The sequence below is a fragment of the Mus caroli genome, unplaced genomic scaffold, assembly GCF_978045245.1.
Source record: "Mus caroli unplaced genomic scaffold, Mus_caroli_1 scaffold_4, whole genome shotgun sequence".
Taxonomy (NCBI): domain Eukaryota; kingdom Metazoa; phylum Chordata; class Mammalia; order Rodentia; family Muridae; genus Mus; species Mus caroli.
The window spans coordinates 40,790,919-41,012,643 of NW_028227259.1; the positions used below are offsets into that span (position 1 = coordinate 40,790,919).

Consider the following 221,725-nt stretch of genomic DNA (forward strand, 5'->3'; position numbering starts at 1 on the left):
TGAAGCAGTTGGTACCATGGCTTCTTATCCTTATCCAGGACAAGATAGAACATTTAGCTTAGAAGCCACTTAGGAGCCATACCTACGATCCACTGGCAGCTGTTATGTTGTTTGTTAAGTCACGAGGTGGGCAGCTACTAAGTCCTCCAGGTGGACATATTGGACCTAGGGATAAGGGGTTCAGATGTGAGTCTCCTGTAGAAGTCTGACAGCCTAGTTGTGATGCTGGAGATGGAAGAGAGCAACCCACATTTAAGAAGATTGTAGTGTGGGCATTTGCTGTCACAACAAAATAGCAAAGCACTTATGGAGTTTCGCCCATGTTGTTTGTCTCTGGGAGAAGCCAGGATCTTTCTCTGTAGCCTAAGCTGGTGTGGCACTTGCCAGTCTTCTGCCTTAGTCCCCTAGCTTACAGACTTGTCTCACCAAGTGACATCATAGTTATCGTTCATACTCTTGAATGTCACACAAAGATGGAGCAGTCACACATCTCAGAATATCTCTCTGTTGCTAAGCTATGCATGAAGGTGTATCCCAGTTGGTGACGCATCTGTGGAGCATACAAACACCAGCAGCACTCTGGGGGCAGGGATGGGGGGGTGTCTTCCCATTGCACCTGCCTGACCAGGTCATTCCTGTGTTTTGAAAAGTCTCTCCTCTGGGAAACCTGCCAGTGCACAGTGGGATGGTCATAGAGACCTCCTGGTCTGCGTGGCAGCTTCTGTAGGGGTCTTTAAGGGGTGGCTTAGATAGAAGTAAACATGTGGAAGCCCAAAACTTTTCATCTGCTTGTGTGCTCATTGACTGTCCATGGGGGGTGGGTGTTGTAGATAGTGTGAGGTTTTCCCAAACTCAGCTGACCATGGAACCCTTCTGTCTCAGGACTTCTGAGGCCTCTCAAGGTGGGTACCCTGCCCATGCCAGCATTTGCCCCATCTCTTGTGCTTTAAACATACAGCCCTGGCCATGTCTCTTTTCAGATTTCATTGGCGGGGGCGTTTGCTGGGATTCCTTGTCCATGGTGCTGGCTGCACACTGAGTGCTTCTAGTCTTGGTTTTGGAGCCAATGGCTGGCTGGAGGGAGTCAGAAACAGGGCTTGCAGACAGGGTTTCTGATGGAGCAATGGTGTAGTGGTGGTTAGTGTACTTCAGAGTCCTGTCCAATTTACAAGTCTCATTCTCTTACACACACACGCACACACACACATACAAACACTCACACACACACACACTCACACACACACACTCACACACACACACACTCACACACACACACTCACACACACACATACACACACGCACACACACACACACTCACACTCACACACACACACACACACACTCACATACACACACACACACACACACTCACACACACACACACACTTCCTACAGTCTTGGCTTGACATGTAAGTAGAGCTTGATACTTAAAGCAGAGAAGTTGGAACTCTTCCCCCTGTGACTTGACAACTTTGCTCACATGGGGATGAAGCCTGCTGGATGCAGCCTCCGAGAAAGGTCTGTCACAATAAGGTCGTACAATGCAGTGTTCTTGCTTGGAGCAGCCCCAGAGGCATCAGCTCTGTTGTGCAGCAGATGTCGGTTAGCACTGCGGTCCTGGAAGTGGAAAGTGTTTGTGATAGGCTACCCAGCCTTTCTTGGGAGGTTGGTGATGAAACTAAAAGACGAGGCAGGCAGGGGTGAAGTGTCTCCTGTGGAGACTGGTTTTCACTTGCCTTCTTGGGAAATCTTATTTATTTTTTGACTTGATGAAATATGGTAAAATATTCATCAAAGTAGGGCTTAGAACATGTCAGGCCAAAGCTAAACTCATCTCCTAGGAAGCCAGGGTAGGTCACAGACTTCAGACTCAATCTTCAGCTCTACAAACAGGCAAATCGTTCTTCCCTTCAAGTTTCCTAACGGTGCAGTCAGGGTGGCTGGGTCAGACGCTGTGTCTGCTGCTCAGCTATTCTGTCTGTCGAGGCTCCTTCAGGAAGCAGTGGTGTTGCCCAGGATGGTGGCCAGGAAAACCTGCTCAGCAGACTGAAGGACAGGGTTTGCTGTGAGCATCCAGACGCCTTATCCTATTCATGTGGAAACACTGCTGACTTCAGGGACTCTGGCCTCCAGTTCCTTGTGTGTACTGAAGCAGGAGAGCAGAAAAAGAAGCAATCTAGTTAGATGAAGAGGCAGAGAAAAGCAGAAAGATCCCAGCTTGCCCTCTATCCTGGCTGCATAGCTTGCTGTGTCCTGTCTTCCTGTCCTCTCTTGGGATGAGTCCTTTAGAGCTTTCCCTTGTAGACAGTCTGACATTGAATTATTATTATCTGCATTTTCCTCATTGGGTAAACCTCATGAGCTTTAGAATGTATTCTAGGCACTTAGGAGAGAACAATATAGATTATGTGTGCTGCTACTACTGTTAACCGTCTCCACTTGTCCTGGATGGTGCGTTCATGATCTGCCCATTATAGCAAGCACTTATTCATGCCACCAGCTCTGAAGCAGGCTCCCTGTCTAGACTTATGGATGCAGAGAGATCATTTTGTCCAATTCACTTTGTTATATGAGCAGGGACCTGAAGCCTATGGGTAATTCCTTGATATAATTATTTTTGTGAGTTGGTACAGCTTTGTGAGTGTGCACACAAACCTGGGGCCTGTGGTCACCAATGGGTGTCTTCCTCAGTTGACTTCTAATTAACTTTTTGAGACAGAGTCTTTCACTGGTCTTAGAGCTTGCAGATTTGCTTAGATGTGGTTGGCTAGCAAGCTCTAGGGATCCTTCTGTCCCTGCCTCCCCAGGACTGGGATTATAAAGTATGAGTCACCATGCCCAACATTTAATGTGTGTTCTGTGGATTAATCTTGGGTCTTCTTGCTCTTGCAGCAAGCTTTGCACGGTCCAAGCCATTTTTCCAACCCATGATTCTATTTCTGTATTATTATTCTCTAACGGTCTGTGTTAGAGTCAATTTTTTTCCCCTGGTGCTATGACAAAATACTGGAAGTTGGGGGATACTAGATACTTTTCTCACTGCTATAAAGAAATACCTGACAAGCAGCACTTTCATAGAGAACATGTTTATTCTGGCTTATGGTTCAGAGGAAGCATTCCATCATGGTGGGGAGAACTTGGCAGCAGTCAGGGAGGCATGGTGGCTGGTTACACTGTTTCCATTGTCAGGCAGCTGAGAGTGGTGAGTGCACCTGCTCAGCCCACCTTCCTAGTTTGTTTTCCAGGCCCTGCCTCCAGGCCACTTACATTTACATGGCTCTTTCCACCCCAATGGACTCAATTTATACAGTCCCTCACAGGTATCCCCAAAGGCCTGTGTCCTTGGTGATCCTGCATCCCATCAAGTTGACAATATGAGCCACCACCCTGGGTAATTTACCAAGGATAGGGCTTGTTTATAAGCTCCTATTTCTGAAAGCTGATTGAGTGGTTCCATAGATTTAGCTTTTGATGGGAGTCTCCTGGTAGATGATGTTACAATGGTAGACAAAACGGCAGGCGTGTGGAGCACCAGGAAGTGTGTTCACTCCAGGGGTGAGGGTCATTCTTCTAACAACCCACTCTTGTGAGAACTAACTAGAGCTCTATGAGAATGACAGTAATTCCTTCTAAGTATAGCACTCTGATAAACTTATCACCAAGCAGTAAACTCTACCCCTTAATACCTCCCAACATTGCCACATGAACATATAAGCCTTTGGGGACACACTCAAGCCATATCCCAACTATAGTGCCATCCCAACCCAAACGAAAGGCAAGACGCAGACACTTCGCATGCTCTATCATGGTTTTGTTCTTCTCATGACATTCATCATGGCTTAACTTTCTGTGGCCTATTTACTTATTCCCTTTCTTTAGCATTTGAATGTCAGATTCATAACGAATAGCTGGACATTGCTTAGAACAGTGCTTATCACAGTGTAGGAGTGTAGGGGGATTATGGGAATGAGAGGCAGGGAGCTCTTTCCAGCATTGCTAGCTTTGTGACCCTGGGTGTGATTAGTCTTAATTGTCAATTTGCCACAATCTAGAGTCACCTAGGAAGAGAGTCTCAATAAGGGATTGCCTACACTGGGTTGGCTTCTGGGTATGTCTATCTGTGGAGTTACCTTAATTATGTTAATTGATATAGGAAGGCCCAGCCCAGAGTGGGTGGCACCATTCCCTAAGCGCAGGGCTCTACTCTGTATAAGCACGGAGAAACTGAACTGAACACAAGCAAGCAAGCGGGCATGCATGCATTCATTTCTTTCTGCTCTCTAACTGCGAATGTGACGTGACCAGAGGTCTGAAATTCGTGCCTTGACTTCCCCACAATGACAGACAGGAATTGTAAGCTGAAATAAACACTTTCTACCCTCAGTTGATTTTTGGGGGGAGGGGGGAGTCAGGGCATTGATCACAGCAACAGAAGTGAAGCCTTGAGCAAGCCGGGTTTTCTAAGCCTTAGTAAGTATGGCCCATGATGCCCTACCTATGTAACATGTGGGTTCTGGAGCGCACAATAAGGACTTAATACTTGCAAACCAAGCATTTTACTGACAGATTCATCCCCCTAGTGTAGGTTAAAACACCTGTGCCCACTTCCTCGTGAAAAAAAATTACCAAAACCCACCAATTCCTGAGCTCAGAATCCCAGCAGTCCTTGAGCTCAGAATCCCAGCAGTCCTGGAGCTCGCCCAAAGATCAGGCCACAGAATCCCACTGACCCCAGGCCACCCTGGAAAACTCCGCCTCCTCCTAAACTATATATACAGTCTGCTTCTTTGCTTTTTCTTGCCCAGGCAGAGGCAGCCACCCTCCTGGGTTTTTCTGTCCCAGTAAATCTCTTGTGCAAGGTTTGTCGTGTGGTGTGACTTTGTGGTATTCCTTGGCTCCCAGCTGCCAGGATACCTTTCCCTTCAGAGCTGTGACACTTTCGTAGGGGAAGCCTTTCCCCTCAGAGCTGAAACACGTGTGCTGTGGATTTTCCCCTCAAAGCTGCAGCAGTTGTATTGGGAAAAAGACTTTTTCCCTCAGAGATGTAGCTCTTACACCCAGCTCAGGCAATTGTGGAGGCTAGGGATCTATCTGTATGTAACTTGAGCAGTGTACAGTGGAATCTTTGTGAGGCAAGAGTCTGGACAGTGGGCTGGTGTTTTTCACCCTGCACGGCCCCTGTGATGAGGCTTTGGGTAACCCCATGCAAAGGTGAGGTTTGTTACCCTTTTCTTGAGTTCCACGTCGTCTGTGACTTGTTTTAGAAGTGATACAACGTGAGTCCTGAGCCTTGGAGTGGAGAGGCTTTAAAGAGTCAGTTCTCACTGTCTTATACATTGCTCCCTGATGGGCAAGAGGCTGGGTCTCTTTGGGGAAAAACAAACAAACAAACAAACAACACAATGTAACATATGGATGTCTGTGGCCTCTGCCCCAGAGACCATGCTGAGGTCCATGGCTTGTGCTGACCCTGGAGGCCATGTAGATGTCCATAGTCTGTGCTGTCACCAGAAATCATATGGAAATCCGTGATCCACACTCCCACTGATTGTAAAGGGTAAGGAAGCTACTTTTATAGTGCTCTTGACTCACAGTTGAGAAAGAGTCACAGAAGGCTTCTGTGACAACTATCTCCCTACCCTACCCCCATCCCCAAAGTAACAGACTAGATAGGAAGCCACTGAAGAGAATTCTTTAAGATTTTAATAAGTATTCTGAAGTGTAGCTCTTTACAACTGATGGCTTCGGGTGGGAGTATGGGGAAGGATTCAGTTTTATTTAAGGTGCTAGCCCCTTGTAGTTTGACCATTCTCCAGTATGTGGATGAGCAACACAACTTGGACTTGTGTTTTTTTCTGTTTTTGGGGGGTGTGGGGGAAGATTATAAGATGGGGGGACCTAGGAGGGAAATGAGTGTGATCAGGGTGTATGTGAAAATTTCAAGTAACCAATAAAAATGTTATGTTGGAAAAACCAACAAATAACTAGAAACTTCCAGAGGATAAAGGCCATGCAGGTAGAGAGACATCTCCCTTGGTTAAGCCATTACTGCAGGGGTCACTGACTTAAGAATGGAGCCATCTGAGATCAAACATCCCCACGTGACATTGCCTACATACCAGACTGAATTTGAGGGTTAACACATAGATAAAAAGGGCTGTCCAGGAGAACCTGGCCTGAGCTGTCCATCCACAGAGTTGTGAGGAAAAAAATAGCTGCTCTTTCAGGCCACTGAGCTCTGGGTAGTCTGCTTCTCAGCAACAGGTAACTGATACATCAGGTGAGAGGCAGTTTTCCCACTGGGCAGCTCACCTGAGAGGAGGCAAGGCTGGAGGCCCTGGAGGCTGCCTCATGGAGAAACTGCACGAGGAACAAAAATCCAAGTAGAAAGGAGCTACCAAAAGAAGAGAGACAGAACTGCAACCCTGGCTTGATAGCACCATTGAAGCCTCTGGATCCAGCCAAGATAGAAGATGATCAGACAGGAGCCTTCCTAGCTATTACACTGGTATGATGCTGCCTTCCTTTCTTTTTAACCTGTTATAAGCCAGGATCCCGTCACACATAACTAAAAGAACTCCAACTACTACACGATGATTCCCTAGTTGTGTTATCACCTACAATTGGATTCCAGCCAAATTTGACTAGGGTGGTTTCCAATACTTTTAAATCGGTTCTTCCTTCTCTCCCATTAACTCCCAGCTTTAAAAACAATTTTGTTCAGGAGACAGTTTAGGCATTATGTATTCCCTTACCCGTGCCTACCACCCACCCATGGAACTTTCATAGGTAACATGACACACCCTGTATGCTTGCTTTCTTCTGGGAGTCATATAGTTGAGTCGAGTTAAATCCCAAGCAGGAGTGGTGAGAGCTGTGACAATGTACGGGTCCTGCTTCACACTCGGGCTAACTCCAAGTGGAGGTTCAGCGTGAACACGGGCATTCTCCTGCTCCTGTCTGCACGAAACCAGAATCCTCTCCGAAGTACCTGCTCCCAGATTGAAAAACACCTTGTAGACATTCTTTATGTCATCCAGACCACACGAGGAATACAACATTTGGCAAAAGGCTGAGGTTTTGTGCCAGCCAGAAAATGCCACATGCTTTAGCCTGCTGTAAATTCAAGAGACTTAGAGGAATTGTTAGGTGTTTGGGCTCCAAACGCTCCTCTTTCACCACCGCCACCCAAAGGTCCCGCTGCGAGCACTCTTCTCTTTCTCCTTTGGCCTTTCTTCCAGGATCTGGCTCTTGCCTGAGAACTAGTACAGTCCCCAAATGCTGTGATGTAATGGGAGGAAATTTACTTGGCTCCATGTACACATTTGCCAGGAGAAGTGAATCTGATCAAGGTAATTATATCCGCATCTTCATGTAAATTACAGCACATGCCTAAGAAGGCTGCTGGGTTGCTGTCACTCAACGTGACCTCTGTTCTCTGGGGCTCACAACTGGCTAATGAGGATTTCAGCAGCAGCCAAAGGAGAAGGAGGCTGATTGCAGTGCCCAGCTCTCATTACTTATTCAATTAAGACACAGCATGGCGATCAGGTTTTGTCTGTCTAGACCTTTGCTTAGCCAGTGACAGGAGATGCGAGGCACTCTTGGTCCCAGGAGGGGTTTAAGAAGTGGTCTGGCCATCATGATTTTTCAGTCTAGACCCCAAACACTGCTTAGCTTCACCTCCCAACCTGTTCCATCAGAGCCATGATATTTGCCCACAGCAAGTTTGCCCTTCTCTGAATAGGTCATTTACTTTCTCATCCCTGTGAAGTCAGTCTTCAAATCTGCTCCCGCAGCTGTCTGAGGGCCTCCTGGTCCTCATCTGAGATTCAGCTCAATTTCCCCGCAGAGAAGCGACTTTTCTAATCATCCAGTCACACTCCCTCCCTCCCCATGGTTCCTATCCCAGCCTCTTTATACCTAGATCAGTGTTGGCTTCTTTAGTAAGTGTGTAATAAGCAGTTATCAGGTCTCAGGGCTGTGGGGTCCTGAGATGACCCTGATGTGATGATCTTAGAGTCTAGCTGAGGAGGAATTCAATGAGAATAAGTCACAGCAGTCCTGAAGCATCAAGGAAAAACATCAGCAAGGAAACATGCAGGTATGAGACAGTCAACTGGAAGAAGGTAGCAGGGATGCAGAAAGCTCTGGAGTCAGGGATGCCCTGTCACACCCATGAAGGATTCATGGGTGCTACCAATGTGAAGACAGGGAAGACAGTCTTCACAGAGGGAATGTTAGATAAGCACTACTATCTATGTCTTGATCCTATTCACCGGCCTCCCCAGCTCTTGCCAGATCTCCCCACTTCACACCCAACTTTGTGTATATTTCCCCCTTTTCTTCCAAACCAATTGTGCTACCCAAATATTCCTTGATGTGTGTGTGGTCTTCCACTGGATGGTGGCTGATCTATTAGGGGATAGACTTCCTTTCTCACCCAGCCACTAAAATACTGCCAATAGCACCTCAGCTATGGGTGGGGCCTTGTGCCCAACTCCCCTGTTCACGGTAGGATATGGTCTGGTTTGGGCTTGCACAGGTTGTACATGATGTCACTGTGAGTTCATATATGCAGCTGCCTTGCTGTGCCCAGAAGACTTTGTCTCCTTACAGTCACCCAGTACCTCTGCTTCTTATACTCTTTCCTTAGACTTTGTCTCCTTACAGTCACCCAGTACCTCTGCTTCTTATACTCTTTCCTTCTTCAGTGACCTCTAAACCTTTGGAAAGGCGCGTGGTATGTATGTCCAATTTAGGGCTGAGTATTCTGCAGTCTCCTACTCTCTGTACCTGAGCTGGTTGTGGGTCGCTGTGTTGATTTCCATTGACTGCAAACAGTTGAAAGATATGTTAATCTATGGGTATAGTAATAAGTTTAAGAGTTGGTTTAAAACTTCTTTCCTAGAGTCTATGACTTGTCTCTGGATTTCACCTTGTGCAGTGGGCTTAAATCCAATTGATTGGTTACTCACATGGAATTTGTGCCATCATTGCTCCAGTGGCATGTCTAGACTTGTTTTTTTAGCTGTCCTTAGGTTGTTCCCTGAAAACTCTGACCAACCAGTGTCTTCTTCCATCTTCTCTCTCCAAAGGACTTGTTTTATCCAGTTTTACATTCCTATCACTTAGTAAAGGCATATGATAGGCACCTTGCACAGGTCTGGAGACAAGAACCTTCAACCCAGAAAATACTAACTCTGCTCTTACTTGGCAAGAGAACTCACAGAATTAGGAGAAACACCCAAACAGAAATATTAGTCCCTATTAGCTATTCATTTCAGCTTAACAAATAAAACCAAAGTTAATGCCTTAATCAGAGACTGGAGACATAGCTCAGCAGTTAAGAGTATGTACCACGCTTTCAGAGAACCCAAGTGTGGTTCCCGGTATTCATGTCAAATGGCTCACAACCACCTGTCACTCCTGAGCCATCTCTCCAGATCCAGGGATCCCATGCTCTCTTCTGGCTCTCTATGGGCCTCAGAAGTTCCTCCACACACAACCTATGCATGATTAAGTATAATACAAATAGATATGTTTATCTTTATGTCATTATGTGATATATACATAATATATAAAATAAATATAATAAAAATAAAGTTGGTGGCTTAAACAACAGTGACTTATCATGTCTTGTGGTTCCATGAATCAGCTGGGTAGTTCTGTTCTCCCCCTTGAGCCTGTGCACACAGCTGCATTCTGGTGGAGGACCCTCTGGATATGGGCTCAGGTGAGACAGTTAAGACAGCTGGACCCTCTCTTTTTGTGACCTTTTAGCCTCAAAGAATCTAGAGTAAGCTTACTCAAGTTGCACTTAGATTTTTTTCATATTTAAACTCCATTAATTTTTAGAAGATTTATTTTTATGTATTTGTGTGTTTTGCCAACATGTATGTCTGTGCACCTTGTGCATTCTTGTTGTCCACAGAGACCAGAGGAGGATGTCAGATCCTCTGGAACCAGAGTTACAGTTGAAAGCCAGCTGTGTTAAGTGGTGTGGTTACAGTGTAACATTTAGGGAAGAGACAAAGAGAGTGTGATGTAGGTAATGAGGATGGAATAGGAGTCACAGCTGTGTTAAGTGGTGTGGCAACAGTTTAACATTTAGAAAGAAGGATGGAATTCCCATCACAGAACACTTGAGTGGGGGGGGGGGGAAGGGGATGAAAAACTGATTTTGTTTCTAGTTTTAACTCCATCATAGTTACTTTTTTTTTTTTTTTGGAGGTAGATATGAGAATTCAACCTTCTGGGTATTTGAACCATTTTTGCATTTCCAAAAGAATTTAGCATGTGTCATTCCTTTGAAGTGCTCAAGTTCTCAGTGGGGGCAATTCTGGAGTATATTGGTTATAGTCATTGGTACAAGTCACCTTTTCTGAGACCTTCATGGCCAAAGGCAGTAACAAGGTCCTCCGGGATCATATGAGGCCAGATACACTATGAGACATAATTTATTAAGGCCACTGCCACTGCTGCTACCTTGCCCCATGTGCTCCATAGCCAGCAGGTGGCCACAGAGCAGGGACTGATATGGGCCTGGACCTGAGTTGTTCTGCAGACACGGAGGTCCTGGAAGTCAGTGACAGATGTTCTCAGTGTGGCTGGCTTTGAGCAGGAAGAAAAGATCTTGGGGTGTATAATATAAGCCCAATCATATTTACTTCACAGGCCACCTCCAACACCACAGTCAACCATATGAAAGTCTTTCCGGAGCCCCAGGACAAATGAATCCAGGCTAGCAGGAGGTCTGGGTCAGCACCATAGACAGCTTCAGCACACTGGCAGACAGGGCACCAAGCACGGAGAAACCTCATGTACCCGCGGGCAGCTGTGCCCCAGGGAAATAACCAGCAGTGTGTCAAAAGAATTGGATTTGCTTTGTGGATTCTTATTTGCCTCGGGCACTCTCCTGTCACAATCTGTATGGATCGAGTTTCAGTTGCAAGGGAAACTGGAGCTAAGAGGAGATAGAACTCAAGATAGAATATTGAAAATTGGAGGCAAAAGCCGGGGGTGGGGAGCTCAGGGGTGTGATAGCAGCTTGAACCTATCTAAGGACCCTTCCTTCATCATCAACGCCAACAAATGAACTTTGTTCCACTTGCTACTTATCCCTACAAAGGTGAAGGGGCTTCAAGTACCAAGTGCTTTAACAGCAGTCACTAAACCCAGCTGCCAGATATGCAATCCAGCCAATTGCTAGCCTTGCCTTTCTCCACCTGTTTGGTGGATGATTGCATCATATTCTGGAACTAGCCAGTGAACAGCTGGCTAATTTTTTTCTCCTTTTCTTTTTCTTTCTTTTCGTGTATTTGTATAAGTACGGTTGGTATTTCTGTGTGTAATGTTTGTGCAGGTGTGTGTGTGAATGTGCACATGAGCATCTTGTGGGTGTCTTGTCAGTCTTCACTCTATTTCTTTGAGTCAGGTCTCTCACTAAACCTGGAGCTGGGCTGTCAGCTTGCAAACCCCAGCAATCCTCCTGTCTCTGTCCCTTACAGTACTGGGGTTTTGGGTAACACTGCACGGCCACATCCACCTTTTTGTGTGGGTGCTGGGATCTGAACTCAAGTTTTCACATCTACAAAGCAAGGACATTCTCAGAGCTGATGCTTTGAGGGCTCCTTTCTACTTGGCCAGTTTCTATTTCCTGTATACACATACACACACACACACACACACACACACTTACTTTTAACCTGTGTATTTTAAATATTATACATGAACTCTTATTTAAAAACCTGTGTGCTTTTATTTAAAAGCAGGACTATGGTCCTGGTTAAATTCAGATCAATTCTTACCCTGACTTTGTGGGTGGTGACTCCACTTCCCTTTCATTGGGAAGTCTTTGCTGTTCTTTCAGTCCACCCCATGTGTACACCCGGGAACTGGACTGGATTATGCTGGGGTCTACATGTATTTTAATTTTCAAATTCCCTCTGGTCATCTTCATGCTGGTGCAAACCCAGCATGTCATCTGCAGATTTAGAGTGTCCCTGTCTTCATCTGTCTCTTTATGCCCCACCCCCTCTGGTTCCCTACGTTTTTCTCTTTTGGTTAGAAGTGCAAGGCTTTTCCATCACTACTGTATTATAATATACATGGGCTTGGGTCTGAAACAAAGCAGTCATAGGAAGAAAGAGAAGAGAGGGTGGGAGCAGAGAGATATTGAGAGTGATTGAATAATGGGTATTCCCTTCTGTGTACTGTGTGGAACGTAGAGGCCTGTTTCCCCAGCTTCTCGTCAGAGAGAAGGGTTTTTCTTTAAGTGCCTGTGTGGTTACTATTGTCAGCTCCAGGCAGGGCCCTGTTTCCTCCTGTCACCCTGAATGGAGGAATGGTTTCTTGCAGAGCTTCTCTTTTGGGTACCCATTCTGTGGTTGTGGACATTGCTGCCTTAGAGCCTAAGCTGCAGATATGGGAGGGGAAGATGCAGAGACTCGTGGCTGCATGAACTGTTCTTCTGGTTCGAATCCCACCTTCTGTTCACCTGCTTTCTTATCTTAAGTCTGCGAGTGTTTACATTGCGATACTGGCCCAGCTTTTAGTTGCATTAGCAGGACAGAAATGGCTTAGTGTGTGTACATTAGCTCCAGAAGCTGAAAGAATTATCTTTATTTCAGGGACTCTATGAGAAGGAAATACTTTATTAAAACCTTCTATGTATTTTTATTTGAAAGCAGCACGTTGTTCTGGTTAAATTCAGATCAGAAGTCTTTAACCTGCCTTTGTGGGTGGTGAGTCCATTTCAGTTTCATTTAGAAGTCTCTGCTCTGTTCTTTCAGTCCCCCCTTGTTTGCGCCTGGGAACTGTGATGAGCCTGTGCTGTGTTCTGCATGCATTTGTTTGAGATAAGGAAATAGATGAAATGGATCGACAAGGTCCTTATACCTAGAGCTTGGGTGGGAATCAGGGGGTGAGGCTGACAGCCAAGCTTCTCTTGGTGACCACGCAAGGATGTAGAGTACAAATGGCCACAGTCACCCAGTAAAACTCTGGCCTGCAGGCCTTCAGGGCACACCTGACTCTGACTCTTGGATCTCCATTTTCTTCTAGGATCCAAGAAACAGCTTCCTATGTGGAGAAGTCTCTGCAGTGGGCACCAGCATATGAACAAAAGTCTTGGGGGCTGAGATGATGTATTTGATTTACTATCAAGTGGGGGGAAATTGGAGATAAGAGAAAGATGATAGTAATTGTGCGTTATGTACTCTGTGTTTGCAATTGGAATAATAACGGGCAGGAAAGGGATAGGGCTGTGTGTGAAAAGTGAAACGATGAAGCAAGGGAGATGATCAGTTTTATTATAAGATTCATTTTTTTTTTCAAAATGCCCTTAGTGTGGCTTCACTACAATTTCAAATACAAGAACATAACAATAATAATTGCTGGCCTCCGGCCTCATGGTCACTGGCCCTGGCTCTGTTCATCCCTTGTCTGAGAAGGCATTCCTCTTTCTCAGCTAAGATCCCATCTATTCCCGCTACCAATACCCACCCCCCAGTGAAGGCACTGCATCCCACCATTAGTGCTTTGACGGTGCTTCTCAGTCAGACATGAGAGTGCGAAGGCCAGGGCAGTGTGTTTCCTTGCCCATGGCTCTGTCTGCAGTACCCAGCCAAGGCAGAATAATGATTGACTAATATTTATTAACACAATCCTTAAATCTCCAAGAGAATGCCAGTTTTCAAATGTTATGATTTCTGTTTTACAATTACTTGGTTCCCTTTGTGACAGGCCCTTGTCAAATTTATATGTTGCATTCTCTATACCGACACACAGTGTTCAAACCAGGGCTGGATGGTATGGTTCCCTGAGCTGGGAATGCACCAAGGAGAGGCCCAAGATGAAGAGTGTTCAACGGGGAGGGAAAAGTCAGAACACAGGTTTTAGTTAAGGCCATCTTCATCCAGAACGGTCAGGAAAACAGCAATGTTGCCTGGTCTGGAGACTTCCCTTCCTGGAACCACATACCCTCTAAGGCATCCTAAACTTAAACATGCCAATGCCAGTTCATGTGCCTGCCATTTGCTTATGACATTTGTCATATGTACTTTGTTTTGGAGGCAGAAGAAGGGATTCAGCCAAACATGACGACAGCAAGATGCAAATTGCCCCAACCAGACACCCACTCAAACACCCTTCTCTAGAACCGCCTCTTTGACTTCCTAAACAACGGTTGAGACAGGTGATCCCTGCCACCCCAGCCTTTACCTGAGCACTAGGAGTGATGTCGAGTGTCTTTCCAGGCAGTTTGTTATCTTCACATTGCAAACACAAGGCTTGGGACCTGAGGCTGTCATTCCTACATCCAGGACAGACATCATCAATCGATCCCAGTGTTCTTTCCCATCAAACCTAGACGTAGTCTCAGAGTCATTCTCAGTGTTCAGGGTCCACTTTGCACACTCTGCCCCCCTAGGTACCACAAAGTTCTTTTTCATATGACTGGTTGATTCTCTGTGTGCTCTCTGTAACAGTCTGAACTAAAGACAGCCTCAGGTCTCAAAGCCTTGAGTGCTGGGGGCAGAGCCTGCCTTGGTAAGATCAGCAGTGTGGTGGGTTGGTATGAAGTGTTCCTAAGCCTCAGGTCCATAGGGCGGAGCCAAAGATTAGCAACAGACATTTGTTAGTGGGACAAAGAATCTTCCTGTGAAAGAGAAAGTCGGAAAGCCTTCCAAGATCTGGGGGCCTGGAGGCTAGAGGCTGAGGGAAGGTCAGGCTTGCTTAGCAACAGCACAGCTGAGACAAGCCCCAGGCTGCCATTCCCAGTACAACAAGTAAGTGTACATCAGACCAGATGTTTTCCTATGAGAAGGCAACCTGTTCCCTTTCCCCCAACTTTATTTCAAAACTATGGGTTCAGTCATGAGGAAGGCAGCCCTTGGTGTATATAGTATGGTGAGTGTAGGAAACCTAGGGAATGCTTCCAGGGGAGTTTGGACGTGCAACTGTGAGGTTCGATTCCCACAGGTTTCTTCCTGACTCCCCAGTATAAGAGTCTCACATGGCTTTGGTCACCTGAAACCTTCTAAGTGTTTTGGAAAGTCTTAGGTTACTATAGCAAGAACACACATTTAGACAATTTTGTTTTGGCCATAGCTGTCCAGTGTGGAGGATGAATCGGGTTCAGTCTGGCTGTTGGCCTTCTCCTCTGTCATGGCTGAATCAGCCTTCACCTCTGGGGGGTGAGCCTTGTTCCTCTTGGCAAATGCCTGGCTGATTTCTGCATGGGTTTTGTTCTTGGTCTCCGGGAGGACAAAATAGAAGTAGGTAGCACCTGTGATACATATTGTGGCGAAGACGAGGAAGCAGTAGGAGTCCAGGCTTTTCTGTGGAAAGGAAGAAACAAAAACAGCCAGTAAACAGTCAGCAAACTAGCTAGCTGGCTGCAAAGCCACGTTGCAAGATTCACCTCTGTAACTAGCACTGGCTGCTGCCGCAGCAAGAGGCAGATGGGGCCACATGATACTTGAGCCAGTCACAAAGAAAGCCGGGATAATTCAGTTCCCCACCAAGATCACGATGAGAAAATAAAATACTCTTCATTGTTCTGAACTTTTTTTTTTCAAGGTAGGTATTTAAAAACTGACCATTAAGAGAAGAAAATGTAATCCCTGATGAATATTATCGTAGGTTTATTTTAGCATTCATTACATTCTTCCCCTTCCCATGACATACAAGACAACTATAGAGCCTCAGTTTGTAAGAAAGATATGGACCACAGTATCAAGGATATATGTGTCCCCTCCATCCCCGATATGTACAAAATCTACCTCATTAACTGGTCCAGAAAAGAAAAACTAAAAGATAGATGCTGGATATTGTCACCGTGGCTTGTGCCTGGATTAGAACTCAGTGGGATTCTGGGCTTCCCAGGGACACTTGTGCTTCAGTAGTTCCTGGCATGGTGCCTAGCGTTCAGTAAAGGTTTGTTCAATAAACAACGCTCAGCTGAGGGTATGGCTCCTGAGCCGGCATCAGGAGCTGGGTTTGAATCCTTAGCACCTGTGTAAAAAGCCAGGTGTGGCTGCACACTAATCTTGCCTGTGACCCCAGCACTGGGGAGTGGGGACAGGATGGGGCTTGCTGGCTGTAACGCACACATCTGGAATCCCAGGAGGACCCTAAATTCATAGTCATCCTTGATCTCACGGGCAATCCAAACCCACGTTTGGATATATGAAAGCCCGACTCCTCGCTCCTCCAAGGTTTCCTTGTTATGGCTGCCAGGCCTGACTCCGTCATACTACAAACATCTATTGATCAAATCAAGGTAACAGTGGTTTTGAGCAGCACTTCCCCAGAAGCAATGCTACGGATTTTGTCAATTCCATTTAATCTCTGATTGAAAAAGAGCTTACAGGGCTTTAAGAGCCCAGGCAGGCATACATTCCCGATTCTCCAGTCAAACACATTTAGACTCATGCTGTCTCTGTGTAAAACAAGGATAATGTCAGATCCATAGGGTTGTTGTAAAGAATAGAAACATCCCTTTCAAAGCACTGTGGGTGGTAAAGGGTGCCTTGCTTTAAGGGAAGCGTCTTGTTTGTCCACAGAGAGTGTGTGAGCCATGAAGAGGAAAGGGGAGAATCAGGGGTTCAGCTGTCAGAGAGTCTGTGCCAACCGAGAAGATGAGCCACTTTAGACAGAATTTCGAACCACCCCATGTTAACTTTCCTTATTTGAAACGTGGTGATGTTCACCCTCATGGTGATTTGTGATGAAATGGGATGAGTCTTGTGGTCCCCATCCCTGTGTGCAGGCTGACTCTACCTATCTTTTCTTGTATCCTCAGAATGCAGGGAGTGGTGGCGAGACAGAAGGGCAGCAGTGGATGCTTACTGAGTGCATGGGTGTCCTGAGGCTCTCTACCCTACTCAGGGCACTCCTGGAGTTATCTGTGTTGTCTTTACCTCCCTGAGTAGCTTTGTGCTTGGCTTCATTTCCCGAAGGACACCATGAGGCCGCTGTTTCACAGAATTCACAGCACCTGCAACATCTGGGGGAACGACACCTGTGCCTTTCCTTCCTTATGAGTCTCAGGGGGGAAAGCGTACGAGAAGTAGTGGGGTAAGAGACACCATCTCTTGGACACTGAGCCGATGGTGGACACCCGGATGAAAAGCGCTGATGAGTCTCTGATACAGTTCTGCGAACCACCATGATGGGGCTGAATCCTTTCTGGGGTGATTAAATCACGAAGGTGGATCCATCACAAACGGGATTCCCTCAGACGGCTCTCACCTTTCTATCTTCTTCCACATGCAAAGACGCTGAGAGGCACCATATTGGAAGCAGAGACCAGCCTCCACCAGATCCATCAACATCTTGATCTCCCTGTTAGCCAACTAAGAACTACCTATATTCCAGAACCAGGTTCCTCGCCACTTTCAATGGCTCGGTGCTAATGATCAATCATCACTAAAGGCCAATGGGACACACGTTTCCACACCACCACTGTTTTGTATTTTTCATAAGCTCATTCTCCATACCTTCTATAAAGCCTGCACCATCAGGACCTGTGCTCTGCCCCTCCCCCTCTCCCCCCTTGTTTTCCATCCCCACTCAGAGGTGGCCTTTGCATCTTTACCTCCCCACCCCAAATCTCGTGTGTGATGTTGGTTGCATGGTGTGGTATGGTTTTTGTGGCATTCCTTGCCCTAATCATCAAGGCACTCTTTCACTGCAAAACTTTCCCCCTCAGACTTCCAGCCTCATCACGACAATCCTGCCAGTGGCATTTCATGCTAGCAACACATAGCTAGGCTAGCCCTTCTCCCTGAGGGTACGTCCCTAGGGGAGGTAGGGAGCTATGGCAGACAGGCTTGCTCAGCACATTCCTATCTTGTCCGGTTGTTGGAAGTCACAATACCAGACACTGGCTCTGCAGGAAGAGGTTGTTTCAAGGCCAGGTTAAGAAGGGCGAGGAAGGAAGTTGCTTAAGCCAATGAGGATTTACTCTGCCTGGTTACAGAGTCAGATCTTCCAGAACATTCATGGGCTTATGTAGTTCCTCTTTACAGATGACAAAAAAATCAAGCTGGAGTCAGGTTGTTGCTGGAGTTCTTAAGGTCAGAGTCTGGTCCTTGGCAACCCTAATTAGTTAGGCTCGACCGCCCATCCTCAATAAGCAACTCAGAGGCAAGGGATGGTTAAAAGCAGATGGAGGAGATGTATCAATGTGACACATTGGGGAAAGGAACACAATGATGTCCTGTGAGATTCAAGCCAATCGTTGAGGTCTTGACATGAGGTTTAGGTTTAAACAGAGGCAAGAGGCGTACATAACTCATCAGTCTTGGTCAACATTGTGGCCCCACCCAACACCGGTCGGCCATTGTTCTGGCTTCAGCCTTTCCTGCAAGTTGGTCCACACTCAGTGAAATCTCCTTCCTTGAAACAAGTCCCTCCTCTGACTGCCACCATGGCTTCAGCCTTTCTTTCTAATCAGTGTTTTATGGCTGTGAAGGGACACCATGACCAAAGCCACTCTTAGGAAAAAAAAAACATTTAGTTGGGGCTGGCTTACAACTTTATAGGTTCAGTCCATTACCATCATGGTGGAAAGCATGGCAGCATGCAGGCAGACAAGGTGCTGGAGAAGGAGTTGAGAGCTTTACATCTTGGTCCATAGGCAGCTGAAGGAGACTGCCACACTAGGAGTAGCTTGAGCATGTAAGAACTCAAAGCTTGTTCCCACAGTGACATACTTCCTCCATCAAGGCCACACCTACTTCATAGTGCCACACCTACTCCAACAAGGCCACTTTCCTAATAATGACACTCCCTATGGGCCAAGCATTCAAACACATGAGTCTAGGGGGGCCATGCCTATTCAATCCTTTTCTTCTGATTGTGCTATTCCTTTCAGTACACTGACTGTCACCCATGGTGACAATGGGTGGGACACCAGTGTCTCTTTTTAGAGTATCTTCACTCCTGCCAGGACAGTTTGCATTATTTGTCAAGTTCATGTTGCTAGAAGAGGGCAGGGCTGGATTGAAACTCATCACAGTGCTCCACTCTAAATCTGCCTTGCCTCTTGTTAGACCCTGGCCTGGGCTGAGGACAAGACCGGACAAAGTCAATGATAACATTAACAACTGCTTTCTGATTGCTGCCTGTCCTGGGAATTGCTAACTAGCTATGCTCACCTCAACCCTATGGCATGATTTTACAGGTAAGGTGGCTAAGCAGTAACACTGGGCTGTGTATCAGTTAAGACCCAAGTTCATAGAACCTGATGGAGGTAGTAGAGCAGGACTTGGGATGGATGCTTAGCTCTCCTTCCCTGGTGAAAGCAATCACCCCTCCTTATTGACCCCATTCCAGCTCTCAGGAGTGATGCTAGACTCACTTACATCCCTTCTGAAAATACACCTTTTATGTCATGGGATGGCCATGAAAGTAATCCAGAGAGGAAAATTTCATCTCACAATACAGTAGAATGTTAAACGATGCTAAAAATACAAGGTAATTTTGGAAAAATACTAGTTTTAGGCAAAGGTCTTTAAAATTATGGAAAATTTTCATAGCTTTTTGTCCCCCCCCCCACTCCTGTGAATTAGAGCTGCGAGTAGGTAACTGTTTCCCAGAGCAAGGAGAAGTGCAGGTTAGGAATGCAGACTCCGGTTCCCACAGAGTGGGCCTATGGGTTGTTTTGTAGATGGTGTGGTGGGTGAGCTCAGAGGAGGGGGTGGCATGGCCCTAAATACATGGCCACAAAACCCCAATGTGCTCTGGAGGTGGTGAAATTACAACCTAATAAAATTCTGGGTTAGGTTTAGAAGTAGCTATTCAATTCCTTTATCAAAAGCAAAAAGGTGCTCTGAGCTGAAATGATTCTGCCACAATAGTTTACATGTTTGGAGAGAAGTAGACAGAAATCATGTTCATACTTAAGAAGTGCCTGTCCACTCTTTACAGTGGGTTCAGTCCGGCCCTCAATGACAACAAAAACCCCTCTCATTTTCTGCTGCTTGTGTGGTGGTGGATCTCAGATGAACTCCCTGCATCCTGGGGACACATGTCACTCTTTGGAGTTTCAAGAACTCATCATAGCATCTGATGTCAATTGCTGCTTTTAGAAGATCTTAGTGTTTCTCTCTGGCTGCTTGTACTCTGGAAGTGTTGGTATTCTCCTCTCTTTTCTTCTTCCTCCCTCCCTCCCCTCCAGTCCTCCCTTCCCTTCCTCTCTCCTGTTTCTCAGTCTAGGATAGCAGGGCAGACAACACTTTTCAGTAGTCATAATGACAATAAGCTTTGCTTTAGGTCCCATGAAGACACCATGCAGATGGAAGTCTGAGATGGAAGTTTGAGAACTCAGCTGCAAAACTCAGGCACTGCTCTTGTTTCAAAGACAAGACAGTGACAGTCATCAGGGACAAGTTAGCATTACTCTCTGCCCCTGACCTCAATGTTCAGGGGCTCAGGCAGAATTCAAGGTCACCTTCTTTGACTCCAGAGTCTACTTAATTAATCCAGAAGGTTTTGCTAACACACTGCCTGGCAAGAAGACCAAGAACAGCAACCACCAGAACAAGCACAGAGTTGTAGGTCCTGCCTTAGCCTGGGGTTTGAGGCAAGAAGATTGTGTGGGACGTGATGGGGATGTGGGGGTGACTGGTAACTCTCCCAGGTGGCTTGGGACTGACCAATGTTTTAAGATTTGGGCTGTCTGGGATAGTTTTGAGCAAACATCCTAGGGTATGTTGGTCACCATAGAAAGGACAGTCATTGCCTGTCAACTTTTTTTCTCCCAAAGGCACACTGAAATCCTAGACCCTGATCCCTGTGAATGTGGCATTACTTAAGGACAATCTTACAGGTGTGATAATGGTACTATGAGGTCTGCTCAGCCAGAAGAGAGCATCTCCATGCAGAAGCTGCCCATGCCCTTCATCTCGTCCTTGCAGGCATTTTCCTCCTCTTCCTGCTTGCCCTAGGCCTTACCACAGGATCCTTGATAAACCACAGCTATCATGTCTCCCTGCTCAAGTCTCACACTCTAGTACAACGTCTGAGTATCTAAAAAGAGGTCTTCCAGAAACACCCATATGTGGTTCTGTATGTTCCCACTACCTTCTGTCCTTTATGGGTTACCAGATGTCTGTGGGTGCTCAGCCTTGGTAACATGCTCAGATCATTTGTACTGTTCTGATTTATGCTAGTAATTCCACCCCCTCCATACTGTGTCAGAATGTGTGACAGGCAGAAGACTCCAGCACCCACCAGGCATCTTAAACTGCTAGATGAATCTCATGGGTCTTCAGGATGGAATCCCGTTGGTCTACTGGAGCAAATGAGGATTCCTCAAGGCCCAGCAGGATCTATCCAAAAATGCACTGAGAATGGTAAGTGACTATGGAGATGGGCACACAGTAACGATTGCTGGGTGCTGAGTTAGAATAGCCAGTGTGTCTCCCACAACACCAATGCGCATGCCCATTCTTGTCATCTGCTGGGTAATGACTTGCCAGGTACTCAGTTACCCAGAATTGCCGTCACATGACTTCTCCTGGGGGTTCCAGGTCTTTTGTGTGCTTATCCAGAGAGGGGAATTTCCAATCACATGTCCAGACCCTGCTCCTAAAAACCACCTCATAATGTATAATGGCCTTCAACAATCCAGGCCTAGGTTATAAGTGTTACTGTTTTTTTGAAAAGAGGAGTAGGGGTCTTGCATATGTGATGAAGTTCTAGCTATGAAAGGGGGATCCTGGACAACCTGGGTGGGCTTTGTATGTCATTGTCCCTTCAAGGATGAGGTAGAGATATACAACACACAAGATGAGAGCCTCAGGACATCAGTCACCTGGGAGGAGGGAAGAAGGGAGCTGAGCTCACATCTTGAGCATCCTGTCTGAGATGACTCCCATCAGTGATAACTCACTGCCCTCAGTACAGTATTGGCATCTTTAAGAAGGGGGAGCCTTCTGAACCTTACTAAAGGCTTCAACACTGTTTTATAGTTCTTGTTTGGGTCTTCCCCCAGAAAGCCCATGTGCTGAAGGTCCGATTCCTATTGCAGCAGCATTCCAAAGGCCTTTGGGGATGTAGTTGGATTCCAGGGGCTCTGGCTTCCTAAGAGAATTTGTCCTCTGGTGGAGTCACCATTTGTGTGAACAATTAGAGGTGATGGACATGGAAGGCGGGGGCCTAGTTAGAAGAAGTGTACCACTAGGGGTGCCCTAGAAATATAGATCTTGTCTCCAGCTCTTCCCTGTCTCTTCTATGCTTCCCAGAAACAAGGATGTGAAGTACTTTACCTCACCCCAAGTCCTCAGCCATGATGCTCTGCTTGCGGCAGTAGAGCAAGCTGATGTGGGACTGGAACAGTGAACTGGGAGCCAAAGGAGACCTCTGCTCCCTCTCAGGCATTCTTCACTGTGACAAAAAGACTGACCAAATTTCAGCATATATTTTGAAGGAAATGCACCCTGTTAAAGCACAGCAACAAGTGTGTGCTGTCACTATACTGAGAAATACATACAGCTGCAGACCTGTGATCTGCCTTCCCACCTGGGACCCTCAGAGCCCATGTCGTTCCATTCCCTAAGATCATCAGACAGCCTGTATCCACTTCTGCCCATGGCCTGGCCCAAGCTGTGACCTGTCAAGTGTAGGGTGATTTCTAAATTTTATTTATTATTATTATTGTTGTTGTTGTTATTATTTTTATTTTGTATGTGTGTGTGCATGTATGCATGTGTGCATGTATGCATGTGGAAAATGGAGGTTGATGTCTGTCATATGTCTTCTTCAGTTGCTCTGCACATTATATTTTGAGACAGTGTCTGTCACTGAGCCTGAAACTTACTGATGTGACTAGAATGACTGTCCAGCAAGCCCCAAAGAGCTCTTCAGCTCTACCTCAGCCCTGGGACTACAGGCATGTGTCTCTGCACCTGGATTTTTATTTTTGAATGCTGGAGATTTGAACTCAGGCCCCTATACTTGTACAGTAAGCACATTGTCCACTGAGCCTCCCCTCCCCCCCCTTGAGTCTAAAGATGACCTTTCAGCTGTATATCACAGATCCTCACAAGAGCCCAAAGAGTAGATGCCGCTATTGTCCCCAACACACAATGTGGTCTGAAGGCTGTGAGGAACCTGCTTAGGGTCACATAGCCTTCGAGCAGCAGAGCTGACAGGCAAGGCCAGATTCTTTGCCTGTAAGTGCTGAGAGTTCAACTACAGTTCTCCTGCTCATTGACTACTCCACACAGAATTTCCCAGGCTGGCATCACCCTGTCCTGCAACATCACACACACACACACACACACACACACACACACACACACGATAAATGGATGGATGGATGGATAGATAGATAGACAGAAAGAAAGAATAAAAATAAGACATGCTTGGTCTTCTTTCTTAATTAGCACCCTAGGGACCCACAGCTTTTTGACATATCTCCTTGGCAGGAGCTCAGGGCATGCAGGCCTGATGTAAGCTTGTTCTTAGCCACAGAGCCTACTGAAATGTCAGGGATGGCTGCAGCCAGTTATCCTTCTAGCCAGAACAATGAGCTCCAGGGATTGTATACAATGCAACCTGAATGCCATTCAGTGCCCCTTATATCATTCTTACCCTTTCACCTTCTGTGGGTGTCACTGCCTGAGATTTAGGGCTGTGCACCACAGTGGGTGAGAATGGGCACATTGGAGCACATAGGTTTAATCCCATCTTTAGCGCTTGTTAGCTGGGCAAACCCTGGGCAATGATTTGACATTTCTGTGCATCCGCTGCCATCTGTAAAAGGAGGCCAGTGGGGACATAGATTTCACAGACCTTTTGTGGAATTACACATGTAGTCACACTACATGGCATACCCAGGAAGAGCCAGCTGTATGGGGGTGGCTATTCAGTTACTTGGTTGTTTGGCATATTTTGCATTTATTTCAATGGCTGCTGTAATGAGTTACATAAGCTGGGTGATGGAAAGAGGAACCTCTCTCATGTCTACAGGCCTCAGTTGGTTCCTATGGAACACGCAGCCCATTCTGACTGATTCATGGGAGGAATAAGAATGTCCACTCTACAATCTGGCTGCTGAGTGAGAGCTCATGTGTAGCCAGTGCCTCATGGGTGGCCATTGCTCCCTCCGTGAGCCAGCTAAGTGGGCTGGGATAATTGCATTGAATGAAACTGAATGTAGAATCCAGCCCCAGATGTATGGGAGATTGTCAGATGAGGGGCTGCACCGTGATGCCAGCAGAGGGATGTGCAGCTGAGAAATGATTTGCAAATCTGAGTGATGTGAAAGAAAGGTCAAGTGGCCCCATAGTCAGCTGGAGCCCTCTCCAGCGAATGCAGAAGCACACACACACATACACACACACACACACCACAGAACTCTGTGGAAGACACTGAGGAGAGACTCCCTCTGTGTATAAATATGTATCTGTACCCATAAGTGGTTTTTATTTTTTTATTTTTTTTGGATAAATTCAAACTCAACTCAAGTTGAAGTGGGCTTTTACAGTAGGATGATCTGCTGGATACCAGAGATCTCCTTCTCTCCTTATCTTACAGGTGAGGATAAAGAACTCAGGCTCAGGTTCTGGCTCGGTCATGCGCTGTTAGGGGTGACCTTTGGAGTCTCCCAGAGGGCTGCTGGAGGCTGTACCTCCTGGCTGAGCATTTGCTGACACACAGCAAGTGCTCACTAGGTGTTTGTTTGTGCTGGTGGATGCTTCTCACTCCCAGTCTGGCACAATGGTATTAGTACTACTGTAGTGCCCACCAGGTCTTCTACTTTGCCCATCTCCCCGCACCCCCAGGTACTGAGAAGACGGGCACCTGTTTCCCAGACCCACACAGTCTATCTGAGAAGACTCCGTTGCAAAGGAGTGGAAAAGAGGAGCAACGGACAACTTCAAGTTAATTGTCTTCTTGTAATGGATACCTTACTGACTCCAGGTCTTGCCTGTTAGCTTTTAACCAAACAGGAAAAGCTTACTAAAGGTGAAGTCAATTGAAAAACCAGCTTGTTATGCCCTGGCTGCAGCTGGCCAGGGACCACAAGGAGAGGAGTGCTGAGTGTGGCACACTGTATTCTTTGGCTCATAGAAGGGCTTTGTAGCACCTGAGATGGGAAGGCATTGCTTAAATGTAGCCAAATATGGTTTGAGAGCTGCACGGTGCACCCATTTTCTAGCTGCTGGGTTGAGGAGGCTGCAATACATGGCAGACCAGCCCAGAGAGAAGCAGGCAGAGTCGGGCCCTGTGGAGCCTGGGATAACCACCTGTTCTCTGGCCTCAGTGGACCTGTCTGTCAGAGGATCAGGAGTAAGTCCAGCTGAGGGCTGTGAGGGAAGACATGGACAGGGAAGCCATGTCTGGAGGCTGTGGCACAGAGGGACTGGCTGGCAGCTATGGAAGAAGTAGCTGTCTCATAGATCTCCAGCTGTGCTGAGTCTATGCATGGTGAGCTGGGGACTGGGCTTTCTTGCTCTACTGGCTTGGACTAGGAGGATGGCTGGGACATGCTGGGCTGCCCCTAGCAAATTAAGAGGCACCGACCAGTTTTTAGAACAGTGGTTCAGGGAGGAACTGCCCTTTGGGAAGAGGTGGCAGACTATCTCTTGGAGGTATGTGATGGATGTAGTCTAACCTTCTGGAGGTGAACTCCCCTGTGTCATGGGCACCAGGGAGCACTGGGCGGTGTTAGAGCAGGTACGTTTCACCTTCTGAATGCTGCTGGGCCCTGTCTCTGTGCAGAACCCTTGCAAAGTCCTTGTCTTTCATGTTCTAACCTATACATAACTTCCTGGGCTCGCTTTCCACTCAGTCAGCTATCTGCCCATCCCTGCTGCTGCCATATTGGTCCTGATATTGTCCTGCCACCCCCACCCAGGCCAAGCATGACCCAGCTTCAGGGCTTCTGCACTGCTTTTATACTAGCCTGGACTTTGCACTTCCCAGACTCCCTTGCTCCTTACTGTTCTCATGTCTCTATTCCATCTTTCAGGACCACCACACCTCCAACCACCCATAGGCCTCAGAACCACAGGCTGGGGCCCACTCATTTTTGTTACCCCAAATACTCCAAACCCTATGTTGAATTACTAAGTGGGCCAGTGCATTTGTATCTGGTTCTGGCGTATGTAGGCATTTCCCAACCAGTTGCTGTTTTCTTTGGGAGACTTGGAGTGTGTGTAAGACACATATGATGAAAATTCTATGGTATTTGTCTGACCCAGTGGTGAGCACATTGCAAGTAAGTCATAGGCTCAAAACACTCTAGGATTCCTGCATCCACTCACCAGTAAGTGACCCATTCTTCAGGAGACGTGGCTAGCTCCCGGACAGGAGGGAGGAGGGAGAGGAGGGGAAAGGGAAGTGGAGGGAGGTACAAAAGGAAGGAGGGATACAGAGGAAGGAGAGAGACGAGGAAGGTGGGTTAGGGAGGGAAGAGGGACAGAAGGATGAAAAGCACGAAAGGGAGGAGGGACAGGAAGGAGAAGAGAATCTTAGTACATACTCATCTTTCCGTGGGACGATAGCATGAATTGAGGGGGGGGGGAGAGGGAGAGAGAGAGAGAGAGATATCAGAGTGTAGCCAGACAAATTTCATCACATCTCAGAGTGCCCAGGCAACGTGATGGCTGCAGGCTCCCTTGACAGGCATACCTGGATGAAAGGGAAAAGGAGCCCTACAACGAAGTTTGAGAGCCAGTTGACTGTGCCTGCGATAATGAAGGCTGCCGGTCGCTCTGACTGTTGGAAGAACTCTCCGGTCAGGATGAACGGGATCCCACCTGTGAGGGGAGAATTGGGACAGGAATGAACCCCTGAGAAGACCTCACCCCCAACACGGCATCCATAGTCAGGCCTTGTACTGCCATAAAGTAAGGATGCTGTCTAGGTAGCAGCAGCTGTACCTGCATGAGGGAGGGTTGGTGCTCTTAGCAGTGCTCGGCCCTGGGCTCCCAAACATTTCCCTGACCTCATCGAGGAATAGAATCCAGGCTGAGATCTAGCACAGACATAGTACCATATGGCCCTGCATGATGCTCAAAGCAACACACACTGATGAACTACAGATGCAGCTTCATTTAGAGTTGAGTCATGTTCTTATAAACCTATTTTGGGTTAAAATGCAATTCATGGACACCAACTTCCTGCTTGTTGCCCAGCCTTGCAGCATTTGCTTGAGACTCCGCCTACAAATCAGGACACTTGTGGTTTGGAGATGAAGTGTCACCGAAAAGGTTCACAGTTGAAGATTGGTCCTCTAGCTGGTGGGTGTAATCTTGAGATGTGATAGCTCATGAGGACTCCAACTTAATCAACAGATTAATCATTTGATGGTGGTAGTTAGAGGAGGGGAAGGCATGCCCTGAAAGGGGGCAGGCTCGGCTCTTCTCTTCTCTTCTCTTCTCTTCTCTTCTCTTCTCTTCTCTTCTCTTCTCTTCCTCCTTCCTGTCTGTTATAGAATAAGCATCTCTGCCCTATCCTCTCTCCATGGTTTTCTGCCTTCACTGAAGACATGCCCTGGAGAGGTAGGCATTATTTCTGGCCATTTCCTCTCTCTTTCTGGTTCCTGTCTGTAACAGAGTGAGCAGCTCTGTCCATCAGTCCTTTGTGGTACTATACCTCACACCAGATCCAGAAAACCTGCTGTGACCTATAGATCCAACCCCTTGGAGACTGTAAGCCAGAATGACCTTTTAAATACATCCTTCCAGTTGTTCATCAGGATGGTGGAAAATATAACACAGTCCATTGTGGGGCAGTGGGCTGCACACAGACAGCCTGGTCTCCAGTTGAGCAAAGATCTGGAACCCCAGGGACCCCCGTTGGGTGGTGATTTCCACCTACATGGGACTGAAGGTATTTGATCATGTCTTCTGGACCCCTGGCTCCTGTTGAAGTTACCACTCCCACAGCCCCCACAGGAGAGGTGTGTGGCTATCAGTCACGTAGGAGCAGCACCAAGCCTTCCCACATGCAAATAAGGTTTCCCCCAAGCTCTCAGTCCAAGCCAATGAGAGGTACCTGCTGTCGAACCCTGAATCACCCCCAAAACTGTATATAAATCCTATCCAGGGACCATTTGAGAGAGCTGCCACAGGGGCATACCTGTAGGCTGGGGCAGCCAGGCTGGTGGCCCACACAAGTCATTCTTGAAGGCCTATTGCATTGTAGGGTCAGTTGGAGGGAGAGTAGGGAGTTGACAGGGACATCAGTGGGAAACCAGCAGTTGAGAACTCTGGTGTATGTGTTGGGTGGAGGTGGGAAGTATTGATAAGTGCTTCACGGCTCCCTGGGTCATCACAGAGGAGGCAGAGCAATCCCAACTTGAATCAGTCATTCAGAGAAATGGCATTCCCCTCCCCGCTGCCAATTAGCATGTGTTCATTCTCAGAGAATTCTCTGTTCATCACTCCAAAATGATGCTGAGGCTGAAACAGCGGCCTCCAGAACCTCCTGTCCGAGACAGGAGCTGCTGAAGTCTCAAGAGAAATGAGCCATGGCAGTTCAAACTGGCCCCATTCAGTCTAGTTAAAGGTAAGGTCTACCACATTAGAATGGCAGACAGGCAGCTAAGAAACACAAAGTCTATCAGAGCAAGTCACCCAGTCATGGCTAGGGTAGAGTTCATCTTTCAGTAAACATGGAAGACGTGGGATCTCCTGGAATACTTTACTTCTCAGGTGAGTCTTGCAATGGGGTAGGGGTGGTGTAGGGGACTCAACCTGGAATGTACTGCAACTGAAAGTCAACCTTGGAAGAGGGCCAACTGAGACCATCACATCCTACACCTAGGGCTTGGTCTTCGAGGCTGCAGAATGGATGTGTTTGGTTATTCACTCAGTGAACACAAATGACAGAGCTCCCACTAGAGCAGCTTCTTGAGCTGAATGTCCACAGCCTAGCTCTGAAGAAGCAACACCTTTGGCCCAGGAAGATCCTGCTTGGACCCAGGAGGCTGAGACAGGTCTGGCATTAGCTGTATCTGTTACACCCCGCCCCCCACCTCAGGGTGTCTGTGGCACCTCCACTTGCCTGGGGCTCCCTGCTGAAGCCTTGGCTGTTTTCCCACAAGGCAGAGGGATAGGATATCTTGCCCCAGAAGGTTAGCCTAAGTCTTGCCGGTGGGATGGGTTTTTCCCTGTAGCTTCCCAGAACTCCTTTGTGGGTGCCCTATTGCTCCTCGGGGTACCTTCTATTCTGGCCTGATGCCCACTGCTGCTATCTCCTGGAGTCTCCCAAGGAAACTTGTTTCAAGACCTTTCTGTGGAAGCCCGTCCTGGCTTTTTCCAGGTCCTGTTTTGCCCAAGACTGAAGCCCGCGTGGACTTGCCCTGTCCTGAGTTCCTGTTGACACGCGTTTCCCCTGCTGCTGTAACACCCAGGGTGATCTACTGTCCCAGCTTTACAGCAGAGCATCAGAGACTCCCCAGAGTCAGCCAAGAGGCCCCATCACCCTGGTGAGATCTCAGTTTTAATCAACTCCTAAATGCTTAGAGAGGAAAGCAACCCAGCTGTGAGTAATCCTAAAATGCTAAATTAGTCTACTTAAGGGAGAGCAGCAGGCAGAGCAAGGAGGGGTGGGCCAGGTGGACAGGCATTCATTTGGTGAGGGGCTCATCAGGGACCTGGGTAGGGCAGAGGCTCAATAGGTTAGTGGAGCTGAGACTCAGCTGGCTGGAGAATTGCCTATCCTCATTCCGTAGCATGCTGTCGTTGATCAAAGAATTGCCTATCCTCATTCCGTAGCATGCTGTCGTTGACCAAAGTCATGTTGTCTGCATGACTGGCTGTCATAGGATGCAGATCTCTGCCTAACTTCGCTACGGGCAGGATGTGTGTGAAGATTCCCAGAGGCTACCTGATGATAAGGGGACACACTTCTCTGCTTGTTCTCATCCAAGCCCTTGAGGGTGGCATTGTTATGGTCCTCTAATGGCAGAGACACTAAGTCATCTGCCTTCCACTCAGATATTTGGGGAGGTAAGGGGGTGGGGCAATTATTAACAACTGTGTTCAGAGGCAGGTGTGTTGGGAATCTGTCCCAAATGAGTCACCGATGAGGGGAGAGAGACATCATCCTGGGTCCCACAGGTAGCAAGGCAGGGCAGAGAGGGGGCTGGGACCCAAGTGCCCTGGACTTTCCCTGCGTTCTTCTCAGTCAAGGCAAGCCTCTTACCCAAACGATAGCTACGATGTATTGTCCTCTGCAGCATGCTGATGGTATTCATTTCTCTGACCCTAAGACTCTTTTTAGGCAGGCCATATTATCTCTGTTTACAAGAGAAGGGGGAGCCTCCAGAGGTGGTTCTAAAGAATCCATGGCTGAGCCAGCACTGGAAACATGCTTGTTCTCACTGCCAGCCTGAGGCCGGGTGAGGGTGATCAGAAGGAAACCCAATGCTGCACAGAGGGGTGGGAGGGCAGATGGAGGCATAAGCCTATAGGAGACAGCCTCAGGCTCTGCCTTTCTCCGCCATCTCCTCTAACCTCTTCTATAGACTGCTGATTTTCCCGTTCCAGGTGCCACTCCCTCCCCCAAGCTTAAGTAGCCTGCACTGTGGGTGTCAGGCTGGAGTAGGGTTAGAGAAGCCAGAGAGTGTGCTCTGCAGCTGGGCAGCGCTGACATCCTGGGTTAGCTGTGACAAGCATTTGCCCTTTCCAAGGTCAACTTTCCAGACCTAGAGGCTGAGCCCTGTGGGTGGGCGGTTGAAAGCGTCCCCTGAGCTCCGAGCTGACAGCTGCAGGGCTGGACCTGTTCCAGGCCAGTCTAAGGAAGATGTTTTTCTTGCCTGTTTGTTTTTGCAGTCCTGGGGATGGAACTCAGGGACTTAGGCAAGCACGTGACTTCTAAGCCACGACACCCCTCCCCTCCAGAGCTCTTCCTGGTTTTGAAAGGCAATGCTCGGCTCCTCAGGGAAGACCCCTCCAGTGGCGCCTGCTCTCACGAGCCTCTAGTTCTCTCCTTCTCAGGGATCCCCTTCCTCTTTATCCTGTACACCAGGGACTTCCGAAACAGTTTCCTCCCTCCAACCTCTTAGTCCCTTGCTCCTTCCTGGTTGGTAGCTCCACCTCTGGCATACTGCGTGATGCCCTGCCCACTCTCCAGCTCCACCCATCTAGCAAGTTATCTCTGGGGAGGCCCCTTGGCCTGGGAGCTTGCCATTTAGGTATCTGCAGGGTTCAGTCCTAGGCTGACTGCAGACCTTCCTACGAACTCCTCCTGCTCAACGGGAGCTTCTGGACATGCTCAGTTGGGGTGCGCAAGAGCTTATTTAGGGTGCTCGTCTCCGTTCTTCCAGCTCTCTCCGTCATTCTTCATTTCATTATCTGCCGCTCTCATCCCTGATTTCTTAAAATTTAGTCTTACATCCATGCTACTTAGCTACTGTCTAATTCTCCGCCTTGAAGGGCAAGCTCCAGAGGGCTGGTCCAGATGACTCAGCCTTATGTGTAGATGCTACAAATACCCATGCTCATGAGAATGGGGAAACCTCTCTAAACTTCCCTAGCCTTTGTTTCCTTGATTAGAGCAGAGCCAATTTAAGAATTGAGAAGGGAGGACAAGGTAGTGACTTGGAGACTAGCAAACACAGTGCAGCCAGATGCAGCCATCAATGTGGTCACAATGTAGACTGCCAACACTTGCTCCAAGGCAGGTGGGAGATGGCCTTCCTGAGCTGGTTCATGACACGCATGCCCTTGTTTCATACATCTTTCTCACTTAGTCCTCACTGTTCCTACAACCCATTTCACCTGTGGGTAAACTGATGAAAGAGGGTAAGATCAGGTTGCGGCCACACGGGGATGCTGAAGAGGGCAGGGTACGAATCGGGAGTTCTAAGTTCTTTCATGCTTCATGTGGCCTCTCTGGGAAAGTTGCCTTTGGTCTTTAAGGGTCAGGGTCTGATGCCTAAAATGAACGCTTGGAATCTCAGAACTTGGGAGGCAGAAAAAGGAGAGTCAAGAATCTAAAGTTATCCTTGGATATCGTAATTAACTCAAGGCTAGCCTGGGCTACATAAGACCTTGTCTCATAATACACACACACACACACACACACACACACGTCTGTATATGTGTGTGTAGGGGGGTAAACAGTCTCCTGATCCTGGCCACTTTGCTCCCAGGGGGATAGCATCCCTGCTACGTCTGAGAGGCCAGAACCTAGCCTTCCCTCAGGGGAACAGGAAGACAATGGTCAGAATATGAACGCAGTGGGTTGCTTCTACCTTTTTTTAGCAGCTGATTTTTGACACATTAGAGAAATGAATCATTATCCTGTAATTGCTTCTCAGCTGGAAAGGTGCAAATTAAAACGAGGCCAATGTTGATGCCTCTGGCCTACAAGAGTCTGCTCATTAAAGCTGTGAAAGAAGCTGTGGCATGGAGGGGAGGCTTTCTCAGCTTTCTCATGACCCGTTTCTACCACCTACTCAGCTTGTGGGGTTCTAACAGAAGCTGAGGCGCACGAAGGGCAATGCCTCACTTCCCATCTCCACTTACTCTTGAGTTTCTTTGAGTGAAAGGATTTAGATAGTACAGGTAAAGACATAACAGAATGTAATAGCTGCTAAGTGACGGTGCTGCTGCTGCTGCTAATGATGGGGGTGCTGATGGAAAGAAACTGTGGTGTTGATGGTGACGACAGTAGTAGGAAGGGTAACTGTGATGGTAGTGGTGACATTAGGGAGTGGGTTACTGTGCCTCTCCCCATTCATACACTGATGGTATGAATGTGATGGCATTAAGAAGGGATAAGAATCTGGGAGGTGATTGCACCATGAAGCCCTCATGAATAAGATTAATAAAGGTCTTAAAACAAAGACCCTGGAGAGTGTGCCTTCTACAATGTGATTACAGAGCAAGAAGATGCTATCTATGACCACACAGCTGATCTTCATCACACCCTGAGTCTGCCAGTACCTTGATTTTGAATCTCCAATCTCCTGAACTGGTGCGAGATGTTTGTTGCTTTGGTTGACCAATATGTGGTGTTTGGTTAAAGGTGTCAAAGAAGACAAGTGGTGGTGATGCTGTTGCCACGGCAGTGAGGATAGTAGTGACGGTAGCTATAGTGATTGCGGTAACGGTGGTGGTGATGGTGGTGGTGGTGGTGCTTGCTAGTGATCATTTCCACCATTATGACATTGGTAGAAATGTTATGTTGAAGATGGTGACCATGGTGACAGTGCTGGTAGTCTTTATGGTGATGGTAGTGATCATGGTGATAATCGTCTAAAGCTTTAGTGCTCCTCTGAGACATTAGTTCTCCCACTGAGTGCTGAGAAGAGTGTTTTTCAGCCACTTCAGACTAGACATTGATATACCCAGAACTACTCAGAATGATGGTTTAGAATCTGTTGTGCTTCCATGGGAATTGTTTATGGGAATAATTCCGGTAGAACTTTGATGAGGACTGCAGTGAATCTGTAGATTGGCCTTCAAGAAATGACCTTTCAGACAATATTAGTTCTGCTGATATTTGAGTGTCAGAGGTCTTTCCATCTTCCAGTACCTCCTTCAGTTTCTCGCAGCAGAGCTCATCATTTTCATTGTAGAGGTCTTTCAAGTCTTTAGCCAGATTCATTCCTTCTTGCTAATAAGATTGTGTTTCTGATTCTTGTCACTGCTTGTTCATAATTGGTATATAGAAAAGCCACTGATTTTTGTATTGGCTTTATCTCCTGTTCCTTTTTTGAAAACGTGCTCATCAGAATCAAGAGTGTTCTGGTAGAATGTTTTACTCAAAATACCATTTTCCATCCTTTCACTTTGCATCTGTCTGTGTTCTTGCCAATGACAGTTCTTACAGATAGAAATTAGTTGAAACTTGCTTTTTAACTCACTTTATGCCTTTTGTCTATGCCTTTTAGACCCTTTACATTTAAAGTTATTACTAGTAAACACAAGCTAATTTCTCCCTTACTCATCTTAGAAATGTTCTAGTTTACTGAGTCAATAAGCGTTAGTTATTTTCTATTTCTCATTTGTTTATTCATAGTAAAATTTGTTCTTTCCCTAGCTTGTATGATGTGTATCACTTCCTTCCTCTTATGTATGTAATATGGTTTTGAGAACCTACTGGAGTGCTGGCTTGGTAATCTAAATTACTTAAATTCATGCATATCAAGGAAGGTCTTCATTTGTCCCTTGAATTTAAATGTTAATTTTGCTGGGTATAATAATCTTGATTGGTAGTATACTTCTCGTGACTTGAAACATATTTGTCTGTATTCTTCTAGCCAATGGGGTCTGTGCTCACAGTCTGCTCTCATCCTAACAGGTTTGTCTCTGTAAGTAACTCACCATTTCTCTCTGGCAGTTCCCTATATTCTTTGTTCTGTATTCTTGAATTTTAGCTTTCATGTGACACAGAAAGGTTCTTTTCTGGTGATGTCTCTTTGGGGTTCTAAATGCCTCCTGTACCTGTATATCAATTTCTTTCCTTAAGTACGGGAAATGTCCTGCTATAAAGTCTTGATTTTCATTATATCTTTCATCTATATTTTGGTTGCTTATCCTATATGGAAGATTCACAGGTTTGCTGTCTTAATTGGGTCCCCAAATTCCTTAATGCTATAGTTGTTATTGTTTTTGCTATCTCAGTGTAACAATTCCTCACATTTTCTTCAGCTCCTCAACCTTTCCCTCTGCCCTGTCTAATCTCCAGGGGATATTTCCCACTTTTTCTATAATTTACAGAGTGTTTCATTTCCAATATTTCTTCTTTGTTGTTAGAATAGGCCAGGGGTCTTTATGTAAGGAACTTATTTGGATATTTGGGGCACAGAGAAGATGGCTATGAGAAGTCAGAGGCAAAGATCACAGAGATGAAAGAGACATAGAATGAAGAGAAGGGAGAGGAAGTAGAGGGAAGGGGGAAGGGAGAGAAGGGAGAGACGATGGGAAAGGAGAGAGAGAAGAGAGAAAATGGAGAGGAAGAGAGAGGAGAGTGTGGGGGGAGGGGAAGAGGGAGGGGGAGGGGGAGAGGGAGAGGGAGGGGGAGGGGGAGAGGGAGGGGGAGAGGGAGAGGGAGGGGGAGAGGGAGAGGGGAGTAGTCCTGCTTAACCTTGATCTTGGGCCTATGATTTCCAAAACTGGGAGATGCATTTCTGTTATTTGAATATACTAGCTTGTCTGTACTAGCTTGCTACAGCAGCCACAGGAAATGGATGCATTCTGGCAGTCAGTCATGTGGCAGTGGAGGTAGGAATAACAGACAAATTCCTTTGCTGGATTTTGAGGTTTAGCCCAAACCACAGCTAGGAGGAAGGCAGCTGAGGTGGGAACTGTGGAAAGTTTGGAAGCTGCAGTTGTCATTGTCTCTGCTGAGTAAGAACCAGTTCTGGGAACTTTCTAAATGTCTGTTAAACCTCAAAGCTTGGCATAACCTGGTAGTGCACTCCTGAGAACCCAGCACTAGGGAGTCAGAGGCAAGAGGTCCATGAGTTTGAGGCCAAAAAGACCCTGTTCTATATTAGTCAGGGTTTTCTAGAGGAATGGAACTTACAGAATGAATCCTACCTTTCTTTCTTTCTTTCTTTCTTTCTTTCTTTCTTTCTTTCTTTCTTTCTTTCTTTCTTTCTTTCTTTCTTTCTTCCTTCCTTCCTTCCTTCCTTCCTTCCTTCCTTTCTTTCTTTCTTTCTTTCTTTCTTTCTTTCTTTCTTTCTTTCTTTCTTTCTTTCATCTATCTATCTATCTATCTATCCATCTATCTATCTATCTATCTTTCTATCTATCTATCTATCTATCTATCTATCTATCTATCTTTCTTTCTTTCTATCTATCTATCTATCTATCTATCTATCTATCTATCTATCTATCTATCTATCTATCTATCTATCTTTCTTCCTTTCTATCTATCTATCTATCTATCTATCTATCTATCTATCTATTTATCTAATCTGTCTACCTATCTATAGGGGTTTATTAGAACGGCTTACAGGTGGTCCAGCTAGTCCTACAATGGCTTTCTACCAAGGAAAGAAAGTTGTTCAGCAGTCGTTCAGTCCACAAGGCTAGATGTCTCAGCTTGTTTTCAGTATATCAGCCTGAATCTGAAAAAAGTAGACTTTAAACTTAGACTTGCCAGAGAGAGTGAGAACAAACAGATAAAGATAGCAAGCTTCCTTCTTCCATGTCCTATATATAGTCTGCCAGCAGAAGGTGTGGCCTGGATTAAAAGTGGATTTTCCCACCTCAAAATATCCAGATTAGAAGTGAATCTTCCCTTCAAATGATTTGATTTAAAAAAAAAAAATCCTTAGTGGTGTATCCAGCCACTTTGGTTTTAGTTAATTCCAGACGTATTGAAGCTGACAACTAGCAAACTATCTAAAAAAAGAAAAAAGAAAGAAAGAAAAAGAAAAAAAAAGCAATCAATCAGCCAATCATTCGGCCGATCAATCACCCAGGCTCAGCCACTGGGACTTAGAAGTGTTTTAAAGAGCGATCGCTTGTGATTTCTTCTGAAGACAAACCTTTCAGAAGTGAGCTTGGCAGAAAATCTTAAAGCACACAGCCATGTGTTCCTACAGTCAGCAAGCTCACTAATTAACTCTACCCAAGGCTGTGGGGAAAGATAAGAAGGAAAACTGAGCAGGGAGAGACTCAAGGGAGAATGGGGGTAGGGAGGGGAGGAGACCAGGCTTAGAGTTAGGCAAATTCTGGTTGTGCCCCGTCTGTGCTGCATGTAGGGCAGGCTAACCAAGGCTTCCTGGAGCCTAGAGAAAAGGAAGGAGGAGAATGAGGAAGAGAGGGAAAAGGAAGAGGAGCAGAAGATGATGATGACATACTCAGGTGGTGGCGGTGGCCACCTTTGATCCCACCACTCAGAAGGGCAACAGAATCAGGTGGATATCTGTGAGTTCGAGGCCAGCTTGGTCTATAGAGTGAGTTCCAGGACAGTGGAGGGTATGCAGAAAAACACTGTCTCAAAAACCAACCAACCAAAACAAACAAACAGCAGCAGCAACAACAATAACAACAAAAACACCAAACAAACAAATTCTCTTTTACAGAGATGTTGTGGTCCTTAGGATGCACATGGCAATGCTCTTGGTGGAGCAGGTGCTCAACTGCAGGAAGCTAATCAGAACCTTGAAAGCTCCCTGGTCTTCCTGGACAAGTGGAGCATGCGCTGTACCCTCACTGAGCAGCTTGTCCACATGCCTCTGTCACAATGAATGGTTCAAGTCTTTCATTTCCAAAGCCCACCTGCCCTGTGCCTACAGCTGCCTGGGGTGACAAAGTGCTTTCCTGCCACCACAGTGGACAGATTAGTTTCCCTGTTCCTGCTATAACAAATGAAGACAAACATGGTGACACAAAACAGGAAGTTGTCATCTCAGACCTGGGTGCTGGAAGCTTGGGATTGGACAGAGCCTTGCTGATCCTTCAAGAACCTTAACTAACTGTTCACTAACAGTTTTATTTCCAGGCAAGGTTGCATCCCAAAGATCCAAGCAAACATGAATCTTGGTGGATGTCATTCAATCCACCATGAGTGAGGAACACACTATGGTTTAAATATGGAACGCTTCCTACAGAATTCATGTGTTGAATAATTGATCCCCCAAATGGTAGTATTCTCTCTCTCTCTCTCTCTCTCTCTCTCTCTCTCTCTCTCTCTCTCTCTCTCTCTCTCTGAGTGTGTGTGTGTGTGTGTGTGTGTGTGTGTGTAAACTTTAGGAGGTTAGAAGGTAAGACACTGGAGGATATAGGTCCCTGGGAATGTGTCTGGAAGGTTACATACATAGTATCAGGCTGTCCCACCTCACTTTCCATTTGCCCAGAGGTGAACAACCTCTTTCTGCTCAGTCCTTCTGACTGTGGCCTTCTGGCACATAATAGGCCTGGCATCCATAGAATTCAGGACTGTGATATTACGCATGTTAAGTATCTGGTAGGAGTAACTTAACATCCTACTAAATAAACATGAACCTAGGACTGAGCTGACTTGAGGAGCCCCTCAGGGCTCCAAACTAATGGAGATAAAGAAGCCATGCCTCTAGGTTGTCTGAGATGATAGAAGGAGGGAGTTTTAGCAGCATGGCTGGAGCTGGGCAGCTCTAGTGATGCTATCTGGATGCATCCAGACTCAGGGAAGTAGCTGGGCTGGTTGCCTAGCGACTTCCAGAAGTGTGGAGGTGCCATTCTCAAGCCTCAGGGGTCTGAGGATGGTGGTAGATCTCTCAACTACCTCCCCACCACCATGTCTGCCTATGCCACCATGATTCCTGCCATGAAGGAAGCCCCAATGTTTTTCTTTATAAGAGTTGCTTTGGCCATGGTGTCTCCTCACAATAATAAAACCCTAAGTCAGCTCAGCATCTCCCAAACTATGAGCCCAAGAAACCCCTCTCTGATTCTAAGTTGGGTGTCTCAAGTAATTTTTGAACAATAGGAAGGTGGTAAATTACTGTGCTGGTCAGTTTAATTGTCAACTTCTAGAACAACTTAGGAGGAGACTTAACAAGGGATTTCCTAGCCCATGTTCGCTGTGAGCTTGTCTGTGGGGGATTCTCTTGAGCACATTAATTCAGGTGGGAAGACCTGCCAGTGGTGGGGCAGTGCCACTTTCTAGACAGACAGGGCACTGTAGGTTGCATATGTTTAGAGAGGTGCTGAGCACTGGCAAGCATGAATGCACTCATGTCTCTCTGCTCTTGATTGTAGATGTGACTACCTGCTTCAAGGTCCTGCCTTAACTCCCCTACAATGCTGGAATTTCACCTGAAATTGTAAGCTAGATAAACGGTTCTCATTCAAAGGTGCTATTGGCAGGGTATTTTATCAAGGCAATGGAAACAAGACTAGAACAATGGTTTGAGCTAGCTTCCTTGAGCTAGTTTCCTTTCTCACCCACCTGTCCCCAAGTCCCTCTGCTGTCCTGTCATTCCCTGATCCGGGTTCCTATGCTCTGAGAATATGGCGACTGTCTTCCAGTTGGTCGCTGAGATATCCCATATTGGAGAAGCCCATTGACAAGCCTCTGACTTCAGGGCAGGCGCCCCTTGGTTTGGAGGGTGACAGCTCCTTCATGGCAGCCACTCTGCATCACTACACAGCTTCCCTCCAGGGGGGAAGCTACACATGTTTCCACTCTGCATCACTACACAGCTTCCCTCCAGGGGGGAAGCTACACATGTTTCCCCACATGTCTGGGTGGCCTTGGGAATGGGACTTCTTCCCACTGTGGCTGGTCCTGGGGCTTCTGTCTCTTGCTGAGTCCTCTGGCCTTACCCTCAGATTAGAGAGGAGATCATTCACAAAATGGCCTTTTAAGTGCATTTGACTGCCATGCCTAGGGTTTGTGGGGTGGTGGCGGGGGAGGCCATCTCCTATCAGGCTCAGGAGCAGCTATAGATTTAGGTTGTGTCTTAGTGTTCATAAGCAGGATTCAGAAGGCTCATGTCACAGGGACCTTCTTATAAGTCCCTGTGTGGTTATGGGCATGAGACTGGATTTCCACTTCTAGAAGGGGGGCTACTATTAATAACACATGCTAATGAATCCAGAGGTAACCTTAACCTCCATATAAATTCACTGATATGCCCTTGGCAATGACAGATAATTTTGTATTACCTGGATTTGACTCTCAAGAATCATGACCACACACTGGCTTAGTATCAGGATGTGTCTCAGTTTATGGCTCTAGTTGCATGAGTATAATTGTACCTATTTTTTTCTCTACCCAATAATTCCTGCTTAGTCATGAAAACTAGAAATTAATTTTCTTTGTCACTCTGCTTTGGACATAATTTTCTAGCTCCCCAGGGGACTTGAGTCTCATCTAAGCTGGGTAGTTCAGCTGTGAGAAGGCCAAAGGCATGCATAGAAGTCAGTCTGTCTGTCTCTCCCTCTCTTCCCCCTTCTCTGTTTTTCTCTCATTTGTTCTTACACTTGTTCAGTTTTTAGCAGGCAGGAATATCTGGGGCTGTTTGTACAGTAGCCATTGCACAAGGAGACTCATATCTGTTGGCTCTTCACTTAGTGGCCAGGGCTCTTGTTCTGGTCTGTAACCCCAAATGAGACACTTGAGATCTTGAAGCTGCTACTTGAATTTTATTCCAGGATGGTTCATGTTATAAACGTACCTCTCATCTATCTCTGTATACCACATGTGTCATGGGCAGGGTTCAGAGCCCAGACCTGACCAACAGTGACATCACAGACACTCTGAATAAGAACAGCAATGTTCAGATCTAGAACGCTAAACACAAGCACCCATTAGTCCTAGTCCCTCTCTGTCCTGGAAACCCCTTGAAAAATGGTTACTGTGAGGTCTGACTCCCCGAGGTTTTCCCCAGGACAGGAATAGGACTTTTTCACTTCCTTCTCTGTAGATGTGATGAGGGCCTTCTGTTTTACCTGTTTCACTTGCCTCTGTTCCCATCCCCTTACTCGGATTCTCCTCTGGGGTCTGCAAGAGCTTAGTTAGGATGCTGGGTCCTCTGTGAAACTCTGGCTTGCATAGCTTGAGAGCTCCTGTAACTCCTTCACCCAGCCCTCAGGTAACTTCTACCTACAGGAAAGGCTCCACAGGGCCAGGGCATTATAAGTAGAAGGGACCTCTTTTCAGATCAGATTTGTGCTAGGCAGGCACCTGGTACAACCTATTGGGCCAGCACCTTCCTCTCACTGCTTGCCTCCATCCTAATTCCCAGCTTAAAACACTATCCTCATCTGGGTACCTCTGTCCTCCCCACTAAGGCTCCTCTCTTTCTGGGTGTCAGGCCCTCATGTCAACCTTCAGACTGGAAATGAGATGTAGAGAGATTTACTGTCCTTCAAAGTGAAGCTTTCAACTGCCTTGTTTATGAGATTCTCTGAGCCACCTTGAGGCTGTGCACACACATGAAATATGTAGTAGGAAACTGCTGCTTTGTTTTTTCTTTCCCTCTGTCTAATTTCAACTCCCTGTCAGGTCTCCTTAAATTGACTGCTCAGGAGAGAAGCTGTCTGGAGCAAACTGGTGGGTTCTCCTGGGAGGATTATTCCAGAGGGTCCCTGGGTTCTTGGCATTTCCTTAATGGCTACTGGAGTGTGTGTGTGTGTGTGTGTGTGTGTGTGTGTGTGTGTGTGTGTGTGTGTGTGTGTATGGGGGGGGTGTTAGCATTTTGTCTAATCTCCGCCCCACTGTTACCTGGCAACAGCCAGGTATGCCTGACCCACTATAAAAGGGGCTTCTTGCTCCCTCCTCCCTCTCTCTTGCTCTTGCCTTCCTGCTTCCTCTCTGTCCCCTCACTCCTTCCCCCTTCTCCCTCCATGTGCTCATGGCCAGCCTCAACTTCTCTCTCTCTCTCTCTCTCTCTCTCTCTCTCTCTCTCTCTCTCTCTCTCTCTCTCTCTCCTTTCTCTACCTCTACTACCCTCTTAGCTCCCCCTCCATGCCCTGAATAAACTCTATTCTATACTATACAGTCGTGTGGCTGGTCCCTCAGGAGGAAGGATGCCTCAGCATGGGTGGAGGCACCTCCTTCCCCTACAACTCACCTCACATCCACCAAACATATCCCTCCTCTCTTTATCACCAGGGGCAATCTCAACCATTTATCTCTCAGCTCCCTCATTCCTTATTTTTCTAGAGAGCCCCTCCCAGGATGGGCTCTTCCCAGCGACTTAGGCAGATGCCAAGGCTCTCACAGTCTGGATTTCCCTAAGACAGGTCATCTCCCTGGTCCTTGGGCTTGGCAACCTTAAATGTGAGGTTTACTGTGGTCCTCAACCCCTTGTGGCTGAGATTATTGTTTGCTGGGGAGGCATGGCCACTAAGTGAACACCAGGGGTTTGGAGATGCAGTATCAGGACCAAAAGTTAATCTGTGCTTGTAGGGTGCAGGTGACTTCCCTGGAGGGGGCCCCCTAGATACCAGCGTAGAGCTGAGCATTTCATGCCCCAAAACATAAAAGTTTTCTCGTCAACATCAAGTGCTTTGACTTAGGGTCTGGATTTAAGAGCTAAAGCCCAAGGCCAGTCAGGGACGATGTCTGAAGCAGAAACGGATGGAAGCTGCTATGGAAACCATCAGACTTTAGGGTCACCTTCATCTGGGAAGATCTGTCACAAGTGACAAAACTGTGTCCTGTGTAGATGCATGCAGGGTAGATTGGTGAAGATGGCCGTGAACCTCATCCTGAGGAGGAACACGTGGGAGCTTCCTCCTCAGATCCAGAAATCTCTGGGTAGGCCCCTTTCCCTCTGAGTCATTTTAAAAAGTTATATTTGTTTACATAAGTGTGGGTACATGTGTGGAGATGAGAGGACAAGTTGTGTTGGGGAGGGATTGGTTCTCTCCTTCTACCATGTGGGTCCTAGGATCCAGTGCATATCTTTAGGCTTGGGGGCAAGTTCCTTTAGCCAGAGCCACCATAGTAGTTTTTAACTTTGTAGGTCAATCTCAAAATGTACCTAATTCTACTCAAGTTTTAGCAAGCAGTTAACGCACACCAACCGGGTATATATATACCAAGTATATAGGTATATATACTTGGTATATATATATATATATATATATATATATATATATATATATATATACCAAGGCGTTAAATCATGGGTCTTAGGATAAGATGGTGAAGGTCCAAATCTGCTCTTTCTCAGCTCTGTGACTCAGGAAATTAATCAACCTGAATTGCTTTTCTCTTAGTCTATAAATTGAGAATAAAGTTCATTGGGAAAGAATCTGGAGGCTCACCTGTAATCGATTTTCTGTCCCTAGCATAGGGAGGGCAGATCAAATGGGGAAAATGGCCTGTCCTTTTCTCTATTCAACATGCTGATTGCACCTCAGGATTGAACTGGTGAGCAGGAAGGTAAGAGAGCATCCTATATGTTCAAAGCTGCTAGTGGGGGCATCTGGTCTAATATCAGCGGATAGCTGGGGAAAGATCACAGGAGAGGTGAGGAGCGGTTGTTGGTCATCAATATTAGGAAACACGATTAGGTCCCCAGGTCTATAGGTCGCTGCAGTATGCAGCGTGTATCCTGATAGCTCACTGCCCTGACTGATAGGTACCTGTCTTAGCTAAGTCTTAGCTGAAGTAAAACACTGTGACCGAAAGCAGTTTGGGGAGTGATGTGTTTTTATTTTAGCTTACAGCTCTATCACTCAGAGAAGTCAGGGAAGTAACCTGGAGGCAGGAACTGGTTCAGAGGCTATGCAGGTACTGTTTACTGGCTTGCTAACTCGTGGCTTGCTCAGCCTGCTTTCTTATAGCTCTCAGGACCAGCAGCCCATGGGAAGCAATGCCCACAGTAAACTAGGCCTTCCCACATCCATCACCAATCTAGAAAACATACTACAAGCTTGTCCACAGGTCAATGTGGTAAGGGGCATTTCCCTTTTCCAAAATGACTCTAGTTTGTGTCAAGTTGACACAAATCTAGTGAAGCCAGCACAGTGTTCCCTTTGTCCTCCAGCTGTTCTGAACACCTTGCCTTCAAGGTGTGTGTGTGTGTGTGTGTGTGTGTGTGTGTGTGTGTGTGTGTGTGGTGAACTGGTGCTTCCTTGATCATTACAAGATCTCCTCTGTCATCTTATCAGAGTTCCCTAAAACTCTGGATGAGGACAAAAGCTTTCCATCCGCCAATCACAAATGGGAACCAACATGACTCCCCTTCAAAATCAACGACAAATAACACAGGTTTAACTCCATTTCTTTTGCTAGAAATCAAATAAGCAAATGTCACCATGACTGGTTTAGGAGATGCTGGGGCCATCTTGCACACTAGGCAATACATGACTAACTGAAGCCCTGTTCCACAATTCAGTCTTTTCATCAACATACAGAAAACCAAAAAAAAAAAAAAAAAAAAAAAGGTTATGAAGTCGTATCAGGGAGAGAGTGTGCTGCCACATTGGATGCTGTCCTAATCCTTCCTCTCAGCATCAGTCTTATAGAGTCTCTAGCATGACACAGATACAAAACCAGAAAATGGCAAGACCATGAAGAAAACTCCATCCTACAGAGAGGGAAACTGAGGTACTACAAGAAGAACAGACCTTCCCAGTGGATGAATGGCTAGGAAACAGTGGAACTGCATTAATTAAAGTTCCACTAATTGTGGCTCCACAGTTAACAGGTACCATGCAAGGTGGTGGATGCGGGCCAGGTCTGCAGCCAGAACGCTCCCCAGCTACTTATTGATAGTGCTCTTCTCCAGAGCTGCCAGGATCCCGGAGGGAGTTTGTTCTCTCGGGTTCATAGAGAGTGCTGTGACACATGAATCCCTGCCATCAGTGAACTTCCCAGGTCACCCTCGACTTCTCCAAGGCATGGATGTAGCTTGATTACCTTTGATTCCTCACAAGCCATTCCTGAGCCTGGCATATGGCATCCTGGGTTCATCATTTTTGGGCTCTCAGACATTACCATCAGCAGGTCTGTGCATTAGCCTGTACCTGCCTTCTGGGAACAGAATGAAGGTAGCCCACTGCACTTTGGTAAGTCCTAAGGGCAAGCAGGGCCACACCCTTTCCCCCATTAGGTTTTGCTTCTTCCTAGGGCCTAAGTTTCACACTGGACAAGGAGATATCTACCCCTTCTCCCCACTTCCCAGGCCAGGCACCATGAGGGAGGGTATCCTACCTGGACCGCTGCAGAACGAGGCAATGATGGCCAAGATGCACACAATGCTGAGGTAAGGGACCCAGGGAGCTTGGTCCTGCAGAAGGACATGAACAGGTGAGAAGCTGTGGGATGGCCAGGGAACCTGTGGTTTTGCATTTTCCTGACTTCATTTGTGTGACAGGCCAATTCCTATCCCTGAGCCCCAGTCGCTGCAAACAGGCAACCACTTGGCCATTCTGCTCTCTGATGTGGGTTGCAAGGAGATGATGCCGGCAGAATTCCATAGTCACCAGTAAGCAGGGAGTGTAAATAAGTGTACAGTTCCCAGCAAACCAAATGCTCGAAAGCAGTCATTCTCAATTCCTCACGCCGTGACCCTTGAATACAGTTCGTCATGTTGGGGTGACCCCAACCATAAAATTATTTCATATTACTTAAAATTACTTCATAACTACTGTTAGGAATCATAATGTAAATATCTGCATTTTCCGATGGTCTTAGGCGAGCTCTGTGAAAGAGTCATTCAACTCTCCAAGAGATCATGACCCTGAGAACCACCGCTCGAAAGGAAGGCATCGATTGGAGCAAATGTTCAGGCAAACACCATCACACTTCACTCAGTACCACTCCTCCTGTGTAAAGCACCACACTCACACTCCTGCCATCCCAAGAGTGTGGGGCACTAACTCATTTATGGAATGTGTCTGGGGTTCCTGTCACTCATCTATAGGCAGGTCTTGAGAGAGCTCTGAGGTCCTGTTGGGTGGGACTTAGACTGAGGGGATGTTTGAAGCAGAAGAAAGACCGATTCCAGAGCAGCTTCCATTATTTTCTCTCAAAACCTCAGATGACCAAGGACACAGCCAAGCCATCCAGCTCAGGACAACTATATACCTGGATACAGGAAAATACAAGCTCAGGCAACACACCGTCTCCCATGGAAGAGCCAGAAGGACTTGGCTTCTGACATCACCACACTACCTTTGCCTCTTTCTAGAACTGTTTGGAATGTTAGCATGTTGATGCTGACAGATGACCAAGATGCCCAACTTTCAATGTCAAGATTTATTCCTGAAAAGAAAAAATGCCCAAACTTACCAGCACTGCTGGCTTGAGACACCCATAGGTACTCCATGAGTGCAGGCTGCCCTGAGAAGGGTAGGGATCAGAAGGAAAGCTATGGGCCTGTAATAAAGACCCTGGGATCCAGTCCACCTCTGCCTTTATCCAGCTGTGAAACTTGATCACTTGTATTTATGATTCTGACTTTCCCTCCATAAAAGGAGGTAATCTGGGGCTGGAGAGATGGCTCAGTGGTTAGGAGCCCCTGCTGCTCTTGCAGAGGACCCAAGTTCACTTCCCGGCACTCACATGGTGGCTCACAACCATCTATAACTCCAGTTCTAGAGAATCTGTCCTCCATGGGCACCAGTCACACGTGTGGTGTGCAGGCACACATGTCGGGAGAACATCCACATGCATAAAATAAAATATTAAGTTTTTCAAAGGAGACAATCTGAGTTTCTCAAGGCAAGCGGGTGTAATTGCTCCCCTGTGTAAATATAGGCACCTATAGGTGTAAACACACAGTCCTGCATCACTCCCCCCACATGCTTTCAGCAGCTCCTCACAGCATCCCAGGATACAGGGATGACTTTCCCTTGTAGAGTTAGAGTCCAGAAGGAGCCAGAGCACAGTAAGTAGAAAAGCCAGGACTCTAGCATGAGGGATCCAGGTGACAGAGGGGTTACTGAGAAGTCACCTGACACACAGTACCCAGCTCCCTTTACCAGGAGGTGAGAACTAGAGGGGGCACCATAGGGGCATTTAACATAATCCCCCACTCCAAAGATAGGTAAACTGAGGAGCAGGGAAGGGAGGAGTCCCTTCCACAACACAGGTCATCTGTGACAGTAGCAGGGCCCTTTCTTATTCCAAGTTTCAGGGCCCATCGCCAATGCCCCTCAGGGCTCTGGAGGTGAGGCTCCATGGGAGAGATGCCTCACAGGAGGGGTCTGTTGAGAGGACGAACCCACAAGACCAAAGTGATGACAGCTGAGGCAGCTACCCACTGATCCCCTTAAAACATGACAGGCACAATATCTTACCTGCAGGGTCAGTGTTGCGGTGAGGGTCCCAAAGAATAGGGCCATCAGCCCGAAGCCACCAATGAGGAGAGGTCTCCTTCCTAAGCGCTCAATGACCAAGCCCTACTCAGAGAGAGAGAGAGAGAGAGAGAGAGAGAGAGAGAGAGAGAGAGTTCACTTCAAGCCCATACAAAGGGGACCCAAGTCCTGGGAAGATGGTGGAGGGCTGTGGAAGGCTATGGAGGGCTGCTTTGACCAATGGGGTATGAACTAGGACAACCATATGCAGCCCCAGCAGCCCTGTCCTCCCACCCAGTTCTCCGCAGCTGCAGCTTTGAGACTATTACTGGTCTCTTCCCACTGACTCTTCTGTCTGCCACCACGGTGGGTAGAAGCAGTGACCCTAAAATACAGTAATAATGTGGGAAGGCAAGTGTCAGAGTGAGGTGGGCCTAGACCGACATCCCAGGTCTGCTACTTTGCAGCTGTCTGGACTTCAGCTTATGACTTGAGGCAGGAACACTGTCACCTCACCCTGCCCCACCCTGAGGTATCAAGGGGTTGAATGGATTAAATAAGGGACTGCCTGCTGTTTATATTAGGTTCCCGTCCCCACTGCTTCACAGAGAAAGAACATCAAGGATCAGAGATGAGGTAACCTAGAACAGGTCACAGCAGAAAATGAGGAGGCTAGGAGCTAAACTCAAGGTGTCATCAAAACTCATGATTGAGCTCAATGGAGCAGTTAGGAGGGCTTCCTAGAGGAGACAGAAATAGGCAAAGCTTGTCAGGTAGGTGGAAGGTCGGCTCAAGCAAAAGCTTGGAGCTGGGAAGATTCCTATTGAAAGTGGCACTTCCTTTCCCCTCTCATGGTCTTCTTCCTAATACCCCCCCAACACACACACACACACATGATCTTCATGTGAGAAAAACCTGTAACGTTTGTTTTCTGAGTTACTTTGTTTAACATAAATATCTCTAGTTCCGTCCGTTTTCCTGCACGTGTCAGGATTTCGGTTTCCTTTAAGGCTGACAGCTATTCCACAGTGTAGATGCACCACATTGTCCTTATCCATGCACCTGTAGGAGATGCTCCACTTCCTGGCTACTGTGAATAGAGCAGGAAGGAACGTGGATAAGCAGGTGTCTATGGCTGGCTGACTTAGAGTCCTTTGAGGGGAAGAGATCTTTAAGTGGGAGGAAGAGAGAAAGGGGGGATAACAGAATTCCTGTGACAAGGAATCAGGGGGCTGTTCTGAGGAATGGGGAGGATCAACAAGAACGAATGATGTGTGAAAATGCCAGAATAAAACCCACACTAAGTTAAAACTCCACACACATCTACCCATCCATCCATTCACCCATTGATCTGCCCATCCATCCATCTATCCATCCATCCATCCATCCACCCATTGATCTGCCCATCCATCTATCTATCCACCCATCCATCCATCAGTCCATCCATCAGTCCATCTATCCATCCACCCATTGATCTGCCCATCCATCTACCTATCCACCCATCCATCCATCAGTCCATCCATCCATCCACCCATTGATCTGCCCATCCATCTATCTATCCACCCATCCATCCATCAGTCCATCCATCAGTCCATCCATCCATCCACCCACTGATCTGCCCATCCATCTATCTATCCATCCACCCATCCATCCATCTATCCATCCATCCATCCATTAAAGCCATCTGCTTTGGGTGAGCAGATGTAGTGACATTGCTGAGGGCCATGAGGTCTGAGCATGTGATCTCTTGCCTGTCAGCTTCAGGTGACAAGGCCCAGAAGCCTTGGGAACTCTGCCTTAGAGTTCCAATGCAGGGAGTCTGTGCCCTGCTTACCAGAAGCCAGGTGACTAGAAGCTGTCTGGGAGGTGGTCTTTCTCCTCAGATGAATGGGAGCTGCAATCTAGGCAGAACAGGAACTGGAGCATGAATGACATTGGCTATTTGGAGAATACAGTCCCAAAAGCCAGGTGATAACTCAGACCATTTGGCTATGGGGAGCAGCCTGGGACAAGATCACCCAGGAGTGACTTTGCTGGGACAGGAGGGGCCTTTAGTGCATAGTCAAGGACTGGCAGTAGGTGGAGATACCCCAACTGGTAAAAGGGCTTTTTCCTGCAGACCCAGGCCTTCCAAACTTCACCTCTTCAGAACCTGACCCAAGAGAATAGAGCAAAGAGGATATTCAGAGGGATTTGGGTTGGAAGACAGGCTGACTTGCGCTCAAGACCTGGCTCTGCCTTTCAGTTTTCCTTGCATGCAGGAGGGATGACTGACTGACTGAACTTCTTTGAGCCTGAGTTTCCTGACCTGGGAAGTGTGGGTGGTAGTGTCTCTGCAGGGTAGCTGTGAGCTGAGAGGGAAAGAAAGCATGCTGAGCCTAAACTTAACTCAGGAGCAACTGTCAGTCAAAGAATGGCCTGGGTGGCTGCTCTCACTCCTATCTTTAATTAGTCTCCATGGCTTTGGATATGAAGGCCAGCCCTTCCATGAATCAACTTCTTTTTGTATGGCCACAGATTTAGCCTAGGTGACAGGAGTGGGGTCATTTCTGAGCACCCATTCTGTTGGAGGCAGGCACTGAGCACATTCTAAATACTAATCAGTTAATTCGCACAAATACACCCCATGAAATGGGCCTTCTTTGCCCCATTATACAAGTGAAACAAACAAACAAAACAAACAAAAATAAAAACCAAGAGTCATTGGGAAGTTGTTCAAGGCACATGACCGATAAAGGGTTGAAGCAGGGAGTCCCGCAGAATCTTTTCTAGCTTCGAAGATATTAACTTTCCCAAAAGTAGAAACTGGCAAAGCCCTCAGTTTGTAGCAGCCCAGTGTCCCATCTTCATGTTCAACCATTGAACACATAGAGCATTAAGTCCTCGGCTGATCCTCTTTTCTCCCTGCCCTCCCTGGAGGCCCTCACTTCACTGTTTCCCCCAGAATCCAGGACCACCCCTGGCTGCCATGGGTTCTTTGCTGATGGAGTGAGCAAGGCAGATATGCAGTGTGCAGGAAGGGCAGTGAAGACAGAGAGGAGGGGGCAATGAGCTAACTCTATGGGAGGCATGGTGGAGTACAGGGGCCAGGGAGAGTCACAGAAAAAGCGAAGGAGAGTAGAACTTTGTGGGAAAAGAGGGTGGAGAGAAAATACAAAGGAGAAGGAGAGAGGGGGGGGAGGGAGAGGCAGAGGGAGGAAGAGACAGGGAGGGAGAGATGAGGGAGGGAGGAAGGGAGGGAGGGAGGGAGGAGCTGGAGGATGGGGGGTGGCTTTGTTTCATCGGTATCACAGAGATGCTAAGCTAGAGTCCCTGATGGACGAGGTGCTGAAATCAGCACAGAGACTGCCAGGAACAAGCTTCCATATGGCATAGGGGACCAGGTCACAGTGAGATTAGCATGTTACATTGCAACTCTGATTCTGACACATGTAACAGCTGTGCTGAGGTTAGCATGTCACAGCTAGAGATTAATGTGTCACATTGCTACACAGGGAGTCTCTGTGGTTACAGTGGGCTGAGCCTGCCTCGTGCTGTGAGTCCAAGATTACGAGTATTACACTCGGGCGTGACAATGTGTTACATTCCACAGAGATGGACATGCATCGTTGATTGATATCCATGTTTTCAAACATAACAAAAGGTTTCGTTAGCCTAGGGGACAGGGCTCTGGAGAGAAGAAGCTCCTTCAAGTGAGCCAAACACAGTGTCAACATTTGAAAATGTCCCCCAAGTACAAGCTAGCTAAGAACCAGTCTTTTACACTATGACATCAATATTCAGGGGCTTCGTTGGGGAGGAGATATGGTTTCCCCCAGGTCACTGAGGAAGCAGGAAGTCGAGTCAGCCTGAAGCTCACATGTGTTCCTTGCATGGGAAGTGACAGAGCTCAGAAGTCCTGGTCCTGTGAGGGCTGTGACCTCCCACCCCTTACACACACACACACAGGGGCCGCATAGGAGATATTTACATTATGACTCATAACAGTAGCAAGACTACAGTTATGAAGTAGTAATGGACTAATTCAATGGTTGGGGGTCACCAGAACATGAGGAACTGTATTAAAGGGCCTCAGCATCAGGAAGGTAGGTCTAGGAAGCCCCCTGAGGCTACAGCTTTCACAAAGATGGGAGTGAGGTAATGGCCCTCTGGTCCTACTGCATCAGGGCATCAGTGTGCTCCCCCTCCAGGCCCTGCTGAAGTGCAGCCTGTCTGAAGGGATTAGAATTCCTACCCTGAACTCAAGCCGTCAGGGAAGTCACTAACTCAAGATGAACAGCTGCTCTGGAAGGTTACTTGTGTCAACTGGGAACCGACTGTCAAGCTTCTGGTGCTTTAAGAAGCCTTCTGGGGACTCTGTGCTGTAAGGTCCCCTCAAAGCTGCCACCACCCACCCAACCCCGGCCCTCAGTGTGTTGGGACCTTTGGGCACACAGCAGTGGCAAAATGTTCCGGGTAGAATTTTAAAAGTTCACTTTATTGAGTTATAATTTTGTTCCCTATTACTATAACCACAATCGAGATATAGAAAATTCCCACATCCATCAAAAGACTCCCTATGTCCCTTCCCTCAGTCCCAAGTAGCCCCTGATCCACTTTCTAACACTAGGTTTAGAGTGAACAGTTTTAGAATTTTAGAATCTTGATAGCGTTTTTGATACCTATGTGTGTGTGTGTGTGTGTGTGTGTGTGTGTGTGTGTGATACACATGAATCGTTCTTTTTCATGGTTGAGAAATATTCCACTCAGTGGATATACCACAACTGGTTTCTCCATACACCTGTTGATGGACACTGGGTTGCTTCTAGGTTTGGTCTCTGATACATCAACATATGGGTCTCTATGTAGACATGGATTTTGTTTCTCTTGGGTAAATACTCATGCATGGAACGGTGAGTGCATAGGTAACTGTCAAAAATGTTCTCTAAATGAGTATATGACTCTAAAGTCAACTAGCAGTGTGAGAGTTTGTTCCTGTTACTCTATTTCCTTGGCAACATTTGGAATTAATCAGAAATTAAATTTTGTCTGCTCTTTTGGTGAATGACAGGATCTTGTGCATTTTAACTTCCCTAATGGCTACTGGCACTGAGACCTTTTTCCTGTGCTTTATGACCTTTGAGAATCTTCTTTGGTAAAGAGCTATTCGAATACTTTCAGAGAGCAGTTGGTCTTCTTGATTTCTCAGGGTTCTTTACATATGTAGGACCTAAGCTCCCTGTCAGATGTTTATACAGCCTCCCAGCCTGCAGCTAACCTTTTCATTTTTTTTTCAGCATCTTTTGAAACAGGCTTAAGATAATCCAACCAAAATGCAAAAGCAGAAACAGGTGAACCCAACTGGGATATTATCCCCATGGTACTTCCCTGAGGCTTCTGAGGCACTCACTGGGGGCAACCTTCAAGCATCCAGTCAGCCAGGCAAGAGTCAGAGCATGGGAATCAGAATCAGAAAAGACCCAGCCTGGGATGGGCAGAGAACAGGGTATCTTCTAAGACCCAAATCTTGCTTTCTCGCAGGTATGAACTCTCAGAGGGCATGGCAGTCATTGAACAGTCAGGTCTGCAAATGCTGAGCACTGTGTCAAGTTCCTACACGGGTTCTAATTCTCAGAATGGTCCAGCTCAGGGGAGGCTGCCTGCAAATGCTCACATCTGCTTTGGTGGGGCCAAAGCAGATGGCTGGTTCTGTTTTAACCTGCTGGGGTGTCTCCTCTGCTGAGTCCCTTTATGCTTTGTTCTATGTCTCAAACAACCATCAGTGATTACATTCATTTCCCCAGCTGCAGTAACTGTGTGTTGCAGACAGAAGGGCTCAGGCTGCAGGGATGCTCCTCATCTGGCCCAAGCTTTAACTCCAAGATCAAGAGCCTGGCTCCCTGTGATGTCTCAGCCCTGCCCCTGCTTTCTCAGGGTCTGCTCCAGCACACCCCAGCCTTCTCGGCATCTGCCCCCAACCCTCCTCTGCCTTCTGAGATCTGCCCTGGCCTTCTCCTCCATTCTGGTGTCCTTGTCCTTTAGCAGAGAGACTCCAATATTCATGGGTGGTCTCCCTGTAGGTGTCTGTTTCCAAAATTTCCCTACTTATAAAGACTCACCATTTGGGCCTCAACTCACTTTAGAATAACCTGATCCTAGCTTAACTAACAAAACTTGCAATGACCTGTCTCCAAATGAGGTCACCCTGGGGGGCTAGGGGACTGGTGGAGGTTAGCATGTGAGTTTCATATCCTAAGTGGCATGTACTGAGTCTCCATTGAGCTTAGTGTAGTCTCCAGCAATTCCTGTTGGTATGATCTGTTACTACCAGTACTCCCTAAGAAGAAATCGAGGGTCTGAAAAGCTAGGCGTTTGGCACCAAAGCTGGCCCCAGATCATGACCAACAGCAGGGCCGGGAGACCACTGAGCCCAAATAAGTCCCTGTTGTGCCCTGTCACCCTCATGGCCACAGAGACTCCTGGGAAGTTTGGAAACTCTTAAAGATTTGCATTTAGTTCACTGTAGCACAGTCCCAAGCTGTGCTGCCACAGACAAGACCATGGTGCTGTGGACTCTGCCTCTGACTTGTAATAATAACACAGTCTGTGCTTCCCACCAGAGGCAGGGCAGGCTCTCCATGGCCCCTGCCCGACCATGGTAGACCCTCATCCTCACGGGTGAATGACACTTCCTCGCTGGAAGTTCAGGCATCTGAACAGCACAGTTGAAGCTGCAAAACACAGTCTGGAGAGCCCACTGTTCTGCAAGATGGCAGTTATTTACAGCCAGCGAGCTGCTGAGTGATGGCCGCTGCCCAAATTAACAGCAGATCAAAAGAACGAAAGTGTCTTTCTATCTCAGGTTTTATTAGGCCTCGAAGCCATTTTAATAGACCGTCAAAAATCTCAGTAAAGGGAGTGGGGACAGAAACCAGGGCGTCCTTTTATTGATAGACAATTACCCTGAAGGGTTGCATGAAGTTGTCTGTGTAGCCCTGAAAAGCAGGTCACACAAACTTTGGGAAAGGCAAAGGACTTGCTGAAGGTTGAGTTTGGGGGAGGAGAGGAGCCGCCATTGGCTTTGATTTTTGTTTCCATGACAACTCTTTCTTGCAGAGTTAAAGGATCTCATTGTTACTTTAACAAGAAGCTTAAACCAACGCAAAGGTAATAGTTTATGCTCTGGGCAGCCAGCAGTCTAGAACAGATCTCACAGGGGAAATCTCACAGTTTTAGGGGTGGAGACTCTGCGGGAGGAAAGACTGGCTTTCCTATTTCCCAGAGGAACTTCAGGTTCTCTGTTCTGGCTTTCCCGTTTCCCCTGGGGCCTTCCAGGTTCTCTAATCTGACTCCTCCATCATCTTCCAGGCCAGGCAGCAATGGCGCCCCTTCTGCCTCACATGTTCCCTATGCCTGCTGTTCATTGACCTTTCACCTCTTCCTTTTGTCACTTCAAAGGTTCACTGCTTGCCCAGAGAAGCCCAGGTGCATCTCCAAGCCCTCATTCCCACCTATGAAGTTCCCTCTGACCCAATCTCATGGCCTGTGACTTCAGACCTGGAGAACTTTGGGACCCATTAATGTTTTCCTGCCACAGATGGCGAGGGGGTTAAAAGCTCATTTTATAAATACACAAATCCATTTAGAGATGTATGGTAATTCCCCTAAGCCCACCCTGCTGGTGAGTGGACATTGGGATGCGATTATAGAGCTATCCAGTTCTGAAGCTCATGTGTGAGACACGTACACACACATACACACTCTCACACACACAGAGGGAGGGAGGGAGGGAGGGGAGAGAGAGAGAGAGAGAGAGAGAGAGAGAGAGAGAGAGAGAGAGAGAGGGAGAGGGAGGGAGAGGGAGAGGGAGAGGGAGAGGGAGAGGGAGAGGGAGAGGGAGAGGGAGAGAGAGAGAGAGAGAGAGAGAGAGAGAGAGAGAGAGAGAGAGAGAGAGAGAGAGAGAGAGAGATTGAGAGAGAGAGAGATCCTGGAAATTCTCTTGCAAGGACACAAGGACAAGTTCCTCACTTCAGGTGACAGGGTGTGACTTCCTTGTCCCCATAGAGCAGTGAGCATCTGCTGAGCAAGCCCCATCCTCCAGCCCTTCCAGTCACTTAGTGTCATTTGTTTACTCCCTAGTCTGGGTCTGTGAGGCAGGGATGTGTCCTTATATAAAAGGGACAAGGGAACCACAGAGACATGGAACAACTTGCTAGAGTCACCTGTCTCACAAGGAGCAAAGCTGGGCTGGGAACCTGCTCCATCCATGTTCTGAGAAGAAATGCCAACAACCTCACCCCGTGGATGATGAATAAGAAAGGAAGTGGAACCCAGGCCTTGTGAGGCTGATACAACCTTCATTACCAGAGCAACTTTTCAGACAGATGCTTTTCTGGCTACCTGATGTGCCCCATTAAAGTGGCCGGATGAATAGTAGAAGGGAAAGCATTCTGCACAGCCTCTGTTAAAAAAAAAAAAATAGAAGGACCCAGGCTGGGATGTTGACAGGGCTGCTGCCTCCCAGGCACAGAACAAAGCTGTACACAGAGTGGAGATGGGTGGGCATTTCCCAGGCCACCCCTCACAGCTTAACTAGGGGCAATCTCTTTATTCTTTTAAGTTCTCTGGGTTTTTACAAATTTACTTGCAATAAAGTTGGTATTGATTTCTTATAGAAACACAAAACAAAAAGCCAAACTCTAAGCCCTCTTCTGCTTCCTCCACTATCCCCACCCAGGCTGACTAAGTTCTATTGCTCAAAGTTGGAATTAATAACGGAATTGGTGCAGTCTAGATCTGGAGACAGAATTTGGTGACACTCGCAAATAACAAAGCATTGAAATATTTTCCCCCTAACAAAAAGCAGGTCAGGAAAGAGCCCGAACGTCACTCGTCTGCATTTCTAATGGTATTCGTTTTTTAAGAAGTAGGTTGTTAGACTGATCCAGGAAGGCGAGGAGAAACACTGACTCTTCGGACAAGTCAGCAAGAGGGTAGGGAATCTGCCTGTTTGTGCGGACATCACTCTTGTTGGTGGAGACTGGCGAGAGAGACTGGACACCAAGCATCTCTTTCTAGGTCAGCACCCATACTCTGCCACATCAGACATGTCAGCTCATAACCTCTTTCACTGCTGACAAATCCCAGGGCTACTGTGTATCTACAGAGTGAAGCACAGCCCACATTCCCTCAAGAAGACAGATGTGAGAGCTTCGTCAAGAGAGAAGATAAGGCTCAGAAAGGTTGACCACACTGTCCAGCATCACACAGCCAGAGCTAGGAAGAGTTTAGACCCAAGGAATTAAGATACAGAAGGGAAGAGCCTAAGTGGGCTTAGGGTCTGTAGAGCACAAGCCTCTCCCAAATCCAGACCGGGTCCCCTGACAAGGCCACCCCCTCAGGAAGCAAACCCTAGTAGCTCCCTTGGATACCTGTGTGCCATCCAGCCTCTATGGCATTCTCAGGAGCCTTTGGTGACTTACAGAGAAGATAGCAGCCAGTGTCTCAATTCCTCCCGTGCTCAGGGTGATGTATGGGATCTTGTCCTGAGGGATCCCAGCTTTCCCAAAGATGCTGTTTGTGTAGAACCAGATCTGTAATGCAGAAAAGATCCAGAGAGGTCATCCAGAGACCTCGGCTCCTTCCCACAATAGACTAAGGTGTGAGGCTCTCTCTGCACCTTGCCACCAAATCCAGAGTCACAGGTGAGCTGTACCATGTAGCCATATGACGCCCCTCGACCCACGCTTCTTCACTAACAGACTCCGGCATTCTTGGGAGTGATGCCTGCCCACCCTGACCCTGCTTCCTTGAAGATTGCCTTGCAGTTAGGAACAGGTAGCCACAGACATATTGGTGGGACCAGCACAAAGCTTCATATTTTACTTTAGTCTTAACAAGTATCCATTTACTTGTTTATTTATTTATTGCAGGGGTGATGCCAGTGTGTGTGTTGGGGGAAGGGAGGTCATAAAAGAAGTCGTAGGCGGCAGTTCGCTCTTTCCACCACGTGGGGCACAGGGGTTGAATGCAGGTCCATGGTAGCAAGAAGCTTTACTGGATCAGCCATCTCACGAACCACACCCTCCTGCCTCTACCTCTTCCTCCTCTTCCTTTAGAGAAACTTTACCAAAGAGATATGCTCTCATGTTTACTTATTTTATTTTTTCTCACATTCCTTTCTGTGGCCAGGATGCTGAGTGTGACGGTTGGCGCCTCGGTAGCCCTCTTGGGTCATTAAGTAATGCAAGAATGCTCTGTGAGAATCAGAAACTGTTTCTGCTCCACAAAACATTTTATTATGACCCAGTAGAAACTGCCATGATAAATCTACAACAATACACACAGCAGAGAGGATGTTTTTGATGTCTGTGTAACTGTGCATGTATAGTCAGGTCCCAAGAAAACTAGTTCCCCAAACCCCAAAGACAACTCAAATATCCGGAAATGAGCTCAACCTAGATGATAGGAGGGATTCTGACGGATGAAAGCTAGTTCCCCAGGAGCTTGTGAAACCGATTCCCATCTGCCAAAAGGGATCACTTCCACTGCCTCTGGCATGAAGGACACATGGCTACCTGGGGACCTATCAGCATATGAAAGCCCACGCTGGCCTCCAGGCTCCTTCAGGATCACAAGTACCTGTTACATATTTGAAAGTTCAAGATACCTCCCCTACCCTGAACTCCCTCCAGCTCAAAGGATTCCCTCCCTACAGCTACTAGTTCTCCTTGTGAGCAGGCTATCTCACTACTCACCTTCTTACTCTCCTACACTCTCTCTCCTCTCTTAATCTCAGTACTCTCTCTTGCTTCCACTGACTATTTCTACCGCCCCTCTCTCCACACACACACCTACACACACACACACACACACACACACACATACATATATATATATATATATATATATATATATATATATATATATGCTCTATTCTCTTTCTCTTGCTATCCCACTATCTCCAGCATTCTCTTCCAATTCCCTAGCCCTGGTTGTGTCCAATCTACTGGCCATGCTCAGGCTACTTTCTCTGTTCCAGACTTCCCCGATGCCCCTGGATGTTCTCTCTCTCATAGCTACAACAAAACCCTTAACTGTATCATAGATCAGTCATGCAGGCAGTTTCTTGGCCACACCCCCTCATATACAGAAACATTGGGACTGTGTAGCTCTTGGCAGAGTCACTGACATCCACAGCTCTGATGCCAGGCACAGCACTGGATATACTACCCTACTTGTGTGAGGAAGCCCTTGTTTCTAATGTCTTGTTACAAACACTTGTTTGGGAAGCTGTTCATGCCCAGGGCATAGAGAATCAGGACTAACTTATATCCAAAAGCTGGTTAGGTTTGCAGTGACAGGTTACTTTTCACAGCGTCTCCCAAACACCCAGAGCCACAGTGCACATGAGCTACTGTCCTAATTCTTGGATCAGTTGGCAGAGATGGGTTTTAATTTCACACGAAGTAAAGACCCACTGTCCTGTGTTATCTGTATCCCCACTGAGTGGGTAGGGAAGGTAGGACTTTAGGCACTGTCAGAATGAATATTAGCTGATATATTTGCAGGGCACAGAGGCAGTACCCCACTAGCCGCCCGTCCCTGCAGCTCTGAGGCTATCTGTCAATCTGAACCTTCAGTATCCCTAGACTTTTCATACCATAGGATGGTCATGGCCTTCCAGACCCAGTCACAATTATATTGTAGACTCAGTTAAGTGACATTCTTTGTCACCCTGGCTTTAATGCCACAGGACTCTGTGCCTTCCACTCAGAGGGAGGCAGGGCTTCCAGCTCCCACCAACACTTGATGTATATTTTCCTGTAGAAGCTACTCTCCAGCCCCATGCCATCTCAGCTTCTCTGGCCTCCATGACCCCTTATGTCTCTAGTTTCCATTCTCCCTGAAGTGGAGCAGCTGCAGACATCCTCGGCAGGTTAAAAGTCAGACATTCTGTGTTTACTGTAGTCTGGCCTTGAAGAGAACTGAGCCGTCTTGCTAAATGCATCTAGACAGCAGTAGGCAGCTGTCCCTTAACCCCCAGCCCCAGCCTGGAGCCTGTGAGGTCTGCAGAGCTTGCCTGTCCCCTTCTGCCTGACCCGTGTACCACCCTGCCCCCACCTTCATTTCGAGAAGCAGGAGATGACTGCCTTCACCTTGACCTCTGTATGAACTGAAGGTGATATGATTGGACAGTTTCAGGCCCTTGTGAAAAAGAAGAAAGTGCCTGGGACACTCAGTGTCGGGGAATCACAGCCAGAGCTGCCCCCCATCTAGACAAGTCAGCATGAACAATTCCCTTCACTCGCTTCCCCTTTTGCAGGCTGTCTCAGGTTCCCTACTGCTGTGGTTCTAGCATGCTGAAGTAACCAGGAAAAGCCTTCATATAACAAACAATAAGCATCCTTGTAGATGGTTCTCTCCATGAAGGCATTCAGACTCTTTAGAAAAAAGAGCCTCTGTTGTCAGCCATTGTGGAAGGCATCTGTGATGCCCTCCTCCTTAAAGGTGTATCCTTGAGGAGCCCCACAGGGGCAGGGCTGGTGTCTTTCTGAATCTCCCCTAATGCCTCACTCTCGGCTCCTGGCACAGTGTTTGGATGAGGCAGCATGCTGTATAATCATTCTATCTGTGAGAGGACTGAGGAGAAAGCAGGGGCCACTCCCTATGCAATGGCACCAGAGTAGGGAGATGCCGCCAGGGAATCCATTCTTCTTGATACATGATACAGACCCCTCCACTGCAACCTATGGCTCCTAACTCCTCTATCTGCTCTTGTCTGTAAACACACTGGCCGTGGGCTAAGAGATTCTGGCCTGCTTCATCTTTGTCCAGCTTATGAGTAACTGTCCTGGTAGTGATCAAACACTAAGAAGTAACTTACATGGACGGTTTTTGTCGTTTGCTGTTGGGTTGTGGTTTGAGACGGTGTGATCTGTCATGGTGGGATTCGTGGAGCTGAGACTCCCTACAATCTTACAGATCAAGAAGTAGACAGCAAATGGGAAGCTGGGTTGTGACCCCCGAGACCTGGAGGAACACACTTTCTCTAGCTCACCTCTGTCTTGTAAGCTGCCCACAGTCTCCACACACAGCACCACCACCTAGGAGCCATGTGCCCTAACACATAGGGACAGTCCGCATTCAAACTGTAACACCCAGAGCAAGGTAATGCTGACCTGGACATGCTTGCTGGACATGGCAGGACCCATGGTCCTTCCAAAACATCTCTGTGTTAATCCCAGCATCTGAGAATCTTAGATTACACAGCAAGTCTGAATCTAAACATGGTCAGGCCCTGGAGGCAGCAGTTTTTCCTGGATTGCCTGAGTGAACGGTAGATGAAGGAGAAATGGGGAGGCAGAGTTGGAGGAAGTTGTAAGGGTGGGAGAGGATGGAGGGAGAGAAAAATCAAACATACTTCATTGCAGCTGACTCTGAAGATGAGAAAGGAGGCCACGAGCCAAGGGAAGGAGGCAGCTCCTAAGACGGCTGGGAATGGATTTTCTCCTGGTGTGTCCAGGATTGGGTGTGGCCTGATTTGATTTGAGGACCTCTGACCTCCAAATCCATCCAAAAGAGGTTTGAAACTTCTGGATGTCAGTGATGTGATTTTTTTTTTTTAAGGTCCAGTGGTAACAAGAAATGCGTACACTGGCGAGATGTAATTCATTTATAGTATACTTTACCTGGCTGTGGGTACTTCCCACACACACGTGATCTGTGGCTCTGTTTTGAGGTCTAGGAGGAAAAGGCCTGCTCATTTATTAGATATCTTTTGGTTGCTCTCTTAGGCTTTTGCCCTGCTGGTCAGAACCTACTGGCATTTTCTCTGTGTGTCCTGCTCAGGTCCCAGTTAAAAGCACGGTGTTTTTCCCTGCCCATCCTTGTTCTATCAAGAGCTTTGCCTTGAAGCATGAGATTTGGTGGCAAGCCAGGATATGCACAGTAAGGGTCTCATGGGACTTAAACAGCTAAAATAGACTGGGTTTGAAAACAGCCACACACATGACAAATTGCCAAGTAGAAGCCCTGGCCCATCAAATGCCCTTGGCAAGTGCCCTGAGTCAACTCAGGCGTTAGCCAGACTGTCACAACTCTCTCTCTCTCTCTCTCTCTCTCTCTCTCTCTCTCTCTCTGTGTGTGTGTGTGTGTGGGGGGGTGCGTGTGTGTCTAGGTCAGAGGTCAACCCCAGGTATCATTCCAGGTGCATCCACCTTATTCTTTGAAGCAGGCTCTCTCACCAGCCCGGGCTGGCTGATTGAAGTAGGGAGACCCCCGGGGGGTTCCACCTGCCCATCTCCCAGTGCTGGCATTACAGGCATGTGCCACCATACTGGCTTTTTATTGTAGGTTGTGGGGATTGAACTCAGGTCCTCAAGCTTGCACACGGAGAGCACTTTGCCAGCTGGGCCATCTTCCCACCTCACAGTTCCTTAAAGAGTCCCTTTGTATTGAGAGGAGGGAGAGGACAAGAGTGGGCTGACCCCCCCACCCCCGTTTTCTTTTTAAGATTTATTTATTTACGTAAGTACATCGTAGCTGTCTTCAGATATTCCAGAAGAGGGCGTCAGATCTCATTAAGGAAGGTTGTGAGCCACTATATGGTTGCTGGGACTTAAATTCAAGACCTCCGGAAGAGCAGTCGGTGCTCTTAACCACTGAGCCATCTCTCCAGCCTTAGGGCTGACCCCTTAAAGGCCCTTTATTTTCACTTGATCTTAATTTTAAGATTGCTGGTCTTAGAGGCCACAAGGCTGGGCTGTGTGCTATCAGTCTCCTGCTAGCTGCAGATAACCTTGTTGGTGTGTAAGTTAAATTAGAATAGCTGCCAGGCTACCTGGCATCAAGGTTCCAACCCTTCTGCATCAGTCTCCAGAGTGTCTGGATCAGTGTGCCCCAACAGACCATCTCTTCTTTGCAGGAACTTGGAGCCACTATCGCTGAAAAGTCTGACCCTTGACTTGAGGCTGTCTTATAGGTGACTGAAAGGGGACAAATGGCCCATCATGGAAAAGGATTTAGAGGTAACTAAAGGCTGTTAACTCAGTGTTGCCATAACCTAGAGAGCACGGAAGGCAACAGGGATTCTGGCATCAGTGGCCCGAGCGATACATAAGGCCTATTTCATAGGGTGTTTCTCAGCCAGGGCAACTTGACCCCCAGGGCTGCAGCTGGGCAGGGGCTAAGGATGACATTAAACACTGCAGTCTCAAGATGGGATTCCAGCCTCAGATAGGAATGGTTTGGATTTGAGAAGTCCTAACCTTGTGCAGGTGTAGTGTGTGTGTGTGTGTGTGTGTGTGTGTGTGTGTGTGTTTGTGTGTGTGTGTGCGCACACGTTTGAGTGTGTATGTCTAGGTCAGAGGGCAACCTCAGGTGTCATTCCAGTGCATCTACATTGTTCTTTGAAGCAGGCTTTCACCAGCCCGGGCTGGCTGATTCAGGTAGGGTGCAGAGAAGGTGAAACTTATTTAATTTCGCTATAAAATGGGACCAAGTGTAACTTGACAGGGCAAGCTCCACATTGGACCTTGAGCCATCTATAAACCACATTGTCTTTCTCGTCTAAGAAGTACATATGATGCCCCCACCCTGTTGGACTCTGTGGGAACAGAGCAAAGGGACCAATGGGAAGGTGCCAGCCTGGCAGTATTGACTAGTGCTTCCCAAGGGAGCATAGTCATCTAAACGAAGGGACAGAGCATGTTTTAAAGCCACCTACTGTTTTTATCTGGGTTAGTTCTTGGCTATGGCCTCTGGGCTGTGGAGAAAAAGGCTGCAGGAGAGGGCCTGGACCCAAGCCAGGGTGTCAGGCTCTTGGCTGGCATTTACAACTAAATAGCACATGTCTTTTTGTCTATAAAATCGAGATGTGTTCTGTGGCTGCCTAGGGGTGAGGTGGTGCCTGAACAACACAGGTGGGATAATCTGACTGGGACACTGAGGATTCTCTTTCCTTAGGGCTTAAGTACCTAGAAACTGGGTTTCAGACAATTGGTGCTCAAATCTCCTTTATACAGTGTCCAGCTGCGAACCTTTGGGAAAATGTCTCAGTGTCTCTGCATAACAGTGGGGCCTGAAGGACTGCTTCTGGCCCCACAAACTGCTAATGTATGCACCTGATCAGGGCCATAGCTGAGTGCACAGTCAGGCCACAGGAAGCAGACAGCCCAGGTTTCCAGCTATAGGTTCACGGGGACAGTGATGTGGAAAGCCAGGTCTCTGAGTTAGTCTGGAGATCTCTGTCCTGTCTCAGGGAAAGCACATGAGCTTGGAAGGCAGAAATGATCACCACCCTACAAACCACCAGAGAGGTTTTTCTGGCACAACTCTGTGCAGTGGGGTGTGAAGGTTCGCCAGCCCGATTCATCTGTTACAGAATATACAAATGGAGGAGGAGACAGGTCTGCCCAGCAATGAATGGCATGGCTTTCCATCTAACTGCCTCATTGAGCATGGATTCCACATGTCCTTAAGACTCTAAGTGTGAGCCTTAGAAAACAGTGCATCACTGAGAGTCTGATACACCTGCCCTTGAGTTTATCTAGGGGAGGGACCTGCAGAATGGGCAGTGGTCACTCTGGGCCTAAGGCTGAGCTGTTGATTTCCCCAATTGCTCTTAGTTCTTCTCACTTAACTGGACCAAGGCAAAAAGGCAAAAATGACTACTGAACCAAGTGATCTCATTTTTACACAGGTGTTTCCAAAAATAGAATCTAGAGTTGGTGAAATCTGGCAGGATGTGTGGCTATTTCCCAATTTCTGCACAGTGGCTTTGCTGTCGCTCCCTCTCCCACCTGAACAGCACCTGAATGACACTAGGAGGTGCTGGGCTCTTGTCAAGCAGGTATAAATCATCTGGGTTCTCTGGAGGTCCTCCCCCACAGCAATCCTTCCCTCCCTCTGTGCTGTGTGCCCAGAAGCCTGCCTGCATCCCTTCAGGGATGGAGAACTGACCACATCCCGAGGTGAGGCATCCCACTCCATTTCCCAGAAAGAAGCAATCGCACCCAGCTTCCTCACTTCCCACATTTGGGGATTTTACCTTCTGGGACATCGGAGAGAGGCCTCTAGGGAGGCCCCAGCTCAGACTCCAACAAGCTGAAGCCAGCACAGCTAAGACTGCTTCTACTTAAAACGTATTGGTCAGCCGGGCGTGGTGGCGCACGCCTTTAATCCCAGCACTCGGGAGGCAGAGGCAGGCGGATTTCTGAGTTCGAGGCCAGCCTGGTCTACAAAGTGAGTTCCAGGACAGCCAGAGCTATACAGAGAAACCCTGTCTTGAAAAACCAAAAAAAAAAAAAAAAAAAAAAAAAAAAAAAACGTATTGGTCTTCTGTCCCTTTGACTTCCTGTGTCTGTTTATTGAGAGCCATGCCTCTTGTGTACTTCCAGGAACACACAGTAGGACAACTAGTGGCACTGCAAGGACAACCTTGCTTGCTGCTGACAGGACACTGTATGCGTGAGTCTGCTCCATATTCTTCTATCCCATTCTACAGAGCTGGGGACTGAGGACAAGCCACGTTCCACAGATGCTCAAAGGCACAGCTCAGTGGAGGCTTACAGAGCTGGGTTTGAAATTAGACATCCAGCACTCACACCCTTAGCCTCCCACATTCTGGCCTCCCTCAGGTTCTCTTTGGTGCTGATGCTGGTGTGTGTGTGTGTGTGTGCACTCACCGCATTGAGTCCACATAGTTGGTAGCTGGCCATGGTGACAATGACCGTGATGACCTGCCAGCGGACAAAGGGTGCCCTCAGAAGCTCCAGCACAGACACCAGGCGGAGGTTCCTTTGCACGCGGCTCTCGGCCAGGGCCTCCTCCAGCTCTTGGGAGACATCTGCTTTCCCCAGAAATGTTTGGAAGGCTGTGAAGAAGGGCAGGCAGGAATTAGGAAGCTGGCCATCTAGGATGTTGGCCCTGAATGGATGGGCCCACTATCTGGGCATATGCTTTTCAGAGACCTTTGGAATCTGTACAAAAACTATGTTTAAAAGTAGAAAGGTAGGGGCCCAGAGACACACACCAACCTTTCTGAAGTCACCGAGTGGGCTGAGAGAGAACCTGGGTCTCTCAACCACCACCCTCTCCCCAGAAAAGCAAAGCAAGCCCAGCCTTCAAATCCATCTTGCCAGACAGTTGCCCCCATTTATCTTCTATATACAGTCCTGCCCCTCACAGCTAGGGACAAACTGCATAGCACCAAGCCTGTCAAACCTTGCTTAGAGCTCACCTAACCAGAACTGCTATTCCAGTGAAGGTTCATTGAGCGCCTCCTGTTTGCCTGGCCCATACTCACTGGGGATTTCTGGAGGGAGGCCAATGGTCACCCACACACAAGTTTGCTAATCCCAAAGTTGCCTCTATGGGTAAAAAGAGGATTGAACCTAACAAGCCTCATTAAAACCTCCATGTGACCATCTACAATGTGGGTGCCCTGAGTGGAACAGGAGAGCGGAGACCCACACATCCTCTTGATGGATGTATTTCCAAGTCAAGCATTTGCAAACTCCCAGCCATTGGCAGAACCGTATTTTAACCCTTATAAAAGCAGACCCCTGAGATCATAGCAGCCAGATCACACAGCTTGCTTTCAGAGCAGAGGTTTCCGTGTTCATTGCCCTCCATCTTCCCCCTACAGAGGAAGGTAGTGGTGGTGATAGTTCCCGTGGACAGTCCATTCCACACACAGCAGGCCCCATCCTTAATAACATGGCTCCTGCACCTTGGGCATATGAAATTGTTCTTTTTAAGCAGAAAAGTAAAGCAGCTAAGGCCATCGCAGCTTCTGCAGGCAGCAAGCTCAGGAGGGGTTCAGCAGCACTGCAGGCTGCTCCCAAGCCTGACTTTGGAAGCTGTGATTTAACGGGTTTGCCAGCACTGGTTAATCGTACAGGAGAAAAGTGACCGGGTTTTTTTACCACACACTAAACCATTGTATTTTGAATTTTTCTTCCAAGTTCAAAATGCAACATTCATGTTGTAAAAACCAGGTCTAGAGTTTGCATATTTCCATTCCAAAACATGGAAAACTTTATCTCCTACCCCCTTTCACCTTGAAGCTCTCAGGCAAATTCAAAGCACAGAGCTCATCAGAATTTCCCTGCACAGCCTTGTCCTTGCTGACAGCTCCAGGACCAGGCTCTCTCATTCCCTGAATTTTCTCTTCCCAGCATCCCCTCCTGCACTGTTGTTGCATCTTTAAGTGCCACCCCTGCACCCCATCATTGTCAGTCAGGACCAGAGACCAGATGCCAGGGTGATGTTTGTTAGTATGGCTCAGATAGTAAATCTAGAACTTCCCCCCAAATAGGGATCTCTACTTTGTAGCTTCAATGGGGACAATAGTGAATGGTCAGATGTCTGACACTTTCCCTGGATTCTACCCCGTGATGTGATAATCCTTTTATTTGTCTAGTGTAACCTTCTGTTGTGGCTTAAACTGTTTACCTGTTATCGTGTGGTACCTGTGAATGTGAGCTCTGGAAACAGTCACCTAGTGAGGGCTGGTGGTCATGCTTGGGTAGCCTGGCTCATCTGACTCTTGTTTTAGGAGGCACAGAGAATGGATGCTGAAGCTCAGTGAGAATGTAAGCATGGAGGAGGTTGGGGGATGCAGCTGTCATCCAAGGTACACTGTGGGTATGGAAGACTAAGCATGTGGGAGCACTGAGGATGCGGAAGGACTAAGGATGCCTGAACACTGAGGATGCAGAACTGAGGATGCTAGGGTACCAAGACTACGGAAGTCTACAGTGCTGAGACTCTCAGGCCACCATCACCAGCTAGCGGGGGAGTATGACTCTGCTGGAACTTTGACTTGAGACTTCTGGTCCCCAGAACAAGTGGACAGTCAGTTGATCTAGTTAGTTGTCCTGGGACCCTGTGCTGTGGTGCCAGCTATATTTTATCTATTTGAATGCTCTTTACCTCTTGCAGAACAAAGCCCAGAGTGGTCTGGAGGCTTCTTTCCCATAGCAAAGAAGGCAAAAGAACGTCATGTGGGGCGCTCCCAGTGATCCTTTGTGATCATGTACAGAGAGATGCTCTGAGCTCTGTGTCTTGCACAGTGCAGGAATAAGGACTTCTAAAAATAGGAATTTAGTCAAGTCATTTCTTTTCAACTGCTACTGGTATTTAAGGGCAAGATGTCATGGGGCTTCTAAAGCAGGCTCAAGGTCTCTTCATTATCCACAGTCGTGATGTCCTACATAGGGGAAGAGGCGGTATAGAAGGAGACGTTGAGGTTCTATGTAGGTTTATACAATTTTATTGTGACTGGGCCTGGAACTTCACGGTCTGTAGGAGGGTGTTGGAGAGCCCACACTGTGGAGAAGCCAGCAGCACACTGTTGTTTTCTGTTACAGTATATTTGATTATTGTACACAGAAAAGCTAATTGTTAGCAAAATATACAAGCTTAGAAAGACATTGTGTTTGTCAGATGCAGTTAGGTGTATCCTGTAGACTTGCAGTTTGGTGTGCCTCTAAAGGCCTCCACAGATAAGAATGCTAGAGAATGGAGAACACTCCTGCCTATTCTAAGGCAAGTTGCTTGGGAGAGGTCTTGTGGTCTTTGCATTACAACCCCAGGCAAAGTGAGCTGGATAGCCTTGAGCTGCCAAACCTAAAAGATAAAATAGATCTGCCCCTACTCAGTTGCTTGGAGCCTTCCAAGGGTGTAGGGGAGGAATTGGAGACTTCTTTTTAAAGCAACTGGACCTTTGCAAACTCTCTTTTGCCTTGGAAGAGCTTCATAGAAGGAGTTCCAGGTAAGAGAGAGGGATTTGCTCTTTGGGCTTGCAGGAACCACAGAGAAGTGGCTGGCAGGACACAGGTGAGTCAGTAGTCTAGGAGAGCTAAGGAGCGCTCTTGGATTTGAAGGAGCTCAAGAGAAATGTAGACTTTCCTGCTAGCATGACACAGGTAGAAAGAGATTTCTAAAGCGCTAGCAGGGTAGTTGTAGAATCAGGCTTGTGATGGATATTTTGTACACAGTTAAGAAAATAAAATTATGTCTCTGAGCTAGCAGGTTTTTAACCTCACCTCCTGTCTGTCTCCCATGTCTTTATGGGTATAAATATTCGATAATTTAAATGATTAAGTGCCGCTGTTTTCCTTTGTGATCAGTACACCATGATACATTGCTTTGTACAGTTTACTGGTCAGTGAATTGGATAATGATTAGCAAATTGGAGGATGATAATTTTGTCTTTTGATTGACTTAATCTGAAAAATATACAAATCTTTTATAGAGAACCTGCCAAGGCTTCAAGGCGTGGTTGCGCATGCGTGTAATCCTGGCCCAGGTGAAGGGGAGACAGGGTCATCCTGGCTTCTGTGGTGGCTGGAATGAGATGTCCTCTGTAGGCTCATGTGTTTGAATACTCCACCCCACCCCACCCCAGTTGACAGTGCTGTTTGAGGAGGCTCACACTTCCACCAGCAAGGAGGAAGTGTGTCACTGGGGGTGGGCTTTGAGAGCGTAAAGTCTTGGTCTACTCCCAAGTGAGAGCTTTCTGTTTTGTACTTGGGGTTCAAGATGTGAGCCCTGAGCTCCTGCCCTGACCACCGTGCCTGACACCTGCGGCCATGCTAGACTCTTAACCTCCTGGAATGTAAACCCAAGTAAGCTTTTTCTTCTACGAGCTGCCTTGGTCATGGTATTTTATTACAGCATCAGAACAAGAAACTCATGCAGCTACATAGTGAGCTCGAGTCCAGGCTCAGGCTACAAGGGACTGAGTAAGAAGAAACGAAACAAGCAAACAAATAAACAAACAGAATCCTCAAAGAAATTATAGATCTGAAAACTAACAAATGGCAGCACAAAACAAGTTGTAACCCAGTGGGGACACTGCTTGTGCTCCATTTACAAGGCACTGTAAGTCTCATGGGCACTGACTGGCACTGCCTAGCAGAGAATGTAAAATTAGCAAATAACTAATTTAGGTCCTCAAGCTAAGGGAGACATTTCTGCAGGAGTGTGAAAGTAGCAAGGTTTAAATGAAATCATGCAATGATAAGAGATCTTTGGAGATGTGTCTGTCTGGGAGTCAAGACTGTGGACTCAGATCACCATGGATAATTCTTGTATCTGTACATCTAAAACTGAGTTTGGATCCCAGAACCCATGCAAAGCCACACATGGTAATGCATGTCTGTAAGCCCAGAACTTTTATGGAAAGATGGGAGGTAGAGCCAGAATCCTCAGACCACCATGGCATACACAGCTGCAACAAACAAACAAACAAACAAACAAACAAACAAACCCCCCAAACAAACACACAAAATAACAACAAAAAATAAACAACCGAACAAACAATCAAAAACCAAAGAGAACTGTTCTCAATTGGGGTGGAAGGCCAGAACCAACACCTGAGGATGTCCTCTGACCTTTGCATGCATGCTATGGTGCTGTGGGACACTCACCCCTGAAGTCACACATATGTCAGCAGAGAGAGAGAGAGAAACCCAGCATCTTACAAAGAGTTTTGTTTTGTTTTTGTTTTTTAATCCCTGCTTCACAATAATCCAAATGAGTTTCTGTGGGCTTTGCAGAATTGTGCTTGTCTATACAAAAAGTGAATCCTTTTATTATTTCTCTAGCGTGGCTGACTGACATTGGTGGGCAGATGGAGATTTTCTGGCCTTGTTTTCACTCTCTCCAGATGCTTTGTTCTAGGGATGGAGCTGTGCAGTAAATGAGATGCCGTAAATGAGGTCAGCAGCCTCACTGTCTCCGTCTATAGGGCTCTGTGGGTTCATCTCACTGCCAAGGACAATACTGAAACCACCTTGGCTCCTCTCTCTCTCTCTCTCTCTCTCTCTCTCTCTCTCTCTCTCTCTCTCTCTCACACACACACACACACACACACACACACACACGGGGAGAGAGAGAGAGAGAGAGAGCATATTCTGTAGGCTTCTTGCCCTTATTTAGTTCTCCTGTGACTGACACCCCATCCCCCCTACCCCCCCCCCCCCCGCTCCTCCCCGAAGTCCTTAGGTTAGTGTTGTTATTCTTCAGGTGAGAACAGGGAAGGGACTTGGCCTGAGGTTGGGTGTCTGAAATCACAGCCTGGGAGCTCTGTCTGAGGAGGCTGCAGGCGTGAAGTCTGGAAGGCCAACAGCGCAATACATGTCATGGGAGACCTGCCTGGCACAGATGGGTTGGTGTCACTGGACTTCTGAGCAGCCCCTGAAGGAGGAGCTCTCAGAATGCCCTCTGCTGTGGAGAATGGATGCTCATCTGAAAGGAATTAACTCCCCATGCATCCACACTGCACTGTATGTGGGCTGGATGGGCTCCTGCCTGTGGAGAACATAGGGTGTGTTGAAGGTGTGGAAATGTCTGCCCGCATCTGTGCTCACAGCTGTCTTACAGCTGGGTGGCAGCTGCAATGGAAAAGGTACCAGGGACAGAAGAGGCCAGGAGTGTTCCTGTGACTAGCAGGTGTTCTTGAAGTCTCCTTCTGAGCATCAGTAATGGCCCCTGGGAGTAACATCAATGTCATTTCTTGACCGGAGCTTGTCCCGTCCATACAGACTCAGAGCGATGCAAGAGTAGAAATTTCCACTCTCCTGTGGGACCTGATTCCTCTGTTCCTCACGTTCCTAAGTGTTAAAAGGCAGCAAGGCAGAGCTGGCAGTGGTCTTAGTTGGCATGAGCTGCTGGAAGGAATAGCCCTGACTGAAGCTTAGATAAACTCACAGTCTGGAGGCTACAAGTCTGAACTGAAGGTACCATTGAGTTAGTCCTCTGGGGTGATGTATGGCCAGCTGATCTTCCCCCCCCCCCACCCTCGCCTTGCTTCTGAATGCCATCCCACTGGGGCTTATGACCTCAATATATAAATTAGGGGTGTGCAAACCTTCAGTCCCTAACAAGAATGACTACTGCTTTAACTTTTGATTCCCCTCTCCTTTCTTCTCCCTTGGCGTCCTGAGTTCCAGGCAGACACAGGAGATACCCCTGGCTTTTGCTCATGCTGGCCCCTGCCATCAGTGTCATCAGCACGAGCTCAGTGAGCTAAGATTAGCATGACCTACACTGTATCCAGAAGCGTGAAGAGGGCCATGTGGAATTGTGCCTTTCCCACCTTAAGCCTGTGAAGGAGAACATATCCTTTAGCCTGTCTCTAGAGAAGGGAGACCTGAGGCACAGTAAGCTGGGCAGGTAGATGTTGGGGGATGCACACAGCTTACAGCTAATCAGCAGCCACCATGGTGGCTTTTGTTTTTTACTCAGCCCTGTCAGAACTGGAAGCTGGTGAAAATAGAATCAAGCTTGGGGCGCACTTCTGGCAGAGGCTGGGTATGGGTGGTGTTCTTGCTGTCCTTGGTAAGGTCAGAACACGGTCACAGGAAGGAGATCTGACCGTGAGGGCCTTGGCCCAGCATAGGAACTGTGTGACTCAACATGTCTAAGGATGGACTGGCTTTGGGGACTGCAAGTTCTTTATCCCAGAAGTGTACACAGGGGCTTGGTGACTACCTCAGAGGTACAGTGGGCCCAACTCCAACAGGAAGACAGATGAACAAGAGGGTCTCTGTCTATGAGTGGGCTCTGTGGATGCTGGGACCAGGTGAGATGACAGTTTCTGAGGGGAAGGAGACAGAACACACACCTTGAATTTTAACGGGTTGACTCCAGGGAAGAAATGGTCTCAGTCACCTGTAGTTGACATCTCAGGAAGCCATTAACCCATGGAGAACCAGACCATTCACCCTAGTCTTTGAAAAACACAGGCCTCTCCCAGGGTACCTGACACACCCTTTCTTCAATTTGAAAGCAAGCAGCTTCCCACAGCCTTACCTCACTCATATTCCTGCCCATACTGAATCATTAACTCTAAAGAATTTGAGACAGAGGATGCGTTCATTTCTCATCTGGAATGAAATCTACATGGCCCAGTTTGCTTCTGGGCTGGAAGCAGTGAGAGATTCTGATCTATTGCCCCTTCCAGACTTGCCATGACCAAAGCAGGGTTGGAACCCCAGAGAATCAGGAGCCTGGCAATTTCTGTACCTACTATGTGCCGTGCACCTCACAGACCTTCTTCCCATTGCAACAGCTTTGGAAGGTGGGTGTTGCTAGATATACTGCCTTCAGGTTCTTGGGGTGTATGTGCCCCAGAGGACCTTAAGAGAACGAGCTATCTGATCAGGTTTCCACACACTTCAAAAGAACAATGAGAAAATCTCATAGAATAGAGAGGCTGAGAGGAGAAACTCCGTTCAGTTCCATTTAGCTTCAGCTCCTGAGGGCTGTTGTGTGGTAGGGGTTGAACCACAAAGACTGACCAATTAAGAGAAGCTTGAGACAGGGCTCCAGCTGCTACAAGGGGGTCACTAGAGATATGGTGTTAGCTGGGCCTCATGAGCCACACCAGATCACTGCCAACTCTGCCTTACTGCCTTTTAACATTTAGGAAACTGAGGAACGAGGGATCAAGTCCCCAGGAGAGCAGGAATTTCCACTCTAGCATTGCTGTGAGTCTGTGTGGGTGGTACAAGCTCTGGTCAAGCAATGACATCAACAGGAGGTGGTCAGAGATGAGATGACCCCCTTCTGCACTGTCGTGTCCTCAGTACAAGAGTTTTGGGGACATCTCAAAATAGAGGGAAAGCCCTCCTCCTCCAGGACTGCGGGTGATCTGAATATCACTTCGACTGTGATGGAATCCCCTCTGCCCTTGCATAGCCGCTAATTCATTCATATCTCCATAAGTGTGGCTCTAAGTGGACATGATGGTCATAATATCATGATGGTCACATGCTCCTGCTGGGATGGGAGAGAGCTGGGTTCTTCTGCAGTTCTACCTCCGTCCCTGCGTGACCTGGACAGTCACATGACAGCAGTCTATATGTGGCTGTCCTCAAGAAGGAATTAGAATGAGCACCACAGAGACAGAACTGGTAAACTCCCAGAGGGCCACTCTGAGCTGGGACACATGTGAAGATTGCTCCTGATGAATGACAGCCACAGGAGGATTGAGCAAGAGCATTGGTCTCCTCCCTGGTCTGCGTGTGCTTGATCCAGCCATACATGTTCATACGTGTAGCATCAACCTAACTGTGCACAGTCCACAGTTATCCTCACCTGGCTCATATCAATCATCTCCCCACCCACTCAGATGTCACCTCCTCCAGGAAGCTCTTCCCAAGCTCCCCGTTATCACCTCTTTGGAACCCAGGGCTTCTCTTCAGTGGCTCTTGGCACGGGGTGACCTGTGAAGGCATCAGGTTCCCAATGGACTCTTACCAACAGGCCTCAGCTCTCAGGACCCTACCTGACTTTGATCCATATCTTGTTTTCCTGGGACATTGATGAGAGTCCATGGAGAAACCAAGTTATTCTTTCTTCCTAGCTACCAGGAAACTCAGAGCTATTTCTTTAGTAGGTCCCCCTGGGAAAATGACAGAACTATTTCCTGTGGCCCAGCCATTGTCAAAGCCAGGTTGGATGCACTTCATGTCAGTCACATAATAAATCTGATGAGCTCAGTGCCACAGACAGGGCACTCAGGTGAGTTTCTTGACGGTTCCTAGCTCCCATTGCTGCCTGTGTAGCCTGACCCATGGCCCCGTCCTGTCATCTTGAAAGATGCTCTCTTTCAGCCAAGTCCTTCTCATGGGGGCATCTCTCTGGTTCTCCCTCTGCCTCCAGTCCTACTTTCTAGAAGGATCCTTGTGATGGTATGTACAGTCCCCTCTTCCAGTCTGAATCCAGCTGATTGGCAGCCTCGATTCCATTAGTGACCTTCATTCCTCTGTCTTGTGCCACCTTCAGCTTTGACTGTCAGTAGAATGGGGTTGAGAGCCAGGGGATTAATATGGCTCACTCTGGGTGCTCTGAGATGATGAATAGTTTAATCCACTGATGGATATTAAATTTGAAGAGACCATGGGAACAAGGGAAATGTGGAAGGTGGGGCCTGACTGGAGGAAGTAGGCCACCTGCCAGTGTGCCTTTGGGAGCTGTCGCTTGTTTGACCCCTCCCTGTGAAGGTTCAGCCCAGGTTTCTGATTATCACGTGTGAATTGCTTTGCCATGTCTTCTACTGTGATGAACAGAAGCCTCTGAAACTGCCCTTCTCTTTACATTGTTTGTATTAGATATTTAGCCACAGGAGTGCAAGGTCTAATGGACACTCCATGCCTTTGCCACAGGTTCAGGCTCTGAAAGCAGACCCCTTTAATAAGAAGGGGGTGGTGGAGGCCATTTCTCTGTATTGTACGCTAGCACTATGAAGAGCTAAACAGTGGGAGTCATTTGTAGAACTTGAAGACTCACTGAGATTTTGTAAAGGCAGATTCAAAAGTTCATCTTTTTATTTTTAAGGCATGTTCTTACTCTGTAGACTAGACTGTTCTTGAGCTCATGAGGATCCTCCTGTACTGCAGGATATTTGATCACATTGTGAACTCCAAGACTGTGAACTAGAAAAACCTGTTTCTTGCTGTGGTGCAGCTCAGCCCTAGCACACACCTTTAATCCAAGAACTATCTGTAAACAGGATTAAATAAAGTCTATTATAGGTTAAGAGGTCGAGCAAGCAACCAGTTGACAGGGAGTTATAATAAGAAAACACAGGAAGTAAAAATGAGGGACACTGGGTTGAAGGGTATTTAAGACAGCATGGAGAAGAAAAGAGGGCTTTTTACTTCTGGGACATTAGTGGAGTAGAGTCGTAAGCTGGGTGCTTTCTGTCCCTTTCTGAACTAGCAAGCCTTTACCCCAACATCTGGCTCCCAAGTCTTCATTGGTAAAATTAAATATTTGGGATTTTGATTTTTAAAAACAACACTCCTAGCTAGGCATGGTGGCACACGCCTTTAATTCTAGCACTCGGGAGGCAGAGGCAAGCGGATTTCTGAGTTCGAGGCCAGCCTGGTCTATAGAGTGAGTTCCAGGACAGCCAGGGCTATACAGAGAAATCCTGTCTCAAAAAAACAACAAAAAATAAAAACAAAAAACAAACAAACAAAAAACCCAACCAACAACAAACATGCCTGCCTCATTTATCAGAATATTGGGTTTACACACATGTTCCACCATACCTGGGGTTTTCTTTTTAAATTTTGTTTTGTTTGGGAAACTGGAGATTGAACCCACAACTTCGCACATGCTAGGCAAGCAGGATACCACATACACTTGCTCTCCTCAGACATGTCTGCCCATCCTAACAGACCATTCCAATTACCCCAGGATGCAGGGATGCCATCTTATGATCCTGTCTTTCCCATTGCCTGACCCAACACTCAGTATGTCAAAACAAACAAACAAACAAAAAACAATTGTTTGCTGAACATCTGGAGTGAAATTGGTACTGTTATTGATAGAGATGCAGATCTCAGTATTATTTTTCACCCAAGGCCTGGATCTCATTATCTTTGTACTTTTAACCAGGTGTAGGCATAGTATTTATCATGTATTATGACTTAATACATATATCAAACACACATACAGTTATACCTGTATACACACATTCCTACTGGGCTGTTAAATCAGACTTTGGAGTCTCATTCACTCACTGCACTCCTATTGTCCACTCTGACTATATGTAATTGAAGCCCCTCCCAAGGGTCCTTCCTTATCTGGGCAGGTAGAGAGGAGTTCTCCCAAGCCAGGCTATATCATGTTGCCACAGAGGTACTCCATTTCTTCCAGCAAGTCCAATTGCTTCCTGGAATCATACCTCTTAGGCTCTTTTCAACCACCCTCTTCCCACTGCTACCAGAGACTCTGCTATCTGAACCGTGTCTGCAGCTGGGGAGGTGAAGAGAGTAGATGTCCCTCGGCACGGTGCTTTTAGAGATTCTGACACTTGCCCTGTTCCACCCTATAGCATCTTGCTGTGACCCAGGCATAGACTGGCATTGTGTGATGAAAGGGGAGGACCCTACCTTTCATGGCTCCTGCTTCATCGTGCTTTTCAAAGAGAAGGTAGCGTGGGCTCTCAGGGAGAAATGGCAGGCTTGCCAGCTGGACCAAGGCAGGGACAATGATCACTCCGAACAGGTATGGCCAGGTGCTCTCCTGTAGGGAGAAGACTCTGCTGATGGAGGGGCCTTTTGTTGTTTTACTGGGGACACTGGACTCTGCAGGAAGCTTGGACTCTGCAGGAAGCCTCCCTACTCAGCTTGTCCCCAATGGCAGCAGCTAAGAGAAGCAAGAGAACACTGAGTTTGGGTGGCCTTAGAGTCCCCATGGATGGTCTCTGAAAAGAAGATGGATCTTGGCAGCCAGGTCACTCAGAGGGTACCAGAGGGTGGCTGCTCCCTAGCATGGGTCACCACAGTCAATCTGGGGGGGGGGGAGGGTTCTCATTGCATTTCTTCCACTCCTCCAGCATGGCTCGCCATTGGCGCAGAGTCAGACATGCTTGAGTGTAAAAACTGGACCAAAAACTCCTCCCGTGCAGTATCCACCATCTTCCTATTGTCCATGAAGATAGGGGAAGGAAGGGTGGCCCTTATGTATGAAGGGCCTTCATTTTCCACTGGCAGGGAAAGAGAAATGGCTACCTCCAACTTACTGTGTACAGTGCAACTTAATGCATACCATGCAATTTAAATGCACCATGTTCTTGTGCCCATCAAGGTGACATCCTTCCCTGTCTTTGTCATCCAGCTTTACAAATATTCTCCCACTGTGTACTCGGCATAGGATCATGTTGCCCTGGGCAGTGTTGATGGGGAAGACAAAAGGTTATAGCTCCAAGCTGAAGACTCAGTGTTTTTTATTTCCAAAAGAAAGAAAGAAAAAGAGAGAGAGAGAGAGAGAGAGAGAGAGAGAGAGGAAGGAAGGAAGGAAGGAAGGAAGGAAGGAAGGAAGGAAGGAAGGAAGGAAGAAAGAAAGAAAGAAAGAAAGAAAGAAAGAAAGAAAGAAAGAAAGAAAGAAAGAAAGAAAGAAAGAAAGAAAGAAAGAAAGAAAAAGAAGACATCCCAGGAGAGGATGACACACTGGAACCTGAAAAGTCTTCACCCAATGGGCAAAAGTCTGCTAGCCTATTCAGGGCCAATAAGCTCAGAGCCCTTGAGTGTATGTGACTACTTGTCCTCATCCCATAACCGATTGTCCCTGTCAGCTTTTCTGAGACCCGCTGTAGAGCCCTGATGACAGGGAGCCCATGAGAGTATCAGACACTAGCAGGGATCAGCAGAAGGGACTCCTAAAGCACAGAGCAAGTCAGAAGGGGCCTGCCAGGACACTCAGCCAGTGCTGGCTCAGCCCTCATTTCCAAGGTGACTCCAATCTTCCCTCCACCTCTCTGAAGCTATTGAGTTCATCTACTCAGCGGCCAGCTTATTTCTTGCATTTCCCTTTGAATGACAGGCGAGGCCAAGCCAGGCTGCTCAGTTTGAGGAGGCTTGTGACTAGAAGACCATGCAAAGAGAGTGATCTGTGAAAGGTCAGAGGGAGCAATCAATGGGTGAGGAGTGTCAAGAGGCACAGATAGGGTCTGTTTGGATGTCATGGAATGTTCTGAATGTATATGGGCTCTGGTGGTATCATTTTGTGAATATTCTAAAAACCACAGGGTTTTTACTATAAACTGGTATGCAAATTATATTTCGCTGATCCATTTTAAACCATGGTAGAGAACAACGGACAGTCTGTCGGTTCTGCCTGTGCATTCTGCATTCACCACCCACCGTGGGTTGAAAATATTCAGGGGGAAAAAAACCATATTTGTGTTGAATACTCACAGACAGACGTCTTTCTCTGTCACCATTCCCTAAGCAATATGGTGTAACAACTATTTACATAGCATTTGCATGGCATTAGGTATTATAACGAGTCTCAAGATGATGCGTAGGTTACATGAAAATATCACACAGAAGCATTCTGAGAAGAAGCAGTAAAAACCACCATAACTAAGGCAGGCCTTTCAGCCTGGCCCATGGTAACCCAGTGAATGGCAAAGAACCTTGCTCTTGAGCAGGTGGCTCAGATCTGAATTTGCTTATATGCCAATCACTATGGCCATGGACAAGTACCCTAAGCTGCCCTAGGAGGGGCCTCAAGGTCACCAGAGGTGCCTTGTTTGGCTTGACAGGAGCTGGAGTCAGGTGAGCTGGATTTGACCATCTGTCTTTCTGATGCAAGGGGCCATCCATGATGTTCCTTGGCAGTATACCAACATGAGCCAAGAATCTCAAGCTGCAGTGGCATCCAACAGCTGCCTTCTCTATCTGGAAACAAATGAGAGTGGGTGGGGCTTTCTCATGCACTGACCAGTTTCAGTTGCTACTCCTAGAGGGTAGCCTCAGACTCAGGCTGTTTCTATGTTTTACATGTTTTAAAAACATATAATTCAAGGTAACCATATGAAAACAAATACTGCATTCTCTCTCTCACGTGGATCCCAACTTCTAGCCATGCACCTGGATGGGAGTAAATGTTGATAAAAACTAGGAAACCAGAAAGAGTCCCAAGAGAAGAGAAAAAAAAAAAAGGCTTTAAGGGAGGGCTTTTAAGTGTGAGTGTGTGGGCAGTGCAGGGGTACATATGAGGAGGAAAGAGAGTACAGTGGACAAAGGGAATGGGAGCCTAAGGGATGGAGATGAGGGAAAGATGGTAAGGGGAGTTAAGCAAAACAAAGTCTGAATGGAAATGGCATGAAAAAACCTGCTACTCTGTTAACTGATCAGACAACTGCGTATTGTTCTCCCTTAGGTGGGATTGAGGCAGGTGCCACAGGTGTCAGCACTGGAGGGGCCAGTAAGGGCCTGAGACAATGGGAAGGGACACAGGGCCCCAGATCAGTGGCTTTATGTCAGGGTCCTTGTACCCATTGTCCCCAGGAGCACAGATGTGGGTCATCTTGTCTAGCAAGACGATGTTTAACACCCCAGTGGGGAAGATCTGTGGGTGTTTCTAATAACTATGTCTTGCTCCGTCAATTGCAAGGCTTCTGTTTTAAAAATAGGCTTCTAGGTCCTATTTCTCCCAAGCTATAGACTTTATAAAGTCTTTAGTTCTTTTTATATAATCCCCTCCTAGACTACAAGAAGGCCACCATTTTGAAGTACAGTAGGCATCATGGATCTCAGAGTCAAGTTCCTTTTTTTTTTTATTTTTATTTATTTATGTATTTATTATATGTAAGTACACTGTAGCTGTCTTCAGATACTCCAGAAGAGGGCATCAGATTTCGTTAAGGATGGTTGTGAGCCACCATGTGGTTGCTGGGATTTGAACTCGGAACCTTTGGAAGAGCAGTCGGCACTCTTAACCACTAAGCCATCTCGCCAGCCCCAGAGTCAAGTTCTAGTGTTGTACAACACCTTGTGTCCAGGGATCCCAGAGAAATGGAGCAGGGGACCTGAAGGTGACCAGGCCACACTGGCTACTGGTGCAGGCGGCTTTGGCTGTTACTGAATGTGAAACATCATGATGTTGCCTATCTTCAAGGCTCTTTAGAGATGCCAAGGGCATTCTTTATATCTCTTCATACTCACGGTCTGTGCATGGGAGGCTGTCAGTGGGATGAGTTCTCTACACAGCTCCATGAAAAACTGAATTGCTTTGTTTTTCAGTGTTCTTTTTTTCCAGGTGACTGGGTTTCCCAAGAGTCACCCCTAGTCTCCCACCTTGATGTATCTGCCAGTGCTTGAAGCATGGGAGGTGCTTAGCATGTGCTGGTAGACTGAATGTGTTGGGCGAGGTGACGGGTGACATGGATGTAGCTGATAGACCCCCCTCCCCCGTGAGATATTCTTGACATATTTGTTTTTAAACTTAAGCTTTTCTTACATGGCATCTTATTAAAAAAGAGCTGACACTTTATAGTAAGATGATGGAGATCCCCCTAGGCAGCACTCTTGGGCTTCAGCTCTATTGGAAGAAACTTAAACCCTGAATGGTCGGGAATGCATAGGAGATGCCTTGAGAAGTTGGGGGACTAGCTGGATGATGGGTTAGCTCTTCTGACCCCTGCATAGGCTCATCCCTTGTTATTGTCCCTCTGTTCAAAGCAAAACAGAGCTATAGCTCTCTCAGGCCTGGCAGTTGCTAACCTAGCTAGGGAATTTTTGTGTCGGTTCTATTAGGTGAAATCTGTCCCCTGAGCAGAATTCATCAGTCATCACTCAAACCCAGCTCCAATGGCTCATAACAACACAGCAGGGACTCCATCAAAGGAAGATACAGGTGCAGGTATCAGGCAAACTGTGAGCTAGATGCTGTATGCAAAGCTGGGCCACCCTGAGAAGGTGGCTTTGCTGCACATCTGAGTGATCTCAGAGTATGGAGGAGCTGGGCCTCAGTTGGCAAAGAGCTCCATCAGCGGTGACTACAAAGTCTGTGACTTTGCCACTCCCACCTCCAGCCACATCCCAAGGAAGGGCCCTGATGGCCACAGCTTCACAGTGCCCTGGGATACAGCATGGCCACCTGAGTGTGGCATAGCAAGCAATCTTTCCCCTCCTCCAAATTGCTCTCCAAGAGCCTGTTCCGTCCTCTAAAACGTCTGCATTCCTTATGGCCATATTTGTTTTAGATATTTTTGGTGTGCATCCACGGCCTGATTCTATTTCTACAAAAAGAAAGATTCTTTACAAGTTTATGTTATTACCCCATTTCCCTCTGTTATTGATAATGGTATGATGATCCACAGACATGTCCCTCGTATGCTAAGTCTTTGCCAGGACCTCACGTGGGGACCCCATATTCCTATACATGCAGTGCTTATCCCCTCCTGTCCACCACTGTCTCCTGCTTCCAGAAAGGGTTGCTTGTCTTCTGCCTTGCTTGGCTCTCAAGACAAGCCTCTGTTATTCCCATTTTATAGATAAGGAACCTGAGGCTAGGGGGCTGCTGGGAAGTCTTACAGCAAAAGCTATTCATAAATCAACTTTATTCTACTCCTATTTGAAAAAGAGTCAGAATCCCACACTGGTTTTAAAGGTCACTGACCCTGTGAACCACTCTTAGATGGGACATTGTTGACAATGTTTGTCCCTGTTTGGACAGATTTACTGAGTCTTTGGCATCCCTGCTAGTTCTCCTGGTTCTCAGCTGAAGAAGCCAAGGTGCCAGAGAATTTTCTACCCCATTGACAATTACACTCCCTATATACACTATAAATTATACACTATAAATACCTGTGGGGGTGGGGCTGAACCCTGGCAGGTGGTCATCAGCTCTGTCCCCATAACCTCTGCTGTCCACAGGGTCAAACAGGCCACTGTGTAGCTGTACCCTGCTGAGGCACACCCAGATTCCATGACTATAATTGTAAAATCCTCTCTCTTACTTCCTAAGGAGTTAGCTACTTGCTGTTCTCAAAGCCACTCTCCTTGGAATTGAAACCTGTGATTAATCCCTTCGCCAGCCTCCTGTTTTTCCAGTTGAATCGCCTTGGCTTCTGAGTCCCATTGTTCTCTTTACCCCTCTCTGATCAGCAGTTCCCAAATAGAACTCAAAGTGAGAAGGCTCACAAATGCAGCAGGACACTGAGGGATGCTTGCAGATGTAGCAGACTTGTAGGGATGCACACAGACTCCCTGTACAGATTGGGTTTCTCCTTAGTAACTGAATTTCGGAGATCCATTAGGTTTGAGGTTTGATTTCAGATGAGGCTGAATCTACTCATTCATGCTCCCGTGACCTTGGATGTCATCTGGGGATACTGGAGTCCAAGGTCAGAGGAAGGCTGTGGAATTAGATCCAAGTTTACATTGTGATTCTTCTGCTCCTAGCTATGGGATCTCAGACTTGCTCTTTATTGGACCAGTTTGCTCAGCTGGAAAATGAACCTGGTTCAACTAGCCTGTATGATCCATACTAACTCAAGAGCTGGTCTAAGGTTGCATTTGCTGCCCCCTGCCCCAAGCCCAGGGACTGTAGCATCTGGATTGGGTATATGGAACACATCTCAGGACCGGGTATGAGCCAAGGAGTTGGAAAACAGACACACTCTAAGGGCCTTGCCCCTCCTCAATTCTCTCTCTCTCTCTCTCCCTCTCCTCTCTTTCTCTCCCTGTTTTTCTCTGTGTGTCTGTTTGTTCTCTCTCTCTCTTTCTCCCTTTCTCTCCCCCTCTCTCTGTCTCTCTGTGTGTGTCTCTCTCCCCCTCCACTGAGGGTTTCTATCCAGCTACCTGGAGCCCACACCTCTGAGCCCTTTGCTGCAGCTCAGGTCTGGAGAGATGACTCAGCACTGCCTGTTCCTCTAGAGAACTCTCCAGGTTCATCCCCAGCACTCACATGGCAGCTCACAACTGTCTGTAGCTCCTGTTCCAGGGGAATCCACCACACCAGGCACGCACATGGTGCACATATCTGTGCACGCAGGCAAAATGTCCATACACATAGAAATAAATAAATAAATCTTTCAAAAGGAGAAGATGCCTAGATGCCTGTTAATTTCCTTTCTCCTTTGTGTGTTCCTACTGTCAATCAGCCCTCACCTGAAACCTAGCAACACTGAAATGAGTACCTGCCTCAGTTTCTCTGATAAACTAGATGGCCTCTTGGATGCTATGATACTGCTATCTACCTTTCTGTCATGCCTTTGACTCCTCCAAGCTTGTGCCTTGCCCAACCAGCTCACTGTGGTATCATAAGCCCAGTGCTCAGTGATTCCGTAGGGCCACTAGTGGTCTGCTTCACAGACTCTTAGCTTCCACCTCCCTCTATCCTGCCCTTCTTCAGCACATGAGGTCAATGGCCATGGTCCCCCCCCCTCCCCGCCCCCCAGCCTTCATCCCAGGAGCACCTCACATCCTCCATGCCTCTAAGCACACTACTCTCAGGACACTCTCTTCACAGTTTAACTCTTAATGATAAAAATACCCTGATCCTTCAACCCATTCCACCATTATACCTTTATTCCCAGACATTCTCAGAAGGAAGTGGGAGGATCTGGGGCAGTGATGGGTCAGCAAGGCAGCAGTAGGGCATCCTAGCCTGGGCCTTATGCCTCTAGCATTTCTCATGCCATCAGTCTCCCAGCTTCTCGTATGCTCTTGGTTCTCAGAGATGCAAAACACACACACACACACACACACACACACACACACACACACTAAACCTGTGAATAAATGAATCCTAGAAGCACAGGCTTGTGGTCTTCATCATCTATGACCAATTTCCCGAGATGCTCTGAGAGTCTGTTCTATGGAGATACTGCCTATCCAGGAATCTGAAAAAAGAGACAAGCTCTGATTGTCCTATTCTCCTGACTCACTAAGTCCAAAGTCTTAGTAGGAAGTAGAGTCAAAGTCTGGATGGACAGTGTCCTATCTGGCTTTAAGGTCACATCTCCCAGTGTGACTTTCTGTCCTAAAGTTCTATTACATACTGCTACTTGACAAGTTGGTGTAGCCACCAGGAGCTAGGTAAAAGAGACAAAAACTAGCCTACAGTACAGGCTTGGCCTGGCATCTAGTTACCAGTAACACTCAGTCAAAGGCAGCCATTGCTACCACTTTACACACCTCAACAAGACTCAAGTGTGGTTACTCTTTGAGAGACTTGCTTAAAATCTCATCTGAGATACAGAGATATTCATACTTCCGAGGCTGTAATCTACCTAGCCAGACTTTTCCCACACAGTCCTAGTCTTTCACCTTGCCCAGACTGTCCCCAAGGTTGCAGCTGTAGCTCCAGGTATTGAGTAAGCCACTGGAGCACGCTGGATGGTGGGGGAGACAAGGAGAGGCCTCTTTCTGTCTCTTCCCCTCACCAGAGTACAGCAACCACCTTGCCTAGGCCAGCACCCATTCTACAGACTCACATACTCTTGTAAGTGCAGGTAGCAGGGATTACATTGGCCTTGCTAGTTGCTCACACAACCATGCTCTCCCACAAAGCCTGATCAGTAAAATAGAAAGTGTGAAGTGGAAACTTAAAGGTTCTTTGGAAACTCCGTTGTGTTGGATGGTGTTTTGCTGGGAAAGACAAGTGAAGGAGTGTTTTCCTGAAGTGGGCACAGGTCAAAGGCTAAGGCAGACTCGTGAAGGGACATTTGGCTGAAGCAGACACAAGCGAAGGGATGTTCTACTAAAGCAAGCATGTGAAAGGACACGTGATGAAGGAGTCTTTGCTAATGACACACATGTATTGGCCCACCTTACACTGCACAGTTTGAGCTCCATTTTTGTCAGGACTTCATGGAAAGAAACACACCAAAACACTTCTGGTGGTGTGCTGCAGTTTCTTGCCACTTCCACAGACTTGGGCTGATTGGCAAAGTAATGTCGGTTGAGACAGACACACATGCTGAGGCAAGGTTGTGAGGGACACTTGATGTTTAGAAGGAGTATAAAAAGGACTCAACTGACAGTGAATGAGGCTGAGCTTGGCTTGCATATAGAGTTGACTGCAATGCTTGTTGGTCTTGTGTCTTCACTGATCTTTGCTTCACTGAGAGAGGCACAGCTGAGAACTTTATCTAGTGTTCCTGTTGGCCCTGGTCCCTCCTGATGACTCGAAGCCTGGCTAAGGCCTGGCTGTCTCTGCTAGGCAGTGCCACTACTGGTGATTTCATGTTTGCTATCTTGACTCTGCTGAACTTGACTGCTAGTATATCTGTGAATTGTTTGCGAGTGGATCAAGCTGCTGCTGCTGACCTGTGAAGTGAACTGCTAGTTTCCTGACAATGCAGATGAGACTTTCTCCAAAGAACCTTTCTAGACAGGTTCACTTCTCCATAGCCTTTCTTTCCCACCACCTCTGGTGAGTGGTGGGCCAAAAGGGAGGTTAAAGCATTTAAGAATCATCATTAAAAGTAGGCTTTGAAAAAAATAAATTTATAGTAGTGTCTGGATCCTGCCTCAATTTCTCAATGATCAACAAATTGGGCCAATGCTAGCCATTTACAGTCTCTTGAGCACTGTCTAGAGATTCAGATTCAAGAGGCCTGAGGTGCAGCCTGGATCAGGATGCTCTGAGAGTACTGCAGGCACTGTGATATACAACTACCTGCACCCACAAACCACTGCTCTGGGGATAGCAAGAGCATAATGGGGCATTCAAGCAAGGTAGGGAGCTGTGGTGGCCTCAATTCCCCATTTAAGGAAAGCTTCAAGCTTTCTTTAGAGTGTTGTCTGGTCCAGCATTTTATAATTGGATTATTTTAAAATCTGTTTGTTTATAGGTTTTCAGTGTACCCTTTGTGTATTTCACAGTAGATAGGGGCTTACAGAAAAAGAGGAAACTTGCCACAAACAAGGTAGTCTATGCACGTTTAACTTTGATTTATAAACTTGGACATTGACAAGCAAGGTAACCGTGAGGGGGAGAGGTTGGACTGGTGACAATTGTGGAATGCGACTTTCAGCCCAGTGTTGAAGAGAGAATAACAAAGTGGGACATCCTTCTGTGGGGGGACCCAGAAGGATGCAAGGCATTCACTCTAGAGACTTATAACAAAGGGGCCACAAAAAATAGACTGGGAGAAAGATCCTCAAAACCCACATCTCCCACACCAGCAGCTGCCCTGCTCCCATGGGGGTGCATTTGCCCAATCAGTGGACCTGTGGTAATTACATTCATGGGGCAGACCAGGCCTGGCATCAAAGCATGAGGCTGGTAACAAGAACACAGGCTAAGTGGACAGCCGCTGCAACGCCAAAGAAGTCAAGAGAGAGTCTAATACATTTGAAAGCCCTCATCACCTACAGTGGACCTGGGTTCCCAGATGGGTGTCTTCTGCTCTGGTAAGAGAAGACTGACTTTTGGCAAGGGGATGAGGGGGGCAGAAAACAACCTGCTGATGCAGGTGTGGTCACCATAGAAATGGTGGATACAGTTCCTGTGCATGCTCGTCCCAGCATCCTGCTCGGCGGTGTTTTAAACGTGAAGAAAAGCAGCAGACATTTGAAAGAGTCGCTAGCACAGAGGGGAGAGACAAAAAGAACTGGAAGAAAGAGAAAGGGTTCTGCAGCCAGAGACACGATGCAGGGGAGCAGCAGCCTCCCTGTGGAAACAAGCACAGAGGGAAAGGCCTCAGATATCAAAACTAAGACCATCACAATGCATAATGCATGGGGAGGGATGGGATGTGGGCAATGGACGCATGGAGCATTGGAGTGGGGATGTCCCATTCAATTGAGACATTGTCTCCAAAAGATTGGGCTATATGGAAGCCTGCACTCTTAATTAGTGACTGATGTGAGTGGGTCCAGCCCATTATGGGTGGTACCCCTGGGCTAGCCAGCCTGGGTGCTATAAGGAAGCAGGCTAAGCAAGACAGTAAATGGTATTCTTCCATGGCTTCTGCTTCTGTTCCTGCCTCTAGGTTCATGCCTCGAGTTCCCATCCAGACTTCCCTAAATTACGGACTGTGTTCAGACATGAGAGCAGAAATTAACCCTCTTCTCCTTAAGGTGTCTCTAGCCACAGTGTTTATCATAGCAACTGAAACCCTAAGACAATCAAGAGGAAGTTGGAGTGAGGCAAAACGACAGGGCCTCTCCCAGGATGAACCTTCCAGTGGAAGCCGTCTGTGTGAACACTCAGTGGATGAAGAGAAGCTTTGCTGAGAGCGGTGCACGGGCTCAGCCTCACACCTCCATCCCTTCCAGAAGAGCCAGGGAAAGTGTCTTTCTATACATTGTTTGAGTTGCATCTTCCTTGAGGCAGATGGTGGAGACGTAGAGGAGGGAACAAGGATTCTCAGTGTAATTAATGCCAGAGCAGTGTGGGATGTGGGAGAGCCAGGCCAGTCTAGGGAAGGAGAGGAAACTGCATGGTCTTAGAGATGAGAACAGATCAACATGGGATTTTAGACTCCCAGATCTGGGACTTCTGAATGCAGGCGGGGAAAATGCCTCCCATTTAATGGTCATTACAGTCAGTTTGGCATGATGGCTTGTCAGCTGTGGATCCCAAGTGAGGACACAGCATCTCATTTAATGGATTCCAGGTGAGGACACAGCAGCTCATTTAATGGATCCCAGAAGAGGACACAGCATCTCATTTAACAGTTCCATTGGCTCCGTGGAGTGTAGGTGAACTTTCATTTTACAAACACAGATTCTGAGCCTCAGAGAGCTGAAGTTGCTTGTCTAGGTCACACAGCTGGAGAGAAGCAGAGGCCAGGCTCTCTCCTACAACTTCCCAACATCCAGTTAAGCTCAGTTCCCACCGTGTACATGGGAGAGCAGCTGGCCTGCCCGTGTCATCCATGGGCACTGTATCCTAGGTGTGGTTACTGAAGCATTCTCAGTTGTCAAATATATTAGACTCTCTTGATTTCTTTGGTTTTGCACTGGTTGTTCCCTCGGCCTGGAACTGTGTTCGCCTTCCCTTCCACTGAGTGGTTGTCCCTCACACTACAAGGTAGATGCCACCCTCTCTAGAAAAATTTCCATTGCATTTGACCCCATGGCTCTCCCACTCCTGGGTTCTTTTATGGCCATGCAGGTCACTCCTCTGTGTTCTGACACTTGCTTTTCTAAACCCTGAGGTGTCCTGCCTGCAGAGGCTTTCCCTGACTCCTCTCTGTAGGGTCCAGTGTGCTAAGACACCCAGAAAAAAAAATGAGAAGAATCGTGTGCCTATGGAAGGCAAGGGTTATGGATGCCCGGAACCTGCCATGGTCTGAAGACCCATTCCAGTGGTCATGGGCCTTTATGAGTCAGAAATCTCAGGAGCACTGGTTCAGCTGCAAAGAGGCAGCAACTTGGGAGACAGTTTGCAAGAGAGAGCAGTGCAAGGGGCGTGGTGGCCAGAGTGAAGGCACAGTTGTCAGGGGCTTGTGACTCACTTCCAGAATCTAACTCCCCCGTCAAAGCCATGTCCTCAAAGGGCAACTTTCCTAATCATTTCCCCTGTGGCCCTTCAGAGATAGGATAGCTGGGTTCAGACAAGCTTCAAAGGCTTCCTTTACAATTCCATTTGACACGACTTCAAGAACTGTTAAATTTATCTTCGCTTCCTTTGCTTCCCTTGCTTGCAGACAGAGCTGCCACGGCTGTGCTGTCTCTGGAGGTAAAGTACCCCCACTGGAGGCATGAATCACCAAATCAGAAGTTCAGGCAGCCAGGAGCCTCAGAGCTAAATCGTCACTGAGACTGCCTTTGATGTACAGAGGACTGGAAGTCAGGAGAGGTGGTTCACCCCAGAGAGACAGCACGAGCACTTGGTGGCCAGTAGGAGTTGGCTATTCACCTCCCAGTCCGTAACACGGGGCAGATATCATAGTTTCTTTTCTATTACTGTGAAGGTACAGCATGACCAAGGCAACTTACAAAAGAAAGCATTTAACCAGGGGCTTGCTGACAGTCTCAGAGGGTGAGGTCATGACCATCACGGTGGGGAGCATGGTGGAGAAGGCAGGCATGGCCCCACACCAGTAGCTGAGGGGATACACTTTTAGACAACTGTGAATCAAATGAAAGAGCTAACTGGGAATGTCATGGAGCTTTTGGAACCTCAAAGCCCACCCCCAATGACATGCCTCCTCCAATAGAGACACGCCTTCTAACCCTTCCCAAACAGATCCACCAACTGGAGACCAAGCATTCAAATATATGAGCCTATGGAGGCCATTCCCATTCAGACCAGTACGGTGGGGCCCTGTTGGATTCTCAGAAGCACTAGAACATTCAATGTCAAAAAGGTGGCTTTCCTCCCCCTCAAGGGGGCAGACTATGCCTTTGGATCTATGATGATACAAAGGAGACATTTGATCATGTGTTCTGGAAAGTAAGAAAGGCGAATAATCGCTTAACTAGAATGTGGAATGAAGAGAGTTAGAGGACGGAGTCTTTTGTGGGAAAGGCTAATTTTAGTGCCTGGCAGGAGAGAGGGTGCCTGAAGAAGAGCCCTGCCCTCAGGACCTTGAAGGATGACACAGTCAGAGGAGAGGGAAGGATGCTGGAGGGGAAGCACAAAGGCAAGTTCCAGGGCTCAGGGATGGCCCGGGGATGAGAGCCCATATGTCTAATGGGGAAATTTGAGGGCCGAGTGCTATTTAATAATGGCCTTTAGACTCTGATGTGACATTAAGAATACAGAAGTGGGTCAAGGGGTGCTTGCCTTCCAAGCTTGATCCCATAGGCACAGCGTGGCATGGGGGAGTGGTTCTTGGGGCTTGCTGGTCTACTATCCTGGCCTGCTTAGTGAGTCCCAGGCCAGTGAGAGATGCAGTCTAAAAATAAAAAGATGGACATTGCCTACAGAATGACAACTAAGTGGTCCTCTGTCATGAACATACACACATGTCATATACACAAATGTACCCCCCCACACACAAACAGATATGTATAACATGTACACATACATGTCCACATAGACAAAGAGAGAGATACAAAGACAGAGAGAGAGAGACTGACAGACACACATAGAATGAGAATACAAAGGCGTATTCACAAACAACAGATTTGGTATTTTCCTGGGCTATAGAAGCAGGTGAGGGGTGCTCTCATGTGAGAATCTTCCTTTTACCAAAGAAAGGTGTAACTTTCAATTCAGGGAGACTAATGGCTCTTCTATTAGGTACAGAGACTTGAAATAAATTCCCCCAGGTGAATATATTCTTGACCTCCCCCACACCCCCCAAAAAGTTCTCTCCTCCCTGATTTCAGCGAGGCATGCTGGGTGCTAACTCAAAAAGTTCACTGAGAACAAGAGCTTTCATGCCCTTGGGGTGGGGTTCACTTGAGATAAATGGAGACTAAAAGAGGCCATCATCACCTAGGGTTCTGTGCTCTAGGGGGCTCCTCTTGATCTCTCCACAGAGGAACCAGAGGTTCTACTAAAGAGATGTAGGCTGAAAGCCAGGATGCTCCAACTACTGCCTCATGGCCATAGGCACTAGAGTCGAACCACTCCCAAAATGAGGTTTCAACCTGGACAGAAATTAAAGCTACTCATTCTTAGTGCTGAGCATGAACTGAGTGACAGCTAATACCAACTCCACACCAACTGCATGTCTGCACCAAGAGACCTCTGTGTATTTCCTGATATGTGAAACATCCATGGAAGAGACACCACCATTAGCCATTAGCCCTACTATATCCATAAGGAGACATGCTCATAGAGGTTCAACAACTTACTCAAATCCCCTCAGCCAGTGAGTGACAGATGAGATGCAGCTTGGGGCTGTCTGACATGAGACACTGTAGCTGTCCTGTGGTGACTGCCTGGGACCCGTCCCTGTAAGGTCGCTCTTCTGTGACAGATCACACTCGTCCGTTATCTCTGCTTTCTAATACCATGGGTAATTTTTCTGATTTAAAAGTCTTTTGTTATTTTACAGTAATTATTTTGCTGGGACAATCACTTTCCATGCTGGGTCTGCATCTATTGCACTGAGAAGAAACTATGCTTCTTAGGCAAACGAACATGGAGGGTTTACAGAGCTCATCGCAAACTGACCTCAGAATCAACCTTCCTGGTTCCCCGAGGGAGGCGCTCATGAGCTACTTTATAAAAACAAAACAAAGCACAGTGAATGGCAATAAAAAAAAAACATCAGAGCTACATGGGATTGAAGACGAAGACATTGCCCTGAGTAGTTTGACTTAACTACAATCAAAAGGACATATTATTTAGGAAACCATCTCTCAAGAATGTGGCAAACTAAAAGTTCTAGGAGTGATGCTGTCAAATTCATCTACCAACATGTCACAGAGAGAAGACAGTGAGATGTACCTGCCAAGAGTCAGATCTTTCTTTCAAGAAACAAAATTGGAGGCAGCAGTTTGGGGTGAGGTGTTAAGGTAATCACTGAGGCTGGAGGATTGTCTTAGTGATTTAAGCATTTACAGATCTTGCTGAGGACCTGAGATCGGTTCCCAGAACCCATGCGGGAACTCAGATCATCAGATCAGGGGATCTGATGTCCTTCTGGCACTGTACCCAGTGGTGCACATAAATATATGCACGTCTTCATGCAAGCCCTTTTGAATATATATGTGTGTATGTATATATATATATATATACATACATATATATACATATATGATAGTTTCCAATAAAACTCCTATAGACTGCCACTGTGTCAAGTGACAATGGCAGCACCCTGAGGCCACAAGCAGTCATGGATGCCACTATTAAGAAATGATGGGTTGGCCGCTAATGAGGAAGAGGAGACCTCGGCTCCGAGGATGCTATCAACAGCCATCATTTCGAACTCTCTAGCTAAGCAAATGACAGACATTACTAGGAAGTAAAAAAGAGTCCCAGATCAGCATATACTACCCTGCCAATCACCAGTTTGAAAACATAATGCGGAAAAGAAATCCCACTAGTCAGGAAACAGAAGAGCTTAGGAATCACTTGCTACACAGTTACAATGTCTATTTTCTAAGTAAAGAACACAGCAGCAGTGAAGATCAGTGTGTGGCAGATAGGGCAGCTGCCTGGCTTGTGCAAGGCCCCCAACTTCCTTCCACAAGAACTGCAACTGTAGATAATAATAACAATAAGAAGGGGGCAAAAGAAATTCAGCACTCAGCACTCCAGTCACTACAACCAAATGATATAAAGGAGACCCAAAATGAGGGGGGAAACACTCTTAGCGGAAAACCAGGAACTGGACTAGAGAGTTGGTTTAACGGTTTAGAGCACTGATTGCTCTTCCAGAGGTCCTGAGTTCAATTCCCAGCAACTGCATAGTGGCTCACAACCATCCATAATGGGTTCTGATGCCCTCTTTTAGCATGTCTGATGACAGCTACAGGGTACTTGTATATATAAAATAAATAGATAATTCTTAAAAAAAAAAAAGAAAAATGAAAACAAGAAGCAACCCCACTCTTTCCCAACCAATGCATCAGTTTAATGTAATTTGGATCAAATATTCAATGGCAGTTTTGTTTGAAGTGAGAATGGTCCTGAAGACCCCAGGGAACAATGAGCAAAGAAAAGATTCCAGCTTTAACAGTAGAGGCAGTCACACAGTATTTAAAACTTGGAGGGTAGGGCAGAGAATGAGGAGGCCTCGGGAACACTAATGGGCAGTCCAGAAGCAGGAACTCGTGTGGACATGCTAACTTGACACGTGCTTAAGAGCACCTGGAGCTGAGTGGCACACGCCTTTAATGCCAGCACTCAGGAGGCAGAGGCAGGAAGATTTCTGAGTTCGAGGTCAGCCTGGTCTGCAGAGCAAGTTCTGAGATAGACAGGGCTACACGGAGAAACCCTGTCTTGAAAAAAAAAAAAAAAGCAAAACAAAACACTTCTAAAGAGCGCCTCAAACATGAATAGGGGGAGGGTTGTTGGATTTAAGGCAGAGCGTGGGGAAAATGGAAGAAAGGTAGGAGAAGGAAAGAAATGTGAATGGTTTTCATACCATGCTCTGAAGTAGCTCAAATGAGTCTAAGAGTCAAATACAAAGGCAGACACAGCTAGAGACTGGGTAGATAAGGAGCTCGCCATGCAAGCATGAGGACCAGAGTTCAGTGAGTCGTGTGGTTGGCATCTTTGGGCCGTGAAGAAGACTAGCTCTGAACTTCCAGATGCCTGGCCTGATGCCCTAGCCACAGTGGCTACCCAGAGCACATTCCCACACCTCTTCTTCACCCGTATCCCTGCCCATGGATCTTCAACCAACTTCTTCTTATCTTCACTAGAGACATGCTTTATTAACATGCCTTGTAACATGTCCCTCAGAGGAATGAAATGTCCCGTTGCCGCTGTTTTCACAAGTCTGAAGAAATCGAGACAACAGTTTAATTGATCCTGCGCTAGGATTGCTTTCTTTCTTCTGCTGCCACCCTGGTTGAGAAAGTAACTCTCACCGCTTCCTCCCTCCCTCCTTTGTGTTTCAAAGAAGCCACTGGAGTGGAAGCATCTCTCTTTGTTCTTTAAGTTTTTAAAAGCTTAGCTGTCTCAGTCTTTGAACAAATGAGAAACAGGATTAAAATAAAGAAATAAAATCCTTACACCTGAGGAACTGCCTGGGGCTCCTGCTGGGCTGGAACTTCACAAAACCTGGGAGGAGGTGAAGAAAAAGCTTGTCTGATGTCCTTTCCTGCTCAGAGGCCCAGTTTCCACCTTCACAGAGCATGGACATGAAAACACAACAAACAGATCTACCGCCATGGTGTTTACTGGGCTACTCGAACATTTTCCTAGCCAGAGTCAGCTCAGCCTAGAAGAACCAAACTGGTGCTGAGTGTTAGGGAGTGTCCCCAAGAGACAAGAGTGTTGAAGGCTTGGCCCCTACTGTAGTGTTCCCAGGGGAGGCTTTGGGAAAGTGGCTGCCTCCGGAGGGCTCTGACCTTGTGCATGGATTCACTGGGACAATGCTTTGAAGAATGTGTCTTGTTTCCCTCGGACTCCTTCTCTCTCTGTGTCTCTGTCTCTCCTTCCTTCCCTCCCTTCCTGCCTTGAGGTAAGCATCTTCCTCCACCATGTCCTTCCGACATAGACTGAGTTTCTGGAACCATGAACCGAAATAAATGTTTCTCCTTTAAAAACATTCAATAATGGTTTTTTTTTCTCATTTCTTTTTTCTTGTAGCAATAAAGAAAAGAAACTCACTCAGGAAAAGACAACTTGTAGGAAACAATATCTTCTCAGCAGGCCCAGTGAGGCAGTGGAGTGGGCGTAGTTGCTGGAGCTTCTGGCCAGAATCATGCTGATGTGTCTGCTATTCCAGGGGGAGCATTCCCAGCCTGGGAACAGAGGTGCTGCCTATGTTCGAAAGGCAATTCTGCTTCCCGGTTGCTCAGTAACCTGGGCCATTCGTCGCCACCTGAGTCCTTAAAAAGCTGTTTCTCCTCCTCTATGGCTCGTGACTTGGAATCTTGTACTACTTACTACTCTACCTGGCTTAAAAGTCAGATACCCAGAGGTAGCCCTGACTCCTCTCACAAGCTCCTAGCCACCATCACCCACTGAAGCCCTCAGATTGAGGTGTTTAAGGGGGACATTTGCCCCAAGCACCCTTGTCACTGCCACTGTAAGCCAAGCCCTTAACAGAGAGCAGACCAGGGCAATCCCTCTGGCCTTGGCTGAGATGCTGGAAAACATGAAAAAGAGTTCTAGGGGCCCTGATGCCCTCTTCTGACCTTCTGTGGTCTGTGTGCACACATATCAGGCACACAAACATAAACTCAGGAGCACACACATATACATAAAATTAACAAGTAAGATAAATCCTTAGTAACAGCCAATGGGTATTTGAAGACCACCACTAATCATCAGGAAAATGCAAATCAAAACCACTGTGAAGTATCACCTCGCACCCAATGTTATCAAAATGACTGGAGACAGAAATTGGCTAAGGCCTGAGCAAAGGGAGCCTGCCCAGGGCGGTTGGAGTACCATCCCTGGGCTTTCTTCTCTACACAAATGTTAGGGTCTTGCCTAAACTCTCCTCCCTGCTCAACAGCATCCTCTTCACTCAATCCCTTCCTTTCCCAGCAGTCCTGGACCAGACAAATCCTAACCACCCTTAAGGCTTTCACTGCACATCACTCCTTTCATGGCAGTGTCCCACTTTTTCCGGGTCTGTTGACCATTGGCTAATTGCCTCCCTGTGATTTCCATGAGTGTGGAACCCAGTCCATAGTCACAGCAGTAGCAGCAGCAGCAGCAGCCACCTGGCACACAGCAGACAGGGATCTCTACAGACTTGCAGAGGGACTGACTTAAACTTGACAGCTCTGGACCTTAGTACATTGAACCATCACCAAGATGCACTCCACAGGAGGGAGGAAACACAAAAGCAAACAGAAGCCACAGAACAAGAGAGAGCATGGCACACGGTGCTCTGAGGACACATTTGCTGGTGATGTGTTCCCAGAGGAAATGGTGTTTTAGTGGGACATGGGGATTTGGGACTCTGGGCCATGCCCCCTACCAAGAAGGTTGATGGAGAAGGGGTGACCTGCCAAAGTTCACACTGCTCCTGCAGTTTTGTGAAGATGAGACTATATTTGGCATGCTCCTTGCTGGACTCCAGCATCCAACTCATTTGTTAACTGAGAAAGGGCAGAGGTTCAAAGAGAACCCGGGATAACAGAAAGTCTCGGATACTGACATCCAAAAGATTAGAGTTTAGAGCACAGTAAGGCTTAAATAAATATACCTTAAGGCTCTAATAGATATAAGGCTCTAGCAAGTATACTATCATTGGAGAATGAGTATACTATTTGTTGGCTTTAACATACACTTTTATATTGTAAGGGTTCGGGCTGTGGTTGTAATATTGTTTTTATCATCACTAACAAATGCTAACTTTGAGAACTTAAAAATATCTGTATACAGAAAGCAAATGAGTACTTTAATGTGATACTTCACTCGGCAGACAGACTGTTTCCAACACACTCACACTAATTATGGAAATTATCAGTCAGGAGACAACTGGAAATATCAAGCAAGCACTGTTTCTGGTTTTGTAAATGGAGAAAAACAAGAGTGTGCCTATAGTCACTCCAGACAGTCGGCAGAGAGGTGAGAGGTAGGCGGCTCTGAGGCTGAGATGTAGCAAGTCATGCATAATGGCTCAGAGATTCATTTAAAGGCAGTTGGGATGGTTCATCTGGTGAAAGAGCTTGCTATGCAAACCGAGAATATAGTGTGATCCCTGGGATCCATGGTAGGTTGACCTTTGACCTCACATGTGTACCTGCCATGCACACACACACACACACACACACACACACACACACGACACAGTTAAATTTTTAAAAGGAAATGTATATTTTAAGTAGTTAGAATGGTAAATTCTGTTATGAGTGCTTTAACACATGGAAATGATCAAAATAGTCAAAAGGCTTTAAAAATGTGGTACACACTGGTCAGTTGGTATCATCTTATCGTAATGAACAGCGTGCCCAACTACTGGGCCCATGGAACCTCTACTGAGTACCCAGAGCTAATGAAGTCAGGCAAGGCAGTTAGTTCCTTTTCCCTAACTCAAGCATCCCCAGACAAGCCAGCACTGGGTTCATGGCTGGGTCAGACATGCCCAGCAGACGTAATTGAAAGCCAAAGACTTTTGCCTTGAGGCCTGCATAGCTTTCAGCTCCAGTTTCTAAAGTGTAGGCAGGATCCAGGCAGGAAGCAATGGCTGGCTGGCTAGAGCATCATGGCCTGTGGGAGCACCCTCCTGGTGCTCTTGCTCATTAAGCCCTCTTGTTGCAATGCCCTGCTGCCAGAATCCAGCTGCTAGGAGCTGTTGGCATCAGGCACACTGCTTAAGTACTCAGAACAGTCCTTGGCACGAGTTAGCTCGGAGCAGAGGCATCCTGTCCTCCTTCTTCCTGCACTCATCCCACAGGAGGCCAGGAGAGGCCTTTGTATGCCCAGGAAGCATCTGGACCACTCCTACCATCACCCTCGCCCATCACTGGCCGTAGGTACTGTGGACTCGGCTTCCTTCATCAATGTACTGCTCCCTCAGCCCAGCCACTGCGATCATGCCTTCCTACTGGGCCTCTGAGCCTGCCTCGCCCTCCCCATTACAGTCTGTTCCCTCTCCATTACCTCCTCCTAGCCCCTTCTGCAATGGATCTGACCACTCCACAGCCCTGCTGCAGTGCCCCAGGCATCCTGTTCTTTTAGGTTGAAGCCTGCTGGGCTCAGTGAGCTGCTGCTTGCTGCTGGCCTTACACTCCTCAAGCATCCTTCTCACCCACGTGGCTCATGACGCCCTCACAGTCCTGGTCAGAGACACTACTCTGTCACACTTAGATCCATCTGGAGGCCTTGTCTATTGTCTCATCCTGTCTCCAGGACCTCCTCTCTCCCAGCCCCCATCACCACTATCTAACTTGTGCTTCCGGATGCTCTGGTGAGAGGTCTCACCTTCCAGAAAACCTTTCTTAGGCTCACCCCACTCTACACCAACCTGAATGAACACGCTTCTCTGCCCAGCCCACCCAAGTAAGTATGATGTTGGGCTGGGATTCTAATCCATTCCGTCTTGTTCCTCACACATCAAAGCAAAATATAAGATCACTTGATCAAAAAAAGAAGGGCTGGAGAGATGGCTCTGTGGTTAAGAGCACTGATTGCTCTTCCCAAGGTTCTGAGTTCAAATCCCAGCAACTATAGGGTGACTCACAACCATCCTTAATGAGGTCTGACGCCCTCTTCTGATGTGTCTGGAGACAGCTACAGTGTACTTACATATAATAAATAAATAAATCTTAAAAAAAAAAAAAGGAAAAGGAAAACTCTAGAGTGAGGTAGAGTTAGTGAATACCTTGGAAAGAACTCAGAACTCGAAAGCAAAAGCTACAGAACCATATATACAGCAGGAGCCTATGGAAACAATGCACCTGCAGCCAACTACACATTCAGGCACCATGCATATGTGTTTTTTTGTTGTTGTTGTTTTCTGTTTTTGAAGCAGAGAACAAAGCCTATCCAAATGCAAATTGGGCTGGTACAATGGTCAGCAGGGCAGCGGACTCAAACCTTCCAAAGGTTTGAGTTTGTTAGGTACTATTTATGTTAGGAGAAAGTGAAAGGCACCTGCCACATTCCCCCATGAATATGTAAAATACTTGAGCCCACAGAAATCACTCCTTCAGAGTTGAGTTTTCTAAAAGGAAGGTCTCCAGTGGCAGGGAGATGAAAGCTGCCATGGCTGCCCGGGGCGGCCCCACTTACCCTTCCCAGCAGCTCCGGCAGGCCCAGCAACTGTCCAGAAAACACGCCAATGCAGATGAAGATGGCAGTCACTTGGCCCAGAGAGCCCCGGATCTCCTTGGGTGAGATCTCGTTGAGATACATGGGGAGCGCGCTGAGTGCAATGCCTGAAGGAAAGGCACAGCAGTGAGATAGGCCCCGAATTGCACATCATCACCTGATGCTGCTGTGTCTCCTGACCGGTACACGGAAACCACGGGAGAACTCTCATCAGCTCACAGCGAAGACTGCTGCCCTGGGAAAGAAGCAGGATGACTCTCATTTTAAATGAGAAACGTCCTTCACAGGCTTGGGTAGTTGTACGTCTATTCCCCAGTTGGTGGCGCTGTTTGGGAAGGTTTAGGTGATATAGCCTTGCTGGAGGAAGTATGTCACAGGAGCTGCACCCACGGACAGTCTTAACACACACAGTTTGTGGCAATTTGCTTCAGTAATGACAGAAAGCTAGTATATCTCCTCACTGCAGCCTTCCCTGACCAGTGCTGGGAAATCAGTCCTCCCACCTCTCTCTCGGCTTCTTCCTCACGGAACATGGCAGTAGCTGGAAGAACAGTTGTCCCTTAGGGGACACACTGCAAGACCGTCAGTGGATCCCTGAAACTGTGGGTCACAACAGACCCTGCACAGATAAGGGCTCCCCTGTGTATGAATGACTATAGGAAGTTCAACTAATAAATTAGGCACAGAAAAAGATTAACACTAACAATAATCTACAAAATAGAAAATGATGATGATAATGTTGTTAAAAAAACACTACTTTAAACCTATAAATTATCATTATTCTTTAGCCTCCTACATTATTGTATATTTTCAGCAGCAGAAACCATGGAACTTCTTCTGTAGCTGGCATGGCTTGTGTCCTGATGGGGAACTGTACCACAGGGTGTGTGGGCAGCTCTGGGAAGGTCATGCCTGGACCATGTCCGGTACAATCTCTGACCAACCCTAAATCCCCACTTTAAACTCTGTACTCTATGTGAGTTTGTCTCCAATGCCATGCTGAATCATATATTTCTATATTTCTATATAAAAGTAGTATGCTGGGGGCTGGAGGGATGGTTCAGCGGTTAAGAGCACTGACTGCTCTTCCAAAGGTCCTGAGTTCAAATCCCAGCAACCACATAGTGGCTCACAATCATCCGCAATGAGATCTGACTCCCTCTTCTGGTGTGTCTGAAGACAGCCACAGTGTATTTACATATAATAAATAAATAAATCTTAAAAAAAAATCTCCAAATCTACTAGGGAGAAAAAGGGTGCCCTACGTTCTTAATCTGATTCGATCAATCCATGAGAACTTGGGCAAACAGTATCTTATTGATAGATCTTTCTACTTCTAGAATGTTCAGGATTACTTTTGTTTTGAAGCAGAGGCTGAGATAGACCAGGCTGGTCTTGATCTCAGTGTGTATGAAGCCTGTCAAGGGTGACCTTGAACTTCTGATCTTCCTGCTTCCCCCTCCCATGTGACATGGGCCACCATATCTGATTTTACAGAGTGCTGGGGACTGAACTCGGGGCTTTGTGAATGCTAGGCAAGCACTCCAGCCACCAACAGCATCCAGCCTCACATTTGAATTATTTATCATACGCACACAGCCAACCTAGCCCCAGTCTGGCTTTCCTCACTTCCTGTACAACTTCCTTACCTTAAACGCCCTCACTTTGCCCTCTGTGCTCTAAGGATTTGGTGAGAAGAAAGGACACGACATCTCTGGGCCTTGGCACGGCTTCAAGAGTCAGTGTTCCAGAAATCATAGTGCGTTTTAAATGTTTCCCCTATTCTTCCTTTTCTTCTGCTCCTTTCTGAATAGCTCCCAGGAAAAAGGGCCTAATCGGCATTTATTTTGAGGCTGTGGCTGTGAAAGAATTGCATTCATCTGTGAACGTGGAAATTCAGAAAGCAACAAGTGCAGCGTGAGTTGGGAGGCAGGCAAAGGCAAGGGGGAATGCGGCCGATGAAATAAGAAAACCTCCAGCAAGCAGGGTTGAGCTTTGCTGGGGAAGCTGTCGGGCAGCTCCCACCTACCCAGCCTTCCTCTGTCTTGGTTCCAATCCTGGCTCTGCCCCTTTACAAGCTTAAAATTAAACTCACAGCAGCAGCGCTCCTGACAAGAATATCCCACCATACCTGGGGTGGGTGCAGGCAGGCTTGGATTCTGCCAGACCAAGCACTTCACACATAGGATGACTTCATTCTGGCATCATCCAACCAGGGCAGCCTTGCTATTTGGTCCCTCTATGGAGCAGGGGAAAGAGACTCAGAAAGCTAGGAAAGCTACAGTGCTTGTCCCCGCTTGATATCTATCTGCTCTGCCTTGTTTGCTTCCTAGGACTTGTACCTAATTAGATGCCTTCTGCCCCCGCAGCAGGGTCCTCCCCAGTACACAGAACACAGGGCATAGTCGGTATTCTAATATGTGATGAATGAATGGAAGAATGAGCAATTAGAAGCCCAGGATCCTTGGCCGAGCTAGCAGCTTACCACCTAGAGTATAGAGTTTATAAAGAATTCATCAGAGGGTGGCATGGCACACTGTAAACCATCTGGGACTTTGGCAGTGACTCAGCTCTACCAAGCCTGGTTTTCTCAGGTTGGTTGCTACAGTGCTGTGTAGGGGAGGGTTTAACACCCCTGGCTGCCCTACTTTCTGTGGAATTCTAAAATCTTGGTATCTCCCAAGTCTATCTCAGTCCCAAGCACCTCTCTCCACTCTAGACAAGCCCTGTGAGTTTCACTGCCTTCCTCCCCAATTGCGTGAAGTCTCACCTCCATCCACGCCCATGATGAACCGTCCCACAATGAGCATCTCAAAGGTTCCTGCCCGGAGTGAGCATGCCATCAGCAACGCTGCGGAAATGGCAAATCCATTGTTGACCAGCAATGTGGACTTCCTGGAAAGAAAAGAGAGCCAATAAGGACAATGTGCTGTGAGGTGTGACAGTGTCCTTTCTCCCACAAACAGAGAAGCCAGTTGCTCCAGAAGGCAAACATGGGCTTAGGAATTGAGGTCACAGTCTGTCCCTCACTCCCACTCTTGGCTGTATGACCTTGAACCTGGCATCTACTCCCTGTGTCCAGGTTCACAGTGGGGTAGACAAGGGGCACCGCCAACTTGAAGGCCATTAATTCCTTGTGGTAGGAATTGATTTCATCAATTCTGAGTTTTATTTAACATTTTTAAAAGACAAGTTATGATGCAGGAGCTTGGCTAAGTGCAAAAACAGAAACCACTCGGTATTCTAGTGGGAAGACCATAGCATGTGGAGTCAGATAAACCATGATAAAAGAATGATTCGGGTGCAGACTCTGAAAGGGGCGTGGTACTACTCTGTGGTGCTAGTGTCTTTGGGGCTTGGGAAGGGAACCCTGAGGAGCTGGCTTGTACCTCCTCTCTGCTGGGCACTTGCTCTGCTTCTGGGGACTGGGGACAAAAGCTGGAGCTGGAATGGGTAACCAAAGGCACTCAGGCAAACAAACAAACAAATCCGGGAGGTGCGGTGCCTAGACAACATCTGGGCAGCCAATAGTGGCATCCTACTGTTCCAGCTGGCAGACTTGGCCCTCTGTTTCTCTTCCCTTCTTCCCTCCTCCCTACATCTCTCACTTTCTCCTTCTCCCTCAATAAAACAATCATATTTCTTAATACTCGACAGGCAGCTTAGATTTAATGAGCTACAGTTTTAGATGTAAAGCTAGATTGGAACCATCTAGCATTGCCAGAGAGACTCCCCTGGTAATCGTTACTTTCACCGCTGTGGTTCGGGACCGCTGTCTGTTTCAGGAATGTGTCCCTAGGCCCTCACAGTTGAGATTCATGCCTCACTGTGGGGGCTGGATTCCTGTTCCTGGGATAGCTCTGTCTTTGAGGAATGAGGAGGCTGTTTTCTTTTCCTCACTTACAGAACCAACCCAGCAGCTCCCATTTATTCAAGCCTTGCTGTGTGACAGGCCCTAATCTAAGCACCCAACCTAATCTTAGTTCTTGGAGCAGTCTTCTGAGGCAAGTGCTCTTAGACGCTTATGTCATACAAAGTTAGCCAGGACCCTCAGACATTAGAAGCTTGCTGTGAGTTGTGAAGTTGAAGAGTTTGGAAAGCAGCCTACCCCACCCTTAACCCCCACCCCCAAAACCCCATTAAATGAATTAAGAAGCATGAAAATTGTTTCATAAATTACAAGAAGCAAGGGAATTTCAAGAGTTGGTTTCCCTTTAATAGTTAAGTTTCTTGAGCTCTAAGAGAGCTCTCTCTGTGACTTCTGCCTCATTTCGGCATCTGAGCTGCATTCTCTCCCTTTCTGCATCTCCCTGGGCAATACTGCAGCTGCTGGCTTTTGCAGCTGTGGCTATGGTACCAAGACACACAGCAGCATCCTACAGCAGCAGATGGCTGAAACAGCCCAAGTGCTCACCAACAGTAAACTAAGTTGTAAGTCCATTCCCTTGGGTATCAGAGGTAGCTTTCTATACTCGGAGGTAGCAAGAGCTCTGAGAGAGAAGTAAAGAAGAAATGTGTAGAATTTGGTGCAAACCATGTAGTGATCTATGTGGAAAAGAAGTGTGACTATGTATGTGTATGCTTGTATATGTATCTGTGCATGTGTCTGTGTGCATTGCTGTGTGTGTGTGTGTGTGTGTGTGTGTGTGTGTGTGTGTGTGTGTGTGTGTGTTAGGCATGAACCCTGGAAAGACACCCAAACTTGTAATACTGGGTATCTCCAAGGAGGACTGAAGGACTGGGGGGCAAAAATGAAGAAGGAACCCTAAACTTTGTGTCCATTAGGTCCTTTAGAAAACAAAGTCATGTGGATGGACTAATTGGCCAAAATTGATGTGATTTTATTTTTTAAAACCTAATTTAAGTGGACCTTCTGATGGAAAACCAGTTATGCCAGTGATATATCAAGATGGCTAAACATGATTAGCGTGTGTGTGGTGTGTGTGGTGTAGATACATGAGATGAAGGGACAGTCTGTGTCCCAGGGCAGAGTAGAACAGTATGGGATTCATCTCTCTACTCAGAACAGCAATTACTCTAGTACTTATCAACTGTTTGCCTCTGGAATTTCCCTCTCCATATTTCATGATACAGCTGACTTCAGGTAACTGTGATGGAGACAAACAAGATCCCAGACAGTAGAGTAGTGTGCGGAACCAGAACAGTGTCTATCGCTTGCCTGTCTTTTCTCCATGCTTTTCCTTTCTCTACCTTGCTGCAGGATTGGGATGAACGGCCTCCCAAGGGAGCGTGTGGGAGTACACACACACACACACACACACACACACACACACACAGGATCCCCCATCACAGTTTCTCTGCTCCCATTACTAAGGGTGCATCTCCTCTACGACCCGGCTGTGGTCCCAGCAACTTTGCCCAATGGTATGTGACTCTGGTCTTTGGACCACAGTGAGACTGCCTTTCCATTGTGACTTTCCATCCTTGAGACAGGAGAAGCTTAGCTGTAAAGAGGAAGGAGGATACTTCTTGAAAGCACATTTTTCTCCTCATAACTTCCATTCATGGATCCAGTCTTTTTTTTTTTTTTTAAAGATTTATTTATTTATTATTATATGTAAGTACACTGTAGCTGTCTTCAGACATTCCATAAGAGGGCACCAGATCTCGTTGCGGATGGTTGTGAGCCACCATGTGGTTGCTGGGATTTGAACTCTGGACCTTCGGAAGAGCAGTCGGGTGCTCTTACCCACTGAGCCATCTCACCAGCCCCATGGATCCAGTCTTAACCCTTAAGGCCTCATAGGCCCAGCCCTGTTGGTAGATTCTTCTCAGAGAGGCTTGTCAGAGGCAATAGTTTCCCAGATCTGGCCAAACCAGTGTGCCCTCACTCTGAGAATGGAGAAGTAATAAGCCTGATGAGAAATTAAAACTCAGCTCGCTCACAGACAACCTCTCAGTGACATTACTGCCGTTAAAGTGGATGTGTGCAGCCAGAAGATGTGAGAAAGTCATAGAGTGGCCCTCAGGCTGCTCCTTAGCTTCACAAACAGCGCTTTTACACAGTCACCTGACATGGAATGACAGTGCTATACCTTGACTATGTCAGTGTGGCTAGCCAATGACAACCCAGGGGACATGCAGAGAGACAAGCTGAACTTTGAACTAAGTATTTCTGGTGTCCCCTGCTGACAATCCTTTCAGCCACAGTCACTCATACAGAGACACTGCTAAGCTACCCTTTCAAAATCTACATGGTGTGCAGCTGTCATAAAGACACTCCCTAGCAAACTGGAAGCTTTGCTATGAAGCAAGCAGAGTCTTAAACTCTGTGTATTCACTGTATAAGTTAGATTTGTTTAAAAAAAATGTGATCAGATAGGGGACTAATATCCAATATATATAAAGAACTCAAGAAGGTGGACTCCAGGAAATCAAATAACCCCATTAAAAAATGGGGCTCAGAGGTAAACAAAGAATTCTCACCTGAGGAATACCGAATGGCTGAGAAGCATCTGAAAAAATGTTCAGCATCCTTAATCACCAGGGAAAAGCAAATCAAAACAACCCTGAGAATCCACCTCACACCAGTCAGATTGGCTAAGATCAAAAATTCAGGTGACAGCAGATGCTGGTGAGGATATGGAGGAAGAGGAACACTCCTCCATTGTTGGTGGGATTGCAAGCTTGTACAAACACACTGGAAATCAGTTTGGCGGTGCCTCAGAAAATTGGACATAGTGCTACTGGAGGATCCTGCAATATCTCTCCTGGGCATATATCCAGAAGATGTTCCAACTGGTAAGAAGGACACATGCTCCACTATGTTCATAGCAGTCTTATTTATAATAGCCAGAAGCTGGAAAGAACCCAGATGTCCTTCAACAGAGGAATAGATACAGAAAATGTGGTACATTTACACAATGGAGTACTACTCAGCTATTAAAAAGAATGAATTTATGAAATTCCTAGGCAAATGGATGGACCTGGAGGGCATCATCCTGAGTGAGGTAACCCAATCACAAAAGAACTCACATCATATGTACTCACTGATAAGTAGATATTAGCCCAGTAATTTAGGATACCCAAGATACAAGATACAATTTGCAAAACACATGAAACTCAAGAAGGACGAAGACCAGAGTGTGGACACTTTGCCCCTTCTTAGAATTGGGAACAAAACACCCATGGAAGGAGTTACAGAGACAAAGTTTGGACCATCTAGAGACTGCCACACCTGGGGATCCATCCCATAATCAGCCTCCAAATGCTGACACCATTGCATACATCAGCAAGATTTTGCTGAAAGGAATCTGATATAGCTGTCTCTTGTGAGGCTATGCTGGGGCCTGGCAAACACAGAAGTGGATGCTCACAGTCAGCTATTGGATGGAACACAGGGCCCCCAATGGAGGAGCTAGAGAAAGTACCCAAGGAGCTAAAGGGGTCTGCAACCCCATAGGTGGAACAACAATATGAACTAACCAGTACCCCCAGAGCTCGTGTCTCTAGCTGCATATTTATCAGAAGACAGTCTAGTCGGCCGTCATTGGGAAGAGAGGCCCTTGGTCTTGCAAACTTTATATGCCTCAGTACAGGGGAATGCCAGGGCAAGAAGTGGGAATGGGTGGGTAGGGGAGTTGGGGGGGGTTGGGGGACTTTTGGGATTCCATTTGAAATATAATTGAAGAAAATACCTAATTAAAAAAATGTAGCCGGGCGTGGTGGCGCACGCCTTTAATCCCAGCACTCGGGAGGCAGAGGCAGGCGGATTTCTGAGTTCGAGGCCAGCCTGGTCTACAAAGTGAGTGCCAGGACAGCCAGGGCTACACAGAGAAACCCTGTCTCAAAAAACCAAAAAAAAAAAAAAAAAAAAAATGTGTATGGGTGTTTTACTTGTAGGTATGTCTATGCACCACATGTATGCCTGGTGCCCACAGCGGTCAGAAGAGGGCATCAGAGCCCCTGGAACTGAAGCTACATACAGTTGTGAGCCACAAAGTGGGTACTGGGACTTGAACCTAGGTTTTCATTGAAAAACAGGGAGTGATCTTAACCACTGACCCTCCCTCCAGCTTCAAGTTGGATAATCTTGAGGAAACAAATCTGTATATACCTTAGTCAAGGCCATACTACTGAGTGAAGATCTAGCCTTCCAGTGACCATGACACAATTGGTCTTCGAGGGTAGATGCGCTATTCACTCACAAACAATTATTCCTTCAACAAATATTCACAACCCAGGAGTGAGTGCTTAACAACAGTTCAGATTCTGGCCTATAGGACAAACACCATGACATTCTTATTCTTAAGTCTTCTCAGTAAGCAACGTAAAACATGTGGCATGCTAGAGGTGATGAACACTGTCAAGGCAGCTGAAGCAGAGAAGGCGTATCATTTTACAGAGTGGACCAGAAGTGTGTGTCTGGGAAGGTGGCATGCAGGCAAAGGTGTGATGGAGAGACGGACAGCAACACTCCAGGTGGAGAGAAATAGACAACATCATTGAGGTCAATATGTCTGGAGACAGAGGACCCGGGAGGACGCAGCTGAAGCAGGCAGGTAAAAAAGAGTGACAGGGGAGTCCCTGAGGAATGTTCTGAGCCAACAGGAGGTGTGAAGGGAGTAGCCACAGAAGACAAAGAAAGGATGGACTTGACCAGACTTCTAGCATGGCTGCTCAGTCTTCTGAGCTGTTCTTGGCCAGGAGTGGGCAGGAGCTATCAAGGGAGTGTGGGTAAGTGCTGCTGTCCACAAGGCTGACAGCAAGGTAGGTTGAGAGAAGCAGCAAGGTCCCTGCATATTTTTGAGGACAGACTTGCTGGGTTTACTGTGAGGCAGACAGAGGTGAAGAGCGAGAGAGAAGCCAAGATTCTTCTGCGGTTCTAGCCTGCACCTTTACGACGACGCTGTCCCCAGTGGTGTCCCGGATGACTTGCAGGAAATGTTAGTCACCTCTGAGTCAGACAGGAAGCATTTGCAAACAGGGATGCACCCTGTCTAGTAACTTCATCATATTAAATCTTCCTTCCCAAAATAACTCCAGCCTGACAGCCTCCTGGAGAAGATGAAAAACTTATTCACAAATAATTCTGAGAGCTGACTCCCTGGGGCTCAGAGACGGCCTTTAATCATCATGTTTCCATTTTCTCCCAAGGATAAGCATAGCAACACAAAGGAGGGCCATCAGTTTTGAGAGCAGAATCCCAGATCCCCTGCAACTCCACCCGTGGTGCCTGATTCACTGCTGGGAGCTTCTCCAATGGTCTCTGGTCTTCCCTGTGTGACCCAGAAGGTCACTAGCTCTCTGGCAGGGAGGAAAAGCTATAGGGTAGTGGCGAGGTTGGGCAGCAGGCCCTTGAGAAAGGCTCAGTTTGAGGAGATTTGGGCTGAACACGGGAAGATCAGGGGAAGCCTGAGAGCCACCTTCTACAGGCTCAGCCTTCATAGGATCAGGATTGCCCAGGTCAGTGGGAGGAGGGACCCGAGAAAGGCGAAAATGGGAGTGGCACTGATTCAGTAATGATGAGGAGTCAGTCGTGGATGCAAGCTGTCAGTTCAAGGGCTCTCTCTTTGCCCGAGGATTCCCATCATTCTCCTTTCTCCCTTATTCTGTAGCTTTCTCTCCTCTCATGCTTTAGCCTTTCCCTTCTCCGTCTTTTCCTTCTCCTTTCTCATTCTTTTGCCTTCTCCCAGCCAGAGAGCCTGAACCCCGTCTCTCATTTACTAAAGTTACATCGTTAAGGTTTTGATCATTATGAATGATTATTTTAGAAACCCATAAATTCTATGAATCCTGAGTCATTCATCCCAACCTCTGCTCCCTTAAGACAGAAACTCACTCAAAGCAAAAGCACATTCCCTTGGAGTTTTTACATAGCCTGTTCTTCACGGGTAGCTGGGCACAGCTCTAATGGTTTCCTGGTACAGCAGACAGCAGTCTTTAGTAACTGTTCTCATGGAAGAACAGAAAGGCAACAGACTACTAAGGTAACAATGACTTTATTTTTTTTTCTTTATACAAAGTTTTAAAATGTATGCAAGTAAGGCAGCTAGCCCTCTCTAATATTTCTCCAGGCATTGTCATTGCCAACCCTCCAAGTAGCTAGGAGAACGAAGTACTAACTTTTCGTATGCTTAGACATCATCTTCTAATTCTCTAATCTTTGTTTTCTCACCCCAGCAGTCCCACGGCCTCGCGCACTCTCCTCTAATACTGTTTGTTTCTGGATCACACACACGCATTTCTCCTTCAAGATAACCCCATCTATCATTAGCGTGTCTTTATAGATTTCTTTTCCTATCCATACCTTTTCTTCTGGAGACCACTTTCGCTCTCTATCCTTGATGTCCCCAAGTGTACCTTGGCTAATTAGTGCAGCAGGCATTAGACTGGAGGGCACATGTATCTCCTCATAGTTCCAAGTTCAAGACCGAGTCTGGCAATGCGTAATATCTACAAAGGATTGTGTAGGCTTTTATGGCCTCTGTGGTTATGTGATCCTTTCCCATGGCCCTAAAGGCCAAGTGGAAGGCCTGTCCCGCATCTTCCACAGCCTCATGACCACCCCCATTCCTCATTCCTGAAAACCGCATCTGTTTCATTTATTATGGAGTGATTAGCTCTGAGTAAGGGGAGAACTCTGTTCCCAAGAAAGGAAGATTGAAAGTAAAATAGAAGAGATAGCAGATCAGTTTCAGGCCCTTAGCAGGCATCAGCACACATGGGGATCATGGGTATCAAAGGCCTGGCGATGCTCCAGGGGCAGGAACTGTGTCACACCTCCCCTTAGGCAGCCATGTTGGACCCAGCACAGGATTTATGGATGGGAGACAGAGGAATGTTGCTTTGGCTTGCAGTTGAAAAGCCCTTACCAGCAAGCCCTAGTGAATGGAGAGGCTGTGTGTGTGCCATATGCCTTTCAACAACTTGTTAACCCTACTAGGTCTGAATGCCAAGATGGTCCTCACTCCATCCTTCCCTGCTTCCCTGCTTAGATTCTACTGTTCTTCATTTCTTTCTATGTGCTTGATAGAGCTCAGTAGTTAAAGGTTACCCTGTGTGCTTCTGCTGTGCTCAGCGTGGCTGAACATGTTGAAGATCTCACCCAAACGTCAGAGGATCAACCTCCATCACTTTTCACTGAACTTGAAGCTCATTGTTTGGCAAGGCTGGCCAATGAGCTTCAGGGATCTGTGTCTCTCCCCAGCTCCCTAACTAGAATGAGGTGACAAGAGGTGGCCATCACTCCCAGCTTCCTGTGTGGGCTCAGGGGGAATCTGAACTCAGACTCTCATGCTTGCACAGCAGGCCTTTTACCAACTGAGCCATCCTCCAGCCCAGCACCTAGCACTTTTAAGGTAAGTATTAAGAGAGAGATCTGTGTTGGTCTATGCTGACCCTCCATCAGAAAGATTAACAGGAGGAAAGCAGGGCTGAGAGATGGAGAAAAAAAGACAGATCAATTTGGTTTCCTTATGACTTTCTGTGAGTTCAACATAAGTCATGTGTGCCAACAAATTCCCTTGGGTGCTACAGCCAACTTGATTTGGGCACCATGACAGGCATTCAAAGACTTCCCAAGTGACACAAGACACCATGTAAGTTTGCGTAAATTGCATCATGTTCAGTCCTCACAACTGCTCTTTGGGGTGAATCCTGCTTATCTGTAATTTAGACTTTCACCTTGGGGGACCAGCTGCCTCTCGCTGAGCCTGTTACCCATTCTCAGTACTTACAGGGACTGTGAGAGCCTGCAGATAAACTTCTCAGACTACCCCTCCGTCCCAGTGGCAGCCCTGGACCTCAGGAATGGCACTTTTCTTGTTCACAAACCCAAGTGTGTGTGTGTGTGTGTGTGTGTGTGTGTGTGTGTGTGTGTGTAGTGCCCACCCCCATCCTGACAATGGTTCTGACACACGAATTGTCTGAGGTCTGATTAAGGATCTGATTTCAAAGCCCATGTGAGTTTTCTTACTTTGTTTCTTGTTTTTACCTATTTCTAGAGGTAAGAGTCAGATTCAATGACCCATGCAATGAGGACAATTATAACACGGTTTAAAACACGTGCACACCACACAAATACTGTTCAAGCACCAACGATCCACATCAGGAAGAGTTCATTGTGACCACGGTGCTCACATCTCACATGGCCATGGGAAGCATGATGGCCGACTCTTGTCAGTTCTAGGATGAGCATCTTATGCCCAGCATCTCCTTCAGTCTCGGTGGCAGCTCACCCACGTGCCACCACTTTATTTCCATGCTACTGTGAACCAGGTGGGCCCGAGAGCTCACTCAGGAGAGTTCATGTGCCAGCAGCATCAATGCCCAGAGCTGAAGCTAAGCCTGTGGTCATGTCTGCGAACTGAACACATATTGTCCTGTGTCAGGAGAGAAAGAGAGGTCTGTGGCTACAGCAGAATAGAGATGAAGCCAAACAAAGGGACCTGGTTCCATCAGAATTCTCCACAGTCTGAATTCTCCCAGTTGGCGACTCTGGAGGAGGAGGAGGAGGAGGAGGAGGAGGAGGAGGAAGAGGAGGAGGAAACTGTACCCCTGGGGCCTGCCTAAGCTGATGTGACCCATCTCTAGAGACTGTTCCTGGCTATCCAAGCTTCCCTGTCTCCATTGTTCACTGATCATATAGGTTTTTGTGGACCAGCCACAGCTGCCACCCACCACCTCTGAGAATGTTGAGGTTATGAGTAGCCAGTCACGCCCTCACTGCTGGAGTTACCAGTATCCAATCCCAACTTGAGCAGAGACCCAAATCTACTCAACTCTCCTGGTCACGCTGTGAAGCATGCTCTAATGGCACACCCAGGCTCCTACAGCTGTCCCTCAGCCCCTCACTATGATCTGGGCTTCCTCTCCCTCCCTGACAATCCCAGGAGATATCTCAATGTTTGGTCAGTTTGGTCTGGATCTGCATTTCTGACCAGCCCTGCTCTTTGCAGTGTAGACAAGCCACTGAGCCTCATGGGTCATCAGGTTCACTACTTGTAAGGCAGGGTGAATGGGGTAGATTTTTGAAGTAGCTGATCCGTGGTACATTGAGCACCAGACTGTAGAGGAATGTTAAGAAGTGGTAGCCTTCTCTTCAGCTTAGCTCTTTTTCCTCCCAACAGCTATTTAAGCTGAACTTGAATTTAGCCTTGATTCCCAGAACAAGGAGAAGGGGAGTTGGCACTGGCTGGAGGCTCAGTATGGATGGCACCCTCTCTCTGGTCTCAGCAGCACCACTCCTGCTGGGCCAAGGTGAGAACTCCTCAATTGCCTAGAAGTTCAAGGTGTTCAAGATGTTTCCAAACACACTTTCCCTTTTCCTTTCTTTCTGCTTTACAGCCTCCAAGTGAGAAAAGCATGTGTTAGGAGATGAGGTGACAAAGTCCAGAATTGGTGACTCAGAGAGCATTTGGCCCCCCAATCCCAGAGCACCTTCCTCCATCCCACTGCTTGGGTACAGAGCCTCATTAAGGAACAGCCTTAAGGCAGGAGTGCACAGCCAGGTACAAGATGAGTAGACAGCACCATCCACAAAGCCTTGGGGTAGGGAATGACTGTGCCTAACTGGGGTAAGCAGGAGGGCTGTGTCCTGCATAGGCCAGAGGTTTAGCAATAGCACCTTGGGCACCCTGGTCAGTGGTGCTCTCTGGGTACTTATTGTGTGCTCACTCTGGGTACTTATTGTGTGCACACTCATTGTGTGCTCAGCAGTCACAGACATGATAGTTCTGTTGCCAACAGAGAGCCCTGCCCAAGATCTGCTTGAACCATGAAAAGATGGTGCTGCTCCCAGCGTGAGCTCAGCCATGTGTGAGCTGGCTGAGCCTACCTCTCTGGCATCCCTTGTTCATCCGTAGACCCACCAGAGGAGAGCAGATGAAATAAGAGAGTATGTGACAATGTCTGAAACATCAGGGGACCTCAGAAATCATTTCTTACTGCCCTAGGCAATGGCTATGCTTTCTTAGTACTGAAAGCCCATAGTTACTGCTCTGGACCTGGACGTAAGGACCAGAGAAACCCCAGAACTTCCCCTCGCTCACTGGGTACCATATCCTTTTATAGGCACCATGTGGATGCTTCCAACATGGGCCTTCAGAGAACCTTGATGAATCATTGGTACTCTAATGAGCTTTTTGTTAAGGGCATTAGGCAGCATGGGAAGGAATGAGTAGGGCCCTTCTTAGAAGTGTTTTTGTAACTCCAAGGTCTGAGAGATTTTTCTGAGACTTAATGGATTCTTTCCCCAGTTTATGTTAATGCAAAACAAGATGTATTGAGCTACCATGTATGGATGGCAAGGTGACCACAAACACACGGTCTGTGTTCACTGAGATACTTCCTATGATGTCCTCTCTCCACGCCTTTTCCCTAGCACCTGTCACATTGCCTTGGTGGAAACCATCATCCTGGGCTTGGAAAAAATTAGATGACTTGGCCAAGGTCATGCATCTAGTAGTGAGAGACTCATGTCCCATGATTCAGGTTCAGAGACATGAAACTGGCCAAGACTGTCCTGTACACACACACACACACACACACACACACACACACACTTCAGCAGCCCCCAAGAGGCTGCTGTTAGCAGAGAGGAGACAGAGAAGACAGGGGAAGAGGGTCTGATAACCAATCTGCTCTGAGGAGGATTCATGTCATAAATAAGTTAGGGATGAGACAAAGTGAAGTGGATCTGACTGGAGAGATCTTGGGGAGGGGGGACTTAAGATGGGGTGTGTGCGTGTGCATGTGTGTACTCTGTACTCATGTGTGTATGAACTTGTGTGTGTGTGTGTGTGTGTGTGTCGTTCATGGGTGCACTATTGTGTGAGTGCATTTGAAAGTCAGAAGCCGACCTCAGGAGTTATTAGTCAGGTACCTTCCATCGTTTTTTGAGAAAAGGTCTCCCATTGCCTGGAACGTCACCAAGTCAGCTACACTAGCTGGCTTGTGAGCTTCCAGGAGCCCTCCCATTTCAGTTTCCTGTCTCGCCATCCCTGAGATCACAAGGACATGCCACTGTGCCCAACTTTTTATGTGGATTCTTGGCATCTGAACTCGGGTCCTAATGCAAGGCAAGTGCTATACTGACCGAGCCTTCTCCCCAGCTTGAAACTTGGAGTTTTTGATACTTAATTTACTACAGCCTTATTGGTGATGGGAACAACCTGAAACTCTCCAAGTGTCCACCAATCACACAATGGAAAACATCCCGAAGAGCTGTTTGTCTTCAAGGATGGCCACTCTGTGCTTCTGTGGAACAACCTGTAAGGCTCTGTGCTGGGTGTTCTCCAGTTCTCCAGACCCAGACCCATTCCCCTCCCTGCTCTACTCTGGCCTCTGGGATGGAAACAACTAGGCACCATGGTTACCTGCAGCAGACTAGAAGGCCTGGACACTGGCACCCTTGTTCTTCCCCACTGGACACTGGCACCCTAGCTCTTCTCCCACCCCCTTGCCCTGCATGCAGTGAAGTCTTTCCAGTTAAACTGTATGCGCTCCTGTTGCCTACAGGGACACTGATAATGACTCCTTATGATCAATACAGAAGTGACCTCCCCCCCCACACCAAATAGAAACAACACCCCTACCTACCTCCCAAGAAACTTTCCAATCATCTTCACCATCAGCGTTCCCACCAGGCCACCAATCGCAAATATGGACACAGTCACAGACCAGAGCAGAGTCAGGGTATCCGGGTCAATGGGCTGTCCATGCCTCCTGTACCAGGTTTCATTGTAAAAGGCCTTGATATACTGGAAACAAAGAGCAGAAGGAGTTAGTTCCTTCTGCCCTACCCACCACTAGATGCAAAACACAAAGGGCCTGCCTGTACAGGGCACTCTTGGCATGTTTGACACCACAAAGAACTCCTCTCTTCATCTTACTGGGTTCTTTTAACAGATCTGGGAAATGGTCTTTTACACTGCAGGAAGGAAAACTGAGGCTTGGGATGACAGCATAGCTTATTTGGTAAGTCACAACCTGGGAGTCAAACAGATCTGGCCCTAAGCTCTGACTTCAGTGCACAGTGACATCAATTTTGAAGTGTGTTAAAAGTTCACACTTCAGACAGAAGAGCCACCATGCAGTAGCAAAACTATTTTTCAGAAGAGACAATCAGCATAAAAAAAATGTTCATTTTAATTGAGTCAAAATTCAAGTCGCTTATTCTTCAAGAGACATGACTGAAAAATAAAGACAGGGGCCTAGTGAGGTGGTTGGCTCAGTGGGTCAAGGTGCTTGCCACCAAGCCCAAGGATCTGGGTTCAAGCCCTAGGATCAACATGGTAAAAGGGGAGAACTGGGTCTCTCAAATTGTCTCTGTCCTCCATACATGTACCATAGCATATACCCCCATACAAATAACTAGTGCAATTAAAATTATTTTTAAGTGAAGATAAGCCACAGAATAAGTTAAAATATTTGTAATGTATATAGCTACAGAGGAAAAGTCTCTATGATACATTAAGAGCTATAAAATATCCATTAGAAGACACATACAGGGCTATAGAGATGGCTCAGCAGCTAAGACCATTTGTCCAGTGGACCCAGATTCAATATCCAGCACCCACATGGTAGCTCACAAGCATCTATAAATCCAGTTCTGAGGGATCGGACAGGTGCTTTTGGCCTCCTCAGGAAACACAGGCAGACTTTACAGACATACACGCAGTCAAAACACCCATAAACATAAAAATATTTTTAACAGTAAAACACATATAATTTAAAATGATCAAGAGACCTGCACAGACCTAAACCACATGCACATGTCCAATTAGGAAACAACAGACTCGATATCATTAGTCGAAGAGAGATGCACATGAAGCCACGCTGGGATCTGTTTAGACACCCTCTCCATCCTCATCACTGCAGCTACATTTGAGGCAGGGACTGGGCGGGTCTAACGTGCAACAAAGACTGGGTTTGTGGCGCTCTGCTATCCAAGGAAGTTCACTTCCCCAGATATGCATGGTCATATATTGCTACTAATATGGGCCCACAAGCCTCAGCATGGTAGCATATGCCATTACAGGAAAAGCTTGGGTAGGACACTCACAGACATGAGCTCCACGCTTGTAATATAAGCAGTGTCTCCACTCACAGGATGGAAATGATGACTCCGACCTCTAGGGGCTGACGTGAGGGACAATTGTCCAGGACTGGAGTGGAGCTCATACAATCCCCACTTAGATAAAGGTGCTTTCATGCCCAGCTCCACAGGTATATTCTAGAAAATCCCATTACACAACTCTCCTACAGGCCAGGGATACATCTATTCAAATGTCCGCAGTGACATTGCTCCTAATAATTACCCCAAACAAGAAACAACCCAGAAGCTCATGGCAGAGCAGGTAAGCAAACTACAGAGCAATCATAACAGAAAACACGACAGCTGCAAACATGAACAAACTATGGCTCCGTGCACACAGAGGTCTCAACAATTATAAACAGGTCTGGGGCCAGGGGAAGCTTGCAGAAGTAATGAATGTGTTGAAATTCACAGTCACCATTTCTGCCATTAGGCAGACAGGACCACAACGCAGGTTATTCTTGCTCTGATCTTGGCCCCTATAGCAGGTCTACACTGAAACATGAGGTTCAACTCTCTCAAGAGGAGTGTAGCCAGCGCCTACCCTGGAGAGTGCCTTAGTACCTCGTTGGCAGCAGTGAATAACTGGGAAAGAACTAATAGGTGTGGGCTTGAAAACAAACAGCATCTTGCCCTCTGAGCTGTGCTGCATCTGGGAGCATGGTGGGCCACGGGAAGGTATGCAGTTATTAACTGCCAAGTGCTGCTTTGGGAGCCTGTAGAGATTTGTTGCTTCCTTTATGGAAAAAAAAATCACAGATCTCTACAGAAAGCTCTAGAAACTAGAAGTCCCACATACAGCCTGTGTCCCTTACAACACGCAGCTAGGTTTCCTGGAAAGCCTTCCAAAATGCTGCCAGGGACCGTTAGTCTGTCTTCCTGCCGGGAGGGAAGCCAGCGATGGCCCAGGAGACAGTCTGTGGTCACCGGAGCCAGGTGATGAGACTGCTTCTAATTTATCACAGGAACAGTCATTGAATTTGAGATCAGCAAACTGCAATCCATCAGTGTAACCTGCAGTGTGTGACACAAAACAGGTGGCTGTATACATGCTTGTCTTAAATTTGGGCTTCTGCTCAGTGCCATTCGAAATGACAAGGATAAAAACCAAACAATCAAATGAACAAACACAAATGTGAAACAGGCACCCCTTCTTCATACCATGGACTCTTCTAAGCTCGGGGCTGGCGCTTCATCATCTGTGAGGGCTGGCATTTTAGGCTCTCTTTAGAGCAGGTGAGGATTTGGAGACAGAGCCATAAAGGGCCTGTCCAAGCTCACACGTTGATGTGTGCTGTCTTCAGGAATGAAGCCCAGGCAGTGGGCTCAGACAAAAAAAAATTTTTTTGATTTTTTTTATATTTTATGCACATCGGTGTTTTGCCTGTGTGTGAAGGTGCCATATCCTCTGGAATGTGTGTCTGTGTAACGGACTTCAGTCCCCTGGAACTGGAGCTACTGTTGCAAGCTGCCATGTGGGTGCTAGGAATTGAAGCCGGGTCCTCTGGAAAAGCAGCCAGAGTTCTTAACCCCTGAGCCATCTCTCAGCCCTGAGACACAAATCTTAATCACTTTATTTCAACTCTTTTTAAGAATTAATGTGTATTTATCTTTAAAAGTTCATTTATTTATACAATGTCTTTTGCTCATATCTATCCCCCTTTTCTGCTCAGTGCCCACCCATTCTATCTCCCTCCAACTTCCCCTGGCCCCACCTCACCCTCCCAGCCTCAAGCCTTACTTTTCCAACTCTCTTAAAAAGGTTAGGGGTTTGTTTTGTTTGCTGTTGGTGTTGTTTTGTTTTACTTTGGTTTGGTTTTGGGTTTTCTCTGTGTAGCCCTAGCTGTCCTAGAACCCATACTCTAGACTATGTTCATTGGCCTTGAACTCAGAGATCTGCCTGCCTCTGACTCCCAAATGCAGGGATTAAAGGCATGCACCACCACCACCTGGCTAAAAACTTAGTTTTAAAGATTTTTTTAAATGTGCATAAGTGATTTTGCCTGTATGTGTGCCTGTGAACCATGCACATGCAGGGTCACAGAGGGACAAAGATGGCATTGGAACTCCTGGGACTGGAGTTACAGATGGTGGTGAGCTATCACCTGGCTGCTGAGAACCTAACCAGGTCCTCTGCAACTGTAACAACCACTCTCAACTGTCGAACCATCTCTCCAAAGTGGCTGTCTTAGTCAGGGTTTCTATTCCTGCACAAACATCATGACCAAGAAACAAGTTGGGGAGGAAAAGATTTATTCAGCTTACACTTCCATACTGCTGTTCATCACCAAGGAAGTCAGGACTGGAACTCAGGCAGGTCAGGAAGCAGGAGCTGATACAGAAGCCATGGAGGGATATTCTTTACTGGCTTGCTTCTCCTGGCTTGCTCAGCTTGCTCTCTTATAGAACCCAAGACTACCAGCCCAGAGATGGTCCCACCCACAAGGGAACCTCCCCCTTTGATCACTAATTGAGAAAATGCCTTATAGCTGGATCTCATGGAGGCATTTCCCCAACTGAAGCTCCTTTCTCTGTGATAACTCCAGCCTGTGTCAAGTTGACACAAAACTAGCCAGTACAGTGGCCAACTGGTTTTTTTTTTTTTAATGTGCATATGGGTGCACTGATAGATATAATCCAGAATTCAGCCTTGGGTGTCATCTTTCAATAACCATATATGCTTTGTCTGTTTGAAACAAGGTCTCTTTTCCAGGTCTAGAATTTGCTGACTTGCTTAGCTGACCTGTCAGTGAATGCCAGCATGCTGACTGTCTGCTGAGCAGGAGACATTTGTGTCCCCATTTGAAAGAACCACAGAGCTTGCTAGACCTAGCTATGATGGAGTCTGTGTTATCTTCTGCTGCCTCTCAAAGGTGTGTAACTCTATTCCTTGCACTTGGGTCGGGTTATAGGAGCACTCGCCACCCAAGGAGTGTGGGCTGAAGTGACTATGTGAGCATGTATCTTCATTGTGCTCAGTACCTGTCCCTGTCAGCTGGGCATTCCCCAAGATGCAGGAGAGGGGCTCAAAAGCACCTGAGAACAGTGGAGACACAGACTATATAGAGCAGAATTCCATACCACTTGTCTTTGATAATGACAAGAGTTTTAAAAAGAGTGGCCATAGTGTTGAGCCACTGTGATACTGAGCAGATGAGTTTTAAAGGACAAAGCCCATGACATCACTACTCACAGTGATGCGAGGCTTCAAAGGGGCAAGACTGATGCCATATCATGAGGGTGAGCAGGCTTGAACATATAGACCTTTTTACCCAATGCTTCCTTCTAATGCTTTAGGGAGAAGTGTCAACTTCCATTTGAAGAAAACATCCTGCAATCCAAGTTGGTCTTTAGGCCACTGTGGTAGTGAGATTCAGGGCCAGCTCTGCACCACCCTCATCCTGCTTCTCCTGCTTTACCATTTCACTGGCCCTACATCAAAGAGGTCTACCCCCTATCTCTTTCTCTGTCTCTATACATCTGCTTCCTTACCTAGGGAGTAAGATCTACATCTGCCTTCTCATGCAAAAGCTCCTATCTCTCTACCTCCAGAGATCTAGAGAGCCAATGAAGACAAGTCTACCATGACAACATGAGCAAGAAAAGCTGTGAGTATAGAGTCCAGCACATGGTAGAGACCAGGGAAGTCAAAATGTAGGTAGATCTGGTTCAGGCTGGACCACCATGGACAAAGGAAACACAAGGTATATAAGCTGGAGATCATGTATGGACATAAACGAGTTGCCCAAGGCCTAGTGGATCTGAAGGGTGACTCAGCTCAGGAAAAAGGCTGTAGAACAAGTCAGGGGCTGGCTATGACTGGCTATCACCATGTTTAGCACTTTGGTGTGGGTAGCCAGGTGATGTGAAGTGGTCCCACATGCTATAAGTGTGCAGTTAGTTCTGTAGCTCCTAGAGGTTTTGAGTGTGGATGGGTAGCTGTGAGTTACTGCTTGGAGTGTTCACTGTAGGTGTAGCTTGAAGGCTCATCCAATGTTTAGAGAGGATGAAGGCAGGGTGGTGAGAAAGCTTCTGCATTTGGTATAAGATGATACCAACCCCATAAGAACCCCATGACGAGTGCTAAGTAGAGTTTAACTGCAAAGAAATGCCCTGAGTGGCAGCAGGGAAAGGGAAAGACACTAAATGGAGAGTTGACCACCTTGAGTCCGAGACTTGCTTTTACCTTTGAGTCCTTTTTGTGACCTTTGGGGTGGCCTGATGCGGCAGAAGTTTCACATCTCTGGACAGTGTTCTTGGGGCCAGAGACCATGGCATCTGTTTTGTTCCATTTGCACCTTTGCCACCTATCTGCTAGGTGACTGAATGAGTTACTTAACCTCTCTGAACCTTAGGTCCTGTGACTAATATCATTGCCCACTTCAAGGATTTACTGTGAAGGCTTAAAGGAAGAAAATAAAAGGCCTAGTCCTGAGTCCTTAGAGTTCCACAGTAGAATCCAGGCCGAGAGGGAGCTGCCGGTGGGGGAATCACTATCATTCTATTTCTATATCTGTAAAGTAAGAGAGGTCTACACACATTTGCTTCTGAGGTATGAGAATCTATAAATAATTCACCACTACCTCCCAGCCTAAGAACCCAAGGGCCATGTTTTGGCTATAAATTGAACTCCCCTCCAAAGGATGGCAGGAAACGCCAGGCAATGGAACACAAATTACCTTGCCACTTGGTTTGTAATATTAACACTGCTAGATTCATCAAGGCCCTGGCATGCGTTCATCTGCAGCAACTCTCGGGGGTGCTATAAATACACACAGGAATAGAATACTTTGTGGGTGGTCCAGAGGACTCAAGTGTTGCCTAACAGAGCCAGATGCACCTGAGGGGCTTGTAAAGAGTCAGCACCCACAAAAGATAGAGATGTCCCTGGTATGGCTCCTTGACATAAGCATAACAGAAGCCCATTGGGGCCACTTCACATCACCTGCCTACCCTCACCAAAGTGCTGAACAGTAGGTTTCACTATATGTCAGTGGCATCCCCTGTAAATAGAAGTATTCTTTCCACATTCGTCTGGTTTCTTCATGCCAACGGTGTCTCTTCCTCCATGTTTCTTCACCTGTCATCTGCCTGGGTCAGCTGTCCTGGCTCTCTGATGATAGTGGCCACTAGCCCCATCCTACTGAGCAAGGGCTCCCTTGAGGCATAGTGACACTGTGATCTTTATTTACTTCTGCCAGTCGTCGGCCCTACCAGTTCAGATCAAAACCAAACCACGCCGGGTGGAGACTCAAGGATCCCAATTTAAATAGCATAGCAGCTTCTTAAAGACAAATTCCAAGTGACAGCCCTGAGTTAGAGATGTGCAGTGCACTGTAAAAAAAAAAAAACCCATGATGGAGACTGATCAGTGCTTGGAAGGATGCTCATTATATAAATAAGACACTGGTGGAGGTGGTGGAGGGAAAGGGTACACAGGGGGTGGGATGGGGTGGAGGCAGAACCACAAGAAATAGCCTATGTGCTGATATGTTGAAAAGCAGGTTTACACGAAGTCTTCCCATGGGCCTCTCAGAAGAGCCCAGGCTTTGGCTGTTGGGATAATTGAGCAGTCTGTCCCAGGCAGCTGCTTGCCCACCCCCTTCATTAGCACCATAGGGTTATTACCCTGGCATGGTCTATAGACAAACAAGAGACATGGTCCAGACTCATGGAAGTGATTCAAGCTGTGGGTTCTGTTACTATAGCTCCAGCTCCCTTCCGAAGCCTGTTGCTTTTACAATGGCCAAACAAGACAAGGTGAAAGCAAGAAAGAGGGCAGAAAGTAGAGCAATGGGGAGGTGGGTCTTGGGTTTGGGTGTACCCCATTCCATCAGCTGCCAGCTGTTTCTGGCACACTGTCTCACTAAAACAAACATCCATAGCTTTCTGCCTGCACTCTCCTTTCTCTTGACTACATCCCTCTTGGTGGCTCTTCTTGGAAGTGCCCACAGAGGTCATTCTGCCCAGTTCTGCTCTTCTTGGCGCAGTGTAGTATTAGGACAAAGGGAGCTTTGGCAGGTGTCCTGCTGACAAAGTCCCTCTGCCCAACCCTGGAACAGTCCTTCCTGCCCCATGACAAAATACTCATTTTAGCCCCCAGAGAGCTGTGTGTGGAGCTCAGACAGCTTACTGCAGTTGCAATGTCTCCATCCAGCCCTCCCTAGCCTCTCTGATGAGTCCAGGCATGGGGAGACCACATGAGCAAAGGCTTATCTCCCTCTGCAGCTTTGTTCATCAGACTCTTCTAGCAGTACTAACAAAACCCTCCCCCAAAGAGCTACATTCTCCTCCTTATGATCAATGTTTAACCAGTATGAATCTGAGGCCATTTGCCATATGCCAGATCAGCACCTTCAGCCTCTCTGCATGACTGCCTGAGAGTCTATGCAATGTTCAAAGACATCTGGTTCGCACGTAAATTAGTCTCGGATTCTGCAGCCTTCAACAAGGGTATCCACATGCTTTTGACAGGCATGTAGATAGGCCGATGGACAGATGATACACAAAGGCAGATGATAGAGGTGGTTACTGGAATCAAACAAACAAAAAGACACAGGCCTGGGCAATCACCAAAAATCTGGCAAGAGGGTGAAATCTTGGGAAAGGAACATCACAAAAAGTCTTCAGTCCAAACTGAGCCATATTGGTGCACACCTTTAATCCCACCACTTGGCCGGCAGAGGCAGGCAGATCTCTGAGTTAGAAGCCAGCCTGGTCTACAAAGAGAGTTCCAACATAACCAAGACATCAGAGAGAAATTCTGTCTCAACAAAGCAAAACATGACTTCAGTCTGTTAGCTTCCTGTCTAAACTCCACCCCCCCACACACAGTTACCTGGCAACAGCCAGGTATGCTCCTCCCCACAGTTACCTGGCAACAGCCAGGTAAACCTGACCCTACCTGGGTCTGTTTGCCCCCTCCTCCCTCCCTTACTCTCTTACTTCTGCTTCTCTCCCTTGCCTCTTGCCCTCTTACTCCTCCTCTCTCCCCATTCCTTTCCCTCCTCTCTCCATGTGGCCAAGAGTGGCCTCTTCTCTTCTCTCTTCTCTCTTCTCTCTTCTCTCTTCTCTCTTCTCTCTTCTCTCTTCTTCTTCTTCTTCTTCTTCTTCTCTCTGTCTGTCTCTCTCTGTCTCTCTCTCTCTCTGTGTGTATGTGTGTGTGTGTCTGTCTGTCTTTCTCTGCCTCTACTACCCTCTTAACTCCCCTCCCCATGCCCTTAATAAACTCTATTCTATTACTATATCATAGTGTGGCTGGTCTCTCAGGGGGAAGAGATGCCTTGGCATGGGCCCGCTGAGACATCTCCTTCCCCCACACCTCAGCATACCCCCATAGAACATATCTTAATACCTCTTTATCCTTTTATAATCACAACACAGTCCGTGTTGAGCATTACACAGTTTTGACCATGAACTAACCATTCATTCAGCTATCCTTGTGCCAGAGAGTAAGACACCAGGCACCTTCACACTCTCCTAGACCCTCAAATACAGGGATTAGCCAATGATTTCTGGCTCACCACTTGTTTTTGTAAATAAAGTTTTATTGGTACACAGTCTTACTTGTTCGTTTACATATTGTCTTTAGCTGCTTTCTCACCATAAAGGCAAAGTTGAAGACTTGTGAAAGAAAAAAAAAAAAAGAATTATATGGCCTTGCTATCCCATAAAAAAATGGACCTTAAAAAAAGTGTGTGTTGACCCCTAGAACATGTCAGTCAGCCTAGGAGAGCAGAAAGATGGGTCACTAGATAACTAGACCTGGTTCTGAGTCTCATCTGTGAACACAACAGAGGCAGTGCTTGGATTCTTTCACGTGGGAGACTCACACCTGAGAGTAATTTGATAGGGAGACAGAGGTCCAGGAAACTTGTCTCACAACCACCAAAATTACCTTGCAAAAAGTAAAACAAAAGAAGAGAAAGCCCTTTAGAAGCCTTATATTTAACTTTTTTATCTGATCAGAACACATTTTCTGTGAATGCTTGCTTTGGGTTGGGTCTTGTTCTAGTTGGTGACACTGCAGAAACATTAAGATCAGAGAATCCGTGTCTTCACGGAGCTTAAATTTTAAAACAGGAAGAAAGACCAGAAGCAAGGGTATACTTATTATCTCAGGTGGTACTACAAGGGGAAGTAATTTGAGTGAAGGACTAGAGAGGTTTAGAGAAGGGCTGTCCCATATGAGCAGGTCGGGGAAGGTGTTACTGAGGAAGACACAGTTGAGAAGAAACAGCAGGTAATCCAGGAGAAAGCACGAGCTATTTGAAAAAGAGCCTTTCAGTCAAAAACAGCTGAAACTGCAAAGGCCCTGTGGTTTCAGCATGTGCCACATATGAAGGACAGCACTAAGGGTCAAATGGATGGAAGAGACATCACCTTATGATGAGAACAGTGCTTGCTAGGAGCCAGACACCCCAGCCGAGCCATCACAGACATCTGTCTGCATGGCTTTCTACGTGAGATGTGCAGGTACCTGAATCCATCAGATATCCCTTTGGCCTTTGACTGGAGGAGAAACTGTTGGATTCTGAGTGGAAACAGGGTAGCTAGTTAGAAAATGGTTCCATGGGCCAGGCTACAGACAGGACTCAGAGAAACATTGTTTGCAGCCATTATGGTTATCGATCATATCTCACTGAAGCCTTCCCTGCCTCACCCAGTAGGTTCAATGGGTAAAGACAGTGACAAGGTCCTACAGGCTCGCATACAGTCTAATGTGTCAGACAGCTCTCCTGGGCTTGAAAGACCCCTCAAGGGTAGAGCCTCAAGTGACTTGGACACACCCTGTTCTGCTCACACTGCCTGTTTTGGAGTGACCGCAGACCCTCTGTGGACACGTGAAGCCATGTGGGTGTTCTCTCCAAAGGAACACACAGTCAGGTTCTGGGAATCCCTGGAAGCAGGGTGTATGTGTTCGCTTAGGGTAATGGCATTGAGGGGAAGTTTAGGAAGATGGTCACTCCTGGAACCTAGACATATTGGCCTCCCCCTCTTCAGTTTCTTCTATCAAATGAGGCTCCTGGCATGGGATACTTCCTCACATTGGAGAGAGAGAGAGAGACAGAGACAGAGAGACAAAGAGAGAGAGACACAGAGAGAGAGAGAGAGAGCAGTCATTTTTCTGTATTCCAGCCTTCCAAAAATAAAAAAATGAAGTAAAATAAAGCAAAGAAGTAAAAAAAAAATTAAAAATCCTCTTAAGGTTGGTCCTGAATGACAGTCAGGACCAGGGTCAGCTAGTATGTGGACTGGTCAAGCAGCAAGACACTGACTCCCTCTTGGTAAGAAGCATGGATTCTTTCTCAGCCTTGTTACCTGAACCACAAGCCCCTGACCCATCCCCGAAGTTGGTGACAGGGGATCAGACATCAGTGCAGTGCCTGAGTTCGCTGTCCAGCCTGAGTGGTGGACAACTCAACTTTTCTCTCACAGCGCCCCCTTGTGGCAGCATCTGTCATTATTCTCTCTGGACATCTCGACCTTTAGAGAGAGTCTGTTTTGTTCCCAGACCCTCTGATGGCCACATTGCCCCCTCTACCCTTACCACAGTTGGACACTGAGCAGGGTGTGTCCATTCTTTTTTCCATCTCCCAGCTAGTTCAGGCCAGGTTTTGCCCTGCTCCACTGAAGCTAATCCCTGGAGAAGCTGGGATTCCTACTACAAGCCTGCTGCTGGCTCCAGCTCTGGGGAGGTCTGACCTGGAAAGGCTTCCTGAATGAGCTTGGCCCTCAGCCTGGCTCCTCTCCTGGGGCTCACAGCCTGGTGGGTGCCTGCCTTCCACAGATGCCCCAGCTCTCAGATCTACTTCCCCATCTCTACCACCCTAACCATACCCCAACGGTGACCCACCCCAGTCTCCTCAGAACTCCCTAAATAGACTAGATCCTTCCAAGGTCCTGAGCTCGTGACTGCACTTAAACCACTTCTTGCCTTGATGTCTTGGGTGTCTGTTTCTGCTCCTGGTGTTGGGGACCCTCCAAGACCCGACAGTGAGTCCTATGCATCTTTTCACCCTGGCATCTGGCCGCACAATGGCACTGAGGTAAAAGTCCCACAAACATCAGGCCTTTGGGCACAGCAAGAAAGTGGGTGACATGAACCAAGAAGCATTCTGGGAGAAATTTGGGGGTGCTGCTCTGAACAATAATGAAGGCAGCATTCATATCTCTGTCAGATTGTGTGTTCACATGTACCGTTCCTTCCGACAGGAGCTTAAGGACAGAGTGTAGGTAACAGCGAGTCCCAGGCTGTAGCATCCTCAAAGTTTGCCCTGGGGCAGCTGTAAGCATGTAAGAATAGCTACTCCTGTGTTATGGACTCTCATGTTCAGCCTGTCCCTCCCTGGCCATGCCAAGTGTCCCCATGCTCTAAGAACCTGGTACTGGTGGCCAGTGACTGGGTTCAAAAGTCATGGGTTGGATTCAGACAGACCTGGGTCTGGATCTCAGCACTGCCTTCTCCAAGCTGACCCTGGGCCAGTTGCTGTTCCACTGTGATTGAATGGAGGTGAATAACATCAACAAATTGAATTCCTTCCCTCCATCACCAGATTCCCATATTGAAGTTGTAACCCCTTGCGTCTCCCTCCTGAACCTGCTGTATCTCCCTGCTATAAGGTCAGGTCCTCCACTGCAGATCTGAGCACTATTTCTTGTCCTTTCTGTCTTTTCTCTTTTAAAGTGGTTTCAGTCTGTGGGGTTTCTTGGCTCTCACTGCTGGATTTCTCAGTACTGGGGACTGAACCCAGGGCCTCACCTGTGTTGGGCAAGTGGGTGTTCTACCACTGAGCCTCAATCCCAGCCTCCACTGCTTTTAGCCTCTTTTCCCAACCCACCTCCCCATTCCCCTCGGGAATGGCAAGTCACACCTTCACTATTATCAACCTATTGACATCCCTATATAGCTAGGAAGGTCTTGTGTGTTTTGGTTTCCCTACTTCTGCCTCTGCCCCGCCCCCGCCCCGTCCCACCCCTGCCCTTGTCTCATTGGAAATGCTTCCAGACATATGGGGCTCAGCTCAATGGCCAACTCCTCCAGATCGCCTTCCTGATTCCCAGCATCTAGCATGTGACAGGTACTCAGTATATATTTGTTGAATGAATGACTAAACTGCTCTTTCCTGTGGTTCATGGGTCAGTGACATCACACTACTCCGAGTTCAAATCTCATATGGATCTGTGTTTCACAGAGGCCCCACTCTCTTGGGTGAATGCCCTGATGAACTTCCAAGACAAATCAATAGTCCATATCCCAAGTCGGTTTTTCAGAGATGAATTCAGGTAAGTCAGAGCCTCATCTTAAAATGACAGAGTCAAAGGCAGGTAGCTGCAGACACCTGGAAGAACCACCTGAGATCGTTTGTTCCCAGCAGCCTTTAGTATCAGTACCGATTTTTGAGATAACTTGGACAGCTCCTCAAATGTCAGCATTAGCTCAAGTTTTACAATCCAGACCTGCCTTGGCACTGATGGAGCATGCATCCCTGTGGCACCTGTATCCTCTTAGAGACCCACCAGCCTTGGCTCCCTTGTATTTGACACAGGAGAATGATGTACCAGAGCCACCAGCCTGGCTTCTGTGGGCCTCAGGCTGCCCCCAGCATGCCTGCCCAGTGCTCAAACCACCTGGAGCTCAGAGCCTATTCCCAGGTTTTTCTAATTTGGTAGCCTCCCGGCCCCATCCTCTACCTGCAAGCCTGGGCTCAGCATCAGCCTCTGCCCCTCCCGTTACCGCCTCCCCATCCTGCCAGGAGTTGGCAGAAGAAAACCTGGCCTGGGGCACACCTCCTGCTACCAGCAGAGAGCCTGGAATTGAGCTCAGGCTGAAACAGGAGCCAGGGGTGAGTCATAACAGGTGGCTCTGAGTGTGAGTAAAATTTAAATTAAAAGGAACAAGTCCGTGTGCTCCAAGCTCCTAAAATCCTTGCACTGGCATTAAAGTCCTCAAGCCCAGCCCGGTCTGTACTGAAGGATACCTCAGTTCTGCGACAACTCTCTCAATCTCTCTCTCCTCCCCCCCATCCACCCTGTTTTTGCTGGTCACCCTGCGTGGGCGCAGCGCCCTCTGGTGGTCGGACACTCACCGGCGTGGGCGCGTTCACCACGGAGAGGTTGTACCCGTAGAGGAAGGAGGACCCGAAGGCTCCCACGAGAGCTGCCACAACGAGCGAGAAGGACCAGTTCTGGGAAAGGAGAGAAGACGACGGCGTCAGAGTGGGATGCTTCCTTAGCCCGAAGGCATCCCAGAGGGAAATTCAGGAGGGAAAAGAAGCAGTTGGGGAGGGGGGGTGGGGTGCGGCAAGGCAGAGTTCCTGCCCTGAGGTCCCACTATACAGCTGTCTTCCTGCAAGGCAGCCTGGGGGTCTACACACACACACACACACACACGTGTGTGGATGTGGATGTGGCCGCTGTCTGATCCAGCAGGAGCAAAAGGCAAAGCTAAGTTGTTAGCAGCGGCTAGCACTCCTTGAGTGCTACCACCAGGCACGGTTCTAAGTGCTTTCTCTGTATCATTTTTCCCTGAGTCCCTAGTCAGTCCAGTTCCACCCAGTGTCACAGAGAAGGTGTGCAGAGCTGTCCCTGGTGCTGCCTGAGGAGCAGCCTGGAGCTGAGCTGGTCCCCATTGCAGGACAAGGCTCCCGACCAGCACAGCTGACTCTTCACCAGGGTCTGAGATGGCTAATAGCCACACAGATGCACACTCACGTGCATGTGCATGTACACACATGCACAGTTCCAGGCCAAAGCATTAGCCTATAAGCTGGTCAGCACACCTAAGAATAAGGACCTGCAGATAGAGATGCAGGCAGGGCTTACGCTGAGAATCTGAGAGCTGCATCCAGGTATTCCTGTCCCAGCCTCATTCAAGATGACCACAGCCAGGACCTGGCCATGCTCATGAACACCTGAGACTTAGTGAAGGAAGGCTGACCAGCTGGCACCTGCTGGGGACTGGAGAGCTGCCACAGACCTGTGGTCTGGTGGAGGGAACCAGGGGCTATGGAAGCCACCACTTAACATATTTGTGTGCACAGGCATGTATTTTGTAGGTACTAGATCCTGCCACCCCAGGGGTGTACTAAGACAATGTCTAGTTTAGGGACCAAGATCAGGCACATATATAGTTTGGGAAATTGCAGCGGCCCCTAACAGCAACTCCATGCTCTGCCCTTAGTCTCCTCTTGTTAGACTCTAGTACCATAGAGTAGTGGGCATCTGAGCAGAGACTGGAAGTTTCTGGGGTTCAACTTGTCCATCTGTCAAATGGGCTTTTAATAACAGTACTGCTGCTGAAAACGCAGTGGGCTGCTAGACACAGCCAGTTCGAAAGGAAGAAAGGAAGAAAGAAAAATGAAAGAAAGAAAGAAAAAAGAAAGAGAGAGAGGAAGGAGGGAAGGAAGGGAGGGAGGGAGGGAGAGAGAGAGAGAGAGAGAGAGAGAGAGAGAGAGAGAGAGAGAGAGAGAAAGGAAGAAAGGAAGGAAGGAAGAGAGAAAGAGAGAAAGAAAGAAAGCTCTTCTTTTACTTCTCTTTACCTCCCTCTGGTTCAGACTCTGCCAAGACACACAAGCTTAGCTCTCCCCACCCTGCCCACCCAAAGTCCTAGAGGTTTTCTCATTACCTCAGACTCATTGCCAAAGGCCCTACCTCTGAACAGCTTCCTGAAAGCCACCCATGTGCCTCCCCTATCTCCCCTCCTTGCCCCCTCCTCCCCCTCCCTGCCATCTCTCATGTTTATCTCTGATTCAACTTTGGATCCTAACACTGCAGCTTCTACAGTGTGTAAGCTTTGACCAGTAACATGGCCACTCCTTGACCAGCTTCCTCATCTTTAAGATGAGGGTGGTAATAGAATCCACACCATAAGGGGTTTGCAGGAGAAGAGGGCCGGGCACTGCATGTGTGCAGTGTCAGGTTCCAGAGGGTGGGGCTTATCCTGAGGGCTGGGACTAGGTTGCTTGTCTCCTGTGTCTAGTGCCAAGCCTGCTGCCGAGGCAGTGTGCAGTTCCTGGTGGAACTGCCTGGCGCCAGCTATCTTAAGCCTCTTTTCTAGACCCTGCCACCTCCCCATGGGTCTCAACTCTCATCTTAATTAAGGGTGGACTACTCCCATCAGATCTGGAAGGGTCCTGCTAGGCAAGGGAGAATGGCATAGGGAAGCTTTCTCCTGCCTCAGCCCCTCTTCTGGGGGCAGGGGGGGGGTCCTTGCTTCCCTGTCTCTCTGTCTCTGTCTGTCTCTCTGTCTCTCTCTGTCTCTCTCTGTCTCTGCCTGTCTCTCTGTCTCTCTGTCTCTCTCTCTGTCTCTCTCTGTGTCTGTCTCTGTCTCTGTCTCTCTCTGTCTCTCTCTGTCTCTCTCTGTCTCTCTCTCTCTCTCTCTCTCTCTCTCTCTCACACACACACACACACACACACACACACACACACTTCTTCCCACTGATCCCAGGGAAGAAGAATCTATGACCAACAGTATTACTGTTTGTCTGCCCTAGGAAAGCCAGCCCTGAGCAAGCATGAGAAAGCTGTCCACCAGAACCTCATTCTCCGTGCCCTGATGGGATGGCAGAGGTGGTAGAGAATGAAGGCTAAGGAGGGAGGGAGGGAGAGAGAGAGAGAGAGAGAGAGAGAGAGAGAGAGAGAGAGAGAGAGAGAGAGAGAGAGAGAGAGAGAGAATTCAAACTCCAGCGTTCCCGCTCCAGGTGGTATGCTCCACAGCTGCCAGACAGGGGCTGAGCTCTGTCCCGTAGTAGCAGCTACCCAGGCCTGCACTCCCCACAGGACAGAAGCTGTTCTGTGTTTACCTTTGTCCTCCTCTGCTGGTGACCCACAGAGAGCTCCCCAGGGCCACCGGTGTCACACATCAGGGAAGCTAAAGCAAGCTCCCTGGAATCCATCTTTTTTTCTTCCTGGCTCCAGGACCCTGGGTTTGCCAGGGCATCTCTGCAGTGAGGAGGCAGAGTCCACAGGAAGGAGGGCAGAGCAGGAAGCGTGGCTCTGTGATCATGCCTGAACAGGAAGCGAGCAACATTGCTCCCCTGCTCCTGAGCAACTGAGACAGCTTCGCTCCCCGGAGTCACACCCAAGTCATGGTTTTTTGGTTTCGTTTTGTTTTGTTTGGCTTTTTTCCCCCTTCACGATTCTCTCTAAGAAGGCCAGAGCTCTGGATGGGGCAGCTGGCACAAACCCAGAGAAACCTCCTAAGAATCAAGGCCAAAGGTCGCTGGCTTTCTCCTTAGAAGCTGGATGGGTTCCAGCACTGACTCCTCCTCTTATCTGTGTCCACAGGCAAGTCTTGGCCGTGCTCTGAGCTTCCATTCTGTCAGGGCAAAATGAAATATTGATCTTTCTCTAATTGTCTTGCAGAGTCAGTTCTGCTGCTCAAAGAGCAAATGGGCAGAGCAGCGTGCAGCGATGTCTGTGGCCCTCTCTGCAGGTCCTAACTGGCTCAATAAAAGCGTAACGCGTAACGAGACAACGACCTTGTATGCACCAGGACAGCCTGAGAATTAATTTACTCTGTGGTCAGTGTGCTCCGGTGTCAGTCAGAGAAGTATCTTCAGGGAGCCATGGTCAAGACAGGCTGCGTAAATTATGTGTTCTGATAGGATGGGAGGGGACAGAAGCAGGCTTGGTCAATGAGGAATGTGTAGAGAGTGAGGAGCAGTGTTCAAGTCCCCACACAAGACTCTGAGAAGCTGTGTCTGGAAAGGACATGTGGAGATAAAGAAGGTGAGAAAGGAAACTTCTGGGGACGTGATTGTCACATGCACGTGAAGGCATCCAGCCCAGATGAGACAATGCTGTCCAGGGTAATGCAAGGAGACAATGCTGTCCAGGGTAAGCAGAAACCACCCTGGATGAGAAAGACCAGCCTCAGTTCATGCCAGGAATTCACAGAGCCCAGGTAACTGCTCAGCCTGACATTCCTCACCCTGGGACACCTTCTGCAGGCACAGATAGCCAGATAGTTAATGCTGGTGACAGGAAAAAAGCCTACATGGCTGGGGCCTAAGGTGCAGGAGGGATCTGCAGAAGAGAAGTTGGGGATAGCCGTATTCCTTCACACCAAGGACTTCACAGTCATGGTCTCCTTTCTCCCTCGCCTGCTCCCCAGCTTCCCTCTGTGCTGTTTTCTTTTCCACTGCGACAGTTCTCGTCAGCTAGTAAAAGCTTGCTGAGATGCATCAGGTGACCCCTATCCAACTTAAAACTTCCCGTTTCACCCTGGACAAGTTCAAGAGCACCAGGATACAGGTGGTTAACACACACGTGCAAGAACAGCTGGGCACTCTATCAGGGAGGGTGACAAGGCCCTGTGTCACCCTGTGGCTGTCTTGGGGAACCAACTTGTTTTCTACCCCACCCTTATATTGCTTATTGTTGAGGACAGGATCCCTGAAGGTCAGATGTCCCTCTTCAGACGGACTATCGTAAATCGAATCTTAGAGGGCTGCCCGGGTGACCGAGAGATGATGACCTCTGTCTCTGTCTCTGTCTCTGTCTCTCTCTCTCTCTTACACACACACACACACACACACACACACCCCACATGCACGCATGCATGCATGAGCACGCACACACACACACACCACATGCACGCATGCATGCATGAGCACACACACACACAATGATAGTTGATAATTACTGTGGTTAATAGCAGAAAAGAACTATAGGAGGAAGAGATAGGGCTCAAATTTCTTGAATCCCCGGAAAGCCTCATGGATATCCCTTGAGTTGCTAGTTTCTCCACTTCTATTCTTTGCCAGGAACAGATTGACCAAGAGAACTGAATGGGGGCATAGTTGTCCACGTAGAGGTTGCAGTGGGCTTACGTTGGCTGTAAACCAAGGAGGGAGGGGATCTTCTCGGCTGCTAAGTGTTAGGTTTGAGCCAAGCAGACTTGGTGTTCCCACCATTTTACAGACACTAGCAGGCATCCCACAGTCGGGTTCAGGGACAGGTCTATGCTAGACCCCCTAGAGCCTCCAGACTCCAGGTTATGATAAATCCCAGATGTGGGGCCACTTGCTATCACTCTGGCTCCTGCAGCAGGTCTCTTAGTTGATTCTGATGCTAATCTCTGGTGCTACAAAGAGGCAAACAAGCCTGTTTAAAATTGTAAAACAACCTCCTTAGGTGTTCAAACTCCAGGAAAATGACAGGAACTAAGGAATGTAGAGACCTCAGATATCAAAGGGCTAAGGCACCCCCATCTCCCAATGAATGCACCTGAGGTGGCTTTTCTCCACAGTGACACCCTCTGTCTGCTAGATTCCTCATTTCCCCTCAGAGTACGAAGATTCCCCAATCCCTCCCCTTCCCAATTGCTTTAAAGCAACCTCCCATATCTTCCCCAGTGCCCTGATCGTGCCCTCGTTCCTTCTCTCTTCTTCTGGACCCCTGTTATGTCCTCTCCGGCATTAAATAAATCTTATTGCCTGAAGGAATGATCTTTGTCAGTGTCCTCTATCCTATTGGGGAGACCTTCTACTGAAGACTTCCTGGAAGCAGAAACAGGTAGAGCAGGGATGGGTTTCACTTCATGCCTCTTGAAACTTCGAGTGCATGCGTGCGTGTATGTAGGGGTGGGGCACACACATAGCATGGATCGAGTGTGTGCATGCGTGTATGCAGGGGTGGGGCGCACACATAGCATGGATCGAGTGTGTGCATCCGTGTATGCAGGGGTGGGGCACACACATAGCATGGATCGAGTGTGTGCATCCGTGTATGTAGGGGTGGGGCACACACATAGCATGGAGTCCAGAGGTAGATGTCAGGTGGTTTCCCCTCATTTCCCTCCTTATTTGTGGAGACGGGATCTCTCACAGAATGGGAAGCTCCTCAATTCCTCTAAGCTGGGTGGCTTGTGGGTTCCAGGAACCCAGCAGTTCCCACCCCCTGCCTCAGCACTAAAGTTACAGATCTGCACCTCCCACTGCTTCTGTGGTTTACTTGGGTTCTATGCTGTGAACAGTTTGCCAACCGAGCCACCGCCCCCAGCTCCTCGATGTATCTTTAATTTAAGGACAACTACCACATGGTTCTCATCATCAATGTCCCTTATTTGCCCTTTGGAATGGGAACCGTCACAACCGTCCCTGGAGTCCAGGGAGCTCCAGCAGAGAGAGACTGATGATCATCTCCCTGCCAAACCCATCTCAGACCTATGCATAGTTCACAGCATCCCACACTGCTGTCCTCTCAGCCCCCCCTGCTCTCTGCTGTTGTCACGCCAACCCCACTCCCCTGGAGGAGGGACCACGGACATCCTGGTTATCAGAAGGTACAGGAAAGGAGGAACAAGGAAGTAGGACTGGCCACCTTCCTCCTCACCCGCTGGTTTTCCTTGGTTTCTGCGGGGTTCTTTTTACTGAGCTTCATGGTCTCGGGCTTCTGTTATTCCTAAGAGCAAGAGAAAGGACGCCATTAGCCATCTGCTGTCGGTGATGGGTAGGTCAGTGGAGCTGGCTATGCCGGAGGTCACTCCAGCTATTCAGTAGACTGTGATCACCAGTTCTAGGCCCTACTGGTCTGCACAGTGAGTCAAGGCCAGTCTGGCTTGGTGAGAACTTGTCTCAAAATAAAACCCTTTTTAAAGAGGCTGGCTATGTAGCTCAGTGGCAGAGCACTTGTCTAGCGTGCATGAAGTCCTGGGTTCAAGCCACAATACTTCACAAAAAAGTAAAAAAAAAAAAAAAAAAAAAAAAAAAAAAAAAAAAAAAAGAGGAAGTCACTCAGGAAAGATTCACTCAGGCAAGGACACCAGGATGAGACATTGTAATATCCTCACTTGACCCCAGATCCCCAGAGAGACCTGGTCTCCTCTGGCCCGGCTCCATTTAGGAAACGTGAGACAGGGCAATGGCTGTGTTTCCCACACCTGCCTGCCTTCTAGCTTACAGAATGCAGTCTGTTCCCTGAAGCAGCCTCCCTCAGAAGGTCAGGCTCACAAAGGCTGGAAACACCAGACTGTCTGTCTCCAGTGAAACTGAAGCCAGTAGAAGCTGAGACAAACCGTTAAGTCTCACCTGTCAAGTTAGAGTCACCAAAAAAAGGTAACCCGAATCCCCCGGTGACAGAAATGGCAAGCCTTGCCAGTTTTCTAGAGTTTTGACATGTTTTAGAGCTTCAGACCAATTTGTATGCTTTAGCTAAACTTGCCCCGGCATTTGTAAAAATGCATCCTGGGACAAGAAAGAAACTAAGCACAAAGGTTTCAACCCAAAAACTATTCATTGCAATGTTTTCCATGTTAGGAAATGGTATTTGCAATGGTGACTGTGTGGTACATTGTGGGGTCTTGGCCTTGGTTGACTTCATTTTCACTGCCAGTTAAAGAAGCAGGGGAAATCTCAGACAAGGCACACAGAATCAGCCTGTGAAGAAAGGCTTTTATTAGGAGTGAGAAAACACACAGAGCTGCATACACAGAGAGAGGGGAGGAGGGGGGAGGGAGAAAGAGAGAGAGAAAAAGAGAGGGGGACAAGAAAGAAACTAAGCACAAAGGTTTCAACCCAAAAGCTATTCATTGCAATGTTTTCCATGTTAGGAAATGGTATTTGCAATGGTGACTGTGTGGTGCATTAGTGTGGTGCATGTGTGGTGGGATAGGGAGAGGGAGAGGAAGAGAGGAGAGGACGGGGGAGAGAAAGAGCACAAGGCACTCAAAAAGACCCTCTGCGAATCAGAGGGCAGATTCAGGAAGTCCTTGAATGTTAGGGCTTTAAGGATCTTCAAGTGGTCTTTCTCTTCTCTTCAGGGTTGATCAGTTTAAAGAAAGAAAAGGAGGTTGATAGGCCCAGTCTTTTGATTAAGCATGTGCTGAGCCTGCCTTGAAACCATCAGGCCAGGACACAGGCGAGGATCCCTGATCGCCAGAGAAAAAATCCACCAGGCCTTAAGGCAGCAGTTCTCAACCTGTGGGTCATGAACCCTTTGTGGGAAGTGTGGAGGGGGGAAACAACCCTTTCACAGGAGTCACCTAAGGCCATTGGAAACACAAATATTTACATTACAATTGAGAATAGTAGCAAAATTGCAGTTAGGATGTAGCAATGAAAACAATTTTATGGTTGGGGGTCACCGCAACATGAGGAACTGCATTAAAGGGTCGCAGTCCTTAAGAGTTTTATTTCTGGTTGGGAGGAGGAGGAGAAAATTGGAAGAATGCCAGTTTTTAAAACCTGCTTGTGGCCCCTTTTTCTGTCTGTCTGTCTACTGGGGATCTGTTCTAACTGCTAGTCCTAGACCAAGAAAAGTTTACGTATATCACAGCTCATCCATAGTGGGAAGCATGTGGGTGTGGTGTGAGTGTGTTGTATGTGTGTTGTGTGTGTTCTCTGTGTGTATTGCATAGTGTGTGTATTATGTGTCTGTGCATATGCATGGGTGTGTCTGTGCACACTTGTGTACTCCAAGGCTAGAGGTCCATGCCAGCTGTCATCCTCAATCAGTCACTCTCCATCTTATTTTCTGAGACAAGATCTCTCACGGAGTCTGAAGCTCACAGACTTGACTGGTCTGGCTGGCCAACAAGCTCTGGGGGTTCCACTGTCTCTGCCTCCCCTATGCTCAGGTTACAGATGTTTAACTGGGTGCTGAGACTCCTAACCCAGGTCTTCACACTTACACATCAAGAACTCAACTGATGGAGCATCTTCTCAACCCATAGAAAGTCTAATAGCCCTTTAAAAATGTTATCTCTGGGTGGAGCAACGGCTCCCTGGTTTGCTCTTGCAAAGCCCCATGTTCGGTGCCTAGCATTCACATGAGGCAGCTCACCACTGCTTTTCCCTACAGCTCTAAGACATCCAACGCCCTCTTCTGGCCTCCGTGGGTACCTGCACTCACAGACACAAACTCATAGGCATGCACATGTACATAATTTAAAATAAAATCTTGTTGAAAAGCCTGTTATCTAAGAGCAGGAAGAAAGTCAGAGCAAATTTATATTTGATAAGTGAAGAAAAAATACATACGTGAATATGTGTTATTTGACACTAAACACAGACATACCGATAATCAAGACTTTGTATGTTAAGCTTTGCATGTGCATAGACCAGGTCTGTGTCCTCTTACTCAAATCCAAAGGCAGGATGTGTATGTGGAGCACTCCCTCGGCAAACACCAAGTGCCAATATCCTAGTTATGAGGGGTCCAGTCCTGAGCAAAGGCCAACCCCCACCCCCGCCACCATTACAGCGCTGGCATTTGGGGAGAAGAGGAATGGACCAGGACCTTCAGACTGCTCACACTTGCATGGGAGGTGAGAGGCTGGCCAGGCACAGGGTGGAGACAGTGGAGCCAGGCTGAGCCAGGGACAGGGTATGCAGGACTGCAGGGATGCATGAAGAGTGGAGATGGGGCAGGGAGGATGAGCAGGGAGGGTGAGCAGGGGGGGGGGGGATGAGCAGGGAGGATGAGCAGGGAGGGTGAGCAGGGAGGATGAGCAGGGAGGATGAGCAGGGGGATGAGCAGGGAGGATGAGCAGGGAGGGTGAGCAGGGGGGGGGATGAGCAGGGAGGATGAGCAGGGAGGGTGAGCAGGGAGGGTGAGCAGGGAGGATGAGCAGGGAGGATGAGCAGGGGGATGAGCAGGGAGGATGAGCAGGGAGGATGAGCAGGGAGGGTGAGCAGGGAGGGTGAGCAGGAAAGATGAGCAGGGGGATGAGCAGGGAGGGTGAGCAGGGAGGATGAGCAGGGGGATGAGCAGGGAGGATGAGCAGGGAGGATGAGCAGGGAGGGTGAGCAGGGAGGGTGAGCAGGAAAGATGGGCAGGGAGGATGAGCAGGGAGGATGAGCAGGGGGATGAGCAGGGAGGATGGGCAGGGGAATGAGCAGGGAGGATGAGCAGGGAGGGTGAACAGGGAGGGTGAGCAGGGAGGATGAGCAGGGGGATGAGCAGGGAGGGTGAGCAGGGAGGGTGAGCAGGGAGGATGAGCAGGGAGGATGAGCAGGGGGATGAGCAGGGAGGATGGGCAGGGAGGATGAGCAGGGAGGGTGAGCAGGGAGGGTGAGCAGGGAGGGTGAGCAGGAAAGATGGGCAGGGAGGATGAGCAGGGAGGATGAGCAGGGGGATGAGCAGGGAGGATGGGCAGGGGAATGAGCAGGGAGGATGAGCAGGGAGGGTGAGCAGGGAGGATGAGCAGGGAGGGTGAGCAGGGAGGGTGAGCAGGGAGGATGGGCAGGGGAATGAGCAGGGAGGATGAGCAGGGAGGGTGAGCAGGGAGGATGAGCAGGGGGATGAGCAGGGAGGATGAGCAGGGAGGGTGAGCAGGGAGGATGAGCAGGGGGATGAGCAGGGAGGGTGAACAGGGAGGGTGAGCAGGGAGGATGAGCAGGGGAATGAGCAGGGAGGATGGGCAGGGAGGATGAGCAGGGAGGGTGAGCAGGGAGGGTGAGCAGGGAGGGTGAGCAGGAAAGATGGGCAGGGAGGATGAGCAGGGAGGATGAGCAGGGAGGGTGAACAGGGAGGGTGAGCAGGGAGGATGAGCAGGGAGGATGAGCAGGGAGGATGAGCAGGGAGGATGAGCAGGGAGGGTGAGCAGGGAGGGTGAACAGGGAGGGTGAGCAGGGAGGATGAGCAGGGAGGATGGGCAGGGGAATGAGCAGGGAGGATGAGCAGGGAGGGTGAACAGGGAGGGTGAGCAGGGAGGATGAGCAGGGAGGATGAGCAGGGAGGGTGAACAGGGAGGGTGAGCAGGGAGGATGAGCAGGGAGGATGAGCAGGGAGGGTGAGCAGGGGGATGAGCAGGGAGGGTGAGCAGGGAGGATGAGCAGGGAGGATGAGCAGGGAGGATGAGCAGGGAGGGTGAACAGGGAGGATGAGCAGGGAGGATGAGCAGGGAGGATGAGCAGGGAGGATGGGCAGGGAGGGTGAGCAGGGAGGATGAGCAGGGAGGATGAGCAGGGAGGATGAACAGGGAGGATGGGCAGGGAGGGTGAGCAGGGAGGATGAGCAGGGAGGATGGGCAGGGGAATGAGCAGGGAGGGTGAGCAGGGAGGATGGGCAGGGAGGATGAGCAGGGAGGATGAGCAGGGAGGGTGAGCAGGGAGGATGAGCAGGGAGGATGGGCAGGGGAATGAACAGGGAGGGTGAGCAGGGAGGATGGGCAGGGAGGGTGAGCAGGGATAGCTAGGTTTCCATCCATGAGCAGATGAGTCAGAAACAACAAAGTTGCAGTCACCCTAATCTATGATACTATGGCAATTTTAATTTTTTTGTTTTGTTTCTCCATTTTTTTCTTTTCACTGGAAAAAAAAAACTGTTAGCCTAATGACACACTTTAATTAATTTTGAAATGAAATACTTAATTTTTTTTTAAAAAATTCTGAATTATTGAGTAGCCCAAGCCGAGTCACAGCATGCACGTAACACTTCCTAGGATAAAAGCCATCACCCTGAGGATCTCAGGATCTTCAGAGAAGGATGCTGTCTAGGCTGGGTTCAGGTCCAGAAATTGCCACAGCTGGACACTGGGGAGCCCTGTACTGATTGGTCCTTGGTATCATGACCCATTTTTGGGCCTGCTTTCCCTGAAACTTTTGCAAGCCTTTCTGTAGCACCTAAGGCTACCCTTGGCCTACAGGAAAGGAGGAAATGCTTGGTCTCACTCAGACGCCCTGTCACCTGCTGCCTCTTCCTGAAACCCTGACCTGTGTCTGCCTGGTACCTCTGAGCAAACGTGTATCATTTCTGGAGAAGCTAGGACTCAGGGACAGCTCCCCCCAACCCCTCTCTCTGTATGTGTGCATCTCTCTCTCTCTCTCTCTCTCTCTCTCTCTCTCTCTCTCTCTCTCTCTCTCTCTCTCTCTCTCTTTCTGTGTGTGTGTGTGTGTGTGTCCATCCTTCTCCCTTCCTCCCTCTCTCTGTGTATGTGTGTGCGCTGTATGTACCTATCTGTATCAGTGTGTGCATGTCTGTCTATCTCTGTGTGCACACCTGTGTGTATGGCAATCTTCCTGTGTCCGTCTGACAGTGTCTATGGGTGTGGATGTCTCCTCATCAGTGATGCTCTTCTGTGTGAGACAGCCCATTTTATGTATCAACACGGCCAGTCTGCGGTGCCACTGGCTGGATATCTGCAGAATAATCCAGATGTTGCTGGAAAAGTGTTTTCAACCTCATCAGCATTTGCCATCAGGGGACTTAAGTAAAGCAGACGGCCCTCTACGATGCAGGTGCCTTTCCCCTAGAAACTTCACAACTGTGAGAGAAAAACAAGGGAGCCCTGAAGAGGAAGGGGGTCCACCTCAGGACTACAACACGGGAGTTCTGCCAAGTTTCCAGTCTTGGAACGGGACTGCAACAATCAGCATTGTTGGGGTGGATTTGTAGCTGGCTGTGTGGATTTGGGGTTTGTCAGTTCCTAAAACTTCATGTAGCGATCCCTTAAAGGAGTGAAGCAGACAGGAGGGATGTGAGGCTGGCGGAGAGAATGTCCTGCTGGTTCTGCTTCTCTGAAGAACCCTGGCTGGTCCTCTCCCCCACTTCTCACACCCAAAGGTCATAGCCTATGCCTCTTTGTCCACACTAGCACAAGGCCTGACCAGCCAGTGACGTCAGCATGAAGCGTGAAGCAGTCAACCAAAGGGAAGGCAGGAACTGGCGTGGGGGTGTGTGTCATGAAAGCAGTCTGAGAACGGCCTTACATTCGCCATGAGTGAGTTCACAGTGTCCACCATGGGCTTAAATTCAGAAATAGCGTAGAGGAAATGTGACCTTGGTTGCAGTTAGAGTGTGGCTCTGCCCACACTAGGCACTCCCACAGGGATCATCTAGAGGTCAAGGTCAGAGTGTGCAGGCAGCAGTCACCATGCATGAGGGAAGGGGTGAGGACAGAGGTGGGTGGGAGCAGAGAAGGTGCGGAGCCCACGTGACAGGTCCAGGAGAAAGGACCATGGACCCGGGAGGGTGGACAGATATTCAGCAAGTCTGAAACATTGAGGCTTTTGTGTTGCGAGGGGCCAGGTAAGTGTTAGGGCAGGATGAGGGAATATATGCACTCTTTTTAGGAAAGATGCTATAAGCGGCCTTCTCCCAGGGAGGTCCAATCTTTGTACCATGGACCCTAGAATAGCTATGAGTGTGGCCCAACACAAAACTGAAAATGTACTTAAAATATGATTTTTTTCTTTTTATTTTTTTTATTTGCTTTTTTGTTGTTGTTGCTCAATCATGTCATTCTCGAGCATTAACTTTTTAGATGACAAATCTATGCTGTAGTGACCTAGTTTGGGCACCCGTGGGAGACAGCTGTGAGAGAGGAATTGGGCTTCTTTCTCATTCACAGACAATTGGGATTGTCTCCTATGTCCTCCTCAGCAAGGAACAAGAAGATAACTGCTAAGTCAGCAAAATCCACTGCCCACAGAGAATGCACCCATAAGAGCTCCAGACTAGAACCCACTACAGAGTCAAGGACATCTTTCATCAGACCTAGTCTGTCCCAGGCCACATTTGAGAGCTTATATGACTCAGGCAGCACGGACTCTGGAACCTCAGCTCTCTAACTGACACAGCTGAGAAGCTAGCAGAAAATGACTTGACTCCTCTGTGCCTCCACATCAAATGGAAAGGGCAACCTCCTGGGGCTGCTCTGAGGATCAGTTGAGCTCCTCAGGGGATGCACTAGTCCACAACAAAGGTCAAGAAGCTACAGTGAGGGGGTGATCCCCACTGGGAGCACCGCAAACAGCCTCTGCGAGCACATATAGTGCTCCCTGCTTATGCAGGCTTTGCAGGATAACTGATATCTTAGAGCTAGTTAAGGTGACTCGCCTTGTAAGTGAGTCCACTTGGTAATGAACTAGAGAATTCTGCATGCCCTCAGAACAACTATGTAAGGCTTGAACGGAATAAGAAACAAGTGAAATCCATAAGATAAACACAAGATCTGTTTGGGGGCATTACTAAAGTACCAGGTTCCTGCCCTCAGCCTGCAGTGACCAAACTGTCCTTCAGAGTGAAGCTAGGCTAATGCCCGCCCAAGGGAAGAGGTTAGTTCCCACAGAAGAAAGCTTGTCTCTAGTGGGGAATGGCCCAGTCCCTTGAATGCCAGCAGCCACTATGGCAGCCCATGCTCCTCTTCATCAGATTTCCTCAAAATCCAGCAGCTGTTGGGTTAATAGCTCAATAGTGGGAGTAAAACACCAGGACTCCTGCTCTGTAGTGTGACCGACCACTCCCTAGGTCTTTCCACCGTTAACTGTGTAGAAAAACACCAGCACCATCCTGCTGCGACTGCCGCTAGCCCTGACTGCTAATGAACTCCTGGAGCTAATGCAGGGTTGGCCCCTGTAGAAAGCAACTGCAACCCAAAAGAAGTGGTCTCTCCCACACAGCTTGTCCCAAAGGCTGGCTCTGAACCCCAGACAGCTGAAGCAAGCCCTTCCTTTGGAGCCTGCATTGACTACAAGACCAAACGTGTACAAATCAAAGGTGCTGCTAGCAGCCCCAAGCCACAGAGACCAGCAGAAAGGCATGTAGACTTCTCTCCCTCACCTGGCTAGGCAACCTAGAAGCCACCCTTCCCAGAAGTACCTGTGTCACTGCCTTGAACACCATCCGCTTGGGTGCTAAGCTGAGTAGAGACAAGTGTTGGCTCCAACACTTGCAGCTCGAACAGAATATCCAACCACAGGGGCCAGTGAGATGGCCGAGTAGACACAGGAGCTTGCCACCAAGCCCAATAACCTGATTCCAACCCTGCAAACATACATGGTGGAAGGAGAGAACCAAAAACCAAGTTATGAAAGTTGTCCCCTGACCTCCACATGCATACACACACACACACACACACACACACACACACACACACACACACACACAAAGTAAAGAGAAAAAAACAAAAAAACAAAAAAACATGATACAAGTTCAAGACTGGGCTTTGAACTCTCTTCCTGATTATCAGAGTTTGGCTGTGGCTTTATTCCTGGTGTTCAATGGTCTGTTTAGTTTAGTTTCTGCCTTTAGCATGATGCTAACATGAATTCTAAAACAAGGATCTGGAAATGAATGTGGGATATAGGAGACTTTGAGAACAAGGAGAGAATAAAACAGAGGGGGTATGAAAATTTGGAGAGGACATTTAAGAGGAGGGAGGAGAGCAACAGGAGAGGAGCCATAGGAATAGTTATAGCCATACCAACCCACAACTGTTTCTATAGAAAGCTTGCCAGATATCACACTAAGTACTTTATCTGCATATTCTCACTTACTCTTTACCAACCCCCTGCAAAGCTGGTTCTCAGATCCATCTTTTGTCAAATCCTTGCCCCTAGTTGCTCTGGAAATTCCCGTCAATGCCACAAGCCTCCCAAGGCTGCCCAAAGTCGGTAACTCACCTGTGCCCTGAGCCTCCTCGCCCACTCTAGTCTAAAGAGCAGATGGACTATGCCTCGTAAATAGATCAGCTCCCAATCCAATCAGATATAAACCTGGGAGCTTGTGAAATAAACCAGCATTAATGATTAAGCTGCATCCAGCTGTTATTGTAAACATCTCGGAAGCCCATCGTGATTAACAATCAATGATTAACGGCCGAAGATGGGAGATGGCAAGCTAAACTGATTGAAAGCACACCCAGGAGTGTGGTGGCATGTGCCGGGACAGAAATTGCAGGGCGGAGAAGTCTCAATGAAGCCATACCTGGACAAACCAGTGACCTTGGCAGTCCCTCCTTGTGTGTCTTATCCAATCCCCTTAATAGGCAGATGCCACCATGGGAGATTTAAACCCCCGGCTGTGGTTGAATCCTATCGAGCTCACAAATGACATGTAGGTGTCAATCCTGGGGCCCGAATGGGCAGTGATGGGCAAAGTCTTGCAGCTCAGACCCCTAGTCAAAGGAAACTCAGCTGTGCCACCTGGGCAACACTACTACATCTGTGGTTATTGTTGCTTTATGGATACTTGTTGCCATGGTGAAAAGTGACCCATACAGACCAATTCTTCTCTCTTCAGCACCTGGAGAGACTGGGACTGATGGAGAGTTATGGAAGAGGAGGGTATCTGGATAGATGCTGGTCACCCTGGGTAGTTCTTCTTTATTTCGAATTTTGTTCTTGTATCTTTGCTAATTTTCAAATATTTGCATATTACCACTGTGCTAGTCTGCTGCTCGGATGAACACCATGGCCAAAAGCAACTTGGGAGAGGAAGCATTTATTTGACGTCCAGGTCAGGATCCCATCATGAAGGGAAGTCAGGACAGGAAGTTAAGCAGGACCTTGAAGCAGAAGCCTTGGAGGAATACCACTTACCGCCTGGCTCCCTGACTCACATGCACATACATTTCTCTTATACATTTAACGATCTGCACTCAGCGAGCACCTACTGTGTGCTAGGCGTGTATGATCCAAAGCCTCATTGAGTGGTATGTTGTGGCTTCATCTGCCACCTACAGCTGTGGTGGAGAGTTAGACCACTTGGCCAAGGTTCCAGGCTTGCAAGTTAAAGTTAGGGTGCAAAGCAAGATCATCTACTCTCTCTGCTTCCTCCACAGATGCTCGTTCATGATGCATTGTGGGAAACCCATCAGCAGGCAGGCAGACAGAAGCAGATGGGTGACTGGCCGGAGCTCAGACATCAGTGACTGTGATGGCTAGTTTTATGTTAACCTGACACAAATTATAGTCATCTGAGAGGGAAACCCCTCGACTGAGAAAACATCTCCATAAGATCCAGCTGAGGGAAGCCTGTACAGCATTTTTTTTATTAGTTATTGGTGGGTGGTGCCATCCCTGAGCTGGTGGTCTCTTGGTTCTATACGAAAGCAGGCTGAGCAAACCATGAGAAACCACTAAGCAGCACTCTTCTACCACCCCTGTCTCAGCTCCTGCCTCCAGATTCCTGCTCTGAGTTCCTGCCCTGACTTCCTTCAGGGATGGGGTAGGATATGGAAATGCAAAACAAATAAACCCCTCTCATCCATAACTTGCCTTTGGCCATAGTATTTCACCACAGTGATAGTAACCCCAGTTAGGACAGTGACCCTCCCAGAGACAGATGTCCTAAATCTAACAATCCCTCAGCAAGTTTGAGGCAGTCAACCACTTTTCTCATTCCTAGGTCTTTCTAGAATCTTCCTTTTCCTAACTTCTTCTTCTTCTTCTTCTTCTTCTTTTTTTTTTTTTTTGGTTTTTCGAGACAGGGTTTCTCTGTATAGCCCTGGCTGTACTGGAACTCACTCTGTAGACCAGGCTGGCCTCGAACTCAGAAATCCACCTGCCTCTGCCTCCTGAGTGCTGGGATTAAAGGCATGTGCCACCACCGCCCAGCCTTTTCCTAACTTCTATGCACCCTTGTTTCCTTCTATCTCCTTCTCTATCAGGCTTCTAGTGATGGACTCCTCCCGCTCTCTGCACACTCTCTCCAGGGGTGATGTCAGTCACTGTTCTTTTGCTGTGGAGAGACACCATGACCACAGCAACTTTTATAAAGGAAAACATTTAATTGGGGCTGGCTTACATTTTCAGAGATTCAGTCTATTATCATCATGGCGGGGAAGTATAGCGCCATATAGGCAGGACAGGGTACTGGAGAAGTGGTTGAGAGTTCTCCGTCTGGATCTACAGTCAGCGGGACCAAAGAGACACACTGGAGCTAGCTTGGGCTTCTGAAAACCTCAAGTCCCACCTCCAGAGGAAGTGACACACTCCCTCCAACAAGGCCACATCTCCTAATCCTTTCAAATCGTGCTGGCCCGCAGCCAGCAAGCATTCACATCTAGAAGCCTATGAAAGATATTCTCATTCAAAGCACCATGGGAGACTCCACCCAAACCCATGGTCTTAAGCCCCCCCCAACTGATCCATCACATACCTGTCCCCCAAGATCCAGCCTGAGCTGGTCCTGCTCCTCCAGAGCCCTCCTGTGACTAAGAAGCTTCGGAAACACCGACGACTGCAGTGAGCTTCAGTGCTCTGATCAACTCTGCCTCAAGCCTTCGTCTCCTTGAGTTTCCCTGGCCTCGGGTCAAACAGGTAAGACCCTATAGACTATGCACACCCTTCCTCTGACTGTCCAAACCCACAAGGCTCATCATTACACAGGCAATGGTCACAACCTCTGAGACCTCTCTATCTACCTAGCATCATCAGATTGATAGCTACGGCAAGTCAGACTCCTGTAAACCACCCTACCCAGAGCTCTCACTGGTTTTCCAGGAATCCAAGTACCCCAAGCCTAACTCAGACAGTCCTCCCAATTCACCAGTGTGGATGCAGCCATCAGAAGAGGGCTTTGGCACCCCAGACTGAGTCTGTTATTGAAAAAGTATAACCTAAAAACAAAATTCTAGGCCTTTAGGCCCAGGCTTGAGAATGTGACCTCTGTGACTCAATGCTCCAAGGTATGCTAATCATAAAACAGATATCGACATTCCTCCACCCACCTGGGTTCAAGGAGTGTACATTCAAAGAAAGTCACCCTGACCCACCCTGAGCATTGCTGGAATCTGCTATGCAAATGTGCTATTGTTAGGGGCTCTTAGAAACTGTCTTGAGAAATAACCCGCACAATTACCAGGTGACTCTTGTGACTTTGCACTTCCTGTGACTCTTAGCTGGTAGTTTTAGTATTTTCCAACAACACCCTTCCCACCCCCTTGAATTGTGGTTTCTTCCTTTAAATACCTGCTTACCCAGCTACTCAGGGAGCCATGGTCCTCTACCCCTGCGTGGTGTATGACTGTGGGCCTGAGAGTCTCTAGAGTCACTGGGAGTCTCTAGAAAGCCACCATGATCAGACTTGTTCCCCAGCCTTTCACTGTCTTCCTGGGACCTCCTACCCAGCTATCCTTCCTGCTGCTTGATTCACACACTTTATGCAACTGGCCAGAGCCTGGGTCTGCATCGTACAGTGAATTATAGGCACTATCTCTTGCCAGAGTACCATGTTCTCTGCCCCTGGCCTTCCTGCTGTTCCCAATCACTCATACTTAGCAACGAACTTCAAGTTCCTTCATCTCAGAGCTCTTTAGATGCTGCCTACTCTCCCCTACTTCAAAGGCCTGCTCTCCCTGTCTCTCCTCTTCCCTTCCTCCTTCATTTTGCCCTCAATACCTTTAATTTTCTTCTTTGTGTCAATGTCTGAGACTACCTTATTTGTCTGGTGGGGAGTAGGGGTAGAGGGCTAGTCACTGCATTCTGCATATTTAAGCTCCCTAAGCAGAGGTCTCCTTTCCTGTACCCTCTGTTGACTCTCCAGTGCCCAGGATGGTGATTAACTATTCCTGAGCAGAGAACTGTTCAGCCTGGTTGCAGCTACCAAGGAGTGATGCTCCACAAGGGACCTGAGACTGACACAGAGAGGCAGGACTCCATGCTGAGCCGTATGCTGGGTGAGGATGGCACTGTAACAGAGGTACAGTTCTAATGAGCTTAGTGGCACTGGAGCCCAGGACGCTGTGTTGGGTGAGGGACCTCCTGCCCATCTGTCTTGCCTGCTGCTTGATTTGTACTTTCTGCATCTGGCCAGAGTGTGGGTCTGCAGCCCCCAGTGAATTGTAAGCCTCTTGTTACCCATCCTACTGAAACCCAGAGGAGCCTCTGCAGCTCCTTGCAGAGAGGGGCCTGGCTGCCTGCTCTGCTCTGCTCTCTGCCTCCTTTTCCCTCTCATGGACATCCCACAGAACATGTGACTTCCCTGTGGAGAGCTGAGGATTTGGGTGTGTGGAAGACAGAGGTTGACACTAGGTGGCCCTCCTCAGGTACCATCCATCTTGCCTCATGAAGCAAGGGCTGACACTGACCTGATCTGCTTGCCTCCCCCTCCCATTGCTATGACTGCAAGAGCATGTCACCAGCTCTGGCTTTTATTTTAAGTGGGTGCTGAAGATCAAATGTGGGTCTTCCTGCTTGCAAGGAGAGAACATTGCCAACTGAGAGTCCCCCAAAAGCCTAATCCTTTTGGTTGGAGAAATTCAATAAATGCAAACAATCACTCTAGACTTCTTTAAGGTTAGAATCATTTAAACGGTGGATTTAGCATTTCAAGATCCAGGACATCTTCCTTGACCCTTGGGTTTGGCATGAGCGGGAACAGCAAAACTCGGCACATACATCAACCGAAGTTCAAACCATGGCTGTTACTAGCCAGCGGTGTAACCTTAGGGCACACGCTATGCCCTTCTGAGTTTGGCTTGCCTGAACCCCAACGGTGACAACATGTTCCTGTTTGGGGATTAATAATAACGTGTGGACATAACACCCAACACTCAGCAGAGACTGGTTGACTGTAGCTATTTTTAAGGTCTGTAAGTCAATCATTCATAAAATTTAGAGGACTCAAGATAAATATTTATACTCGGACACTCATTGAGAGTTTCCCTTGGGTTCTTGTTCTGCTTGGCTGGAGCCATCTGGCAAGAACGTCTAGAGTCAAGAACGTCTTTGGGGCCTGAGAAGGTCTGCACTGCCATGCTGTTTCTGGGAGACTGAGTACAGAGTATACTTCCAAACGGTGAGGCAAAATCCCAAGACCCACACACTGGCCAGTGTGGGTCTCACAGAGACTTGAAGAGCTCAGCGTGAGCCCTTTTCCTTAACACAGTCCTGAAGAGGAAGAACCTCAGGCTGCTCGTGGTGTCTCTCAGCTCAGGGATCATGAGCACCTGCTTCAAATGGCTCTGGTGGGACAGAGATATCCAGAAGCCCAGAAGATGATGGCGTTAAAGAGGGGGGTTCTTAGGAAGAGACTCGTAAACTCATGTGTGCGGCTACAGGAATGAAGAAAGGATGCTCTGAGCCCCGAGGATGCTAAATTACACTGGAATGTACCATGCAGAGTGCATCCTAGTAATCTCTTGTTCGTATTCTCTCCAGCGGGACAGAGGACTGGAAAAGAGGCATGCTCTTATTGACCACCCACATGTCCATTCAGCAGTCTACATTAAACCCCTACCGTGTGTCAGATCTAGGTAAGGAAAGCCCTGCCCCAACCCAACTGATATATACAATAGATTACAATCAGATGCCAACAGCCACACACTGACAGTATCATTTAGATATGGTTTCTTGGGTTCGATGCTTAGGCATCATTGTAGTTTTGTTTGTTTAGTGTGGTTTTGACTTTTTTTGTTGTTGTTGTTTTGAGACACACTTCCACTGTCTACCTCCAGCTGGCCTGGAACTCGATATGTAAATTAGCTTGGCCTTGAATATATAAAGATCCAACTATCCCTACCCCTCAACAGCTGGGATTAAAGGCATGAGGGGCACATGGACCGTGTCATCAGAGAAACTGACCTGGAACCGGCAAGGTTGAGGATGTCCAAACCCTGGAAATCTCAAAAACTGAGATTAGAATCTCATTCTGAGACCGGCAGGAGTGAGGCTAACTCCCCACTTGTTTCCCTGCCTGCTCAGAGTAACCTGGTAGCCCCCAGCCAGGTGGTCACAGGTAGCAACTCAAGCAGCCCCAGCCCCTGGAATTTTTCTCCATGCACATGAAGCAGCTTAGTAGCCTTAGCTTTCAGCCAATGACCTTTCCCCTGAATATTCTCACACCCTCCCCCAAAACTATGCAACCTTTGGTTTACCCCCAAATAAAGCATATGGATTCAAACCCATCCTGAATAAAGAAATATACCACAAGTGAAGATCGTCTCAGAAAGCCTAAAAGAGCAGTAACACTAAGATTCTTGGAGAAGGCTTTCTCTCTCCCCATTCAGCCCACCCACCCCACCCACCTCCACCACCCCATACCACACAGTCACATGTTAATAATAATAATAATAAATAATTTTAAAATACCTCAAAAATAGATTGTGGGAAAGCTCCTATGGCCAGGTCTTTTCTGTGCTTAAGGGCACAGCTCTTCCTGCACCCCAACTGCAGCCACACCCTGCTTTAACTCCCAAGCTCCCTAGCTATACTCATTTGCTCTCTTGCTCACTCAGCAAAGTTTACATCATACTTGTTCATAGGTGAGAGCATCAAAGCTTACAGAGAAGGGAAGGTGCTAGCCCAAAGTCACACACCAAGAGAGGACTTTATGCCCAGGGTGCTGTCTGTCATCCTAGCTGACTCCTCAAAGGGTATACCTGGTACAAGTTTCAGAGGTCAGAGCTGATATCCTAAGCTGTATCCCTGTCCCCAGGCTCTACTCCCTTTGCCTATCACGAAGGTTCCTGGTCTTTGCACCCTTGGAACGATGACTGGGCAGAAATCACACCCATATTTTGTTTCCTTCTGTAGTGGCCGTGGCCCTGAGCCAAGCTTTTTGAAAACCTCAGCTCAGGGACACTCCCACCTTCCCAGGACTCAAGAGGTGCTTAGTATTCAGCCTGAGCCAGCCCACGAGTATTCCAGCTTCTCTCTCAGGCTGAGCAGTTACTGAACCTCTCAGAAGACCAGCTTCTGCATCCCTATCATGTGCAGAAGCCCCACTTCCTGAGCTGACTTCTATACAGTTCCACAGCTACTACCCCAGAGCTCATCACAGTTGGCTCTCCATATCCAAAGGGTCTGCCATTGGACTCAACCAATCAAATAAGCAAAAATAGTTGGGAAAACGTATCTGCAGGAGTCATGAGTGGGGCAGCACTCCTGTGGCATTTACTCCCAGTGCATCAGCCCTTAGAGGTCATCCAAAGATGATGGACAAGGAGCAGAGGTGAGATCCAATGCCAAGGCCTTTGTCTATGGGGTGTGAGCATCCAGTTTGGTACCTGCAAGGCATCTTGGAAACGAAGCAATGACAGTGTTGGGGCTGGATATTGTTACTAACCCACAGTCACAGTTATTGGCATAGACAGCTGGCAAAGTTAGAAAGAGAAGGAGGAAGCACAAGTATTTGAGGCGGCCTATTCTGGGCCAGCATAGGGCTGGCAGCACAGGGCCGGCAGTGCGTTACTTGTCTCTGGCGTATGTCCTGTCTTCAGCCCTGTCTGTGCTTCCCACACCTCAGCCCTTCTCCTGTTGCTATGTCAGCCTGTGGGTCCCCTACAAAAGCTTCCTTCATCTGTGTGCCTCCCCCGGCCAGTTCAGCCCCACAATCTGAATTTTCCCACGAAGTCTCTGGGAGGTCCTGACTGGTTCATTCCAGTCCTGTGCCAGGCTCTCAGGCCGCAGGAATGGAGTGAACAAATAGCTTCAATGTTCTAGGACAGATAGGATCAGGATCTCACTGTGACTGACTTACTCTTCCGAATTAATCATGGGGCTACCCCAGGCAAAGACTTGGAACACAAACTTCCCTCAGCTGCCTAATGGCACTGGCTTGCTCTCTAGAGCATTCACTGTTCTCCCCGGGGAGAAGACTGGTCTCCGTCACCCACCTGCACAAGTACTGTCTATTTGATGTCAGTGACTCAGGTTCTCAGGGAACACATGCCCAGACAGGATTCAGATATGTTAAATGACTTGCCTCTGGTCACGCACCTGGGTATTAATAACTATTAAGTGTGAACTGGACTGTGGTGGTGCATGACTTTAATCCCAGTACTTGGTAGGCAGAGGCTGGTAGATCTATGTGGGTTTGAGGCCAGCCTGGTCTACAAAGCAAGTTCCAGGACAGCCAGGGTTGTTACCACAGAGAAACCTGAAGTGGAAGTTTCTGGGTACAGACTCACATGGTGTTTTGCTGAGGCAAGACCCATGGGAGGATACGTGATGTTTGGAGGGAGTATAAATGAGACTCAGTGGACAGTGCCAGGGAGGGCGCTTGCATACCTAGCTGTACAATACTTTGTTGGTCTCGCTGGTTTACAGTCTTTGCTGATCTTTGCTTCGCTGAGAGAGGCACAGCAGAGAACTTTACCTAGCGGTTTCTGCTGGATCATGCCACCACTGCCGATTCGTGTTTGATGACACTTTTGAACTGGACTGTTGGTATCCTGACAACAGAGATTAAAATCACCCCAAAGGACAACTTCTAAACAGGTCCACATCCCCTTGTCCCATTTACCATCTTTTCTCCCCTACCTTTGGATAGTGGGCTAGAAGGTTGGTTGAAGCAGGTTTTAAAAAATCTAAGCCTACAGAAACCTTGTCTCAAAAAACTAAAAACAAATCAAACCGAACCAAACCAACAACAAAGTCTGAATGTTCCGAAGCCTTGGAGACACTCATTCACAGCCCCTTTTCATTCAACAAATTTTCATGTGGCCCAGGGCATATAAAGGTACATAAAATAGGCACACCAAATGATTCACTGATAAGACTCTAAAGATATTTTAATCTGAGGTGTACATTCAACTTTACTATTGCTTGCACATGGAAGCTAAGTCGCACATTGATGAAATGGCTGTGACTTGTTTATTTTACAAAAAAAAAAAAGTTAAGTTTTGGCTGTAAGTGTGATTCTGCAGGACACAGCATCGTCGAGTTTTTTCTAGAGCGAGCAGTATTTTGATTTTTGTCATTGTCAATGCTGAAAGCACTGCTTCACATAAACACATAACACAAAATGGCAGAAGCTTTTGTGTGTAGGGCCATTTAGAAAGTGCTAGAAATTCTGTCCTAAGCTTGTAGAGAAGGCCCAGTGGTTAAGAGCACATGATGCTCTTGCAGAGGACCTGAGTTCAGTTCCCCGCACCCACATCAGGCAGCTCACAACTGCCTGCACTGCCAGCTCCGGGAGGAGGGGGTGGGGGTCCTCTGGCTTACATGAGTACCTGCATTGACATGCAACACACATACACATAATGAAAAAAAGATCTAAAAAAACCCCAACCAAACAAAAACAAAAACAAAAAAACCCTAGCACAATACAATACAGTCTAAACATTCACTAATTTATTTGGTACTTAAATGTTTCTATAATTAAGCCATTGCAGTTTTACAAGAGCAGACAACCTGGTTTGTAGAGTTATAAACACTGTAAGTCACAACACACAGTAGTTTCAAATCTGAGCCCATGCATTTTGTGGCAGAGCTGGCAATGTATGAGATCATGTCCCAAGTAAGGCATGCAAGTTGTGTGTTCAGATCCAAAGCTGCAGTGATCGTGGCACACAACATGAACTCACTGTCAGAAACAACTCTGATTCAATATGTGTTTGATTTTGAATTAATTTTTGGTTACTGTGTGTTCCAATCCCTTTACTGTTGGCAATATTTTTATGACTTCCCCCCCTCCATATCCAGTCACATGACCACATACAGGGCCAGGACCCACCTGCAAGCTCCAGTTGTCATTCTGACCATCTCAGGAGTCTTGTGTTAAGAGAAGCCTGGGGTCAGTTGTATGCTACAGGTCAAGAACCTTCTGGAATATCTTAACCAACAGGCTTCAAGCATGGCATGACATGTCCAGTGGCTGCTGGCCTGGTCCCAGGCCAACCTCAGCTCAGCATCTCCCTTGTGACGGGTGTCATCTCCTACTGAAATGCTGTCAGGTCAATCTTACTTTAAACTTTCGAGTAGAACAGGGTTTGAGTCCCGATGCAGACAACACTCACTGGGCAGCACCTCTGTTTCATGGCAGCAGGATCACATTCCCATGCACACATTCTTCTCTCTGCTGGAGAGTTACAGCACTGCCAGCCCTCTCTCTCCAGCGCCATCAACCTCAGGGTCCACAGGTCTCCATTGTGACTGCCGGCCGGCAGGCAGTCCACTCTACTATGCCAGGTATCGCTCAGTGGGGTCACTGTTCCCAAGCCTGGCTTCTGGTGAAAAACCTCCTGTGCTTTCATTAGAACTGAAGACCTGACTCATTGTTCCCAACACGGAAACATGGGCTTTCTGCTTGGATGCAACAGGGGCCAGTAAGAAGAAAGACAGAAATGGGTAAGAGCCGCTTATGCAAGCAGACTGGGGCACACAGACAGCCTGGGGCATGCCAAAGCCTGAGGACTAGATTTTTTCAGAGATCTGAATAGTTGACATAAATATCCTAGTGATGGGCTATGATCCTTTTTTTCCCCAATTTTCATGTGTATGGGCATGGTACACATGCCTGTGTATGCATTTTTACATGTGTGGACACACGTATGGAATGTACTTGTCCACGTGAATGCATGTGCGTGTGGAAGCTGCAGCTAAAGGTCGACTAAACCACTAGATTTGGGTTTTGGGAACTGAACTGCAGCAGAGCAGCAAGCACTCTTGTCCATGGAGCCGTCTCTCCAGACCCTGTAACCAAGTTCTTTATCTGTCTATTTCCCACACTGGCCCTGTGTAAACACTGGATCTGACCTGGATCCCTGTGCATGTATTGCCTTGTGTAGTCTGCAGCTTGAATATCCCTGTCCCCCCTCCCCCTCTCCCTTCTCCCACCCTCCTCTCCCCTCTCTCCCTCCCCCTTCTCTCTCTCTCTCTCTCTCTCTCATCACACTTCCTTTACATTCCTGATCACACTTCCCAGCCTGCTCCCGGCTCCCAGCTGCTGGGATCTCTCCATCATATTACTAGTACTAGTACTAGTACTAGTACTAGTACTAGTACTAGTACTAGTACTAGTACTAGTACTAGTACTAGTACTACGCCATGCACCCCTCCTCTGCCCCTGTCCCAGCTATGATGAGCATTACTGGTAACTCCTACAGAGGCTCCCTTCTCAGCACAGCCACCAAGCCCCAGATCAACCAGTGACTACCTGATACAGGGATACTTGTGACAGTTAGAAGAGCCAAGAGATATCACAGAGACTCTTGCCTAGTATCCCAGAAGACCTAGTGGATATTGAGTTATAGAGGCACACTGAGGAAGTGCAAACATTGCGAAAGCAGTGGGGCCCAGAATTGGGTTGATAGCTTGTATCCAGGACCTGAGGTGTCACTAGTGCCGCACCCTGTCCCACAGACTGGATTGAGGAGGTGAGACTGTATGAATGAGACATGACAGACAGTGATCTGACCCTGGTGTGTCTCACAGTGGCACACTGTGACTGTAAACACCCCGTAGTCATTCCCATGGGGTCTAAATGCATTTAGGAAGAGCACACTTAGCCATTACAGCAACCTCATCTTGGCCCATGACCTGCAGCCTTCAAATCAACTAGAGTTGGAAAGCCAACAAAAGCCCTGGAACTCCCAAGGGCTTTCGCAGTGAGTGGGAAATGCCTCTATCCCAGGTTGAGGCAGGAGCCAGGTCAGGTCACTCTCTGTGTATTGACACCTCCAAGAGAGGTAGTCTCTGTCATATTCCATCTGGATCTCCATTCTGGTCCTACAAACAGTAATGTGTCACAGTAGACACCTCTGGAACTTTGTAAGCAGCAGCCCTAACCTTAGCTATTGTCAACCTGGGACCTTGCTTGTGAATAATGTAGCTCCTGATTAGTCCATGGATTCCCCCTAAGCCAATCACAAAAGGAGATCAGAAGCTGCTTACATTTGTGATAGTTAACATTGCATTTAAGAGTTTAATTGTTATGCTATATATATGTGTGTGGTCATATATATGTTTGTGTACATATATATGTACATATATACATCTATGTATACACATATATGCATACATTTATATCCTCCAACATGTAAAGCCCTAGCTTGTGCAAATGTCAGCCCATTTCTCTTTTTCCCCAGACATTGAAGACTATTCTCAAATTGACTTATCTAGTAAAATGTGCTTTTCTTGGAAGATTAAATAGGTCATAAGACTAACTGCTTTTCCTGCTTTTGTAATCAGAGTTGCTGCCTTCCTCGGGACCACTTGAGCTCTGTTCCAGCTGGGGCTGTGCACCTGTCTTGTTCATAGCTGTGACCTCACAGCTATCTCAGTGGCTGGCTCATGTCTAGTGTTCAATAAAAGCCTCCATAGCTAAGGATGACAAGTCTTGTCAAGATGCCCAAGCCGTTACCAGGCAGCTGCTTGTGCAATCCTCAGATCTGGACAGCACTGGCCACTGCCATCGAGTCCATCCCTTGTACTGCATGGTTCCAAAACAGTAACTTATGAAGTTAGACAAGATCAGAATGAGTGCAGGACCCAAGGGCAGAGGGAGGACAAGTTACCAGCAGGGCAAGGGACCTTTGCAATAAATAATCTCTGCAATAACATTTTTGCAAGGGTGCTTATAAACATTTGTTGAAATCATTGGCATCTTTGCCCTGGACTCTGGGTAGTAAGGATGGCACAGCGGTTTGCAGGAAGGAAACAGTGTCCCGGCCTTTGCGTGCCCTGGGGAGGACCTGCAGGTGATGTTCACTTGTGGACCCTGTGCTTCTACTCTGACATTCCTGTTCTGCCTGGCAGTCCTGTGTGAAGAATGTGTCCTGTCTCCTAGTACAAGTCCCTCCAGAGAGCTTCACAACCAGTCTTTCTGCTCCCTTTCGCCCCTCCTCTTTCCACCCCCAACTTTCCAGGTGGAGGTCTGCTATTGTTGCTGATGGTGGCTGCAGAGGCTCCAGCGAACCTGATGAAATTAGTGGATCAGCTGAGGTCCTTGCTGCTGTGTGCTCATTCTTAAGAGTCCCTAGTGGCACATGTGACCTGAACACAGTCTGCTCTTCTACCCCAGTGGCACAATCAGGAACACAGAGGGACAAAAGGAGCAAACTCTAGAGCCAGGGGTTTGTATGGCATTATTTTCTTCTGATTAAACAAACAAACAAACAAACAAAACAAAAAAAAACTTATCCTAAAGTCATTTTGGTCTTCTAAGAATGAAAGAACAATGTGGATTTGTTTGAGATACTTGTATAGATGGAAATCTACACAGGAGCCTGGGAATCAGATGTCTCCTGCCTCTCTTTATGTTTTCGTAGAGAAATGGGGAGAGGGATGAGTCAGTCTTACACACAGATGTGGTCATGGCCCAGCAGAGCTCAGAACTGCCCTCTGGGCACTTAGATGGAAAAGGCCAGGCTCTGAACTCCCACTGAGTCCTGGGCCACAGGCAAAGGGCTAACCCGGTCTCAGCTCACTGTGCAAGGGCACTGTGGAGAAGCCAGACCTGATCAAGAACAGCTTGGAAAATGTTCCAAAGCCACACAGTTAAGACCAAGGCGAGGCAGGACTGGAGTGCGGGTATGTCTGCTTCCTGAACCTGGGTTTGTCCTCTGGGTCCTTACTTCCCCTTTTCCTGTGAGGCCCTTGAAACTGGCTCTGGTTGCTCAGGCCCTTAAACAAGAGAGTTTTGTGTCTAACTGCTGAGTTCAGTTTATCTCTGTCATCACACCCTGAGGCACAGCCCTCTCTCTTCCCTCCCCGACTTCCTTGTTTTTTTGAGACAGTAGGAATTATGTGGCCCAGGCTGGCCAGGAGCTCATGACCCTCCTATTCCAACCTCCTGAATAGTGATGGTCTGTGCCACAGGCCTAGCCCAGCTCTCTTCTTGGTGTCCCGCCCTCCATCTTCCACACTGGGGAAAACTCCCTAACGTGTATGTGGCTTATCACTGGGACCGAACATTATTTTCCGCTCTCTTTAGGCCCAAGAGCTCCTGGAACAAAAGCTGATGGTTCTACCCTGGTTCCTCTGCACCACAGGCCAATATTTCAGGACAGCAGACAGTGCCATTCCATTCACAAAAATTAACATAGGAATTCTTGATTACAGTGATGGGTACAGACTGGAAATTCGGCAACAAGGTGCAAGGGACTGGGTAGGTATTTTGGAACAACTGAGGCCACAAAGGACTTTATGAAATGAAGACCTCAGAACTTAGAACTGAAGGTGTGAAAAAGCAAGTCTGGAAGAATGTTCCAGAATGAGAAAGATCTGCTTCACTCAATGCTGTGTCTCCAGAATAGTGGAGAGCCTGGACATTAGACAGGACACATGGCCCTGCCTTTGCTCTTCCTAGTGGCTTTCAACTGGACCACTTGTTTCCCATCAGGGAAGCCTCTAAATTGCCATGGAATCCTCTCCTGTTGATCTGAGCAGGTTGGTGTCTGTTTGCAGAAGTATACTGAAATCTCCATGCAGACCTGCCTGGCTGCTGTTCCATGCCACCATGCTGAGTCCCATCAGTTGCAGACTGCAGAGGGTGGCTTAACTTTGCCCCTGAAGCTGAATGACATTGGTACCCTAACCAGCAACTGACACCTTGCTTTGCTGGGCTGGGATAAAGGACAAGCCCATCGCTCTGTATGTGGTGGTGACTCTGGATCATCAGGGTTTGCAGTTTATTTACTGCAAGATAACAGGAAATTGTGCTCGTTGTGCTCTGTGGCTCCTACAGCATCTGGCTGCCAAAGGACACATGGCACACAAAGCTGTTAAAATAGGGTTATTCATTGGATTCATACAAAAAATGTCCACTTTGAGGTTGGCTGATTAACAGCATGAGTTTTCTCTGTAGCCTTAATTCCTCTTAGGGCAATAAGGTGATATAGGCACAGGCTCCTGGGATTCAAATGTGAATATCTTGGGGGATATCAGGGATGCTATTTTTGCCTGTCACCAGTTGTTGAGTGGTGACAACACTATACTAAATGTATATGGGGTTTGTGTATGTGTGTGTGTATGAATGTGTGCTTTGTATGTTTATATGTGTATACATGTGCTTATATATGTGTATATATGTGCATGTGTGTGTTTATATGCATGCATGTGCATGCATGCATGTGTGTGTGTATTTGTGTGCACACTCACACATGTCTGTGACCGTGTATGCACATGTCTTCCTAAGGTTCAGAAAAAGACTCATTTCAGTGCAGCTCAGATTTCCCAGCTTTTTTGTTCTCAACATCATTCTGGCGTAGAATACAAACAAGAGGAAGACAGATAGTTTCCCAAGGATAGTAGTATTTAAAAAGTGGTATGCCTGTTGGGTCTCATGACCTCATAGGATCTGCACATCATCTTGGCTACTTTAACATTCTTATTCGCAGATGAAGAAAGAGGATGGAGCATTGTTTATTATATAGCTTATTCCCCCTGGTGGGTATTGGTCTGTTGTTATGTATACAAATGCTAAATTCTGAACCCCAAGATCTGGTAGCTCTTTAGATAAGCACGACCTTACATGCACAGGCCTTTGTTGTGTAAACCTTGCTCTCCAAATTAAAACTATCAGTTCTGGAAGATGGCCCCAAATTCTTGAAGTCTGATGATGCTGCCATTGTTGATCTGGTCCCTGGCAAGCCCACGTGTGTTGAGAGTTTCTCTGACTATGCTCTACTTGGCCATTTTGCTGTTCGTGACATGAGGCAGGCAGTTGCTGTGGGTGTCATCAAAGCTGTGGACAAGAAGGCTGCTGGAGCTGACAAAGTCACCAAGTCAGCCCAGAAAGCTCAGAAGGCTAAATGAATATTACCCCTAACACCTGCCACCCCAGTCTTAATCAGTAGTGGAAGAACGGTCTCAGAACTGTTTGTCTCAATTGGCCATTTAAGTTTAATAGCAGAACACTGGTTAATGATAACAGTGCATTGTAAAACCTTCAGAAGGAAAGAATACTTTGCAGACCATTTTTGTGCGTGCGTGGCAGTTTTAAGTTATTAGTTTTCAAAATCGGTATTTTTTAATGGAAACAACGTGACCAAAAATCTGTCACAGAATTTTGAGATCCATTAAAACAAGTTCAATGAGAAAACAAACAAACAAACAAAGAAACAAAACTATTGGTTAATGAAAGGCTAGAGCCTGTGATTGGGCAGAAGAGAGAGAAAGGTAGGACCTGAGAATTGAGTGATGGATCTGGAAAGAGAACACAGGGAAGATGGAGAAAGAGCCTGAGGTCTCAACTGGACGGATGGACAGACAGGATGGAGCAACAACTGCCCAGGCGGGACTGTGAGTAACAAGGGACAAACGGTTTGGATATAGGTGAGAAGAACACAGAACCTGGCCAATGTAGGCTTACAGCTTGTAAATAAAATACCAGGGATTTGTGTCTTTAGTATGGGCTAGCTAGAATCAACATTCCGTTAAAACTCCCACATTTCTTGAATTCTCTATATGAATTTAACTTAGGTCAAATTTCCAGCAGTGGATATTACATTCAAGAAAGCACACAAGGCTATTATTGCCTGAGTGCATCATGTTGTTCCTCAGAGGTTTGCCTGGAGGCCAGATTACTTACTGTTCTCAATGCTGTGATCAAGTACTTGACAAAGGAACCTAGAGATTTATTTGGGCTCACCATTTGAGGGTTCAGTTCATCCTGGTGGGGATGGTATGGCAGCCAGAGTTTGAAGACGCTTGTCACGTGGCATCCACAGTCAGGAGGCAGAGGGAGATGAATACCTGACGGTGCAGAGCTTGCTCTCTTCTTTACTCAGTCCAACCCTGGAATGATGGGTTCCACCAGCATTAGGGGCTGGGTCTTCTCTCTCCAGTCCTTTCTGAAAAAACCCTCATAGATGCACCCAGAGCTGTTTCCATGGTGATACTGAATTCCATCAGCATCCAGAGAAGCCATAGGCCCCAAATTTCCAGGGTGGATCAAAGTTTAGAGATGTCACAACTGTTATTTTTAAATAAAATCTCAGTCATTCATTTTTACCAATGAAGATTTGGGAGCCAGATGCTGGGGTGAAAACCTGCTAGCTCCGAAAAGCAGAGAAAGCACCGAGCAGATTTTCATCCACAGCTGACATCTCAAAAGGAAAAGGAAGTTCTCTTTCTCCATGCTGTCTCAAAACCCTGTTCAACTGAATGTCCCTCCTTTTTACTTCCCGTTTGTTTCTCTATCTGTCCTCCTGACTTCCTCTTACTCTCTATGGGTTTTTCCTATGTTCACTCCCTGTCAACTGTTTGATTGCTCTGCCTCTTGACCTGTGGTTGATTTTACTTAATCCTGTTTACAATAAGCAGAAAGGTCTTGGTTTAAAGGTGTGTGCTAGGGCTGAGTCACACCACAACTGGAAACAGGTTGTTCCAATAAACAGCACAATCTCAGGGTTCACAGTGTGATCAAATATCCCACAACACACAACCCATGCCCAAAGCTGTTTGCTGTTTGCTGGTGGCTTTCCTTCTTGCGGGCAGGTTGGTGGGGTGGTTGGGTTGTGGGTCATCCATGTTGGGAGCTCTGGGTGAACTCAGGTTGCAATCCTGCAGTATGAAAGGTTTGTCAGTCACGCTTTTCCCAGTGCCAACAACTTCTTGGCAATGAGTTTACTCTGTTTCAAGGTTTCAGGGAGCTCACTCCATAGTAGGCAGGTTCCTTGTTTCTGGGCCTTTGGAAAGTAAAGAGAGAATCATGGCTGACGGGTCTAAGTCTCTTCATTTCCCCCTTTTATTTCATCCATGACCCCAGGTCATAGGACAGAGCCACCCAAATATGGGGTGAGGTCTCCCTTCCACAGTTATCTTCACATACACACCCAGGAGCACTTTGCTAATCTCATACACTCATATCAGTCCACAACTTGACTGTCAAGGCTATCACAGAGATGGAGCCCTTCAGAAGGACTGATGTCTTTCTCAGAGGCTGGGTTAGCTCTCCCTGGAACAAGATGTTGGATGACAGCTGCTTGTCCCCTCCTATCTCTCTGCTGACAGGCACTTCCGCCATATGAGCTCATTCACCCTGTTAGGACACAGTGTGGCTTCCTTGTCACAGACACGAGGCTACCTGATCTTGAGTTTTCAGTCTTCCAAACTGTTTGCTAAATGAACTTCTTTTCTTTACAAATTATCCAGCCTCCAGTATTTTGTTTTAAGACACACACACACACACACACACACACACACACACACACAGAGTGGGGTTGGGGGAAGGGATGTGTTCAGCCTTTGGTCTGCGCACATGGCAAATACTGTACAATGTCAATATTCTGCAAGTTGGTGATAGTTTAAAATACCTTCTTACCGTTTTTTTTTTTTTTTTTAATCAGAATTAGGCATGAGAGTCACTTCTAAGCAATTCACACATTCTGAGTGCACCCTGTAGAACTCCCTGCAGCTTCCAATCTCATGGCAACTCCTGATGTTTCTGAACAGAATCAGCTGCCGGGCACCTGTGTTAATGGCAGGTTTTACCCCAGCCTCACTAGGCTGCCCACAGTAGGGGGGTGCTTTGTTGCTCGCCTAGGCCTGGGCACGCTCAGATCCAAATCAATTGCTTTTAGAAACTGATTTCAGAGTCTAAAATATTGAAAAATGTGAAACCTATTCTGGGCTAAAAACCAATTATAAAATACACACATACACACAGTACAAGAACTAACTGAATGAGCAGAGATATAGCAGGTAGTTAGGACAGGTTCCTGGAGTGCATGCTGGTAGGATGCTTTTCTCTGGAGTGTGGGCAGAACCTCTGGCCTGATTTTGGATACACAGAATATGTGTGAGGGAGGCACCCAGGTGCTCAAGCTACATAAACCTGGCATCTATCTTGCTGGAGACTCTCCCTCTTAGGCTGTAAAGCAAGCCAGCCACTGGGTGGTGAGCCCCCTCAAGTAGCAGTCATGTGTCAGGAAACTGAGAGGTTGTTTCCAGTCAGTGTCCAGCAAAAAAATTGTGGCCCTCAGACTAGTTGCCTATAAGAAACTATAGCCCTTGAGCCAGCTCTGCCTGCAGGAAACTGTGGCCATCAGGGTAGCTGCCTACAAGAAACTGAAGGGGCTTTTCCATTCCAGAGACAGCCAAAAATGGAAGCCCTCAGAGTAGCTGCTTGCCAGACACTGAAGAGTGATATGCTGCAGGAGACCTCAGTCTGGAAGAGATCAGGGCTGAGCTCTGTTCACTCTAGCCCATGGGAATCATAAGGGAACGAGCTCTATGGTTTTAGCTCTTAAACTTTTATAGTGGTGTTCTTCGACAATAGATAATAGTTTACCTTTGATGAAGGGTGCTGGAACATAACCTGTAGTGGTTTGAATAGGTTTTGCCTCCCATAGACTCATATGTTTGAATGCTTGGGCCACAGGGAATGGCACTGTTAGGAGGTGTGGCCTTGTTGGAAGGATTGTGTCTCCATGGGGATGGGCTTTGAGCTCTCCTATGCCTAAGCTCCATCCAGTGTGGAATCAGAGTCTCTTCCTGGCTGCCTGCAGAAGACTTCTTCTGGCTGTCTTCAGATTGATATGTAAAACTCTCAGCTCCTTCTTCAGCATCATGCCTGCCTGGATGCTGCCATGCTTCCTGCCATGACGATGATGGTCTGAACTTCTGAAACTGTAAGCCAGCCCCAGTGAAATGTTTTCTTTTATAGGAGTTGCTGTGGTCATGGTGTCTCTTCACAGCAATGAAACCCTAAGACATAACCTCTCTCTCTTCTTAGCCCCACTCCACCCCTTCTCTCTTTCTTAAAAGTATTGCCCTGGTTTTATTTTTCTCACTCCAATGCTTTTCTGAATAGATCTAACATTTACAGAAATCTCACCAAGTTGAATATGCTTCATGTGAAAAATACAAATAGCATGTAAGAACCAAACTTTATAAAAATATAAAATAAAAAATGGTCAATGGATGAATTTTTTTAGATGATGATAACTTTGACACCTTAAGAACAATATACAAAGAGACAGCTAAGTATCTTGTAGAGGAGAAGTAGTGAGAAGGATTTTCCTACTGCATTTTTGACATTGCAAAGATGGGACCATAAAATACTGTAACACTTGTGAGATAATGGATACAGTAGAGTCAAGATACAAGAGAAGTGTTAACATTTCATCTAGGCTCTGCCCCACAGTTACCTAGCAACACCCAGGAATGCCCAACTCAGTATAAAGGGGTTGCTTGCCCCCTCCTCACTCTCTTCTCTTGCTCTTGCCCTCTTGCTCTCTTACCTTCTTCCCCCTCTGTCTCTTTTCCCCGCATTTCCCCACCCCCCCCCCCATGTGCTCATGGCTGTTTTTTCTCTCTCTCTCTCTCTCTCTCTCTGCCTTTCTCTGTCTCTACTACCCCCCCAACTCCCCTCTCCATGCCCTAAATAAACTCTTTCTATACTATACTTGTCATGTGGCTGGTATCTTAGGGGGAAGAGATGCCTCAGCATGGACCCTGAAAAGGCACCCCCCCACACACACACCATACTGTATCCCTGGCCTCTTTTTACTTTTCATAAAACACAACAAGAAGAATTCTGTGGTGGTCAATCACTTCCTTCTAAGTTCAAGCGGCTTGAGAAGGGGATTATGTGTTGAGCGCACTGGAGTGTGTTTATAGTCTGAGCCCTCAGGAGACTGAGGCAGGAAGATTGCCACCATCTGCTGACTCAGAAATCACAAATAGATGAGTAAATGTATATCAAATGATAATAAAAGGGGTTTTTCAAGAAATTTGTGATAACAGATAGGGCCATGTCACCTCATGACATGTTTGTGTGCACCTCCAAGCCACCCCCTTATTTATGTACAGGAAAAAAGAGAAACCACAGCACAAAAGAAAACACCAGTAGCCCTGTCTTTTGGTGCCTGAAAACTCCCATTTGCTCAGACATAGAAGTGGGATGGTGGGGTGCTGGGGCAGGGGGGTGTTTCCTTGTTACGGACAGTGACAGTGACGAACAGCTATGGTTGGGTAGGTTGCAGATCCCAGTGATAAGAGACATACTTTGAGAACTACTTGGCTAAAAACCCACCCTTCCTAAGATATGAGCTTAGAGTGCCATGAGGTGAGGCCCCAGCAGATGCCTGGCAAGATGACAGAAGGAGACCTTTGGCACCTTGGGGAGCAATTGACAGAGATAGGGACAACAGTGGGGAATAGGAAAGAATGCGAAGGAAGGACAGGGCTGGGGAAACCAAGCTGTCAGGCCACGGGGCTGTTCCTCTGAGCTGGGATAGTAAAAGGAGATTTCTCCAAAGGAGGTGAGCCCTGGGGGAAGCAACTGTCTCTTCTCAACCTAAACAGCTGAGCAGTTCCCTGCCAGATTGTCCTTTTAACAGAGGAGCAGAGATCAAAGGCGGGATATACCTCCTATTGTGTCCCAGCAGGCTCCCAGGGCCAGTGCTTGCTGGGGCACTGTCTCTTTCAGCCTTCCTGGGAAGTTTTAAAGATTCCCAGGCAGTTTTGGTGAGGGCAGAAGGCCAAGAGACAAGGATGCCTTACAGCAGCTGAGGTACATAAAAAGGACCTGCCACAGAGACTCAACCTCTGTCTAGCCACAATCACAGCTGCTTTCTGCCATCATCTTCAAAGCAATGCAAGCAGGAACCTCAGAAAACAGACAAGGAAGGGAAGAAGACTTCAGTATCAAGGCTAATGTTGGGAATGGGTGGTCATGGAGTAGGCTGTACAACCAGGATTGCACTGAGACCCAAAAGTTGTGCTATTTGCTCCCTTCCTACCCTCAACTCCAGACTGGATCTCAGGCCTTCCTTTTCTGCTCTAGAACTCCTTTCTTAAGCACTCCTCATTTCAGTGAAACAAAAAACCATGTCTGCCCTGCCCTCAGCTATGAGGGTACCCCGCAAAGTCAGGTGAGGTGCCTGATGCACAGAGGCTGACCCTAGGACCGAGGAGCAGGAGTTGAGAAAGAGTTAAAGCATGCCTTTCTGTTATCTGGACTGCTTAAGCTCAGGCACCTGAGGAAGGAAAGGTGCAAGGTCACACTGTCCTGAAAGGTTCCTAACAGCAGAGGGGGAAATTCCCGAGAGATTCCTGTGTGAAAGAGACTGCACCCACATCCTCAGATCTTCAAGGAAGATGGACCCCAGGAGAGAGGAGGATGGTTTACTACCCCATGAGTGAGTAGATCTTTTGTTTTTGTTTTAATTGGATACTAGAGTTTTATTAAGATGACACTTCAAAAGACCATCAAAGACATAGAGCTACCACTAGAGATACACATAGAAGAAATAGAAACACATGCATATACATATGTATACTTACATAGCTGCTTAATTCTAAAGTGTCCTTTTCATTGGTTTTAGTACTGCTGTGCCTCCTCATGATTTAATAAGTAAAAGCTTTGAATTTTATTCATATTTGCATAGAAGTCATGATTTTACCAATTTGAAAATTCCATTTCATTGGGTTTTGGCATGTCCCTGGGATGCCTGCACCCATTCATTTAATACAGTCTTCTTTGCCGTAGAAGATTGTGTGCCCATGAGTGTGTTAGATACACTCTACATGACCTCAAACAACAAATAAATAATTTTCTAGTTTGTGTGTCTGTGGTCAACCAGGGGCCAGGGCACAAGGGGAAAGATCTGGTTTCTTATTGTCTGCTACACACAAGCACCACTCCCTGTGGGGTACAGGTGAGTGTGAGTATGAGTGTGAGTGTGTGTGACAGAAAACAACAGGAGGCACCTGGCCATCTGTGGACCGGGTCAACAGGACTGAACATCTCAGTCAGCTCCATGTCTTGTTCATTTCTGTCATAGCCCTATAAAAGCAGCTAGCAGCTCCATGATGCCCTATTTCTTGGGACCCCTTCCTCTTGCAGTGTAGGATCTGTTCTCTCTCTGTCTCTCTGTCTGTCTGTCTCTCCCACCAAGAATTTATAATAAAATTCTCTAAACTCTCCCTCTTTAGTCCATGAATTGCATCCTTAAGTTTTTTTGAGAAAAGAGCCTGAAAGACCCCCAACCTGTAGGACTAAACTCTCCAAAAGCTGAGTAGGCTCCCTGTTCTAGTCTCACAAACATTCCCATATTAAATCTCTGTATTCCTCAGAGGGAAAAGTGGCAGAGAACCCAGCTAGTCACTTCACTCTCTTGTCTGATACCGAGTTTGATATCAAATCTGTTATAATTTAGGTTCCTTGGAACAACAGCCTTGGAGACCCGGACTGAAGCTGTCTTGGGAGTTCAAGTTTTTATTAGATTGGCAGTAAGATAGAAAACTTAAAGCTTATGGGTTTGTCCCACAATATTTTTCTACATATTGATAGTATGAATAAAATAGGCCATTTGTATCACTTCTTATGTTTAAAGGGCCTTTTGAAAAGTACCTCATAAAGATAAGACATAAGTTAAGTGTAACTGATATATACCAAAAATATGGGAGTCTAATCATGTTATTACGCATTGTATGAGTCAGAGTTCCCCAGAAAAGCAAAAGCAAGAGAATACAAAGGTTGAGTACGAGGGCAGCTATTATGGGATTGTGGTTGTTTGAATAAGAATGGCCCCCATAGGCTCTTATAGTTGAATGCTTGATCATTAGGAAGTGGTAGTACCTGAGAGGGATTAGGAATGTGGCATTGTCGGAGTAGGTGCAGACTGGTTGGAGCTTTCAAAAGCTCAAGTCAGGCTTAGTGGCTCTCTCTGGTGCTTACAGATCTGGATGTAGAACCTTCAAGCTCCTTCTCCAGCACCTTGCCTGCCTGCTTGCCACCATGTTTGGTGCCATGATGAAATGGACTAAACCTCTGAAACTGTAAACCAGCCCTGATTAAATGTTTCTTTAATAGAAGTTTCTGTGGTCATGGTGTCTTTGTACAGCAATAGAACCTTGGCTAAGACAGGAATGTAGGTTCTGTGATCACAGAGGCTAAGAAGTTCCAGAAACCGGAGACCTAGGATATTCAGTAATAGAACATCAGTGTTAGCTTTAAATCCTGAGTATCAGGCGCACCAACAATCTGAGGCTCAAGTTGTAGGCCGGGGTGGGGGTGTAACCAATGTAAATTCTGAAGTCCCAGGGACCAGGACCTCCCATATGTGAGATTAATGTCCTAGCTCTGGGAAGAGGTGGAGGGGGGAGGGGGTGGAGGCAGAGAGTAGGAGGAGAGAGAGGGAAGAGAGGAGAAAGGAGAAGAGAGATGAGAGGTGGGGAGCAAACCTACTTTTCTCCTGCTCTTAGGTTCTGCACTTGGGGGAGGGGGGAGGGGAGTGGTGCAGTGCCAGGGCCGGTGATACTGGTACTATAAGAAAGCAGGTTAAACAAGCCAGGAGAGGCAAGCCAGTAAGCAGTGTTCTCCCATGGCCCCTGCTTCAGTACCTGCCTCCAGGTTCCTCCTGCCTGGAGCTCCTGTTCTGACTTCCTGGATGGTGCATTGTAACCTGTAAGCTAAATAAGCTCTTCCCTTCCTGAGCTGGTTCTGACCAGTGTTATTTATCACAGCAACAGAGACCTAACGAGGGCAGATGCCTCCTGACATGGTAAGGGTGAATCTTTGGACACAGTTTACAGACTGGACTCCAATCATCGGCTGCTGCTTCTGTGTCGAAGATCAGTTTGCCTGGAGTCCTTTTCTTTCCCCAGATTGACATAAGGATCGTGAAGGAGGCTTTGGGCTTTGGCAGCTTTTGTGGCTTCTTATGAATAGTGGTGAGAGCAGCAGGTGGTGCCCTCTAGTGTTGGAGGTCTTAGGCTGCCCTTGGATGTTACCCATCTTGTTGGGACCCTTAAGAATTCTAGTGGAGGGGCTGGTGAGATGGCTCAGTGGGTAAAAGCACCCGACTGCTCTTCCAAAGGTCCAGAGTTCAAATCCCAGCAACCACATGGTGGCTCACAACCATCCGTAACAAGATCTGGCGCCCTCTTCTGGAGTGTCTGAAGACAGCTACAGTGTACTTACATATAATAAATGAATAAATCTTTAAAAAAAAAAAAAAAGAATTCTAGTGGATGCTCACAGTCATCTATTGGATGGATCACAGGGCCCCCAATGGAGGAGCTAGAGAAAGTACCCAAGGAGCTGAAGGGGTCTGCAGCCCTATAGGAGGAACAACAATATGAACTAACCAGTACCCCCTGAGCTCATGTCTCTAGCTGCATATGTAGCAGAAGATGGCCTAGTCGGCCATTATTGGGAAGAGAGGCCCCTTGGTATTGCAAACTTTATATGCCCCAGTACAGGGGAATGCCAGGGCCAGGAGGCGGGAGTGGGTGGGTTGGGGAGCGGGGTGGGGGGGGAGGGTATAGGGGGCTTTGGGGATAGCATTTGAAATGTAAATGAAGAAAACATCTAATAAAAAAAAAAGAATTCTGGATTCCTTAACTCTTGACAGCAGGAGGAATCACGGCCTCTAGGCAGGCCTGGGAATCAAGATTCCTCTGCCCTTGAGAGTGACGTCTATTACAGCTCCTTAACCCGGAGTGTCTGAGGCCCTTGCCCCCCAAAGGCTTGGCAGTGTTCTAGAACTGTCTTAGCCACAGGAAATGTCACTTGTCTGGTGTTATACAGCTGCCCAGGCTTCTTCATCCTCAGTTCCGTGTTCTCTGCTTCCACTTTCTGTTGCATTTTATAAAAAAAAAGCCAGGGATGTGTTTGGTGGAGGTGCGGTATGGCCTGGGAGAAGGGGATGCCTCTGTGGGCCTATGCTGAGGCATCCCTTCCCCCTGAGGGGATATACCACACAACGGTATAGTATAGAATAGAGTTTATCCAGGGCATGGGCAGGGGAGTTGAGGGGGTAGTAGAGACATAGAAGGGCAGGGGGTGGTGGGGGTGGAGAATAGTAGGGCTGGCCCTGAACATGTGGAGAGAAGAGGGGAGGGAAATGAGGAGAAAGGGGACAGAGAGGGAGGAGGTTAAGAGAGCAAGAGAGGAGGGGGCAAGTAGTTCCTTTTAGAGTCAAGCACACCTGGCTGTTGCCAGGTAACTGTGGGGCAGAGCCTGTTCCTTCCTTCGCCATTTTTCCATTTTTGCAAACTGTCTAGCCGCCTCTCCTTCAGCTAATCATTCTCATATCTTTCACAGCTTGATCCTCTGCTTCTTCAATCCCACTCTGCTGCCCCTTGTGACTGACTGAATAAGTCCCCTTTCTCCCCCCTCTCCCCCCCCCCCCCCGCAGGGTTTCTCTCTGCAGCCCTGGCTGTCCTGGAACTCACTCTGTAGACCAGGCTGGCCTCAAACTCAGAAATCTGCCTGCCTCTGCCTCCCAAGTGCTGGGATTAAAGGTGTGTGCTGCCACTGACCATAAGTCCCTCTTCTAATTCTTTCAATCCATTAGGCTTGTGACACTGTTTCCTGCCAGCACCGTCAGCTTTTTAAAAATAAAGGGGATCCTTCTTCAATTAGTGATGTAAGGAGATATTTCTGGTGCAATCTCTAAGTCAAAGAGAGCTACTGGCATCTGGTGCTCAGAGGCTGGGGACGGGGTAGGGTGAGACTGCTAAGCATCCTGCAGGGGCCAGGTCTCAGCCCATCATGTGGACACAATGCCAGGAGTGCAGAGACTGAAGGAGCTGCTCTCAGGGATCAGCCCTGAGGGTGTCCAGAGCTACAAGGCTTGCAGCAAACAAGAGGAATGTGCTCAAGGCCCAAGCCAAGATTTAAACCCTGAAATGGATGAGAATTAAGTAGAGAAAGTGGTTCAGGTACTCTCTTATTTGCTAAGACAAAACACCCGATGGAAGCAACTTAAGAGAAGAATGAATTCTGGCTCACAGTGTAAAGGGGGCTGGAGAGATGGCCCGGAGATTAAGAGCATTTGCTGCTCTTGCAGAGAGAACTTGGGTTCTGTTCTCAGCACACACATGGTGGTTCATAACCAACTATAACTCCCATTCCAGGAGATCCAATGCTCTCTTCTAACTTCCCTGAGCACCAGACACGCAGTACACACATATGCATGCAAGACACTTATACATATGGAATAAAAAGAAAATAAACTAACAACCCTGTTTTTAAAAAAGTAGGATACTGTTTTTCACAGGGGGTAAGGTAAGGTAAGGTTCACTGAGGGAGTCCCTGATGGGGTCACCTAAGGAAGGAAACCTGTGAAGAGATAGGAATGAGAAGCTCTGCAGACTGACCATCAACCTAGATCAGATGTCCAGTGAGTCTGAAGTAATTGTTCTGGGGAATCTGGGTGAGATCTGCTTCCACAGATGGCACAGGGTCACCAGGTCATTAGCAAAATCAGCTCTCAGCTTTCTGGATAGGATTCAGGTGTCTGATTTCTATCTCCCCCATTGAGGAGACACCCCTTCGTGATTAACATTCATGGCTCTCCGAGTGCTTCTCTGTGAGTACAAAGACCACTGTACCCACAACAGTTCATGACAACCGTGTATGGGGTCCAGGAACCACTCAGGGAATGGGGAGCAGAGACGTGAGGATTCCAGCACTCATTTGTTTCCCCTCTCTCTTTGTATTAATTTGGAGATCTAGTCAATTAGACGGTGCCACCTACATTCAAGGGTGGCTCTTCACCCTCAGTGGGTCCTTCTGAAGATGCTCTCACAGACATGCTCAGAGGTGTTCCTTATTAATACCCTGGGCGTTACTTAATCCAAACAAGTTGTCAATCAAAAATAACATTTTAGACTTTTTTTTAATTAAAGTTTTTAAGAAAGGTTTTAGATATTATATCGCAAGAGCAGAAAAATCAGTCCCAAGTGAGGCAACGTCTGGGGTTCCTATTAAGAACTAGTTGAGAGACGCGTTCAGACCACTTCGACTAGAACAGAGACAGCAACAGGACAAACTTTGCTTCAGGCCACAGATGCATGTTTGCAGGCATTTAATGCCTGTCCATCTACCTCCATGTGCTCTTCACTCAACTGTGAAATCATTAAAGGCTTGCCCAGAGGATTCTGCCAGTCAGAGCTAGTTTCAAGTCTCTATATTATGCTCTGCAGGAGTCCAGTTATTTAGCATTAATTACTCAGCAGACTGTTCCCAGCTTCAGCGTCTTTTATTTGGGGAGTAACAGCCACACCTTGAAGAATGCTGTGATAAACTACAGCCCATCTAAGCCAGGTTATTACAGGTAAAAAGACGGCAGAAACAATGAATCTGAAAATACAATCTCCATGACCATGCCGCCGGGAGCCACCTGGTCTTTTCTTGAACAGTGAAGCTATGTGTACAATACATGGGACATAGATGTGCTAAAAAAAAAAAAGGGGGGGCATCATTCACCTGAGATTCAAATGCATCTAGGTGTCTTATAAAGTGTGGTCTCTAGTGAACAGTAGCAGCTAATCTTAGTATTAATACCCAGAACCCCTTGCCCTTTAAGTCAATATGAGTCAAATGATTTTTTAAAGTAATAATAGTAATAAATTAACAAGAGAAGTCAACAGGTGAATATAAATGTTAAAGATCACTTCGTGTCCCCTCAAATCATACCATGTAGAAATATGGCTGTCAGACTCCTAAGTGCCTGAGACTGTCTAGGTGTTTGTAGAAAATAAAGCCTTCTACGGATTTCTGAGTTCGAGGCCAGCCTGGTCTACAGAGGGAGTTCCAGGACAGCCAGGGCTATACAGAGAAAGAGAAACCCTGTCTCGAAAAACCAAAAAAAAAAAAAAAAAAAAAAAAAATTACCAAGGAGGCTGAAGAGATGAGTGGTTAAGAGCTCCTCTTTCCAGAGGTCCTGAGTTCAATTCCCAGCATTATAGATGGCTCACAAGCATCTATAATGGGAGCTGATGCCCTCTTCTATCATGCGGGCTTACATACAAATAGAGCATTCATATACATAAAATATATAAATAAATCTTTTAAATAATAACAAAAGGGGGGCTGGAGAGATGGCTCAGTGATTAAGAGCACTGGCTGCTCTTCCAAAGGTCCTGAGTTCAAATCCCAGCAACCATATGGTGGCTCACAACCATCCGTAATGAGACCTGATGCCCTCTTCTGGGGTGTCTGAAGACAGTACAGTGTACTTACATGTAATAAATAAATCTTTAAAAAAAATAACAAAAGGAATTGACAAGTGAGGGCAAGCTGAGAACCGGGGAGGGGATTTGTCTGGGATGGGGGTGTATGTGACTGGAGAGTCACAATCTGGAGCTCAGGCACCCTTGCTTTGGGCCAGTATCCCTCCAAATCACAGTGAGTGTGAGGCCAGGGTAACAAGGAACCAGGAGGAACCAGACTGGAGCAGCAGTGGGGTAGAGTCTGTCCAACCCTGGAAATCTCATCTCTAGAGTATTGGGAGTGAGGACCACTCCCTCCCCTGCCAGGACCTGCAAGTCCTGTACCTCCCCCTCCCCATCCCCAACGTTAGTCCCCACCTAAGAGGTCACATAGTTGAAGCCAGGTTAAACTTCCCTTCTCCTTATATGGTCATGTCCAGCAAACACCTGGAATTCCCCATCGTGCAAATAAGGCATTCCCAGTACCTTAGCCCCAGCCAAAGACTTACACTCACTTCAAAAGTCTCTACCCACTCCTCAGATGTTTAAATAGCCTTTGTTTTCAATTAAATGAGCGGCTCAATGAAGCCTGCCTCATCTGGACTCGGTTTCTCACTGTGCTGCCCATTGCCTGAGGCCTCCATCACCCCAGGCTGTTCCTGCCTCCCATTTCCTCCCCTCAGGATCCAGGAAGGGCCAATGAAAGTGAAGCCCCAATGGCAATTGGGGAATAATGTGGAGGAAATTTCTAGAAAAAGGTTGCACTTTGAATATGAGTCTTAGCTAGGGTTTTACTGCTGTGAATGGACACCATGACCAAGGCAACTCTTATAAGGACAACATTTAATTGGGGCTGACTTACAGGTTCATTATCAAGGCAGGAACATGGCTATATTCAGGCAGGCATGGTACAGACAAGATGAGAGTTCTACATCTTCATTTGAAGGCTGTTAGCAGAATACTGGCTTCCAGGCAGCTAGGATGAGGGTCTTAAAGTCCACACTCACAATGACACACCTACTCCATCCAACAAGGCTACACCTACTACAACAGGGCCATACATCTGAAGGCTGTTAGCAGAATACTGGCTTCCAGGCAGCTAGGATGAGGGTCTTAAAGTCCACACTCACAATGACACACCTACTCCATCCAACAAGGCTACACCTACTACAACAGGGCCATACCTTTATACAAACCATCACAATAGGGTTGGCTCAGGAGTGGCACTATTAGTAGGTATGGCCTTGTTGAAGTGGGTGTGGTCCTGTTGGAGGAAGTGTGTCACAGTGGGGTTGGTCAATGAGACCCTCCTCCTAACCACGTGGGAACCAGTCTTCTAGTGGCTTTCAGATGAAGATGTAGAACTCTCAGTTCCTCGAACACCATACTGCCTGAACACTGCCATGCTCCCATCTTGGTGATAATGGATTGAACCTCTGAACCTGTAAGCTAGCCCCAATTAAATGTAAGAGTTACCTTGGCCACGGTGTCTGCTCACAGAGGTAAAACCCTAACTAAGAAGTTGGTACCAGGGACTGGGGTATTGCTGTGATAGGCTTGACCATGTTTTTATTTGGAGGTACGTGGATTTTGAGACTTTGGGTTTGGAAAACAGTGAAAGGCTTTAAGTAGGAGCTTAATTATCCATCCTAGTAGAAATATAGGAAGGCTTTGTTGCTGCTTGATTTGAACTGTACAGACCTGGCCCAAGAGGTTTCCAGTGGAGAATTTCAGTATGTGGCCCTTTCTATTCTTGACTCTAAAACGAGAGCCATTTGACTGAAGCTGTCAAGTTCTGCTGCTTGCTGAGCTGGAACACCCCCCCTCCCCATTCTACTACCAGCCTTTTGTTTTCCAAATCCCTCACTGCTTAAGCTTGACTGTCCTGGAACTTGCTCTGTAGATTGACCTTGAACTCAGAGATCTGCATGGCTGTGTCTCCTGAATGTTGGGATTAAAGGTATGTACTTGGACTTTAAGTTTTTCTTCACTTAGAATTTGCTATGTCCCATGCTGGCCTTGAACTCAGAACTCTGCTTGTCTCTGTCTCTGGAGATTAAAGACCTGTGCTACCTTGCCTGGGCCTAAGCTCTTCATGGCCACTATGCCTCAAGATCAGGATCAAACGCATGCTCTCTGTTTCTGGTTTGTAGCCTCTCACCACCATTGGAAACAACCTTTAATGTTCACCCAGAGGAGTAATTACACTCTTGTTTATGTGTTTATTTATGGTGTTGGTGATGGAATATGGAGGTCTCTTGCTAGACAGTCACTGTCCCACTGAGCTGTATCTCTAGCCCTGTTTTTCTTAGGAAAATTTCCCTTTTGAATAATAATATATAAAAAAGTAAGAATTAAAGGAATTATATATATATATATATACACACACACACATATAATTTTTACTCATTTTACATCCCACTCACTGCCCCCCTCCCACATCCCTTCCTCCAGTCTTCCCTCCCCTTCTTCTCTGAGTGGGTGCCCCCGCCCCCCCCCGCTCCCCCCCCCCCCCCCCCCCGGTTTCTCCCCACCCTGGCACATCAAGTCTCTGTGGGGCCAGGTCCAACTTCTGCATCTTTCTGAAACTAAATGATTGGGTGAACTTAAGGTTGTTTTTTATTCCATTGAAATAAAATACTGCTTTTTAGAATTGGTTCCATTCAGTGGTTGTCAAACTTTGTTCTGTAAAACTTTTAGATATACAATCGTACGTAGAATTCTAATTGGGCAGGGCATTTACTAGTTAAAAATGAGCTCCTCGACGCTGAAATATATGCTCAGTGTGAGCCATGTGGCTGTTGGGAAAAGCCATTCTTGAGCTGCATATCATACCAAGTGTGGTGGGCACCTGTGGCTTTCTGTATGCTTGTGGCACAGCTGCCACAGCTCTGTCCTCTACATAGCTGCGTGCTCACTGGGCATCAACTGGGTCCACTCTGTCTAGGCTGCAGAATATTGAGAGCATCTTGCACATTGAAGATGGCACGCAACTGATAAAAGATTAAAAAAAAAAATCTACCTTGCAATCCAAATATACTGTTAACATACATGTCAGAAACAAAACAAAGCGCCTTAATATGTCCTTGGATTTGCCCAGCAGTGACTCAGTTTGCTGTGAATGGGAGGTTGGTTGCTCTCCTTGCCTCCCTTCTGGAGTAAACAGGCTGGGCACGAGGCTACCTTTTCTGGGGTGTTCTTCCCAGGTTCCAGCCCTGGGCTCTGAAAGTATGTTCACAGAACTAAGGTCTCCTATAAAGTGGGAATGCGCTTGTGCTCTCTCTCTCTCTCTCTTTCCCTTCCTCCCCCTCCCCCCCTTTTTCTCTGTGCATGTGCATGCGCTGAGGACCACATGTCACCTCTTGCCTGCAGTAGTGTGGGATTGTTTTTTAAATTTTTCACACTACAACAGGAAGTCAGTGGCTATGGTTTCAGATTGCTCAAGACAATTAATGTCTGGCTTCTCACGGGTCTATTTTGGGGGAAAGTGTCCAAGATGAAGACCCAGAGCTCTCTGCAAAGTGGATCAAGTCCTTATCCTCTTCTACTGAGACCAGATTTTCACTTGCTTCAACTAAAACAATGAATGCATCACACATTAGTGACATTTTCTAAAATGTAAAACAACGCCACTCTAACTTTAGGGGGTATCTTTCTGGTAAGTGTGCTCTGATAAAGGCTGGGTTTACGAGTTTCTTTACACTCAAGTGCAGTTTTGCTCGGTTTTCAGTGGCACATCACATGGTCACAACCTCTTCCGGGCTTTAAGAAGGGTCTACATTTCAAAGCCTACCAACCCCAGGTCCATAGTGGGAGCAAGTGACTTGATGAGGAAAGTCACTTCACTTCACACAAGACTAACCCCAAGAGATCCTTGGAGAAGTACTTTCACACCTAGCTGTCTGGCCACCACTACCACCAAGAGAAATTTGGCACCAGTTTTCAGTGTCACATTCAATTTACAAGTGTACACTACAAAAACCAAGTACTGAAAGCTTCCAGCATTTGGGAGGTGGAGGCAGGAGGGGCAGGGTGTCAGGGCTAACCTCAGCTACACATCAAGTCTGAGGTCCAAGAAAAAAAGCAGTTCTGCTCTAACATACTCTTAAGGGGCAGACTGATTCCTTTAATACTGGAACAGGTCTAGCTGAGGGTGTAGCTCAGTGGGAAAGCACTGGCCGAGCATGAGACACCCTGGGTTCCATCTTAGTATCATCAATAAGAGTGTACTCTGCTTCCTGCCAAATGCCTGGTGTACAGGAGACTGCTCTACAAGGGCAGTGCTGGGTGGAGACAGCTGTATCCCTGCACCTATAGCAGTCAACAACCTCCTAAGTTGGGCCTTTTCGTCTAAGCATCTAACATATTAGTGTGAACCGGAAAAAACAGTCCACACACCTAGTTTTTAATCCAGATTTCCTTTTAATTGTGCAATTACTTTTAAAGTAATTGAAAAGTACATTTTTTTTTTTTTTTTTTTTTTGGTTTTTCGAGACAGGGTTTCTCTGTGTAGCCCTGGCTGTCCTGGCACTCACTTTGTAGACCAGGCTGGCCTCGAACTCAGAAATCCGCCTGCCTCTGCCTCCCGAGTGCTGGGATTAAAGGCGTGCGCCACCACGCCCGACTTTTTTTTTTTCATACAGTATATTCTGTTCATGGTTTCCCCTCACACTTCTCCCAGATCCTCCCCACCTACACAACTCAAAGCCTTCCTTTTCCTTAGTAAAAAAAACAGGCAATAATACCCCCACATACACACACACAGCATGGGAAACATACACCTGCTCTCTCTCATCCCATATACACAAAACTGGAAATCATAATACACAAGCAAAAGACCGGTAAGGCTGTTAAAACACCTCTCCCCACATACCAATGAATTTGTGTTGGCCATCTCCTGCTGGGAATGGGACCCAGCCCCACCCATCTTCAGTATGGTTAGTATACCTACTGAGATGCCACTGGAGAAAGGGAAATGGGTGAGAACTAGGTATCCACGTTGCCTAAAACTGGTTGATGAGCCCAGCTGCTGGACAAGCTATGCTGATTCTGGGTAGCCTAAGGGTGTGGGTGCGCTGCGTCTCCTTAGATCTTTGCTGTTTCAGGAAGCCAAAGCTATACCTGTAACCCAAATGCAGCTGACTGGCACAGAGCTATCATTTAGGCCCTCAGAAGAGGAGGGCAGGTCCCATCCACTACTGTGAATGCCTCTCCAAGAAATCAGTGCCTGCAACTGGGTGCTCAGGTGCGTGGCCACCAGTTAATGACAAATGGGGCTTTCTCACCTTGACAGTCTGTGCTCCCTGGACAGCACATACAGATCTTTCTTGTTGAAATGTAAGAATCATAGGTGTGGGTCATTTTATTTTTCTTTTGAAAAGTCCCTAAAGAAATAAAGCCACACTATCATACACACACTCAGAGTTAGATGGCAACACTGGAAATGGGGTCACTTGATGGGTATTCTCCTGCGACATGGTTTCTCTTCTCATAGTTTAAAAATACTATTTTTTATGGGAAAAAAAAAAAAAAAAAAAAAAAAACCCTGCCAGGCAGTAACACATGAAAGTGTCCCCTGGTCTGGTAGAGCTGTCTCTGCCAGCTTGGATTCGAGATAATTATGAATATAGTCCAATGGTGCTGCTTTTACCGTTTTTCTTAGGAACAAATCTGGGGGCTGCAGAGATGCCTGGGTGGTTAAGAGCACTTACTGCATCGTCGTGAGGGTGAGAATTCAGTCCTAGCTTGCACAGTGCAATGCAGGTGTTCCCTTTATGCCTATGCCCTCAGCTCCAAGGAAGTCAGACAGGACTGCTGGGGCTTGCTGGCTTGCAGTCTAACTAGAACATGAGCCCCAGGTTCAGAAAAGAGGCCCTCACTCAAAGCTGGCTTCCACATATGGAATACATATGCACTTATCCTCACACACATAAACAAAACTTTTCACTAAGTTCTCCCAGGGAGTGTTCCACTCTGGAGCAAACGGTGCCCGCTGTCAGCTCTGATATCCCGTCTAACCCAGCATTGTATGAGGACAAGACAGGCTACCCTCCTCGGGTGCTGCCTGCTGTCATTCACCCACTGATTCCTTGACACGAAAGCATCTGATCTCAATGGCAAGCATGTTTCTGACCTTGCTCTGCGGTTTGCATCTCCCACGGTGTAATTAACTTTCTTGACTTCTGTTATCCTTTACACATGGATGGCAGAATCAGTATTAAGAACCAGAGAGGAAAGTTTTTATGGGGACTAAAATCTGTACCCAAGCACAGTGCTTTGAGTTGTTTTGGCTGCACGAGTTTTCTCAAACACCTAGACCCAGTTCCTGGCAGGAGGGCGAGCTAGGATCCAGACAGCATCAGGCCCAATGCTGTTACAGATGAAATTGGGCTCTAAGAAAGTGGGTGGGCCAGGCCATGTTGGGTCTGGAAGCAGGGATGGGAACATGACTAGGAGTCTTGGTTTCTCTTGGGCTGTCCTTCCATGTCATGGCCACAATGTGGGTTCATAAAGACCCCACCAGAGAAGCTGGCTGGTGGTTCCCCAAACCCCGCCCCATCCTCCCACATGCACCGCCACATAGAGCCAGTGATCCACAATCAAGAGAAAAGATATTTAATTATTTCTCAGTCTAATCTCTTAAAGCGTTCAAAGTGTTTTCACAAGTGCAAGGGGAGGGATTGTTCTCAGCCAACATTTACCAGTGATTCCGACACACGCAAAGAAACTGCCAATCACGGGGCTTTATACTTACTTTAATTTCTGCACTGAAAAAGAAAAAAAAAAGGTAAAAACATGACAAATTACAGTAACATCTTCTTGTCCTTAATCTCTGCTCTTGGGGCCAGAGTTGGGAAGAGACAGGGAAACAGTGAAGCATGGTAATCACATGACCAGGACACCTCAGTCTGGTTAACAAGGGCTCTACTTGTCTGGACAAGGTACTGTCAGCGCGCCAGGTCAGGAACAAGACAGACAACAGTCAAGATACATTAAAAAAAAAAAAAAAGAAAGAAAAAAAATTCCCATGATTCCATTCTTAAAAATCAAGCACAAACTCTGACAATGAGATCAAGGTTCACACGTCCCCATGGGATCTGGGGATGGGTCCAGGGAGGCAGCCATGTAACATGACTTACACGGAGAAACAGACCTGCTCTACACAGAACGCTGGCTGCTGGAGAGTGGCTCCTCCTCTCCAGTGCAAATGCATCCTGCATGGGGAAGGGGAGCCGTGGCCTGCTCCCTACCCAGCCTCCTGAGAAGCTGCAAGAGCCACAGGGGCTTGGGTCTGTGCTTTGGAGGCTGCTGCCTCTGGAATGTTCCACACTCTCATGGTCTGGTGGGCTGTAAGGTTTTAGGTACGCTCCACATGCTGTTTAAGTGCTTGCTTTATTTCCCATGTGCAAACTGTAACTGTCTAAAGCTCTCAGAAGGACGCGTACAGACACGGACACCCTGAAGAGAGGAGGGTACTCGTAGGCCCTCCCTACTCCCAGGGCAGGCAGGAAGGGGAGCGTTAGAGAAATAGTTAAGAGAAGGGTGCTCTGAGGCAGTTAAACTCTAGTCCCTGATTCGGTCCTTGGGGTGAGCGGCGTCCTCAGTAGGTGATTGTCCACTCCTTCACAGAGGCGTCATGGGAGGTGGTGACCAGTGTGTGTTCGTCTAGCCAGGCCAGGCTGCTGACGTGGTGCAGCCGGTGAGCATCTGGGAAAAGAGTGGAAATTGAAGAAACAGGCCCACTGCCTCTACCTGTATTTAAGAGGAGAGAGCCACTGGGCCAGAGGCAGAAACAGCATCTACCACAGTGGCAGGTCCACCTTCACAAGGACAAGTTTGTGAGGACGGGCAAGAGCAGGTGAGTCGGCAGTAGCTCAGAGCGGCTCCTGTCTTAACTTCTGGGGGAAAAGCATCCCTTTTCACATCCAGGTCAACAGGCAGACGGGATGGAACACAGGTCCATAGGAGCTGCATTTAGAGACTGAACCAATCAAGCAGGAAACCAGCTAGCTTCACAATGGCTCTGGCTGTACTCGACACAGACATGACAGTCATGCTCTAAACACTACAACAGACAAGTGTTTATGTGCCATGTACATGCTATATCAGTGATTTGAAGTGTATCAATGGGTACACTTTATATGCAAATGTTGGTAAGCTATTTCTGACAGACGACTTGAGCTCTTTGGATTTTGATGTCTTGAGAAGGTCCTGCTCTGAGTGTCACATGCCCGTAAGTGGAAGAGGTGGGGATAACAAGAAGTGCATTGAGGACCTGATTGGTGTCTCCTCCAGAAGTCACACTGGAGGATAAGACTAACTGCCATGTCACCTACACTATTCTTAACTTCAGCCATGAGATACTGCACCTCTGTGCTTCACTCAGCCCTAACTTCTCATGAAGTTCCAGGGGCTCTAAGTTCCAGGAAAGGGGCACCTCTATAGGATCCCTGTTCCCTACACCTTGGTGGCTCCCAGCCTGGTTTAGCAGCCCCATTCTCGAGAGGGAGGTCACGCCATCCTAGGCCTCAGAACTCTTAAGTGCATCACTCTCTCCACAGCAAGGCCAGCTCTAAGGCCTTGCATCTGGGAGTCTGTGAGCACAGCAGACAGATGCTATGTCCGTTCTATGCACCACTAACCCTGACACATTACTTTCCTGGTCCATTTCATTTGTGAACTTTCTAGATTTCCTTACAACCCAAAATGGCTGCTTGGAAGCAGTTTCAGGGCTGCTCCTCCTGGTCTGCCTCCCTGACTTGTAGCTGTTGAAGGTGATCTCAGGAGAACATTACAATAGGCTAAGATCCCTGTTCCAATGAACACAAATGGTTGTTTCTGAGTAGCATGTAGACCAAGGGGTCTGTATAAAAATGGCATGTGGCTGTCTCACTTAGGACCACCAGCCTTATGTGACTGTGAACCCTAACAAGGAGTTAATAGCAGGAGCAGTGGTAAGACATTGGATAGTCAGAATAATGATTTTTAAAAAACTCTTGTTTCCTTGGCAAAGCATGGCTCCAATTACCCTTCTGCTGACAACAGTGGGATAACGTGGTTGTGAGTTAAGGCACAGGAGTGGGGTGGAGAGGAAAACAGGGCAGGCTTTTCCTCGTGTATGCACTACGTTTGGAGATCAAGGATTCTTACTGGAATGAATGTCTCAGGGTTCCTCTGCAGGCCAGCAGAGTGCCTGGTGTGTGCTGGAAGGAAAAATGGAGCCACATTTCATCAGGTCACCTTAAAGTACAGACCCCAGGGTCACCTGACCCTAGAAACCATGATCAGGGTACTACTTCAGGAGAAGCCCACAGAGCCCTGGTCTTAGAAGGGCTGAGGCCCAAGGGTAGGAGTTACCTTGGATCTTGACTTTGGTCTCTGGGTCACTCAGCGTCCAGACGTACACCATCATGTCCATGCCGCCAGAGGCAAAGTGTTCATTATCTGGTGACCAGGCCAGGCACACAATTTTTGCATGGTGTCCATAAAAAACATTATTCTCCTAGTACATAAAGAAAACAGAGGTGTTAATATCAGAGCTAAGGCCAGAGCGCCATGTGTCCTCCCAGCCAGCCCTTGAAGTAACAGGGAGAAGCCCCAGTACCTGATCACTACCCCCAGCTCACAGCATCCTCCCAAGAGCCCCACCAGGTGCCTGCCGCTCATGAAGATGAAGACATGGCTGAGGAAGGCAAAGCCCAACAATGTCTGGCTGGAGTACTCCCCTACGCCCTCTAGTGTAGGATGGAGAGGTCTGCACCCTACTCACCGAATAGCCATCAGCTACACTGAATACTGTGACCACCTTGCTGGCATCACACACAGCCAGGAAGGCACCATCATGAGAGTAGGCCACGTCTGTCACTGGTCCCTTGGCCTCTAGGAGTTTGCCTTCATCCTTTAGTGTGGAGCCCAGGATGGAGTATACACGCACATTGCCATCCTATAGGCAGAGACAGAAAGCAGTTACTCCTTAACCATAAATATCACGTGCCCTGACACGGAGGAAAGTCAGGGCTTCAGTCAAGTGCTCTGCCATGGCTCAGTAGGCACCAGTACGTGCCCTGGGCTGCCAAGAAATGGCTGACTCCTCTCCACACACCCCCTTAAGTGTTTCACTTCAGCATCTTCCTCACCTGTGTGTGTTGTCTGGCTGCCAAGGGGGCCCATAGTGCTCATGGTTTCCTGAAAGGTCAACCTGGAGAAATCTGCATAAACAGCTTCCCAGCCTCTAGAGAGTCCACTTGTGCCAGGCAAGCTGCATTTATACCTGTCTCCTACAAGTACCCTGTCACCATGTGCCAGGTACAACTTTATATGATGGTTATTCTTGGTTGTCATTTAACTAAGATCCAAGCAGATATGTACATCTCTGAGGTCTCTCCCCACCCTTAATTAAATCATTTGAAGTGGAAGACTTGCTTTTTTATTATTTATTTATTTATTTATTTATTTATTTATTATATGTAAGTACACTGTAGCTGTCTTCCGACACTCCAGAAGAGGGAGTCAGGTCTCATTACGGATGGCTGTGAGCCACCATGTGGTTGCTGGGATTTGAACTCAGGACTTTCAGAAGAGCAGTCAGTGCTCTTAACCACTGAGCCATCTCTCCAGCCCCCAGACTTGCTTTTAATATGGATCTTTGAGTTAGGAGCATGTACCTTTAATCTGGGCCACACCTTCTAGTGGCAGCCTACCTAAAGGACAAGGGAGAAGGAAGCTTTCTTTTTGCTTGCTTGCCCTTGCTGGCAAATCCATTCTTTCATCAGCCTTAGAGCCTACTTCTTTGTGATTCTGGCATATACTGGCTTTCTCTGAGCCCCAAATCAGATACCAAGGTCATTGAATAAAGGAAAAGGGCCTTACCGTGCCACCAACAGCCACTGTGTCCCCACCAGGGTGCACAGCAACGACTTCAGGCTCGTAGCCAGGGTTGTCGATGCTGAAGCACTTCTTCTGATCCTTCAGAAGGACAATCTGTGGCATGGAAGATGCAGTCAAATCAGTGGACCCTGAGACACTGATCAGCAGCAGGAGTACCGAGTTCTGGTTAGTGGCTCTTGGCCCCAGCCACACCCTCCCCATCAGGATTATGTTACTCTAAGTTGCTGGCCAGAACTTGAGAAAACGTTCAGTGATGGGACCATGTGAAGTGCTGGTCTCTGAAGGGCAGAGGGCAGAAGCACCAGGAAAGGACTTGACTCTTAACCATAAGGGGCAGCAGCCTGACCCTGAGGATTCTAACTCTAGATCTAGAGCACAAGAAACAGCTAATGCTGTGCAGTGCAGGTTTTTGTTCAGTCTGGGGGACAGTGTGGTATCCATGACAAAGGGTTACTGGACATCTAGCACTAAGTCTCTCTCCAGTCTTTAGGTCAGCAGTAGAGCCCTGAGGGAACTCTGGAGTAACTCCAGGTGCATGAAGAGGGGCTGGGCAAAACAGCCTAACAGGGAGCCAACAGGGCGTCTGCATGTGCTACTGCTCTGAGACAGCCTGCAAGTCCTACACTGCTTTAAAATAAAGGTGGAAGACCTGGTGTGTGGAGAAGGCTACACCACACTCAGTCATGCTGGGGTCAGCCATGTTTGCCTGAGTGACAGATACTTCCATGTGTTCGCTATCAGGGCTCTGGAAAAATGTGGAGGATTGATCTTGACTAAGCTACTTGCTGACGAGTCAAGGTCACCCGCAGACCTTGGCTTGTCCTCGACAACCAGCAGGTAACATGGTGTATGCACACGCAGAGAAAACCCTTCTATCTGGGAGCTGGTGCCCTGACCTGTTAGGACACTGTAGAGGAATTTGCCATTAGCTTCTGAATGGCAGGTAGTCTGAGTCCCTGCTTTTACCCACCGTGGCTAATTCTTCAGATCAGCCTCAAAGACGGCCAGCTCACAGTCACAATGACCTCAGTTGAAGTCAGTGGGGCTTAGGACAAGGTGTCTGTGTGAGGCCTTGCCACAGAAAAGGCCCTAAGTCCTCATGCACTGTCCACCAGGCCAGGTGCTGATAAAGGCTGGCGGCTCTGCCATGGAGAGCAGCCGTGCCCAGGGCACTGCATGCAGTACATTCATTCTGTTTTGTGCCCTGTGGCTGGCCCAGACTGAGTGTAGTAATTATCTGGCAGGAACATCTGATTATCTGGGACACAGAATCCACTCTCTCTTTTCAGGGAGGGGCGGGGAGATCCTGAATGGCCCATTCTTCAGCAGGGTCTGTCACTCATGCCAACAGGAACCACTAGTCACTTGCTGGCCCTGCCTACATGATGGGAAGCTTGGGTTTGCAGAGATGACACGGTGAAGCAGAATTCTGCACAAAGTAGGTCAGGCAGAGATGTGAGCCGAGGGCTCTGTTCTAGCTACTCTAGAGGAAACGGTATGCAGGGACTTCAGAGACTCAGAAGCTAATGTGGCCTGGGCCTCCCCTTATCCTCATGTGGCAGTGTCACTCAACAGCTAAGCTGTGCAAGGAGTAGGGCAACTATATCTTCAAGACCAGTCTGTGTTTCTGTTAGGGAGACCTCAAGAGCTCAGAGAGGGTGAGAAAGTGATTCAAATCGCACAGCTCCACCAGGGAAGGGCTAAGAAAGATGATGACAAAACCACATAGCTGAGTGTGTCTCAGACCCTTATGGACAGATAGGTGGTACACAGTTTGGTCTGATGCTTTCAGACCGGCTCTGCCCTTTTCCTGTGCTCCGACTTAGGGGACAGCACTTTGCCTAACAGCACAGGGACTCTGAGAAGCCACAGGCACAGCCAGATGAGCCTGCAGCACAAAACACTGGAAGAGTCACCTGGAAGATGGAACCTCAACTGAAGAACTGCTTTAACTGGATTGGCCTGTGGGGCGCTGTCTTGTCTGCTAACTGACTCAGGGGAGCCCAATTCATTGTAGGTAGCACCATCCCTAGGCAGGCAGTCCTGGGATAGGTAAGAAAGATAACTGAGCATAAACCTTTAATAGATCAGTAAGCAGTGTTCCTCCAGGGTTCCTGCTTTGAGTTCCTGCCCTGCCTGTTCTCAATCATGAACTGTGACATAGATTAAAAGCCAAAGTAAACATTTCCTCCCCAATTGGTCTGTGTTTTGTCATAGTATCAGAAAAAGGAAATCAGGACATGGGCGGAATCCAGAAACTATTACATCTCATATCCCACTACTTCTGGACAAAATGTAGCTAACCATACCTGTCCAATGCACACGACCACAGTATATCCCCCAGGGCCAACAGCTACACACTTTGGTTGAACATCCAGTTTCACAACGCCTTGTCCACTGTTGGGGTGGGAGAGAGGAGGGAGGGCAGGTTACTTCTACGTTCAAGAAGCTCAGTGTGGTATCAATACACACATTGCAGAGACTGCATCACTTAGCTACGTGGAGAGGAAAATCCTACTGTAACCTCTCCTGAAGGGCACAAGAGGGCACTGAGGTCTTTTCATCATGAAGGGAGACCAGAGTGGGGAAAAGGTGGCAGCAAGTAGTAGAGCTTGGAGGAGCTGGGCAGCCTCTTCCTGTCACCTATGCTAAATGAAGCTCAATCATCTCCCACCCATCTGGAGGCCCAAGACTGCAATTTTGTAGGTGCATACAGGACTGAGAGTCCTTCTGAGGCTCATAGCTGCTCTTCCCAAGAGGGAAACTAGAACACTCCAATGCCTTTAATGAAGACCCCAGGTCCCCTTATGTTAGATGAATGTTATCAAAACTCATCTAGAATAATTTATAGTCACATCTTTCTTGAAAATGTTAACTAGCAAGCTTCCACAGAACTAGGCTAAGCCATGGCTGGTCTCCAGAGACCCAAGTTCTCCTGACCCCTGCAGCTACAAGCTGAAAACTGGCCAACTTTCACAAGTGATGTCACAAGGCAATAGAAAGCAGACAGCTGGGAGCCCTGGGTGTCTGAGGTGCCTTTATTCTCAGATGCCCAGTGGCCACTGGTTGGAACACACAGGACACACAGGCAGGTCTGCTGCCAGTCAGGCCCATGTCTGGGATAGGGGGCTCATAAAGATGTCGCCCAGTTGGGCAGTGGTGGCACATGCCTTTAATTCCAGCACTTGGGAGGCAGAGGCAGGTAGATTTCTGAGTTTGAGGCCAGTCTGGTCTACAGAGTGAGTTCTAGGACAGCCAGGCTACACAGAGAAACCCTGTCTCAAAAAAACAAAAAACAAAAAAGAGTGGGAGGAGATAAGTTCCCGAAAGTTGCTCTCTGACCCCCTACATATAAAGATGTCGCCCAGGATCCCATCATTCTCCAGGCCAGACACATTCTGAGCAGGATTTGGGTCAAGAAAGGCCACGATTGGAGTCATCAGGACTACATGATGGGCAGGATAGGGGACAGGGATATTTGTCAGTTAGTGTAGTGGGTAGGTCTTGTGAATGCTGGTTGGTGAGTGTGCTTCTAAGACAATGACTTGGAGTAGCCCATCTAGCTCTCTTGCCTGCTCTCACCTACTGTCACTGTGGATGGATACTCTGATTCAGTGTCACATGCCCACTTATACTCAAACAGGAGGCTGGTCCTCAAACTCAGCACCTGGCATGTCAGGAGCCTTTGAGTGTCACTTGACTTTTTTTTTTTTAAACAACCTAAGCTCCACCGTCACTGTCTATATTGTAAGAAAAATACAACGGAGAACAAACTAATGACTCATGGGGCTGCAGTCTGTTTGGGGGAAGGGTCTACACCCGTGACCCTAGTTACCAGGCCCTGTTGCTCAACCCGCTGGGCTTAATATCTGAATGATATACAAAACAAACAGGAAGGGTAGGCAGGAACCACCCTTGACCCGGAACCTTTTCAGGTACTCCTGGGCCTCTCTAGATGCATGGCTTCCTCAGGCAGGACTTACCTGTAGTCCCTCAGTGTGAGGTTGGTGTACCGCACTGTGTCATCCATGCTGCAGCTGACCAACTGCTCAGACTCATTCACAGCCATCCTGGACACCTGATTTGTGTGGCCTTTTCCAGAGAAGGAGTCATTCTCTCCTGTCTCTGAATCCCAGTAATGTGGGGTGTGATTAAGGAGAAAGCAGAGGTCAGGATGGTGGTGCCTACGGCTCTAGGGAGCCATGGCTGCCCTTCATGCAGGCTGAAGATACTGCAGAAAGGACAGGAGGTATTCTCATGGATGGCCAACTTTGGGATTTCAGTGAGCTAAGGCAGTGTGAGGTAGTGGGTCAGCCTGGCTACTAGCCAAAGGTCCAAGGCAATAAATACCACAACCTTCTTAAGAATGCATGCAAGGCCAATGTATTGGATAGGAAGACTTGTCTATGATGGCCATGACAGCTGACATGCCTGATGTGTAACAGTCCAAAATCGCAGTTTTTGAATACTGATACAATCCTATGGTACATCAGAAAGTGCTAGGACATGCAGCAGTCACAGCCTGACACAGGCATACAAGAAACACTGTATAGTATAACCTCTGAACTGTAGGGTACACAGGAAACAAATGAACTCAGGTTTAGGTTTGGGTCTCCTTGCCAGGGTAGGTATCTCTATGTAAATTCTCTGGTGACAAGAACAAGGATAAAACCCTTCTGACTACGATTCCAGGTTGTGTGGCATGCTCTAACTAGCATCACTGACTACTCCTAGAGCAGCCTTTGTGAGGTGGGCTTCTGCAGTGACCAGAGTACCGTGTGCAGAGAACAGTGTGATTTATGTGTCGCTGCCCACTGAATGTGAGCCAAATGCTTCTTTTGTCTTTCCTATATCAGTAACCGAGGCTAAGACTACCCGCAGGTAAGCTGGCTGTGCCCCAGTTCTCAAGTAACTACTGCCTAGGTGCTACTGGGTACCACCCTGAGGGTGGAGGAGGCCCATCTTACATGGGTGGTGTGTGGATGCTGAGCCTCGGGTGCAGTGGGATAAGGTGTGGCTAAAGTGTACAACCAAAGAGCATCTCCTTTCAAGTGACCACCGTCATTTCTGTGGGAGGCTCAGGATACGGGAGCTGTAGGGATGGGAACCTAGACATGGGCACTAAAGGTTCATGTGTGATTGTAAAAAGTGCATAAGGGATATAAGTGGTGCTGAGGGGGTTACAACTACAGGGCAGGCTGGCCCAAGGGACTGCTTGGCCACCAGATGTGACACTTTTCCTTGCCTAGTGGTAGAGGGTGGGTTATCCAACCTTTCTAGGCTGGCAGATCTTCTTGGGTCTTGTGAAAACCAGAGACAAAGTAGGTTTGGGAGACATGCTGTGAGGATAGAGATAGTCTCTTCTGGGAAGCCAGCAACATGTGAGTAAGAGGTCATCATGCAGCGCCAGCTTCACAGTGGGTGCCCCAAACAAGTGACAGCACAGGCATGGCAGGCAGGCCTCAAACAGTTACATATTTCCTAAGGACTTGTAAGTGACTGGGGACTCAGGGTACAAAGAACCCATGCCCTCCTGAGTTCTGGCTCCAGCTCTGTTGTTAAGAGGCCTGTGTTTTGGGAGAGTCACCTTGCTTCTCTGGGCTTCAGTTTCCCATATTTAAAGCAAAGTGCCTCTGCTAAGGGTCTGTATGTCCTGAATCCTAAGACTCAATGATTTCATTGCCAGTGACAGAGCTTGACACAGCAATCACCTTCATTACAAACAAAAGGGCTCAAGTGCAGAGACAGGCATCGTGTTAGTTTGAGTAGAAAGCAGGGCCAAAGCCTTCTTCTGCCCAAGGCCTGTAGAGGTCAAGGCACCAGGTGCAGACAGATGACCAGAGGTCAGACTGCTTCGTGAGTGCAGCTGGGGCTAGAGCCATCTGGCTGACCTGGCCTCCAGCACCATGGGAATGGAAAAGTTCTCTCTCTTGCCAGTGCTTGTGCCAACCTCCCAGTCAAAGGATATTGATATGTCCATCATGGCTCCCAGAATAGATGTAGGACTTGCCACCATTTCTGTGCACGGTCAGACACTGGATGGATTTACTGTGACCCTGAGAGAGAGAGAGAGAGAGAGAGAGAGAGAGAGAGAGAGAGAGAGAGAGAGAATGGGTTGGGTTGAGCTGAGGTAGTATGTACTCACAGGCTGAGCTGTGCTTGCAGCAGACACACTGCCCACAAGTAAGTCCCGAGCCACTCACTATCAGTCATCTATGTCCCAGTCAGCTGATCTGACAAACCATCAAATGCTGCTTCCCTCAATATCTAAACCTACCTGGGCTAAGAACAAGGTCTATATCAAAGCCTAGCACTCAGGGACCTAAGGCACCTAGAGGGAAACCCTGCCCTGCTGTTTCCAATGGGCACATCAGCTGGGTCACTCACAGGGAGGGGGGCAGCCAGGATAGAATTAGACAGTGGACGTCCTGTGCTCAGGCCCTCCTTGGTACTAATTTTTCCTAGGATCCTTCACTAATGATAAAGCAGGAGACCTTGTTGTGTATATAGGACTTTCTAGAGGGTGCCTCTCGCCTTCTCTGTAAGTGGCTCAGATAGCATTCAAATGTCCTCTAATTTCTCCCTTTTCCTGGATCCCCACTAGCCTCTGTTATTTTCCAGAACCCTTGATGGCTGTTAGGTCTGCTCCCTGCTTGGGACTTCCTCCTTGCATCCTGTCTCAGGGATTCCATGGGTTTCCTTTGTTGCCATAATACGGCATTTACCCTCAGAAAACAATGATAGTCCTTGGTAGAACACATTGAATAACTTCTTAAAAGACATGAGCCCAAATTGTTCAACCCAGCATGGGCCTCATAGGCACCAAGCATACTGCCTGGCCTACTGAATGAAAATCTGCACTTGGCAAGATTTCAGGGGGACTCGTTGTCTATGGCAACAGCCTTGCTTGAGCACTTTAAGATTTCAGTCCTCTCTGGGCAGAATTGTTTAAAAAGTTAGTATTCTCGGATGATTCTTACATAACCTTAAGCTTCAGAAACATAGGCTAGAGAAAGCACCACAAAGGCGAGCTCCTGAGACCCTGAGCCAGCTCTTTTGGGCAGCCTGTAGTAAGCCCTTTGCTCTAAAGCGCCCGGGTAAGTCTCCAGCTTAGACAACTAGGAATCACGTTCCAATCTCACACGTCTGGTTCACTAGAACACCTGTGTTCTCTGTAGCCTGAGAATGGCAGCTGCAACCTAGCATGATCTATACACTACATGGATAGGCTGACATGTAGGTTTCTCTGAGAACTTGAAAGACAATGATAACCCTAGAATTGACCTAGCCAAGAAGCATAAGCAGGACTCCGAGTCTGGCAGAAGGGGTAGCCCAGAGCAGTAGTTAGGCCAAGATGCCCAGGAGGCAGCCCACTAAAATGCCACTTGGCTATTCCAGGCATGATCCTGGTAGGGGACTAGGTCTGCCTGACTTCTCACCATTAAAACTGGAGCCACAATACAACTTCACAGCTGCAGTGATAGACATGTTTTGTCGTCTGTCTCACACACAGCTATGCCCCGGGACCCAACAATAGAGGGGCTCCCAATTCTATCCCCAGGGCCTGTGCCAAGTTACCATGGTGCTGGGAGGTCAGGAGGCCTCGGGCTTCTGTACACTCTCACCTACAGAAAATGCCTCTGCAAGACTGGGCTAAAGGCATTTTTTAGTGATTAATCAGGAAGGAGTCAGCCCACTGTGTGTTGTACTCTCACTAGGTTGGTGAAGAAAGCAGATTAAGCAAGCCAGTAAGTAGCACCCCTCCATGGCCTCTGCATCAGCTCCTGTCTCTAGGTTCTTGCCCTGCTCTGAGTTGCTGTCCTGACTTCCTCTGATGAGTAACATCAGTATGGAAGTGTAAGCCAAATAAACCCTTTCCTCTCCAATTTGCTTTTAGTCATGGTCATGGCTATCATTAAAGGACCCAGGAAACTGCCTAAAGACATGACATCACCTAAAGGTGATCCTGGGAGCTGTTCCGACCATCTGGCTACAGGTCTCCTAAGAGGCCAAAGTGGCAGGGGCTGATGGAGCCAGAGAAGCACAACATGGCCTGAAGCACCTGGCTGAGTGAGCCCCAGGGATGGTTTTGAACCTCAAGTTATGGTCTGTCAAGGGTGGCCTTTTGGGCTTCCATTGGGGTCTTGGCAGCTTGTCCAACTTCATTTGTTCCTGTCCTCTATGCTGTGAACCCCACCATAATCCAGATCCAAGGCCATCTTCCCACTGAGCTCACAGATGAATGCACTCCTCATTTATTCGCCACGCCCCTTACCCTCCATACCCTCCCACTGGCCCTGACAGTTTCCCATGCCACCCTGCATGCTCTATACCTGTCCTCACACCATGTTCCCACTCTCATCCTGCAGCTGTGAGGAGGTACAGTCCAATCCTAACAGGCCAAGTCACTTGGGAAGTAGTGACTTCCAGCAACAGAGAACAGTGGCTCAAAGTCCCCAGACCCCAACTCTGCACTGCTCACAGTACTTCCAGGAGGCTACTAAAGCCCCGAAATACCAAGCTGACTTCTGCCAAAACTCCCAGGGTCAAGAAAACCCAACACGGCTCTTCTACTTGGCCATCCCTGATTCCCCACTTTCATAGTAGACCAATGGAGTCTGTTTTCTACCCACAGCATGCCTAGAATAAGGCTTACCTTGATGACCCGGAGGGGTTTGCTGGGGTTGTTCTTGTCCAGGTAGTTGATGTATCCAGACAGGGAGATGCTGAGGAGGTGGTCCTTCTGCCAGAGGCAGCCCAGCTGCTGGTCCAGAACATTGGAGCCCATGGGAAACGTGCTGACCACAGAGTTTACATTGACATCCCAAATCTTAGAGGTTTTGTCTCCAGAGGCAGATAGCAAATGAGTGCTATCAGGACTCCAACTAATCTATTTCAACAAAAGAGTGTCACATGTCAGAGGGTTGCACCTCAAGGAGGTGGTAGGACGGGCCCAGCCCGCGAAGGCTCCTGCTCAGCCACTGGCTGCTCCCACCACCTGACTATGACCTTTAAAACTCTATGCTGTGGCTCAACTCTTAGCTGTTTATATCAAATATTCATCTAGCTTCAAACAATCTTTGATGACTATCAACATAGAACTGGCCAAACTAAAATTAGCAGCTCAGGAAAACATTTTCGTACTCACGGCATAAATCCCTCCATCATGGGCCTTGCTTTCTCCAAGGGCACACACCTTCTCTCCCGTCTTCCCATCATAAATGAAAATCTTCAAGAAACAAACAAGTTATGTAGAAGCTGGTGTCATGTGCTATTAGCCCACCATTTCCCCAGTGATTGTGGCTGTACAGTTGGAACCTTGAACATTCTTTGAAATGCAATGAGAGGCCTATGTCTGCTGGGCTTTGGTAGCACCCTAGAAGTAGGGAACAGGGAACACTGCCATGAACCTGCCTATGTACAGCCTCCTTCTCTGCCCCAGTTCTTACCTGGCCATCAGCACTAGCTGTGGCAAATCTGTTCCCATCAGGAGAGAATCGCACACAGTTGACAAAGCGGCTGTGGTCCTGTGGGAGAGAGGGCTGTCACTAACTTGGCAAAGCTCACAAAAGCTCTCTACCTAACACATGCCTCCCCCCGCTGCCCCCCCCCCCCCCACCTGAACCCTCCCAAAGTAACATAAGTAAGTCATCAGCCCACAGACCACTTCAGAGCAAACAGAGAACCGCCCAGGAGAGCCCATCATGGCATCTAGCTCAGCAGTCTGTTCCTGCCTGGTCACTGCTCTATCTGGAAGGCCATCCTTCAGCCAGGTCTGCCTCCCTTTTATCAAGGGCCTCCTGATGCATCCTCTTCCCACTGAGGCCCCAGACTGCTTATTTCTGAGACAGCCACATCAGGTACCTCCTATTAAGGTCTGGGGATGTTTCTGAACAACCACCACCTTTAAAAAAAAAAAAATTCAAGCAGTGGCTGTGACTTTTAATCAGAGTTTGAGAGCAAGGCCTAAGGCAGGCCAGGGCAATCCCCAGTCTTGGGAAGGAGTGATGGCACCAAAGGTTCCTGCTCTAGTTATGGAGTCTCCCTACTCTGCCTGTCCTACAGAAAGCAAGCAAAGGAGCCCGATGTGTCAGCTCACTCTGGATCCCTCCTCTATTTGCATAGGGTACCAGAGCACTCTAGAATTCCGAAGCCAAAATGCCCATTCCAAGAGAGCACAAGACTGGAACCCAGAGGATGGGCCAGGGGTGCCAACTCATCACTGTGTGAAAGGAACATGCCATGAGAGGAGCATTAGAGCAAAGCAGGCAGTTAAGTACTCAATTCTGGGCTCTAACAAACTTCCTGTCACTGGTTCTCTGGGCTCAGACACAGAAACATCTAGGACTTGCATGGCCAGATGTAGGATGACCCTGGGAGGCAACATTGGAGGCAACTCCCAGGGCCAGGTCCTCAAATAAGGCCTGTGACCAAGCTTGGCAAATGCACAAGCTGGTAAGGGTGAGGTCGTGTGCCCTAGAGACCACAAAGGTCTAAGAGACAAGTGAAGGCTAGACAGCAGAGAATAAATAGGGTTACAGAGCTTACATGAACCCGTTTAGAGCCTTAGTTCATCAGTCCTTCCTGTAACTCAGCCAGGCATGGGCAAGAGACATGTCTGCTCCTGAAATAGACCCTGTGTGGCAGGGAATAGGTAACAGCAGCCCATTGGCCAAAGAAAATGAGGGTTAAGAATAGCATTTTCCCATAGGGAGGGCCCTGCAGTGTAGAGGGAGAGGTTTGGACAGTCTCACTGAGTCCAGAGGTTCAGCCACTTCATATGGCTACCTAAACCCTGCCATTTGCTAAGCCAGACAAGACTTCTGATCCCTGGCCCAGCTGTCCAGAGGGGTTACATTTAATCTTACAGGTTCAGTCTCCAATTTCCCTGTGTAAAGTCATCCCCTTCCCCTGGAACTACTCTTGGCTACGTGTAGCCAACACTCAATGAACCTGGGTATAGGCTGTGCCAGTGAGTTTCCCAAGAACCCTCCCACCCCCATCTCCTCCTTCTCCCATCCTCATCTTCTGTACTACCAAGAAAACAAGCTTGAAGTAGACACTCTAATCCACTTGACTGACAGGGATTCAGATACCCTTGGGTTCCTGATGGCCCGACTCTGTCACGGACATGCTTACTATCGGGGTTAGCTCATTAAGGACCCTCTGCAGAAGTTCTTCTCAATTCCCACTGGCCTCCCAAAGGGAGAGTAATTGTCTGCAGATGATGACAGAGCCTTGCTCCAAGATCCCAAAGGTCTCCTCTGTGATTCACCTACAGGGAACGGCCAAAGGCTCCAAAGAAAGTGGCCATGGGCCCACTGGGCAATGACAGGGATAGCCAGCAACAAGGAGATGGTCCCACACCCCCCACCCCCATCCCATGGTCTCTCTCTCTCTTATAACCCTGGACCCTATGACCTACGACCCTCTTAAAGTCACCTACTATATCTAAAAAAACCACAGTGGGTGGAGGCAGGCAGTGCTTGGGACAATTCCAGGAAAAAGATTTCTCCACCTCACCTTCAAACATAGACAACACTCAAGTATGGTAGTGGGGCCTGGAAGACATAGGTAGGTATGACTATGGTGAACCTGGGCTTACTTCAGAATAGCTCAAGTCTATGCCCTGTTCTTAATGATGATGTGATATGATCTCCAAATTGGACAAGCGAGTTGGATACGGTAGCTGTATATCAGGTCTGCTTATCTTTCTCTTAGCTACTATTTACCTTCTGAGACTGGCACGTCACAGGTTGGTTTTAGCACATACCACACAGAAATTCCCAACAACTATGTTTTGAGGTAGCATCTTGAACTCACCCCTAAATTGTGCCCTGTCCCAGACACATATGGAGACCTCCTGCCCAGTACTTGGGAAAGCTCCCATAGGGCCACTATTCACCTTACCTCTCAGTCAGTTATAAGCTCTGGCTCTCTCACCTAGCTGTGAAGTAAAAGGTAGATGGGAGACTGGATTTTTGAATTCAAGGACAGAATGCCTGTAGGCTGCTCACTGGGATAAGGTTCTGGTAAGCATAGGCCATTTGGCCTACAGATAGGAAAAAGAAGTGAAGGCAACCAAATTCCCAGCATTCACAGGTTAGGAATGAAAGATCTAGTGACAAAGGGCTGTTATTTGGTTTACACTAAACAAACAAACAAAAATTTCCTCTAGTAAAACACAATAAACCTCACCCTCACATATTTTAATTTTTAAAGCCTTTCACTGGGAAGGGCTCAAGGAATTCCTCAGAACCGCTACACCTCTAGCTTTCAACATCAGAGCCCACATGTGGACGCTCAGCCCTATTTAACACACATCTCACCAACCATATGGTTTCTGTTGTTCCCCATCTGTCAGTACACCTGTCCTTTAGTTGGGGCAAATCAGTCTTCCTGCCCTGCCGCACTCACAGCCAGGAGGAAGACAGCAGGAAGGAAGCCATATCAGGGCAGAGAGCCCACACTGTCCAGCCCTATAACTGTAGCTTCACTCCTGCTGGCCAGCAGGCCAAAGTCAGACACATACAGTTAGTTACAGACTCCAAGTCTTTAGGGCCTTACCAATGAGGCCTCTCTCACTTATGTCAGCTGGGTCTGTGGAATAGCTTCAGCTGGAAAATGAACCCTCCCCATAGCCATGGGCTCTGCAGGGAGGTCTCCTAGTCTGAGAGAGTACACAGGCACACTGCCCGAGCTGGAAGGTAGCAGAACCAACTAGTTCTGTGCCAGGCACTACCTAACCCTTTCTGCCTCTTCCAGGCCTTTACCCAGGATCCAGGGTTGTGGCTCCAAGGACCTTAGCATAGATGACAGTGCCTACCCCTAGGGACAGGAACAGCTGGGACTGTGTGGTAGGAGTCTGTACCAGGAAAGAAAAAAGAGATGTGCTAATTGGGCTCCCAGTGAGCCCATACAGAAGTAGTAGCAAGTGCAGGCATGGGCTCCTTTCCAGCAACAAATTCTGACCCCATATCCATTAAATGCTCTTCAGCTACACTGTGCTCTTTCTGCCCAAGTCTAATTCACATGAGTAAGAGAAAGGATCACTCCTGCTACAGGAAAGGGAATCCCGTCCACAAACAGCTCAGACCAAGGCCAAGAGTCCAAACAGTGTGTGGGGGAGGCCCAGGGAAGGCAGACAGCACCATTAAAAATGGCAGGACAGCCTCTGGCTACTATAGAAACCTCACTGCCTTCCCTCCCCCCAAGATCAGAACCCAGAGATTGGCTGGCTCAGCAGTCTTCATAGCCCAGCTTAAGAAAACCGACCCTGAGCCACATGTCTCAACTAAGCTCCCACAACAGCCATGCTGCCACTACCCACCAATGGTAGCAGCAGCAGACCAGGATGAGAGAGCACTACGGGAGGTTAAGAAGAGCTTGGATCAGCAAACCTGCTGGACACACTGGCCTCACTTAGCCTCCCATGGATGAAACACTACAAAGAGGAAATCCCTAGATAGTCATCTGTACCCGTAAGCCAAGACCGTTTATGGAAACTGCCTACTACAGGAGTCCTGCCTCTGCCCCTGCCAGGGATGCTATGCCTGCTATTTACGACTTCTTACTAAAACACTAAAATTAACAGTCTTCCTCAGCAAGCCACTTTAAGGATATCTCACTTAATCCCCGATGAGGTATGGGCACTGGAACCACGGACATTCCTGAAGGATTAGTTTGAAGACCTTGGAGAAGCCCCAAACCCAACTACCTCCAAGGACAGAAGATACGTCCTTTCTGATTAAACAGTCACCCCATCTCCTATTACCAGAACTAGTACTGCCTGCTTTGTTCATGGTACGTGGAAAAGTCACTAGGAAAGCCAGGGCAAGCAGAGAGCTGCAAGGGCTGCCCAAGACACAGAGCCCTCACCCCTAGCACTTGCTCTCACTCAAGAATACAGCACGAGCACTAGAGCAGAAAGGACAAAGCGTGAGCACTCCCAGCTGCCCCCAGACAAGGCCCAGAGATCAGCAGCCCGTGATGGGGACAGAGGGTAGAGGAGCCTATTTCTTGGCCAAGCCAGGGACAAGTGCAGAGCAGGGACTCCAAGCAATGCTCCTTGAAGAATAGGCTTGAAGAATAGCACGTGGTTCCTTCTCCTTCAATCAGATTCCACTCTGAGGCATCTTTGCCCCTACAGCCTCTGAGGGAGGTACCCTATGGGCCAACCCAGATGTCCTGGAGGCAGACCTTTTGCTAATTTGGTGGCTTAGCTCACCACAGCCAAATACACTGGCTTTTCACTACTCTCATATGTTGTATTTCACATTATCCTGGGACAAATCCTTTAGCTGTAGCCCACTGCTACTTTCCTGCAACTAATCACTTCTATCCAGACCCCATAGTCTCAAAGCTCACCCAAAAACCACCATAAGAAAAGAAAGCTCACTTACACCAATTGTGAACTTGAACTTGAATGGAGGGCCCTCGAAGAATGCAGCACAGTTATCATCACTCCCTGTTGCTAGTCGGTAGGGCCTGGTCTGCTTTATGTCCACACTGTTGATGACTTTGTTGTGTCCTGTGATCTCACCCACAGAAGAGCCAGTGTCCCATAAGAAGACAGCTCCAAACCTTTCCAATCAGGGTCAAGGAGAGAGAAATAAGGGGAAAACACATCAATCCCAGAAGGACAACAGCAGAGTTGCTAGAGCACAGGCCAGTGGAGGATGTTGTACACCTACCTCAGGATGCTCTAAGTCCTAAGGACTCATTTGGGCCTTTAAGCTCTATATCCAAAGGTGTCTCAGAAGAGATGGAGCCCATATGGGAAAGGGGCCAGATGTTTACATCTGCAGAGCCCAGTGTCAGCAGCTCCCATGTGGATGGTGCTACAGGAAGCAGCACTGGGAACATCTCTCTGGCCTTATCACTTCCTAACTTTCTTTGGGAAAGCCAGGAAATAGGCAAGTTGCTATCTCCTAGTGGAAAGGAGTGGGCCACTCTGTGGTGGAACCCATGACAACATACTGCTGTAGCTACTACTTGCTGCTAATAAGAAAACCTGGGCTATAGCTCTCACTCTATAGGTCACTAGCCTCACTGGGGCAGCCACCTCTGCAACAGGATCTATTCACCTCTTTGCACAGAGGTGAATGACAGAGAATCTGAGGATATGGACCCATCTAGGAAAATATATACACAACAACAACAACAACAAAACAAAAACCCTCATGGTCAGCCCCTTTTGCAGCTTTGATTGGTTGTGTGTAACTGCTTAGAGAGTCCCCCAATAAAGTAAAAACATCTACCACCTGGCACTTGCTTGCTGCCTAGGAAATAGGTACAACAACTAGAATTCAGAGAGGGGACAAAGGGCTTAGGACACCAGAGTGTAGAAAGAGGTGATATTCTGCCTTGGTGACAACCCTACTGTGACGTGAAATCTCCCTTTATACATGACAAACTGACCCTATAGGGGTCAGTGACTCCAGCCAGTCACCCTGCTGGGAAAGGAAGACCGGTATGCTCAGGAGTGGAGCCACACTTGTCCACACAGATACAGACCTTACTGCAGCCTCCTTCTACAAAGGGGCAGGCCAGAGCAGGAGCATTGGGGTAGGAACAGGGAGGAGCTGAGGGGAACGACTCACTTCTCCCTTCCTTCCCCGACCACGGCGATCCTCTTACTGTCTTCGGTCCAGGCAATGTCCTTGATCTTCCCAGCGAAAGGCTGGTACTCATACTTTAGAATATGCTCCTTCTGTGTGGTATCCCAGATCCTTAGCTTCCCAGAGATGTCTGCAGGACAGGACAGGGGTGGAAGGGCACATGTCACCACCAGTCAGGGAACAGCACACTCAGCACCAGCTCCATTTCTTCTGGTCCAGGTTCAACATTCAGCCCCACTTAAATCAAGAGTTAATATGCCTCCACAGAGCTGTCACAGTCCCCTTGTGTTCTAGCTGGCCAGCAAACTTTGTATAGGAAGCAGGAAAAGTCCAAGGATGGCCAAACCCCATTAGTGCAAGAAGCAGGTTCCTGTATGATTTGCAGAGCATCCCTAACTCGCAGACTGAGCCCTTCATTTCTGAAGTGTGGCAATGTTCTGAGTGCCTGCCTCTCCTGTCAAGTACAGGTGCAGCTGAGCATACCATGTGACACTGTGACTGCCTGTGGCCACTTGCACTCAATAAGCCTTGCTCCCAAAGGCAGATTTGCAGTCTCAGTCTCCTGAACATTTGCCCTGCCTCCCTGTGTGTAAGAGCTGGGGCTGAGTAAGATGCTTCTGTGAGATGGATGAGGTAGGCGGTACAAAGAAAGAACACAGACTGCGGTGCGAGTTGCTCCCACTGGAATGCTGCCAGCAGATTGTAAAGAAATACTTAGGGTCCACCCACCTCTTCCCAAATTAGCACGGTGCCTGTGCCATGGAAGTGGGCGTGCTTTACCTAACTCTTCAGGCTTACAAAGCTCACATGGCCTCCAAGAAGGCAGGCAGGGTGTAGCTTTTCCTGAAGATGCCAGACCACTTTAGTGAGCCCTGAGTAGCAATTGAAAAAAGCATCACTTTTTGGGCTAAACAGAGGTGATAGGCAATAAGGACAGCAGCTAGCAGCCAGGTCTTGTCCCAAATCTGATTGTCGCTGCAGGGTTAGGGCTTCTTGGACCTCATCAGGACCTCACTTATGGCCCCTCTGTAAAAGCATTATCTACAGGGCCATCTCATGGGGTTGCTATGAGGTCAAAAAAAAGTCACATGTGTAAAGTCTCAGGCTAGTATTTGGGATGCAGTCAGTCCTTGTTATAAGTGGACCATGAACTAAGGTTCTGAACATCAGAGACTCCCACTACATGCAAATTGGGCCAATGTCTACAGCAGTGGTTTTCAACCTTCCTAACACTGTGACCACTTAACACAGTTCCTCATGGTGTGGTGACCCCCAGCCATAAAATGATTTTGTTGCTACTTCATAACTATTTAATTTTGCTACTGTAGTGAATGGAAATGTAAGCCCTTAGGTGAGCCCTCGGTTGAGAACCGCTGGTCTAGAACCAGGAGATTGACCAGACTTGGCACGCTGTAGCTGAGGAGCATGTAAGAGGGAGCATCGATCTCCAGAAGCAGGTCACAAGCTGGGTGGTGGTATGCCAGAAAGCCCTCCCCCAGTCATCTGTGGGTGATGTCCAGGAAGACAGCAGTGCTGAGGCATGTTCCAGAAAGAAACGGAGACCTGGTTAGTCACTGAACCCACAGGCCAGAAAGGAAAGTGTGAAGCGAGCAGTATGAGGAGCTGTGCATACATAGAAAGGGCATTGTGACCACTCCAACCCCCCCCCAAATATTCAGAAGCAGCCTATATATACATAGGCACTCTATACACACATGTATGTACATGCACTCATGAATAAGAATGACAGACACATACCTATGTATACATGCACGCTAACTCAAGCACTCATGACAAGGTTCCTCCCTAACAGGGCCCACACTGTCCCCTGGGCAAGACAATAACGATGGGATGAAAGGTGTCTCTCCCTCTAAGGCAGTGTAGGAGCCAGCTTTCTAACCCTGGGTTGATGGGCCAGCTGCTACCCCTCATGTAGTTCTCCCTCCATCCCTCAACTGGTATCCAGCCATTTACATACAACCTCTGCCACCAGATCAGCAGGCCTCTTCCTCATGCCTCAGTTCACTCTTTTCAGAAGCAGTTGAAACAGGAAAGAGATAGGAGGAGCCTGGAGATTAATAAAAGGCCTCAACTTATCAGGGTAAACCCCCAATAGTCAAACACAAGTTGGAGGTCACATGCCACACTAGGTGCTCAAGACAAAGTAGTTACCCAAAGAGACCAAATAATTGAGAACCGTTTTCAATGACCTGTTGGTTTGTACAGCACCAGGAAGAAAACTGCCTAGTGAGTGCAGTGTGACATTAGGGATGGGCTTCTAGGCAAACTCATGGTCACACTCGGACTGAGAACAGAGCCAACGGAGCGGCCATTCTTCTGAGTCTGCATTATCCCTCCACCTGACACATGCGGTGTAGGAGCACAGAGTCCTAGTCAAACACCATGGGACTTGAAGAGGGAGGAGGAAAGCGTGAGTGGAGTGGCTTTTATTCATACCCAAGGAGACCCAGCCCATGGAACCCTCAAGCCCTGTCGTGCAGCTTCCAGTCTTCATCTCGAGGCTCCCTTTAGGAAGCCTGCCCTGGGCATTAGGCCAAATCAGGCACCCTGACTTGGGGCCTCTCCTACATCCTATAGGCTGCTTAAAAATCACTGTCCAGAGTGAAGAAAAGTGAGACTGCCCCCAAAATGTCTCGTGTGATCAGAGGGCCTTCTCAGAGGCTTGGGCTCCAGGGACAGATCCGTCACAATGTTAGGATCCTTCCGGAAGGTTCTATCCTCTAGCAGCTGCTGGACAGCTGGACTGACAGCATCTACAGATTGCAAAGCAACGGAGGCCCTGGCTGGGAGGGAGATGTAGGCTTCAGGGTACTAGGCTCCAAGCCTTTGGACACACCCGTTAGCAGCTGACCTACCATGCCAGCACAGCTTTTCCTAAGCTTTCCCATCCCCTCCCTTACTTCAAACACAAAACACTATTTTTAGCTCAGGGCCTGCAATGTGCACAGCAAATGTCCCACTGTTACCCCTAACAATTACTCTGCTCTCCTCAAAGTACACTGGAAATGTGGAAATGTGATCCCCCCCACAAGCTTCCTGCAATCTGCCAGCAAACCAGGGCTGTTACGAGAACATCAAAACCATACCAATGTCCTCTTTTCATGGACTGTCCTTTGTCGAATAGAATGCATAAATTCTGCATTCAATCAGAAGACCATCGGATTTCTGTCTTGTCCAACAGCCCCATGGGGACAGTGAGGTCAGGTCTAGGTCCACAGGCACTCAGATGGGGATGGCAAAGCAGGAGCTATGCCAAGCTGAGTGGCTGCCCTCACCAGCAACCCTCCTCTCTTAACAGATTTCTCAGAGAACTCAGCTCAGTGTTAAACATAATTTTAAAAGGCATTCCAGCTAAATCCTGAGGCTTAAATGAAGAGACATTTTGCTGGCAAGCAGGGCCAAGGGGGAAAAAAACCCTAAAATAACAAACTAACCTACAAGGTTACAACAAATCATGGATCCCAGTTAGTTTTACAGAGTCAATGTATCTAAACACAAACCCGGAAAGTGCCTAGGGTGTGTTGGACTCCAGCCCAGCCCAGCCCAGCCCTTCACTACAATACTAGTAGTAAAGGGCTCTGCAGGGCCCTTTTCTTAAGTGCACCCTAGCTTCACTGATAGCTGCCATGATCAACCCTAGCAGACCTTGTACTAAGTACCAAACACACATCACCTTTGGATCCTTAACCCAGGAGGGAGTTATGTGAACCCCAGTTCACAGGGTGAACTAAAGGTACAAGGATGTAAGGAAGGAATGCATCATCAGTAAGGCACAGGCTGGGGGCCCTCCCAGACCTACAGCCTGCCATACCAGACACACTGCCTGAGGGAGTGAGGGCAGTGCAGACAAAGGTGCCACAGCACCTAAAAATCCTGGTCATCGCTGTTCTGGCTAAGAGTCTGGGCTCTCAGGCCCAGCCACTGCTCACTCAGTTCCCTCCCTGTCCTAGAAACAAAGATAAGCAAGCAGGCTATTAATTAAGTATTGGATATCTGAACGAATGACTCCAGTGAATAAATGAATGAGATGCAAGGTGCATAGTCACTCTACCCTCTCTGCTTCTCATCTGTAAATGGTTAAATTCTACATTTGCACCACAAATGCAAATGTCTGTCTGTCCCATCTGCCACAGTCACCTACTGAGCCACACAGGGGCCCAGGCTAGAGGGCATAAAGACCAACTCTCAAACAATGCCAACACTGGTTGCAAAGTTGGCTGGAAAGGAATAGCCAGTACATTGACACAAAATAGCCACCACATGCCCAGTTAGCAGGGGCCTCACAGAATAAGCCAGAACACTGCAACACTGCAAACTACAAAGTGTCCATTCTAGGTCTGCAATGGGCACTTCCGAGGCTCATGCTTTCCTGCCACCTTAACTAAAGCCAATCAGTATTGTTCTTCATACTTTTAACCAGGCCCCACCCAATTCCCAATTCCCCGGTCAAGCAGGTGCCATCAGGGCCACACGTGTCCAGGAATGGTACTCATAGTTACCTCCAGAAGCAATGTAGAATCCGCTGGGTGCATACTTGGCTACTACCACTTGATGGGCATGTTCTGTGTAGATATCAGCAATAGCAGGGTTCTGTAGGGGAGAAAAGTAGAGGCTGAATAGAAGGAATGTATAGGCACCAACTATGGCTAGCTCCCCAACCCAAGACCAGGACAAGGATACACGAAGTTTAACATCCGACTATCATGGCCAAAATCCTAAAAAAAATACCTACCTGGCCATCCACTAATGCTCATTGAGGTAACTGAGGTAACTTTTTGCTGGATTTTTTTATACTTCTCTCAATAAGCGTGCGTACGTGCGTGTGTGTGTGTGTGTGTGTGTGTACATACATATATATTTGAGGACTATTGCACAAACATCTAATTAAAGAACTGTGTGGTTCTCCTATGTGGGCAGCAGTCAGCTGACAATGAATTCATACAGTCTATTATGTCCAGTTCCCTAGCCATCTCCCCTGAGCATCGCCAATCCTCCTCAAGTCCTCCTTGGGTCTGTCACAAGATAGGTCCTGGCTCTGAAGTTCAGGAGCAGAACAGGAATGAAGCTGGGGACCTTCTGTCAAAAGCTTGGGCTTGGGAAAAAAGGAGGATTCCTTGCGCTTCCCATAATACATGGCCTTTGAGGAAAGCACAGGGGCAGAAGTGGGGCTGGAAACCTCTACTCCTTGGCAGTGAGGTTTCAAATGTGTAGTTTATAAAGCAGATCCCTGATCACTCATTCCCAATCCTCTCTCACAAGTCCGCACATCCCTGCGGCAGCCCCTCAGCACAGCCAGAGATGCTTCTCAGTCTCTTCTCAGTTAAGCTTGCTTTCTGAAGCAATGAAAATGAGGCTGTCTAGCCTGATTCCTGCTGTGGGCCTTTTCCCACCAGTACTCTCTGGGAAAGCAGGCAGCTTCCTAGACTCAAGGCGAGATCACATAAGGGGAAGAGGTGGTGCTAAGATTTTTCCTGAAGTCTCTGCTTGGCTTCCTAAGATCCTAGGGTTTGTTTACTCCTGGTCAAGGGATCCTGTAGTGTCCTCACTCTACAGGTGGAGACCACCCACCTCCAACCAGTCAACATTTCTGTGACCTGCTTCATATCATAGCCCATGAGCTATCACAGCACTTAGCAAATAATGTGTTAAATACATGGGTGAGGTGGGGGAAACAAAACAACAAGACACCATCAGTCTTTCTCTTTCTTCAAAACTTAACACAGCATTTACTTTATGTGTCTCATAAGTTAGTCTGTTTTAGAATAAGTATGTACTCATAAAATAAAAATCCAGAGAATCCAGAGAGGCCACCGAATGTTAAGTCAGCATATAAACAGTAGCATTCATCTTCTGGGAAATGAAATCTGAACTACTGTACCTCCAAGAACCAATGAGACCATCAACACCAGCTGCTAACAAGGCTGGCGAGATGGTGGAAACACAGTGGCACAGCTGAAAACTGCTTGGTAATTCTTTGTATGGGGTGGGAAGATGGCTTGTGGATAAAGCAACCAGTTCAATCCCTGGAGCGCACATAAAGGTGGAAGGAGAGAACTGACTTCAAAGTTGTCCTGACCCTCACATGTGCCACACATTCCTGCTAATGATAAAAATAAATGGAAAAGGAAAAGAAAGCTCACCATGCGTTCAGAAAATAACCCCATTCCTGGGATACTTCACTAGAGGAAACGGAACCCTATGTCCACAAAAGGCCACCAGGAAAGCCTTATCAAGGGGCCCTCAGACTGGGGTATGATGAGGACATCTCTTGGTGCCCTCTTTAGAATCTCAGGCACATTAAGGGCTTGCAGGCATGCTGTATGAGGGGTGGAGCCCAGCTTTCTAGGTAGCCCCCTCTTCAGAAGCACAGAAAAGCTATGATGAAGCAGCCTGGCAAGTTTTGTAAAGGATATAGAGGAGGATGCTGGGTAAGATGAGTGAGTGGTAGTAGCAGGCAGGGATGATCAAGATAGCCATCAACAAGTAAACAGGAAAACTGTAAACAGGAAAACTAGGAATGATATATTCTCCCACCCTCGACACTGTTCAACCACAAAATGGATCAAACAACTAACACCTAGCCACCTGGACCTCCAGCCATGACGACCCAGGAGAGGCCAGACACTGCTGACTTCTGTCATAGGGAGCCAGTTCTACAACGGTAGCCCCTATTAAATTAGATCAAGAACTGCTGGAGATATAGTATGCCTGGTAGAAGTCAGGGAGCATTCTAGAATCCTGGGAGTGGTGCTATGGTCATGGAACTAGTCATGTTAAGCTGTGCACCTGCAACTACAGCATACCTCACAAAGCACTGAGGCAAACCCTCTCTTGCTCAGATCAGCTCAAGCTTCATATTCTGACCAGTGCCTTCCTTCTCAGAATCTACACCTAGAGTTGGCTCCGATTCACCCATCCCTACCTTACAGCTGACAGAGTCTCTTGAGGACTGTCACGCCTGCACTAGCTACAAAATTGTGTGACCTTCTAGGCTGCATTGCCTTCCAAGGGTAGGAAGCAAGTCAGCAGGAAAGGGCATCCCAAAATGGAGGGAGAGAAGGCAGAGGCCAAGGCCAACATTCTTGACCCTACATGGTCAGGGCTCCTGCAGTGGGCTTGTAAAACCCCAAAGGGCACCAAATCCCCGCCTAAGCTGGATGAATCATTCACTCTCTCTCACTCACACACTTTCGTTCGTATTCTGAATACAACTGGGTCAAAAGACTCCAAATTACAGATAATGACTTGCATCTGAGTCAGCAAACTCCTCCCAACTCTAGGCTCACAGCAGGAGCAGTTACTAGTGCCAGGAAGAGAGGATGGCTTCCCTGCCCCAGGCTACTGTGTGTCCCACTGCAGGAGGCTCAGGCCAGGCCAGAAAACACCCAGTGATCACACATACACCCTCCCCAGCTTCCTCCCTAGAGTGAGCAACCAACCTATCTGAGGAAACAATTTCAGGAGCATGGGGCATGGTTATTTCCCTCTGTGTAGGGCCCACTGCCCTAGTTAGGCTGGGGTCACATTCGGAAGCCTGCACAAGGCGTTCCTCATCCTTGACTCGCTTCTTACCTTACTGTAAGGGTCAGAGGCCCCAGGATCCCTGGGGGAAAGCAAAAAGTGCTTCCTTACTCCACAGGTCTCAGGGCCTCTCCACTAGGGCTGCCCAGTGCTCCTAATCAGCCTTGGAATGCACGCGTTCTTATCCACCACATTTTCAACCCCACCACATTTGCTCCTGGTATTAACCTTAGACATCAGCTGGCCCATCTTGTGTACTGGAACCATAGGCTTTTCTTCTGAGTCCCCAGTAATACAACTTGTGTGGGAGGGCAGCAGCAACTCTGTGTCCCTTCAGTTTCCAGAGCATCCCCCTCCAGGATCAGACGAAGGCAGCCTAAGTCAACCATGGCAGTCCACAGAGGACCGAATAGAACATGCAAACTAAACCTTTAAGCCAGGTCCATCAGTGCCACAAAGGGGCCTCCACGTGCTTCTTTAATAGCAAAGGTCTCCTGGAGCCCAAGGAGGACCGTGCTGGACAACCTCCACCATTCACCCATGTGGCACACTTCCTGGGACTGGGAGCAGATCCTGCTATGGGAAAGCCGGTGCTAAACACAATGTACAGGGTCCCTCTATCCACCAGAAACACAGGTCAACCCTGTGTTACTGCAGTCACCCAGCTCCAACACAGTACATATACCTTCACACGTCCACAGCAGAACTTATGCCTGGGCCAAGCCCCAGACTACACCATGCTGAAAGAGGGAATTGGAGGAGCCTAACTAGTGTTCAGAGCCACCCTCAAGCTGGGTACAGTACCTGCCTGGCCCTGATAGCTCACCATGTATTGGTTAACCTGCCTGGGAAGCCACCGAACAGCACACTGGACACCTTCCCTGGCTCCATAACACAACTCTCGGCTCACCTTGGTCTAGAGTCCTTTCCCTGTCCCACCCCTCATCCAGCCCGTGCTCCACAAGCCACTGCTTCAAAGTCCACCTACTTCCATTAAATTGTGCCTCAATCCCCATCTCTTAGTCAAAGATTTAGCACATGGCACCGGTCCACTTGTCCTTCCCTGACACGTCACACTGAAAAGAACTCATGATGAGTGCACTCAGCACCCACATATTGGGATGTGCATTCTTTTGGTACATTCCACCAACAACTTTATACTAAATGGATTTTACGCAGGACTTATGTGTCTGATTCACCATCCTGAAAGAACCCTGAATTCACTATGACAGGCACTAAGCACACCCTTCCATTGATACTCTCTGCAAGAAGTGCAGGTTAGGGCTGGTGAGATGGCTCAATGGGTAAGAGCACCCGACTGCTCTTCCAAAGGTCCAGAGTTCAAATCCCAGCAACCACATGGTGGCTCACAACCATCTGTAATGAGATCTGGCGCCCTCTTCTGGAGTGTCTGAAGACAGCTACAGTGTACTTACATATAATAAATAAATAAATCTTTAAAAAAAAAAAAAAAAAAAAGAAGTGCAGGTTATAAACTAATACCTAGCTGAATAAGCCAAGGCGCAATGAAACTAAATGACTAGATGTGACCCAGGCCAGCTGTGGTAAGGCCAGGGCTTGAATTTAACAGTCTCCATTCCTCCATTTGGTCCTATTCTTTTATCATAGCTGGAATCAGCATGAGTCTGGTTCCTGAGCTCAGGAGTTAAGAGCTCACCTTGGCTGTACGTGGCTGTAATACTGGATGGAGCCAGGGACTGAGAAGAGGTAGGGTGGTCACTTACAGGTCTAGGAGTATTCTAGTGTGACCTGTAAGCATCAGTGCCCCTCGGACTGTGTCAAGACACTACCACCTTGCTTCGGTACCTCCTGCTACCTGCCCGGCACCTGCCCAAGCATGAGCTATTGGGAGATGACTCCACCTACCCAACAGGGAGGCAGGGAGGTGGCAGGAGAGAATCGGCACAGCCAGACAACTTTCTGCAGATGCTATGTGAGTCAATTTGGCTATATCTGAAGATGACTGCCCCCCCCTCCTCCATCCCAACATTACCCCATTCATTAGGAGGTACAATGAGATAAAGACTCTCTGGGTGGACACTGAAGGTAGAAATGGTTACAGAGGTGAGACAGGGCCTTTTTTTAGGAAGGTAACAAGTCCAGTATCAAAGCTGGGAATTAGAATCTTTTCTGAAAGAGGCGCCACAAGTAGGGAGCACTCTCCACTGAGATGGCAGAAGCAAAACAGGACAAGCTCTTCAGGGAGCCCAGGCTACCTCTTCCCTGGCCTCAAGAACTAGCTGCTGCTGGTGGTCTCTCTCTGTCTCTCTCTCTGTCTCTCTCCCTGTCTCTCTCTCTCATTACAGGCGATTGTGCTTGCCCTCCCTGCTCCTCCCAAGATATACGCCAAACCAAAGTCACCCTGCAGTACAGTGGCTTCCTGTCTGGACTTTGCCCACATCCATTGTGTGTCTACACCTTCCTCTGGGAGACCTCTTACTCATGCTCTGAAACCCCAAGTGTTCTCCAGCAGCTGTCCTTATTTCGTCTCTGATGCTCCACAGCACCCGACACTCTTGTAAAATGGCTTACAGTGTGTGAGAATATTATCTACCAGGGTTCTTGAACCTGATGTTCCTGGTAATTTGGAGTTGGTATTTCTGTTACAGGATAGTCCTGTGATTTGTAGAATGTTCAGCAACATTTACCTATTAAACATCAGCAATATACTATATTTAAACGTTGATAGTGAACAAACCCCATCCCCCTACCAGGAAGCAGTGATAGAAGTCTTGGCATACAGCTCATAGGCTAAGCTAAATGACACCCTGGCTTAGTGAATATGTACTAGAAATACCAGAAACAATGGACAGCTACCTAGATGATGAGCCTTTGAGCAATGCATTTATGTCCAGCTTGCTAATGGGTTTCCCAGCCGCAAACTTAAACATGTGTCAAGGGCAGCTGTCACCTTGTCACTGTCACGTATCTTTGAATGTTTCCAGTGGTCTTAAGAACTATGCTGGGGTGGACAGTGGTAGTACAAGCCTTAAATCCTAGCACTCAGGAGGCAGAGGTGGATCTCTGAGTTTGAGGCCAGCCTGGTTTACAGAATGAGTTCCAGAGTAGCCAGGGCTACATAGAGAAACCCGGATGTGACAAACCTAGAGAACAATGCTGAGTTACTGCTGGGTACCCTGAGCCACACATACGTGTCTAGCTGCCAACTTGAGTCATCTCCCTCATCCATACAGCCTCTTCTCTAGCTTTACTCAATGGTACCCACAGATCCTACCTGAGCCCACAGACCCTCAGTGCCTGCCCTGTGTTGAAGCACCTTGTCCAGCCCTTACCCACAAGTGATCTTGTGGTGAAGGGAGCAGAGTTCTTGGCTCTGGACATAGCTGCTACTGTGTGCTCATTTCTTTTTCTTTTCTTCTTTTTTTGTTTTTGTTTTTTTGAGACAGGGTTTCTCTGTATAGCCCTGGCTGTCCTGGAACTCACTTTGTAGACCAGGCTGGCCTCAAACTCAGAAATCCGCCTGCCTCTGCCTCCCGAGTGCTGGGATTAAAGGCATGCACCACCATGCCCGGCGTGTGTGCTCATTTCTGTCCAAGTAGTCAAACATACTACCACATTCTGCTACAAAGAACACATTTTGCTATGACAGTGTGCTCTACAAGCAGGCCCTGTAACCTGTACCAGCTTGGTTGACAGCCATGCTGGCAATGCAGCAGTGACTCAGCAGGCACACACCTAGACAGAGCGACTGTTAGTCTTCGAGTCCTGTTTATTCCACCCCCACCTGCAGGGACCCACACAGGATCCTCCTGCATGGGCTGGTAACAGATGGTGCCAAATGAAAACTGGTTTGAGTTCAACCTCCTCCAATTGGTTCAAAGAGACAAGCCAGTGGTTAGTCCAACTGCTGTGTGTCATTTCCTGAGACCCAATTTCACAGAACTGAGCTTCCTAGATATATACCTTAGCTCTGCTAGGGGTTCACATCTGCCAAGATACACAATGTTTGAAAGTTCCCAAATGCCAGGTTCCAGATGGCCTCCATCACCACATGATTTAAGCCTGCAGAGAATTTATTCTTCAAACGTGGCAACAGGACAAGGGAGAAAGAGACAGAGAGCATCTTTGCTACCAGCTCTCCAAAAGCCAGGTTCACAAAGCCGTCTTTCAGTCACAGAACAGCTGACAGGCAGCCCCAGCAGGAGGCTGGCAAGAATATTCTTGTATAAATTCTAAAGGTGGGTCCCAGAAAATTGGGAGCACAGTGGTGCCTTTCATGCTAGGGTTGCACCAGTGAGGCAGAAGCAGGGGATTTTATGTCGCCTTGGCAATATAGTGAAACTCTCTAACAGGAAAAGAAATTAGGTGCAGTGAGCTCACTGGAATATTGTGGGTCAGGTGTTCTAGTGTAAGGACATGAGGTGAACGACACAGGAAAAGCCCTGCTTTCCTAGAGGTACGGGCCAGAGAGAACAACCTGGAATATTTAGGAATAACAACAGCAACAGCTTCGTTCACATTTACTGCCAGCAGAAAGTAAGAGAAGGCTAAAAGGAGAAAAGCCGTTAAGGAGAAGGGCCCTCTAGTGAGGTAATTTCTAAACAGGAGTGTAAGAGATGACAGGGAGACAGACACAGGAGAATGAGGATCTAGGCAAAGGCTGCACCTTGAGCAGGTGGAAGGTTGAGGATGGGTAGCATGTGAGGAGAAGAGGCAAGGGAGCCTGGAGCTGACAGAGAAGAGGAAGGTCAAAGGAAGAGCACTGGGGCAATGCTGCTGAGTGTGAGCCAATTGTGTGTGTGTGTGTGTGTGTGTGTGTGTGTGTGTGTGTGACTGATCAGAACTGCGCCAGCAGGCACAGCAAGAACACACCTCAGGGCAGCCAGTATGGTGCTTAGATACAGGATAGAGCAAAACAGGTAGAGTCTGCCAGATTCTATAGGACTCTAATTAAATGTGACAGGGCAGCTCTGAGGATCAGAACAGTCGAGGGGCATGGTTGACTTAAGGAGCATGCAAGAACCCCAAAAGTGACCTGGGTCAGAAGTCTACAAGGCATGATGTGGTGCCAACCTTCCTGGACTTGGATTCCTAGCAGACCACCTTCATTCCTGCATCTTCATGTTCCTGAGAACTCACACCTCATTTTCTCTAGCAACACTCTGTCCTAATAAAAACTGAATCCATCTTTGAGGACCAGGAGGCCATCAGCAGACCAGAATGTGCCTAATGACACACAGCACACAAAAGGCTATAGTAATAGATCCCTACAGCATATTATTTTTCCTGGCACGCTCAGAACTTGACCTGGGTGGGATGAGAAGCGGCTGCACGTCCTCCAGGAGAGAACAGTGAGGCCTGGACAGGACTGACCGGTGGACATGTCACTGGCGGTGAGCCCAAGCCCTTCCACCAACGGCTGCATTGCTCCTCTGAAACTACCAAGCCAGCAAGTTCAAGGGACAAGCTGGCCTAGCACTCGAGTGACCGCTCCATGCAGTTCTCCCAACTGGAAGTGAATAGCGACAAAGTGGCCTGAGGAAACTACGTGTAGGGGACAGAAACCAAACACCCTACAGCTAGGGGTATATGAAGATGCTTTAGACACTTTTGTCAATTCCACAGAGCTCCTGCGACCATCTCCATTTTTCCTTTACTTTCTCAAAATCTTATGACCTCAATATAGTTGTTGGCTTGTTAAGCTTTTGAGAAGGCTTCCCCAGTTCTAAAAAGGCTGGGTCAGCTTTCTAGGAATCTGTGTAACTAGCAAGGCAGGCTCATACCCAAACTTCCACCTCACTTGAGGTGCCCAACAATCCTGTAGAGGTCAGAAGCCAGCACAGGACTGATGACTGGTCGGTTTAATCAGACTTACAAAGGACACAGCCAGCAGCCACCACAGTTCAAAAATGCAGCCTCTTTTTACAAAGAAACTGGGGTCTACCCTCAGCCAGCTGGGAGACTCTTGGAGGATAGGGGTGTCATGAGCTACTTCGTCTGACTAATGATGTACCTGGCATGCGGGAGCTGAAGGTGACAGCCTTGGTGGAAGAGTCAAACCCTCCACCTCTCTAGCAGCCCTTTGCCAAGCATAGCCCTAAGTCCAGCCTTCAGCTTCTACCCCACACCATTCCTCAGGCCTGAGCACGGGAGAGACAAGATTTGAGCCACATCCTGGAAATGGAGAGGAGGCCCAGCAGACTGACTCATTTCAACAACCAGAGGAAAAAACATGAATTTGCAAGGGCCTCCCAAAAAGCTGCAGCTCTGGGGACAGCAGGTCATTTACAGAGAACCATCCAGAGGAATTCACTAGTTCCTGTTTCCTCTCAGAGACTCAAGTCCGTAACAGTTGGCATTCAGAGGACAGGGTGTGTAGGCCTGGGCTCTGGCATACCAGGAAGCCCAGGGTATTGGGATGATTAAGCACAAGGGCCATTTACCAAGTGCTCCATTTATGCCAGGCACAAGACAGCATTAGGACAGCTGACCAGCTCATTCAGCCAGCCAAGGCAGCCAGGGCAAGTGGAGGACCATTTCCCTGTCTCCGTTTCCCCAATGCGGAAACTGGGCTCAGGAAGGGCCAATCAACAGCCACCCCATGATCAAGCAGCAGCAGACTCAAAGCCCTTGGCTCTAAGGACTGAAGAGACCCAAGTCTTAGTTTGCCAGTCTACGGGGGGTGTGGGGGTAGAGGTGGATGACACCACCACCACTGAGCCTCCAAGGTGTGGCTCCTGGGCAGAAGGGGCGTGGCTCCCCTCTCCCCAGGCCAACGGACTGGGAGGTGAGGGGGCGGAAGGGCAAGAATTTCCCGACTCTGAAGGTAGCTCGCAGGGCAGGGACGGAAGCAGGCCCCGCTGGGCACAAGAGTACTCACATCGATGTTTCTCAGGATGACGCACTTGCCATTGGTGTAGAGGAAATGATCGCCCTTGGGGTCTCCACCGAGGATCTTAGAGACGCCCCGCTCCACCTGGGGGAGGCTGGCGAACACCTTCTCTGGGGAGATACAAACCCAGCACGGTGCATGAGGGGCAATCCCGGCCTCGCAGGACCCAGGGAGTTGCAGTCAGTCAGCGCTGGGGGTCCCGAGCCGGTCACCTGTTGCCGCGTGCGGGCACGGCCGGCGGACTTCCCGGGCGGCGGCGGCGGTCAGGACCCGGGGTCCCTCCCGCAGCTCGGCCGGCCCAGCCCACAACGCCCACTCCGGGGTCCCCAGCCCGCACCCCCGCGGCCGTGCAAGACCCCGGCCGCGCCCTCCCGCCTGCACCCGACCCCAGAAGCCGGCGGCCGCGCGCGGAGGCCCACGCACTCACTGATCTCGTACGGCATCCTCGCCCACTTGTTACGGCGCCGCGCTCGAGTGGAACCTCGCAGTGGCCGAGTCCAGGGACGGCGCGGAAGGCGGCGCCGGGCGTGCCGGGCGCGGAGGGGGCGGTCCGAGGCCCGGCTCCGAGACCCGTACGCGCCTGCCCCGCGCGCTACCGCTGCGGACAACCCAACCCGGAAGCGCGGCCCCGGCGCGGCTCGCCCCCAGCTTTGACCATATATAGTCAAGCGCTCGGCTCGGAGGCTGCAGCCCCACGAGCCTGCGCGGACACCGCCCCGCCCCGCTTGCGGGCCCGCCCCGGAAGTGACGTGACGCGACCCGTGAAAAGGCGGCGCGGAGGGTTGTAGGTGCGGGGCGGGAGGGTTTTTTGGGCTTGTCTGGCTTTGCACCGGGAGCCTTCTTGTGGAGCAGACCTTTCTCGAGCTTTCCAACGCCAGCTTGGCGCCCCGGCTTGCAAAAGACCTGAAGCCACGGGGCGTATGGGGTTTTGTTTGTTTGTTTGCTTTCACTGGGTATGCTTAGGAACTTCCCCGTCTCGCTCCCTCCTGCATGAAACTTCCTAGTAGCAAAGAAGCCAAGAAAAAAGAACGTAATTCTTAAAGATGGCAGGGGTTGTTTCCTAACACGCTCTGGGGAAGGGCGTGAGGGTGGAATTCTTTTCGTGGAAAGAAAGCAAAACCTGGAATTTTTCGAGTCTCACAGGTTTTGACTAGGGCAAGATGAAGTCCTCTGGCTACTTGAATGAAAAGTTCTGAAGCCCTAGTTGGAAACCCGGAAAGTGGTCTTTCAAAGGAGAGCTCTTAGGAATTTGCAGCAAATGAAAAAGTCCATTTCTGCTTTATAAATTGGAGTCAGGTTTGCTAATTACCCTGAGGACCAGTCCCACCCCACTCTCCTGGTTCACCTGAACACCCACCCGATTCCCCTCTAGCTTATCTTAATCTAAATTGCCATCTAGTTAGCAGTTAAATGAATTTATAGCCTATAGGAGTGCCCAGGTTTCGTAGAGAAGAGTTTTAAGTGTACTCGGTAGGTCCTGTGTGGGAACCTCAGTGTTTCTTGAAAAGTCTGTTTCCTTAGTACCTAGTCTCTTGTGCTGATAGACCAGCATTTTTAAGGTTCTATGAATGTTACCCCCTGCCCTCTGTGACCTTCTGTTTGCCAGGATTGCTTGTCTAGGGATCCCACCTAGGTATATTTTATATAGAAAAGAAAAAGAAGCCAGGGATATGTTTGGTGGAGGTGTAGTATGTTGTGGGGGAAAGGGGTGCCTCTGAGGACCCATCCTGAACTGAGGCATCCCCTCCCCCTGAGGTACCAGCCACAGGACAGTATAATATGGAAATAGCTTATTTAGGACATGGGGAGGAGAGTTGAGGGGATAGTAGAAACAGAATGACAGAGTAGAGGCCAGCCATGAACATTTGGGGGGGTCGGAAGAGAAGGGACAGAAGAGGAAGAGAGCAAGAGAAGAGAGTGAGGAAGGGGCAAGTAGCCCCTTTTATAGTGAGTCAGGCATACCTGTCTGTTGCAGGGAACTGTGGGGCGGTGCCTAGAAGGAATGCCAATACCACCTGGTTAATGTCTCTCAGAAGTGGTGACTTCTCAGCCACTATCTCAATGAGTCACCTGCCTGCCCCAACCTTTACATGGCAACTTTCTTGGGTCCTTAGTTTGCTTTCCCCATTTGCATTGTTGATGTTGCCATAGAACCACCAAACTGCCCACCAGCAACACATGGCTACTTAGCTACAATTATGATTTCAGAACAGTCCCACTGTTAGTCTTCTAGCGACCTCACTGCACTGTGCAGATGAAAGACACTTCCCCTGGGTCTGGTCGAGCGCTGTCCTAGGGATGTGCTAGGGATATTTTCAACAAGCAAGATGTCCATCCTAGGATGCTGGGACAGAAGATAGTGTAGTCTGTGAGTTTCTTATTTACTAGAATTGTTTTAGATAACAGCTTAGCGATAACCTTTCTAAACCACACTAAAATTCCCACTCAGCATGGTACTAAGACGGCTGGGGTAATACCAGCTCCAAGCTCTTTACAAGCTGATAGCTGTCCTATGTGCATCATCTTAAATGACATGAACGCTCCAGAGAGTTTGGATATGGGGCAGCTTACTCACTATAAAAATCACGTACCATGCGTCAAGTTTTCCAGGTTTTAGTATAAGAGGGGGCACTCAGGTGTGTGAAATGGTTGAAGTTTCCATGCAAGGAACAGGTTGGCTACACCTGCCAGCACTAATGTTTAGAGACAAGCAGCTGGGTTTGTCCGACAGGAAGTCAAGTGAGGAAACCCTTGATGTGTCCATACAATGACTTCAGTCTCTAGAAATTAGCCTGGCCGCTTGTACCCAGATGCCTCCATCACTGTCTAAGGGAGTCTTAAAAGCTGCTAGCTCTTCAAACAGACACACAGGCCAACTGAGATGAACACCCTGCCTGCCCCTCCCTCCTCATTGCAGGCTCCTTTGGCACGTTCTTGCCCACGCTGACTACTGAGTGGTCCCGCCTCATCGCAACGGCAGAAACCTCACCCAACCTCATCCTCCACCATTCGGTCCCTCATTGAATCCAGTGTTTATGAAAGCACTTAGCTTGAATCTGTGCTTTCTTAACACTGCTACTCTGCTCCAAGCTGCTTCAGCACCTGGGCCTATTCTGGCTCCTTGATCATGCATAGAGTCGACCATTGCGGCTAGTGAGATTGAAGGGACTCTAGCCAGCCTGAGCATGGTAAACATGGCTCTGGCAGGCCTTGCTCTTCTCCCCACTCCTCCCTGCCTTGCTACAAACCCATTAGATTACATTCCTAAAGCTAGCCACCAAGGTACATTCCCTTACGTGTCCGCTTCCTCCACCTGAGGCTGACTACCAAGGTCCAGCTATCAAAGTATTGAAGTCCAGCAATTAAAAATCCTCTTTGGGTCACCTAATTAACATGCCCAATTAAAATTAAATACCTTATCCTAACACAAGGTTACCCCTTTTACATTTATAAACTGCCATTTGCCTATGGGCCAAGCCTGTCTCCTCTCTATTCAGAGGCAATCATTTGTTGCTCTCTTCCTAAACAAATACACTTCTCCCCTCGCCCCTGTTCCTTTCCCTTTCTCCCCTGTTTCTATCTTCTTTGTCTTTTATTCCCTGCCCTTTGTCTCTCTGACGCAAATACACCTCCTTTGTGCTGAGAAGTTGGTCTTGGAGCTCCTGAGCCGATACCCCAACTGGTCTTAGTCGCCTTACCCATCTCCTCAGCTTTTGGCCCCTGAAGTCCTGGAGTTACCTCTCCTGCCTGGTTTTCATACAGCTTAATAGGTGTGGTTCTACTCTGCCTTGTGGCTACCTCAGCCTCCTGTACCTGCTATTTCTAGGCCGTTCCAGACACCAGACTTTGAGGTCATCCTCTTTACAAGCCACACACTGTGTTGTTTGGCACTGGTTACAGCGTTTCTCCCTTCCCCCATGAGCGCAGAGCTTTCCAGACAGTTCAAATGAAGCTGCTGATTGCTGGGAGGAAGTGGGCAGCATAAAATATCACAGATTTGCATTCAATTCCAAAGACACTGCATTAAAGCAAGGGACCCAAAAGTACTTATGGAAAAACGGGACAGTCGGACTTGGGTAAGCTAGTTTCAGTAACTTTAATTAGGACTTTAACACAGACCCCCCTCAGTTGGCCTTGGATGTGTTGTCTTATAGCCCCCAGCTGGAAAGTTGCCTTTTGTTTCCACACATAGCAGGATACATGAGGGGTGGTGAGACCTGTCTGTTCTGGGAACAGAAACCAGTGAGATGATTCTGGACATCCAAGGCGTATCTAACCTCTTCCCTGCAGCCCTTGATTGCTTAGGCCCAGTTCTAGACAGGGGAAAGGGCTTTTCCCAGTCCTCACCTGTATCCAGCCTGAAATGGTGCCGCTTTAGAACTAGGCTGATGACTCTATCCTCTAGAGTCTAGAGGTTTGCTGTGTGGACTGAGTCTCCTGGAAAAGGGGTGTCTTCCGTGTCACTGACTTGCCTTCTCACAGCCTACCCGCTAAAGGAATTTCAGAACCTGTCTCAGTCTTAGTCTCTTAAATGAGCTGAGGGAGACCATATTAGGGGCCATCTCCTATCTCTGGAATAGTCAGAATTAGGGTCACCTCTTTTGCAGCCTCACTTTCATCCATCTCCAGTCTGCACCAAGACAGACTCTCCAGGTGCTTGCTGTGTACCCTAGAAGTGTTCTGTCTGTGGTGGAATTAGGCTTTCCATTGCTGGAACAAACCTGTAAGGCCCTTGGCTGCAGAGCCTGCCTTCTTGGATCTTGGAAATCCTAAAATCTAACACAGGTTGAAGATTTAGATGTACTTAGATGTGACTTAGAAGGGGTTTTCAAGTCACCTGAGAGGAAAACGAGCATCCAGGTACTTGCTTGATTCTGTAGGTGGTCTTGGGAGGTTGTCTGTGACATGGAAAGGAGAGCTGAGCCGTTATCCCCAAAGAATTGCTGCTCTGCTCTTCAAGCCCTGGTTGAAGGAATCTGAGGACTGATTGCAGCCTGGCTTGACTCCATAAACCTACCTAGAAGCTTTTAGCCTCTGCACTGTCAATCCTTCAGAGGGGAAGAACAAGTGAATTAAGTTGTCCCTAAAGGAGCTTGTTACTGGATCCCTCCCAAGTGTCTCTGTAATCCTTTTTCAATTGGTCAGCACCAGGGCAAGCTTGTAGTTTCTGTTTCTGTGAATGATCCAAAAGCAATCTGGGAGAGGAAAGCTTATTCCAATTTGCTTTCCAAGCTCATAGCCCACCACTGAGGGGACGTCAAGGCAGGCACTCAGAGCATAAAGAAGGAATGTTGCTTGCTGTCTTGCCCGCTAGATCATGATCTTCATGCTCAGCCATCTTGCTTTTACAACCCAGGACTACCTGGCCAGTGACGGCACTGCCCACGTGAACAGTGGATTCATGACCTCCCACACTATCAAAACAATTCATCACAGATGAAGCTGCTACACAGATCTCACTGGGGCAGCTCTTTGATGCAGGTTTCCCTATTTCTAGGTGACTCAAGGTTCGTGCCAGGTTAACCATATAAACCACACTGACTTTCAATTCTATCATGGACTCAGATACTTTCCAGTTTGAGGTCATCTACAGTAGACACATTGTAAGAACTTCGCATTGCTGCCAACATCACAGCTACTTATAATTCAGGTATATCTTATAACTTTAATTTTTCCAAATCATATTTTTAATGATGGTTTTTAAACACTTTATCCTTATTTTTAACCCACCACCCACCAGCAGTAGTAGAAAGAAAGGATATGAGTTGTGGGGGGAGTGTACCTGGTTAGAAAGATTTTTTAGAGCAAGTCCCATCTGTGTTGCCTGGAAACCAGCAGTTCAGTTCACAGGTTAGCAGGTAGTGACAGCTCACCACTTGCAAACACTTCACACATACACCAGTAGTCCAGTTGGGTAGAATTGAGTTAGCAACAGCGGTGATACAACCTAGCAGAGACAGCCAGGCCTCAACCTCAGCTTGAGTCAGCAGGAGGAACCAACAGGAACCCCGGGAGAAGTTCTCAGCTGTGCCTCTCTCAGGGAAGCAAAGGTCATCAAAGATGCAAGATCCACAAGTGTTACACAAAACAAGCTCTGTCTCCGTCCCCCGGTGGAGTCCTATTTATTCCCTCCAAACATCCTGTGTCCTCCATGTGCCTTGCCTCAGCACATGCATCCAATCAGCCCAAGTCCTTGGAAGCAGCAACAAACTGCAGCACATCACCAGAAGTTTTTTTTTTTTTTTTTGGTGCCTTTCTCTCTATGGTGTCCTGACAAATGCAGCTTAACTATGCAGTGTAAGGTGGACTAATACTTGGTGTCGTTAGCAAAGTATCTTTCATCACGTGTCCTTTCATGTGCTTGCTTTAGCAGAACACCCTCTCTCCTGCGTCTGCTTCAGTGAAACATGAGACTCCTTCACCAGTCTGCCTTAGCCTTCCACACTACTTTAATGAAATGTTCCTTCACTAGTTTGCCCCAGCAAAACACCATCCAAATGACTTTCCTAAGAACCCTTAAGTTTCCACTTCACACCCTGCTGTAGTTCCCTACCTATGGATTTCCTGACGCTAACCTAGGCAGCTAAGCCCATTAGCTTGGGATGATCCTTACAAGGTTTGGCTGATGGCTAACTGCTCCAGTTGGCAATCCTTGTTTTGAAAGACTTAGGGACCTGATCATGTGTCCTATGGCCGTTAAGTGAAATTCACCTGTACTAGCTTTGGGCTCTTGTTACTGTCTCCTGCTCCGCACCCCATCCCCACCCACTTCTGCTCCAGTGCTGCAGCTCAGGAGCTTCGGCCTTCACCTGTCTTGCTTTCTACCAGGTAAAGTGGTTTGCTGAGGCCAGGGGACAATCCCACCTCATCTGTGTTCATGTTTGCCTACCTAGGGCTATTTTCTGAGGCAGTGTTTTCTGCCTTCTTAATTCAGCGCACACTTTCTGAGAACTAGCTCTGGGCACTGGCTGTGTGCTGTCTGAGCACTGTCTTTTTGTTTGTTGGTTGGTTTGGGGTTTTGTCTTTTGAAACAGGGTTTCTCTGTGAAACTTGCTCTGTAGACCTGATTGGCCTTGAGCTTAGAGCTCTGCCTGCCTCTGCCTCCCAAGTGGGCACAGGCTACCACACTTGGCTTAATACTATCTTTACATTGGGGGCATCGGGTTCAAGTTTTGGCTTGTTCAATTTCAGAAGCCATAAGTGGTGCACAAGTAGGAGTCAAGATGAGGTCTGCCTTCTTTAGAGCTGGTTTTAACACATAGGAGAAAGCCTATTATGTGGGTGAGTGGGTGGAGGAGCACCTTCATAGAGGCAAAGGGGACGGGGGAGAGGAGGATGGGATGGAGAGGGTTGTGAAGGGATACCTGGGAAAGGGGATATCATTTGAAGTGTAAACAAATAAGATGATTAATAGAGAGAGAGAAGCCCATTATACAAAAACTGTGATTTTTGCGAGCTTAGTTTTATCCATTCAGCCAAGTTTAGTGTTAGTAGGGTTCAAACTAAAAGGTTTACACATCTTTTCCTTCTTCCAGTTTAGGCTTGGAAAGCCAGCATTCTTGGCTTTCAAATATGTGGTCCTGTGTCTGGTTGTAGTGCTTGTTTCTAGGGAGTGGTGTATGTATTATCTGTCTGTGCTCAAAGTATGAGGGCTTGGCCTTGTGATTACCCTGTGTCTTTATGAGTGTTTTTACCACAGGGTCTAATCTAAGGGTCATAGCAGAACCTTTTGCTGGTTGCATAGAGACTGCTTCTACAGTGATTTGCTTGGGCAGACCAGACTCTATCTTGCCCTGACTTGCATGTCTAATTAGCACTGTGCTCTCATCCTGACCCTGGTTGGGAAAATTGCCCTGGGATGCTTTTGGGGTGCTCCTTCAAGCTATTCCTATGGAATTAGCCCAGCCCTCTTCCCAGGGGGCACTGAGGATCTTTGTGTAGGTTCTGAAGCTTTGGAGAACTCCATCCCAGCTCCTGCCTGTACCCTCTGACCTTGTTCCCAGGGTAGCTATTTCTAAAGCCTCTTGTTAGCTTTCTCTCAATCTGAATGAACAGGAACCAGAGACCTGCTCCTCCCGAAAGCATCTATAGGTACCTTGGCTTCTGTGGAGAAGGGATGCTGATAAGCTGGATGCTCCAGGCTTCTTCATTCTCCTGCTTCCTGAAAGGAGAGGAGTGAGTGAACTCTGCCCCATAGATGGCCTAGGGGAGAGCACAAGTGTCATTAGACCCTTTCATCTGAGCTTTGCCTGCTGCTAGCTGGTACCCTGGTCTGCTTCCCTGTAAGTCAAGTCATCCTCACCAGAAGGAGAACTGAGTTATAGGTCTGCATGGGACGTTGATTCACAAGGATGACCATAACCAAATGGTGACTCCAAACCCGAGTGACTTAAAGAACAGAAATCTGTCTTTAAGAACAGAAGCCCCCTAATCAAGGGACTGCTAGGGTTGGCTTCTCTTGAGACCAAAAGAGAAATCTGTTCCACCTTTTCTTCCACCAGGCTTCTGCCATGGGTACTCCTTGATGCTCCTTCACTTGGAGCATCCTCCCCTTGCCCTTGACATTCTCCCTATGTACAATTTTCTCCCTCTATGAGCACACACTGGTCCTTTTATAGCTGCTGGATGCTGACCTCCAAGTAGCCTTTCAGTTTTTACCAAACATGTACTAATCTTGAGACCATCCAGATTGCGTCTGTTGACAGTCTCTCCTAGGAGACACACACACACACACACACACACACACACACACACACACACACACAGAAGAACATGTACATGCAGGACCGTGTCTACAGACAGAACTGAGCATTAAATGCCCACATCAACTCCAGTCATTTTATGAAGCAACAAGATGCTGAACATTGTGTTCATTAAGAAATTACAGCGGGTATCAGTGGAAGAGAAAAACAGACTTGTGGTTGATACTGGCACAGACATTACTAGAAGGGGTCAGTACGGACAAGCGAGAGCTAAAAACAGTTTTGGCAAAAGGTAGAATGAAAATAGACTATCTGATTGCATTTTTAAACCTAAGTTTCAGGTCTCAGGAGTCTGAGACAACAGGCCCTGGAAGCCATGCTGGCCTATATTCTTTGAAAGTCCAACAAAAGAGGGGCATAATGAAGAATAAAGATAGGACAGGCCCAGACAGCTGGCCTACCCCTGATGTTGGGGACATTCGAAGAGGGAATATGTGTGGAGACCTGGAAGGGACATATGGAGGCTGAATTTAGTCTCACCCAGTGGCTGCTGCAGCCCTCAACTCCTTTGGTGTGTTCCTGTCCTCTAAGACACTACAACACTGGACATTGCATGGTTAGGTCACAGCCGCTGAGCCCTTAAGTGGATAGGCTTTCATGAGCTGGATCACAGGTGCTGGTTGTTCAGGGTGGTCTAGTATCTGACCCACCTCCAGGGCAGTCCTTGGAGAGGTTAGGGTTACCAGTGTTGGTTCTGTTTTTGTGGCGTTGGGTTGTGTGTGTGTTTTCTTCTTCTGGGTGTCTCATGGTTCACTTGAACCTATCACATTTCCCTGAGAACTGACTCTGAGCAGTGCACTGACTACTGTAGGGTTCTGTTCCAAGTTTCTTAGTCCATGGGTATTCTGGCTAGGCTTCTTTGATTCTCCAGTTTTCTGAGGAGTGTGAGCCAGCAAGCTGCTGCCTGAGAAGGCATCTCACTGCTGCTCTGGGTCACTGAAAAAGATTCCTGAATGGTTTATTACTCTAGTTGGCAGCATGAGCATGGGAGAACAGGAGGGCCTAAAGGTGAGGTGGACTAAAATCTAAAGGAAACCTACTTAAATAAGGGTTCCCAAACATTTCAATCCCCCTTCTAGCCCTCTGCCCAAAGATAGGGAAGAAGAGATGGTAAATAGGACAAGGGGATGTGGGTCTTTTTAGAAGTAATTCTTTGGGGATGATTTCAATCTCTGTTGTCAGGATACCAGCAATCTAGTTCAGTAGTGTCAGGATACCAACAGTCCAGTTCAAAAGCATCACCAAACATGAATCAGCAGAGTTGGCACAATCCAGCAGAAACTGCCAGGCTTCTGCCAAATTGGCACAAATCAGCAGGAGTGACCAGGATCAGACAGAATGTCAGAAGTTCTCTGTCATGCCTCTCTCAACAAAGATGAGAGACCAGCTTAATGCTGTAAGGCTAGGTATGCAAGCACCCCATCGCTGTCCATTGAGTCCTATTTATACTCTCTCCAC

General features: G+C 47.8%; 2 protein-coding genes across 8 annotated transcripts; both read right to left on the bottom strand.

Annotated features, from left to right (window-relative positions):
- Positions 1-13,292: 13,292 nt before the first annotated feature.
- Slc2a9 (solute carrier family 2 member 9) lies at positions 13,293-141,716 on the bottom strand. Of its 7 annotated transcripts, none has more exons than XM_021162164.1 (14): positions 141,645-141,709; positions 140,842-141,006; positions 132,634-132,702; positions 126,384-126,482; positions 112,797-112,957; positions 100,006-100,130; positions 97,197-97,342; positions 75,575-75,707; positions 64,343-64,530; positions 56,138-56,248; positions 46,680-46,781; positions 44,590-44,665; positions 26,653-26,780; positions 13,293-15,341 (listed from the first exon to the last, which is right to left on the bottom strand). In XM_021162164.1, the coding sequence occupies exons 3-14, from the start codon at positions 132,679-132,681 to the stop codon at positions 15,087-15,089; spliced, it is 1,572 nt and encodes a 523-aa protein (XP_021017823.1). In that variant the 5' UTR covers positions 132,682-132,702; positions 140,842-141,006; positions 141,645-141,709; the 3' UTR covers positions 13,293-15,086. The 7 variants fall into 7 exon arrangements, with proteins under 7 accessions (XP_021017823.1, XP_029333967.1, XP_021017822.1 ...); XM_029478107.1 differs by having other exon boundaries at positions 132,622-132,702; XM_021162163.2 differs by lacking the exon at positions 140,842-141,006 and having other exon boundaries at positions 141,645-141,716.
- Positions 141,717-177,181: 35,465 nt separating this feature from the next.
- Positions 177,182-212,167, bottom strand: Wdr1 (WD repeat domain 1). The gene is made up of 15 exons (XM_085836658.1): positions 211,933-212,167; positions 211,494-211,615; positions 201,610-201,700; positions 197,072-197,219; positions 195,872-196,052; positions 190,919-190,996; positions 190,618-190,698; positions 190,126-190,359; positions 187,436-187,525; positions 185,453-185,607; positions 183,779-183,866; positions 181,452-181,562; positions 180,352-180,525; positions 179,940-180,084; positions 177,182-178,289 (listed from the first exon to the last, which is right to left on the bottom strand). The coding sequence occupies exons 1-15, from the start codon at positions 211,946-211,948 to the stop codon at positions 178,183-178,185; spliced, it is 1,821 nt and encodes a 606-aa protein (XP_085692784.1). The 5' UTR covers positions 211,949-212,167; the 3' UTR covers positions 177,182-178,182.
- Positions 212,168-221,725: the final 9,558 nt, after the last annotated feature.

Excerpts from the sequence above, each read along its gene's own strand:
- Slc2a9 (XM_021162162.3), bottom strand. The coding sequence starts at position 129,191 with ATGGATTCCAGGGAGCTTGCTTTAGCTTCCCTGATGTGTGACACCGGT. Across the intron at positions 64,531-75,574 it reads TGAAGCAGGAGCCATGAAAG|CCTTCCAAACATTTCTGGGG; the intron begins GTAGGGTCCTCC and ends CCTTCTTCACAG. Across the intron at positions 15,342-26,652 it reads TCCTTTTCCCTTTCATCCAG|AAAAGCCTGGACTCCTACTG; the intron begins GTATGCCTGTCA and ends TCCTTTCCACAG.
- Wdr1 (XM_085836658.1), bottom strand. Across the intron at positions 190,360-190,617 it reads ATGATGGAGGGATTTATGCC|ATTAGTTGGAGTCCTGATAG; the intron begins GTGAGTACGAAA and ends TTGTTGAAATAG. Across the intron at positions 187,526-190,125 it reads AACCCCTCCGGGTCATCAAG|GGTCACAGTAAATCCATCCA; the intron begins GTAAGCCTTATT and ends TCTCTCTCTCAG.